This window comes from Pseudophryne corroboree, chromosome 1 (assembly GCF_028390025.1).
Source record: "Pseudophryne corroboree isolate aPseCor3 chromosome 1, aPseCor3.hap2, whole genome shotgun sequence".
NCBI lineage: Eukaryota > Metazoa > Chordata > Amphibia > Anura > Myobatrachidae > Pseudophryne > Pseudophryne corroboree.
The window spans coordinates 39,343,574-39,631,931 of record NC_086444.1 but is presented as its reverse complement, the minus strand read 5'-3'; the positions used below and the strand labels follow the sequence as shown (position 1 = coordinate 39,631,931).

The 288,358-nt window shown below is 47.7% G+C and overlaps 2 protein-coding genes, 1 non-coding gene and 2 pseudogenes across 3 annotated transcripts; 3 read left to right on the top strand and 2 right to left on the bottom strand.

Moving 5' to 3' along the window:
- The first annotated feature begins 58,075 nt into the window (after positions 1–58,075).
- Positions 58,076–228,708, top strand: EPG5 (ectopic P-granules 5 autophagy tethering factor). Its single transcript, XM_063958355.1, has 44 exons — positions 58,076–58,238; positions 84,661–85,563; positions 102,179–102,422; positions 103,076–103,212; positions 122,271–122,378; positions 122,478–122,551; positions 122,723–122,828; positions 125,057–125,171; positions 125,374–125,524; positions 128,151–128,306; positions 129,795–129,952; positions 130,345–130,499; positions 130,894–131,034; positions 133,732–133,896; positions 134,154–134,273; positions 135,035–135,273; positions 136,827–136,967; positions 137,880–138,024; positions 147,272–147,469; positions 147,562–147,672; positions 148,159–148,281; positions 153,344–153,510; positions 154,044–154,271; positions 154,825–154,948; positions 156,229–156,373; positions 160,643–160,817; positions 165,885–166,047; positions 167,378–167,520; positions 169,054–169,210; positions 183,138–183,332; positions 191,398–191,611; positions 199,070–199,230; positions 200,924–201,131; positions 201,553–201,628; positions 201,763–201,866; positions 202,617–202,792; positions 208,926–209,111; positions 209,804–210,013; positions 213,697–213,841; positions 214,284–214,526; positions 216,198–216,417; positions 217,006–217,221; positions 218,465–218,579; positions 225,719–228,708. The coding sequence occupies exons 1-44, from the start codon at positions 58,185–58,187 to the stop codon at positions 225,899–225,901; spliced, it is 7,698 nt and encodes a 2,565-aa protein (XP_063814425.1). The 5' UTR covers positions 58,076–58,184; the 3' UTR covers positions 225,902–228,708.
- On the bottom strand, positions 86,540–86,658 carry LOC134944559 (5S ribosomal RNA; annotated as a pseudogene).
- On the top strand, positions 92,897–93,015 carry LOC134949522 (5S ribosomal RNA; annotated as a pseudogene).
- Positions 220,708–220,828, top strand: LOC134932343 (U5 spliceosomal RNA). Its single transcript, XR_010179320.1, has one exon. It is a non-coding gene; the product is annotated as a U5 spliceosomal RNA (small nuclear RNA).
- An 11,295-nt stretch (positions 228,709–240,003) lies between the features above and the next one.
- On the bottom strand, positions 240,004–260,324 carry SIGLEC15 (sialic acid binding Ig like lectin 15). Its single transcript, XM_063913138.1, has 5 exons — positions 260,167–260,324; positions 256,278–256,661; positions 255,261–255,635; positions 252,733–252,763; positions 240,004–241,261 (listed from the first exon to the last, which is right to left on the bottom strand). Exons 1-5 carry the CDS (start codon positions 260,321–260,323, stop codon positions 241,213–241,215), a joined length of 996 nt encoding a protein of 331 aa, XP_063769208.1. The 5' UTR covers position 260,324; the 3' UTR covers positions 240,004–241,212.
- Between the last annotated feature and the right edge of the window lie 28,034 nt (positions 260,325–288,358).

Genomic DNA, 288,358 nt, shown 5'->3' with positions numbered 1-288,358 from the left:
GGAACGACAAGCACTGAACTGATCGCACAGGCAGAGTAAGTCTGGAGCTACTCTGAAACTGCTAAGTAGTTAGTAATCGCAATATTGCGAATACATCGGTCGCAATTTTAAGAAGCTAAGATTCACTCCCAGTAGGCGGCGGCTTAGCGTGTGTAACTCTGCTAAATTCGCCTTGCGACCGATCAACTCGGAATGAGGGCCTATGTCTTTTTCTGCTGAGATGTGACTTGGGGTAAAAAAGGTGGATTTTCTAGCTGTTGCCGTGGCCACCAGGTCCGATGGACCGACCCCAAATAACTCCTCCCCTTTATACGGCAATACTTCCATGTGCCGTTTGGAATCTGCATCACCTGACCACTGTCGTGTCCATAAACATCGTCTGGCAGATATGGACATCGCACTTACTCTTGATACCAGAGTTTCGCATATATAGAAATGCATCCTTTAAATGCTCTATAGTCAATAATATATTGTCCCTGTCCAGGGTATCAATATTTCCAGTCAGGGAATCCGACCAAGCCACCCCAGCGCTGCCCATCCAGGCTGAGGCGATCGCTGGTCGCAGTATAACACCAGTATGTGTGTATATACTTTTTAGGATATTTTCCAACCTCCTATCAGTTGGCTCCTTGAGGGCGTCCGTATCTGGAGACGGTAACGCCACTTGTTTTTATAAGCGTGTGAGCGCCTTATCCACCCTAAGGTGTGTTTCCCAACGCGCCCTAACTTCTGGCGGGAAAGGGTATACCGCCAATAGTTTTCTATCGGGGGAAACCCACGCATCATCACACACTTCATTTAATTTATCTGATTCAGGAAAAACCACATGTAGTTTTTTCACACTCCACATAATACCCTTCTTGTGGTACTTGTAGTATCAGAAATATGTAACATCTCCTTCATTGCCCTTAACAAGTAACGTGTGGCCCTAAAGGAAAATACGTTTGTTTCTTCACCGTCGACACTGGAGTCAGTGTCCGTGTCTGTGTCGACTGACTGAGGTAAAAAGGACGTTTTAACGCCCCTGACGGTGTTTTAGACGCCTGGACAGGTACTAATTGGTTTGCCGGCCGTCTCATGTCGTCAACCGACCTTGCAGCGTGTTGACATTATCACGTAATTCCTTAAATAAGCCATCCATTCCGGTGTCGACTCCCTAGAGAGTGACATCACCATTACCGGCAATTGCTCCGCCTCCTCACCAACATCGTCCTCATACATGTCGACACACAAGTACCGACACACAGCACACACACAGGGAATGCTCTGATAGAGGACAGGACCCCACTAGCCCTTTGGGGAGACAGAGGGAGAGTTTGCCAGCACACACCAAAAACGCTATATTATACAGGGACAACCTTTATATAAGTGTTTTTCCCTTATAGCATTTTAATATATATATACATATCGCCAAATAAGTGCCCCCCCTCTCTGTTTTAACCCTGTTTCTGTAGTGCAGTGCAGGGGAGAGCCTGGGAGCCTTCCCACCAGCATTTCTGTGAGGGAAAATGGCGCTGTGTGCTGAGGAGAATAGGCCCCGCCCCCTTTTCGGCGGGCTTCTTCTCCCGTTTTTCTGAGACCTGGCAGGGGTTAAATACATCCATATAGCCTCCAGGGGCTATATGTGATGTATTTTTAGCCAGAATAAGGTATTATACATTGCTGCCCAGGGCGCCCCCAGCAACGCCCTGCACCCTCCGTGACTGTTGGTGTGAAGTGTGTGACAACAATGGCGCACAGCTGCAGTGCTGTGCGCTACCTTCATGAAGACTGAAAAGCCTTCTGCCGCCGGTTTCTGGACCTTCAATCTTCAGCATCTGCAAGGGGGGTCGGCGGCGCGGCTCCGGGACGAACCCCAGGGTGAGACCTGTGTTCCGACTCCCTCTGGAGCTAATGGTGTCCAGTAGCCTAAGAAGCCAATCCATCCTGCACGCAGGTGAGTTGAACTTCTCTCCCCTAAGTCCCTCGATGCAGTGAGCCTGTTGCCAGCAGGACTCACTGAAAATAAGAAACCTAAAAACTTTTTCTAAGCAGCTCCTTAAGAGAGCCACCTAGATTGCACCCTGCTCGGACGGGCACAAAAACCTAACTGAGGCTTGGAGGAGGGTCATAGGGGGAGGAGCCAGTACACACCACCTGATCCTAAAGCTTTAGTTTTGTGCCCTGTCTCCTGCGGAGCCGCTGATCCCCATGGTCCTGACGGAGTCCCCAGCATCCACTTAGGACGTCAGAGAAAAAGAGGCGCAATGAGGTAGCTGTGTGACTAAGATAAGCGACCCAAGTGGCCGACACAAACACCTGGCCCATCTAGGAGTGGCACTGCAGTGTCACGCAGGATGGCCCTTCCAAAAAACACCCCCCAAACAGCACATGACGCAAAGAAAAATGAAAGAAAAAAGAGGTGCAAGATGGAATTGTCCTTGGGCCCTCCCACCCACCCTTATGTTGTATAAACAGGACATGCACACTTTAACCAACCCATCATTTCAGTGACAGGGTCTGCCACACGACTGTGACTGAAATGACGGGTTGGTTTGGACCCCCACCAAAAAAGAAGCAATTAATCTCTCCTTGCACAAACTGGCTCTACAGAGGCAAGATGTCCACCTCATCATCATCCTCCGATATATCACCGTGTACATCCCCCTCCTCACAGATTATCAATTCGTCCCCACTGGAATCCACCATCTCAGCTCCCTGTGTACTTTGTGGAGGCAATTGCTGCTGGTGAATGTCTCCACGGAGGAATTGATTATAATTCATTTTAATGAACATCATCTTCTCCACATTTTCTGGATGTAACTTCGTACGCCGATTGCTGACAAGGTGAGCGGCGGCACTAAACACTCTTTCGGAGTACACACTTGTGGGAGGGCAACTTAGGTAGAATAAAGCCAGTTTGTGCAAGGGCCTCCAAATTGCCTCTTTTTCCTGCCAGTATAAGTACGGACTGTCTGACGTGCCTACTTGGATGCGGTCACTCATATAATCCTCCACCATTCTTTCAATGGGGAGAGAATCATATGCAGTGACAGTAGACGACATGTCCGTAATCGTTGTCAGGTCCTTCAGTCCGGACCAGATGTCAGCATCAGCAGTCGCTCCAGACTGCCCTGCATCACCGCCAGCGGGTGGGCTCGGAATTCTGAGCCTTTTCCTCGCACCCCCAGTTGCGGGAGAATGTGAAGGAGGAGATGTTGACAGGTCGCGTTCCGCTTGACTTGACAATTTTGTCACCAGCAGTTCTTTGAACCCCAGAAGACTTGTGTCTGCCGGAAAGAGAGATCCAAGGTAGGTTTTAAATCTAGGATCGAGCACGGTGGCCAAAATGTAGTGCTCTGATTTCAACAGATTGACCACCCGTGAATCCTTGTTAAGCGAATTAAGGGCTCCATCCACAAGTCCCACATGCCTAGCGGAATCGCTCTGTGTTAGCTCCTCCTTCAATGTCTCCAGCTTCTTCTGCAAAAGCCTGATGAGGGGAATGACCTGACTCAGGCTGGCAGTGTCTGAACTGACTTCACGTGTGGCAAGTTCAAAAGGTTGCAGAACCTTGCACAACGTTGAAATCATTCTCCACTGCGCTTGAGACAGGTGCATTCCACCTCCTATATCGTGCTCAGTTGTATAGGCTTGAATGGCCTTTTGCTGCTCCTCCAACCTCTGAAGCATATAGAGCAGGCCTGGCCAACCTGTGGCTCTCCAGCTGCTGCAAAACTACAAGTCCCATCATGCTTTGCCACAGTTTTGCTATTAGGGAAAGCTATAACTGTGACAGGGCATGCTGGGATGTGTAGTTTCACAACATCTGGAGAGCCACAGGTTGGCCAGGCCTGATATAGAGGGTTGAATTCCACCTCGTTACCACTTCTTGCTTCAGATGATGGCAGGGCAGGTTCAGGCGTTTTTGGTGGTGCTCCAGTCTTCTGTACGTGGTGCCTGTACGCCGAAAGTGTCCCGCAATTCTTCTGGCCACCGACAGCATCTCTTGCACGCCCCTCTCGTTTTTTAAATAATTCTGCACCACCAAATTCAAGGTATGTGCAAAACATGGGACGTGCTGGAATTTGCCCAGATTTAATGCACACACAATATTGCTGGCGTTGTCCGATGCCACAAATCCACAGGAGAGTCCAATTGGGGTAAGCCATTCTGCGATGATCTTCCTCAGTTGCCTTAAGAGGTTTTTAGCTGTGTGCGTATTCTGGAAAGCGGTGATACAAAGCGTAGCCTGCCTAGGAAAGAGTTGGCGTTTGCGAGATGCTGCTACTGGTGCCGCCACTGCTGTTCTTGCGGCGGGAGTCCATACATCTACCCAGTGGGCTTTCACAGTCATATAGTCCTGAGCCTGCCCTGCTCCACTTGTCCACATGTCCGTGGTTAAGTGGACATTGGGTACAACTGAATTTTTTAGGACACTGGTGAGTCTTTTTCTGAGGTCTGTGTACATTTTCGGTATCGCCTGCCTAGAGAAATGGAACCTAGATGGTATTTGGTACCGGGGACACAGTACCTCCAACAAGTCTCTAGTTGGCTCTGCAGTAATGATGGATACCGGAACCACGTTTCTCACCGCCCAGGATGCCAAGGCCTCAGTTATCCGCTTTGCAGCAGGATGACTGCTGTGATATTTCATCTTCCTCGCAAAGGACTGTTGGACAGTCAATTGCTTGGTGGAAGTAGTAAAAGTGGTCTTACGAGTACGACTTCCCCTCTGGGATGACCATCGACTCCCAGCAGCAACAACAGCAGCGCCAGCAGCAGTAGGCGTTACACGCAAGGATGCATCGGAGGAATCCCAGGCAGGAGAGGAATCGTCAGAATTGCCAGTGACATGGCCTGCAGGACTATTGGCATTCCTGGGGAAGGAGGAAATTGACACTGAGGGAGTTGGTGGGGTGGTTTGCGTGAGCTTGGTTACAAGAGGAAGGGATTTACTGGTCAGTGGACTGCTTCCGCTGTCGCCCAAAGTTTTTGAACTTGTCACTGACTTATGATGAATGCGCTGCAGGTGACGTATAAGGGAGGATGTTCCGAGGTGGTTAACGTCCTTACTCCTACTTATTACAGCTTGACAAAGGCAACACACGGCTTGACAAATGTCCGCATTTCTGTTGAAATACTTCCACACCGAAGAGCTGATTTTTTTGGTATTTTCACCAGGCATGTCAATGGCCCTATTCCTCCCACGGACAACAGGTGTCTCCCCGGGTGCCTGACTTAAACAAACCACCTCACCATCAGAATCCTCCTGGTCAATTTCCTCCCCAGCGCCAGCAACACCCATATCCTCCTCATCCTGGTGTACTTCAACACTGACATCTTCAATCTGACTATCAGGAACTGGACTGCGGGTGCTCCTTCCAGCACTTGCAGGGGGCGTGCAAATGGTGGAAGGCGCATGCTCTTCACGTCCAGTGTTGGGAAGGTCAGGCATCGCAAACGACACAATTGGACTCTCCTTGTGGATTTGTGATTTCGAAGAACGCACAGTTCTTTGCTGTGCTTTTGCCAGCTTGAGTCTTTTCATTTTTCTAGCGAGAGGCTGAGTGCTTCTATCCTCATGTGAAGCTGAACCACTAGCCATGAACATAGGCCAGGGCCTCAGCCGTTCCTTGCCACTCCGTGTGGTAAATGGCATATTGGCAAGTTTTCGCTTCTCCTACGACAATTTTATTTTAGGTTTTGGAGTCCTTTTTTTACTGATATTTGGTGTTTTGGATTTTACATGCTCTGTACTATGACATTGGGCATCGGCCTTGGCAGACGACGTTGCTGGCATTTCATCGTCTCGGCCATGACTAGTGGCAGCAGCTTCAGCACGAGGTGGAAGTCGATCTTGATCTTTCCCTATTTTTGGAACCTCAACATTTTTGTTCTCCATATTTTAATAGGCACAACTAAAAGGCACCTCAGATAAACAATGGAGATGGATGGATGGATACTAGTATACTTATGGATGGACGAGCGACTGCCGACACAGAGGTAGCTACAGCCGTGGACTACCGTACTGCGTCTGCTGCTAATATAGACTGGATGATAATGATATAAAAATATATATATATCACTACTGCAGCCGGACAGGTATATATTATATAATGACGGACCTGCTGGACACTGTCAGCAGCACTGCAGACTCCTAAAGTAAGCTACTAGTAGTATCAAGTAGATAGAAAAAAAAAACACCACAGGTAGGTGGTATACAATTATGGATGGACGAGCGACTGCCGACACAGAGGTAGCTACAGCCGTGGACTACCGTACTGCGTCTGCTGCTAATATAGACTGGATGATAATGATATAAAAAATATATATATATCACTACTGCAGCCGGACAGGTATATATTATATAATGACGGACCTGCTGGACACTGTCAGCAGCACTGCAGACTCCTAAAGTAAGCTACTAGTAGTATCAAGAAGATAGGGGAAAAAAAACACCACAGGTAGGTGGTATACAATTATGGATGGATGGACGAGCGACTGCCGACACAGAGGTAGCTACAGCCGTGGACTACCGTACTGCGTCTGCTGCTAATATAGACTGGATGATAATGATATAAAAAAAATATATAGAGGGGGCGTGGCCTAGCTGGAGCTGCAGCAGGATGTGTGTTTGAGGAGCTCCTGCTTTATAAAATATCATTCAGACAGAAATACTTGGGGTGGCTGAAAATTTTCCCCCTCCTTCACAGCCTTCATAGCCTGCACTGTTCGGGGACCCCTAGGAGTGAGCTGCGGAGCCGGGAGGTCCGTTACTGGGCCTCTGCGGGTTGCGGCCTACATGAGCTCCTGAATCCCCGGGCTCAATTTATATACCTCCCCAGCTGCGGGACCGCGATCGGCGGAGAGGACGCCTGCCCTTCCCCACGTCTCAGCCGCTGCATACCTGATCCCTGGGGCCCCGTGGACCGACGCTTGCAGCACAGACGTGTTCCCCCCAGCAACTACAGCGGGGAGCTTGGAACTCGGAGGCGGCGGCGGGAGGCTGGAAACAAGTGCGCGGCTGGCGGCTTCTCGGCGGCACCCGGCGCAGGGAGCTTCAAAGCGGGACCAGAGGCACAGCAGAATCCCTGGACCCTGTCAGCGGTGGAGGGGGCCCAATCGGAGGGACGAGGTAAGACAGAAGCCTCATACACAAAAGAAGCCGGGTCTCCCCTGGGTTCCCCCCCCCCCTCCCCCCTGCTCTTGGATGGTGGAAGAGAGTAAGGCCCCACAGACTACACGGTGGCCTGATCGATCAGCCTTAGAGCTGACTCTCCTGCACGGCTGGTCATAAAGCTGGACCCCATTCATATTTACTCCTCCAACACAGCCCCCCCTACGAAATACCCCTGTCCCCCAATATATTATATCACATTACCTACTACATTATAGCTGGCTGCTGGCCCGGAGGCTCCATCTAGTGTCCACTCTGATATACTACACTCCCCCTGGTGGGAAAGCTCCATCCACACATGATGGCTGCGATTTGATTTGATTACTACTTTTCCCTCCACCGTCCCGGCCCGGGATGTGCACCGATTGGTAACCCAGCGTGTGGAACCCTCGCTCTCAACACTTGCAACTCTGACAGTTCCCCCAAATCATCCTGACCTCTGTTATGGCTCCCAAGCGTCAGAAAGCCTCCAAATCTGTATCACAAATATCATTCTTTAAATCTTCCCCTCAACCTCCTAAAAAAATGGGAGATAAACCACAGATGAAGAAGGCTGACCCCCCGCCTATACCTCTTCCCTCTGACACATCTCCCCCGAGACAGCCCTCCCCATCCATGGCAGCTGTCAACGACTCTGATGCGTTAACAGTGGGTACAATGAAATTGCTCATGTCGCAATTTAAATCAGACATCGCGGCGGAGTTTCGCTCCACTCTCCAAGCATGTCAGCAATCCATCGACGAGATAGGAGACCGCACCAACCATCTGGAAACAAAAATGGAGGAGGTGGTGGGGTCACATAACCAATTATTGGACTCCCACGATAACCTAGAGGATGAGGTACACAAACTTAGAGATAAGATCGCAGATCTCGAGGACAGATCTAGACGGAGCAATATTAAACTGCGCGGGGTTCCTGAGGAGATATCTAACAGTAGCCTTCATGATTTTGCTGTTAACCTATTCGGAAAACTCCTACCGCAGGCCTCATCGGCTGATCTCCTTATTGACAGGATCCACAGACTTCCTAAAGCCAGAGCAGCCCCGGCCCACGCTACAAGAGATGTTTTGATGAAAATGCATTATTTTCATATTAAAGAGGCAATTCTTAAAGCATCAAGACCATCATCAGATACCGCAAAGGCTCTTGGGGACCTGCAACTATTTGGAGACCTGTCTCAAACTACCCTCCTCAGACGCCGCTCCTTTCATCCCATCACATTGGCACTAAGGAAAGCCAATATCTCTTACCGTTGGGGATTTCCTGTCAAGCTTCTCATTGCACGTGAGGGTTCCACGATCGCGATTGATAATGTCGATGAAGGAATGAAGCTCCTGAGCTCCTGGAATATTACGAGTTCACCCGGGGGAGATTCCTCTCCTCAGCGTAGACTTCAACAGGACTGGTCCACAGTGAAGTAGGAGTCAAGTCTAGGCGATGGCTGACTCTTCATATGTCGCATTTAAAGTATATATTGCTTTGATACATGCATTCCCTCCTTTCACCTAACAGGTTAATGTTCTCTCCAGCTTTTTCAGCGTTCTAATATATTCATGTTCTTTGAGAGGTTTAAATTTAAGAGGAGGATGTGTGTGGCCAAGAACTACCTTTAAGATAGACCGGTCAACTCAAAGTTTTTTCCTCTCCTCCTTCTTGTTACGGTTACCTATTTCGGTTTATTACAATATGTAGATTTAACGATACTGAGCGCCTGGCTTGGCTTCCCCCCCCCCGGGGCCCCCCCTCCCTCCTCCGGGGCGCCGTGGGTAAATCCCGGGCGGTGCGGGGGGGGGGGGGACTCGGGGGGGGCGGGGCTGGGTTGGAGGTTCACACATATCCCTGGGCGGGGGTGGTGGATGGTTGTCATGCCACTAACCCCCAAAAGTTTTACACAGATGCCTGGTCAAGGCGTCTGGTTCTGGTCTCAAGGGAGACTAGTTATGTTCTTTGTTGTTTTTTATTTTCCACGTTTTATTTTTGTTTTTTTCCCATCTCCCAGTTTTGTAAGCCAATCTACGTCACCTCTATTGTCGAGTATGTTTTATTTACATCCTTTGAGTCGCTTATGCTACGCAGTCCCTTTTCTTGACCCATGGTGAATGTTATCTCAATTAACGCTAAGGGGCTGAACTCTCCCCACAAGAGGAAACTAGCCCTTACTTATTTCACTAAACAAAAAGCACATATTGCAGCCGTGCAAGAGACACACTTCCCAAGTACTAATCCCCCACGTTTCTCTAACCCTAAATACCCCCAATGTTATACGGCCAATGGCCCTGTTAAGAAGGCTGGGGTAGCTATTCTTTTAGCCCATAACTGCCCGTTTGTGCTTTCGACCCAATACTCAGACCCAGATGGCAGATACCTAATACTGGTTGGCCATCTGGAAAAAGTTGAGGTAACCATTGCCTGCTGCTACGCGCCTAACACCAAGCAGATTCCTTTTTGTAGAAAGCTCTTTCAAACCCTCCAGGAGAAGTCCAGGGGAGCTGTTTTGCTTCTGGGCGATTTTAATATAGCCCCGGATTCTAACATAGATAGATCCAACCCGCCTATACTTCCTCATCTGCTAAAACCCCATAAGTCAGCCGGGCCCTTTAAAACTTTATTAGCTGAATACAACTGGTATGATGCCTGGAGAGTTAAAAATCCCACGACACGAGACTACACCTTTTATTCACATGTACATAGATCATACTCCCGAATTGACATGGCCATTGCAGATAGACCAACGTTAGCCTCTATACGCAAGATTACCATCTTGCCAATGACGTGGTCGGACCATTCCCCTCTATTTCTGAGCTGGGATGTCTTCTCATATAATGCCCCCCCGGGACCCTGGAGATTAGGTTCCCATCTATTAAATAAACCTGAGGGCCTACAGGCTGTACAGGCGGCTTTGGAATTGTACTTATGCACTAATCAACCATCAGACACCTCTACGTTCACCCATTGGTGTGCGTTGAAAGCCGTGGTCCGAGGCTCAGCGATACAAATCGCGGCTAAATTGAAACGAGACTCACGCCAACAGCTGGCCTCTGCGGAGCAGGAGGTCGCTTCACTAGAGAAGGCCCATAAAAAAGACCCCTCAAACAAAGCCATTTTCTCTAAGCTACTATCAGCCAGGGACAAAGTTAATTCCTTTGCGCTTGCTGAGGTCCACCGCAACATTCAGCGGCTTAACCAAACATATTATTCCTTAGGCAATAGAGCGGGAAGACTTCTTGCTCGTAAACTTCGTGGACGCAGAGCTCGAGAACGGATACAAGCAGTATATAATTCCAAGGGCACCAAAGTTATGGACCCCTCAGATATAGCCAACGCGTTCGCGGACTACTACTGCCAATTATATAATTTAAAAAAGGACCCTGATACTCCTCAACCTGAGCCTCTGGAAATTTCTGAGTTCCTCCAGACTCTCCCCCTCCCATCTTTGTCGAAACAAGACACTGAACTCATTGACTCCCCATGGACTCTGGAGGAAATAAACACGGCTATTAACTCCCTTCCCCTTAATAAGGCCCCTGGCCCAGACGGATACCCGTCTAACTTCTATAAGCAATTTGATAAACTGCTCGCCCCTACCTTATTAAATGTGTTTCATGAAGCCTCCACCAACTCCTATTTCCCGAAAGAAATGCTAGAATCCCAAATTGTAACAATCCCGAAACCCGGCAAATCACCCACTTCCGTCCAAAACTATCGCCCCATAGCTTTGCTCAATGTTGATGTCAAACTTTTTGCGAAACTAATAGCAAATAGACTTGCTCCCCTTTTACCCGCCCTGATCGACCCGGATCAAGTTGGATTTGTGGTAGGTAGACAGGCTTCTGATAACACTAGGAGAGTGATCAATATCATTGAACACTGCCGACAGGCTGATCAACCTCTCTTGCTCCTCTCACTTGATGCCGAAAAGGCATTCGACAGACTCCATTGGAATTATATGCAGCATACACTCCGCAGGTTTGGCATTAGAGGCCGCTTTCTTAACTCTATATTAGCCCTATATTCCTGCCCATCAGCTAGAGTATTCACGAATGGGTGCCATTCTACGAGATTTGAAATTACTAATGGTACCCGACAAGGATGCCCCCTGTCCCCATTAATATTCGCTCTAGCGATTGAACCATTAGCGGAATGTATTAGAAGAGATAATCTAATCTTGGGTCCCCATATAGGCGGGAAACAGCACAAGATAAGTCTCTTTGCAGATGATATTTTGCTCTGTCTCTTGCAACCGAGATCCTCCTTACCCCACCTACATGCTATCCTTGACCAATATGCTAAAATGTCGTACTACAAGCTTAATACCGCTAAAACCGAAGCCCTCCCACTGAACATAAATACAGACGAAGTCCTCTCCCTGAAAACAAAATACAAATACTCCTGGCAATCACTATCCCTTCGATACCTGGGAGTCCACCTCTCTAGGGAGGAAGATCTCCTGACATGTAACTTTGACCCACTTCTAGCAGCATTTAGAACACTTACCAAAGACTGGATGTTGCAGGATGTCTCCTGGCTTGGGCGCGTGGCGGCGGCAAAAATGGTGCTCCTACCGAAGCTAATGTACCTTTTTAGAACTATCCCTCGTCCTCTCCCGAAGAAAACTTGTAACGATTTTAATAAGATCCTTTCCAACTACATCTGGGCGGGGAAAAAACCTAAAATAGCTAGATCCACTCTTTCAGCCCCTAAGGTCAAGGGAGGAGCAGCCTACCCTGATATAGAAAACTACCACAAAGCGTGCATTTTGAGCCAAATCAGAGATTGGATCGACGTAGATACAGTGAAACCATGGGTACTTGTCGAACAGACAACAGTGTCTCCATTCTGCCTGGCAGATCTGTTGTGGCTCCCAATGTCTGCTATCCCTATGTCAATTCATAAAAATAAAGCGATCCAATGCACATTAACTGCCTGGCATACTCTCCTCTCACCCGAAGCTAAGCAATCTCTCCCTTTCCCCCAGCTTTCATTAAAAACGATAACTCTAATGATCCCCAACCTGTCCCTACGCTCCTGGTCAGACCGGGGCCTACTGACGCTCCAGGATATCCATTCACAGGGTATGTTAGTCCCATTCACCCATTTGCAAACGCATTTCCACATTCAGAAACAGGACTTCTATAAGTATCTCCAAATACGAAACTGGCTCTCCAGACATCGCCCCAACCCCTCAGCTATTAAATATCTTCCCAAGATGCTCCCTCTTCTTGCTCGCACCAAACAGAGTAGAGGCAATGTCTCCAGATGGTATAATTACTTAATTTCAGAAATGACGACCCATACGTTTGGGTCCCAAAGTAGGTGGGAAGCTGACCTGCCCAATGTATTCACTGAAGAGATATGGTTGAGAATTTATCACTCATGCTTTAAAATTTCACGCTGTATAGGTCATTCGGAAATGTTTTTTAAATTAATCCACAGAGCATACCTCACCCCAGATCGGCTGCATAAGATATGGCCGGATGTCTCCCCCTACTGCTGGAGGGGGTGTGGACAGATTGGGAACATTATGCATGTGTTTTGGTCCTGCCCAATGTTACAACCTTTGTGGAAAGAAGTTTTTGTCCTAATCTCAGATGTGCTTGGATATACTGTCCCCTTGGACCCTCTTATAGCCCTATTTCACTACCCCCACCCGCACGTAGCTGTCTCAGATACGTACTTACTGGGACACATTCTTATAGCTTCGAAAGCCTCCATAGCCCAATTATGGAAATCAGCAAAATTACCTGACATTATAGCCATTAAAAAGAAAATTCATAATCATCATGTCTTTGAAACGTCAGGTAAACAATATTCCCAGTCTGGCTCCCGTGTTATTGCTGGTTGGCTGAAATGGGATGACTATATCAGAAGAAGTAACTCCCCCTGGGTTGACATCCCACACCTTACCATGGACAATCTTATATCACCCCCCTTATGCACATAAATTTGAGCTAGAAATGAATTTGACCACATAGACCTCAGGTCAGGAGTTCTCCTAATTTCCTATAGGTTCATGTGTCTCAATGAAGTTAATATTCTTGACTATATTGTTTACCATACAGATAGGCATGTTGGCTTCTCCCCTTCCCCTCCCCCCCCCCTTTTTTTTTTTTTTTTTTTTTTTTTTTTTTTTTTCTCTTTCTCTTTCAGCTCTATTTGTTTCTTTTTCTTTTCTCTACATCCATGTTTAACTGACTTCTTTATAGAAATGATAGCTAATACTCCGCTGTTTTATATCTAAATGCTCTTTATTGAATTTGTAACTGCTATTCATAAACTTCAATAAAAACTATTGTAAAAAAAAAAAAAAAAAAATATATATATATATCACTACTGCAGCCGGACAGGTATATATTATATAATTAATGACGGACCTGCTGGACACTGTCAGCAGAATGCATTTATAGAATAAAAACACCACACGACGAGTGTTTAACTTTTTCAGGCAGACAATCACAATATACTGGTGGTCAGACAGTGGTCACTGGTCAGTCACACTGGCAGTGGCACTCTGGCAGCAAAAGTGTGCACTGTTAAATAATATGTACTCCTGCTACTGCTCCCCAGTCTCCCCCACAATTAAGCTGTGTGAGCACTGAGCACTCAGCACAGTCAGATATACATAGATGATGCAGCACACTGAGGCTGAGCACAGATATGGTATACTGTTACTGTGTCACTGTGTATCCTTTTTTTTCAGGCAGAGAACGGATTATATTAAATAATAATAAAACTGCACTGGTGGTCACTGGTCAGTCACTAGTAAACTCTGCACTCTCTGAGTACTCCTAAGCTCCAGTAAATCAAGTGTCTCACTCTCACTCTCTCTCTTCTAATCTAAATGGAGAGGACGCCAGCCACGTCCTCTCTCTATGAATCTCAATGCACGTGTGAAAATGGCGGCGACGCGCGGCTCCTTATATAGAATCCGAGTCTCACGATAGAATCCGAGCCTCGCGAGAATCCGACAGCGGGATGATGACGTTCGGGCGCGCTCGGGTTAGCCGAGCAAGGCGGGAAGATCCGAGTCTGCCTCGGATCCGTGTAAAAAGGCTGAAGTTCGGGGGGGTTCGGATTCCGAGGAACCGAACCCGCTCATCACTAGTCTAAACCCCATACAGTCTCTGTATAAAGTCTATATAAATAAAGGATAATAATAATAATAATAATAATAATGAAAGAGGCTTGGGGTACCTCTCAAACTGCCAACAATAGCTAAGGTAAGAGTAGGTCCTAATCTCGCTTCTCCTGTGACACTGCCCTTTTCATCATCTGCATAAGGGTTCTGTTAAAGCATTCAACCAAGCCATCTGTCTGCGGGTGGTAAACCGAAAATAAGAATTTACTTACCGATAATTCTATTTCTCATAGTCCGTAGTGGATGCTGGGGACTCCGAAAGGACCATGGGGAATAGCGGCTCCGCAGGAGACTGGGCACAAAAGTAAAAGCTTTAGGACTACCTGGTGTGCACTGGCTCCTCCCCCTATGACCCTCCTCCAAGCCTCAGTTAGGATACTGTGCCCGGACGAGCGTACACAATAAGGAAGGATTTTGAATCCCGGGTAAGACTCATACCAGCCACACCAATCACACCGTACAACTTGTGATTTGAACCCAGTTAACAGCATGATAACAGAGGAGCCTCTGAAAAGATGGCTCACAACAATAATAACCCGATTTTTGTAACAATAACTATGTACAAGTATTGCAGACAATCCGCACTTGGGATGGGCGCCCAGCATCCACTACGGACTATGAGAAATAGAATTATCGGTAAGTAAATTCTTATTTTCTCTAACGTCCTAGTGGATGCTGGGGACTCCGAAAGGACCATGGGGATTATACCAAAGCTCCCAAACGGGCGGGAGAGTGCGGATGACTCTGCAGCACCGAATGAGAGAACTCCAGGTCCTCCTCAGCCAGGGTATCAAATTTGTAGAATTTTGCAAACGTATTTGCCCCGGACCAAGTAGCTGCTCGGCAAAGTTGTAAAGCCGAGACCCCTCGGGCAGCCGCCCAAGATGAGCCCACTTTCCGTGTGGAATGGGCTTTTACAGATTTTGGCTGTGGCAGGCCTGCCACAGAATGTGCAAGCTGAATTGTACTACAAATCCAACGAGCAATCGTCTGCTTAGAAGCAGGGGCACCCAGCTTGTTGGGTGCATACAGGATAAACAGCGAGTCAGATTTTCTGACTCCAGCCGTCCTGGAAACATATATTTTCAGGGCTCTGACTACGTCCAGCAACTTGGAATTCTCCAAGTCCCTAGTAGCCGCAGGCACCACAATAGGCTGGTTTAAGTGAAATGCTGAAACCACCTTAGGGAGAAATTGAGGACGAGTCCTCAATTCTGCCCTGTCCGTATGAAAAATTAGGTAAGGGCTTTTATAGGATAAAGCCGCCAATTCTGATACACGCCTGGCTGAAGCCAGGGCTAACAGCATTACCACTTTCCATGTGAGATATTTTAAGTCCACAGTGGTGAGTGGTTCAAACCAATGTGATTTTAGGAATCCCAAAACTACATTGAGATCCCAAGGTGCCACTGGAGGCACAAAAGGAGGCTGTATATGCAGTACCCCCTTGACAAACGTCTGAACTTCAGGAACTGAAGCTAGTTCTTTTTGGAAGAATATTGATAGGGCCGAAATTTGAACCTTAATGGACCCTAATTTGAGGCCCATAGACAGTCCTGTTTGCAGGAAATGCAGGAATCGACCCAGTTGAAATTCCTCTGTAGGGGCCTTCCTGGCCTCACACCACGCAACATATTTACGCCAAATACGGTGATAATGTTGCACAGTTACATCCTTCCTGGCTTTGATCAGGGTAGGGATAACTTCATCCGGAATGCCTTTTTCCTTCAGGATCCGGCGTTCAACCGCCATGCCGTCAAACGCAGCCGCGGTAAGTCTTGGAACAGACATGGTCCCTGCTGGAGCAGGTCCTTTCTTAGAGGTAGAGGCCACGGGTCTTCCGTGAGCATCTCTTGAATTTCCGGGTACCAAGTCCTTCTTGGCCAATCCGGAGCAACGAGTATAGTCCTTACTCCTCTCCTTCTTATGATTCTCAGTACCTTGGGTATGAGAGGCAGAGGAGGGAACACATATACTGACTGGTACACCCACGGTGTTACCAGAGCGTCCACAGCTATTGCCTGAGGGTCCCTTGACCTGGCGCAATATCTGTCCAGTTTTTTGTTGATGCGGGACGCCATCATGTCCACCTTTGGTTTTTCCCAACGGTTCACAATCATGTGGAAGACTTCTGGGTGAAGTCCCCACTCCCCCGGGTGAAGATCGTGTCTGCTGAGGAAGTCTGCTTCCCAGTTGTCCACTCCCGGAATGAACACTGCTGACAGTGCTATCACATGATTTTCCGCCCAGCGAAGAATCCTTGCAACTTCCGTCATTGCCCTCCTGCTTCTTGTGCCGCCCTGTCTGTTTACGTGGGCGACTGCCGTGATGTTGTCCGACTGGATCAACACCGGCTGACCCTGAAGCAGAGGCCTTGCCTGACTTAGGGCATTGTAAATGGCCCTTAGTTCCAGGATATTTATATGAAGTGACGTTTCCATGCTTGACCACAAGCCTTGGAAATTTTTTCCCTGTGTGACTGCTCCCCAGCCTCTCAGGCTGGCATCCGTGGTCACCAGGACCCAATCCTGAATGCCGAATCTGCGGCCCTCTAGGAGATGAGCACTCTGTAACCACCACAGGAGAGACACCCTTGTCCTTGGAGACAGGGTTATCCGCTGATGCATTTGAAGATGCGATCCGGACCATTTGTCCAGCAGATCCCACTGAAAAGTTCTTGCGTGGAATCTGCCGAATGAAATCGCTTCGTAAGAAGCCACCATCTTTCCCAGGACCCTTGTGCATTGATGCACTGACACTTGGCCTGGTCTTAGGAGGTTCCTGACTAGGTCGGATAACTCCCTGGCTTTCTCCTCCGGGAGAAACACCTTTTTCTGGACTGTGTCCAGAATCATCCCTAGGAACAGCAGACGTGTCGTCGGAATCAGCTGCGATTTTGGAATATTTAGAATCCACCCGTGCTGTCGTAGTACTACTTGAGATAGTGCTACTCCGACCTCTAACTGTTCTCTGGACCTTGCCCTTATCAGGAGATCGTCCAAGTAAGGGATAATTAAGACGCCTTTTCTTCGAAGAAGAATCATCATTTCGGCCATTACCTTGGTAAAGACCCGGGGTGCCGTGGACAATCCAAACGGCAGCGTCTGAAACTGATAGTGACAGTTCTGTACCACAAACCTGAGGTACCCTTGGTGAGAAGGGCAAATTGGGACATGGAGGTAAGCATCCTTGATGTCCAGAGACACCATATAGTCCCCTTCTTCCAGGTTCGCTATCACTGCTCTGAGTGACTCCATCTTGAACTTGAACCTTTTTATGTAAGCGTTCAAGGATTTCAGATTTAAAATGGGTCTCACCGAGCCGTCCGGCTTCGGTACCACAAACAGCGTGGAATAATACCCCTTTCCCTGTTGTAGGAGGGGTACCTTGATTATCACCTGCTGGGAATACAGCTTGTGAATGGCTTCCAATACCGCCTCCCTGTCGGGGGGAGACGTTGGTAAAGCAGACTTCAAGAACCGGCGAGGGGGAGACGTCTCGAATTCCAATTTGTACCCCTGAGATACTACCTGCAGGATCCAGGAGTCCACTTGCGAGTGAGCCCACTGCACGCTGAAATTCTTGAGACGGGCCCCCACTGTGCCTGAGTCCGCTTGTAAGGCCCCAGCGTCATGCTGAGGACTTGGCAGAAGCGGGGGAGGGCTTCTGTTCGTGGGAAGAGGCTGTCTGCTGCAGTCTTTTTCCCCTTCCTCTGCCCCGGAGCAGATATGAGTGGCCTTTTGCCCGCTTGCCCTTATGGGGACGAAAGGACTGAGCCTGAAAAGACGGTATCTTTTTCTGCTGAGAGGTGACCTGAGGTAAAAAGGTGGATTTCCCAGCCGTTGCCGTGGCCACCAGGTCCGATAGACCGACCCCAAATAACTCCTCCCCTTTATACGGCAATACTTCCATATGCCGTTTGGAATCCGCATCACCTGACCACTGTCGCGTCCATAACCCTCTTCTGGCAGAAATGGACAGCGCACTTACTCTTGATGCCAGAGTGCAAATATCCCTCTGTGCATCTCGCATATATAGAAATGCATCCTTTAAATGCTCTATAGTCAATAATATATTGTCCCTGTCCAGGGTATCAATATTTTCAGTCAGGGAATCCGACCAAGCCACCCCAGCACTGCACATCCAGGCTGAGGCGATTGCTGGTCGCAGTATAATACCAGTATGTGTATATACTTTTTAGGATATTTTCCAGCTTCCTATCAGCTGGTTTCTTGAGGGCGGCCGTATCAGGAGACGGTAACGCCACTTGTTTTGATAAGCGTGTGAGGGCCTTATCTACCCTAGGGGGTGTTTCCCAACGCGCCCTAACCTCTGGCGGGAAAGGGTATAATGCCAATAATTTTTTAGAAATTAGCAGTTTTTTATCGGGGGAAACCCACGCTTCATCACACACCTCATTTAATTCATCTGATTCAGGAAAAACTACGGGTAGTTTTTTCACACCCCACATAATACCCTTTTTTGTGGTACTTGTAGTATCAGAAATGTTCAAAACCTCCTTCATTGCCGTGACCATGTAACGTGTGGCCCTACTGGAAAATACGTTTGTTTCCTCACCGTCGACACTGGAGTCAGTGTCTGTATCGACCTGAGGTAACGGGCGTTTTAGAGCCCCTGACGGTGTTTGAGACACCTGTACAGGTATTAACTGATTTGCCGGCTGTCTCATGTCGTCAACAGTCTTTTGTAAAGTGCTGACACTATCACGTAATTCTTTCCATAAGACCATCCAGTCAGGTGTCGACTCCCTAGGGGGTGACATCACTAACACAGGCAATTGCTCCGCCTCCACACCATTTTCCTCCTCATACATGTCGACACAACGTACCGACACACAGCACACACACAGGGAATGCTCTGACAGAGGACAGGACCCCACTAGCCCTTTGGGGAGACAGAGGGAGAGTTTGCCAGCACACACCAGAGCGCTATATATATATATAGGGATAACCTTATATAAGTGTTTTTCCCTGATATAGCTGCTGTATATATTTATCTGCCAATTAGTGCCCCCCCTCTCTTGTTTTACCCTGTTTCTGTAGTTCAGGACTGCAGGGGAGAGTCAGGGAGCCTTCCTCCAACGGAGCTGTGAGGAAAAAATGGCGCCAGTGTGCTGAGGAGATAGGCTCCGCCCCCTTCTCGGCGGCCTTTCTCCCGCTTTTTTATGGAAAAATTGGCAGGGGTTAAATGCATCCATATAGCCCAGGAGCTATATGTGATGCATTTTTTTGCCAAAAAAGGTGTTTTTATTGCGTCTCAGGGCGTCCCCCCCCAGCGCCCTGCACCCTCAGTGACCGGAGTGTGAAGTGTGCTGAGAGCAATGGCGCACAGCTGCGGTGCTGTGCGCTACCTTATTGAAGACAGGACGTCTTCTGCCGCCGATTTTTCCGGACCTCTTCTGCTCTTCTGGCTCTGTAAGGGGGACGGCGGCGCGGCTCTGGGACCCATCCATGGCTGGGCCTGTGATCGTCCCTCTGGAGCTAATGTCCAGTAGCCTAAGAAGCCCAATCCACTCTGCACGCAGGTGAGTTCGCTTCTTCTCCCCTTAGTCCCTCGATGAAGTGAGCCTGTTGCCAGCAGGTCTCACTGAAAATAAAAAACCTAAAACTAAACTTTTTTCTAAGCAGCTCAGGAGAGCCACCTAGACTGCACCCTTCTCGTTCGGGCACAAAAATCTAACTGAGGCTTGGAGGAGGGTCATAGGGGGAGGAGCCAGTGCACACCAGGTAGTCCTAAAGCTTTTACTTTTGTGCCCAGTCTCCTGCGGAGCCGCTATTCCCCATGGTCCTTTCGGAGTCCCCAGCATCCACTAGGACGTTAGAGAAATGGTAATTCTATCCACCTTTAACAGGCGACACAGGTATTTAATTAATTTAGACACAAAAGGGGTACCTTAGTCGGTCAGGACCTCTATTGGTATTCCTAGACGGGTATACAGCATCAAGAACTCCCGGACAATAGTGCTAGATTTCATGTTACATAATGGTATGGCCTCCGGGTACCCGGTGGAGTAGTCCACCGTCACCAATATATGCTGATGCCCATGATCCGATTTTTCTACTGGCCCTATCAGATCTATAAAAATTGGCCCAATAGGCATGGAAATTACAGTCAGGAAAACTAAGGTCGCCCTAAATTCTGTCTGGGGTGCATTCTTTTGGTACACTGGGCATTCCTGACAATATTTTTTTACTGGAGCATGAATGCCTGGCCAGGAGAACCATAGCTGGATACGCTGGAGAGTTTTCCTCTCCCCTAAATGGCCACCCCATAAATGCATGTAAACCGCCCTCAATACCAGCTGCACGTCTTTTTAGGGAAACAGCAACTGGTCTATCCTTTTACCTTGCAAATAAGTTACAAAGTAAAACAAATTGTTTTTTTTTCACATAAAGTAAGGTGGTAAAGCAGAGTTTACCTTACCATTTACCACATTTTAAAAAGTATTGGACAAGTTGCCATCGTTATGTTGATCTCGCCTAAAGTCCTGCAAAGACACTCTTTCGCAAATGGGGGACTAATGTGTCTCAATCTCACTGGCAAGAGAGGGCTTTACAATCATACAACCTTGGCTTCCAGTAGATCTTAGCCCCTGCGACAGCTTAACCTCTGTCTGTCTGCCAATGTCATGCCAGGTAACAAATTCCTGCAACACTGGGAAGTCCTGGCCCAGGATTAGTGGATCAGGAGGTTTGGAAGCTACTGTGACTACCATTTTTACTGGTCTTCCTTTAATCACCACTGTCAGGTGCACTCATGGGCATTCTTCTATGTCACCAAGTATACATAGCATCTTTCCCAGAAGCACAACCTGACCAGACCCGGGAAGAACCAGGTTAGCAGAGATGATAGACAATTCATTGCCAGTATCAACCAAGGCCCAGATATCCCAGCCTTCAATCTGTACCATCAGATGAAACAGGGTAGTTTCAGCTGGGGAAATAATTCCAGGCGCCATACTGACTACAGGTTGTGCCGTTTTCCCTGAGCTGCAATCCACTAGCTCACCGCTGTGCATGACTGGGCTCTCTGCACTCAAAACATATGACTGGAGACGGGCTGTTTGGTTTAACAATGGGGATCTGGGTATTTATTATTATTAGTATTGGGCTTAGGCACTGGCTGTAACCCTTGCTTGGCTTTATTAAATTTTCCCAGGGTCAGGTACCTCTCAATCACCACTGCTAGCTCCTCAATTGTCTGGGGTCAGCCTGCAAAGGCCGAGTGTTTTACACCACGGTCTAATACTCGTATAGCCTGGTCTAGAGCCATCACTTCCACTACCCACTGAGAAGAGTTTTTATCTGTCTGTAACCAGGTTTTACTCAGTTTGGCCAATTATGCCAGTTTGACCACTGGAGGATCAGATGGGTTCTGCTGCAACTCATAATATTCTTGGGCTTTGCTGGGACCCGTCACCCCAATCCTGTGGAGTATAGCTTCCTTCAAGCTAGGATAAGAGCTGACTTCAGACAACTTTAACTCAACATAGTCTATCTAAGACTCCCCTGTGCGATAAGGAGGTAATCTAATCCTTGATTTCTGGTATCAAATATGTTGCCCAAGACTAGTTAACCCTTGCAAAACTACAGCTACATATTCAAAATGGTAAATTATAATATGGTGGTTGTGCCCACTTTCCCAGCGTATCTCATTCACAAATGTTGGGCCAGGCAGAATACAAGTGGGTGATATGTAAGTGACCACATTCTTATGATTGCAGGTCTCACAATTGTGTCCCAAGACTAGTTAACCCTTGCAAAACTACAGCTACTTATTCAAAATGGAAATTTATAAAATGGTGTTTGTGCCCACTTTGCCAGTGTTTCATGCCCAAAACAGCGTTGGGCCAAGCAAAATACAAGTGGGTCATATGTAAGTGACCACTCTCTGTTAATTTCAGGGGTCAAACTTGTGACCCAAGACTAGTTAACCCTTGCAAAACTACAGCTACTTATTCAAAATATGGTGTTTGTGCCCACTTTGCCAGTGTATTTCATGCCCAAAACAGCTTTGGGCCAAGCAAAATACAAGTGGCTCATATGCAAGGGACCCTACTCTGTTTATTTCAGGTGTCAAATTTGTGACCCAAGACTCATTAACCATTGCAAAACTGAATGATCTGAATAAGAAGCTGGAGTTCGAATAAGAAGTGAATAAGAAGCTAGAGCTTGAATAAGAAGTGAATAAGAAGCTGGCCGAATAAGAAGCTAACTTCAGTCTCGTCAGGGAATGCTCATCTGAAGACAATTCCCCCACAAGGCCCTTTGGAGAGACAGAGAGAGAGTATGCCAGCCAGTGGTGCAAGTAGAAAAAATGTCTTACGGGTACTGTGTGCGCGCGCCTTCGGCGCGCGCGCAAAAAATGGGTGTGGCCAAATGCCACATGGGGCGTGGCCAATGAAAAATAAGAATTTACTTACCGATAATTCTATTTCTCGTAGTCCGTAGTGGATGCTGGGGACTCCGTAAGGACCATGGGGAATAGCGGCTCCGCAGGAGACAGGGCACAAAAATAAAAGCTTTAGGATCAGGTGGTGTGCACTGGCTCCTCCCCCTATGACCCTCCTACAAGCCTCAGTTAGGATACTGTGCCCGGACGAGCGTACACAATAAGGAAGGATTTTGAATCCCGGGTAAGACTCATACCAGCCACACCAATCACACTGTACAACCTGTGATCTGAACCCAGTTAACAGCATGATAACAGCGGAGCCTCTGAAAAGATGGCTCACAACAATAATAACCCGATTTTTGTAACAATAACTATGTACAAGTATTGCAGACAATCCGCACTTGGGATGGGCGCCCAGCATCCACTACGGACTACGAGAAATAGAATTATCGGTAAGTAAATTCTTATTTTCTCTGACGTCCAAAGTGGATGCTGGGGACTCCGTAAGGACCATGGGGATTATACCAAAGCTCCCAAACGGGCGGGAGAGTGCGGATGACTCTGCAGCACCGAATGAGAGAACTCCAGGTCCTCCTCAGCCAGGGTATCAAATTTGTAGAATTTTGCAAACGTGTTTGCCCCTGACCAAGTAGCAGCTCGGCAAAGTTGTAAAGCCGAGACCCCTCGGGCAGCCGCCCAAGATGAGCCCACCTTCCTTGTGGAATGGGCATTTACATATTTTGGCTGTGGCAGGCCTGCCACAGAATGTGCAAGCTGAATTGTACTACACATCCAACTAGCAATCTTCTGCTTAGAAGCAAGAGCACCCAGTTTGTTGGGTGCATACAGGATAACAGCAAGTCAGTTTTCCTGACTCCAGCCGTCCTGGAAACATATATTTTCAGGGCCCTGACAACATCTAGCAACTTGGAGTCCTCCAAGTCCCTAGTAGCCGCAGGTACCACAATAAGCTGGTTCAGGTGAAACGCTGACACCACCTTAGGGAGAAACTGGGGACGAGTCCGCAGCTCTGCCCTGTCCGAATGGACAATCAGATATGGGCTTTTGTGAGACAAAGCCGCCAATTCTGACACTCGCCTGGCCGAGGCCAGGGCCAACAGCATGGTCACTTTCCATGTGAGATATTTCAAATCCACAGATTTGAGCGGTTTAAACCAATGTGATTTGAGGAATCCCAGAACTACGTTGAGATCCCACAGTGCCACTGGAGGCACAAAAGGGGGTTGTATATGCAGTACTCCCTTGACAAACTTCTGGACTTCAGGAACTGAAGCCAATTCTTTCTGGAAGAAAATCGACAGGGCCGAAATTTGAACCTTAATGGACCCCAATTTGAGGCCCATAGACACTCCTGTTTGCAGGAAATGCAGGAATCGACCGAGTTGAAATTCCTCCGTGGGGGCCTTCCTGGCCTCACACCATGCAACATATTTTCGCCAAATGTGGTGATAATGTTGTGCGGTCACCTCCTTCCTGGCTCTGACCAAGGTAGGGATGACCTCTTCCGGAATGCCTTTTTCCCTTAGGATCCGGCGTTCAACCGCCATGCCGTCAAACGCAGCCGCGGTAAGACTTGGAACAGACATGATCCTTGCTGAAGCAAGTCCCTTCTTAGTATCTCTTGAAGTTCCGGGTACCAAGTCCTTCTTGGCCAATCCGGAGCCACGAGTATAGTTCTTACTCCTCTCCGTCTTATAATTCTCAGTACCTTGGGTATGAGAGGCAGAGGAGGGAACACATACACCGACTGGTACACCCACGGTGTTACCAGAGCGTCCCTGCTATTGCCTGAGGGTCTCTTGACCTGGCGCAATACCTGTCCAGTTTTTTGTTCAGACGGGACGCCATCGTGTCCACCTTTGGTCTTTCCCAACGGTTCACAATCATGTGGAAGACTTCCAGATGAAGTCCCCACTCTCCCGGGTTGAGGTCGTGCCTGCTGAGGAAGTCTGCTTCCCAGTTGTCCACTCCCGGAATGAACACCGCTGACAGTGTTATCACATGATTTTTTGCCCAGCGAAGAATCCTTGCTGCCATTGCCCTCCTGCTTCTTGTGCCGCCCTGTCTGTTTACGTGGGCGACTGCCGTGATGTTGTCCGACTGGATCAGCACCGGTTGACTTTGAAGCAGAGGTCTTCCTAGGCTCAGAGCATTGTAAATTGCCCTTAGCTCCAGTATATTTATGTGGAGAGAAGTCTCCAGACTTGACCACACTCCTTGGAAATTTCTTCCCTGTGTGACTGCTCCCCAGCCTCTCAGGCTGGCATCCGTGGTCACCAGGACCCAGTCCTGAATGCCGAATCTGCTGCCCTCTAGGAGATGAGCACTCTGCAGCCACCACAGAAAAGACACCCTTGTCCTTGGAGACAGGATTATCCGCTGATGCATCTGAAGATGCGATCCGGACCATTCGTCCAGCAGATCCCACTGAAAAATTCTTGCGTGAAATCTGCCGAATGGAATCGCTTCGTAAGAAGCCACCATTTTTCCCAGGACTCTTGTGCATTGATGCACTGACACTTGTCCTGGTTCTAGGAGGTTCCTAACTAGCTCGGATAACTCCCTGGCTTTCTCCTCCGGGAGAAACACCTTTTTCTGGACTGTGTCCAGAATCATCCCTAGGAACAGCAGACGTGTCGTCGGAATCAGCTGCGATTTTGGAATATTTAGAATCCACCCGTGCTGTCGTAGAACTACTTGAGATAGTGCTACTCCGACCTCCAACTGTTCTCTGGACCTTGCCCTTATCAGGAGATCGTCCAAGTAAGGGATAATTAAGACGCCTTTTCTTTGAAGAAGAATCATAATTTCGGCCATTACCTTGGTAAAGACCCGGGGTGCCGTGGACAATCCAAACGGCAGCGTCTGAAACTGATAGTGACAGTTCTGTACCACGAACCTGAGGTACCCTTGGTGAGAAGGGCAAATTGGGACATGGAGGTAAGCATCCTTGATGTCCAGGGACACCATATAGTCCCCTTCTTCCTGGTTCGCTATCACTGCTCTGAGTGACTCCATCTTGATTTGAACCTTTGTATGTAAGTGTTCAAAGATTTCAGATTTAGAATAGGTCTCACCGAGCCGTCTGGCTTCAGTACCACAAATAGTGTGGAATAATACCCCTTTCCTTGTTGTAGGAGGGGTACTTTGATTATCACCTGCTGGGAATACAGCTTGTGAATTGTTTCCAATACTGCCTCCCTGTCGGAGGGAGACGTTGGTAAAGCAGACTTCAGGAACCTGCGAGGGGGAGACGTCTCGAACTTCCAATCTGTACCCCTGGGATACTACTTGTAGGATCCAGGGGTCCACTTGCGAGTGAGCCCACTGCGCGCTGAAACTCTTGAGACGACCCCCCACCGCACCTGAGTCCGCTTGTACGGCCCCAGCGTCATGCTGAGGACTTGGCAGAAGCGGTGGAGGGCTTCTGTTCCTGGGAAGGAGCTGCCTGCTGCAGTCTTCTTCCCTTTCCTCTACCCCTGGGCAGATATGACTGGCCTTTTGCCCGCTTGCCCTTATGGGGACGAAAGGACTGAGGCTGAAAAGACGGTGTCTTTTTCTGCTGAGATGTGACTTGGGGTAAAAAAGGTGGATTTTCCAGCTGTTGCCGTGGCCACCAGGTCCGATGGACCGACCCCAAATAACTCCTCCCCTTTATACGGCAATACTTCCATGTGCCGTTTGGAATCTGCATCACCTGACCACTGTCGTGTCCATAAACATCTTCTGGCAGACATGGACATCGCACTTACTCTTGATGCCAGAGTGCAAATATCCCTCTGTGCATCTCGCATATATAGAAATGCATCTTTTAAATGCTCTATAGTCAATAAAATACTGTCCCTGTCAAGGGTATCAATATTTTCAGTCAGGGAATCCGACCAAGCCACCCCAGCGCTGCACATCCAGGCTGAGGCGATCGCTGGTCGCAGTAGAACACCAGTATGTGTGTATATACTTTTTAGGATATTTTCCAGCCTCCTATCAGCTGGCTCCTTGAGGGCGGCCGTATCTGGAGACGGTAACGCCACTTGTTTTGATAAGCGTGTGAGCGCCTTATCCACCCTAGGGGGTGTTTCCCAACGCGCCCTAACTTCTGGCGGGAAAGGGTATAACGCCAATAATTTTCTATCGGGGGAAACCCACGCATCATCACACACTTCATTTAATTTATCTGATTCAGGAAAAACTACAGGTAGTTTTTTCACACCCCACATAATACCCTTTTTTGTGGTACTTGTAGTATCAGAAATATGTAACACCTCCTTCATTGCCCTTAACATGTAACGTGTGGCCCTAATGGAAAATACGTTTGTTTCTTCACCGTCGACACTGGAGTCAGTGTCCATGTCTGTGTCGACCGACTGAGGTAATGGGCGTTTTAAAGCCCCTGACGGTGTTTGAGACGCCTGGACAGGTACTAATTGGTTTGCCGGCCGTCTCATGTCGTCAACCGACCTTGCAGCGTGTTGACATTATCACGTAATTCCCTAAATAAGCCATCCATTCCGGTGTCGACTCCCTAGAGAGTGACATCACCATTACAGGCAATTGCTCCGCCTCCTCACCAACATCGTCCTCATACATGTCGACACACACGTACCGACACACAGCACACACACAGGGAATGCTCTGATAGAGGACAGGACCCCACTAGCCCTTTGGGGAGACAGAGGGAGAGTTTGCCAGCACACACCAAAACGCTATAATTATACAGGGACAACCTTATATAAGTGTTTTCCCTTATAGCATCTTAATATATTATAATATCGCCACACAAAATGCCCCCCCTCTCTGTTTTAACCCTGTTTCTGTAGTACAGTGCAGGGGAGAGCCTGGGAGCCTTCCTAGCAGCGGAGCTGTGTAGGAAAATGGCGCTGTGTGCTGAGGAGAATAGGCCCCGCCCCCTTTTCGGCGGGCTTCTTCTCCCGTTTTTCTGACAACCTGGCAGGGGTTAAATACATCCATATAGCCCCAGAGGCTATATGTGATGTATTTTTAGCCAGCATAGGTACTTTCATTGCTGCCCAGGGCGCCCCCCCCAGCGCCCTGCACCCTCAGTGACCGTTGGTGTGAAGTGTGCTGGGAGCAATGGCGCACAGCTGCCGTGCTGTGCGCTACCTTAAGAAGACTGGGAAGTCTTCAGCCGCCGATTTCTGGACCTCTTCTCTCTTCAGCCTCTGCAAGGGGGTCGGCGGCGCGGCTCCGGTGACCCATCCAGGCTGTACCTGTGATCGTCCCTCTGGAGCTAGTGTCCAGTAGCCTAAGAAGCCAATCCATCCTGCACGCAGGTGAGTTCACTTCTTCTCCCCTAAGTCCCTCGTTGCAGTGAGCCTGTTGCCAGCAGGACTCACTGAAAATAAAAAACCTAACAAAACTTTTACTCTAAGCAGCTCTTTAGGAGAGCCACCTAGATTGCACCCTTCTCGGCCGGGCACAAAAACCTAACTGAGGCTTGGAGGAGGGTCATAGGGGGAGGAGCCAGTGCACACCACCTGATCCTAAAGCTTTTATTTTTGTGCCCTGTCTCCTGCGGAGCCGCTATTCCCCATGGTCCTTACGGAGTCCCCAGCATCCACTTAGGACGTCAGAGAAATGGGGGCGTGGTACACATATGGGGGAGGGGCAGATACACGTATGACCCCAATAGTGTCAGATACACGTTGCCCCACAGTGCTATACATTGCCCCACAGTGCCAGATACATATAACCCCACAGTGCCAGATACACATTGCCCCACAGTGCCAGATACACAAATGTCCCCAGAGTGCCAGATACACAAATGTCCCCAGAGTGTCAGATACACATTGCCCCACAGTGCCAGATGCACATTGCCCCACAGTGCCAGATACACAAATGTCCCCAGAGTGCCAGATACACATTGCCCCACAGTGCCAGATGCACATTGCCCCACAGTGCCAGATACACAAATGTCCCCAGAGTGCCAGATACACATTGCCCCACAGTGCCAGATACACATTGCCCCACAGTGCTAGATACACAAATGCCCCCACTGTGTCAGATATACATTGCCCCCCGTGCCAGATACAGAAATGCCCCTACAGTGCCAGATATGCCCCCAGTGCCAGATATCCCCCAGTGCCAGGTATACATGCCCCCCTGTGCCAGATATCCCCCAGTGCCAGGTATATATGCCCCCCTGTGCCAGATATGCCCCCAGTGCCAGATATCCCCCAGTGCCAGGTATACATGCCCCCCCCCAGTGCCAGATATCCCCCAGTGCCAGGTATACCATGCCCCCCCAGTGCCAGATATCCCCCAGTGCCAGGTATATATGCCCCCCTGTGCTAGATATGCCCCCAGTGCCAGATATCCCCCAGTGCCAGGTATACATGCCCCCCCAGTGCCAGATATCCCCCAGTGCCAGGTATACATGCCCCCCCAGTGCCAGATATCCCCCAGTGCCAGGTATACATGCCCCCCTGTGCCAGATATCCCCCAGTGCCAGGTATATATGCCCCCCTGTGCCAGATATGCCCCCAGTGCCAGGTATACATGCCCCCCTGTGCCAGATATCCCCCATTGCCAGGTATATATGCCCCCCTGTGCCAGATATGCCCCCAGTGCCAGGTATATATGCCCCCCTGTGCCAGATATGCCCCCAGTGCCAGGTATACATGCCCCCCTGTGCCAGATATCCCCCAGTGCCAGGTATATATACCCCCCCTGTGCCAGATATGCCCCCAGTGCCAGATATCCCCCAGTGCCAGGTATAACATGCCCCCCCAGTGCCAGATATCCCCCAGTGCCAGGTATATATGCCCCCCTGTGCCAGATATGCCCCCAGTGCCAGGTATACATGCCCCCCCAGTGCCAGGTATAACATGCCCCCCTCCCCTACTCACCGCTGCCGTCGCTGTCCTCCTGTCTGTCATGTGAGGGGAGGAGAGCGCAGCCTGCGCCTCTCGTTCCCCTCAGTCTCCGGCGGGTGTCTCAGTTTAATTCAGCGCCGATCCGTGAGCCAATCAGAGCTCGCGGGTGCGAGCTCTGATTGTCTCACGGATCGGCGCTGAAGTAAACTGAAACACCCACCGGAGACTGAGGGGAACGAGAGGCGCAGGCTGCACTCTCCTGCCTCTCCTGCCCTCACATCAGCGGCGTTGCGGCGTGTGCGGCGGTGCGGCGTGGGGGAGGGAGGGAAGGAAGAGGAGCGGCGGCCCGTCGGTGTGGGTACGGCGTACCCGCGGCTAAATTCTTACGGGTACGCCGTACCTACCCGTACCCGCCCACTTGCACCACTGATGCCAGCACACACCCCAGCGCTATAAACCCAGGAATAACACAGTAACTTATTGTTAACCCAGTAGCTGCTGTTTATATAGATTTTTGCGCCTAATTATGTGCCCCCCCCCTCTCTTTTTACCCTCTTCTACCGTGTATCTGCAGGGGAGAGGCTGGGGAGCTTCCTCTCAACAGAGCTGTGGGGAAAAAATGGCGCAGGTGAGTGCTGAGGAAGAAGCCCCGCCCCCTCGACGGCGGGCTTCTGTACCGCTTAAATATACATTTTCTTGGCGGGGGCTCATACATATATACAGTGCCCAACTGTATATATGTGTACTTTTACCAAACGAGGTCCATATGCTGCCCAGGGCGCCCCCCCCCCACCCCCCCGCGCCCTGCACCCTTACAGTGTCCGGAGTATGTGAGGTGTGTGGGAGCAATGGCGCACAGCTGCAGTGCTGTGCGCTACCTCAGTGAAGAACGGAGTCTTCTGCCGCCGATTTCGAAGTCTTCTTGCTTCTCATAGTCACCTGGCTTCTGTCTTCCGGGTCTGCGAGGGGGATGGCGGCGCGGCTCTGGGATCGAACGACGAGGGTGAGATCCTGTGTACGATCCCTCTGGAGCTAATGGTGTCCAGTAGCCTAAGAAGCAGGACCTAGCTTCAGAGAGTAGGGCTGCTTCTCTCCCCTCTGTCCCACGATGCAGGGAATCTGTTGCCAGCAGAGCTCCCTGAAAATAAAAAACCTAACAAAATACTTTCTCACAGCAAGCTCAGGAGAGCTCACTGAACAGCACCCAGCTCTGTCCGGGCACAGATTCAAAACTGAGGTCTGGAGGAGGGACATAGAGGGAGGAGCCAGTGCACACCTCTTCTTAAGTGCCCATGTCTCCTGCGGAGCCCGTCTATTCCCCATGGTCCTTACGGAGTCCCCAGCATCCACTAGGACGTTAGAGAAAATTAGGTGTATGTGGTATATTTGGTGTATGTACTGTATGTGGTATGTAAGGTGTATGTGGCACACTATAGCTATGTCTGTGATATAATAGGTGTATGTATGTGGTATATTGTGTATGTATGTGGTATGTAAGGTGTATGTGGCACATTACAGCTATGTATGTGATATAATAGGTGTATGTTGTATATTAGGTGTATGTATGTGGCATGTAAAGTTGTATGTGGCACACTATAGCTATGTATGTGATATAATAGGTGTATGTATGTGATATATCAGGTGTATGTGGTATATTTGGTGTATGTATGTGGCATGTAAAGTGTATGTGGCACACTATAGCTATGTATGTGATATAATAGGTGTATGTATGTGATATATCAGGTGTATGTGGTATATTAGGTGTATGTATGTGGCATGTAAGGTGTATGTGGCACACTATAGCTATGTATGTGATATATTAGGTGTATGTGAGTGGTATATTAGGTGTATGTGGTATATTAAGTGTATGCATGTGGTATATTAGGTGTATGTACTGTATGTGGTATGTAAGGTGTATGTGGCACACTACAGCTATGTATGTGATATATTAGGTGTATGTGTGTGGAATATTAAGTGTATGTATGTGGTATATTAGGTGTATGTTCTGTATGTGGTATGTAAGGTGTATGTGGCACACTATAGCTATGTATGTGATATAATAAGAATTTACTTACCGATAATTCTATTTCTCGTAGTCCGTAGTGGATGCTGGGAACTCCGTAAGGACCATGGGGAATAGCGGCTCCGCAGGAGACTGGGCACAAAAGTAAAAGCTTTAGGACTACTTGGTGTGCACTGGCTCCTCCCCCTATGACCCTCCTCCAAGCCTCAGTTAGGATACTGTGCCCGGACGAGCGTACACAATAAGGAAGGATTTTGAATCCCGGGTAAGACTCATACCAGCCACACCAATCACACCGTACAACCTGTGATCTGAACCCAGTTAACAGTATGATAACAGAGGAGCCTCTGAAAAGATGGCTCACAACAATAATAACCCAATTTTTGTAACAATAACTATGTACAAGTATTGCAGACAATCCGCACTTGGGATGGGCGCCCAGCATCCACTACGGACTACGAGAAATAGAATTATCGGTAAGTAAATTCTTATTTTCTCTGACGTCCTAGTGGATGCTGGGAACTCCGTAAGGACCATGGGGATTATACCAAAGCTCCCAAACGGGCGGGAGAGTGCGGATGACTCTGCAGCACCGAATGAGAGAACTCCAGGTCCTCCTCAGCCAGGGTATCAAATTTGTAGAATTTAGCAAACGTGTTTGCCCCTGACCAAGTAGCTGCTCGGCAAAGTTGTAAAGCCGAGACCCCTCGGGCAGCCGCCCAAGATGAGCCCACTTTCCTTGTGGAATGGGCTTTTACAGATTTTGGCTGTGGCAGGCCTGCCACAGAATGTGCAAGCTGAATTGTACTACAAATCCAACGAGCAATAGTCTGCTTAGAAGCAGGAGCACCCAGCTTGTTGGGTGCATACAGGATAAACAGCGAGTCAGATTTTCTGACTCCAGCCGTCCTGGAAACATATATTTTCAGGGTCCTGACTACGTCCAGCAACTTGGAGTCCTCCAAGTCCCTAGTAGCCGCAGGTACCACAATAGGCTGGTTCAAGTGAAACGCTGAAACCACCTTAGGGAGAAATTGAGGACGAGTCCTCAATTCTGCCCTGTCCGTATGAAAAATTAGGTAAGGGCTTTTATAGGATAAAGCCGCCAATTCTGAGACACGCCTGGCTGAAGCCAGGGCTAACAGCATTACCACTTTCCATGTGAGATATTTTAAGTCCACAGTGGTGAGTGGTTCAAACCAATGTGATTTTAGGAACCCCAAAACTACATTGAGATCCCAAGGTGCCACTGGAGGCACAAAAGGAGGCTGTATATGCAGTACCCCCTTGACAAACGTCTGAACTTCAGGAACTGAAGCCAGTTCTTTCTGGAAGAAAATCGACAGGGCCGAAATTTGAAACCTTAATGGACCCTAATTTTAGGCCCATAGACAGTCCTGTTTGCAGGAAATGCAGGAAACGACCCAGTTGAAATTCCTCTGTAGGGGCCTTCCTGACCTCACACCACGCAACATATTTACGCCAAATACGGTGATAATGTTGCACGGTTACATCCTTCCTGGCTTTGATCAGGGTAGGGATGACTTCATCCGGAATGCCTTTTTCCTTCAGGATCCGGCGTTCAACCGCCATGCCGTCAAACGCAGGCGCGGTAAGTCTTGGAACAGACAGGGTCCCTGCTGGAGCAGGTTCTTTCTTAGAGGTAGAGGCCACGGGTCCTCCGTGAGCATCTCTTGAAGTTCCGGGTACCAAGTCCTTCTTGGCCAATCCGGAGCCACGAGTATAGTCCTTACTCCTCTCCTTCTTATGATTCTCAGTACCTTGGGTATGAGAGGCAGAGGAGGGAACACATACACTGACTGGTATACCCACGGTATTACCAGAGCGTCCACAGCTATTGCCTGAGGGTCCCTTGACCTGGCGCAATATCTGTCCAGTTTTTTGTTGAGGCGGGACGCCATCATGTCCACCTTTGGTTTTTCCCAACGGTTCACAATCATGTGGAAGACTTCTGGGTGAAGTCCCCACTCCCCCGGGTGGAGGTCGTGTCTGCTGAGGAAGTCTGCTTCCCAGTTGTCCACTCCCGGAATGAACACTGCTGACCAGTGCTATCACATGATTTTCCGCCCAGCGAAGAATCCTTGCAACTTCTGCCATTGCCCTCCTGCTTCTTGTGCCGCCCTGTCTGTTTACGTGGGCGACTGCCGTGATGTTGTCTGACTGGATCAACACCGGCTGACCCTGAAGCAGAGGCCTTGCTTGACTTAGGGCATTGTAAATGGCCCTTAGTTCCAGGATATTTATGTGAAATGACGTTTCCATGCTTGACCACAAGCCCTGGAAATTTCTTCCCTGTGCGACTGCTCCCCAGCCTCTCAGGCTGGCATCCGTGGTCACCAGGACCCAGTCCTGAATGCCGAATCTGCGGCCCTCTAGAAGATGAGCACTCTGCAACCACCACAGGAGAGACACCCTTGTCCTTGGAGACAGGGTTATCCGCTGATGCATCTGAAGATGCGATCCGGACCATTTGTCCAGCAGATCCCACTGAAAAGTTCTTGCGTGGAATCTGCCGAATGGAATCGCTTCGTAAGAAGCCACCATTTTTCCCAGGACCCTTGTGCATTGATGCACTGACACTTGGCCTGGTTTTAGGAGGTTCCTGACTAGCTCGGATAACTCCCTGGCTTTCTCCTCCGGGAGAAACACCTTTTTCTGGACTGTGTCCAGAATCATCCCTAGGAACAGCAGACGTGTCGTCGGAATCAGCTGCGATTTTGGAATATTTAGAATCCACCCGTGCTGTCGTAGTACTACTTGAGATAGTGCTACTCCGACCTCTAACTGTTCCCTGGACCTTGCCCTTATCAGGAGATCGTCCAAGTAAGGGATAATTAAGACGCCTTTTCTTCGAAGAAGAATCATCATTTCGGCCATTACCTTGGTAAAGACCCGGGGGGCCGTGGACAATCCAAACGGCAGCGTCTGAAACTGATAGTGACAGTTCTGTACCACAAACCTGAGGTACCCTTGGTGAGAAGGGCAAATTGGGACATGGAGGTAAGCATCCTTGATGTCCAGAGACACCATATAGTCCCCTTCTTCCAGGTTCGCTATCACTGCTCTGAGTGACTCCATCTTGAATTTGAACCTTTGTATGTAAGTGTCAAGGATTTCAGATTTAAAATAGGTCTTACCGAGCCGTCCGGCTTCGGTACCACAAACAGCGTGGAATAATACCCCTTTCCCTGTTGTAGGAGGGGTACCTTGATTATCACCTGCTGGGAATACAGCTTGTGAATGGCTTCCAATACCGCCTCCCTTTTGGAGGGAGACGTTGGTAAAGCAGACTTCAGGAACCGGCGAGGGGGAGACGTCTCGAATTCCAATTTGTACCCCTGAGATACTACCTGCAGGATCCAGGGGTCCACTTGCGAGTGAGCCCACTGCGCGCTGAAATTCTTGAGACGACCCCCCACCGTACCTGAGTCCGCTTGTAAGGCCCCAGCGTCATGCTGAGGACTTGGCAGAAGCGGGGGAGGGCTTCTGTTCCTGGGAAGAGGCTGCCTGCTGCAGTCTTTTTCCCCTTCCTCTGCCCCGGGGTAGATATGAGTGGCCTTTTGCCCGCTTGCCCTTATGGGGACGGAAGGACTGAGCCTGAAAAGACAGTGTCTTTTTCTGCTGAGAGGTGACCTGGGGTAAAAAGGTGGATTTCCCAGCCGTTGCCACCAGGTCCGATAGACCGACCCCAAATAACTCCTCCCCTTTATACGGCAATACTTCCATATGCCGTTTGGAATCCGCATCACCTGACCACTGTCGCGTCCATAACCCTCTTCTGGCAGAAATGGACAGCGCACTTACTCTTGATGCCAGAGTGCAAATATCCCTCTGTGCATCTCGCATATATAGAAATGCATCCTTTAAATGCTCTATAGTCAATAATATACTGTCCCTGTCCAGGGTATCAATATTTTCAGTCAGGGAATCCGACCAAGCCAACCCAGCACTGCACATCCAGGCTGAGGCGATTGCTGGTCGCAGTATAACACCAGTATGTGTGTATATACTTTTTAGGATATTTTCCAGCTTCCTATCAGCTGGCTCCTTGAGAGCGGCCGTATCAGGAGCCGGTAACGCCACTTGTTTTGATAAGCGTGTGAGCGCCTTATCTACCCTAGGGGGTGTTTCCCAACGCGCCCTAACCTCTGGCGGGAAAGGGTATAATGCCAATAATTTTTTAGAAATTAGCAGTTTTTTATCGGGGGAAACCCACGCTTCATCACACACCTCATTTAATTCATCTGATTTAGGAAAAACTACGGGTAGTTTTTTCACACCCCACATAATACCCTTTTTTGTGGTACTTGTAGTATCAGAAATGTTCAAAACCTCCTTCATTGCCGTGATCATGTAACGTGTGGCCCTACTGGAAAATACGTTTGTTTCCTCACCGTCGACACTGGAGTCAGTGTCCGTGTCTGGGTCTGTGTCGACCATCTGAGGTAACGGGCGCTTTAGAGCCCCTGACGGTGTTTGTGACGCCTGGACAGATACTAACTGATTTGCCGGCTGTCTCATGTCGTCAACAGTCTTTTGTAAAGTGCGGACGCTATCACGTAATTCCTTCCATAAGACCATCCAGTCAGGTGTCGACTCCCTAGGGGGTGACATCACTATTACAGGCAATTGCTCCGCCTCCATACCATTTTCCTCCTCATACATGTCGACACAACGTACCGACACACAGCACACACACAGGGAATGCTCTGATAGAGGACAGGACCCCACTAGCCCTTTGGGGAGACAGAGGGAGAGTTTGCCAGCACACACCAGAGCGCTATATATATACAGGGATAACCTTATATAAGTGTTTTTCCCTTATATAGCTGCTGTATTGATTAATCTGCCAAATTAGTGCCCCCCCTCTCTTGTTTTACCCTGTTTCTGTAGTGCAGGACTGCAGGGGAGAGTCAGGGAGACGTCCTTCCAGCGGAGCTGTGAGGGAAAATGGCGCTTGTGTGCTGAGGAGATAGGCTCCGCCCCCTTCTCGGCGGCCTTTCTCCCGCTTTTTTAAGGAAAAACTGGCAGGGGTTAAATGCATCCATATAGCCCAGGAGCTATATGTGATGTATTTTTTGCCATCTAAGGTGTTTTTATTGCGTCTCAGGGCGCCCCCCCCCAGCGCCCTGCACCCTCAGTGACCGGAGTGTGAAGTGTGCTGAGAGCAATGGCGCACAGCTGCGGTGCTGTGCGCTACCTTATTGAAGACAGGACGTCTTCTGCCGCCGATTTCCCGGACCTCTTCAGTCTTCTGGCTCTGTAAGGGGGCCGGCGGCGCGGCTCTGGGACCCATCCATGGCTGGGCCTGTGATCGTCCCTCTGGAGCTAATGTCCAGTAGCCTAAGAAGCCCAATCCACTCTGCACGCAGGTGAGTTCGCTTCTTCTCCCCTTAGTCCCTCGGTGCAGTGAACCTGTTGCCAGCAGGACTCACTGAAAATAAAAAACCTATACTTAAACTTTTATCACTAAGCAGCTCAGGAGAGCCACCTAGTGTGCACCCTTCTCGTTCGGGCACAAAAATCTAACTGAGGCTTGGAGGAGGGTCATAGGGGGAGGAGCCAGTGCACACCAGGTAGTCCTAAAGCTTTTACTTTTGTGCCCAGTCTCCTGCGGAGCCGCTATTCCCCATGGTCCTTACGGAGTTCCCAGCATCCACTAGGACGTCAGAGAAATTAGGTGTATGTGTGTGGTATATTAGGTGTATGTGGTATATTAAGTGTATGCATGTGGTATATTAGGTGTATGTGGTGTATTAGGTGTATGTACTGTATGTGGTATGTAAGGTGTATGAGGCACAGTATAGCTATGTATGTGATATATTAGGTGTGTGTGGTATATTAAGTGTATGCATGTGGTATATTAGGTGTATGTGGTATATTAGGTGTATGTGGTGTATGTGGTATGTAAGGTGTATGTGGCACACTATAGCTATGTATGTGATATATTAGGTGTATGTGTGTGGTATATTAGGTATATTAAGTGTATGTATGTGGTATATTAGGTGTATGTACTGTATGTGGTATGTAAGGTACATTATAGCTATGTATGTGATATAATAGGTGTATGTATGTGGTATATTAGGTGTATGTACTGTATGTGGTATGTAAGGTGTATGTGGCACACTATAGCTATGTATGTGATATAATAGTTGTATGTATGTGGTATGTAAGGTGTATGAGGCACATTATAGCTATGTATGTGATATATTAGGTGTATGTATGTGGTATATTAGGTGTATGTGGTGTATGTATGTGGCATGTAAGGTGTATGAGGCACATTATAGCTATGTATGTGGTATATTAGGTGTATGTACTGTATGTGGTATGTGGCACACTATAGCTATGTATGTGATATAATAGGTGTATGTATGTGGTATATTAGGTGTATGTATGTGGCATGTAAGGTGTATGAGGCACATTATAGCTATGTATGTGATATATTAGGTGTATGTATGTGGTATATTAGGTGTATGTATGTGGCATGTAAGGTGTATGAGGCACATTATAGCTATGTATGTGATATATTAGGTGTATGTATGTGGCATGTAAGGTGTATGAGGCACATTATAGCTATGTATGTGGTATATTAGGTGAATGTACTGTATGTGGTATGTAAGGTACATTATAGCTATGTATGTGATATAATAGGTGTATGTATGTGGTATATTAGGTGTATGTATGTGGTATATTAGGTGTATGTATGTGGTATATTAGGTGTATGTACTGTATGTGGTATGTAAGGTGTATGTGGCACACTATAGCTATGTATGTGATATATTAGGTGTATGTGTGTGGTATATTAGGTGTATGTGGTATAGTAAGTGTATGTATGTGGTATATTAGGTGTATGTACTGTATGTGGTATGTAAGGTGTATGAGGGACACTATAGCTATGTATGTGATATAATAGGTGTATGTATGTGGTATGTACCGTGTATGAGGCACATTATAGCTATGTATGTGGTATATTAGGTGAATGTACTGTATGTGGTATGTAAGGTACATTATAGCTATGTATGTGATATAATAGGTGTATGTATGTGGTATATTAGGTGTATGTGTGTGGTATATTAGGTGTATGTGGTATATTAAGTGTATGCATGTGGTATATTAGGTGTATGTGGTATATTAAGTGTATGCATGTGGTATATTAGGTGTATGTACTGTATGTGGTATGTAAGGTGTATGAGGCACATTATAGCTATGTATGTGATATATTAGGTGTATATAATAAGAATTTACTTACCGATAATTCTATTTCTCGGAGTCCGTAGTGGATGCTGGGGTTCCTGAAAGGACCATGGGGAATAGCGGCTCCGCAGGAGACAGGGCACAAAAAGTAAAGCTTTAGGATCAGGTGGTGTGCACTGGCTCCTCCCCCTATGACCCTCCTCCAAGCCTCAGTTAGGTACTGTGCCCGGACGAGCGTACACAATAAGGAAGGATTTATGAATCCCGGGTAAGACTCATACCAGCCACACCAATCACACTGTACAACCTGTGATCTGAACCCAGTTAACAGTATGATAACAGCGGAGCCTCTGAAAAGATGGCTCACAACAATAATAACCCGATTTTTGTAACTATGTACAAGTAATGCAGATAATCCGCACTTGGGATGGGCGCCCAGCATCCACTACGGACTCCGAGAAATAGAATTATCGGTAAGTAAATTCTTATTTTCTCTATCGTCCTAGTGGATGCTGGGGTTCCTGAAAGGACCATGGGGATTATACCAAAGCTCCCAAACGGGCGGGAGAGTGCGGATGACTCTGCAGCACCGAATGAGAGAACTCCAGGTCCTCCTTAGCCAGGGTATCAAATTTGTAGGATTTTACAAACGTGTTTGCCCCTGACTAAATAGCCGCTCGGCAAAGTTGTAAAGCCGAGACCCCTCGGGCAGCCGCCCAAGATGAGCCCACCTTCCTTGTGGAATGGGCATTTACATATTTTGGCTGTGGCAGGCCTGCCACAGAATGTGCAAGCTGAATTGTATTACACATCCAACTAGCAAAAGTCTGCTTAAAAGCAAGAGCACCCAGTTTGTTGGGTGCATACAGGATAACAGCAAGTCAGTTTTCCTGACTCCAGCCGTCCTGGAACCTATATTTTCAGGGCCCTGACCACATCTAGCAACTTGGAGTCCTCCAAGTCCCTAGTAGGCGCAAGACACCACAATAAGCTGGTTCAGGTGAAACACTGACACCACCTTAGGGAGAGAACTGGGGACGAGTCCGCAGCTCTGCCCTGTCCGAATGGACAAACAGATATGGGCTTTTTTGAGAAAAAAACCACCAATTTGACACTCGCCTGGTCCAGGCCAGGTCCAAGAGCATGTTCACTTTCATGTGAGATGCTTCAAATCCACAGATTTGACTGGTTTTAAACCAATGTGTTTTGAGGAATCCCAGAACTACGTTGAGATCCCACAGTGCCACTGGAGACACAAAAGGGGGTTGTATATGCAATACTCCCTTGACAAACTTCTGGACTTCAGGAACTGAAGCCAATTCTTTCTGGAAGAAAAATCGACAGGGCCGAAATTTGAACCTTAATGGACCCCAATTTGAGGCCCATAGACACTCCTGTTTGCAAGAAATGCAGGAATCGACCGAGTTGAAATTTCTTCGTGGGGCCTTCCTGGCCTCACACCACGCAACATATTTTCGCCACATGTGGTGATAATGTTGTGCGGTCACCTCCTTTCTGGCTTTGACCAGGGTAGGAATGACCTCTTCCTGAATGCCTTTTTCCTTAGGATCCGGCGTTCCACCGCCATGCCGTCAAACGCAGCTGCGGTAAGTCTTGGAACAGACATGGTACTTGCTGAAACAAGTCCCTTCTTAGCGGCAGAGGCCAGAAGTCCTCTGTGAGCATCTCTTGAAGTTCCGGGTACCAAGTCCTTCTTGGCCAATCCGGAGCCATGAGTATAGTTCTTACTCCTCTACGTCTTATAATTCTCAGTACCTTAGGTATGAAAAGCAGAGGATGGAACACATACACCGACTGGTACACCCACGGTGTTACCAGAACGTCCACAGTGTCAAAGTCAGAAAAATATCCCCATACACGCTGCCATATTTGCACCGCACACTGGTCCGCGCTGCGCATGCGTACGCTCTCCCGTGAAGGCGCATACCCGCAATAGCGTGCACCCGCGGGCGCACGGTATGCGTATTTACGGTAGAGTTTATGTAGTTGTAGCGTGCGACTCATTCGTTACATATTTTCACAATTAATGTAGGTTTGTAGATCATGGTCCCTTTGATAGATTCTGAAAGTTTGGTTAATATAGAATGTCCCTGAGCTGAGGAATCCCTCTTTGTATCGTAGGAAGGGTCTAACAGGAGTCATGCAGTAGTGTTTGGTACCCATCGGAAGAGTATTTAAATAGCAATATTCCGGTGTTGGTTTGGAGCGTATTAATCGCTCGTGCGAATAGTTATGGACATAAGAAGTTTATGTCCATTTCTACTATTTACTCATACTCAGGTATGCGGCGGGAAACCTAGTTCCCCACCCACCTGAGCTGTTTGAAATCGTCACAGCCCACCTGTATGAATCAACCTATGACCTTTTGTTATGATGCAGGGCCGAATTCCGACGTCCAATGGACAATGGGATTGTAGGGACTGTAAGATTGCATTGTGTGTGGGGCATAAATAGGCAGGCCGACCACATCCAGCTCTCACTCTTCAACGGTTCTCATTGCTGAAAATCGGGTGCTGGATGTCCAGGCGCATGCGATCGTTTACCCTTGTGCGTAAGTTTCTCTCCGTAATCATTGTCTTTCTGTGAGCCATTTCTCTCATATATATATCTCTCTCTCTCTCTTCTCCTTCTCTCGTATCTCCCATTGACTAGTATTGTATTGTATTAGATCAGCATAGTATTGTATTGTATCTCTTGTATAGTTATTTGGTTAGGAAGTCTCTGTTATATTGTAGTGTATCATTTGTACTGTGATTCTTTTTGCAAGTATAATAGTTATAATACAGATAATAGGCTTTGGACCCTAAACCAGTATCTGTGTATTTTCTCATAGTTTTAAGTGTTCACTTGAGCGTCGGTGACGCTCAAGCAGCTTTGTAGTTAGTCAGGTTACACAAGGTTGCACTTACACCCTGTATTCACATTAAGGTATTCTGTGTATTTCATCAATAATAGGTTTAGACATAAAGGTGTAGCGTTGTGAGCGTCTGCGCCGCTGGTGATCTCCTCGTGGTCTCGAGCGTCCGCTACGCCATAGCGAATCATTACGTTAGTCATAGCCAACAGAGTGCTTGTCTGTGATCTCTGGGCTGTGAGCGAACGTGACGCTTGAGCGTCTCGCCTACGGCTGAGCGATCGTTACGCAACTTGCGTACCCTTACGGTACTTCTTAAGTAAACAGCGTACAGTGTTCTTAGACCTCATAAAGGGTTATATATACGATAAATATTCAGCTTTATCAATTGGCGGCTCGTCCTGTCCTTCACATATCTGCACTAGGTAGATCAGCAGACATTATCCCTCAGCAAAGGGCGGGAGGTTGTCTCGTAGTGCTGACGGGATAAGCGTCTGCTTCGCTTAGATAACGAGTGCTGAAGGAATCCGGGAACCGGAGGTAAGAACAAAACGCTTGTGTTTTTTTTAAAACTGTTTATTTTTCTTCTGTCTTGCGTATATACGCACGCATACATATATATATCTGCACTTCTTTTCCATCTGTGTATTTCATTTGTCGTATATCACCATCCTGTCTGCCAGTTTTTATAGTTGATAGAAAAGTGCTAAAAGAGACTTGCTGTTATTTCATAGTTTAAGAATAGAGGTAATAGTTAAAAGTGTAGACAAACACACAGGTTTGCCTGGGAGATAAGGCAAAGCCAGTGGGGTACGCGGTAGATGATCAGGGATCGTTTACATTGATAAAAGTATATTGTGTTACGGTGGATCTTTGTTTTGCGTACACGTGTCTCTAACAAAGACTAGCGTACGCAATCCAAAGGCCGACGCACGCAGCGTTCATTACGCAACGTAGCGTCCGGTTACGCCCACGTAGCTCAAGTCACGATAAGTTGATTTTTAACGCAACGTGATAAGTAACGCACAGCGGTAAATAGCGCAACAGGCGGTAAATAACGCAAGTCTATTTTTGGAAATCCAAAAAATTTAAATTAACAGATCCTGCTCCTAATTGGTAACACAGCTGGGCTGAAGAAAATTTTCTGCGCAGAAATAGAAATAGAAACAAAAGTGTACATGTGATGAGTGAGTGTTTTTACAATTTTAAAGGTTGAACCACAAGAAAAGTCGAGTACTCGTGAGGTACATGCGTGTAAGTGACGTGCACGGTGGCTAGGGAGGCATCTCTGGTTAAATACAATTTTGAGCATTAGAGTATAGCAGACCAGGAGGTCATACTGTAACAAGACCAGGAGGTCATACTGTAACAAGACCAGGAGGTCATAACAGACCAGGAGGTCCAGGTACAGCCGACAAGGAAGTCCGCTATACAGTTCACAGGCACAACACCGAAAAGGGTTGGTGCAACACCCATATAGGCCATATAAGCTCTGGCTGAAGGAATTCGCAGTCGTAAGTTTCGATTCCATTGGTCTTTCCGTACATAAGCTTAGTTGTTTGTGTACTGAACGACTGGACCGCACGTAAGTGTGTGCAGTAGTTAGTAATCTGACCTAATACCATTAGAGTAAAGGGGTCACAAACGCTATCTGTACACTCTAACGTGATTTGTGTAATTTTTTTTTATTTTAAGGGAAGTTCGCTGCTCACTCAGGAACTATCCAGCAACCAATAGTTACTGGAAAGAGTAAGTGTTCTTCGGATAACCCTCACAGGTTCCAGTAAATAGAGGTTCAGGTCGCAGGGGCCCTAGGTCGAGTACGCCAGCACCATATCGGTGTGATCAGGTCGTATAGGTCGGCGTGGGCGAGTGAGTGGGGTACTCTGTAAACCGCCACCGTCAGCCTATTGTTGGCATTTGGTTTTTCGTAAAGGGTTGGCTAAATAAAGCAACACTTTCGAACTATGGGGGCCACTTGTTCAGGTAGGGGGCGATCAACCTCGGTTCGGGTTGATTCAGTGGTCCGGCCAATTGGGTCGGCCAGGTATATCATGTGTGAGAAATATGGAAGTCACACAGAAACTTTATGTGATGAATGGGAGAGAATGACTGTGCATGACGGGGAGAAATTCCCAAGAATAGGGAGCTTCAGCTCAGAAGTGTTACAAAATTTAAGGAGCAGGATATGTCTCATAAAATCAACAAAGAGACGAATTCAGCATTATGATTATTTACAGTTGTGGCAACAGGAAGGTGAGATACAGAGAGGTTTGGCTCAGGCGGCGGGATCTGGCACTAACAGAAAATTAATTGCCACGGCCCCGCCGCCACCATATATATCAGGAGAGAAGTTGATTACGGAGAAAGACGCACTAAGGTGTAACACAAAATCACTTAGTAACTGTGTAAATGTTAATGATAATGTTAACCCATTAACCCATGCAAGTATTAACCCGTGCAAGTTGTACCCTGTTTTGAACTTTCCTCAGGAGTGTGATCAAGAGGACGAATCGGCAACGATTTCAGCGCTCTCTCTAGCAGCCACCATAGCAGAGACCACAGTAGGCACAGCTCCACCCACGAGATTAGTAAAGGTCCCTAGCGGAGGGATAGGTGAGGTCGTATCAACTGGTAAGTACGGCACCATGCATTATGCTGAAACTATTTCACCACAGCCTGTAGAATCTACACAGAATGAGGTTGTTAGAATCACACCTGTTAGAGTAATAGCAGTACCAAATGGGAAAACAGACGCATCAGGAGCCACTCCCATTAGGAACATCGCCATGTACACTCCATTTTCCCGAATGGAATTAAGGACCATAGTGTCTGAATTTCCTGACCCTAGAAAAGACTTAGTTGCCAGTCAAAAATACATCAGAGACTTAGGTAACACTGTAGAGCCCAACAACAAAGACTGGCAGATATTGCTGAGAGCGTGTTTACCCTCAAATGTCGACGCAACTCAATTTTTAGCTGATTGCGGACTAGATCATGATGTACCTCTTACAGATGTGTACAACCAAGATAATGTGAAAAGAATAAACTTGCAGCTAAAAGAGTATTTCCCAGCAGTAGCTAAATGGAATAAGATATTCTCCATTAAACAGAAGGAGTCAGAGACAGCTGCAGAGTATTTTCACAGAGCATTATTAGAAATGGCAAAATACACAGGTATAGAGGACATTAAAACAGACACAAACCATCGGGAAGTAGCAGTATCGGTACTGATGGATGGTTTAAAAGAGTCATTGAAGACTAGGGTACAGACCACGCAACCTTGTTGGCGAGGTCTGTCTGTGGCTACTTTGAGAGAGGCTGCTATTGATCACGACAGAAACATCACTAGACACAGGGAACAACAAGGTGACAAATTAATGTCAGTAAGTATACAGGCTCTGACCACAAGGCAGCCTTTGTTTGTATCACCAAATCCTGTGGGTAAGTCAAGTATGGTTACTTGTTATTCTTGTCACAAACAGGGACACATGGCACGAGATTGTAGAGTAAAGAATCCACGAAACTCATACCAAACCCCTAGACAACGACACGACACACGACATTGGGAGCAAGGTCCGCAGAAACGGAGTTATGAGCCACATACAGGGGAAACAAAAAGATATCCCCCAAACAGAGACTGGCATGCCTCTGGTAGTTCCCAACTATCTCCCTCACAAGTAGTTGCTGCCAGCGGGATTCAGGGAGGTCACCATACCCAATAGGGGTGTGGCCATACCTGTAATCTGCAGCCAGTAAAATTAATTGCCAACCTTGAAAGTGAACCCGAGGTCGCAATCAATGTAGCTGGTAAAACTTTAAACTTTCTTGTAGACACAGGGGCGGCCAAGTCAGTGATAAATTCGACAGTGGGCATGAGAACCACTGGTAGGACAATTCCAGCCATGGGAGTAACAGGAGTAGTCCAGCACTACCCTGTTAGCAAACCAGCCGAGATTACAATAGGGCCTTTGCATACCAAGCATTCCTTTTTACTGGCTGCATCGGCACCAACCAATCTCCTGGGAAGAGACTTACTGTGTAAAATGGGGTGCGTCATTTATTGTACTCCTGAAGGTGTATTCTTGGACATACCTGAGAAACACGCTCAGGAAGTGCGAGATATGTTAGACTCCCCATCAAAATTAACGTCACATACCATTATGACAAATAGGAATCCATCCCAAATAGAAGAGATGACATCTCAGATACCAGAGTCACTTTGGACAAAAGACGGACAGGACACTGGATTAATGGCAAACGTAGCTCCAGTAGTGGTACAAGTAAAAAATGGTAGGATAGCTCCAAAAATCCCACAATATCCTCTGAAGCCAGAGGTGGAGTTAGGAGTTTTCCCAGTAATAGAGCGCTTGCTACAACAGGGCATTCTAGTAAGAACGTCCAGCACTGCCAATAGTCCCATCTTCCCTGTTAAGAAGAGTGGGGGGAGGGGTTACAGGCTAGTGCAGGATCTAAGGGGGATTAACAAAATAGTTGAGAGTCAGTTCCCCGTAGTGCCAAATCCAGCTGTCATCCTAATGCAAATCCCTCCCACTGCCAAATTTTTCACTGTTATTGACCTCTGCTCCGCTTTCTTTTCGGTACCTCTGCACCCTGACAGCCAATATTTGTTTGCATTCACATACAGAGGAGTCCAATACACATGGACTCGGTTGCCCCAAGGTTTCATAGATAGTCCAAGTATATTTTCTCAGGCTTTGCATGATTGTTTACAGTCTTTCCAACCAGACAGTGGATCAGTATTGATACAGTATGTGGACGATTTATTACTGTGTTCAGATTCACTGGAAGCATCTCTGAAGGATACGAAACAGCTCCTGTTTCATCTTTCAGACACCGGACACAAGGTGTCCAAAGACAAGTTGCAATTATGCCAAACTAAGGTAAAATATTTGGGACACTGTCTAACACAAGGACTGAGACACCTGACCGCTGATAGAATCCAAGCAATTAGAGACATGACACTGCCACAAACCCAGCAACAGATCAGGACGTTTTTAGGAATGTGTGGGTATTGCCGTAATTGGATCCCAGGGTTTTCCATATTGGCGTTACCTTTGCAGGAAATGGTCTCCTCAAACAAACCTGATAGGATCTCGCATACAGACGAATCCGAAACAGCATTTGAGAGACTCAAACAGTGCCTAACGCAGGCGCCAGCACTAGGTATGCCAGACTATGGGAAACCCTTTGAACTATACGGAACAGAAAGTGCTGGTTGCGCAGCAGGTGTACTAACCCAAAAACACGGTGATGCCAGCAGGCCAGTTGCATACTACAGCGCTCAGCTAGACACGGTAGCGCGATCCCTCCCCACATGCTTGCGAAGCGTTGCTGCGATAGCATTGCTAGTGACAAAAAGCGAAGACGTCGTGCTAGGCCACAACCTCACAATCCATACGCCACATGCAGTATCAGCCTTATTGAATTCTGCCCAAACCAGACACGTCTCATCAGCGAGGTTTACAAGATGGGAATTGGCACTAATGGCCCCCGTAAACATCACCATAAGGAGATGCAGTGCATTAAATCCTGCAACATATCTCCCAGGTGTGCCTGGTCAGGCACAAAGGGTGGAAGGTGAGAGTGCTGGGGAAGGAGGATTCAATACAAAGGAAGATACACATGATTGTATGGAATATTTGACCCAAAATTTTACCGCAAGGCCTGACATCAGTGACAACCCACTGGAAGATGCAGAACTCACGTTCTACACGGACGGTAGTTGTCACAGACAGTCAGACTCGGGAGACTTGTGTACTGGATACGCAGTCGTAGATGACCAAGACACCATAGAAGCGGAACCGCTAGGCCCACCTCACTCAGCCCAGGTTGCTGAACTGGTCGCCCTAACCAGAGCATGTGAATTGGCTAAGGGTAAGTCAGCCAATATCTACACCGATTCTAGATACGCATTCGGGGTAGTCCATGATTTCGGAGCCCTATGGCGTCTCAGAAACTTCATGACGGCCGCTGGTACACCGGTAGCGCATGCAACTCACATAAAAAGGCTTCTAACAGCGATACAGGAACCCGACAGAGTGGCTGTTATCAAATGTAAAGCACATACATATAGCCAAGACCCGGTATCACTTGGTAACAGCCGAGCAGACGAAGCTGCTAAGTTAGCAGCTGCTACCCCCATACAGACAGACACCACACAACTGATGGTATTTAATACCATCAACACACAGAAGTTGTGTGAGATGCAGAATTTGTGTTCCACACAGGAAAAGGCAGTCTGGAAGGCAAAGGGATATGGCCAGGAGTCCTCAGGGCTCTGGACGGATGGACATGGTAAACCAGTGGCCCCCAGGACATACCTTCCATGTCTGGCTGAAGCAGCTCACGGGCTGACTCATCTAGGCAAGGAGGGGATGTGCAAATTGGTAAGAGCATACTGGTGCGCCCCAGGATTCTCCTCTCATGCGGGTAAAAGAGCAATGTCATGCCTTACCTGTCTGAGAAAGAATGTTGGAAAAGCAATACCTACAGAACCATCCCATATCCCACCTGCCGGCGGCCCTTTCCAGGTAATACAAATTGACTTCATTCAATTACCCCCATGTCGAAATTTGAAATATGTACTTGTTTGTATAGATGTTTTCTCGAATTGGGTCGAAGCATTTCCAGCAGCTACAAATACCGCTATGTTTACAGCTAAGAAAATTGTGCAGGAATTTGTATGTAGATATGGTATCCCTAGAATCATTGAAAGTGATAGGGGTACCCATTTTACCGGTGATGTCTTTCAAGGAATGTGTAAATTAATGGGTATTGATAGCAAGCTACACACTCCGTACCGTCCACAGGCGAGTGCGAAGGTCGAAAGAGTGAACAGCACTACTAAAAATAAATTGAGTAAAGTGATGGCAGAGACAGGATTGACATGGCCAGAAGCTTTACCCATTGTATTGTACAGTATCAGAACCACTCCCAGGTCCCCTCTTAATCTGTCCCCTTTTGAAATCTTGTTTGGTCGACAACCGCATGTCATGATTAACCCTCAGGATGATTTGAAATGTAACAATGAAGTAACTGTAAAGTACTTGATTAACATGAGTAAACAGTTGAGGAATCAAAATGATAATCTGAAGTTGGTGATTCCTGATTTACCAGATAGTAATTGTCATGACATTGAACCTGGGGATTATGTAATGATACGAAATTTTCTACGCTCAGGTTGTCTTATTGATAGATGGGAAGGACCATACCAGGTCTTATTGACTAGCACCACAGCATTGAAGGTTGCTGAGAGAGAGACTTGGGTCCATTCATCCCACTGCAAAAAGGTTGCTGATCCAGAGAAGTCCCGTGATAAGGAACAGACGGTAGAGGTTGTATCACTGGAGTGTCTGTTCCAGGAGGACTGAGGCGGCACCTGAGCCTTGAAGACCGAAAGCAGTTGTTGACCCCCTTCTCCCTTTTATTTTTTTCTCCACTTCCCATCCCCCTCTCCCTTAAAAATTTCTTTTTCCCCCTTCTCATTCTTCTCTATTTCCTCCTCAAAGATGGACTTGCCCCAAGAGACTGTGATCCGGATTTTGATGTTAACCATGATGTTGACCAGAGCAGTCTGTTCCGGCGAGAGTACCATAGAGGTCGAGAGAGGTTCTGGAATGGGTTCCGATTATGATGATGGAGGCGCAGTTTTCCAAGATCAACCAAGCCAACAAGCAAAGGCGAGTATCAGAAAACGATCCAATAGAAGAAATTGTGATGGATTGTTAGCTGAAGAAAACTGTATCTGTAGGCTCTGTGACAATTTGATTGAGGATGGGTGCATAAAGAAATGCCAATCCAGTTTTAATATCCATATGGACCGGCATCCATTGAGTGACTATCACTCCTTAGTGGGTAACGTATTAAACCAAACAGATTGTTGGGTATGCTCTCAAGTACCTCAGGGTCATAGCAAATCAGGGCTAGTGCCATTTCCTTTAACGTTAGGGGAGGTACTTGAGCTAAGTGGTGGGAGACCGGTGGACCGGAGGTTTAACATCTCCAGCCCTCCTAGTTTGAAGCTCCACCAATACCATGTGGATAGGTCCCTCTTATGTTTTAATATCTCCAATCCCCGTAAGCCGGGAAATTGGGAAGTGTCATGGAGCAACCTTACCATGACCTTTTCACACAGAGCAGATAGAATGCCTACAGATACAGAGCTTGTACGCCACATAGCCAGTAGAGGAAAATCTTTCCGGTATCGATATACCTTAGGAAATAGGATTACTAGAGTTGGAGAAGTATCACCAGGATACTGTGCACATATCGTACAAACCGATACGTGCATTAAGCAGATGGAAGAATTAGGGTCAGGAGAATTCACCTGGAAGGTGTGTAATATGGTAATGTCCTTCTCTGTCCCATATGTTCTCCCCGATGATGCATATTTCATATGCGGGAGAAAGGCGTACAAGTGGCTTGCCCCAAACTCTGAAGGATTGTGTTATATTGGAAAAGTATTGCCTGAAGTGATGACTGTTACACATGACAAAATGAAGGACATACACCGTGGTGCCCAAGCTCCTTATACTCACACTCATTACGAGCACCGAGTTAAAAGACAACTGTCAGAAAGGTTAGAGCACCCGGCCTCTGATCTTATCCATGAATCCACCGGGATTCAGGTTCTGGTAGCGTTAGATTTCACTCGCACCGCTCGAGGAGTGATGAATTATAGATACATTTCCGCACTCGCCAATTTGTTAGATAATATCACTGAAATGTATGATGACACGTTCAGATACACTGGAAGAGAACTTCAAGCTTATAAAACAGAACTAGTTCAGCATAGGATGGTTCTTAATTATCTTACAGCAGTAACAGGCGGATATTGTGTTACATTGGCAACACAGTACGGCATAAAGTGTTGCACGTATATCACCAATAGCACCGAGGATCCGGTAGAGGTCATAGACCAAAAGATGGACGATATTCTCCAATTGAAGTGGGAATTTCGTCGAAAACACAATCTCACCCTTGCTGCTGTAGGTAATGAGCTGACTGGTTGGGTGTCATGGTTGAACCCGCGAAATTGGTTCTCCGGTTTAGGAGACTGGGCTCAAGGAGTCATAATGGATGTTGGAAAGTTCCTCCTATGTATCTTAGGTGTTGTTATATCTATTGGATTGATATTTAGATGCGGGCAGGCTTTAATGAGGTGCAAACAAAGTACAAAAGTGATGAGCTTGAGGAGTGAGGAAACTGTAATTAACCTGGATTTGATTTATGACCCAATGATAGAAACCAGGATGTGATGAAAAATGCGATTATACGGTCCGTTTCTTTCACCTGTTTTTCTGCTTTTCTCCAAGATACAAAGACCCCCTTGGACGAGGAAGTTGACGAGACGCTATACGGACAACAGACAAGCACCAAAGATGAAGTTTTGACCACTTGAGAAATGGACATTTGATGAACTTTGCCATGGATCCCCAGTTTCCCTAGTATTTTTAAACTCACGCTAGCCCAACATTTTTTTTGTAAATCTGATGGCACTGACAAAGCTATTTGCTCATGCCCAAGGAGCAATACAGCGCAAAGAAGACGACTCTCAACAGATACCGAACAAAACTTCAACGACAGATGTACATTTACCTGACATAGAATATCATTGCATTCCCCATAGGTGTTCTTTATCTTCATCTCTACAACCCTCAGGTAATAACACACATAGTAAAGGGAATGCAGGCACAGATATCAGCAATCACATATCCCCCCATTCATGTATCATCAACTAAAATGTGCTCCCCATTTTGTTCAAAATCCGAAAAGAGCTCGGTAAAGTTTGACAGCCCATCCACAGACCTGTACCACAGGATAAGAAGGAATTCAAATGTATACTTCGCAATACCTCGAAGCTTGATTTACAACACGTACGGCACGATGATACATGACCCCCCCAAACATGGACTCATACACACATGCTTCTGCTATCACACTAGGTCATACCCTCTTCACACCTACTCCTCTCTCCTCCCTCACCCAACCATGGAAATGAATTAACCCCTGACATATATTTTTCTCCTTTTGAAATGTTTTCAGGAAGTGGCAGTTATTATTGACTGCCAAAGGGTGGACTGTCAAAGTCAGAAAAATATCCCCATACACGCTGCCATATTTGCACCGCACACTGGTCCGCGCTGCGCATGCGTACGCTCTCCCGTGAAGGCGCATACCCGCAATAGCGTGCACCCGCGGGCGCACGGTATGCGTATTTACGGTAGAGTTTATGTAGTCGTAGCGTGCGACTCATTCGTTACATATTTTCACAATTAATGTAGTTTGTAGATCATGGTCCCTTTGATAGATTCTGAAAGTTTGGTTAATATAGAATGTCCCTGAGCTGAGGAATCCCTCTTTGTATCGTAGGAAGGGTCTAACAGGAGTCATGCAGTAGTGTTTGGTACCCATCGGAAGAGTATTTAAATAGCAATATTCCGGTGTTGGTTTGGAGCGTATTAATCGCTCGTGCGAATAGTTATGGACATAAGAAGTTTATGTCCATTTCTACTATTTACTCATACTCAGGTATGCGGCGGGAAACCTAGTTCCCCACCCACCTGAGCTGTTTGAAATCGTCACAGCCCACCTGTATGAATCAACCTATGACCTTTTGTTATGATGCAGGGCCGAATTCCGACGTCCAATGGACAATGGGATTGTAGGGACTGTAAGATTGCATTGTGTGTGGGGCATAAATAGGCAGGCCGACCACATCCAGCTCTCACTCTTCAACGGTTCTCATTGCTGAAAATCGGGTGCTGGATGTCCAGGCGCATGCGATCGTTTACCCTTGTGCGTAAGTTTCTCTCCGTAATCATTGTCTTTCTGTGAGCCATTTCTCTCATATATCTCTCTCTCTCTCTCTCTCTCTCTCTCTTCTCCTTCTCTCGTATCTCCCATTGACTAGTATTGTATTGTATTAGATCAGCATAGTATTGTATTGTATCTCTTGTATAGTTATTTGGTTAGGAAGTCTCTGTTATATTGTAGTGTATCATTTGTACTGTGATTCTTTTTGCAAGTATAATAGTTATAATACAGATAATAGGCTTTGGACCCTAAACCAGTATCTGTGTATTTTCTCATAGTTTTAAGTGTTCACTTGAGCGTCGGTGACGCTCAAGCAGCTTTGTAGTTAGTCAGGTTACACAAGGTTGCACTTACACCCTGTATTCACATTAAGGTATTCTGTGTATTTCATCAATAATAGGTTTAGACATAAAGGTGTAGCGTTGTGAGCGTCTGCGCCGCTGGTGATCTCCTCGTGGTCTCGAGCGTCCGCTACGCCATAGCGAATCATTACGTTAGTCATAGCCAACAGAGTGCTTGTCTGTGATCTCTGGGCCGTGAGCGAACGTGACGCTTGAGCGTCTCGCCTACGGCTGAGCGATCGTTACGCAACTTGCGTACCCTTACGGTACTTCTTAAGTAAACAGCGTACAGTGTTCTTAGACCTCATAAAGGGTTATATATACGATAAATATTCAGCTTTATCAACAGTTATTGCCTGAGGGTCTCTTAACCGGGCGCAATACCTGTCCCGTTTTTTGTTCAGACGGGACGCCATCATGTCCACCTTTGGTAATTCCCAACGGTTTACAATTATGTGGAAAACTTCCCCATGAAGTTCCCACTCTGCCGGGTGGAGGTCGTGCCTACTGAGGAAGTCTGCTTCCCAGTTTCCATTCCCGGAATGAAACACTGCTGACAGTGCTATCACATGATTTTCCGCCCAGCGAAAAGTCCTTGCAGTTTTTGCCACTGCCCTCCTGCTTCTTGTGCCGCCCTGTCTATTTACGTGGGCGACTGCCGTGATGTTTTATCCCACTGGATCAATACCGGCTGACCTTGAAGCAGAGGTCTTGCTAAGCTTAGAGCATTATAAATTTACCCTTAGCTATATTTATGTGGAGAAAAATCTCCAGACTTGATCACACTCCCTGGAAATTTTTTCCTTGTGTGACTGCTCCCCAGCCTCTCGGGCTGGCCTCCGTGGTCACCAACATCCAAAACTGAATGCCGAATCTGCGGCCCTCTAGAAGATGAGCACTCTGTAACCACCACAGGAGAGACACCCTTGTCCTTGGATATAGGGTTATCCGCTGATGCATCTGAAGATGCGATCCGGACCATTTGTCCAGCAGATCCCACTGAAAAGTTCTTGCATGAAATCTGCCGACTGGAATTGCTTCGAAGGAAGTCACCATTTTTTTACCATGGCCCTTGTGCAATGATGCACTGATTTTAGGAGGTTCCTGACTAGCTCGGATAACTCCCTGGCTTTCTCTTCCGGGAGAAACACCTTTTTCTGGACTGTGTCCAGAATCATCCCTAAGCACAGGAGACTTGTTGTCGGGATCAGCTGCGATTTTGGAATATTTAGAATCCACCCCTGCTGTTGTAACAGTATCCGAGATAGTGCTACTCCGACCTCCAACTGTTCCCTGGACTTTGCCCTTATCAGGAGATCGTCCAAGTAAGGGATAATTAAGACGCCTTTTCTTCGAAGAAGAACCATCATTTCGGCCATTACCTTGGTAAAGACCCGGGGTGCCGTAGACAATCCAAACGGCAGCGTCTGAAACTGATAGTGACAGTTCTGTACCACAAACCTGAGGTACCCTTAGTGATAAGGGCAAATTTGGGACATGGAGGTAAGCATCCCTGATGTCTCGGGACACCAGATAGTCCCCTTCTTCCCGGTTCGTTATCACTGCTCTGAGTGACTCCATCTTGATTTGAACCTTTGTAAGTGTTCAAATTTTTTTAGATTTAGAATAGGTCTCACCTAGCCTTCTGGCTTCAGTACCACAATATAGTGTGGAATAATACCCCCTTTTCTTGTTGTAGGAGGGGTAATTTAATTATCACCTGCTGGGAATACAGCTCGTGAATTTTTTTCCAATACTGCCTCCTTGTCGGAGGGAGACCTTGGTAAAGCAGACTTCAGGAGCCTGCGCAGGGGAAACGTCTCGACCTTCCAAACTGTACCCCTGGGATACTACTTGTAGGATCCAGGGGTCCTGTACGGTCTCAGCGTCATGCTGAGAGCTTGTCAGAAGCGGTGGAACGCTTCTGTTCCTGGGAATGGGCTGCCTGCTGCAGTCTTCTTCCCTTTCCTCTATCCCTGGGCAGATATGACTCTTATAGGGACGAAAAGACTGAAGCTGAAAAGACGGTGTCTTTTTCTGCAGAGATGTGACTTAGGGTAAAAACGGTGGATTTTCCAGCAGTTGCCGTGGCCACCAGGTCCGATGGACCGACCCCAAATAACTCCTCTTCCTTTATACGGCAATACACCTTTGTGCCGTTTGGAATCTGCATCACCTGACCACTGTCGTGTCCATAAACATCTTCTGGCAGATATGGACATCGCACTTACTCTTGATGCCAGAGTGCAAATATCCCTCTGTGCATCTCGCATATATAGAAATACATCCTTTAAATGCTCTATAGTCAATAAAATACTGTCCCTGTCAAGGGTATCAATATTTTTAGTCAGGGAATCCGACCAAGCCACCCCAGCTCTGCACATCCAGGCTGAGGCGATCGCTGGTCGCAGTATAACACCAGTATGTGTGTATATACTTTTTATGATATTTTTCCAGCCTCCTGTCAGCTGGCTCCTTGAGGACGGCCCTATCTATAGACGGTACCGCCACTTGTTCTGATAAGCGTGTGAGCGCCTTATCCACCCTAAGGGGTGTTTCCCAACGCGCCCTAACTTCTGGCGGGAAAGGGTATACCGCCCATATTTTCTATCAGGGGGAACCCACGCATCATCACACACTTCATTTAATTTATCTGATTCAGGAAAAACTACGGTAGTTTTTTCACATCCCACATAATACCCTCTTTTGTGGTACTTGTAGTATCAGAAATATGTAACACCTCCTTCATTGCCCTTAACGTGTGGCCCTAATAAGGAATACGTTTGTTTATTCACCGTCGACACTGGATTCAGTGTCCCTGTCTGTGTCTGTGTCGACCGACTAAAGTAAACGGGCGTTTTAAAACCCCTGACGGTGTTTTTGAGACGTCTGGACCGGTACTAATTGTTTGTCGGCCGTCTCATGTCGTCAACCGACCTTGGCGCGTGTTGACATTATCACGTAATTCCCTAAATAAGCCATCCATTCCGGTGTCGACTCCCTAGAGAGTGACATCACCATTACAGGCAATTGCTCTGCCTCCTCACCAACATCGTCCTCATACATGTCGACACACACGTACCGACACACAGCACACACACAGGGAATGCTCTGATAGAGGACAGGACCCACTAGCCCTTTGGAGAGACAGAGGGAGAGTTTGCCAGCACACACCAAAAACGCTATAATTATATAGGGACAACCTTATATAAGTGTTTTCCCTTATAGCATCTTTTTTATATATTTCTAACGCCAAATTAGTGCCCCCCCTCTCTGTTTTAACCCTGTTTCTGTAGTGCAGTGCAGGGGAGAGCCTGGGAGCCTTCCCTCCAGCCTTTCTGTGAGGGAAAATGGCGCTGTGTGCTGAGGAGATAGGCCCCGCCCCTTTTTCGGCGGCCTCGTCTCCCGCTCTTAACGGATTCTGGCAGGGGTTAAATATCTCCATATAGCCCCCGGAGGCTATATGTGAGGTATTTTTAGCCAAAAAAGGTTTTCATTTGCCTCCCAGGGCGCCCCCCTCCCAGCGCCCTGCACCCTCAGTGACTGCCGTGTGAAGTGTGCTGAGAGGAAAATGGCGCACAGCTGCAGTGCTGTGCGCTACCTTAAGAAGACTGAGGAGTCTTCTGCCGCCGATTCTGGACCTCTTCTCGTTTCAGCATCTGCAAGGGGGCCGGCGGCGAGGCTCCGGTGACCATCCAGGCTGTACCTGTGATCGTCCCTCTGGAGCTAATGTCCAGTAGCCAAGAAGCCAATCCATCCTGCACGCAGGTGAGTTCACTTCTTCTCCCCTAAGTCCCTCGTTGCAGTGATCCTGTTGCCAGCAGGACTCACTGTAAAATAAAAAACCTAAGCTAAACTTTTCTAAGCAGCTCTTTAGGAGAGCCACCTAGATTGCACCCTTCTCGGCCAGGCACAAAAATCTAACTGAGGCTTGGAGGAGGGTCATAGGGGGAGGAGCCAGTGCACACCACCTGATCCTAAAGCTTTACTTTTTGTGCCCTGTCTCCTGCGGAGCCGCTATTCCCCATGGTCCTTTCAGGAACCCCAGCATCCACTAGGACGATAGAGAAATGTGGTATATTAGGTGTATGTGGTGTATGTATGTGTCATGTAAGGTGTATGAGGCACATTATAGCTATGTATGTGGTATATTAGGTGAATGTACTGTATGTGGTATGTAAGGTACATTATAGCTATGTATGTGATATAATAGGTGTATGTATGTGGTATATTAGGTGTATGTGTGTGGTATATTAGGTGTATGTGATATATTAGGTGTATGTATGTATGTGGTATATTAGGTGTATGTACTGTATGTGGTATGTGGCACACTATAGCTATGTATGTGAAATAGGTGTATGTATGTGGTATATTAGGTGTATGTATGTGGCATGTAAGGTGTATGAGGCACATTATAGCTATGTATGTGGTATATTAGGTGTATGAACTGTATGTGGTATGTAAGGTGTATGAGGCACATTATAGCTATGTATGTGATATATTAGGTGTATGTATTTGGTATATTAGGTGTATGTGGTATATTAGGTGTATGTATGTGGTATATTAGGTGTATGTATGTGGTATATTAGGTGTATGTGGTGTATGTATGTGGCATGTAAGGTGTATGAGGCACATTATAGCTATGTATGTGATATAATAGGTGTATGTATGTGGTATATTAGGTGTATGTGGTATATTAGGTGTATGTATGTGGTATATTAGGTGTATGCGATATATTAGGTGTATGTATGTGGTATATTAGGTGTATGTGGTGTATGTATGTGGCATGTAAGGTGTATGAGGCACATTATAGCTATGTATGTGATATATTAGGTGTATGTATGTGGTATATTAGGTGTATGTGGTATATTAGGTGTATGTATGTGGTATATTAGGTGTATGCGATATATTAGGTGTATGTATGTGGTATATTAGGTGTATGTGGTGTATGTATGTGGCATGTAAGGTGTATGAGGCACATTATAGCTATGTATGTGATATAATAGGTGTATGTATGTGGTATATTAAGTGTATTAGGTGTATGTATGTGGTATGTAAGGTGTATGAGGCACATTATAGCTATGTATAGCCGCATGACATAAGCCCTCCAGCAGCCAATCCTCCGTCTGCTGCAGATCTGATGCCAGCACTGGGCAGCATCGCCTGTCAGGTAGATTGTCCCTCCCCGCCACCCATACTCCGGGAAGACGTCATCCAGCGCCGTGTGATTGGCCGCAGCTCTTCGTCATGTGATATCCCGCTGCCCCAGCGCTCGGGGTTATTATGTCCGTGTGTACGGGCTCAGCCTCATCCGCAGACACAGCAACATGGCCGAGGCGGTGCGGCCCCGCAAGGCGAGGAGCAGACCCAAGCATGACAAGGTAATGCCGTATCCGGGGGGCGCCAGGACCCTGCACCGTCCCCCGCCGCGCCCTCCAGTCCTGTATACCTGCATAGGGGCGGGGTCTGACCTGTGACCTCATCAGCGCATGGCTACGCCCACCCACTGGTGGTCTCAGTTTAACCCCTTCACTGCCAGGAGACAGGAGTGTATAAGACCCCCTTCCCCTCAGCCATATTATACGTACCATGGTCAGTGTGTGAGCCCCCCTCAGCTGCTCTATACATCCTATCCTATTATATATACCATGGGCCTGGGTCAGTGTGTGAGACCCCCCTTCAGCTGCTCTATACCTCATATTATACATACCATGGTCAGTGTCTGAGACCTCCCCCAGCTGCTCTATATATCCTATCCTATTATATATACCATGGGCCTGAGTCAGTGTGTGAGACCCCTCTCAGCTGCTCTATACATCCTATCCTATTATATATTCCATGGGCCTGGGTCAGTGTGTGAGACCCCCCCTCAGCTGCCCCATACATCATATTATACATAACATGGTCAGTGTTTGAGACCCCCCTAAGCTGCCCCATATATTATATTATACATACCATGGGCCTGGGTCAGTGTGTGAGACCTCCCCCAGCTGCTCTTACATCATCATATTACATTTACCATGATCAGTTTGTTAGACCCCCCTCAGCTGCCCCATACATCATATTATGTATACCATGGTCAGTGTGTGAGACCCCCCTCAGCTGCCCCATACATCATATACCATGGTCAGTGTGTGAGACCCCCCTCAGCTGCCTCTTACATCATATTATATATACCATGGTCAGTGTGTGAGACCCTCCTCAGCTGCCCCATACATCATATTACATATACCATGGTCAGTGTGTGTGACCCTCCTCAGCTGCCCCATACATCATATTACATATACCATGGTCAGTGTGTGAGACCCCCCTCAGCTGCACCATACATCATATTATATATACCATGGTCAGTGTGTGAGACCCTCCTTAGCTGCCCCATACATCATATTATGTATACCATGGTCAGTGTGTGAGACCCTCCTCAGCTGCCCCATACATCATATTATGTATACCATGGTCAGTGTGTGAGACCCTCCTCAGCTGCCCCATACATCATATTATGTATACCATGGTCAGTGAGACCCTCCTCAGCTGCCCCATACATCATATTATGTATACCATGGTCAGTGTGTGAGACCCCCCTCAGCTGCCCCATAAATCATATTACATATACCATGGTCAGTGTGTGAGACCCCCCTCAGCTGCACCATACATCATATTATATATACCATGGTCAGTGTGTGAGACCCTCCTCAGCTGCCCCATACATCATATTATGTATACCATGGTCAGTGTGTGAGACCCTCCTCAGCTGCCCCATACATCATATTATGTATACCATGGTCAGTGAGACCCTCCTCAGCTGCCCCATACATCTTATTATGTATACCATGGTCAGTGTGTGAGACCCCCCTCAGCTGCCCCATACATCATATTACATATACCATGGTCAGTGTGTGAGACCCCCCTCAGCTGCACCATACATCATATTATATATACCATGGTCAGTGTGTGAGACCCCCCTCAGCTGCACCATACATCATATTATATATACCATGGTCAGTGTGTGAGACCCCCCTCAGCTGCACCATACATCATATTATATATACCATGGTCAGTGTGTGAGACCCCCCTCAGTTGCCTCATACATCATATTATACATAACATGGGCATGGGTCAGTGTGTGAGACCCCCCCTCAGCTGCCCCATAGAACATATTATATATACCATGGTTATATTACATATACCATGGGCCTGGGTCACTGTGAGAAACCCTTCCTCAGTTGCCTCATACACTATATTATGTATACCATGGGCCTGGGACAGGATAAGAGCCCTCTACGCCAGGCATTCCCAACCTCTGCCCTCAAGGCACACTAACAGTGCAGGTTTTAGTGATATCCAGGCTTCAGCACAGATGGTTAGATCAAAATAACTGAGGTACTAATTAAATCACCTGTGCTCAAGCTTGGATATCACAAAAACCTGGACTGTTAGTGGTTAATTCTGTTGTTGTTGTGCCCCCTCCCGCTAGGCACCTATGCTAATGGCCGTCTAACAAAGCTATTCAATTGGTTCTCTGATCAGATACCCATTAGCATTTTACGCTGCCGACATCTCCGGGTTCAGCTGCGCAAAGCGGCTCAACCTGTCTAAAGTTACCGCTTGCGTGTCTAAAAGTCCAGTTTTGGGTGCTTAAACTACGGACTTTAACTAAAAGCGTCAAGAGAAAAAAGTGTGTGCCACGGGTAATGGGCATCTATCAAAGCAACAATTGAATAGCTCTGATAGACACCCATTCCTTTAAAGGGCCAGTAGGTGGTGCACGCCACAATTGAATCTGCCACAAAGTGTGCCTTGAGGGCTGCTCAGTTGTGAGCCCACGTAGGGCTTTGGCCATTGCAGACAGACCTTTTATGCCAAGGATATGGATGGTGCAACTGCCTGGTGATAATTATGACTTAGGATGCATAGGGGCGATGCGGCCCACTGTGCATGTGACCCTGAATAAGGGCCATGGTCTTTACAATTCAATCAGTCACAAAGCAGAGATCCATGGTGAACAGTGTGGTGCTGTTGAACTGCATTACCCCCCCCCCCCCCCCCCCTTTTGTGCCGCGGATCACACCTCGGAGCCCCCTGTGCACCCACTTCTCTGGAGCAGAAAACATTTTCTCTATCGTCCTAGTGGATGCTGGGGTTCCTGAAAGGACCATGGGGAATAGCGGCTCCGCAGGAGACAGGGCACAAAAAGTAAAGCTTTAGGATCAGGTGGTGTGCACTGGCTCCTCCCCCTATGACCCTCCTCCAAGCCTCAGTTAGATTTTTGTGCCCGGCCGAGAAGGGTGCTATCTAGGTGGCTCTCCTAAAGAGCTGCTTAGAAAAGTTTAGCTTAGGTTTTTTATTTTACAGTGAGTCCTGCTGGCAACAGGATCACTGCAACGAGGGACTTAGGGGAGAAGAAGTGAACTCACCTGCGTGCAGGATGGATTGGCTTCTTTGGCTACTGGACATTAGCTCCAGAGGGACGATCACAGGTACAGCCTGGATGGTCACCGGAGCCTCGCCGCCGGCCCCCTTGCAGATGCTGAAAAGAGAAGAAGGTCCAGAATCGGCGGCAGAAGACTCCTCAGTCTTCTTAAGGTAGCGCACAGCACTGCAGCTGTGCGCCATTGCTCTCAGCACACTTCACACGGCAGTCACTGAGGGTGCAGGGCGCTGGGAGGGGGCGCCCTGGGAGGCAATGTAAACCTATTTTTTGGCAAAAAATACCTCACATATAGCCTCCGGGGGTTATATGGAGATATTTAACCCCTGCCAGAATCCGTTGAAGAGCGGGAGACGAGCCCGCCGAAAAAGGGGCGGGGCCTATCTCCTCAGCACACAGCGCCATTTTCCCTCACAGAAAGGCTGGAGGGAAGGCTCCCAGGCTCTCCCCTGCACTGCACTACAGAAACAGGGTTAAAACAGAGAGGGGGGGCACTAATTTGGCGTTAGAAATATATAAAAAGATGCTATAAGGGAAAATACTTATATAAGGTTGTCCCTATATAATTATAGCGTTTTTTGGTGTGTGCTGGCAAACTCTCCCTCTGTCTCTCCAAAGGGCTAGTGGGTCCTGTCCTCTATCAGAGCATTCCCTGTGTGTGTGCTGTGTGTCGGTACGTGTGTGTCGACATGTATGAGGACGATGTTGGTGAGGAGGCGGAGCAATTGCCTGTAATGGTGATGTCACTCTCTAGGGAGTCGACACCGGAATGGATGGCTTATTTAGGGAATTACGTGATAATGTCAACACGCTGCAAGGTCGGTTGACGACATGAGACGGCCGACAAACAATTAGTACCGGTCCAGACGTCTCAAAAACACCGTCAGGGGTTTTAAAACGCCCGTTTACCTTAGTCGGTCGACACAGACACAGACACGGACACTGAATCCAGTGTCGACGGTGAATAAACAAACGTATTCCTTATTAGGGCCACACGTTAAGGGCAATGAAGGAGGTGTTACATATTTCTGATACTACAAGTACCACAAAAGAGGGTATTATGTGGGATGTGAAAAAACTACCTGTAGTTTTTCCTGAATCAGATAAATTAAATGAAGTGTGTGATGATGCGTGGGTTCCCCCCGATAGAAAATTATTGGCGGTATACCCTTTCCCGCCAGAAGTTAGGGTGCGTTGGGAAACACCCCTTAGGGTGGATAAGGCGCTCACACGCTTATCAAAACAAGTGGCGGTACCGTCTATAGATAGGGCCGTCTTCAAGGAGCCAGCTGACAGGAGGCTGGAAAATATCATATAAAAGTATATACACACATACTGGTGTTATACTGCGACCAGCGATCGCCTCAGCCTGGATGTGCAGAGCTGGGGTGGCTTGGTCGGATTCCCTGACTAAAAATATTGATACCCTTGACAGGGACAGTATTTTATTGACTATAGAGCATTTAAAGGATGCATTTCTATATATGCGAGATGCACAGAGGGATTTCTCTAACGTCCTAGTGGATGCTGGGGACTCCGTCAGGACCATGGGGAATAGCGGGCTCCGCAGGAGACAGGGCACATCTAAAAAGCTTTTTAGGTCACATGGTGTGTACTGGCTCCTCCCCCCATGACCCTCCTCCAAGCCCCAGTTAGGTTTTTGTGCCCGTCCGAGAAGGGTGCAAACTGGATGGCTCTCTTAAGGAGCTGTTTAGTAAAGTTTTTTTTTAGGTTTCTAATCAGTGATTCCTGCTGGCGACAGGATCACTGCAACGAGGGACTTAGGGGAGAGATCTCCAACTCACCTGCGTGCAGGATGGATTGGGATCTTAGGCTACTGGACACTGAGCTCCAGAGGGAGTCGGAACACAGGTCAGCCTGGGGTTCGTCCCGGAGCCGCGCCGCCGATCCCCCTTACAGACGCTGAAGAAAGACGGCGGAACGGAGGTCCGGAAACAGGCGGCAGAAGACTTCACAGTCTTCAGAGAGGTAGCGCACAGCACTGCAGCTGTGCGCCATTGTTGCTACACGGCTCACTGACACGGTCACGGAGGGTGCAGGGCGCTGCTGGGGGCGCCCTGGGCAGCAATATAAATACCTATTTGGCAAATAAATACATCACATATAGCCATTAAGGCTATATGTATGTATTTAACCCAGGCCAGTTTTCCTAATAACCGGGAGAAAACCCGCCGTGAAAGGGGCGGAGCTTATTCTCCTCAGCACTCAGCGCCATTTTCCTGACCAGCTCCGCTGGTGAGGAAGGCTCCCACTCTCCCCTGCACTACAGAAACAGGGTTAAAGAGAAGGGGGGCGTAAATTGGCGATATAATTATATATTAAGAGCCCATATATAGAAACAACACCTTCTAGGGTTGTTATATACATTATGGCGCTTTTGGTGTGTGCTGGCAAACTCTCCCTCTGTCTCCCCAAAGGGCTAGTGGGTCCTGTCCTCTATCAGAGCATTCCCTGTATGTGTGTGCTGTAGGTCGGTACGTGTGTGTCGACATGTATGAGGAAAATGTTGGTGAGGAGACGGAGAAAATTGCCTGTAATGGTGATGTCACTCTCTAGGGAGTCGACACCAGAAGATGGCTTACTTATGGAATTACGTGATAATGTCAACACGCTGCAAGCCGGTTGACGACATGAGACAGCCGGCGGACAAATTAGTATCGGTCCAGGCGTCTCAGACACCGTCAGGGGCTTGTAAAAACGCCCATTTACCTCAGTCGGTCGACAGACACTGACACGGACACTGACCCCAGTGTCGACGGTGAAGAAACAAACGTATTTTTCCTTTAGGGCCACAAGTTACATGTTAAGGGCAATGAAAGAGGTGTTACGTATTTCTGATACCACAAGTACCACAAATAAGGGTATTTTGTAGGGTGGGAATAAACTACTTGTAGTTTTGCCTAAATCAGATAAATTAAATGAAGTGTGTGATGATACGTGGGGTTCCTCCGACAGAAAGTTATGGGCGGTATACCCTTTTTCCCGCCAGTAGTAAGGGCGAGTTGGAAAACACACCTTAGGGTGGACAAGGCGCTCACACGCTTATAAAAAACATGGCGTTACCGTTTCCAGATACGGCCGCCCTCAAGGAGCCAGCTGATAGGAAGCTGGAAAATATCATAACAGTATATACACACATACTGGTGTTATACTACGACCAGCAATCGCCTCAGCCTGGATGTGCAGCGCTGAGGGGGCTTGGTCGGATTTCCTGACTGAAAATTTTGATACCCTTGACAGGGACAGGATTTTATTGTCTATAGAGCATTTTAAGGATGCATTTCTATATATGTGTGATGCGCAGAGGCATATTTGCATTCTGGCATCAAGAGTAAATGTGATGTACATATCTGCCAGACGAAGACACGACAGTGGTCAGGTGAGGCAGATTCCTGACGGCATATGGAAGTATTGCCGTATAAAGGGGCGGTCCATTGGACCTGGTGGCCATGGCAACAGCTGAAAAATCCACCTTTTGTTACCCCGAGTCACATATTGGCAGAAAAGGACACAGTCTTTTCAGTCTCAGTCCTTTCGTCCCCATACGGGCAGGCGGGCGAAGGCCAGTCATATCTGCCCAGGGGGAGAGGAAAGGGAAGAAGACTGCAGCAAGCAGCTCATTCCCAGGAACAGAAGCTCCTCACGGCTTCTGCCAAGTCCGCAGCATAACGCTGGGGCCGTACAAGCGGACTCAGGTGCGGTAGGGGGTCATCTCAAGAGTTTCAGCAACACTCGCAAGGGAACTCCGGGATCCTACATGTAATATCCCAGGTGTACATTGGAAATTCGAGACGTCTCCCCCTCACACAATTCACAGGCTGTATTCCCAGCAGGTGATAATCAAAGTACCCTTCTTACAACAAGGAAGGGGGTAGTATTCCACACTATATTGTGGTACTGAAGCCAACCGGCTCGGTGAGATCTGAAATATTTGAACACTTACATACAAGCGTTCAAATCAAGATGGAGTCACTCGAAGCAGTGATAGCGAACCAGGAAGAAGGGGACGATATGATGTCACTGGATATCAGGGACGTTTACCTACAGGTCCAAATTTGCCCTTCTCACCAAGGGTACTTCAGGTTCCTGGTACAGAACTGTCACTATCAGTTCAGACGCTGCCGTTTGGATTGTCCACGGCGCCCCGGGTCTTTACCAAGGTAATGGCCGGAATGAGGATTTTTCTTAAAAGAAACATGGACGCTTTCCTGATAAGGGCAAGGTCCAGAGAACAGTTGGAGGTCGGAGTAGCACTATCTTAAGTAGTTCTACGACAGCACGAGTGGATTCTAAATATTCCAAAATCGCAGCTTTTTCCGACGACACGTCTACTGTTCCTAGGGAAGATTCTGGACACAGTCCAGAAAAACGTGTTTCTCCCAGTGGAGAAAACCAGGGAGTTATCCGAGCTAATCGGGATCCTCCTAAAACCAGGAAAAGTGTCAGTGCATCATTGCACAAGAGTCCTGGTAAAAATGGTGGCTTATTACGAAGCAATTCCATTCGGCAGATTTCCCGCAAGAACTCTTCAGTGGGATCTGCTGGACAAATGGTCCGGATCGCATCCTCAGATGCATCAGCGGATAACCCTATATCCAAGGAAAAGGGTGTCTCTCCTGTGGTGATTACAGAGTGCTCATCTTCTAGAGGGCCGCAGATTCGGCATTCAGGATTGGATGCCGGTGACCACGGAGGCCAGCCTGAGAGGCTGGGGAACAGTCACACAGGGAAAAAATTTCCAGGGAAGTGTGATTAAGTCTGGAGAATTCTCTCCGCATAAATAAGCTTAGAGCAAATTTATAATGCTCTAAACTTAGCTAGACCTCTGCTTCAAGGTCAGCCGGTATTGATCCAGTGGGATAACATCACGGCAGTCGCCCACGTAAACAGAAGGGCGGCACAAGAAGCAGGAGGGCAGTGAAAACTGCAAGGATTTTTCGCTAGGCGGAAAATCATGTGATAGCACTGTCAGCAGTGTTCTTTCCGGGAGTGGACGACTGGGAAGCAGACTTCCTTAGCAGGCATGACCTCCACCCGGGAGAGTGGAAACTTCATAGGGAAGTTTTTCAACATGATTGTGGACCGTTGGCAAAGACCAAAGGTGGACATGATGGCGTCCCGCCCGAACAAAAAACGGGACAGGTATTCCGCCAGGTCATGAGACCTTCAGGCGATAGCTGTGGATGTTCTGGTAACACCGTGGGTGTACCAGTCTGTGTATGTGTTCCCTCCTCTGTTTCTCATAACCAGGGTATTGAGAATTATAAGACATAGAGGAGTATGAACTATACTAGTGGCTCCGGATGGGCCAAGAGGGACTTGGTACCCGGAACTTCAAGAAATGCTCACAGAGGACTAAGGGCCTGGGGAGCTAAGAAGGGACTTGATTCAGCAAGTACCATGTCTATTCCAAGACTTACCGCGGCTGCGTTTGACGGCATGGCGGTTGAATGCCGGATCCTGAGGGGAAAAGGCATTCCATAAGAGGTCATACCTACCTTGGTCAAAGCCAGGAAGGAGGTGACCGCACAACGTCATCACCACATGTGGTGAAAATATGTTGCGTGGGTGAGGCCAGGAAGGCTCCACGACGAAAATTCAACTAGGTCGATTTCTACACTTCCTGAAAACAGGAGTGTTTTGGACCTCAAATTGGGGTTCATTAACATTTAAATTTCGGCCCTGTAGATTTTCTTCCAGAAAGAATTGACTTCAGTTCCTGAAGTCCAGATTGTAAAGGATGTATTGCATATACAGCTTTTTTGTGCCCCTAGGGGCACCGTGAGATCTCAACATAGTGTTGGGATTTCTTAAAATCATATTGGTTTGAACCGCTCAAATCTGTGGATTTGAAATATCTCACATGGAAAGTGACCATGCTATTGACAAATATCTCACATGGGAAGTGACCATGTTGTTAGCCCTGGCCTCGGCCAGGCGATTGTCAGAATGGGCGGCTTTGTCTTACAAAAGCCCATATTAAAATTTTCCATTTGAACAGGACAGAACTGGGACTCGTCTCCAGTTTCTTCATAAAGGGGTGTCAGCGTTTTCACCTGAAACAACCTCTTGTGGTGCCTGCGGCTACTAGGCACTTGGAGGACTCCAAGTTACTAGACGTGGTCAGGGCCCTAAAAATATATATATATATATATAGTTAGGACGGCTGGAGTCAGAAAGTCTGACTTGCTGTTTATACTGTATACACCCAACAAGCTGGGTGCTCATGCTTCTAAGCAGTCTATTGCACGCTGGATTTGTAGTACAATTCAGCTTGCACATTCTGTGGCAGGCCTGCCACAGACGAAATATGTAGATGCCCATTCCACAAGGAAGGTGGGCTCATCCTGGGCGGCTGCCCGAGGAGTCTCGGCATTACAACTTTGCCGAGCAGTTACGTGGTCAGGGGAGAACACGTTTGTAAAATTTTACAAATTTTGATACTCTGGCTAAGGAGGACCTGGAGTTCTCTCATTCGGTGCTGCAGAGTCATCCGCACTCTCCCGCCCGTTTGGGAGCTTTGGTATAATCCCCATGGTCCTGACGGAGTCCCCAGCATCCACTAGGACGTTAGAGAAAATAAGAATTTACTTACCGATAATTCTATTTCTCGTAGTCCGTAGTGGATGCTGGGCGCCCATCCCAAGTGCGGATTGTCTGCAATGCTTGTACATAGTTATTGTTACAAAAATCGGGTTATTACTATTGTTGTGAGCCATCTTTTCGGAGGCTACTTCGTTTTGTTATCATACTGTTAACTGGGTTCAGATCACAAGTTGTACGGTGTGATTGGTGTGGCTGGTATGAGTCTTACCCGGGATTCAAGATCCTTCCTTATTGTGTACGCTCGTCCGGGCACAGTACCTAACTGGGGCTTGGAGGAGGGTCATGGGGGGAGGAGCCAGTACACACCATGTGACCTAAAAAGCTTTTTAGATGTGCCCTGTCTCCTGCGGAGCCCGCTATTCCCCATGGTCCTGACGGAGTCCCCAGCATCCACTACGGACTACGAGAAATAGAATTATCGGTAAGTAAATTCTTATTATTTGCACTCTGGCATCAAGAGTAAGTGCGATGTCCATATCTGCCAGAAGATGTTTATGGACACGACAGTGGTCAGGTGATGCAGATTCCAAACGGCACAAAGGTGTATTGCCGTATAAAGGAAGAGGAGTTATTTGGGGTCGGTCCATCGGACCTGGTGGCCACGGCAACTGCTGGAAAATCCACCGTTTTTACCCTAAGTCACATCTCTGCAGAAAAAGACACTGTCTTTTCAGCCTCAGTCCTTTCGTCCCTATAAGAGTCATATTTGCCCAGGGATAGAGGAAAGGGAAGAAGACTGCAGCAGGCAGCCCATTCCCAGGAACAGAAGCCTTCCACCGCTTCTGCCAAGCTCTCAGCATGACGCTGGGACCGTACAGGACCCCTGGATCCTACAAGTAGTATCCCAGGGGTACAGATTGGAATGTCGAAACGTTTCCCCCTCGCAGGCTCCTGAAGTCTGCTTTACCAAGGTATCCCTCCGACAAGGAGGCAGTATGGCAAAAAATTCACAAGCTGTATTCCCAGCAGGTGATAATCAAATTACCCCTCCTACAACAAGGAAAGGGGTATTATTCCACACTATATTGTGGTACTGAAGCCAGAAGGCTAGGTGAGACCTATTCTAAATCTAAAAAAATTTGAACACTTACAAAGGTTCAAATCAAGATGGAGTCACTCAGAGCAGTGATAACGAACCAGGAAGAAGGGGACTATATAGTGTCCCGGGACATCAGGGATGCTTACCTCCATGTCCCAAATTTGCCCTTCTCACTAAGGGTACCTCAGGTTCGTGGTATAGAACTGTCACTGTCAGTTTCAGACGCTGCCGTTTGGATTGTCCACGGCACCCCGGGTCTTTACCAAGGTAATGGCCGAAATGATGATTCTTCTTCGAAGAAAAGGCGACTTAATTACCCCTTACTTGGACGATCTCCTGATAAGGGCAAAGTCCAGGGAACAGTTGGAGGTCGGAGTAGCACTATCTCGGATACTGCTACAACAGCACGGATGGATTCTAAATATTCCAAAATCGCAGCTGATCCTGACGACACGTCTGCTGTGCCTAGGGATGATTCTGGACACAGTCCAGAAAAAGGTGTTTCTCCCGGATGAGAAAGCCAGGGAGTTATCCGAGCTAGTCAAGAACCTCCTAAAACCAGGAAAAGTGTCAGTGCATCATTGCACAAGGGTCCTGGTAAAAATGGTGGCTTCCTACGAAGCAATTCCATTCGGCAGATTTCACGCAAGAACTTTTCAGTGGGATCTGCTGGACAAATGGTCCGGATCGCATCTTCAGATGCATCAGCGGATAACCCTATATCCAAGGACAAGGGTGTCTCTCCTGTGGTGGTTACAGAGTGCTCATCTTCTAGAGGGCCGCAGATTCGGCATTCAGGATTGGATGCTGGTGACCACGGAGGCCAGCCCGAGAGGCTGGGGAGCAGTCACACAAGGAAAAAATTTCCAGGGAGTGTGATCAAGTCTGGAGACTTTTCTCCACATAAATATACTGGAGCTAAGGGTAAATTTATAATGCTCTAAGCTTAGCAAGACCTCTGCTTCAAGGTCAGCCGGTATTGATCCAGTGGGAAAAACATCACGGCAGTCGCCCACGTAAACAGACAGGGCGGCACAAGAAGCAGGAGGGCAATGGCAAAAACTGCAAGGACTTTTCGCTGGGCGGAAAATCATGTGATAGCACTGTCAGCAGTGTTTCATTCCGGGAGTGGAAACTGGGAAGCAGACTTCCTCAGCAGGCACGACCTCCACCCGGGAGAGTGGAAACTTCATCGGGAAGTTTTTCCACATGATGGTGAACCGTTGGGAAATACCAAAGGTGGACATGATGGCGTCCCGTCTGAACAAAAAACGGGACAGGTATTGCGCCAGGTCAAGAGACCCTCAGGCAATAGCTGTGGACGTTCTGGTAACACCGTGGGTGTACCAGTCGGTGTATGTGTTCCCTCCTCTGCTTCTCATACCTAAGGTACTGAGAATTATAAGACGTAGAGGAGTAAGAACTATACTCATGGCTCCGGATTGGCCAAGAAGGACTTGGTACCCGGAACTTCAAGAGATGCTCACAGAGGACTTATGGCCTCTGCCGCTAAGAAGGGAATTGCTTCAGCAAGTACCATGTCTGTTCCAAGACTTACCGCAGCTGCGTTTGACGGCATGGCGGTGGAACGCCGGATCCTAAGGGAAAAAGGCATTCCGGAAGAGGTCATTCCTACCCTGGTCAAAGCCAGGAAGGAGGTGACCGCACAACATTATCACCACATGTGGCGAAAATATGTTGCGTGGTGTGAGGCCAGGAAGGCCCCACGAAGAAATTTCAACTCGGTCGATTCCTGCATTTCCTGCAAACAGGAGTGTCTATGGGCCTCAAATTGGGGCCCATTAAGGTTCAAATTTCGGCCCTGTCGATTTTCTTCCAGAAAGAATTGGATTCAGTTCCTGAAGTCCAGAAGTTTGTCAAGGGAGTATTGCATATACAACCCCCTTTTGTGCCTCCAGTGGCACTGTGGGATCTCAACGTAGTTCTGGGATTCCTCAAATCACATTGGTTTAAAACCAGTCAAATCTGTGGATTTGAAGCATCTCACATGAAAAGTGACCATGCTCTTGGCCCTGGCCTGGGCCAGGCGAGTGTCAAATTGGTGTTTTTTTTCTCAAAAAAGCCCATATCTGTTTGTCCATTCGGACAGGGCAGAGCTGCGGACTCGTCCCCAGTTCTCTCCCTAAGGTGGTGTCAGTGTTTCACCTGAACCAGCTTATTGTGGTGCCTTGCGCCTACTAGGGACTTGGAGGACTCCAAGTTGCTGGATGTTGTCAGGGCCCTGAAAGTATAGGTTCCAGGACGGCTGGAGTCAGGAAAACTGACTTGCTGTTATCCTGTATGCACCCAACAAACTGGGTGCTCTTGCTTCTAAGCAGACTATTGCTAGTTGGATGTGTAATACAATTCAGCTTGCACATTCTGTGGCAGGCCTGCCACAGCCAAAATATGTAAATGCCCATTCCACAAGGAAGGTGGGCCCATCTTGGGCGGCTGCCCGAGGGGTCTCGGCTTTACAACTTTGCCGAGCGGCTATTTAGTCAGGGGCAAACACGTTTGTAAAATCCTACAAATTTGATACCCTGGCTAAGGAGGACCTGGAGTTCTCTCATTCGGTGCTGCAGAGTCATCCGCACTCTCCCGCCCGTTTGGGAGCTTTGGTATAATCCCCATGGTCCTTTCAGGAACCCCAGCATCCACTAGGACGATAGAGAAAATAAGAATTTACTTACCGATAATTCTATTTCTCGGAGTCCGTAGTGGATGCTGGGCGCCCATCCCAAGTGCGGATTATCTGCATTACTTGTACATAGTTACAAAAATCGGGTTATTATTGTTGTGAGCCATCTTTTCAGAGGCTCCGCTGTTATCATACTGTTAACTGGGTTCAGATCACAGGTTGTACAGTGTGATTGGTGTGGCTGGTATGAGTCTTACCCGGGATTCAAAATCCTTCCTTATTGTGTACGCTCGTCCGGGCACAGTATCTTAACTGAGGCTTGGAGGAGGGTCATAGGGGGAGGAGCCAGTGCACACCACCTGATCCTAAAGCTTTACTTTTTGTGCCCTGTCTCCTGCGGAGCCGCTATTCCCCATGGTCCTTTCAGGAACCCCAGCATCCACTACGGACTCCGAGAAATAGAATTATCGGTAAGTAAATTCTTATTTTTTCCCACCCCTGCTGAGATAAATGGTGTATCTATTTCGTCTTTGCATCAGAGAATAATGTAGGCCTGCGCGCATTGTGCGGACACGTCACATGGCTGGTGCATGTGTTTCTGTGACGTCTGCCGCTGTAACCTTGGGAGCCGGTTATGTGGGTGATGAATGACTTCATATGAGCAGCGGTGACACAGACGCACAGCTACTACACCTGTGTCACGCTCGTCTTCCTGGCTGGTCATGGTGGTGGAGTCACGGTGGAGCACGTGAAGAATTTATTTACTGCCAGGGGCATCATAGTAATTATGTGCACACTTGTAATTAGCAGGAGCCCTTATTAATGAGTCAGCTGTCACACTTCAGTATATTAAGTACATTGCTGTAAACGAGACCTGATAATTCCTCTGCAGCGTCGTGCTGACATATGCACAGGTCAGAGAGAAATCTCCCACGTGAAGATGGAAGTGGCGTTTTATTATAGACCCTTTGTGTCTCATTTAGATTTGGACGTACACAATTGTGTTCCCAATAAGATATTAATTTTGGCTTACGGTCTTTAGGTCGACAAGACTTTGGTTGACAGTTATTAGGTCGACCACTATTGGTCGACATGAACTAGGTCGACATAGAAAAAGGTTGACATTTCTTTTTCACTTTTTTTTTCTTTCATTTTTTTTTTACTTTTTCATACTTTACGATCCACGCGGACTACAATTGGGAACGGTAACCTGTGCAGAGCGCAGTGAGGCACCTTGCCCGATGCCGCGAGCCATGCGAGGGGACACGGTGCACTAACTGGGGTTCCCCGTCACTTTACAAAGAAAACTACACCAAACAAAGTAAAAAAAACTCACGTCGACCTTTTTCCATGCCATGTCGACCCAGTTACCCTGTTGACCTAGTGCATGTCGACCAATAGTGGTCGACCTAATGACTGTCAACCTAAATCTTGCAAATCCCACCCCTACATTTCCATCCTCTTCTCTTAACTAAAGCCTATCCCCCTCCTCCATATATTTTTATATTAATAGCGGCCAAGATGCATAGGCCCAGATTTATCAAGCCTTGGAGAGTGATAAATTGCACTGTGATAAAGTGTCAACCAATCAGCCCCTAACTGTCATTTTTCAAATGCAGCCTGTAACATGGCAGTTAGGAGCTGATTGGCTGGTACTTTATCACAGTGCAATTTATCACGCCCCGGGTCTTGATAAATCTGGGCCATAATCTCCTGTCACGCCGTCGTCTCTGATGTGGTGGGGTGTACGTTTACACACTTGTTACACCTGAAATACATCTGGAACAAACGCAGCTGTTTGTTTAGCTCCACCCAGCATGAAACGCGTCGGACTCACCAGATGCATCTTTTTCTGTGTGTCTTCAGAGCGCAAATGCGGCCACCTATCAATGCCCCCAGGGGTGATCTGCTACAGACTAGACCAGAGGTTCCCAAACTGTGTGCCGTGGCTCCCTGGGGTGCCTCGGGACACTTGCAGGGGTGCCCTGGGTTGGTGGTCCAGGACCAACTCAAATTATTCATGGTCAATATAATAGGCAAAACCAGTGCTGGTGGCTGCCGGTCATAAAATATGTGGCCAAACAGAAGCAAATCTTGTCCCTCACCACACACCTGACCCTAAGGATGACATATAAACGCCATCTACTTCATGTAATATTTCTTTCTTAATTTCTCAATAAGAAATTTTTGGCCTAGGGGTGCCGTGAAAAAAATTCTGATATTATAGGGCGCCGTGATTCAAAAAAGTTTGGAAACCACTGGACTAGACATTGCACCTGGTATAAGGCCATACCCCATACTTGCCGACATTCTGGCTGCTCTCTGCGGGAGAGAGCAGCCAGGTCAGCTCAGCAGGGAGGCAGGGGAGGGCTGTGACGTGGGGAGGAGGTGGACCGGAGGCGGGATGGGGGTTGAGCAGGGGTGAGATGGGGGCGGAGTTACCATAGTACATCCTTTAAGCCACGCCCCCCGCTCTGTAATGCCGCGATCCCCGGCATTACACTGCAGGGGGCTTGGCTATGATGACGCGATTCGGGCGTGGCGCTGCCATTTAACTCAATGGGACTACTGGAAATGCCGGACTCGGTACAAGGCTCCTTTTGGCCGATACAGACAGAGCCGGCCATAGGTATAGGCAAACTAGGCAATTGCCTAGGGCATTTGATATGCCTTGGGGCATCAGCAGCTTCTACTGATTAAAATGATATGCGGCATGCCTATATTCTGTGTGTAGCATTTCATATGCAGATACAGCCACAGTCTCGCACAGTATATAGGCATACTGCATATCATTTTAACCAGCAAAAGCTGCTTGTGCATCCTAGCTATATAGCAATGCAAATAAGATTTATAGCATTGAGGCAAGATTTATGAGGATACATCTGTATCCAAGCAGAGGCAGAGGTCACAGTGTTAGTGGCAGTGTGAGTGCTGTGTGCCTGTGAGTGGGTTGGTTGTGCAGTAGTGTTCAGAATATGTGTAAGGAGCATTATGTGTGTCATGTAAAATTGCATTAATAATGTGCAACATATGTGTAAGGGGCACTATGTGTGTCATTATGTGTATAAGGGCATTAATAATGTGCGGCATATGTGTAACAGGGTACTACTGTATGTGTGTCATTATGAGTATAAGGGCACTAATAATGTGCAGCAAATGTGTAGGGGCACTATGTGTGTCATTATGTGTATAAGGGCATTAATAATGTGCGGCACATGTGTAAGGGACATTATGTGTAAAAGGGCATTAATAAAGGTTGTCATAATGTGTAAGATGCATTATGTTTACAAGGACATTAATGATGTGTCTCATATGTGTAAGAGGCATTACTGTGTGGAATTATGTGTATAAATGCATTACTAATGTGTGGTATTATGTGTATAAGGTGCTCTACTATGTGGCATTGCGTATAGAAAGGGCATTACTGTGTCGTCTAATGTGAAAAAAGAGCAATAGGGGTATGGTGTAATGTAAATAAGGAGCAATTCAGTGTGATATAATGTGAATAAGGGGCTCTACTGTGAGGAGTAATGTTTATAAGGTAAAGTGATACTACTGTGGGATGTAATGTGAATTATGGACACTATCACATGATCAAATGTGAATAAAATTGCAGTACTGTGTGACGTAATTTGAATTGGGGGTACTATTGTGTGGCCATGCCCCTTGCCAGCAAAAACACACCCCTTTTTGGGCTGTGCGCCAAATGTGCGAACTGTTCCTATTTAAAATATAGGGGTTACAAACACCAAAATAAGGACTGTTATGGGTGAGGGGTGATGGTGCTGGTAAAGAGGTGCAAGGTCAGAGGCGGAACCAGCGCTGGTGCTAGGGGGCTCCAGCCAAAATCTTGCCTAGGGCATCATATAGGTTAGGGCCGGCTCTGGATACAGACCATAAAAAACGTTACTTTACCGCCCAAAAATGTACAGTTGTAGGGTATGTAATGCATTTTCTGTGGACTCGCATCCTCAGGTTAAACATGTGTGTTGAATAATAGTTCTGTTAGGATTCACCCTGAGTGATGTAGTAACAGCAATACACATGTATCACATTAACACATTCGGCAGCGTATGTACATGTCCTAGTTTCTTATCATTCCCTTCATTTCTCCTTATCAGGGATTGTTACATTTACATAGGCTTAGGCAGGCAGAGTGCCTCTTGTGTTTGCATTTCTACTCTGCCAATAAGTGACTTGGATGTGGCTAAAATGAAGCTATGGCCAATCTTAGATTTGTATTTACTAAGCAGCCGTCGCTTCCCGACGTGTTTATGCTCGAAATTTAAAAGGGCAATGCTTTTAATAGCAAAACACAGGTTGCTTTTCTTCTAAAAGCATGGCCCTTTTAAATTAGGCTGCTTGCTAAATTAGCTCCTTAGGGACATATCTAACGTGGTTAGTTGTCAGCTGGACTTATGCAATTAGGTTTTTTATCCCCTGCCTATTACGCCCTGAGGGTGTACTTTTACTTTGAGCTGCGAGGAAAAGTCCACGTTAAAATACACCCTTGGGATTTAATGTACAGGGAAACCCGTAGATTCTTTCACTTTGGACCAAATTCAGTCCTGATCGCTCGCAGGCGATTTTTGCACTGTTGCTATCAGATAGTCGCCGCCCATAGGGGAGTGTATTTTCGCTTTGCAAGTGTGCGATCACATATGTAGCGAGCTGTACAAACAGATCTTATGCAGTCTCTGCGCAGCCCAGGACTTACTCAGCCGCTGCGATCACTTCAGCCTGTCCGGGACCGGAATTGACGTCAGGAACCCTCCCTGCAAACGCCTGGACACGCCTGTGTTTTTCCAAACACTCCCAGAAAACGGTCAGTTGACACCCACTGCACTGCAGATGCATAGTATAGCACAGTCGCTCAGGCTAATGGGTTTTCACACTTCTATTCAGTTGTTTCTTTGTAATGGTGCCCATACACTTGTGCGATGCCCCGCGACGTGACATCGCGGGGCATCGCACCGGCAGTTCAGGTGCGATGAAATCGCTCCTGAACTGCCAAAGTGATTACCATGCGATAGATCGCATGGCAATCACGTGATGGGAACGTCACCGCTGAATGGGAGCGGCCTCTGGCGGATGCCCAGCGCACATCGCAGTGCGATATATAGCATGTGTTTTAAAAACACATGCGATCGCACTGCGATTCGATAAATATTAAGTGCAGCACATACTATCTTGAGACGTGAGATTCGACCGGCGTGCCCGCGCATCGCGTCGAAAAGTACCTAAAATGTGCATACAATCCTTCGATTTCTCTCACAGATGCAGTCGAAATCGAAGGTTAGCACCGACTATCTCACAAGTGTATGGGCACCACTACATTTGCGTGCAGATTTGTCCACATACAGTACACCTGTCCTCAAATTGCACCTAATAGCCTTGCTTGGCACGCCACGGAGTTTTGCGACATCATGCCAAGCCACAAAATAAGTTCTATAAATAACCTAACGGGAAATAATACAGTCTGAGGAATAACACATTTGCAATGTACAGTTATTAGCTTGGACACCATCCCTGGCCAGAGAACGGCTTATTTGCCCGGCGTCTCCTGCATTAATGCTTTGGCCATTATTTAGCTGTTTTGTCTATTGAAGTTTCTGTTACACCCGTGTGAGTTTTTACAGCCAATCAGAAGCCCGATTTTCAAGGCCAGGCATTTCCTCCAGTGTGATGATGTCACAGGGTGTTTCACAGAGCAGCACTGAGCGTGCTCCTGCCAGTACGTGGGCTGCTCCCTGACTCATGAATATTCATAGATGCCCAGTTGTTGACTTTTTGCAGTCCTGTAAGATGTTGAATATAGGCAATACTGACTGTTTGGCTGTAACACAGCATAATTATAGCATATATTTATTTATGTGCTGTCTGTTATAGTGTAGCCTGTAACAATACACAGAATTAGACTGTTTATTTAACGTTTACATTTAGAAAGAGTGAGACAGCAAACTTTTATAGGTCCTAATGTACTTAAATTCATCGTAGCTTCACTGGCCCCGGCAGCGTGATATCACAGGGCACCCTGAGTAACCTGAGCGGATCTGCGTCCATCTGCTCACATGCTGGGGGCCGCCGCCTCACGATGCGCCCGCAATTTCATTGGGGACACATAGAATTTAACGTCGACTCCTGCCTGCTCAGCCCGGCAGGCAGTCCGCCGCCATTTTTTTTTTTTTAATCGGAGCGTCCGCATGTAATGTCATGCAGCCGCTTCCAAAAAATGCTCGCGACACGCCCTCGTCTTTGGCCACCATGGGCGCAAAACGGAGACCACCAGGAACGCCCGCCGCTGTCAATCAACTTGCATCATAGTCCCTCCAGGATGTGGCCACAAAGAGAAGGGTCGTCCATGCGCACTGCGGTCAGTGCGCATGCGCAGAGCAGATGGATGCGGCCGCTCTGTACAAACATGCGGCTGCGTACATCTCTGAATCGCCCCCCCCCCCCCCCCCCCTTAGTGTGCTGGGTAGAAATGACCGCCGGCTCTGATAAATATTAAATTGTGGCCTGTCGGGTCTTACTCCGGACTGAACGAAATGCGCTTAGATGATGACAATCCGTGTCTGTACAGTCATCCACTGCGCTCTGTGTCCCATGGGGTCTGGCTAGGCGTATACATACCCTTGCTCTATCTTAGTGGAAAATAATGGGTGTTATCATCCAGCTACTACTCTGGCGTCAGATCATAACTTTACTTCTTTCTAACCCCTTTCCAATGTATAAAGATACATTCAAATGTTAGAAGAATGATTCATTGTTTTAGTGGTAAAACAATATACTGTGCTCAGTGAAATGATCTTGCAGGGCATGCTAGAACTTGTAGTTCTATAGCCACCGGAGAACTAATGGGCTATAATAACATCTGTACACTTTTCTCTGAGCACCAGTAAATGTTCAGTGTTGTTGCTAAAGGCTCCAGGTCTCATGTTAGTTCCTGATGGTATTTCATAAGCAGCATGTGAAAATCAGCAGATAGCCCTCTGGCGTGCACAGGGTGTAAGCAGCTACCACTTCCCATACATAAACATGTTGGGTAACTGTATCTCCCTGTACTTCTAATGAGCCATTTATAGATAAGACCAAAACGAAAGGAAAACTTTACCTAGGAAATTATTTTGTACAGTATGTGAAACATGTGGGATGACTAGGTAATCTCCCTTTCCCAGATTAGCAAGAGCCCCATATCACTAATCTATTATTTGGAACCCTGCTCCTCCCACTATATAACGCTCAGTCTGTGGCTTCCTGCTGCCTCCATCCCCCACCTCACATCATGTCACTGCCCCTGTCACATGCAGCCCTGTCCTCACTGACACATCACTCATCTCCTGATATACTCTGTGCTGCTGGGGATCCTGCTCCTCCCACTATATAACTCTCAGTCTGTGGCTTCCTGCTGACTCCATTCCCCTCCTCACATCATGTCACTGCCCCTGTCACATGCAGCCCTGTCCTCACTGACACATCCCTCATCTCCTGATACACTCTGTGCTGCTGGGGACAATGCTTCTCTCACTATATAACTCTCAGTCTGTGGCTTCCTGCTGCCTCCATCCCCCTCCTCACATCATGTCACTGCCCACATGCAGCATTGTCCTCACTGACACATCACTCATCTCCTGATACACTCTGTGCTGCTGGGGGCCCTGCTCCTTCCACTATATAACTCTCAGTCTGTGGCTTCCTGTTGCCTCCATTCCCCTCCTCGCATCATGTCACTGCCCCTGTCACATGCAGCCCTGATCAATCGATATTCATCACAATTTTGACAAATATTTATTGATATTATAAAAGTAAGATATCATCTACAGCTTGTGGCGGATCTGGGGAGAGGGAAGGGAGGGCGATCACACTTCCCCCATGAAACGTATCTCCTGCCCACTACCGCTGGCCGCAATATAGCAGTGTATTTGTGCGGCACATCAGGCAGGGAAAGAGTAGAGACTGCCGCTGGGAGCCTCTGCAGTCTCTGTTCTCTCCCTGCCTAATGTTCCGCTGTCTCTCTGCGGCCACAGGCTTCATTGGTCACCTCTATTTCTCTTACGTCCTAGTGGATGCTGGGGTCCACATTAGTACTATGGGGTATAGACGGGTCCACTAGGAGCCATGGGCACTTTAAGAGATTAATAGTGTGGGCTGGCTCCTCCCTCTATGCCCCTCCTACCAGACTCAGTTTAGAAAATGTGCCCGCAGGAGTCGGTCACAGCTAGGGGAGCTCCTAGGAGTTTTCTTAGTTTTTTTGTATTTTATTAGAACATTAGGTACAGGCAGGCTGCTGGCAACAGCCTTCCTGCTTCGTGGGACTTAGGGGGGGAGTAGGAACCAACTCTAGAAGTTAATGGTTCTCTATCTCCGCTGACAGGACACTGAGCTCCTGAGGGTACTGATCGCAAGCCCACGAGGCGACCGCTCACTCCCGCAGCATGACTGCCACCCCCTAACAGAGCCAGAAGATAGAAGGTGGTGAGTACAGCGCCGGCGTCCCGGTTAGCGGGTCGCCGGCGGGTATGGTGGCATAAGGGTGGGAGCTCAGCTTTGACAGGCTGCGCTCCAGGAAGGCTCAGCAACACTTAGTGTAGGCGCTTGGAGGGACGTCCTGGGCCAGCGCAGTCACCCTAAACTGGTCACAGACGCTAATGGGCTAATCCTGCTGTTAGCATAGATACCTCCGGCCAGTATAATCAAATTTGTGCGGATAGCCGCGCGCCATTACAGGGGGCGGAGCTTCTCCTCAGAGCGGATCCAGCATTCTCCAGCACCATTTTCCTCCCTGCAGACATAAAAGAAGACGCTGACAGGGATTGCTGATCCTCCAGATAACTCCAGTTACTGCGGTACCAGGGTGTTATAGACAGGGGGGGAGTGAAGTGTTAGTACTAATCAACCTATTAAGGTTGGTTACTCAGCGCCGGGCTTTTATCATAATAACTGCTCACCATGTGAGGTCCTTTCAACTGGATCTCCTAGACAAATGGTCGGGATCACATCTTCACATGCACCAGCAAATACACCTGTCGCCGAAAGCCAGAATTTCACTCCTCTGGTGGCTGCAAACTTCTCACCTACTTGAGGGCCGCAGGTTCGGGATTCAGAATTGTATCCTTCTAACCACGGATGCAAGTCTCAGAGGTTGGGGAGCGGTCACCCAAGGGGAAAAACTTCCAAGGAAAGTGGTCAAGTCTGGAAACCATCCTTCAGATAAACATTTTGGAACTACGGGCCATATACAACGGCCTTCTGCAAGCTGCTCATCTTCTGCAAGATCAGGCCATTCAGGTTCAGTCGGACAATGTGACGGTGGTGTACCTCAGATAGACATGATGGCCTCTCGCCTCAACAAGAAGCTTTGGAGGTACTGTTCCAGGTCAAGGGACCCGCAAGCAGTGGCGGTGGACGCCCTGGTAACTCCGTGGGTGTTCCAGTCAGTGTATGTGTTCCCTCCACTTCCACTCATCCCAAGGATTCTCAAACTAAAAAAAAAAGCAAGAGTTCTGTCGATCCTCATTGCTCCGGACTGGCCAAGAAGGGCTTGGTACGCGGATCTTCTGGAATTACTGCTGGAGGATCCGAGGCCTCTTCCTCTTCGCGAGGACCATCTCCAACAGTGGCCGTTCGCCTATCAAGACTTACCGCGGCTACGTTTGACGGCATGGAAGTTGAACGCCAGATCTTAGCTTGGAAAGGCATTCCGAAAGAGGTCATTCCTACCCTGATACAGTCTAGGAAGGGAGTAACGTCAAAACATTACCATCGGATTTGGAAAAAGTATGTGTCTTGGTGTGAATCTAAGAAGTTTCCTACGGTGGAGTTTCAACTTGGACGGTTTCTCCTCTTTCTGCAAGCAGGTGTGGATGTGGGCCTACGCTTGGGCTCCATCAAGGTCCAGATTTCGGCCTTGTCCATTTTCTTTCAGAACAAATTGGTGGCTCTTCCTCCCTGAGGTTCAGACGTTCTTGAAAGGGGTTCTGCATATTCAACCACCCTTTGACCCTTTGTGCCTCCTACGGCACCTTGGGATCTTAATGTGGTGCTGTAGTTCCTGCAATCGGATTTGTTCGAGCCTTTACAGGACGTGGACGTCAAGTTTCTTACTTGGAAGGTGGTCACTCTGTTGGCATTGGCGTCTGCTCGACGTGGGTCGGAATTGGGGGCATTGTCATGCAAGAGTGTCTACTTGATTTTCCATGAGGATAGAGCTGAGCTCAGAACGCGTCCAGCAATTCCTTCTGAAGGTTGTGTCGGCTTTTCATGTCAACCAACCTATTATGGTGCCAGTGGCTAATGACTCCTCAATTACCTCAAAGTCCTTGGATGTTGTGAGGGCTTTGAAAATCTATGTGATGAGAACTTCTCGTCACAGGAAGTCGGACGCTCTGTTTGTCCTTTTATGATCCCAACGGGGTTGGGTGTCCTGCTTCTAAGCAGGCAATTTCTCGCTGGATTAGGGGGATAATTCCAAGTTGATCGCAGCAGGATTTTTTTTAAGCAGTTGGGCAAAACCATGTGCACTGCAGGGGAGGCAGATTTAACACGTGCAGAGAGAGTTATATTTGGGTGTGGTGTGTTCAATCTGCAATCTAATTTTCAGTGTAAAAATAAAGCAGCCAGTATTTACCCTGCACAGAAACAATATAACCCACCCAAATCTAACTCTATCTGCACATGTTATATCAGCCTCCCCTGCAATGCACATGGTTTTGCCCAACTGCTAAAAAAAATCCTGCTGCGATCAACTTGGAATTACCCCCCAGGTTCACTATCTAGCATGCTTATTCTACGGCAGGCTTGCCGTGTCCAAAATCTGTTAAGGCCCACTCTACTCGTACAGTTGGTTCCTCCTGGGCGGCTGCCCGGGGTGTCTCTGCTTTACAGCTTTGCCGAGCAGCTACTTGGTCGGGGTCGAACACGTTTGCTAAGTTCTACAAGTTCGATACTTTGGCCTCTGAGGACCTCACTTTTGGTCAATCAGTTCTGCTGGAACCTCAGCACTCTCCTTCCCGTACTGGGAGCTTTGGTACATCCCCATGGTACTAATGTGGACTCCAGCATCCTCTAGGACGTAAGAGAAAATAGGATTTTAATTAGCTACCAGTAAATCCTTTTCTCGTAGTCCGTAGAGGATGCTGGGCGCCCGCCCAGTGCTTCATATTCCTGCTTTGTTACTTGGTTCAGTTTGTTTGTACAGCCGTTGCTGAATTGTTCCAAGTTGGTTAGCTTGGCTTTCCTTTTGTTGTACGTGTGATCTGGTGTGAGTCTCACCACTATCTGTGTATTTCCTTCTCTCGAAGTATGTCCGTCTCCTCGGGCACAGTTTCTAGACTGAGTCTGGTAGGAGGGGCATAGAGGGAGGCGCCAGCCCACACTTTTAATCTCTTAAAGTGCCCATGGCTCCTAGAGGACCCGTCTATACCCCATGGTACTAATGTGGACCCCAGCATCCTCTACGGACTACGAGGAAAGGATTTACCGGTAGCTAATTAAAATCCTATTATTGAGCAATGGCAAGGACCCAACCTCTTCAACATGATTTGAAAAGTGCATGTTAGGTGAACGGTCACCTAAGGGCGTTATACATCCCCTGGCTGATATTAAATACACAGCAATGTTCTCTACAGAATGTTTTTTCAATGTCTTCGTTACAGCTAAATAAAATCAAAGATCCATTTGTTAGGCTGTAATTATGGTGCTTTTATCATCACCATGGGTACTGCTTCTAGCAACAGCAAACTGAGATTTCCCCCACAGTGTTTAATTCCTAATTCACTTACACAGAGACTTGCACCCTCAGAATCGGTGTTTCTGTATTGAATTTCCAAACCGTAATGGCTCGTCTACACTTATATGCAAGAAAAGTGTGATTAGTATCGTTATAGGTTAAATGGCATTAATTTGTTTATTAGCAGTTATTTATTTAGCGCCAGCAGATTCCATTGCACCTTAGAACTGGTATCCGACCAGTAATAAGGTAAGACTGGGTCATAAGAGACAGACAGAGGGGTGAGAGGGCCCTGCTCGCTGGTTTATTATTATTATTATTATCCTTTATGTATATCGCGCCACAAGGGATCCGCAGCGCCCAATTTCAGAGTACATAAATGAAAAATCAAAACGGGACAGTAGTGACTTACAGTTGAAGACAATACAGGACAAGTACAGGGTAAATAACACTGACATAAGTATCAGAGTGGCAGAAAACCACGGGATTAGGTGCCATCGAGAATAGTTTAAGTAAGAGAAGGATAAACTCACGAGGGTTGGGGGCCCTGCTCGTGATCGCTTACATTCTAAAGGGGAGGGGCAGACAGAATAGCGCTGACACAGATGGGGTAGACAGTGAGCGAGGAACAGAGGGTTAGGATGAGATTAGGCTAGGTTTGGTGAAAAAGTGAGTCTTGGCAGCCCATTTGAAGTTTTGTGGAGAGGAGGAGAGGTAGAGAATTCCAGAGAAAGGGAGCAGCACGTGAGAAATCTTGAGTGGGAGGAAGTAGAAATTTGATCTGAGGACACGCGCTAAATACACTTTAGCGTGTTATCAGCCATGGACAGAATGACGCATCCTCCTCCTGACAGCACCATGCACTGCCGTTGTACTGTATCTCTGCTATGCAAGACAGGGGCAGATAGGGCTGAAATATACGCGTATAGAAAATTCTATGACAATCTGTTAAAATTGCGCTAAATGGGATTTATAGATTTTACTGATAATCTTGATTACTCCATCTGTAGCCTGGTCCTCACGTCTCCCCTGTAGTTCCTTGTGTATGCGCTCACGTCTCTGATATAAAGATAGTGATATTTCGCATTTGCCTATATATACACCCTGACGTTCTAAGCACACGACCGCCACTTTGGGCTAACGTTTGTAATTGTGAGGCCATGTAGAGCTTCACAGGTGTCAGTGTTTCTGTCCTTAGCAACAGGTCATGTCACGTTCCGAGTAAGCAATGGGAAGTACAAAGTAAAATTGTTCACTTCAATGCATAAGTTAAGTCATTGAGATTTGATATTTGCTTTAATCACTTTATCAGGCACTAATTATTTTCTTTGTCTTGTCAGACTAAGAAGAAGCAGCAGCAAGTTTTGGGGGATTTAAGAACAGAAAAGACGCCAGTGTTGGAGGAAGAGAACGATGTTGTTACAGTATCGGAACCGGAGCCATCCCCACAAAAGCTGATGGCAGACCACGGACCGCCTGATAATTTTATAGAAATACAGCTAAACGATGACCCGCTGGATATTAACCGATTAGGCAGCTTGTCTGTGGTAGACCGCTCCTCCCTCAGTGACGAAGCCTCTAAGGTGTCCACCACTGAGGATAGAGATGGGACTGAAAAGCTGGTGGCCAATGACCATCAGGATCTGGAGGCTGCAAGAGAAGAACTGGACGTAAGTGTGAGCTGCACGGTTCAGAACTGTGATGTATTTTCCGAAAAGACTATATGTGATGAAATAACAAGCCCTCCCCTAGACAAGTGCCCCGTAGAGGTATCCGACATACGGCCTGCAGTCCTCTCTCTCAAGGAGCTGGATACAGCTAACCCTCAGCATTTTGTGGAAGCCAAAGAGATCCTCCGTGTACCCAAGGTCAAGCCATTGTACCCAGAGCTGCCCGTGCAGATCCTGGACCACATGAGAGATGTAGCCACCATTAAACCTCTGGTCCCGAGCGAGAGACTCTATCCTGAGCTGCCGATACAGCCCAGGCCCGTCCCTTTCACCAGGGAGCAGCTGAAAGTCTTCGAGCCAAGTTCCTGGCTGGAGAACGTGGACTCTTTCACTGAGGAGTTTGAGAGGGTCGCCCACCAGGACCGGCACGAGTTCCACGAGCTTCTCATGAACTATGGCCGGTGCAGGAAGCAGCTTCTGCTGGCTGAGGCCAAGCTCCAGATCATGATCTCCGACTGGAAGAATATCAAAAGCAAAGTCTGGGATTTCAAGGAAGAGCACATGACTGTGCAGGTAACTGGCTGAGTGTTCACTGAAGGTCCTAATTCCTGGTGTTAATTTATAACTGAAGTACAAAAAGGTAGTTTGGAATGTAGATGAAGGTACAATAAATACAGTAAAATGGAACACAAAGCAGAATGAGCTTTACAAGTGCTGGACAAAGACCAAAAGATGTCAGGAGGACAGGGGGGCAGATGTATTAAGTCTGGAGAAGTGATAAAAAAGTGATAATGCACCAGCCAATCATTACGGTTTGAAAAATGACAGGAGCTGATTGGATGGTGCGTTATCAACTTCTACATATCACTGCTTTATCACTTCTCCAGGCTTAATACATCTGTGCCAACGTACTGACAGTGGTATCTGATTGGACAGCTGCTACGCCAAACCAGTCAGGTTACCGTTTCAGTGCAGACTCTTCATTGACACCTGTGTAAATCTCAGCAAAAGGAAATAAATCTGCACAGGATAGAACGATTTCAGTTCAGTGAATTTAGTAGTATTATATATTAAACCAACATAAAGGCCTACTTAAATAATAAATTCAGCAAATAGTTGGTGGTGCTCCAGGAAGATAGTTATAACAACTATGAAACAACAGGTATGGTCCTTTAGAGAAAACAAAGAACCAAAAAAAGCAACTATAGGCCTTTTCCTGGGCACACTTGAAAAATTGAAATGATGAAATTATTAAAAAATAACTTTTATTGATATATACTTTAAGAAAAAGCGAGAGCTGGCATCAATGATTAAAGAGCATAAGTGTTTGCCAGTACCAATGTACCTATTATGGGCAAGATTATAATATAGGTGAGCGAAAATAAATAAACCCTCATCCATAGAGATAATTCATACATATCCTCTCTAATCAGGAATTTATTTGAATGAGGTCACTACCTCGAGTCCGATATGATCTGACAAATGCTATTGACCTGAGATCAGATTGATATAATGAGTCCCAAGTTGCTTAAACTGTTGGAGAGTAAAATACCTACGGTACCTAGTATTTCCTGGTGGTTCCCCATCCAGGTACTGACCAGGCCCTGCAGTGCTTGGCTTCCAAGATCAGACGAGTTTGGGCATACTCAGTGCGGTCTGACCGTAGGTAAATTTGTCTCCTAGGCGCACCGTTTTCCGATTGTATTGGGACCCAGGATCAATCACAAAATAAATGGATATTAGATTATATATGGTCAGAAATGAATGATGATAATAGTACAGTAGATTTATAGATTCTTGCTGGGAGATCTGGTCAGTGGTATTCTAACTTCAAACAATAATGCTGACTGTGGGGTCTTGAGATTGATATTACCAAAAAGCAGACTCTTCACAATTGTGCTCCCAATCAGCCTAAGCAGCAGGAGGGCTTAATAGTGCCCACAATGGCAGAATAGTAGAGACTCTATTACAATTGTGCTCCAAAACAGCCCAGGCAACAGGTGGGCTTTGTAATCTCCGCAATGATCAGGACAATAGAAAATTTATCTACAGTATAGTAATATCCCTATTGATTAGAGCATATATGGTAATTTGCAATTACCATATATGCTCTAATCAATAGGGATATTACTATACTGTAGATACCACTGACCAGATCTCCCAGCAAGAATCTATAAGTCTACTGTACTATTATCATCATTCATTTCTGACCATATATAATCTAATATCCATTTTCTCTATCGTCCTAAGTGGATGCTGGGGTTCCTGAAAGGACCATGGGGAACAGCGGCTCCGCAGGAGACAGGGCACAAAAGTAAAGCCTTTACAGGTCAGGTGGTGTGCACCGGCTCCCCCCCCCACGACCCCCCTCCAGACTCCAGTTAGATTTTTGTGCCCGGCCGAGAAGGGTGCAATTCTAGGTGGCTCTCATAAAGAGCTGCTTAGAGAGTTTAGCTTAGGTTTTTTATTTTACAGTGATTCCTGCTGGCAACAGGATCACTGCAACGAGGGACAGAGGGGAGAAGAAGTGAACTCACCTGCGTGCAGGATGGATTGGCTTCTTGGCTACTGGACATGAAGCTCCAGAGGGACGATCACAGGTACAGCCTGGATGGTCACCGGAGCCACGCCGCCGGCCCCCTCACAGATGCTGAAGCAAGAAGAGGTCCAGAATCGGCGGCTGAAGACTCCTGCAGTCTTCTTAAGGTAGCGCACAGCACTGCAGCTGTGCGCCATTTTCCTCTCAGCACACTTCACACGGCAGTCACTGAGGGTGCAGGGCGCTGGGGGGGGGGGCGCCCTGGGAGGCAAATGAAAACCTTTAAAAAGGCTAAAAATACCTCACATATAGCCCCAGAGGCTATATGGAGATATTTACCCCTGCCTAAATGTACTAAATAGCGGGAGACGAGCCCGCCGAAAAAGGGGCGGGGCCTATCTCCTCAGCACACGGCGCCATTTTCTGTCACAGCTCCGCTGGTCAGGAAGGCTCCCAGGTCTCTCCCCTGCACTGCACTACAGAAACAGGGTATAACAGAGAGGGGGGGCAAAATAAATGGCAATATATTAATATAAAAGCAGCTATAAGGGAGCACTTAATCATAAGGCTATCCCTGTCATATATAGCGCTTTTTGGTGTGTGCTGGCAGACTCTCCCTCTGTCTCCCCAAAGGGCTAGTGGGTCCTGTCTTCGTATAGAGCATTCCCTGTGTGTCTGCTGTGTGTCGGTACGTGTGTGTCGACATGTATGAGGACGTTATTGGTGTGGAGGCGGAGCAATTGCCAAATATGAGGATGTCACCTCCTAGGGGGTCGACACCAGAATGGATGCCTTTATTTGTGGAATTACGGGATAGCGTCAACTCGCTTAAGCAGTCGTTTGCCGACATGAGGCGGCCGGACACTCAATTAGTGCCTGTCCAGGCGCCTCAAACACCGTCAGGGGCTGTAAAACGCCCCTTGCCTCAGTCGGTCGACACAGACCCAGACACAGGCACTGATTCCGGTGGTGAAGGTGACGAATCAACCGTATTTTCCAGTAGGGCCACACGTTATATGATTTTGGCAATAAAGGAGATGTTACATTTAGCTGATACTACAGGTACCACTAAACAGGGTATTATGTGGGGTGTGAAAAAACTACCAGTAGTTTTTACCGAATCAGAAGAATTAAATGACGTGTGTGATGAAGCGTGGGGTGCCCCGATAAAAAACTGCTAATTTCAAAGAAGTTATTGGCTTTATACCCTTTCCCGCCAGAGGTTAGGGAGCGCTGGGAAACACCTCCTAGGGTGGACAAAGCGCTAACACGCTTATCAAAACAAGTGGCGTTACCCTCTCCTGAGACGGCCGCACTTAAAGATCCATCAGATAGGAGGATGGAAAATATCCAAAAAGGTATATACACACATGCAGGTGTTATACTACGACCAGCTATTGCGACTGCCTGGATGTGCAGTGCTGGGGTAGTTTGGTCAGAGTCCCTGATCGAAAATATTGATACCCTGGACAGGGACAATATTTTACTGTCGTTAGAACAAATAAAGGATGCATTTCTTTATATGCGTGATGCACAGAGAGATATCTGCACACTGGCATCACGGGTAAGTGCTATGTCCATTTCGGCCAGAAGAGCTTTATGGACACGACAGTGGACAGGCGATGCGTAGAGGAGTTATTTGGGGTCGGTCTATCGGATTTGGTGGCCACGGCTACGGCCGGGAAATCCACCTTTCTACCTCAAGTCACTCCCCAACAGAAAAAGGCACCGACTTTTCAACCGCAGCCCTTTCGTTCCTTTAAAAATAAGAGAGCAAAGGGCTATTCATATCTGCCACGAGGCAGAGGACGAGGGAAGAGACAGCAACAGGCAGCTCCTTCCCAGGAACAGAAGCCCTCCCCGGCTTCTACAAAAGCCTCAGCATGACGCTGGGGCTTCGCAAGCGGACTCGGGGGCGGTAGGCGGTCGTCTCAAGAATTACAGCGCGCAGTGGGCTCACTCGCAGGTAAATCCCTGGATCCTGCAGATAATATCTCAGGGGTACAGGTTGAAATTAGAGACAGAGCCACCTCGCCGTTTCCTGAAGTCTGCTTTACCAACGTCCCCCTCAGGAAGGGAGACGGTTTTGGAAGCCATTCACAAGCTGTATTCTCAGCAGGTGATAGTCAAGGTACCTCTTCTACAACAAGGGAAGGGGTATTATTCCACTCTTTTTGTGGTACCGAAGTCGGATGGCTCGGTAAGGCCTATTCTAAATCTGAAGTCCTTGAACCTGTACATAAAGAAGTTCAAGTTCAAGATGGAGTCACTCAGAGCAGTGATAGCGAACCTGGAAGAAGGGGACTTTATGGTATCCTTGGACATCAAGGATGCGTATCTCCACGTTCCAATTACCCCTCACACAGGGGTACCTCAGGTTCGTTGTACAAAACTGTCACTATCAGTTTCAGACGCTGCCGTTTGGTTTGTCCACGGCACCTCGGGTCTTTACAAAGGTAATGGCCGAGATAATATTTCTTCTTCGAAGAAAAGGCGTATTAATTATCCCATACTTGGACGATCTCCTAATAAGGGCAAGGTCCAGAGAACAGCTAGAGATGGGTTTAGCACTATCTCAAGAGGTGCTAAAGCAGCACGGATGGATTCTGAATATTCCAAAATCCCAATTAATGCCGACAACTCGTCTGCTGTTCCTGGGGATGATTCTGGACACAGTTCAGAAAAAGGTTTTTCTTTCCGAAGAAAAAGCCAAGGAGTTATCTGACCTGGTCAGGAACCTCCTAAAACCAGGAAAGGTGTCTGTACATCAATGCACAAGAGTCCTGGGAAAAAATGGTAGCTTCTTACGAAGCAATCCCTTTCGGCAGATTCCATGCAAAGGGATCTGTTGGACAAATGGTCAGGGTCGCATCTTCAGATGCACCTGCGGATAACCCTGTCGCCGAGGACAAGGGTATCCCTTCTGTGGTGGTTGCAGGAGGCTCATCTATTGGAGGGCCGCAGATTCGGCATGCAGGATTGGATCCTGGTGACCACGGATGCCAGCCTGAGAGGCTGGGGAGCAGTCACACAGGGAAGAAATTTCCAGGGAGTGTGGTCGAGCCTGAAAAAGTCTCTTCACATAAGCATTCTGGAACTAAGAGCAATCTACAATGCTCTAAGCCAGGCGGAACCTCTGCTTCAAGGAAGACCGGTGTTGATCCAGTCGGACAACATCACGGCAGTCGCCCATGTAAACAGACAGGGCGGCACAAGAAGCAGGAGGGCAATGGCAGAAGCTGCCAGGATCCTTCGCTGGGCGGAGAATCACGTGATAGCACTGTCAGCAGTATTCATCCCGGGCGTGGACAACTGGGAAGCAGACTTCCTCAGCAGACACGACTTTCACCCGGGAGAGTGGGGACTTCATCCAGAAGTTTTCCACATGCTATTAAACCGTTGGGTAAAACCAATGGTGGACATGATGGCGTCTCGCCTCAACAAAACACTGGACAGGTATTGCGCCAGGTCAAGAGATCCGCAGGCAATAGCTGTGGACGCGCTGGTAACACCTTGGGTGTACCAGTCGGTATATGTGTTTCCTCCTCTGCCTCTCATACCAAAGGTATTGAGGATTATACGGCAAAGAGGAGTAAGACTAGTGGCTCCGGATTGGCCAAGAAGGACTTGGTACCCGGAACTTCAAGAGATGGTCACGGACGATCCGTGGCCTCTACTTCTGAGAAGGGACCTGCTTCAGCAGGGTCCTTGTCTTTTTTAAGACTTACCGCGGCTGCGTTTGACGGCATGGCGTTTGAATGCCAGATCCTAAAAGGAAAAGGCATTCCAGAAGAAGTCATTCCTACCTTGATAAAGGCAAGGAAGGAAGTCACCGCGAAGCATTATCGCCGTATTTGGCGAAAATATGTTGCGTGGTGCGAGCAGCGGAGTGCTCCGATGGAGGAATTTCAACTGGGTCGTTTTCCTACATTTCCTGCAATCAGGATTGTCTATGGGTCTCAAATTGGGATCTATTAAGGTTCAAATTTCGGCCCTATCAATATTCTTCCAAAAAGAATTGGCCTCAGTCCCTGAGGTCCAGATTTTATCAAAGGAGTACTGCATATACAGCCTCCTGTGGTGCCTAAGGTGGCACCGTGGGATCTAAATGTAGTTTTAGATTTCCTCAAATCCAATTGGTTTGAACCACTAAAGAATGTGGATTTGAAATATCTCACATGGAAAGTGACTATGTTACTGGCCCTGGCTTCGGCCGGGAGAGTATCTGAACTGGCGGCTTTGTTTTATAAAAGCCCTTATTTAATTTTCCATTCGACATAGGGCAGAGCTGCGGACGCGTCCGCATTTTCTCCCTAAGGTGGTATCAGCGTTTCACCTGAACCAGCCTATTGTAGTGCCTGCGGCTACAGACGACTTGAAGGACTCCAAGTTGTTGGACGTTGTCAGAGCCTTAAAAATATACATTTAAAGGACGGCTGGAGTCAGAAAATCTGACTCGCTGTTTATACTGTATGCACCCAACAAGTTGGGTGCACCTGCTTCTAAGCAGTCGATTGCTCGTTGGATTTGTAACAAAATTCAACTTGCACATTCTGTGGCAGGCCTGCCACAGCCTAAATCTGTTAAGGCCCATTCCGCAAGGAAGGTGGGCTCATCTTGGGCGGCTGCCCGAGGGGTCTCGGCATTACAACTCTGCCGAGCAGCTACGTGGTCAGGGGAGAACACGTTTGTAAATTTTTACAAAATTGATACCCTGGCAAAGGAGGACCTGGAGTTCTCTCATTCGGTGCTGCAGAGTCATCCGCACTCTCCCGCCCGTTTGGGAGCTTTGGTATAATCCCCATGGTCCTTTCAGGAACCCCAGCATCCACTTAGGACGATAGAGAAAATAAGAATTTACTTACCGATAATTCTATTTCTCGGAGTCCGTAGTGGATGCTGGGCGCCCATCCCAAGTGCGGATTATCTGCAATACTTGTACATAGTTATTGTTAACTAATTCGGGTTATTGTTTAGGAAGCCATCTTTCAGAGGCTCCTCTGTTATCATACTGTTAACTGGGTTTAGATCACAAGTTGTACGGTGTGATTGGTGTGGCTGGTATGAGTCTTACCCGGGATTCAAAATCCTCCCTTATTGTGTACGCTCGTCCGGGCACAGTACCTGGCTGGAGTCTGGAGGGGGGTCGTGGGGGGGGGAGCCGGTGCACACCACCTGACCTGTAAAGGCTTTACTTTTGTGCCCTGTCTCCTGCGGAGCCGCTGTTCCCCATGGTCCTTTCAGGAACCCCAGCATCCACTACGGACTCCGAGAAATAGAATTATCGGTAAGTAAATTCTTATTTATTTTGTGATTGATCCTGGGTCCCAATACAATCGGAAAACGGTGCGCCTAGGAGACAAATTTACCTACGGTCAGACCGCACTGAGTATGCCCAAACTCGTCTGATCTTTGAAGCCAAGCACTGCAGGGCCTGGTCAGTACCTGGATGGGGAACCACCAGGAAATACTAGGTACCGTAGGTATTTTACTCTCCAACAGTTTAAGCAACTTGGGACTCATTACATCAATCTGATCTCAGGTCAATAGCATTTGTCAGATCATATCGGACTCGAGGTAGTGACCTCATTCATATAAATTCCTGATTAGAGAGGATATGTATGAATTTTCTCTATGGATGAGGGTTTATTTATTTTCGCTCACCTATATTATAATCTTGCCCATAATAGGTACATTGGTACTGGCAAACACTTATGCTCTTTAATCATTGATGCCAGCTCTCGCTTTTTCTTAAAGTATATATCAATAAAAGTTATTTTTTAATAATTTCATAATTTCAATTTTTCAAGTGTGCCCAGCAAAAGGCCTATAGTTGCTTTTTTTGGTTCTTTGTTTTCTCTAAAGGACCATACCTGTTGTTTCATACCTGTGTAAATCTCATCTGGATGTATTTGCATAAGGTGGTCTCTCCTGCTTCTACTCAAGTGGTTATTGTAAGGTAAAGGAAAATTTTCCCGGTGAGGGGCCTTGAAAGGGTGTCTGCACATATTTTACCGTTTAATGTGTACAGGGGGCGGTTATGTGAAAAGCAAAAATAAAAATAACACGTAGTTGCGTTCCCTGGTAATAGTACTTGCAGCTACCTGGCTCCTCTGTGCCACGGTAAGCTTCTCATGGCTGGCCCATGCCACGGTCAGTCTGAAGGGCACCCGTCGGCCTAAGTTTCCGGTGAAGCCAAGGTAACGCAGGAGTGCAACGTAACAATATTTTTGCCATTTTAAAAACATTTTATTTATGCTGCTTTTGTACAGTATATAAAGTCGTGGCGTGGATTCCGGTAATTGTTCACCATGTAGTAAAGAAACAGGACATTCTCTACATTGGGGATGAATCTGGGAGTACTTGGCTTCTCCCCCTGTACAGTGTAGACACGGTTGATACAAGAAGTAGCGATGGTTTGCCTAAGGAGGGTAGGACTTGGAAGACTCTTCCCTGTGTGCGTACTCAGGTTTAGGTTACTTATCTTTGTAAGCAATCATGTGTAAAGGTTCCCAGGAAGCCATCATCACAGATAGACAGAGATATAAGCCCGGCTCACACAGAATAAAGCCTCAGGTAGAGGAACCTCACAGACCCACTGATCACCTGTAGGCTGCGGCGGTCCATTCAGCCCCCTGTACTCATGGTCCATCTTCTCGCTGCATCTGTTACCTAGTCTGGCTACGAACCAGCGCGATATCCCAACATGCGTCCTACGAGCCGGATGTCTCCCTTAGTTCCTTACATTATACCTTAGCTGAAGCAATCTGTAAGATGTAATGTAAGGAACTGAGGGAGACATTTGCGCAATGTTATGCCTGCGGTATTGTAAGCGCCACGTTCCCGTTACACATGTAAAGAGCAGCACATTAACGCCAGGTGAGCTGAAAGCACTGAATTTGCCAGGTTTTTACAAATCTAATGATCTATTATTATTATTATTATTATCATTATTAATAATAATAGTTAATGGTGTAGGTGGTCATTCCGAGTTGTTCGCTCGCTAGCAGATTTTAGCAGCCGTGCAATCGCTATGCCGTCGCCCACTGGGAGTGTATTTTAGCTTAGCAGAAGTGCGAACGAAAGGATCGCAGAGCGGCGGCAACGTTTTTTTGTGCAGTTTTAGAGTAGCTGAAAACCTACTCAGCGCTTGCGATCACTTCAGACTGTTCAGTTCCTGTTTTGACGTCACAAACACGCCCTGCGTTCGCCCAGCCACGCCTGCGTTTTTCCTGGCACGCCTGCGTTTTTTCGAACACTCCCTGAAAACGGTCAGTTGACACCCAGAAACGCCCACTTCATGTCAATCACTCTACGGCCAGCAGTGCGACTGAAAAACTTCGCTAGACCCTGTGTGAAACTACATAGTTCGTTGTAATATTACTTCGCGCGTGCGCATTGCGCCGCATGCGCAGAAGTGCCATTTTTTTGCCTCATCGCTGCGCAGCGAACGAATGCAGCTAGCGATCAACTCGGAATGACCACCATAGTTACTACATTTTACGTAAGATTTCAATGTTCATATCCCTCCCTACCCTAGTGTAGCTTACTACTTTTATTCCGAAACACACCAGTACATACACGGATGTTTTTGGAGTGTGGGATGAAAACTACGCAAACATGCAAAGACATATAAATGCCACACACTATGAGGCAGCAATGCTAACCACTGTGCCTCTGGGCCATTTTAGCACCTTAAGTGCATGTATTAGAGCTTGACATTGTGGCTTTAATAGTTTGTGAAATCTTTTGTCACGTTACTGTACCAGGACATTGTAATTAATTTAAAGAGTGTTTCCAGTGTTTCTGGGAATCCTGCATGGGTGAAGCTCAGACTGAAGTAGATGTAGACAGGTTCTGCAGATCCCTGACTGAAACAGTCCGAGCTCCGTGACGGAATATCAGGCAGAATCGTGTCTGCTAGTGACATACATACACTGCCGTTATGACATCCAGGCCTGGGGTGTCCGAGGATTGTCAGAAGGAAGCCGCCTTTACCCCGCAGTCACCACCGTCCGTGTTGGTGTAAAAAAACACTTTAGTGGTGTGAACCTTTGCAAGTACACAAGTGCACCTACCGTCTTCTCATTACACATGAACCGGGAAGGGATTAAAGAACCTACCTGATAGATACTGTATGTAGGACGGTATTTGATGTTAAGATTTGTTTCGATTTTTACCTGCGTGCCCCAAGTTTGCTTTCAGTAATCCTAAGCTACATTAGTAAATACTACGTACTTACAAGCGGGCGCAGAACGGTGCGTTCAGCATCAGGATTCTGCTCTACTAATGGGATTGGCTCCAACTACAGAACAATCCCTAGGATGCATCTTACGCATTCTATTAAAGTCTATACTGTGAGCTATGACCGTGCAGTCTTCAATGCAAGCAATTTATCAATGGAGCAGATGTATTAAGCCTGGAGAAGTGATAAAGCAGTGATAAGTGCAAGGTGATAACGCACCAGCCAATCAGCTCTAGTATGTAAATTGACCATTAGGAGGTGATTGGCTGGCGCGTTCTCACCACTTATCACTGCTTTATCACTTCTCCAGGCTTAATACATCTGACCCACTGTTCTGAGCTGCAGCGTAGATTGAGAGGGAGTACGTACCCAGACAGTCATGACAGCCTGCCACTTCTTCCCAGATCGTGGCTGATCACCGAGAACAATCCTCGGCTCTCTGCAGCACAGTATATGGAAAGGCCACATCAGACTTCCCATGTTCTGGCAAGCTGCGAAGGCACGTGCAGGTGTAATCCCTTGTACAGGGGGTCGGCTACTCACCGCGTGTAGCATAGATTAAGGAGCTTCTCAGATACAGTCTGTTCTTTATAGCGGCAATCTTCTGTCTTTTTACACTCTCTTCATAAAGGTAAGCTGCAATTTTCACACTTCTTTTCTCTAACGTCCTAAGTGGATGCTGGGGACTCCGTAAGGACCATGGGGAATAGCGGCTCCGCAGGAGACTGGGCACAAAAGTAAAGCTTTAGAACTACCTGGTGTGCACTGGCTCCTCCCCCTATGACCCTCCTCCAAGCCTCAGTTAGATTTTTGTGCCCGAACGAGAAGGGTGCACACTAGGTGGCTCTCCTGAGCTGCTTAGTGAAAAGGTTAGTTTTAGGTTTTTTATTTTCAGTGAGACCTGCTGGCAACAGGCTCACTGCATCGAGGGACTAAGGGGAGAAGAAGCGAACTCACCTGCGTGCAGGGTGGATTGGGCTTCTTAGGCTACTGGACATTAGCTCCAGAGGGACGATCACAGGCCCAGCCATGGATGGGTCCCAGAGCCGCGCCGCCGGCCCCCTTACAGAGCCAGAAGACAGAAGAGGTCCGGAAAATCGGCGGCAGAAGACGTCCTGTCTTCAACAAGGTAGCGCACAGCACTGCAGCTGTGCGCCATTGCTCTCAGCACACTTCACACTCCGGTCACTGAGGGTGCAGGGCGCTGGGGGGGGGGGCGCCCTGAGACGCAATAAAAACACCTTGGATGGCAAAAAATGCATCACAAATAGCTCCTGGGCTATATGGATGCATTTAACCCCTGCCAGAATACATAGAAAAACGGGAGATAAGGCCGCCGTTAAGGGGGCGGAGCCTATCTCCTCAGCACACTGGCGCCATTTTCCCTCACAGCTCCGTTGGAGGGAAGCTCCCTGGCTTTCCCCTGCAGTCACTACACTACAGAAAGGGTTAAAAAAGAGAGGGGGGGCACTAATTACGCGCAGTATTAAAGATACAGCAGCTATAAGGGGAAAAACACTTATATAAGGTTATCCCTGTATATATATAGCGCTCTGGTGTGTGCTGGCAAACTCTCCCTCTGTCTCCCCAAAGGGCTAGTGGGGTCCTGTCCTCTATCAGAGCATTCCCTGTGTGTGTGCTGTATGTCGGTACGTTTGTGTCGACATGTATGAGGAGAAAAATGATGTGGAGACGGAGCAGATTGCCTGTAATAGTGATGTCAACCCCTAGGGGGTCGACACCTGAGTGGATGAACTGTTGGAAGGAATTACGTAACAGTGTCAGCTCTGTATAAAAGACAGTGGTTGACATGAGACAGCCGGCTACTCAGCTTGTGCCTGTCCAGACGTCTCATAGGCCGTCAGGGGCTCTAAAGCGCCCGTTACCTCAGATGGCAGATATAGACGCCGACACGGATACTGACTCCAGTGTCGACGGTGAAGAGACAAATGTGACTTCCAGTAGGGCCACACGTTACATGATTGAGGCAATGAAAAATGTTTTACACATTTCTGATAATACGAGTACCACCAAAAAGGGGTATTATGTTCGGTGAGGAAAAACTACTTGTAGTTTTCCTGAATCTGAGAAATTAAATGAGGTGTGTGATGATGCGTGGTTTTCCCCCGATAACAACTGATAATTTCTAAAATGTTATTGGCATTATATCCTTTCCCGCCAGAGGTTAGGGTGCGTTGGGAAACACCCCCTAGGGTGGATAAAGCGCTCACACGCTTGTAAGAACAAGGGCTCTACCCTCTCCTGAGATGGCCGCCCTTAAGGATCCTGCTGATAGAAAGCAGGAGGGCATCCTAAAAGGTATTTACACACATACTGGTGTTATACTGCGACCAGCAATCGCCTCAGCCTGGATGTGCAGTGCTGGGTTGGCGTGGTCGGATTCCCTGACTGAAAATATTGATACCCTAGATAGGGACAGTATATTATTGCCTATAGAGCATTTAAAAGATGCATTTCTATATATGCGTGATGCACAGCGGAATATTTGCCGACTGGCATCAAGTCTAAGTGCGTTGTCCATTTCTACCAGTAGAGGGTTATGGACATGACAGTGGTCAGGTGATGCGGATTCCAAACGGCATTTGGAAGTATTGCCTTATTAAGGGGAGGAGTTATTTGGGGTCGGTCTTTCAGACCTGGTGGCCACGGCAACAGCTGGGAAATCCACGTTTGTACCCCAGGTCGCCTCTCAACATGAGAAGACGCCGTATTATCAGGCGCAGTCTTTTCGTGGGCAAGCGGGCAAAAGGTTCCTCATTTCTGCCCCGTGACAGAGGGAGAGGAAAAAGGCTGCAGAAATCAGCCAGTTCCCAGGAACAGAAACCCTCTCCCGCCTCTGCCAAGCCCTCAGTATGACGCTGGGGCTTTACAAGCAGAATCAGGCACGGTGGGGGCCCGTCTCAATGAATTTCAGCGCGCAGTGGGCTCACTCGCAAGTAGACCCCTGGATCCTTCAGGTGATATCTCAGGGGTACAAATTGGAATTCGAGACGTCCCCCCCTCGCCGTTTCCTAAAGTCGGCTTTACCGATGTCTCCTTCTGACAGGGAGACAGTTTTGGAAGCCATTCACAAGCTGTATTCCCAGCAGGTGATAATCAAGGTACCCCTCCTGCAACAGGGAACGGGGTATTATTCCACACTGTTGTGGTACCGAAGCCGGACGGCTCGGTGAGACCGATTCTAAATCTAAAATCTTTGAACACTTACATACAGAGGTTCAAATTCAAGATTGAGTCACTCAGAGCAGTGATTGCGAACCTGGAAGAAGAGGACTACATGATGTCTGGGGACATCAAGGATGCTTACCTTCATGTCCCAATTTACCCTTCTCACCAAGGGTACCTCAGGTTTATGGTACAGAACTGTCACTATCAGTTTCAGACGCTGCCGTATGGATGGTCCACGGCACCCCGGGTCTTTACCAAGGTAATGGCCGAAATGATGATACTCCTTCGAAGGAAGGGAATTTTAGTTATCCCTTACTTGGACGATTCCCTGATAAGGGTAAGATCCAGGGAACAGTTGGAGGTCGGTGTAGCACTATCTCAGGTAGTGTTGCGGCAGCACGATTGGATTCTCAATATTCCAAAATCGCAGCTGATTCCGACGACTCGTCTTCTGTTCTTAGGGATGATCCTGGACACAGTTCAGAAAAAGGTGTTTCTCCCGGAGGAGAAAGTCAGGGAGTTATCCGAGCTAGTCGGGAACCTCCTATAACCGAGCCAAGTCTCAGTACATCAATGAGATGGTTCTGGGAAAAATGGTGGCTTCCTATGAAGCAATCCCATGCGGCAGATTCCACGCAAGAACTTTCCGGTGGGACCTGCTGGACAAATGGTCTGGGTCGCATCTTCAGATGCATCAGCGGATAACCCTGTCACCAAGCACAAGGGTGTCTCTCCTGTGGTGGTTGCAGAGTGCTCATCTTCTAGAGGGCCGCACATTCAGGACTGGGTCCTGATGACCACGGATGCCAGCCTGCGAGGCTGGGGAGCAGTCACACAGGGAAGGAATTTCCAGAGCTTATGGTCAAGCCTGGAGACATCACTTCACATAAATATCCTGAAGCTAAGGGCCATTTACAATGCTCTAAGCTCAGCAAGACCTCTGCTTCAAGGTCACCCGGAGTTGATCCATTCGGACAACATCACGGCAGTCACCCACGTAAACAGACAGGGTGACACAAGAAGCAGAAGGGCAATGGCAGAAGCTGCAAGGATTCTTCGCTGGGCGGAAAATCATGTGATAGCACTGTCGGCAGTATTCATTCCGGGAGTGGACAACTGGGAAGCAGACTTCCTCAGCAGACACGACCTCCACCCGGGAGAGTGGGGACTTCACCCAGAAGTCTTCCACATGTTTATAAAACTCGACAAGTATTGCGCCAGGTCAAGGGACCCTCAGGCAATAGCTGTAGACGCTCTGGTAACACAGTGGGTGTACCAGTCAGTGTATGTGTTCCCTCCTCTGCCTCTCATAACCAAGGTACTGAGAATTATAAGATGGAGAGGAGTAAGCACTATATCCGTGGCTCCGGATTGGCCAAGAAGGACTTGGTAACCGGAACTTCAAGAGATGCTCACGGAGGATCCGTGGCCTCTACCTCTAAGAAGGGACCTGCTCCAGCAAGGACCCTGTCTGTTCCAAGACTTACCGCGGCTGCGTTTAACGGCAGGGCGGTTGAACGCCGGATCCTGAAGGAAAAAAGCATTCCGGATGAAGTCATCCCTATCCTGATCAAAGCCAGGAAAGATATAACCGCAAAACATTATCACCGCATTTGGCGAAAATATGTTGCGTGGTGCGAGGCCAGTAAGGCCCCGACGGAGGAATTTTCAACTAGGTCGATTCCTACATTTCCTGCAAACAGGAGTGTCTATGGGCCTGAAATGGGGGTCCATTAAGGTTCAAATTTCGGCCCTGTCAATTTTCTTCCAAAAAGAACTAGCTTCAGTCCCTGAAGTTCAGACGTTTGTGAAAGGGGTACTGTATATACAGCCTCCTTTTGTGCCTCCAGTGGCACCTTGGGATCTAAATGTAGTTTTTGGGTTCCAAAAGTCACATTGGTTTGAACCACTTAAATATGTGGAGTTAAAATATCTCACATGGAAAGTGGTCATGCTGTTGGCCCTGGCCTGGGCCAGGTGCGTGTCAGAATTGGCGGCTTTATCCTGTAAAAGCCCTCATCTGATTTTCCATTCGGACAGGGCGGAATTAAGGGCTTGTCCTCAGTTTCTCCCTAAGGTGGTTTTCAGCGTTTCACCTGAATCAACCTATTGTGGTGCCTGAGGCTACTAGGGACTTGGAGGACTCCAAGTTGCTAGACGTTGTCAGAGCCCTGGAAATATAGGTTTCCAGGACGGCGGGAGTCAGAAAATCTGACTCGTTTATTCTGTATGCACCCAACAAGCTGGGTGCTCCTGCTTCTAAGCAGACTATTGCTCGTTGGATTTGTAGTACAATTCAGCTTGCACATTCTGTGGCAGGCCTGCCACAGCCAAAATCTGTAAAAGCCCATTCCACAAGAAAGGTGGGCTCATCTTGGGCGGCTGCCCGAGGGGTCTCGGCTTTACAACTTTGCCGAGCAGCTACTTGGTCAGGAGCAAATACGTTTGTAAAATTCTACAAATTTGATACCCTGGCTGAGGAGGACCTGGAGTTCTCTCATTTGGTGCTGCAGAGTCATCCGCACTCTCCCGCCCGTTTGGGAGCTTTGGTATAATCCCCATGGTCCTTACGGAGTCCCCAGCATCCACTTAGGACGTTAGAGAAAATAAGAATTTACTTACCGATAATTCTATTTCTCGTAGTCCGTAGTGGATGCTGGGCGCCCATCCCAAGTGCGGATTGTCTGCAATACTGGTACATAGTTATTGTTACCAAAAAATCGGGTTATTGCTGTAGTGAGCCATCTTTTCTAGAGGCTCCTCTGTTATCATGCTGTTAACTGGGTTTAGATCACAAGTTATATGGTGTGATTGGTGTGGCTGGTATGAGTCTTACCCGGGATTCAAAATCCTTCCTTATTGTGTACGCTCGTCCGGGCACAGTATCCTAACTGAGGCTTGGAGGAGGGTCATAGGGGGAGGAGCCAGTGCACACCAGGTAGTTCTAAAGCTTTACTTTTGTGCCCAGTCTCCTGCGGAGCCGCTATTCCCCATGGTCCTTACGGAGTCCCCAGCATCCACTACGGACTACGAGAAATAGAATTATCGGTAAGTAAATTCTTATTTTCACCTTAGAGAGCAGAAAGGTAATAACTGCGACTTCCAGACCATTACTGTATCGATGTGGGGGAAATAACGGTAAAAGACTTTCTGGGGAATGTTTGTGTCTCTTATCACGAGTGAAGACTCCTTGTGATCCGTGCTCTTTCCTTTAGGGGCTGTGTGACGACCAAGCCAAAGTGGTCGGCTACCACCACTACCAGACGGCAGAAGTCAACGCCTCGGCATTGGGAGACCTGAAGCGGCTCTTCGAGCTGAAGTCGGACCACTTGCACCAGACGTTCGCGCTGCACTCCTACACCTCCGTGCTGTCCCGCCTGCAGGTGGAGTCCTACATTTATGAACTGCTGAACAACTCCCCGTTCCTCAGATCTGTGGCCGTCTACCATCCGGACCATGGTAAGCCGATGGGCCTACTTCAGATCCCTGTGTCCTGTAAAACTAGTAAGTCTTATGATGATTATACCTCTTTCATTAATAATTAGGGGTTTGTTCATTCACTCTCTACTACGGGGTAACCATTGCCCTTAGCGCTTGTCTGTGGCACCATGATCTATTCTGCAGAGCATCTCATACATAGAAGCCATTGACCCCACTATACAAAGATGCCCACCGCCGTCTTGCGGAATATGGAAACTCGGACTTGTACTATTCACTGCTATTGGGGGTAATTCCAAGTTGATCGCAGCAGGAATTTTGTTAGCAGTTGGGCAAAACCATGTGCACTGCAGGGGAGGCAGATATAACATGTGCAGAGAGAGTTAGATTTGGGTGGGGTGTGTTCAATCTGCAATCTAATTTGCAGTGTAAAAATAAAGCAGCCAGTATTTACCCTGCACAGAAATAAAATAACCCACCCAAATCTAACTCTTTCTGCACATGTTATATCTGCCTCCCCTGCAGTGCACATGGTTTTGCCCAACTGCTAACAAAATTCCTGCTGCGATCAACTTGGAATTACCCACATTGCTCCATCATTCCATCCCGTTTTGTTGTACTGGACGCTACTATAGACTATACCGCATTATTTGCCCCCTGTTTGTTTCTTACAGTCCCGCAGAAGCTGGAAGGCTCTCACGCTGATCTCATCTTGCTGAAGGAGTGTATCAGCGTTCTGTTCAGCTTCACCCGGAGAGTCATTGAGGACGTCCAGTTCCGGAATGACATCCTGGCCTGGCTGCAGAAGCTGGTAAGTGCTGCTCTCGGGCTCTTTCAGGCACCATCCGATCTCCTTAGCGGGATTGGGAGGTCAGGAACGATACAGTACACCAGATATGACTGTTGCAGGAGAGATTGAAGTTGGTTGTCAGATAACGCTCCTGCTTACACACCGTCCAGTTATCGGGCCGATCAGCCAATTATTGGATTGATTGGATGGTGGATACCCGGCTTAAGTAGGCCAATTAGTAATTTGTTTCATTTCTCATACGTCCTAGAGGATGCTGGGGATGCTTCAAGAACCATGGGGTATAGACGGGATCCGCAGGAGACATGGGCACTTTAAGACTTTAAAAGGGGGTGTGAACTGGCTCCTCCCTCTATGCCCCTCCTCCAGACTCCAGTTAAATTCTGTGCCCAGAGAGACTGGGCACACACTGAGGAGCTCTACTGAGTTTCTTGGAAAAGACTTTATGTTAGGTTTATTATTTTCAGGGAGCACTGCTGGCAACAGTCTCCCTGCATCGTGGGACTGAGGGAGAGAAGCAGACCTACTTCTGTGAGTTCAAAGGTTCTGCTTCTTAGGCTACTGGACACCATTAGCTCCAGAGGGTCTGATCACTTGGGGGGTCATTCCGAGTTGTTCGCTCGTTATTTTTTTGTCGCAACGGAGCGATTAGTCGCTAATGCGCATGCGCAATGTCCGCAGTGCGACTGCGCCAAGTAAATTTGCTATGCAGTTAGGTATTTTACTCACGGCATTACGAGGTTTTCTCTATCGTCCTAAGTGGATGCTGGGGTTCCTGAAAGGACCATGGGGAATAGCGGCTCCGCAGGAGACAGGGCACAAAAAAGTAAAGCTTTACTAGGTCAGGTGGTGTGCACTGGCTCCTCCCCCTATGACCCTCCTCCAGACTCCAGTTAGATTTTGTGCCCGAACGAGAAGGGTGCAATCTAGGTGGCTCTCCTAAAGAGCTGCTTAGAGAAAGTTTAGTTTAGGTTTTTTTCTTTACAGTGAGTCCTGCTGGCAACAGGATCACTGCAACGTGGGACTTAGGGGGAAAGTAGTAAACTCACCTGCATGCAGAGTGGATTTGCTGCTTGGCTACTGGACACCATTAGCTCCAGAGGGATCGAACACAGGCCCAGCCGTGGAGTCCGGTCCCGGAGCCGCGCCGCCGACCCCCTTGCAGATGCTGAAGCGTGAAGAGGTCCGGAAACCGGCGGCTGAAGACTCCTCAGTCTTCATAAGGTAGCGCACAGCACTGCAGCTGTGCGCCATTTTCCTCTCAGCACACTTCACTGGGCAGTCACTGAGGGTGCAGAGCGCTGGGGGGGGGCGCTCTGAGAGGCAAATATAAACCTTATACAAGGCTAAAAATACCTCACATATAGCCCATAGGGGCTATATGGAGATATTTAACCCCTGCCTGACTGGAAAAATAGCGGGAGAAGAACCCGCCGAAAAAGGGGCGGGGCCTATCTCCTCAGCACACGGCGCCATTTTCTGTCACAGCTCCGCTGGTCAGAACGGCTCCCAGGTCTCTCCCCTGCACTGCACTACAGAAACAGGGTAAAACAGAGAGGGGGGGCACATTAATGGCTATATATATATATATATTAAAGCAGCTATAAGGGAGCACTTAATATAAGGATATCCCTTGTATATATAGCGCTTTGTGGTGTGTGCTGGCAGACTCTCCCTCTGTCTCCCCAAAAGGGCTAGTGGGTCCTGTCTTCATTAGAGCATTCCCTGTGAGTTTGCGGTGTGTGTCGGTACGTGGTGTCGACATGTATGAGGACGATATTGGTGTGGAGGCGGAGCAATTGCCAAATATGCAGATGTCACCCCCCAGGGGGTCGACACCAGAATGGATGCCTTTATTTGTGGAATTACGTGATGGTTTATCTTCCCTTAAACAGTCAGTTGAGGACATGAGGCGGCCGGACAATCAATTAATGCCTGTCCAGGCGCCTCAAACACCGTCAGGGGCTGTAAAACGCCCTTTGCCTCAGTCGGTCGACACAGACCCAGACACGGGCACTGATTCCAGTGACGACGGTAGAAATTCAAACGTATTTTCCAGTAGGGCCACACGTTATATGATTTTGGCAATGAAGGAGACGTTACATTTAGCTGATACTACAGATACCGTAAAACAGGGTATTATGTATGGTGTGAAAAAACTACAAACAGTTTTTCCTGAATCAGAAGAATTAAATGACGTGTGTGATGAAGCGTGGGTTGCTCCTGATAAAAAGTTGATAATTTCAAAAAAGTTATTGGCATTATACCCTTTCCCGCCAGAGGTTAGGGCGCGCTGGGAAACACCCCCTAAGGTGGACAAGGCGCTCACACGCTTATCCAAACAAGTGGCGTTACCCTCTCCTGAGACGGCCGCACTTAAGGATCCATCAGATAGAAAGATGGAAGTTATTCAAAAGAATATATACACACATGCAGGTGTTATACTACGACCAGCTATAGCAACTGCCTGGATGTGCAGTGCTGGAGTAGTTTGGTCAGAATCCCTGATTGAAAATATTGATACCCTAGATAGGGACAATGTTTTACTGTCGTTAGAACAAATAAAGGATGCATTTATCTATATGCGTGATGCACAGAGGGATATTTGCACACTGGCATCTCGGGTGAGTGCTATGTCCATTTCAGCCAGAAGAGCCTTATGGACACGACAGTGGACAGGCGATGCGGATTCAAAACGTCACATGGAGGTTTTGCCGTATAAAGGGGAGGAGTTATTTGGAGTTGGTCTATCAGACTTGGTGGCCACGGCTACTGCCGGGAAATCCACTTTTTTACCTCAAGTCACTCCCCAACAGAGAAAGGCACCGACCTTTCAACCGCAGCCTTTTCGCTCCTACAAAAATAAGAGAGCAAAGGGCTTGTCGTACCTGCCACGAGGCAGAGGAAGAGGGAAGAGACACCAACAGGCAGCTCCTTCCCAGGAACAGAAGCCCTCCCCGGCTCCTGCAAAAACCTCAGCATGACGCTGGGGCCTCTCAAGCGGACTCGGGGACAGTGGGGGGCCGTCTCAAAAATTACAGCGCGCAGTGGGCTCACTCGCAGGTAGACCCCTGGATCCTGCAGATAATATCTCAGGGGTACAGGTTGGAATTAGAGACGGATCCTCCTCATCGTTTCCTGAAGTCTGCCTTACCAACCGTCTCTTCCGAAAGGGAGAGGGTGTTGGAAGCCATTCACAAGCTGTACGCTCAGCAGGTGATAGTCAAAGTACCCCTATTACAACAAGGAAAGGGGTATTATTCCACTCTATTTGTGGTACCGAAGCCGGATGGCTCGGTAAGGCCTATTCTAAATCTGAAGTCCTTGAACCTCTACATAAAAAAGTTCAAGTTCAAGATGGAGTCACTCAGAGCAGTGATAGCGAACCTGGAAGAAGGGGACTTTATGGTATCCTTGGACATCAAGGATGCGTATCTACACGTTCCAATTTACCCCGCACACCAGGGGTACCTCAGGTTCATTGTTCAAAACTGTCACTATCAGTTTCAGACGCTGCCGTTCGGATTGTCCACGGCGCCTCGGGTCTTTACCAAGGTAATGGCCGAGATGATGATTCTTCTTCGAAGAAAAGGCGTATTAGTTATCCCATACTTGGACGATCTCCTAATAAGGGCAAGGTCCAGAGAACAGCTGGAGACAGCTTTAGCACTATCTCAAGAGGTGCTAAGACAACACGGGTGGATTCTGAATATTCCAAAATCCCATTTAATCCCGACAACTCGTCTGCTGTTCCTAGGAATGATTCTGGACACGGTTCAGAAAAAGGTTTTCCTTCCAGAGGAAAAAGCCAAGGAGTTATCCGATCTGGTCAGGAACCTCCTAAAACCAGGAAAAGTGTCAGTACATCAATGCACAAGAGTCCTGGGAAAAATGGTGGCTTCTTACGAAGCAATTCCATTCGGCAGATTCCATGCAAGAATATTCCAAAGGGATCTGTTGGACAAATGGTCAGGGTCGCATCTGCAGATGCACCTGCGAATAACCCTGTCACCAAAGACAAGGGTGTCACTTCTGTGGTGGTTGCAGAAGGCTCACCTATTAGAAGGCCGCAGATTCGGCATTCAGGATTGGATCCTGGTGACCACGGACGCCAGCCTGAGAGGCTGGGGAGCAGTCACACAAGGAAGAAACTTCCAGGGAGTATGGACGAGTCTGGAAAAGTCTCTTCACATAAACATTCTGGAACTAAGAGCAATCTACAATGCTCTAAGCCAGGCGGAACTTCTCCTGCAAGGAAAGCCGGTGTTGATTCAGTCGGACAACATCACGGCGGTCGCCCATGTAAACAGGCAGGGCGGCACAAGAAGCAGGAGTGCAATGGCAGAAGCTGCCAAGATTCTTCGCTGGGCGGAGAATCACGTGATAGCACTGTCAGCAGTGTTCATCCCGGGCGTGGACAACTGGGAAGCAGACTTCCTCAGCAGACACGATCTTCATCCGGGAGAGTGGGGTCTACATCCAGAAGTCTTCAACATGTTAATAGACCGTTGGGAAAGACCAATTGTAGACATGATGGCGTCTCGCCTCAACAAGAAACTGGACAAATATTGCGCCAGGTCAAGAGATCCACAGGCAATAGCTGTGGACGCACTGGTAACTCCTTGGGTGTACCAGTCAGTGTATGTGTTTCATCCTCTGCCGCTCATACCAAAGGTATTGAAGATCATACGGCAAAGAAGAGTAAGAACAATACTAGTGGTTCCGGATTGGCCGAGAAGGACTTGGTATCCGGAACTTCAAGAGATGCTCACGGACGAACCGTGGCCTCTACCTCTGAGAAGGGACCTGCTACAGCAGGGTCCCTGTCTTTTTCAAGACTTACCGCGGCTGCGTTTGACGGCATGGCGGTTGAACGCCAGATCCTAAAAGGGAAAGGCATTCCAGAAGAAGTCATTCCTACCTTGATTAAGGCACGGAAGGAAGTCACCGTGAAACATTATCACCGCATTTGGCGAAAATATGTAGCGTGGTGCGAGGATCGGAGGGTTCCGACGGAGGAATTCCAACTGGGTCGTTTCCTACATTTCCTGCAATCAGGATTATCTATGGGTCTCAAATTGGGATCCATTAAGGTTCAAATTTCGGCCCTGTCAATATTCTTCCAAAAAGAATTGGCCTCTGTCCCTGAGGTCCAGACTTTTGTCAAGGGAGTACTGCATATACAGCCTCCTGTGGTGCCTCCGGTGGCACCGTGGGATCTAAATGTAGTTTTAGATTTCCTCAAATCCCATTGGTTTGAACCATTGAAAAAGGTGGATTTGAAATATCTCACATTGAAAGTGACTATGTTACTAGCCCTGGCCTCTGCCAGGAGAGTATCTGAATTGGCGGCTTTATCTTATAAAAGTCCTTATCTAATCTTCCATTCGGATAGGGCAGAACTGCGGACTCGTCCGCATTTTCTCCCTAAAGTGGTATCAGCATTTCATCTGAACCAACCTATTGTGGTGCCTGCGGCCACTAGCGACTTGGAGGACTCCAAGTTGTTGGACGTTGTCAGAGCCTTAAAAATATACATTGCAGGAACGGCTGGAGTCAGAAAATCTGACTCGCTGTTTATATTGTATGCACCCAACAAGTTGGGCGCACCTGCTTCTAAGCAGTCGATTGCTCGTTGGATTTGTAACACAATTCAACTTGCACATTCTGTGGCAGGCCTGCCACAGCCTAAAACTGTAAAAGCCCACTCCACAAGGAAGGTGGGCTCATCTTGGGCGGCTGCCCGAGGGGTCTCGGCATTACAACTCTGCCGAGCAGCTACGTGGTCGGGGGAGAACACGTTTGTAAAATTTTACAAATTTGATACCCTGGCAAAGGAGGACCTGGAGTTCTCTCATTCGGTGCTGCAGAGTCATCCGCACTCTCCCGCCCGTTTGGGAGCTTTGGTATAATCCCCATGGTCCTTTCAGGAACCCCAGCATCCACTTAGGACGATAGAGAAAATAAGAATTTACTTACCGATAATTCTATTTCTCGGAGTCCGTAGTGGATGCTGGGCGCCCATCCCAAGTGCGGATTATCTGCAATACTTGTACATAGTTATTGTTAACTAATTCGGGTTATTGTTAAGGAGCCATCTTTAAGAGGCCCTTTCTGTTGTCATACTGTTAACTGGGTTTAGATCACAAGTTGTACGGTGTGATTGGTGTGGCTGGTATGAGTCTTACCCGGGATTCAAAATGCCTCCCTTATTGTGTATGCTCGTCCGGGCACAGTACCTAACTGGAGTCTGGAGGAGGGTCATAGGGGGAGGAGCCAGTGCACACCACCTGACCTAGTAAAGCTTTACTTTTTTGTGCCCTGTCTCCTGCGGAGCCGCTATTCCCCATGGTCCTTTCAGGAACCCCAGCATCCACTACGGACTCCGAGAAATAGAATTATCGGTAAGTAAATTCTTATTTTTTCTTCGTTCTGGTGATTGTAATGTGATTGACAGGAAGTGGGTGTTTCTGGGCGGAAACTGTCCGTTTTATGGGTGTGTGCGAAAAAACGCTACCGTTTCTGGGAAAAACGCGGGAGTGGCTGGAGAAACGGAGGAGTGTCTGGCTGAACGCTGGGTGTGTTTGTGACGTCAAACCAGGAACGAAACTGACTGAACTGATCGCAGATGCCGAGTAAGTGTGGAGCTACTCAGAAACTGCTAAGAAGTGTCTATTCGCAATTCTGCTAATCTTTCGTTCGCAATTTTGATAAGCTAAGATTCACTCCCAGTAAGCGGCGGCTTAGCGTGTGCAAAGCTGCTAAAAGCAGCTTGCGAGCGAACAACTCGGAATGACCCTCTTGGTACGCTTAGCTGCTCGTTCCCGGAGCCGCGCCGTCACCCCCCTCACAAAGCCAGAAGAAAGAAGCCGGGTGAGTAAATGAAGAACAGAAGACTTGAGTGACGGCAGAAGACTTTGTGGCTCTGAGGTACCGTGCTGCGGCCGCGCTGCGCGCCATTGCTCCCGCACACAAGCGGCACTACAAGGGTGCAGGGCGCAGGGGGGGCGCCCTGGGCACTTAATACAGACCCCTGCCAGTATAAATATATAGAAAATAGCGGAGATGAAGCGCGCCATTAAGGGGGCGTGGATTAGCCCTCACCGCTCTATCCAGCGTCATTTTCTCCTCAAAAACGCTGGCCCTGCCAAACGGCACTGCTGAGCAGATCACAGTGAAAAACGGGGGTCGGGGGGGGGGGGGGGGGCATAGTTGTTTAGTGCAATATATGTTAGAAATAAAACACAATGTATAATGAGTGTGGTGTAAAAGAGCTGGTAAACTTCTGCTGTGTTTCCCTGACAGAAAGTACTGGGTCTATTCCTTACAGTCGGCATGTCTGAGGCTGAGGGCTCTGCCACAAACGGCTATAGGAATGTCTCTGTCAGCACTGCTGACTCCTGAGGGTACTTGTTTCATGTAAATAATGTCAGTAGATGTATGCTTTTCCAATGAGAAAACTATATGGGAGACACAGACGTGTGTGGGTGACCCTGTCGGCACCAACTAATCTGACTGGGTAAAATTTTTTACATGATAATGTGATGCATTTCAGAAAGCTATACCTGTATGTATATATATATATATGTATGGTACGATTGCATAGATCTGTGGCTCGAACACAGACGTAGTAATTTTGTGGAGGGCGTAATTTTAATAATATAATTCCCTCAGACCCCTCGGGGTCGCAAAAATGTTATTTTGCCCAGTTACTACTCCTTGATATCGACACGAATACTATTTCTTATGTCGACCATGATGTTTCCTGATTAGATCCTCAACATCGGCATTCAGTACATGTTTCATACACATTAAGAACGTATTAACGTCACTAGGGACCCTGCTGTTCCTGACCAAAAATAAAAATAAAAAAAAAAAAAATATATATATATATATATATATATATGAAATATGTATATATATATGTGTATTTAAATGTGTATATTCATATTAAAATTTATAATGAATGCTGAAGTAAAGTTATTCCTTCTCATGTGCTGGTCGCTCTGTTGAAAAAGTCTAGGTCAGCCGTGACATGATGGTTTCGAATCCTCACGAGGAGTCCGAATGTTTATTCTTTTCCCGCCGTGGATAGAATAAAGTGAGAGTCAACCCCTGGTCTGCACGGGGCCCTGTCGCAAAGGATCGTATACAGGAAGCTAAGTGATATTTTAATCATATGCTTTGATTATATTTGCATTACATGCGCATGGGGGAGTGCTTGTATTCAGAAATGGTCGGTTACCTTGTCATCCAATATAATTACCCTGGGGAGAGATGGGATACTCTTTAAGTTGGGTCATATCTAAAACATTGCAGCATGCTGCCGTGCGACTACAAGAGGTATGGGTCTCTTGGGTTCGCGAGCCAATTCCATGGCGGTCTCGGCTAGGAGGGCGTTGTGGATTCACCAATGGAATGCTGAGGGTGACTCCGAGAAGTACTGGAGTATCTTCCCTATGAAGGTGAAACCTGATTTGGGGGTGGCTTTGTTATATTGATCTCGGCAGATGCCACTGGTAAGTCTACCTTCTTGAGCTATGTTCCCTCACAACGGTTGGTGACGCATTTTTGTAGGATGCAGTCATTTTGACCTGATGGATACGTTTTGTTCCCCTTCTTTGCAGGTAGAGGAAGGTGAAAAGGTAAAAGGTCAGCAGCCTTTTCAAGTTCGCAGAAGCAGAAATCATCCTCTGTTTCTACCACATCCACCGCATGTCGCTGGGTCTATCTTGCAGGAGCCCACACCGGTGGGACCACGTCTAATATTCTTCAGTCAGTCCTGGAATGGACATGGACCAGTGAGTTAAGCATAGAGTCCTAAGGGGAACATACTGGAGTGTCCAGATAATTCCCCTCACTGATTTTTCAAATAGATCTTACCGATTCTCCTCTGGACGGGGAGGTAGTATGCGACACCATACAAGAGTTTTGGTCAGGATCAGGACATTAGCCTGCTGTCCCTGTCACAAAAAAAAAAAAAAAAAAGCTGTTATTCAAGCTTTTTCGTGCTTCTAGCCCGGACAGCTGGGTCAGCACAATTCCAAAGATTTCTACTTAAGAAGTTGAACTACAAGATGGAATCTCTCAGGGCAGGGATATTCAATCTGTAAAAGGAGAAAGAGGGTCTAAGTACGGTTTCTTCCGCGTTAGGCTTACCTGGGTTTGCTATTCAGGATTGTCATTGCCAGTTCACCGGATTGATGGCAGTATGATGGTTTTCCTTCAATAGTAAAAGCCATTATTATTCTGTACTGGGACGCTCTCCTGACTACGGCGAGGTCAAGAAACAAGTGGTGCAAGTTGTTGTTTCTCTCTGACAGTTCTTCAACACAGTGGTTGGCTCCTGAACTTGCCAGAATCACTGTTGATCTCAACGACGCGGATGTCGGAGTTGGGAATAAGGTTAGATACATAACTGTTGAGAGTTTGTTTTTTCCAGAGGAAAGAGATCTGAGGATCCAGAGTCGGATCAGATTTGCAACACTGTAAACCCATCAATACGTTCCGTTGATGAAGAAGATGGTTGCAGCCTACGAGGCCATTCGGTGAGCAGGTTAAATGCCAGAGTGGTTTTAGCGGGACCAGTTGGACATGTGGTCCGGGTCTCACCTGCACATGCACCGGAAAATAATCCTATTTTCCAGGACCAGGATATCTCTCCTGTGGTGGCTTCACAGTTCTCACCTCCTAGAGGGACGAAGGTTCGGGATCCAGGATTAGATCCTGGTGTCCATGGATACAAGTCTCCAAGGCTGGGGAGCAGTCTTTCCAGGGAAAAAGGTCAAGCCGGGAAGCTTGTCTGCAATAAGCATTCTGGAATTAGGAGCTATTTACAACGGAACATCTTCTTCGCAATCTGCCCGTCTTAATTCAGTCGGACAACTTAACAGCAGTGGCGTAAGTAAACCGCTAGGGAGGAACGAAGAGCAAAGCGGCAATGGCAGAAGCCACAAAGGTTGTCCGCTGGGCGGAAAGGCATGTAAACGTTTGGTTAGCGGTCTTCATTCCGGGTGTAGACAACTGAGAAACAGACTTCCTCAGCAGACACGATCTCCATCCAGGAGAGTGGGATCTTCATCGAGAGGTTTTCACAGAAGTGACAAGTCTTTGGGGAATTCCTCAAATAGACATGATGGCGTCTCGCCTCAACAAGAACCTTCAGGGATATTGTTCCAGGTCGAGGGACCCTCAAGCAATAGCGGTGGACGCCCTTGTGACACCGTGGTTGTTTCAGTCGGTCTATGTGTTCCCTCCACTTCCACTCTTTCTGAAGATGATAAAGGTCATAAGAAGAACAAAGGTTTAGGCGATCCTCATTGTTCCGGTCTAGCCAAGGAGGGCTTGGTATCCAGATCTTCAAGAATTACTCATAGAAGATCCCTGGCCTCTTCCTCTACGAGAGGACCTGTTACAGCAAGGACCGTGCATGTATCAAGACTTACCGTGGCTGCGTTTGACGGCATGGCGGTTGAACGCCATATCCTAGCCCGAAAGGGTATTCCCAGTGAAGTCATTCCCACACTGCTTCAGGCTAGGAAAGAAGTAACGGCGAAGTTTTACCACCGTATTTGGAGGAAGTATGTGTCTTGGTGTGAATCCAAGAAGGCTCCTACGGAAGAATTTCAGCTGGGGCGTTTGCTCCATTTTTTGCAAGCAGGTGTGGATGCGGGCCTAAAGTTAGGTTCCATTAAAGTACAAATTTCGGCCTTATCTATTTTCTTTCAGAAAGAATTGGCCTCCCTTCCAGAAGTTCAGACCTTCGTGAAGGGCGTGCTGCACATCCAACCTCCCTTTGTGCCCCCAGTGGCACCATGAGATCTTAATGTGGTGTTGCAGTTCCTGCAATTCTCATTGGTTCGAACCTTTACGTAAGGTTGAGTTGAAATTCCTTACTTGGAAAGTGGTCATGCTGTTGGCATTTGCATCCGCAAGGCTGGTGTCTGAATTGGCGGCTTTGTCTCACAAAAGCCCCTATTTAATCTTCCATGCAGATAGAGCGGAGTTGAGAACTCGTCAGCAATTTCTGCCAAAAGTGGTTTCATCGTTTCACGTAAACCAGCCTGTTGTGGTGCCAGTGGCTACTGACGCCTGGGCGGAATCGAAGTCTCTCGATGTGGTCAGAGCTTTGAAAATCTATGTCGCCAGAACGGCTCAGATTGGGAAAACAGAGGCACTGTTGTCCTGTGGGCTCCCAACAAGATTGGGGCTCCTGCTTCCAAGCAGACTATTGCACGCTGGATCGGTAATACGATTCAGCAGGCTCATTCTACGACAGGTTTGCCGTTGCCAAAATCGGTGAAGGCCCATTCTACCAGAAAGGTGGGCTCATTCTGGGCGGCTGCCCGGGGGATCTCGGCATTACAACTCTGCCGAGTAGCTGCTTGGTCGGGTTCAAACACCTTTGCGAAGTTTTACAAGTTTGATACCCTTGCTGATGAGGACCTCTTGTTGGGTCAATAGGTGCTGCAGAGTCATCCGCACTCTCCCGCCCGTTCTAGAGCTTTGGTATAAACCCCATGGTTCTTGAAGCATCCCCAGCAACCTCTAGGACGTATGAGAAAATAGGTTTTTAATACCTACTGGTAAATCCTTTTCTCTTAGTCCGTAGAGGATGCTGGGCGCCCGTCCCAGTGCGTACTGTATTGCAGTCATTGGGTATGTTTACACACATGGGGGTAAATTTACTAAGGTCCCGATTTTGACCGAGATGCCGTTTTTTCATCAAAGTGTCATCTCGGTAATTTACTGAGCAATAATCACGGCAGTGATGAGGGCATTCGTAATTTTTTGGAAGTCCAACAAAAAAATTACGAATGAATACACCATCGGTCAAAACGCGGCTGTTTAAGTATGAATCTCGGTAATTTACTAAGAAGTGCAAAGCAAAAAACAAACAAACACTGCCGTGAAAAATTACAACTCGTAAAAAAGTGCTAAAAAAAAACAGACCTGCTTTTTTTCCCCGTGATTGGATAGGCATGCACGGATCCATGAGATCCGTGCATGTATATCAGTGGGAAGGGGTGGGAAAGTGGTTATTTTCTGTAAAAAAAAAATGCGTGGGGTCCCCCCTCCTAAGCATAACCAGCCTCGGGCTCTTTGAGCCGATCCTGGTTGCAGAAATATGGGGAAAAAATTGACAGGGGTTCCCCCATATTTAAGCAACCAGCATCGGGCTCTGCGCCTGGTCCTGGTTCCAAAAATACGGGGGACAAAAAGAGTAGGGGTCCCCCGTATTTTTAAAACCAGCACCGGGCTCCACTAGCTGGACAGATAATGCCACAGCCGGGGGTCACTTTGATATAGTGCCCTGCGGCCGTGGCATCAAAAATCCAACTAGTCACCCCTGGCCGGGGTACCCTGGGGGAGTGGGGACCCCTTCAATCAAGGGGTCCCCCCCCCCCAGCCACCCAAGGGCCAGGGGTGAAGCCCGAGGCTGTCCCCCCCCATCCAATGGGCTGCGGATGGGGAGGCTGATAGCCTTTTGTGATAATGAAAAGATATTGTTTTTAGTAGCAGTACTACAAGGCCCAGCAAGCCTCCCCCGCATGCTGGTACTTGGAGAACCACAAGTACCAGCATGCGACGGAAAAACGGGCCCGCTGGTACCTGTAGTACTACTACTAAAAAAATACCCAAAAAAAGACAAGACACACACACCGTGAAAGTAAAGATTTATTACATACATGCACACAAACATACATACATACTTACCTTATGTTCACACGCAGGTCGGTCCTCTTCTCCAGTAGAATCCAAGGGGTACCTGTTGAATAAATTCTACTCACCAGATCGCGGGTCCCAGGGTCCTCGGGGCATCCATTTGTAATCCACGTACTTGCATAAAATAAGAAATCGGAAAGCCGAGCCACGAACTGAAAGGGGCCCCATGTTTTCACATGGGACTCCTTTCCCCGAATGCCAGAAACCCACTCTGACTGATGTCTAAGTGGGTTTCTTCAGCCAATCAGGGAGCGCTACGTTGTAGCACTCTCCTGATCGGCTGTGTGCTTCTGTACTGAGTGACAGGCGGCACACGGCAGTGTTACAATGTAGCGCCTATGCGCTCCATTGTAACCAATGGTGGGAACTTTCTGCCCTGCGGTTGACCTAAAGTGACGTCACCGCTGAGCAGAAAGTTCCCACCATTGGTTACAATGGAGCGCATAGGCGCTACATTGTAACACTGCCGTGTGCCGCCTGTCACTCAGTACAGAAGCACACAGCCGATCAGGAGAGTGCTACAACGTAGCGCTCCCTGATTGGCTGAAGAAACCCACTTAGACATCAGTCAGAGTGGGTTTCTGGCATTCGGGGAAAGGAGTCCCATGTGAAAACATGGGGCCCCTTTCAGTTCGTGGCTCGGCTTTCCGTTTTCTTATTTTATGCAAGTACGTGGATTACAAATGGATGCCCGAGGACCCTGGGACCCGCGATCTGGTGAGTAGAATTTATTCAACAGGTACCCCTTGGATTCTACTGGAGAAGAGGACCGACCTGCGTGTGAACATAAGGTAAGTATGTATGTATGTTTGTGTGCATGTATGTAATAAATCTTTACTTTCACGGTGTGTGTGTCTTGTCTTTTTTTGGGTATTTTTTTAGTAGTAGTACTACAGGTACCAGCGGGCCCGTTTTTCCGTCGCATGCTGGTACTTGTGGTTCTCCAAGTACCAGCATGCGGGGGAGGCTTGCTGGGCCTTGTAGTACTGCTACTAAAAATAATATCTTTTCATTATCACAAAAGGCTATCAGCCTCCCCATCCGCAGCCCATTGGATGGGGGGGGACAGCCTCGGGCTTCACCCCTGGCCCTTGGGTGGCTGGGGGGGGGGACCCCTTGATTGAAGGGGTCCCCACTCCCCCAGGGTACCCCGGCCAGGGGTGACTAGTTGGATTTTTGATGCCACGGCCGCAGGGCACTATATCAAAGTGACCCCCGGCTGTGGCATTATCTGTCCAGCTAGTGGAGCCCGGTGCTGGTTTTAAAAATACGGGGGACCCCTACTCTTTTTGTCCCCCGTATTTTTGGAACCAGGACCAGGCGCAGAGCCCGATGCTGGTTGCTTGAATATGGGGGAACCCCTGTCAATTTTTTACCCATATTTTTGCAACCAGGATCGGCTCAAAGAGCCCGAGGCTGGTTATGCTTAGGAGAGGGGACCCCACGCAATTTTTTTTTTGGATTTTACAGTGTTTAATTTAAAAAAAAAAAAAAAAAAATTAACCCCAGCACGGATCACACAGATCCGGCCGAGATTCATTGTAAAAAAGTCGGCAGTGTTTTGCTAATCACTGCCGTAAAAAACTGAAAAAAAAAACGAATGACATCGACATCGGAAAACCCGAAAAGGTAAAATACGGCAGCTTAGTAAATCCATCGTAACAAATTCAAAAAGTTGCAGTTTTACACTTTCGATGTCATTCGTGATTATTCTCCCACCAAATCGGGAGAATTACGAATCTTACTAAATTTACCCCATGGTGTGTTGTGGTTAAGTCGGCCTGTTGCTGACGTTATTCAGGCCATAACATGCGTTATGCTGTTACTGGTTGTGTTTACACACATAGATTGTGTTACGTTTTATGTCGGCATATTGCTGCATATTCTTCATGCCGTCGGCTGGTGTTCTATTGAATGCCACGTTCTGCGGCATACTGGAGGTGTGAGCTGGTAAAATGCTCACCGTGGTTTAACAATAAATTCTTTCCTCGAAATGTCCGTCTCCCTGGGCACAGTTCCTATAACTGGAGTCTGGAGGAGGGGCATAGAGGGAGGAGCCAGTTCACACCCATTTAAAGTCTTAAAGTGCCCATGTCTCCTGCGGTTCCCGTCTATACCCCATGGTTCTTGAAGCATCCCCAGCATCCTCTACGGACTAAGAGAAAAGGATTTACCAGTAGGTATTAGAATCCTATTTATTCTCGGCATGCACTACTAAGGTGGCTGTATAAAAATTATAATAAGGTTTATGGAGTATATAAGTTAAAATAGTATTAACCACTTAACTGACAATTTTTGCTGCGAAAAATGCTCAGAGATTTACACCCCCCCACCCCACCGTGTCCATAAGCCCCCATTATAAAATTACTTCCTGCTCCCCATCAGAAATAGCCCCCCCCCCCCCATGGCATAATATCTCCAGTGTTATCTACCCCCACCCCTTTAGCGGTAATAGATCCCAGTGGCAGAGCCCCCTGCCCTCACCCCCGGTGTCAGTGGGCACCCCACTGTTATAGTGCCCCCCTTCCCATGTGTGTCATTATTTTTAATATATAATCCACCCCCTTTTTTTTTTTTTCCAGGGCCTCTCTCCCCCCACCCCTTTTTGTGTCAACTGTTCTCCCCTCACTATTTTACACCCCCCTCCTCTTCCACTATGGCCCCATCCTTCATCTTATTACAGTGGGGCAGGGGGGACTGATTATCCGCTGATTAGTACCGGTGCATGTGCCCCAGAACGCCGCAATGCATTCTGGGGCACGATTTCAGGAGTGATATTGGCGGTCACAGTCTGCTGCGTCGCTTCCAGGGGGCTGCTCCAGAAGGAGGAAGTGCAGAACAGATTTTCTCCATTTAATTCGGGGAAAGCAGCGGGCCACCCAGACGTATATGATGCGACCTGGACGGGTGACACACTCCTGGCTGTGGTTGCATCACATACGCTGTTGCCAGGCAAGTGGTTATGTAGTCACAAATATGTTCCCTGCCACATGGACACACACACACACACACACACACACACACACACACACACACACACACACACACACACACTCTAGGGTTCATGCTTATCAGAAGTCAGATAACTGACCCGCATGATGTTGGAGTGTGGGAGGAAACCGGAGCAGCTCGGGGAAGCCTAGACCACGGAGAGAACATACAAACTACACATATAGGGCCCCGGTTGAAGCTCAGTGCTGAGCGGCGGTGATCCTTACCATTGCGCTATGACCCTAAAGTGACCATAATGCTTAATATTGTAGACTTGCCTGTGCTTAATATTTTTACATTTTACCCCATTCAAACTAATCTAAATATGCAGATCAAGCCCCACCCTTGGCTTTGGCCTTTAGCCCCACATTCCCCCAGATGACCTTATTATAAATTGGTAGTAGCATGATTAGGTTAGGAACATCAGGTTTATGGATCAGCATATGGCTGTCGGCTAAGGACGAGGACACAATGGATCCTACAGTTGTATATTTGTGGCTTAGCACTCATGACATGGAGTTCCCATAGAAACATCTCAGTATGATGGAGAATGAGAAGCACTTGTTCCATCTTTCCTGTGTCTCATCTGTGTACTCTGAGTCCATCAGCCCATCTGTCCCTCGGTCAACCTTAGCGCTGTTCTGTGACCGTTACGTCTCCTCGGGGCAGGGGGAAGGGGTCTTCTGGCTTGTATTGTACTTATTTATATACTGTATTTTCATTATTTCTGTCCTTTTTGTGTAAAATACATGAAACAGTTAATTTGTACCTCTTAGACCAGAGGTTCCCAGACACGGTCCTCGAGGCACCCTAACAGTCCAGGTTTTAAGTATATCCATGATTAAATCAAATTTACTGAGGTACTGATTAAGTCACCTGTGGCCAAGCATGGACATACTTAAAACCTGGACCATTAGGGTGCCTTGAGGACCGTGTTTGGGAACCTCTGTCTTAGAAAAACAGAAAAAAAGAGAAAATGCAGGTGCACACTCCAAGTACTAAGAACACTGCTAATCAGAACAATAATCATAATAAACTCTACAATTTAACATGGAGTAAAATTGAGGTGCTTTGCATAAATTTGGACAAAATAGCGTCCCATCTACTGCGATCAGGTGAGCTCATCAGGCGAGTTCCTAACATTCCTAAGGTTAAAGTACAGAGCGCTGTAAATTTTAAACACACGGGCATGGGTGGGAGGGGTTCTATTCCAAACTGAAGGAGTCTCTGCCTTCAACTGTACACACAGGTACACAATATAGAATATATGGAGAAGTGCAATCCAGCCCTCGTCACCTCTTACACTATACATTGTGACATTTCTATCATAGCTTAAGTATGGGCATCAGTGAGTTAACCATCGATGGTCACTAGTGATGGAGCCATCAGTGGTTAACATCGAAGTTATGAAATTATTGATGACACTGATGGTCATTCCCGCTCTAATACTCACTGGGCAGCAGGCCAATCAGAGGTAGGGGTGGGGCTTCATGGGATACATCGGGGACGCAGAGCTTAAATACATTGTCCCAGTACAGGGGAAAGGAGGGAAAAAGAGAAATTGCAGGGCTCTGTGCCATCGCTGGATCTCCGTCATCGATGGTAAAACTATTGATCAATAGCGGTAAACCATTAATAGTTGTTATCCATCGGTGGTCGGGGGGCATCCCTGTCAGAGCGTTCACCAGATTTGCACAGAAGGCATGATTTGTAGTTGAAAGGTCACACAACGAGCACCCTTCTGCTGTGTGTAGTTTATACTTGTGTCTGGTTTGCAGAGTCAGAAATGCTCTCTGTGAAGGCGTGAATACACAGGTCAACTGGTTTCTTTCCAGATGCAGCCAGTTGTGACTTGCTTCTCTATCTACAGTCAGGAACCATATCTGTGTGTGTTGGAGCACATGTCCAAGTAGATGATGGCGGATGCAGTTTTGCACAAGACGTATCCCTACAATAGATATAACTCAGATGTTATCCTCAGGAATGTTGGTGTATGGGCGTTTGTGTGTGCGTGCACAAGTCGCGAGTTTTATGTTTCATTCTGAATCCATTAGTTGATTATTACACCTGGAGTGTGGTGCAGAATGCCGACATCAGAATGTCGGCACTGTATGAATGTCAACATTGCCAGAATGTTGACTTTTTGAATGTCGGCATGTGGACATAGCATTTTTCGTGTATTTAAGCTCCAGCCCTAACACCGGCTATCCACAATGGTGAGACAGCCGTAGCTCTTTTGTGGCGAGACAGCCGTAGCTCTTTTGTGGCGAGACAGCCGTAGCTCTTTTGTGGCGAGACAGCCGTAGCTCTTTTGTGGCGAGACAGCCGTAGCTCTTTTGTGGCGAGACAGCCGTAGCTCTTTTGTGGCGAGACAGCCGTAGCTCTTTTGTGGCGAGACAGCCGTAGCTCTTTTGTGGCGAGACAGCCGTAGCTCTTTTGTGGCGAGACAGCCGTAGCTCTTTTGTGGCGAGACAGCCGCAGCTCTCCGGTGGCGAGACAGCCGCAGCTCCCCAGTTGTCTGTTGTAGTGGGTCAAGGCTAAGTGAAGAGAAAATGCAGGTGTTACACTTTTAGTGTTGAGCTGCTACTTCTTATTAATATAACTTCTGTTAACAGTTAGGGGGGTATTCAAACCCCATGGCTAATTGCTACGCTGGAGGTATTCAGTTAGTTTGAAAACCCCCGCATGCGAGTCCCCGCATACGGACTGAACAGCTGCGCGGTAAAGTCTGCATTAAAAAAATCAGCACAAACGTGGGAAAACCCCCCCACATTGATTCCGTAGAATCAGTGGGTTTCCGCACGGAAATTCCAATTATTCACCAGGAGAAAAATTATATTTAATTAAATAACCTTTCCCCACACTGCAGGGATTTTCTCCATCAATTAGTTACGGTGTAAACCCTGTGGCTAATTGAATACCTCCCTTAATATGCTACTTCTGACTAGTGCGATGCCTTGCGGCTGTTGGTTTGTGCTGGCCCAGGGGGTCCCGTGCTCTGGACTTTAACCATAAGATTGTTAGGTACCCACGTGATGAGGTCGCGGTAGGTGGGCCCATATTTTTGGCCAAAATTATGCTAAGAACCTCAGTTTTACTCTGTGTTAAATTGAAGAGTTTATTATAATTGTTCTGATTGCCACTGCTCTTTGTGTTTAGAGCGTGCACCTGTGTGGCACTACAAGTCTCAGCATGGTAGCTCAGTCCAGCCCCCCCAACCTCCATATAGTCTAGGCTGACTGTCCAGGATTATCATGTTCTTAAGTCTACAGCCTTGTTACTGGTCGCCGCAGCTCTACATAAACCTGTGACCATTCAGTCCTGTGATTGCTGTTGTCCCCTAGGTGTCTGTGCTGCTGAAAGTGGGCTGCCTGGGAGACCACCTATTTCTCTTGAATCACATCCTGCGCTGCCCTGCAGGTATCAATAAGTGGGCCATCCCGTTTGTCCAGGTAAGTTGCAGATACTGACTGCAGACGTGGTAGGTGGTGGCATTGCTGCATGAGTTCTAATGGACAGCTGTGTGTATATAACGCGGTTCTGTTTTCCAGGTTCGAGTTTTGCACAACCCGGCCGGCGTCTTTCACTTCATGCAGCAGCTGGCAGTCCTCATGTGTCCTGTCAGGTGGGGCAGCTCCTGTCTTTTCTCTATGTGCCTTTGTATAGTCACGAGAAAACAAGTGAAACGAGCATACACATAAAGCGGGCTATACAATGTATAATGAAAAGCATATGTAAACCGTGGGGTATAACTACTGCACTCCTGCCATTACAGTAACTCTTTCCTTTCTGGTAGGAATCGAGCTGACTTTCTGTGCCACATGAAACCCAACGAAAGGAAAGGCTCCGTCTCAGGGAAGGAATCCGGGAACTGGACTTTGGTTGACGAGGGGGGCGAGGAGGTCAGTGACCCGTCTTTATTTTCTTGTACTTCAGCGCAGGATCCTATCACACACGGGGTGATCCCGAGATCTGAGCGACAGGATCACTGTTTGGCCTCACTTAGGTCGACACTCAATTGGTCGACACACATTAGGTCGACACCTGAAAAGGGTCGACATGAACATTGTGTCGACATGCCAAAGTCCAACACATAAAAAGGACAACATAAGTTTTTCATAATTTTTGAAAACTTGTTCATACTTTACGATCTACGTGGACTACGAATGGGGATAGTAGCCTTGCCCGAAGCATGGCGAGCGGACACGGGGGGGTGGGGGTCATTCAAACCCGGTCCCACGCTGCCTTTTTTTCGCAGCCGTGCGATCGGGTCTGAACGGCGCATGCGTATGGCCCGCAATGCGCAGGCGCGTCAGCCGCCGGCGACGGCTTGGACGAAGAAAGCGTTCGCAGCGGCGAACGCAAGAATATTGACAGGAAGAGGGTGTTTGTGGGTGTCAACTCAGTGTTTTTCTGGGAGTGTCCAAGAAAACGCAGGCGTGCCCGGCCGTTTCGAGGGAGGGATCCTGACGTCGGCTCCGTCCAGGATTATCGTAGCGGCTGAGTAAGTCCTGGGCTGTGCAGAAAGGTTTGTGCAGCTCACTGCACAGCTGATCGCACCCCTGCACAGCGATTACCCCCTCCCCTGTAGGCGGCGATTACCTGGTCGCAGCAGTGCAAAAAAAACAGCCTGCGTGCGACCAGGTCTGAATTAGGCCCTCGGTGCACTAATTTGGGTTCCCGGTCACTTTACAGAGAAAGTGACACCAAAAACCAAAAACAACTCATGTTGACCTTATCCAGGTGTCGGCCTACTGCCTGTCGACCAATAGTGGTCAACCTAATGAGTGTCGACCTAAATAGGGTCGACACAATTCTGTTTGGCCACAGGCAGACGGCAACATCAGACTAGATCTGGACATTTACAAAGGTCGGCCGGACACATAGGCTAATGTGTGGGTGCTTGTTTGCTGTATTTAAAGCCATGGCAGATAGTAATCCTGTTGTTCCTCTATCACTCCCTAATCTGACATTTCGCTCACACGCGCTGCAAGTTCCGTTGCGTTTCATCTGCGGCTTTGTACATATGTAAGCAGTTAAAGTCGCAGGCTAGCGTCTGTAGTGCCAGGGCCGTCTTAACCGCAGTGTAGGCCCCTGGGCACAGCAATGCACTGGGCCCCCTACCCATCCTCCAGCATTACGGGTGGGGGTTGCTATCAGCGGCAGCTTTGATGTCCCATGGGCGGTAGAGGGTGTTAACATGTAGGACCTGGAGCAGTAATTTCTGCTAATTACTCCTTTACTGCCCAGATGGGGCGAAACTGTAGAAGGGGGCATTGGGCTGAATGAAGAAGCTCTGGTACATGACTTCCAGGGTGTTAGGGGGTGTTTAATACATAGGGGAGGGGTGGATAGTGGAGTGGGCTTAATATTTATCATTTTCTGGTGGGAGGGCAGATTGCTTGACTGCAGATATCTCAAGTTCCTGAAAATATATTTCTTAGCTTAGATTGGGAAAAAAAATAGAGAGTCCAACCTTTCAGGAGGTACTGGGGACTTGGGGATCAGAATTCAGGAGCCAGAGCAATTCACCAACGAAAATATAAAACTGCATATTAGGCGTGTGGAGCTGAAGCAGTGACCAGCTGCTTGAAGGCTGATATCTCTGGTTCTGGGCATAGTAGAAACAATTTGCTAGTGTCCACCAAAAGGGGAGAGTCACAGCTTTTGGATTATACCCTCAGACAATCTCTAAATCAGACAGAACCTGAGATATCTGACTGGAAAGAGCAATTAACAGGCTTGGATGGGGACCTCTGCTTCCAAGTCAGATATCACCAGTTCCCCAGGGCCGATTTTCAAAAATCTGATACCCCTGGAAAGAGGGGACCCTCAGCTATCAGCCTAGGGCCCTTAAACTCCTGGGGCCCTTGGGCTTGAGCCCATATGAAAAGACGGCCCTGTGTAGTGCACTGTGAGCGGTATTTTGCTGCATCTGCAATGCGAGTAAGTCACAAAATTTGAAGAACAAGACGGGACGCAGCTCTTCTCGGACCGGCTCATCTGCGCCAGGCGTCTTTCGCGGCATGGGGTATTGGTTACTTGTCTGAGGACACATCTGTATAGCAGATGTATGGAACGCTAATCTCCCACAGAGACACTTCTAAGTCATTTGTCTGTTTGTCCGCAGGACGAGGATCCAGAGACGAGCTGGATGCTGCTCTCCGAGGACGACTTAATTTCCTTGTTGGGGCAATTTCCTTTTCATGATCTTTTCAAGAATGTTCTTGGATTTAATTCCAGAGGTGAGCTGCTCCTGTATCCTACTCCCCTGGGATATAGTAAGGTTATATTAACCACTAGTAGTGGATCCTCATTGTTATAAACGCCAAGCTCCAATAGGCCAATCATTAACTGACCAATCCACGGTTTCCGTTCCGACCCATAAAGCGTCAGCGTTGTGTTGGCGTGTAACGCGTCACAGTATGTTACCTTCTCATCCACCAGGTGACTATCTCCCGGAGAAGACCACGCCGCAGGAAATGATGAAACTCTTTGCCTTCGCCAACTCCTTAGTCGAGCTCCTGGCCCTGGGATTAGAGACCTTCAACAGGGCGCGGTATCGGCAGTTTGTGAAGCGGATTGGCTGCATCATCCGGTGGGTTCCCAGGCTCCTCCTATATGTTAGGTTATCGCTCTTCATTATGTAAAGTGGAAGACCACGGGGAGGCGGGGGGGTGAAGGTTTTTGCAAAAGTATATTAAATGGCAAGTGCAGTGGGAGGTGACCTGTGTCTCTCCAGTTTACGCTGACACTTGTAGTTCCACGGCAGTTGGTAAGTTTCCTGCCTCCCGAATACGGAGTGCTAACAATATGGCCGAGCTGCCTGCCGTTCTCTGCTGCAACCGGAGTTTGGTACTGGACGAGTGTGAGTGGTGCTCAGGTATCCCCTCCCCCCTCCCTCTCTACATCCCATAGTGCCTGCGTTTTGATTTTAATAAGTCCATAAGAGATAGCGATAATACATATAACAAAAACAACACTTAAGGGCCCTACACATATAAAGATCCGCCGCCGAGCTGCCCGACGGCGGATGCGGCCGACGGGCGACCCGGCGGCAGGGGGGCAGTGACGGGGGGAGTGAAGTTTCTTCACTCCCCCTGTCACCCGGCTCCATAGCAGTGCAGGCAAATATGGACGAGATCGTCCATATTGACCTGCATGCACAGCCGACGGGGCACCAGCGATGAACGAGCGCGGGGCCGCGCATCGTTCATCGCTTGGGCCTCCACACTCAAAGATATGAACGATATCTCGTTCATATCTTTCAGTGAGATCGACCAGTGTGTAGGCCCTATCAGGCACGACAGAGTGAGAACAAGAAAAGGAGGGAGCATTGCATGCTGGGGAAGGGCCCTCCCTACATTTCTGCATTGATACAGGCCACCCATACATTGCAGGTAAGCAGTGATTAGTTACAAATATGTATAAAGCTTCAAATTGATCTGCCGTCCCAACCCCCTGTATTGTCGCCCATCCTTCTGGACACTAACTCATTTTGTTTGAGGGTGCACAGTGGGAGTCATTCAGACCCGATCGCACGCTGTCTTTTTTTTGCAGCCATGCGTTCGGGTCTGAACAGCGCATGCGTATGCACCGCAATGCACAGGCGCGTCGGGCAGCGACAGAACCAACAAAGAAAGCCATTGCGCTGGCGATTGCAAGAAAATTGACAGGCAGAAGGCGTTCGTGGGCGCCAACTCGCCGTTTCCAGGTAGTGCTCGGCCGTTCGGGAGGAGGATTCCTGACGTCCGCATCGGCCCGGATCGTTGCTGCGGCTCAGTAAGTCCAGGGCTGTGCAGAGACTGCACAGCTCACTGCACAGCCGATCGCACCCCTGCACAGCGATTACCCCCTCCCCTGTAGGCGGCGATTACCTGGTCGCAGAAGTGCAAAAAAAACGCCTGCGTGCGACCAGGTCTGAATGACCCCCAGTGTACGTTATATGGTAAAGCTATAAATATGGCTTTACACCCAAGTACAATGTGTGTACCTCTTGCTGTGTCCCTTCCCTGTACACCTGTGACACCCCTGTGTGTTTGAGAGCTGGCCATATTCTCCAGCTGCTGTAGGGACACACGCTGCATGTGTCAGACCTCTCCTCTCCCATATACTCCCTGCAGCCCAGCTCGTTACCAGTTCATTAGTAGCCTAGCAACCATTAATAGGAACCACAGGCAGAGCTGCGGAGAACCTAAAACTAGCATGTCGGCCTGAAAATGTTCCAGCTCCCAAGCTGGGAGGGGGGGGGGACAATGCTGTGTGCTCTTATTAAATAACATTAATTCATGTAGCGCTAGCATAGTCCATTGCGCTGTACTCTTTTCTTTATTGTGATCACTTTTCTCTCTCGCCACTTCACCTCTGTTGCATCTCTCTGCCAGATTCTCCGTCGGCTCTCTGTCCTTTGCAGAATCTATCCCCCTGTCTGTCTCTCCCTCTCCCTCCCTCTCTCTCTCCCTCTCGCTCCTCTCCTCTCTATCTCCCTCTCTCTCTCTCTCTCCTCCCCTCTCCTCTCCTCTCTCTCCGCAGAATCGTCCCCACCTTCTCCCAAGTTTTAGAAGGTCACGTTGCTCCTTCTACTTACAAAAGGTTACCTTTGGCAGGAACATCCTACAGCCATTAGAGGGCGTTGTATGATCGCTGTTTATTCTCTTTCCTGAAAGCTTGTAGAGGGGACACAAATATTTACCGCCAGGTACAGCTTAGAACCCCTAGCAATCCCACCCAAAATATGACCGACCTCTGACAGGTGTGTTGTTGGAAAGTGCAGCACAGATTCCAGTGCAGATGTGGGGTCCCCCTTCCCTAGGGACAACCAGCCCTATGGCTATTCCTCACATCACATGGGGTGCTGGCTGTAGAGTTTATAAATGGAAATAATGTGGTGTCGCTTCTGTGTGTTTTTGTCTAATTTAAACACGACTAGTTGACTACTAGTAAATGTTGAGCTGAGGGGCTGCAGGGAGATAACGGAATCATTAACCCCTTCATCTAGGTTCCACAGGAGTCAGCGGAGAGAGGATTTAACAGGAGTTACAAATTTCCCTATTTTGGGGGGTACATTTATGGGATTGCTTTTATTACATAAAAGATTTGGAGAAATTGTGAAAAAGGGTGTACTTTGGCCAAATTGTCCAGAACATTTGCTCTTGATGCTTTGCTCATCCTTCTGGCCCCGAAGCCGGTGTCACAGGTTCCATATGGTTGTTGTGTTCTCCTAGGATGACGCTGTGTTACCTGAGTGATCACTGGGCCATGTACCTTAGCAGTAATCGCGACGGTGATAAGGGTTCCGAGATCTACTCGCTGGGGAAGCTGCAGGCGGTATACGACGAGCTCTTCCTGACTGCGGTTCTTAATGTCCTCAAAGCTAAGAGGTGAGTAACCAGTAACTTCCTCTGTCATGTATGCTTCCATTACTCTGTAGTCCGTCTGTACCACAGGGCACCCCGGGGGCTGTATCATTCCACCTGCACCTTCCCACTAAGACGTATGACATCCAATAGCTAGGACCCCATAGGAGCATTGAGGGAGCGCCGCTTTCAGCCTCCACAATCATGAAGTGATTTCCAGGTCCTTTTAATCATCGTCTCTGATTATATATGTCATCAAGCAGATACGAGGATTGGCGCATTATAGAACAGTGATTCATGTTTATAATATAAAACTGCACGTAACGATTTGCAGCTAATTGGGTATGTGTGAGTTTGTTATATCGGAATCATCCAAATACCCCTTCTTGTTGGGAAGATGTCTCATTCTTATCTCTACATAGTATAAAATGAAGTCCCTGGCAGGCGGCTGTCTATCTGTTCGGGATAATTCTGGAATCACTGGACAGATTTTGATGCTGTTTGCACAGTGCTATAGAGCATTTGTCAAGGAAGATGTAAGTGTATGAAACATTAATCCATGACAATAGGGAGCCGAGCAGTGACAATTTTAGTAAAGCAAGTCAAAGTAAAAACAGCCGATCGACTTTATTATAGACTATGTAGAGATTGATATGTATTATTCGGTTTCTCCGTTTTTCTACGTTTTACATTTCAGCTAAAGTCAAGCCAAACACACTAGGCGATTTTGAGCTCAAAACCTCCTAGTGTCTATTGCCGGACGATGAGTGCTGTCCGTCGGCCTGTTTTACCGGCCGAGTGAACCACTTCCCACAGTTTCCTACTGTGAAAAGTGCTTCACCCCCAACACTGCAGGGCCGGGTAAAAATCGCTCAGTTTGTATGCACTGAGCGATTTTCCGCCCAGCGATTTTCACATCATTGCTGTGCATACACGCTGGGCAAAAATGTCCAGTGTGTATGCACCTTAAGATGTGATGGCGCATGCCTGGCTGGCCGGTGTGGGAGTATACACGGCGCTTAAGATCTTGGTTAAATAAGCCTATCGCCGTAAGTTCTAAATTGCTCCTGTGCAAAGCCGGTGGCGGGTCGCCATTTAATACTGATTAAGGAGAATATACATAGTGATATTGAGAAGGTTGCTCTTATCTTGAGAATATCCAGGATTAGAATATGGCGTTTACTCGGCTAATACCTGTTCTCATAGCTCCTGCATCTAGAAGAAAGATTCTCCTATATGCAGTAGCTATGGCTGACGCGTTTCTTCACCGGAAACCTGGTTCACTGTGGAAGTTACAGAAGCTACCTGACACACTTTTAAATGAGAGTGCTTTATTTTCAGAAGGTTTCTCCTATTAGGAATTGTTTTAAGATAGATAACCCAATTCATTGAGTTACGTCAATACGGGGCCTTTATCCAGTACAGTCATTCACACACTGGTGCTGTTAAATCCTTTGTTCTACTGTATGTTGGTTAGTCCTGCAAAAAGTTTCTTCCTCCAATTCTCTGCAGATTGGGCATTTGGCTCTTCATGTCTGAGATGCCGTTCGGGACCCTGTCCAACGTGATGCTTTGGAATATCTTCTATCTCTTGCACCACGCAGAGAGTGAGAATGTGGAGGACCTGTATTCCACCTTGGACACGGCCACCTGCAAATCCACATTAAATGGTATTACCTGTTCAGAAACTGTGAGGGAATCGCAGCAAGAGGGTTTCGTAGCATCGGAAAAGGAGATGTGAGACTTTTTGGGTGAATATTAGACTGTAAGGAGTGAGAGACGTTCCTGTAAGACTGTAACATATGGGGCTGCTGGGTGTCGGGGTGCAGATTACATCGGTTTGTTTTTAAAGCATGAGGTAGGTCAGGAAAATGTTTATGTGTGTATGTGACCGGGAGTAATTTGTCCAGAGCAATTTCCTGCAGTCATTGTATGAACAGAACTTAGAGTATAGAGGCGCGGAACATATCCTGAACGGTGATCCGGAGTATGAACATCTTGATTTCATCTCCGCTTATAACTCAAGGTTTCCTTATCGTTTACTTATTGTGTTTCCACTAAGACCCTGTAAACCGAGAGAAGTTTGAGCAGTATTTCTCCACCATGAACAGTTCAGAGGGCATCTGTCTCCTCACCACGTTCGCTCAGATGGCACAGACCAAGCAGATGGATGTGGATGAGGAGCTTGTGAAGAGCATCGCTCTGGAGATCTATGAGGTATGCCCGCCACGTGTGGCCCAGGCCGTGTCCTACGTGGCACATAGAGGCCGTCTGCGAGCTAAATAGAGAAACGTGGAGTTGCCATGGTCACTGGTGCTTAAATAGGCCTCCTGACACTGTCATAATGTCACCCAGCCGTCATCAGTGAGGTGCGAGGCACATGCTGATAGTATACGACCAGTCCGTATACATGTATATACATCTCTAATCTTAGAAGAGATGTAATATTGGGCTCTGTTAGGAATTGTGTAAGGTTTTAGTATTGTGTAATTTGACCATTGAGCCATGGCTAATATAACTGGTTATTGCATTCTTGTAGTCAAGACTGTAGATGCATTAGGTCCTGTGGTAGCCTGCTAATGGCCGGTCTTCTGTATGCTCCTCTCCCCAGGTGTCCTATGTCAGTCTGTCTACAAGAGAAGCTTTCTCTAAAGTGGGGCGCGAGCTACTAGCCACAATTACTAGCGCACACAGTGACATCATATCTGTCCTCCTGCAGCGCGTCCGGGAGACCATTGAGAAAGTGGGGATGGTGAGATCTTTTAATCTTATCACTATAACCTTACCTTGGCTGTTTCCTACAATACCGACCTCTTTCCCCGGGGACCAGTGTGCTGCACAGACCTCATTATCAGTGGGCATGTGTGATATACACAAAGCAAGCGGGCACTGCAGACTTTTTCTCTGAGGACTAGTGTGCACTGCAGACATTGTTTTCTAGGTGCCAGTGTGCACTGCAGACGTCGTTCTCTGGGGGCTAGTGTACACTGCAGACGTCGTTCTCTGGGGGCTAGTGTACACTGCAGACGTCGTTCTCTGGGGACTAGTGTGCACTGCAGACGTGGTTCTCCTCGGGCTAGTGTGCACTGCAGACGTGGTTCTCTGGGGGCTAGTGTGCACTGCAGACGTCGTTCTCTGGGGGCTAGTGTGCACTACAGACGTCGTTCTCTGGGGAATAGTGGTCACTGCAGACATCGTTCTCTGGGGACTAGTGGGCACTACAGACGTCGTTCTCTGGGGACTAGTGGGCACTGCAGGGGTTGTTCTCTGGGGACTAGTTGGCACTGCAGGGGTTGTTCTTTGGGGACTAGTGGGCACGGCAGGTGTCGTTCTCTGGGGACTAGTTGACACTCGTTCTCTGGGGTCTAGTGTGCACTGCAGACGTCGTTCTCTGGGGGCTAGTGTGCACTACAGACGTCGTTCTCTGGGGAATAGTGGTCACTGCAGACATCGTTCTCTGGGGACTAGTGGGCACTACAGACGTCGTTCTCTGGGGACTAGTGGGCACTGCAGGGGTTGTTCTCTGGGGACTAGTTGGCACTGCAGGGGTTGTTCTTTGGGGACTAGTGGGCACGGCAGGTGTCGTTCTCTGGGGACTAGTTGACACTCGTTCTCTGGGGTCTAGTGGGCACTGCAGGCTTCGTTCTCTGGGGACTAGTTGGCACTGCAGACATCGTACTCTAGGGCCTAGTGTGCACTGCGGGTGTCATTCTCTGGGGACTAGTGTGCACTGCAGCCGTCGTTCTCTAGGGACTAGTTGGCACTGCAGTCGTGCTTTTCTGGGGACTAGTGGGCACTGCAGGCGTGCTTTTCTGGGGACTAGTTGGCACTGCAGACCTTCTCTAGGGACTAGTGTGCACTGCAGATGTTGTTCTCTGGAGACTAGTGGGCACTGCAGACGTCGTTCTCTGGAGGCTAGTTGGCACTGCAGACGTCGTTCTCTGGGGGCTAGTGGGCACTGCAGGCGTTGTTCTCTGGGGGCTAGTGGGCACTGCAGACGTCGTTCTCTGGAGGCTAGTTGGCACTGCAGACGTCGTTCTCTGGGGGCTAGTGGGCACTGCAGGCGTTGTTCTCTGGGGGCTAGTGGGCACTGCAGACGTCGTTCTCTGGAGGCTAGTTGGCACTGCAGGCGTCGTTCTCTGGGGGCTAGTGGGCACTGCATGCGTTGTTCTCTGGGGGCTAGTGGGCACTGCAGACGTCGTTCTCTGGAGGCTAGTTGGCACTGCAGACGTCGTTCTCTGGGGGCTAGTGGGCACTGCAGACGTTGTTCTCTGGGGGCTAGTGGGCACTGCAGGTGTTGTTCTCTGGGGTCTAGTGGGCACTGCAGGCGTTGTTCTCTGGGGTCTAGTGGGCACTGCAGATGTCGCTCTCTGGGGACTAGTTGGCACTGCAGACGTGGTTCTCTGGGGGCTAGTGTGCACTGCAGACGTGGTTCTCTGGGGGCTAGTGTGCACTGCAGACGTGGTTCTCTGGGGGCTAGTGTGCACTGCAGACGTGGTTCTCTGGGGGCTAGTGTGCACTGCAGACGTGGTTCTCTGGGGGCTAGTGTGCACTGCAGACGTGGTTCTCTGGGGGGCTAGTGTGCACTGCAGACGTGATTCTCTGGGGGGCTAGTGTGCACTGCAGACGTGGTTCTCTGGGGGGCTAGTGTGCACTGCAGACGTCGTTCTCTGGGGGCTAGTGTGCACTACAGACGTCGTTCTCTGGGGACTAGTGGGCACTGCAGTGGTTGTTCTCTGGGGACTAGTTGGCACTGCAGGGGTTGTTCTTTGGGGACTAGTGGGCACGGCAGGTGTCGTTCTCTGGGGACTAGTTGACACTCGTTCTCTGGGGTCTAGTGGGCACTGCAGGCTTCGTTCTCTGGGGACTAGTTGGCACTGCAGACATCGTACTCTAGGGCCTAGTGTGCACTGCGGGTGTTATTCTCTGGGGACTAGTGTGCACTGCAGGCGTCGTTCTCTAGGGACTAGTTGGCACTGCAGTCGTGCTTTTCTGGGGACTAGTGGGCACTGCAGACCTTCTCTGGGGACTAGTGTGCACTGCAGACATCGTTCTCTGGAGGCTAGTTGGCACTGCAGACGTCGTTCTCTGGGGGCTAGTGGGCACTGCAGGCGTTGTTCTCTGGGGGCTAGTGGGCACTGCAGGTGTTGTTCTCTGGGGTCTAGTGGGCACTGCAGGCGTTGTTCTCTGGGGACTAGTGGGCACTGCAGATGTCGTTCTCCGGGGGCTAGGGGCACTGCAGATGTTGTTCTCCGGGGGCTAGTGGGAACTGCAGATATTGTTCTCCGGGGGCTAGTGTGCACTGCAGATGTTGTTCTCCGGGGGCTAGTGTGCACTGCAGATGTTGTTCGCTGGGGGCTAGTGGGCACTGCAGACGTCATTCTCCGGGGGCTAGTGTACACTGCAGACATAGCGCTCTAATCTCTCATCTTGGTATTTCTCTTGTCAGGTCTCCCTGTACTTATTTAAAGAATTGCCCTTACACCGCTGGCGTCCGAGCTCCTCGGAGATCAGCATTATCCGGGAGTGGCTGATCAATTACAACCTCTCTGATGTGGAGAACAAACTGGCCTGCGTCATCCTCGAGGGGCTCAACTGGGGTTTCGATGAGACGGTACGGAGCCATGAGCCAGCGGCTGCCAGCCATTGATTATGATGTAAAACCGCGCCTGATAGTGAGATCTCTCTGGGGTGTCTATAGAGATGACATTAGTAATATGTACTATTTATGTCTCGTCCTTACACCCGTCAATCTCACACCCGCATAATACTGACCTGTGCATCGGGCGTGGAGGGGAATGGTCTATATACAGTATAATACCGCACTGTTAGTTTGTGATTAGAGACGTGATGTCACCATTGTGCCCACAGAACACCCTGCACCTGGATCACGCCGTACACGTGGAGGTCGCCCTCATGGTCCTGGAGGCCTATCAGAAGTTTATCTCCGACAAACCCTACACCGGCCTGATCTCTGAGAGCATAAAGCAGGTAACCGCACCCGGGTTCTCACAAAGGGCCTCATTCTGAGTCTGAGCCGCGTCCGCTTTTCTGTACGTCCGCGGCATCCTCCTTTCATCCGGCGTCTGAATGTGGGACGCAGGTTTAACATCTGCAGCTGTCATTATTAGTATCTGGAGATGCTGGGTGCAAAGATCCGCCTGAAAGATGCGCCCCATCCGCGCCCGTGCGCAGGAGCCGGCATACTAAGACATCAGAGGCAACTGTACTGTGCCAGTTACTGCCCAGACGTGTTCACATTACGGAATGTACGCACTAGCGATCCCTGTCCCTGTGCATTTGCCTGATCCAGGGTAGTTGCCGAATACATGCCAGAACCTAACCCCCCCTCCCAACCCACAGCCAAACCCTAACCCTCCTGGCTATCCTTATTTTCGGGATTCCGGCTGTTGAGATTCCGGCGTCGGAATGTTGACCTGTTCTGGATTCCGGCGTTGGTGTTCTGACGGGTGTCGGTATTCCAACTGCCAGGATCCCGACAGCCGGTATCAGGAACATTAAAAATGATTTGTATTTGCCCTTGTATTGTAAATAGTGTTTTCACTGTCTACCAGCTAAAGGGTTAACGTTTTCTTCTCAGACTCAAGTTGTTCCTGCAGTATTATTGTTCTTTTATGTGTCTTCGCTGTTTATGTGATGCGTGTTTGCTTTACTGGGCTGCAGTATTCTAGTTACTAAGATTGTATTGGCGTGATCATTCTTTTGTTCACTTGTTGACCGGTTCTTGGCAGGTGTCTTACTTGGCCAGCATAGTCCGGACAGGGCAGACCCCGGAGGCGTGCTTCAACCAGTGGGCCTGGGATTTGGTACTGAGGCTTAAGTTGCACAGGAATGACCGCCGCGAGCAGCTGTGCGACGCTGTGCCCGACCTAACCGAGGCTAATATACTGCACCCTGTGCTGAAGGCGGTGAAGTCCGGCGTCCCCATCGGCTGTTACATTGGCCTGGCAGCGGCCTCGGTAGGACACAGGTAAATTGCTGCGGTTTACAGATGCTCATATTTATCCCTGATTATAATTCTACAGTCCATTGCATCTCAGCCAAGTTTATCATGTTAGATTAAATATTGCATCTCATGGGGTAGGCAAACGCCAACAGGCTGCAGTCATGTGACCATAAGACCAAAGATTGATGCAGCAGGGGCTATAGACCCTAAAAAGCAGGATTTGCAATCCTTTTTGATCGCATGCTGGGGGGCCGCCCATCGCAGGGCAAAGCTGCCCAGCATGCTAACTGCCGCCACCCCCCCCCCCCCTCCTGCGACCGCAATTTCAGAGTAATCGCTGAAAGTAGGGAAGCCTGGCTGCGACCGCAAGAGGCCTGCTGCCATCTTTGTGATTGCAGTGGCTGCGTGTGGCGCCCAGTTCAAGCCGCCACCCCCTTCCCCCTTTGCACTGCCACGCCTCCTTTTCCCCGTCCCCAAAACGCTCCGTCTCTGCCTTGGAAACGGAGCTTTGCCGCCCCGCGAACGCCTCTGCCTGATTGACAGGGGACAGAGGCATTAGCATTTACTGCAGGGTGCACGCAGAAAATGCGGGCGCATTCGTGGGACGGGCCCTGCGCATCATTTTAGTAATTTATGCGGTTGGATCGTGTTTTGTAATCCAACCTGAATGAGGGCCTATATCTTTTTTTTTTTTTTTAACTCAATTTATGTTTTGTATTTTCTGTCTTTTAATGTAACTTTGCTTTAGTTGTAAATCCACCCGCTGTATACATTTTTCTTTACCTGACGTTTTGCTGTTACTTAATTTGATCATGAATTGAAAACTGACTAATCACATTATATCAATAATTATCTCCAACTTTTAAGGAGCGTTTAGGAATGTTTTTATCTTTCTGTCACAAGGGCGACCTCTTTGTCCGCATTCTGGCTCTGTTTACACCTACAACAATGACGTGAATCAAAATGAATATATAATGTTTTCTGTCATTCTTGATGTTCTGTATACAGGTGGTCATTCCGAGTTGTTCGCTCGCTAGCAGTTTTTAGCAGCCGTGCAAATGCTATGCCGCCTCCCACTGGGAGTGTATTTTAGCTTAGCAGAAGTGCGAACGAAAGGATCGCAGAGCGGCTACAAAATAATTTTGTGCAGTTTCAGAGTAGCTCAATACCTACTCAGAACTTGCGATCACTTCAGACTGTTCAGTTCCTGTTTTGACGTCACAAACACGCCCTGCGTTCGCCCAGCCACGCCTGCGTTTTTCCTGGCACGCCTGCGTTTTTTCGAACACTCCCTGAAAATGGTCAGTTTACACCCAGAAACGCCCTCTTCCTGTCAATCACTCTGCGGCCAGCAGTGCGACTGAAAAGCTTCGCTAGACCCTGTGTGAAACTACATCGTTCGTTGCAATAGTACGTCGCGCGTGCGCATTGCGCCGCATACGCAGAAGTGCCGATTTTTTGCCTCATCGCTGCGCAGCGAACGAATGCAGCTAGTGATCAACTCGGAATGACCACCATAGTCTCGGTGATCTTTAATGCAGTAATACAATGCCGGCTCCTGTCTTGTGTCTCCGCAGTGTGGACAAGTTCTGCGTGGAAGGTGTCACCTTAGTGGGAGAACTGGTGCAGGCCAAACATCTCCGGGCTGTGGTCCATATTCTGGATAAAGTCCTGCCCATGTTTTATCCGTGTCAGAGTTATCTCCTGAAGAATGAACTGTGAGTCTTTTATATTCTTCTATAATCACATAGTTCATGGCGGTAACATGGAATATTCTTTCTCCACCCGAGATAGGGAAGCAGTCCTGTTAGTATTCCAGGCACTGATAAATTTGCTGACCTCTCTCCCTTCTATAACTTCCTGCTCCCCTGTGACCTCCGTATCACACGAGCTTATTATATGGCTTTGTGTCATTTTATTTCTTCAATTTTATTTTCTGATTTTTCTGAGCCCCAAACCATACGCAGAAGTAAACGGATTTTTGCACATGAGCTGTGGTGCAATCACCACTTCCGGGTGTCCGCAGCTGAATACAAGCAGTCAGCCATTGGATGGGCATTGGAAGGCAGCATCCGATGGCTGGTCTCCATCGTAGACCTGCCATTTAAGAATAAAACCCCCCCTTTTCATTGACTTGGTAACATCAATTGTTGCGACACTATCGGTTTTAGATACCCATCCCTAGAGTTGTGGAGGTGGGGGCGGAGTTACTTTTTGATCCTTTTCCAATGAGAAGAGAGAAAATGTGCAAGATTCCATAACCCCCAATTATTAACTGCAGAGCAGGGTCTGTGTTCTTTCACTGCTAAGTAGGGTGACGGGAAGACAGTAACTAGAATTTGCTAATAAACGTCAGATCCTGGTTATTTCCAGTATTCCAAAAACAGCTGTATCGATAAGGGACGCCCAGTATCCGTGACCCCTGTCATCCAGGGGATTCAACATCTCCCCCCCCTCCCCCCTCGGCACCTCCTGTAGTTAATCTCTCTCTTGCTGCACATGAAACTGATGAATAGTTATTACCAAATTAGTATAAAAAGATAAATAACACAGGCAAACGATGTATATTGATATCTATACAGTATCCCCCACATCTTGTTACAGTGATGAATGTAACTGCTTCATTGCAGGTTTTTGTCCTACATCCACCTCTTTCTGCAGCTGGACAGCGGCGTACCCCAGGGGATGACCATGCAGATGACGCACAGAGTCACCCAGCACCTGACCTCTATAAACTATGGAGAAAATGTTAAACTTCTTACAAACATGATTCAGGTGAAGACATGATCTGCACAGAGAGTGCTGCTCTAGGCCCGGGGGTGAAATGCACAGGAAATGATATGATGCGGGGGCATTAAGGGGGCAATAAGGGGCTGATTCAGACCTGATCGTAGATGTGCTAAATTTAGCACAGCTACGATCAGTCACACAGACATGCGGGGGGACGCCCAGCACGGGTAGTCCCCCCGCATGTCAGGCCTGCCCCGTCGCACAAGTACAAAAGCATCGCACAGCGGCGATGCTTTTGTACTTCAGGAGTAGTTCCCCAGCCAGCGCAGCTCCTGCACGCTGGCAGGGAGCTACTTGTCGCTGCCCGGGTCGCAGCGGCTGCGTGTGACGTCATGCAGCTGCCGCAGCCCGCACCCCTGACGGTCCGAGCACGCATGCATTGCCCGGCCCGCTCCCCCCCTAAACGGTGACCAAACGCCGCCGGCCCGCCCCCTCCCGCCCAGCGACCGCAGGGCTACAACAGCTGTCGGCTGTCTGGCATGCGTCGGCGCACTGCGGCACCGACGCATGCACAGTTCAGACCTGATTACTGCTGTGCGAAAACGCACAGCACCGATCAGGTCTGAATCAGCCCCTAAATCATTAAATAACATAAATGGGTTCTCTGTGCACTGAGGTGTTAATCTGAGGCGGGGTGTGCTGCTGGTAATGAGGGGTGTCCCACCCCCCTTAAATGGTAAGTATACAGATGTGGATAAATCCACAGGGAACCAGCGCTCAAACCCTATTTGTAGTGGTGAATGATACGGTTATAAAGTGAAACTAAAATCAATAATGAAAAAGCAGGTCTTATACTTAGGGTTGTTTATTCTAAGATGCTGAGATACTTTCTTTCCCAAAAGGTATAAATTCGGTTTAAAAGTCAATCAGTGATTGGGGCACGCTCCTGGTTTGAGCTTTAATTCTGAAGTGCAAGGTTCAATTGAAAGAACAAATGCTGTAATCTTTGTAAAGTCGAAAAAAAGAAAAAGAAAAATGCCACAAAAAAATAATAATGATAATATGTACTAAAGTCCAAACGGTTTACAAGTCTATACAGACTGCGGCGTCCCGCTAATCTGTGCTCCAGGGTCCTTATTCTCCACTCTAACCAAAGCATACACTACCACTGTCAACTGTTCATCACTTCACAAGAGAATCCTTCACTTCAGAGCACAGATTACAGCATTTGTTCTTTCAATTGAACCTTGCACTTCAGAATTTAAGCTCAAACCAGGAGCGTGCCCCAATCACTGATTAACGTTTAAACCGAATTTATACCTTTTGGGAAAGAAAGTATCTCAGCATCTTAGAATAAACAACCTTAAGTATATTACCTGCTTTTTCATTATTGATTTTAGCTTCACTTTATAACCGTATCATTCACCACTACAAATAGGGTTTGAGCGCTGGTTCCCTGTGGATTTATCCACATCTGTATACTTTATTAAATGACATAAGTCAGTGGGTGAAATGATCAGAGATGTTGGTAATAAGAGGGATGTAATGTAGAGCGGGAGCGATGATTCGTGGGTCGGGGCAGGTCAAGTGATGAAATGCACGAGGACGGGAGGATTCAGAGGATAATATTCGGGAGATGTCATTATTTGGGCAATATGATAATGCAGGGATGGAATACACGGCATTGTGGTTTCCCATCTTGGTCCTCTAGATAACACGCCAGGTTTTAAGGATATCAATGCTTAAGCACAGGTGACAGGTTAATTAGTACCTCAGTTAATTTAATAATAATAATTGTATTTATATTAGAGATGTGCACCGGAAATTTTTCGGGTTTTGTGTTTTGGTTTTGGGTTCGGTTCCGTGGCCGTGTTTTGGGTTCGAACGCGTTTTGGCAAAACCTCACCGAATTTTTTTTTGTCAGATTCGGGTGTTTTTTTCAAAAAACCCTAAAAAACAGCTTAAATCATAGAATTTGGGGGTCATTTTGATCCCATAGTATTATTAACCTCAATAACCATAATTTCCACTCATTTTCAGTCTATTCTGAACACCTCACACCTCACAATATTATTTTTAGTCCTAAAATTTGCACCGAGGTCGCTGGATGACTAAGCTCAGCGACCCAAGTGGCCGACACAAACACCTGGCCCATCTAGGAGTGGCACTGCAATGTCACGCAGGATGGCCCTTCCAAAAAACACTCCCCAAACAGCACATGACGCAAAGAAAAAAAGAGGCGCAATGAGGTAGCTGTGTGAGTAAGCTAAGCGACCCTAGTGGCCGACACAAACACCTGGCCCATCTAGGAGTGGCACTGCAGTGTCAGGCCGGATGGCCCTTCCAAAAAATACTCCCCAAACAGCACATGACGCAAAGAAGAAAAAAAAGAGGCGCAATGAGGTAGCTGTGTGACTAAGATAAGTGACCCTAGTGGCCGACACAAACACCTGGCCCATCTAGGAGTGGCACTGCAGTGTCACGCAGGATGGCCCTTCCAAAAAATACTCCCCAAACAGCACATGACGCAAAGAAGAAAAAAAGAGGCGCAATGAGGTAGCTGTGTGACTAAGATAAGCGACCCTAGTGGCCGACACAAACACCTGGCCCATCTAGGAGTGGCACTGCAGTGTCACGCAGGATGGCCCTTCCAAAAAACACTCCCCAAACAGCACATGACGCAAAGAAAAATGAAAGAAAAAAGAGGTGCAAGATGGAATTGTCCTTGGGCCCTCCCACCCACCCTTATGTTGTATAAACAGGACATGCACACTTTAACCAACCCATCATTTCAGTGACAGGGTCTGCCACACGACTGTGACTGAAATGACGGCTTGGTTTGGACCCCCACCAAAAAAGAAGCAATTAATCTCTCCTTGCACAAACTGGCTCTACAGAGGCAAGATGTCCACCTCATCATCATCCTCCGATTCATCACCGTGTACATCCCCCTCCTCACAGATTATCAATTCGTCCCCACTGGAATCCACCATCACAGCTCACTGTGTACTTTGTGGAGGCAATTGCTGCTGGTGAATGTCTCCATGGAGGAATTGATTATAATTCATTTTAATGAACATCATCTTCTCCACATTTTCTGGAAGTAACCTCGTACGCCGATTGCTGACAAGGTGAGCGGCGGCACTAAACACTCTTTCGGAGTACACACTTGTGGGAGGGCAACTTAGGTAGAATAAAGCCAGTTTGTGCAAGGGCCTCCAAATTGCCTCTTTTTCCTGCCAGTATACGTACGGACTGTCTGACGTGCCTACTTGGATGCGGTCACTCATATAATCCTCCACCATTCTTTCAATGGTGAGAGAATCATATGCAGTGAAAGTAGACGACATGTCCGTAATCGTTGGCAGGTCCTTCAGTCCGGACCAGATGTCAGCATCAGCAGTCGCTCCAGACTGCCCTGCATCACCGCCAGCGGGTGGGCTCGGAATTCTGAGCCTTTTCCTCGCACCCCCAGTTGCGGGAGAATGTGAAGGAGGAGATGTTGACAGGTCGCGTTCCGCTTGACTTGACAATTTTCTCACCAGCAGTTCTTTGAACCCCTGCAGACTTGTGTCTGCCGGAAAGAGAGATCCAACGTAGGTTTTAAATCTAGGATCGAGCACGGTGGCCAAAATGTAGTGCTCTGATTTCAACAGATTGACCACCCGTGAATCCTTGGTAAGCGCATTAAGGGCTCCATCCACAAGTCCCACATGCCTAGTGGAATCGCTCAGTGTTAGCTCCTCCTTCAATGTCTCCAGCTTCTTCTGCAAAAGCCTGATGAGGGGAATGACCTGACTCAGGCTGGCAGTGTCTGAACTGACTTCACGTGTGGCAAGTTCAAAAGGTTGCAGAACCTTGCACAACGTTGAAATCATTCTCCACTGCGCTTGAGACAGGTGCATTCCACCTCCTATATCGTGGTCAGTTGTATAGGCTTGAATGGCCTTTTGCTGCTCCTCCAACCTCTGTAGCATATAGAGGGTTGAATTCCACCTCGTTACCACTTCTTGCTTCAGATGATGGCAGGGCAGGTTCAGGCGTTTTTGGTGTTGCTCCAGTCTTCTGTACGTGGTGCCTGTACGCCGAAAGTGTCCCGCAATTCTTCTGGCCACCGACAGCATCTCTTGCACGCCCCTGTCGTTTTTTAAATAATTCTGCACCACCAAATTCAAGGTATGTGCAAAACATGGGACGTGCTGGAATTTGCCCATATTTAATGCACACACAATATTGCTGGCGTTGTCCGATGCCACAAATCCACAGGAGAGTCCAATTGGGGTAAGCCATTCTGCGATGATCTTCCTCAGTTGCCGTAAGAGGTTTTCAGCTGTGTGCGTATTCTGGAAAGCGGTGATACAAAGCGTAGCCTGCCTAGGAAAGAGTTGGCGTTTGCGAGATGCTGCTACTGGTGCCGCCGCTGCTGTTCTTGCGGCGGGAGTCCATACATCTACCCAGTGGGCTGTCACAGTCATATAGTCCTGAGTCTGCCCTGCTCCACTTGTCCACATGTCCGTGGTTAAGTGGACATTGGGTACAACTGCATTTTTTAGGACACTGGTGAGTCTTTTTCTGAGGTCTGTGTACATTTTCGGTATCGCCTGCCTAGAGAAATGGAACCTAGATGGTATTTGGTACCGGAGACACAGTACCTCAATCAAGTCTATAGTTGGCTCTGCAGTAATGATGGATATCGAAACCACGTTTCTCACCGCCCAGGATGCCAAGGCCTCAGTTATCCGCTTTGCAGCAGGATGACTGCTGTGATATTTCATCTTCCTCGCAAAGGACTGTTGGACAGTCAATTGCTTGGTGGAAGTAGTAAAAGTGGGCTTACAACTTCCCCTCTGGGATGACCATCGACTCCCAGCAGCAACAACAGCAGCGCCAGCAGCAGTAGGCGTTACACGCAAGGATGCATTGGAGGAATCCCAGGCAGGAGAGGACTCGTCAGAATTGCCAGTGACATGGCCTGCAGGACTATTGGCATTCCTGGGGAAGGAGGAAATTGACACTGAGGGAGTTGGTGGGGTGGTTTGCGTGAGCTTGGTTACAAGAGGAAGGGATTTACTGGTCAGTGGACTGCTTCCGCTGTCGCCCAAAGTTTTTGAACTTGTCACTGACTTATGATGAATGCGCTGCAGGTGACGTATAAGGGAGGATGTTCCGAGGTGGTTAACGTCCTTACCCCTACTTATTACAGCTTGACAAAGGCAACACACGGCTTGACAAATGTTGTCCGCATTTCTGTTGAAATACTTCCACACCGAAGAGCTGATTTTTTTGGTATTTTCACCAGGCATGTCAATGGCCATATTCCTCCCACGGACAACAGGTGTCTCCCCGGGTGCCTGACTTAAACAAACCAACTCACCATCAGAATCCTCCTTGTCAATTTCCTCCCCAGCGCCAGCAACACCCATATCCTCCTCATCCTGGTGTACTTCAACACTGACATCTTCAATCTGACTATCAGGAACTGGACTGCGGGTGCTCCTTCCAGCACTTGCAGGGGGCGTGCAAATGGTGGAAGGCGCATGCTCTTCACGTCCAGTGTTGGTAAGGTCAGGCATCGCAAACGACACAATTGGACTCTCCTTGTGGATTTGTGATTTCGAAGAACGCACAGTTCTTTGCTGTGCTTTTGCCAGCTTAAGTCTTTTCATTTTTCTAGCGAGAGGCTGAGTGCTTCCATCCTCATGTGAAGCTGAACCACTAGCCATGAACATAGGCCAGGGCCTCAGCCGTTCCTTGCCACTCCGTGTGGTAAATGGCATATTGGCAAGTTTACGCTTCTCCGACGACGATTTTATTTTAGATTTTTGAGTCCTTTTTTTACTGATATTTTGTGTTTTGGATTTTACATGCTCTGTACTATGACATTGGGCATCGGCCTTGGTAGACGACGTTGATGGAATTTCATCGTCTCGGCCATGACTAGTGGCAGCAGCTTCAGCACGAGGTGGAAGTGGATCTTGATCTTTCCCTATTTTTGAAACCTCAACATTTTTGTTCTCCATATTTTAATAGGCACAACTAAAAGGCACCTCAGGTAAACAATGGAGATGGATGGATACTAGTATACTTATGGATGACGAGTGACTGACGACACAGAGGTAGCTACAGCCGTGGACTACCGTACTGCGTCTGCTAGTATAGAGATGATAATGATATAAAAAATATATATATATCACTACTGCAGGTATATATAATATAATGACGGACCTGCTGGACACTGTCAGCAGACTCCTAAACTACTAGTATGAAGAAGATAGAAAAAAAAAACCCACCACAGGTAGGTATACAATTATGGACGAGCACTGACGACACAGAGGTAGCTACAGCCGTGGACTACCGTACTGCGTCTGCTAGTATAGAGATGATAATGATATAAAAAATATATATATATATATATATCACTACTGCAGGTATATATAATATAATGACGGACCTGCTGGACACTGTCAGCAGACTCCTAAACTACTAGTATGAAGTAGATAGAAAAAAACCCCCACCACAGGTAGGTATACAATTATGGACGAGCACTGACGACACAGAGGTAGCTACAGCCGTGGACTACTGTACTGCGTCTGCTAGTATAGAGATGATAATGATATAAAAAATATATATATATCACTACTGCAGGTATATATAATATAATGACGGACCTGCTGGACACTGTCAGCAGACTCCTAAACTACTAGTATGAAGAAGATAGAAAAAAAAAAACCCCACCACAGGTAGGTATACAATTATGGACGAGCACTGACGACACAGAGGTAGCTACAGCCGTGGACTACCGTACTGCGTCTGCTAGTATAGAGATGATAATGATATAAAAAATATATATATATCACTACTGCAGGTATATATAATATAATGACGGACCTGCTGGACACTGTCAGCAGACTCCTAAACTACTAGTATGAAGAAGATAGAAAAAAAACCCCCACCACAGGTAGGTATACAATTATGGACGAGCACTGACGACACAGAGGTAGCTACAGCCGTGGACTACCGTACTGCGTCTGCTAGTATAGAGATGATAATGATATAAAAAATATATATATATCACTACTGCAGGTATATATAATATAATGACGGACCTGCTGGACACTGTCAGCAGACTCCTAAACTACTAGTATGAAGAAGATAGAAAAAAACCCCCCACCACAGGTAGGTATACAATTATGGACGAGCACTGACGACACAGAGGTAGCTACAGCCGTGGACTACCGTACTGCGTCTGCTAGTATAGAGATGATAATGATATAAAAAATATATATATATCACTACTGCAGGTATATATAATATAATGACGGACCTGCTGGACACTGTCAGCAGACTCCTAAACTACTAGTATGAAGAAGATAGAAAAAAAAACCCCACCACAGGTAGGTATACAATTATGGACGAGCACTGACGACACAGAGGTAGCCACAGCCGTGGACTACCGTACTGCGTCTGCTAATATAGAGATGATAGAGATGAACAAAAAAAATATAACACTACTGCAGGTAAATATTTATATAATATAATGAATGACGGACCTGCTGGACACTGTCAGCAGAATGCGTTTATAGAATAAAAAAAAAAAACACCACAGGAGTGTTTAACTTTTTCAGGCAGACAATATACTGGTGGTCACTGGTCAGTCACACTGGCAGCAAAAGTGTGCACTGTACTTCTGCTATAACTGCACCCCAGTCTCCCCCACAATTCAGTTGTGTGAGCAGTGAGCACTCAGCACAGTCAGATATACATATAGATGATATTATCATGCAGCACACTGAGGCTGAGCACAGATATGGTATGTGACTGTGTATCGTTTTTTTTCAGGCAGAGAACGGATTATATTAAATAATAAATAAAACTGGTGGTGGTCAGTCACTAGTAACTATCAGCAAAACTCTGCACTCTGAGTACTCCTAATGCTCCCCAAAATTACTAAGTAATCAACTCAAGTGTCTCTATCTATTCTAACGGAGAGGACGCCAGCCACGTCCTCTCCCTATCAATCTCAATGCACGTGTGAAAATGGCGGCGACGCGCGGCTCCTTATATAGAATCCGAGTCTCGCGATAGAATACGAGCCTCGCGAGAATCCGACAGCGGGATGATGACGTTCGGGCGCGCTCGGGTTAGCCGAGCAAGGCGGGAAGATCCGAGTCTGCCTCGGACCCGTGTACAAAGGCTGAAGTTCGGGGGGGTTCGGATTCCGAGGAACCGAACCCGCTCATCTCTAATTTATATAGTGATATCTTCAACAGAACTCAGTCGCGTTACAAGCATCAAAGACACAGCACAGAGGTTTAGTATTACAGCAAGAAGAAAACAATGGACTTAGGGGGACATTTACTAAGCGGTGATAAGAGCGGAGAAGTGAGCCAGTGAAGAAGTTGCCCATGGCAACCAATCAGCATTGAAGTAACATCTATCATTTGCATACTATAAAATGATACAGAGCTGCTGATTGGTTGATGGGGAAATTTCTCCACTGGCTCACTTCTCCGTTCTTATCACTGCTTAGTAAATGTCCCCCTTAGAGAACATATAGGGCACAGTGAGCTTAGGGGGTCATTCCGAGATGATCGTAGTTGTGCTAAATTTGGCACAGCTACGATCATTCACACTTACACGCGGGGGGACGCTCAGCACAGGGCTAGTCGCCCGCATGTCAGTGTCGCCCCCCCCAGCAGAAGTGCCAAGGCACTTCAAGAGTAGCTCCCGACCAGTGCAGCTTTAGCGTGCTGGCCGGGAGCTACTCGTTGCCTCCTGGCCCGCAGCGGCTGCGTGTGACGTCACACAGCCACCAAGGCCCGCCCCCCCAACGGTCCGGCCACGCCTGCTAAACGCCGCCACCCAGCCCCCTCCCGCCCAGCGACCGCCTCTGCCTCAGAGGCGATCGCTGGGCAATGACGGCTGCTATGCGCTGGCGCACTGCGGCGCTGGCGCATGCGCAGTCTGACCCGATCACTGCGCTGCGTAAAACTGCAGCGAGCGATCGGGTCGGAATGACCCCCTTAATGCAGAGTTTGATTGTACTATCTGTGAACAAGCATGGATAGCCTTAATTCCTGGACTGTTGGGGTGCCTTGAGGACAGAAGAGTTTGGGAAACGCTGGCCCCAGAGCTATCCGTGATAGGAAGTGTACATAAAACACATAGGTGGAGGGACGGAAGTGTACAGGAGATGGATAGTCCTGGGGAGATATTGGAGTGCACTGGGAATGGGATGGACCTGTCTAGACTTAGGAGACCTGACCAGTGCTTCCTTGCTTGTGTTCTACAGGCCCACATCGCTGCCAGCACCAATCCTAACGACGTGGGCCCAGCAGCCGTGCTGGAGTTCTGGACGCAGGTTCTCATAAGCCAGCAGCATTGGAACAGGGATAAGAGCAGCCTGCACCTCATGGACCAGCTGTGCAAGTCAGCGTTCAGATACGCGCAAGAGGAATGCATGCAGAAACTGATCTACCAGCAACACAAGGTAACACCCCGTGCACAGCGGGACCAGAGGGGGCGCAGTCGCCGCAGTGCAATGCGCAGAGCGGCCTCAGCATGTGACCTTTCCTCTTACAGGACGCGCTGGGTTATCACTGCGATCGCGGGATTCTCTCCTCCTTTGTCGGCTGGTTCGTGGCTGGCAACGTGACTCCCTCTTTCATCGATAACAACTACAACCCCTCCCAGGTACTGATGGTGTTTTTGTGTATGAGTAGTAGTCCTGGATATATGTCAGTGTTGGGAATCATTGCACACTCACAATAGGGCCCACAGTGTGCACTATCTGCTTTATGGAAGAGCTATAGGGAGCTGCAGTCTGCCAACACTGTATTATCTCAAGTCCACCAGGCCTAGAACCCAGTGGACAAGTATTTCTTGCATCCACCTCGTCCTGGTATATGGTGGGTTATCAAAGCCCTTTCCCAGACATGTAGCTCACAGGGTAGTGTCGTAGGGTGCGGGAGTTTGTGCAAGAATGCTCATATTTTTAAAGGGTCAATCATCAACCAACCTGGTTGTGCTTTGTATGATTGGCGCTTTAAAAATGCACCTCTGGCTTCTGGCCCCCTATAACATTTAGCCCCACACCTCCATCTTTGGCATGCTAGCCTTACTGCTCCTTCTATAGATAAAACATTCCTTCCTCTCTCCTGCTATTCATCTCTCTTCCAGATCTGGTTCTCCTGGACTGTGCTTATGACAGAGTCTCTGTTTGAAGAAGATTCCCAGCTACGTCGCGTTGTGGAATACGAGTTGCTCAACAATCCGTCCATCAGTCCAGACAGTGCTCTGAAGGTATCTCCATATACTTTACAGTCACGGTGGAAGGTGTTAAGGTGGACATACACCTAAAGATTTATTGGGGGTGATTCTGACCTGTTTGCTTGCTGCTGTTCATCGCAGCGAACAGGCGAGAAGTGCGCATGCGCCTGCTCCGCAGTGCACCGGCGTATACGAGACAGCAGAAGGCTGTTGTTCCATAGCGATCGCCTCTGCCTGATTGACAGGCAGAGGCGGTCGCTGGGTGGGAGGGGGCGGGACTGCGGCATTTAGCTGCCGTTTCGTGGACGCGGTCCGGCCAACGCAGGTGTGGCTGGACCGTGCGGGGGCGGCCCACAGCGGCTGCATGACATCACACGCAGCCGCTGCGAGCCGGGTAGCGACGAGTAGCTCCCGGCCAGCACGCAAAAGCTGCGCTGGGCGGGAGCTACTCCTGAAGTGCAAAAGCATCGCCACTGTGCAATGCTTTTGCACTTCTGTGGGGGGGGAGTTTGCGTCTGACATGCGGGGCGGACTAAGGCTTACCCCTGTATCTCTGAGATCCTGATCGTAGCCCTGCAAAATTTTGCAGGGCTACGATCAACTCGAAATGACCCCCATTGTCCGATCTGGCTGCTTGGAACAAAAATCTGGTAATGTATGGGAGCAAATAACAATTGACCACTTGGTCCGAAATGCCAGAAAACTGACAAAAACGGTCGTTCAGACAAATTGGTAATTAAATGGATTTAACTAATTTGTCTGACCATTTTTGTCTGTTTTTCAGTGTTTGGGAGCAAATGGTCAATTGTCATTTGCTCCCATCCATTACCAGATTTTCGTTCCAACCAGCCAGATCGGACAATAAATCTTTAGGTGTATAGCCAGCTTTAGAATCGAAGCAGGGTATCAGTGTCCACATTTTCTAACTGATGTGGAGGTAGTTTTATTTTAAAGGGATTCTGTATTGGGGTTGGTGATCTCTTGCCTTGCTCCTTGGGGTATAAATGGGGCAAGTTTATGTGGTCTTGAATCTTTGGTGATTCTATTTTGTCTTTAGCTGTAGTGGACACACTTGTATGATATACTGTATGGTCTGTCTTGTATACTTTATAGTGGGAGAGGCTTCTCTGTATATTATATCAGTCTTATTTTAAATTTACATGTAACTTACGAGATTTCTCCTCTCTTGTACATTAAGGGAACTATTTGTCATACATTTTGGTAGCCTTTCATTTCATATCTTTGGATTACAGTATTGTGTTAGAGAAGGACTAACTTGTTTTGCATTTAAGACAGGGGCTTGCTTGCCATGTGTCTCATAGATGTGCTACCTTGTCCTGTATCTTAGAGAAGAGCTACAATGTCCTGTATCTCAGAGAGGAGCTACCTTGTCCTGTATCTCATAGAGGTGCTACCATGTCCTGTATCTCAGAGAGGAGCTACCATGTCCTGTATCTCAGAGAGGAGCTACCATGTCCTGTATCTCAGAGAGGAGCTACCTTGTCCTGTATCTCATAGAGGTGCTACCTTGTCCTGTATCTCAGAGAGGAGCTACCATGTCCTGTATCTCAGAGAGGAGCTACCTTGTCCTGTATCTCATAGAGGTGCTACCTTGTCCCGTATCTCAGAGAGGAGCTACCATGTCCTGTATCTCAGAGAGGGGCTACCATGTCCTGTATCTCAGAGAGGAGCTACCTTGTCCTGTATTTCAGAGAGGGGCTACCTTGTCCTGTATCTCAGAGAGGAGCTACCATGTCCTGTATCTCAGAGAGGAGCTACCTTGTCCTGTATTTCAGAGAGGGCTACCTTGTCCTGTATTTCAGAGAGGGGCTACCTTGTCCTGTATTTCAGAGAGGGGCTACCTTGTCCTGTATCTCAGAGAGGGGCTACCTTGTCCTGTATTTCAGAGAGGGGCTACCTTGTCCTGTATTTCAGAGAGGGGCTACCATGTCCTGTATCTCAGAGGAGCTACCTTGTCCTGTATCTCAGAGAGGGGCTACCTTGTCCTGTATCTCAGAGAGGGGCTACCTTGTCCTGTATCTCAGAGAGGAGCTACCATGTCATGTATCTCAGAGAAGCGCTACCATGTCCTGTATCTCAGAGAGGAGCTACCTTGTCCTGTATCTCAGAGTGGGGCTACCTTGTCCTGTATCTCAGAGAGGAGCTACCTTGTCCTGTATCTCAGAGTGGGGTTACCTTGTCCTGTATCTCAGAGAGGAGCTACCATGTCCTGTATCTCAGAGAAGGGCTGCCTTGTCCTGTATCTTAGAGAGAGGCTACCTTGTCCTGTATCTCAGAGTGGGGCTACCTTGTCCTGCATCTCAGAGAGGGGCTGCCTTGTCCTGTATCTCAGAGAGGAGCTACCTTGTCCTGTAGCTCAGAGAGGGGCTACCATGTCCTGTAGCTCAGAGAGGGGCTACCTTGTCCTGTATCTCAGAGAGGGGCTACCTTGTCCTGTATCTCAGGGAGGAGCTACCATGTCCTGTATCTCAGAGAGGAGCTACCTTGTCCTGTATCTCAGAGAGGGGCTACCTTGTCCTGTATTTCAGAGAGGGGCTACCTTGTCCTGTATTTCAGAGAGGGGCTACCATGTCCTGTATCTCAGAGGAGCTACCTTGTCCTGTATCTCAGAGAGGGGCTACCTTTCCTGTATCTCAGAGAGGGGCTACCTTGTCCTGTATCTCAGAGAGGAGCTACCATGTCATGTATCTCAGAGAAGCGCTACCATGTCCTGTATCTCAGAGAGGAGCTACCTTGTCCTGTATCTCAGAGAGGAGCTACCTTGTCCTGTATCTCAGAGTGGGGCTACCTTGTCCTGTATCTCAGAGAGGAGCTACCTTGTCCTGTATCTCAGAGTGGGGTTACCTTGTCCTGTATCTCAGAGAAGGGCTGCCTTGTCCTGTATCTCAGAGAGGGGCTACCTTGTCCTGTATCTCAGGGAGGAGCTACCATGTCCTGTATCTCAGAGAGGAGCTACCATGTCCTGTATCTCAGAGAAGGGCTGCCTTGTCCTGTATCTCAGAGAGAGGCTACCTTGTCCTGTATCTCAGAGTGGGGCTACCTTGTCCTGCATCTCAGAGAGGGGCTGCCTTGTCCTGTATCTCAGAGAGGAGCTACCTTGTCCTGTATCTCAGAGAGGGGCTACCTTGTCCTGTAGCTCAGAGAGGGGCTACCTTGTCCTGTAGCTCAGAGAGGGGCTACCTTGTCCTGTATCTCAGAGAGGGGCTACCTTGTCCTGTATCTCAGGGAGGAGCTACCATGTCCTGTATCTCAGAGAGGGGCTACCTTGTCCTGTATCTCAGAGAGGGGCTACCTTGTCCTGTATCTCATAAAGGGACTGTCTTGTCCTTTATCTCAGGGAGGAGCTACCATGTCCTGTATCTCAGAGAGGGGCTACCTTGTCCTGTATCTCAGAGAGGGGCTACCTTGTCCTGTATCTCAGAGAGGGGCTACCTTGTCCTGTATCTCAGAGAGGGGCTACCTTGTCCTGTATCTCAGAGAGGGGCTACCTTGTCCTGTATCTCAGAGAGGGGCTACCTTGTCCTGTATCTCAGAGAGGGGCTACCTTGTCCTGTATCTCAGGGAGGAGCTACCATGTCCTGTATCTCAGAGAGGGGCTACCTTGTCCTGTATCTTATAAAGGGACTGTCTTGTCCTTTATCTCAGAGAGGAGCTACCCTGTCCTGTATCTCAGAGAGGGGCTACCCTGTCCTGTATCTCAGAGAGGAGCTACCCTGTCCTGTATCTCAGAGAGAGGGGCTACCTTGTCCTGTATCTCAGAGAGGGGCTACCTTGTCCTGTATCTCAGAGAGGGGCTACCTTGTCCTGTATCTCATAAAGGGACTGTCTTGTCCTTTATCTCAGAGAGGAGCTACCCTGTCCTGTATCTCAGAGAGGAGCTACCTTGTCCTGTATCTCAGAGAGGAGCTACCTTGTCCTGTATCTCAGAGAGGGGCTACCTTGTCCTGTATCTCAGGGAGGAGCTACCATGTCCTGTATCTCAGAGAGGGGCTACCTTGTCCTGTATCTCAGAGAGGGGCTACCTTGTCCTGTATCTCATAAAGGGACTGTCTTGTCCTTTATCTCAGGGAGGAGCTACCATGTCCTGTATCTCAGAGAGGGGCTACCTTGTCCTGTATCTCAGAGAGGGGCTACCTTGTCCTGTATCTCAGAGAGGGGCTACCTTATCCTGTATCTCATAAAGGGACTGTCTTGTCCTTTATCTCAGAGAGGAGCTACCCTGTCCTGTATCTCAGAGAGGGGCTACCATGTCCTTTATCTCAGAGAGGAGCTACCTTGTCCTGTATCTCAGAGAGGGGCTACCTTGTCCTGTATCTCAGGGAGGAGCTACCATGTCCTGTATCTCAGAGAGGGGCTACCTTGTCCTGTATCTCAGAGAGGGGCTACCTTGTCCTGTATCTCAGAGAGGGGCTACCTTGTCCTGTATCTCAGAGAGGGGCTACCTTGTCCTGTATCTCATAAAGGGACTGTCCTGTCCTTTATCTCAGAGAGGAGCTACCCTGTCCTGTATCTCAGAGAGGGGCTACCATGTCCTTTATCTCAGAGAGGAGCTACCCTGTCCTGTATCTCAGAGAGGGGCTATCTTGTCCTGTATCTCAGGGAGGAGCTACCTTGTCCTGTATTTCAGAAAGAGGCTACCTTGTCTTGTGTCTCATACTACCTTGTGTGGTATTTTAGAGAAGGACTAACTTGTCTTGTATCTTAGACAGGGGCTTACTTGTCTTGAGTCTTAGAGAGTGGCAACCCTGTCCTGTATCTTAGAAAGGCTGTACCTTGTGTGGTGTCTTAGAGAAGGACTACCTTATTTTGTATCTTAGACATGGCTTGCTTGCCATGTGTCTCATAGAGATGCTACTTTGTCCTGTATCTCAGAGAAGGGCTACCTTTTCCTGTGTCTCAGAGAAGGGCTACCTTTTCCTGTGTCTCAGAGAGGGGCTACCTTGTGTGGGGTAAATCTTTACTGGATATTTTTGCAGTGGGTATTGGATGGTACATTTAGAGGGACCTGCCTGTCTGGAATTTTAGGGGGTGTGTTTCCTTGCTTGTATATCACAGTGGTATCCTTCCTTTGCAGAAAGCGCAGCAGCAGCTGAAGTTGCCCATCGTGCCCTCTGTACAGAGGCTGATGATCTACCGCTGGGCTCACCAGGCTATGGCTACTCCCGCAGATCACCCCCTGTTGCCCTTTTTCTGGCAGAAGTTTTTCCTCCTATACCTCAACCGTCCAGGGCCACAGTATGGGTAAGATGGCTTTGTAGCCACTGACGCCATGTGCATAATCCGCAGGGCTTTTAGTAATGACGTAGCCACCAATTAGTATTGTAGGCCATTTTATTCTCTGAATTAGACTTTAATTTACTGTTCACGAGTCCACATGGTCAGGACAGTGCCGCCTTTTACTTACGATAAGGGTGATGCAGGCCACTTGTTTCTGTATTTTGAAAAATTATTTGTAAAGTTGTTCTGCAGTTTTCATCTTGCGCGCTTCTTCATTCTCCGTGCGCGGTGGTCTTACAGAATGCAATGACTTACAGTAGGAGGTCACCTTCCTTTCTCCGCCTGCATGCTGCTGAGAGTAAAGGCCCGCACCATTTAGTTGATAAATAAGAGATTTGGATGTCTACCATATCTGCAGTTTACAACAGTTTGGGAATATTATTAGTAGCCCTTTTATATACAGTAAGCTACCTTGTCTTTAGAACCTAGCGGTGGAATATACAGGCTTTTATCTTCATACTGTCCGGATCATTCGGTTGTGTTTGTTCTGTGCCCAGATTGCCAGTCGATGGCTGTATCGGCAAGAGGTTCTTCAGCAGCTCGGCCAACACACACCTGCTGAAACAGATGAAGCGTCGCCTGGTGGAAGTGGCCGATTTCCACCACTCGGCCAGCAAAGCCATGAGAGTCCTGCTTCCTATGGACGGGTCCCCGGTCTTTTCCGACTCAGGGGGCAGCTCGCACGATGGTATGACCTGCCCGGATCTGCACAAAGAGCTGGTCAAGTAAGGACTCTGTGTAATCTGATGTTCTCATGGTGACGTCCGGTTCCCTTAGGGTGGTGACCACGGAGCAGTTGAACCAAAGGTGCCCTCCAGAGCGCGGCCACCCTGGCGGTGAAACCCTTAGCAACCAATCCCATGTGATCATTCTTTAATCTGTTTAAAAAAAATGATAGAATCAGTTACGTTGCTATGGTTACAGCAGCTTTCCGCACAGTTATTGTGTACCGGCCGATATTCCGATCCCTATCTGTTCCCTGTCATTTTGCCTCCTGCCATCGGGACACACGCATTTGGCCGATAATCGCTCAACCGTGAAAACATCGGCATAGCAAACTGCTAATCCTAAATGCAGTACTTACCCCACACCTTGATGATTTCTGCAACGTCCTCTGGGGGACACTGGATTATTATGGGGTATAGAGTGCAGTGTCAGGTGCTTGGTCACTTCAGATTTACATACAAAATATAGCTCCTCCCCCTCCACACCCCATTGGCTGCCTGGGAATTCCATTTTTGTATATTATTTCAGAATAGGTTTTGTCTTTCTCTATAGGTTATTTAATGTGTTTCTTGTCTGGCTGGAAGATGACAAGCTCAGGAAGGGAGATGTGTATATCCCAAGTCTCCCCAAACAGTACGACCCTCACCGGCTGGCTAAGATCATGCGCAATGAGCAGGTGAGAAACCAAGCGTACGACATCAGCGTTTGAGTAGCATTTCTCGCTCATTATACAGTCTCCATTCTGTGCTTGTCTATGTACCATATTTATTAGCTGGATCACAGACTGAGAGTTATATAGTGGGTGGAGCAGGGTCCTCCTGCAGCACAGAGTATATCAGGAGATGAGTGATGTGTCAGTGAGGACAGGGCTGCATGTGACAGGGGCAGTGACATGATGTGAGGAGGGGAATAGAGGCAGCAGGAGGCCACAGACAGAGTTATATAGTGGGAGAAGCAGGGTTCCCCAGCAGCACAGAGTATATCAGGAGATGTGTGATGTGTTAGTGAGGACAGAGCTGCATGTGACAGGGGCAGTGACTTGATGTGAGGAGGAGAATGGAGGCAGCAGGAAGACACAGACTGAGAGTTATATAGTGGGAGGAGCAGGGTCCCCAGCAGCACAGAGTATATCAGGAGATGAGTGATGTGTCAGTGAGGACAGGGCTGCTTGTGACAGGGGCAGTGACATGATGTGAGGAGGGGAATGGAGGCAGCAGGAAGTCACAGGCTGAGAGTTATATAGTGGGAGGAGCAGGGTCCCCAGCAGCACAGAGTATATCAGGAGATGAGTGATGTGTCAGTGAGGACCGGGCTGCATGTGACAGGGGCATGACAGGATGCGAGGAGGGGAATGGAGGCAGCAGGAGGCCACAGACTGAGAGTTATATAGAGGGAGGAGCAGGGTCCCCCAGCAGCACAGAGTGTTTCAGGAGATGAGTGATGTGTCAGTGAGGACAGGGCTGCATGTGACAGGGGCAGTGACATGATGTTAGGTGGGGAATGGAGGCAGCAGGAAGCCACAGACTGAGAGTTATATAGTGGGAGGAGCAGGGTCCCAGCAGCACAGAGTATATCAGGAGATGAGTGATGTGTCAGTGAGGACAGGGCTGCATGTGACAGGGACAGTGACATGATGTGAGGAGGGGAATGGAGGCAGCAGGAAGCCACAGACTGAGGGTTATATAGAGGGAGGAGCCGGGGTTCCCCCAGCAGCACAGAGTATATCAGGAGATGAGTGATGTGTCAGTGAGGACAGGGCTGCATGTGACAGGGGCAGTGACATGATGTGAGGAGGGGAATGGAGGCAGCAGGAAGCCACAGACTGAGGGTTATATAGAGGGAGGAGCCGGGGTTCCCCCAGCAGCACAGAGTATAGATGTACAATGTGCATATTAAACATCAGTACATTGAGCACAATTGTAGGGCAGAGCTTATCTCAGTGTTTTCTTGCTGTAGGATCTCTGGATGGAGTTTATTAATAAGGAGCGCCTCATCCATGACATCCAGGAAACTGTGAATGCCTGGAATCAAATCAAGGTGGAGATGGACACGAGTTTGCTGACTCCTGTTGTGTCTGTGGACACCCCGACACCAGTGACAAGTACGGGCACAGCGCGCTGCACGGGAGCAGATATCACACTTACATGTGTCCTGGTTATATACAGATGGAAGTAATCTGGAGTTTTCTTCTTTAACACTTTCGCCGCTCGTCCTCCAGTTGGGGGGTATATTTACTAAAGTGCGGGTTTACAAACGTGGAGATGTTGCCCATAGAAATCAATGGGATTCTAGCTAGTATCTTCTAGAAGGTGTTAGATAAGTAAAATCAGATTGGTTGCTCCACATTTGTAAATGCGCACTTTAGCAAGTATACTCCTAGACTGTGGAAGATCAGACCCACCCGTCCTACATAGCCAGGGGCAAATGCAGGATTTACTCACAGGGGTTTCCATATTGCCCACATATGCACATTGAAAACACATACATTGTACACACACATACACATTGCACACGCATACATAGCACAGCATACTTACAGACTTTCTAGCTATCCCCATACTCACACATACATAGTACACCACACACACACACACACATACACACACACACACATATATACACACACACACACACACACACACACACACACACACACACACACACACACACACACACACATATATATACACACACACACACACATAGCACATTATACACATGCATAATATACCACACATACATACATATCACACCATACACATTGCACACACAGCAGGCCACACACATAGACAGCACACTATACACATTGCACACACATATACGTAGCACACTATACATATACACAGTACACCACACCACACACATACATAACACAACACACACATACATACATACATACATACATACATACATACTACACCACACATACACATTGCACAAAGCATATAACACACACACACACACACACACACACACACACACACACACACACACACACACACACACACATGCACACTGGACACACTCATATACAAAGCACACCACACACACATTGCAAACACAGCACACTACACATACATTGCACACCACACACTCAAACACAATGCACACACACATATAAATAGCACAGCACACACACATATGCTCACCATGCATATTGTACACACACATACTGTAGTACACCCAGTAGCGGATCTTGCCACGGGCAAGCAGGACTTTTGCCCGGGGCGCCGCCTTCCGGTGGGCGCTGGCGCCATCCGGAGGGCGCCGCACCGTGGCAAATCCGCCACTGCTGCCCGCTGTGTCCCCCGTCCGCCTCCGCTGCCCGCTGTGTCCCCGCCTCCTTTGAAGGGAACTAGACGCTACGCGTTTAGTTTCCCTTCGTGGAGAGTACCTTTGCTGAGCGGTGCGCGATGACGTTATCGCGCACTGCTCAGCATTCAAGGCGCTAGTAATGTACAGGGGGCGTAACTGACACCCCCCCCCTGTATTAGGCCACGCCCCGTTTCCTGCCCGGGGCGCAGAGCGGGCATGAACCGGCCCTGAGTACACCACATACACATTGCACACACACAAAAAAATTATCTAGTAGGCATTATTTAATGAAGATCACCCTCCCTCCCCCCGCACGCGTGGCGAGACACACACCTGTCTATCTGGCTGCGGCTCCAGGAAACACCACCAGCGGCTCCCAGCTGCAGGTCTTAGAGGGGCTGTGCGCTGACGCTGCAGCTCCCTCTACAGTCAACCAGCCTCCCTGTCTGTGTGTAGAGCAGGCAGCTGTCTCGTTACTGACACAGCAGCCTGCGCTCTGCACCATCTCTCCCCACACCACGAAAAGAAAGTTAAAAGGAAACAGCCAATGTGCTGTGCGATGGATTGGCGGGCAGGGGGGGTTTCCAGGTACTCTGAAACCCCCCCTGCGTGCGCTTATGATACGACAGGTATTGTGGCCCCAAAAAGTAAATGTCTTTGTCCAAACTAGTTCAGGTGACGGGTCAGGACTCCCTGCAGCCGTTGATGCCATCATAGGAAGCGCTGATGGTGCGCACAATGAAAGCGGTGGAGAGAGGGAAATGAATCCATCTGTCTACCCCCACCATATAATGTATAAAGATAGGGGGTACCCTTACCCATATAAAGGCGCAGATCTGGTGTTCATACTGATCACCAGACATTATCCCCCTGCACTACAGGAAAGTAACGTAGTCCAAGCATAGGGGGAGATGTTCCCCAACATGGCTACACATAATTCTGCTGCACCTACATTATTATAAAAATTGGGCTTGTCTCTTTCAAATGCTGGAGCCCCTTAGTACTTATAGGGCCTAATTCAATGTTGAAGGCAAATGTATTAGCAAAAGCAAAGTTGCAAACTTTTGCAAAGTGAACGCAAATCTGCACACAAAGAAAAATACTCGCCCACAGTGCAAACTAACACAAAAAAATCCCAATACACAAAATAGGAGTCACCCGGAAAGCTGCGCAAACTAGCGTTAGAAGCAATTCTACTGCAGTTTTTTTGCAGATTAGCGTTCATTTGCACTAAGAGAACCTCTGCCTTAGTGTTTCCAGTAAATTAATCTACAAACACAGGGCAAAGTGCATATGTTACTAATATCCGGAATTGTAATGCATGAACAGTTTGAATGATTCACTTACCAACATAAAACAAAGGAATAAACCTGAAATTCAGAATGCATAAGGGTCAAAAACCTGCAGATAAAATGGTGAGACCGCACAAGCTGTGTGTGATTCTACTAAACAACATCAGATGTGTGCGAATATTCACTAATTGTGAAGCAACCGCATCAACCATCGATGTTACTGCTGCCATTATAGTGACTTGAACAGTGGGGATAATTCAGACCTGATTGCTATCGAAGGATTTTTGCAGCGCTGCGATCAGATAGTCGTCACCTACAGAGGAGTGTATTTTAGCTTTGCAAGTGTGCGAACGCATGTGTAGCCCAGGACTTACTCAGCCGCTACGATAACTTCAGCCTGTCCGGGACCGGAATTTACGTCCGGATCCGTCCCTGCAAACGCTTGGACACGCCTGCGTTTTTCCAAGCACTCCCAGAAAACGGTCAGTTGCACAACGCCCTCTCCCTGTCAATGTCCTTGCGTTCGCCTGTGCGAATGGATTCTTACATGTGTATGCACCGCATATGTGTATGCGGTGCATACACATGCGCAGTTTACACCTGATCACAAGCTGTACGAAAATGCAGCCCAGTGATCAGGTCTGAATTTCCCCCAGTGTGCGTAGCTCTATACCTGCCCAGAATCTGCATTGGTTTTTCCTGTACTTTTTGTTTGCCTATCTGCAGATATGCGTATGCACCGCCCAGGAGCCAGGTACACACACCCACTGCATGCCCCTGGTTCACGCCCAGATTTGTAAATTTGCGTTCAACCTTGAATTAGGCCCATAGTCTGGTGATCACTAGGCAGTGTGACTCCTTGCTATTTCAGTACATGGGTGGGAAGGCACTATGGGGCAGATGTATTAAGCCTGGAGACGGCATAAGGAAGTGATAAAGCAGTGATAAGTGCAAGGTGATAACTCACCAGCTACTCAGCTCCAATATGTAAATTGACAGTTAGGAGCTGGTTGGCTAGTGCGTTTATCACTTTCAGTGTGACCCTATTGTCTGGTGATTACCTGTGCAGTGGGCGAAATAGGCAAAAAAGTTCCAGCAGGGAACAACCACAACGGTTGTGATACAGAATATAGACAGTCATCAGATCGACGGGGTCAGAAGGTCGCCACACAAATTTTTTTTGGTTGTTTGTGTTTTTAAACATTTTTTACCCCAATTCGATGAATTACATCCCCTCACGGGCTCTCTGTGCCCGCCACAAGGTTACTACAAGTAATAGTTTGTTACATGGATAATAAATGCAGCAAAAGTTTTAAAAACCCTAAAAAACATGTTTCGACCTTTTGATTGTCAACTTTTTGACCCTGTCTACTTTTTGATTGTTGTCCTCTTGACCCTGTCGACTTAATGCATGTCGACCATTAGTGGTCTACCTATTGACTGTAGACCATTTAAGTGTATATCCATAGACCGGATACCAACCAGAACTACTTGCCTGGCTAGAAAATGGGCCTTATACTTAACCTGGGAGGGTTATTTCAGTGCTGGGTACTAATTGGGGGGGAGGTGGCAACCTACGCTTTTATTTATTTAACTTTGAGGAGGTGGGGGAGGGTTAGCGAGCAGTTTAGGCGCGTGCTCCGGCTCCCGCTGTGCATGACGGAGACGGGACAACATACAGGATCACAATTTAGGCGTCTGCAGATCTATGACCGCAATCTTCGACCTGAGATTTGTTAAGTGAACACTTTGTGTTTTTTCAGCCGCCAAAGAGAGAATCCTAAAGAACCTGAAGAAGCACAATCCCCCCTGCCCAGGCGTCACCCTGCAACTCATGAAGCCACCTGTGCCAGTCATCCCAACTTCTTGTTACGTCAACACGCAGGAAGCCATGAAGCTGGTACACAAAGATCTGACCATCCTGCAGCAGCACGCCAAGTGAGAGTCATGTACAGTATGAGGTCATGTGGGGTAGAGACTATGGGCGCAGTCAGGCGCTTTATTCTGTAGTAGTCAAGTAGATTTTGTATTGTGCTCTAACTAGGAAAATGCCATTATAATGGGTATACACCTTCCATAGGATTAACTAAGACTGGGCAGTCAGACTTAATCCCCTGCTGTAATGACTTAATACCCTGCTGTATTGTTCTCTCTGTATTGTATTGCAGCGGAGAACAATAGATGAAGGGTCTATGCTAATAAGTCTTGGTGCACCTAGGTGCAGCAGAGAAGGCTAGATGAGCTTTGTGTTGGTTTTGATAACTACCCCGACTTGATGAGACTGCAGTGTTGGCCTGATGCAGTGCCTCTTCCTGCCATCCTAGGGCAACTAAAGGCCAGACTGCCGCACTGACGTGTGACTGTGACCTCACACAACTTGGGGCATATTCAGTTGGGCGCGAGAATTTCACGTTAATTACTGCGGACATCGCGACCGTATTTTCATTGGAGAGTGTATGCGCAATTCCGATTACCTGTGATAACCAATTTAAATGAAAAAAATCATGGTCATTTTACTGCAAAATCACGGAAGATTTCTTTTTTAAACAGCCTGTAACCTATTATTTTTTTGGTTTTAAATATTGGGTAACAGCAATAATGTTTATTACTGTCCCCTAGAAAAAAAGGCCTTTTAAAATGCATTAAAAGGTGATTTGTGCATTTGTTTAGTTTAGGTAAACAAAGCAAATGTATTTCGTTTAACTACAAACAAATTAAATGAAAAATGCAACAAAAAGTAACAAATGAAACGAAAAATGCAAAAAAAACCCCAAAACAAGTAAAAGGTGATTCTGAGGTCATTTTTGGCCACTTTAAATGTGTGTAAAGAAAGTATAAAAAGCAATTATTGTTAGTTTAAATAAATCTGGGTGCGTAAATTACCGGAAATGTTTATTCTGAGGTCATTTGAGGGCGTTTTTTAATTTTTTTTTAATTGAGCATTAATGACATGTAATTATTGGACTGATACCCCGTTCACACTGCACAAATAACCCGGTATCTAGCCGGCATTTTCCCAGGTCGCTGTGCAGTGTGAACGGGTCACTGCCGAATTCCCGGGTCGCCTGACCCGGTAATTGAACCCAGAAAAAAAGTAGGGTTATTCCTTGGTTATTACCGGGTCAGGCGCAGTGTGAACGGGTTACCCGGTGGATGCGACCCGGTACCCGTTTACAGCTTAGGGAGTGGCGGCATGGAGATGATCTCATCTCTAGCGCCGCGTCCGCACCCACCCCTGATGCCGCCAATGTCCCCGCCCCAGCATGGCAACCGGGAAGGACCCGTATCCAATTCCCAGGGGGTGCGATCCAGCAATGGCAATCTGAACGGGGGATAAATAAGCTTAGGTAACTTCAAATTGCCTAATTAATCATTGGAGGAAATGGGGGGGAGGAGATCTAAGGGTTCTGAGGAACATTCTGACCTTTTCAACATAAAATGGGGATTTTCTTGACTTTTGGACCTGCTGGGGGCTGCGCGAATTCTGCGTTAATTCCTATTGAAATAAGCCCGGCTGTATTACTTCCTGGCAACTGATAGGAATAACATTGCGGCTGCGGGAAAACAATCTAAACCGGTGCCGTGTTTTTTTTTCTAAATTGTGCTGCCTTTGAATATGCCCCCAAGATTGAAAACATTGATTATAGTATTCGTTCAGCATAAAGGGAAGGCGTTTTCTCCTAGCTACTTACATGCCCTTTCAGGGGTGTAGTATGGTATGCCGGCGGTCGGGCTCCCGGCGCCGGTATGCTGGTCGCCGGGAGCCCGACCGCCGGCATACCATACTACACCCCTAAAAGGGCATATAAGTAGCTAGGAGAAAACAAATAGATACTAAAACAAGGCGCTTGTGACAATGTGTATTATATTTTGCAACAATTTAAATGTTGCAATGCTGTAGTGCAATACCTGTAAAAAGAAAAGGATTAGTAATGTTTACAGCTCCTTTTAGTTAATTTTCAGTCCGGCTTCTTGTCCCATTAAAATCTCTGTACGGGGTGACGGTGACACTATCTTTCCCTATACTACCCACCTTGTATACAGCAGTGGTGGGACGAGATCCTTATTCCAAGCGGTGAGATGGGTGACCGACGTTGCATACAGGAATCTCTGCCTCCAGTGTAGCAGCTTGTGGTGCAGCAGTAGATGGGTGCAGGTGGGTCCTTCCTTGACGGCTCTTGTCAGATACTTTCTGGTCAGAGGTGGGTGGGGGAACCAGCAGACTCCTGGATAGGGTTTGCTTCTGGTGTCAAAGCTTATGGTCCAGTCCTCTCATTCAGGACCCACCCTGTTGTATAAGGACTCACACTTGTCAGACAAGTGTGAGTCCTTATACAACAGGGTGGGTCCTGAATGAGAGGACTGGACCATAAGCTTTGACACCAGAAGCAAACCCTATCCAGGAGTCTGCTGGTTCCCCCACCCACCTCTGACCAGAAAGTATCTGACAAGAGCCGTCAAGGAAGGACCCACCTGCACCCATCTACTGCTGCACCACAAGCTGCTACACTGGAGGCAGAGATTCCTGTATGCAACGTCGGTCACCCATCTCACCGCTTGGAATAAGGATCTCGTCCCACCACTGCTGTATACAAGGTGGGTAGTATAGGGAAAGATAGTGTCACCGTCACCCCGTACAGAGATTTTAATGGGACAAGAAGCCGGACTGAAAATTAACTAAAAGGAGCTGTAAACATTACTAATCCTTTTCTTTTTACAGGTATTGCACTACAGCATTGCAACATTTAAATTGTTGCAAAATATAATACACATTGTCACAAGCGCCTTGTTTTAGTATCTATTTGTTTTCTCCTAGCTACTTATATGCCCTTTTAGGGGTGTAGTATGGTATGCCGGCGGTCGGGCTCCCGGCGACCAGCATACCGGCGCCGGGAGCCCGACCGCCGGCATACCATACTACACCCCTGAAAGGGCATGCAAGTAGCTAGGAGAAAACGCCTTCCCTTTATGCTGAACGAATACTATAATCAATGGCATACCGACAGTGTGGCGAGCGCAAATGAGCCCCTTGCGGGCTCGCTGCGCTCGCCACGCTGTGGGCACGTATTCTCCCTCCAGGGAGGTCGTGGACCCCTACGAGGGAGAATAAGTTTCGGTATGCCGGCTGTCGGGATTCCGGCGCCGGTATACTGTGCGCCGGGATCCCGACAGCCGGCATACTGAAGACCACCCCCTTTTAGATATTGTTGCGGAAAACAAAACCCCCATTGCATTTCCATCTCTTGGCTGGATTCCCTGAGGTTCTCGTAATACATCAGTATAATGTACATATGGGGTAGCAACAAGCGACACCCCTACACTGCTGTACATCCCAGCATGCCCTGCCACTGCCTTAACTTACCTTGGCAGGGCATGCTGGGATATGTAGTTCCACAGCATCTGAAGTGTCGCACATTGCCTACCCCTGATATAAATTTATCTCTGTCGGACGTAGAATAATACAAAATGTTTCTAACCTCTTTTCCTACGATCAAGGCTGGCAGTCTGCGGCCTTCCTGTTGTGTAGCGCTACAGACTTGGCTGCTGACAAGGCTTGCTGAGACTTGTAGTACTACACAGAAAGAAGAAAAATAGCAGATGCACACGCTAGGCACCAAGCACTGCTAATAACAATAATCATATTGGGGGTCATTCCGAGTTGATCGATAGCTGCCGTTGTTCGCTGAGTAGCGATCAGTGAAAAAAATGGCTAATCTGCGCATGTGTATTCTCCGCAATGCGCACGTGCGTCGTACGGGTACGAAGTCCTTTGTGGTTTTGCACTGGTTCTAGCGACGATTCCAATCGCTCAGCCGAACGCAAGGAGATTGACAGAGGGCGTTTATGGGTGTCAACTGACCGTTTTCTGGGAGTGTTTGGAAAAACGCAGGCGCGGCCGGGCGTTTGCTGGGCGGGTATCTGATGTCATTACCATGTCATGCGTCGCAGCAATCATCGCACAGGATAAGTAACTACAGGGCTGGTCTTGATTTGCACAAAATGTGTTTGCAGAGCTCGGCTGCACAAGCGTTCACACTCCTGCAAAGCGAAAATACACTCCCCCGTGGGCGGCGACTATGCCTTTGCACGACTGCTAAAAACTGCTAGCGAGCGATCAACTCGGAATGACCCCCATTATACTCTGCACTTTAACATGAGGTGCATGGCATAACTTTTGCCCAAAAATACATTGACCCACCCACTGCATGCACTTGAAGGAGGAGACTTCTTCAGCTTGACTAGCACCCCTCCCACCTGCCCTGGGTATTTTTAATTAGGATTGTGTTCCTTGCATTTGCAGATTGCATATTGGGAAAGGCACTATGGTGGTGAGTCATGAATAAATGTCTTCAATTTGTCAGTTTTAGGGGTGAGTTAGGGGCGTTGGGCCCCTGGGTTAGTGTAGCTCGGCTACCTTAAGGCATCACGTACATGTAATATTTAATTCACCACCTTATTATTTTACTATCTGTGTAACTCCTATTAACATTGGGAAGGGGTGTGTGGTGGGGTTCCGTGCCCTGGACTTAAACTTGCTAGGGACCCACCTGATGATGAGGACACCTGGACGCAGTGGATGGACCCGTTTATTTTTGGCCAAAAATTATGCCAAGCACCTCATGGTAAAATGCAGAGGTTACTATTATTATTGTCATTAGCAATGCTTGGTGCCTGGGCACCTGCAATTATTTTTCCCTTCTTTCCGAAAATAACTTTTGGGCCCAGATCCGGAAAGGTCATTGTTTCCGCCGATGAGTATACACATAGGGGGAGATGTATCAAACAGAGTAAAGAGTGGAGAAGTTGCCCATAGCAACCAATCAGGTTTTAGGTTGCATTTTATAGGTAGAGGCTTATTGCTTGCTATGGACATCTTCTCCACTTGTTACGCAGCTGGATACATCTGGCCTACAATGAGATGTTCGTTACGGTCGAGCATTTGTTGGTGTAGTGGAGTTGAGCAATGGTTCCTGGTTACTAACCAGTCCCTCTGCTTTGTCACAGAACTGCCTCTATGCGGGAGTCCCAGCAAGTGGCCTTAGACAGCGAGATGCTCGATACAATCCCCAAACTTTACATCAACAGGGAGGAGCAGATTGAAATGAAGATGGAATGCCGCAGCAATTTAAATAAGTCCTGCAGTGGACCGGCTGTTGTGATGGTCAAGGTGAGGGGTCCTCGTACCTTACACCACTTACTAGTATAGGTAACGGGCAAATGAGTATACATTTTATGTTTCCTAACTGAGAGTTAGTGGAAGGCTCCAAACCCCAATAGCACTGTGTAGTGATGTCAGCAGGTAACCACAGACTGAGAATTATATAGTGGAAGGAGCAGGGTCCCCAGCAGCACAGAGTATATCAGGAGATGAGTGATGTGTTAGTGAGGACAGGGCTGCATGTGACATAATGTGAGGAGGGGAATGGAGGCAGCAGGAAGCCACAGACTGAGAGTTATATAGTGGGAGGAGCAGGGTCCCCAGCAGCACAGAGTATATCAGGAGATGAGTGATGTGTTAGTGAGGACAGGGCTGCATGTGACATAATGTGAGGAGGGGAATGGAGGCAGCAGGAAGCCACAGACTGAGAATTATATAGTGGAAGGAGCAGGGTCCCCAGCAGCACAGAGTATATCAGGAGATGAGTGATGTGTTAGTGAGGACAGGGCTGCATGTGACATAATGTGAGGAGGGGAATGGAGGCAGCAGGAAGCCACAGACTGAGAGTTATATAGTGGAAGGAGCAGGGTCCCCAGCAGCACAGAGTATATCAGGAGATGAGTGATGTGTTAGTGAGGATAGGGCTGCATGTGACATAATGTGAGGAGGGGAATGGAGGCAGCAGGAAGCCACAGACTGAGAGTTATATAGTGGGAGGAGTAGGATCCCCAGCAGCACAGAGTATATCAGGAGATGAGTGATGTGTCAGTGAGGACAGGGCTGCATGTGACAGGGGAAGTGACATGATGTGAGGAGGGGAATGGAGGCAGCAGGAAGCCACAGACTGAGAGTTATATAGTGGGAGGAGCAGGGTCCCCAGCAGCACAGAGTATATCAGGGGATGAGTGATGTGTCAGTGAGGACAGGGCTGCATGTGACAGGGGCAGTGACATGATGTGAGGAGGGGAATGGAGGCAGCAGGAAGCCACAGACTGAGAGTTATATAGTGGGAGGAGCAGGGTCCCCAGCAGCACAGAGTATATCAGGAGATGAGTGATGTGTTAGTGAGGACAGGGCTGCATGTGACATAATGTGAGGAGGGGAATGGAGGCAGCAGGAAGCCGCAGACTGAGAGATATGACTGATTTTGTGTTTTGGTTTGTGTAAATATAGGATAGCGTTTAAGAGGCTTAGTGCTCCCTTCCCCTGGGGTCCACTCATTTCTAGATAGTACCCTGGTTAGAATCACTCTATAATTGAGTTTTGAGGGAGACAGGTTGGTTCTCAGGTACCTGTAACACCTCTAAATGATCATTAAATAACACTAGTTCTTGTCTAGTTTGAAGGCATGCAGATGGAAGAATCTGTGAGCCAGCAGCTTCACATTCTGCGGAGAGAGATGAAACAGCTACAGGCTGAATCCACTAAACCAACTCAGCTAAACATTATAGAAACGGCTGTCCACCTGGAGAACTTTATAACGTGAGTTATCCTATAGAATGTCATTCCCAGTGAATTTGCACAAACTCTGGGCTTAATTCAGATCTGATCGCAGCAGCAAATTTGTTGGCTAATGGGCAAAACCATGTACACTGCAGGTGGGGCAGATGTAACATGTGCAGAGAGAGTTAGATTTGGGTGTGGTGTGTTCAAACTGAAATCTAAATTGCAGTGTAAAAATAAAGCAGCCAGTATTGACCCTGCACAGAAACAATACAACCCACCCAAATCTAACTCTCTCTGCACATGTTACATCTGCATCCCCCTGCAGTGCACATGGATTTGCCCATTAGCTAACACATTTTCTGCTGCGATCAGGTCTGAATTACACCCTCTGTCTAGTAGAATTGTGTTGTCATTTCATGTGTTCTAAAGCCATAGGGCTGATGAAGTTTATACCGCTTGATGGGAATATTTGCATAAGTTTGCAAGCAGAGATAAAGGAACAATCTGATCGTTTGAATGCTCACAGCAGCACAGAAATTTCAGGAGCTGAGTGTTCTGATCTTGTGGCAAGAGTTTTCTATACGGCAACAGAAAATAACTATGGCTATCATAGGCTGCAGTGGTTGCCCCAACAGAAGTAACGCAATTCCTAAGGGCACTTAAAGAGCACTGCCTTCTGTGGATTGTAGAGGGGAGGAGCTTCTGTTTTAAAGCTATAGCTCTCTTAAAGTTCCAGTGGTAACCTCCAGTGTCTCATGGTAGCAGTGTCCCCCAGCGTGGATGTAGCAGAATATCCGGGGTATATGTAAATGTGAATGCAGATTGATTTTACCAGTTTATTTCTAACACTTAGCCTATATACACCATGCAGAGCGATATACCTATTGCAGGTGAGCCGCCAGGTCCCGTGCAGCTCTGTTAGCGTCGGGCCTTTTTTTTCCATTTGATATGCAACACTTGTATATCTGTGTGCGACTGAGTCTGTGTATGGAGCTCAACGGAACTTGACGTGGACAAATGCCGCAGCTGCTACATTGTAGCACTTCTTATACAGATTCGGAGTCACACACATACAGTATATACAAGTGTCGCATATAGAATTAATCAGCACAGTTTCAGTTTCGTGGTGCATCCTAGTCACATTTTTGGTTAAAAAAAAAAGATGGTCAGCGCTAGCGGAGTCTCAGGAGCTGGTGCACCGAGAGCAATGATGTATGTATTTATCAAACAAATGGAGTGTATTTACTAAGCCTTGCAGAGAGATAAAGTAGACGGAGATAAATTACCAGCAAATCAGCTCCTAACTGTCATGTCACAGGCTGGGTTTGAAAAATGACAGTTAGGAGCTGGTTGGCGGTTTTTTTTTTTATGTCTCTCCAAAGCTTAGTAAATAGGCCCCTTTGTTTCCAGCTCTGTGTTTCCCAGTACAGTAGTAAATAATTCCCGTTCTTCATGCTTGTTAGTAGAAAGTTCTCCATCTGGTTTAAGAATCGCTCATGACTCCACTTTACGTATAAGGGTCCCTTATGGTTGATGTAACGTGTTGCTGTTTGGGCTTCGCCTGTACAGGGCTCTGGTGAACGCATATAAAGTGCAGTCCCCGCTGGAGATACAGAAAATTGGGATCGGGACGTTCTTTGCCATTGTGGAGTTTGTGTGCGATGAAACCCAGCGTCACCCCCCTTCCCGGCAGTTCTTCACCTCTTGCATCGAAATATTGGGGCAGGTGGGTCGGTTTGTGTGTTACTGTAAATGCAAATCCATAATTCTCTGAGATACAGGGAACGCTATGGGCGCCATTGGTGTAACTGTAACTCGCACAACAGTCTAAATGTTTTGGATAAAATGATAGCACATTAGTCATCTCCCCACAGGACGCAATATACACACAATGGCTGATCCTGAGTTGGACGTAGGAGAAAATGCGAATGCATCTCGCCATTTGCTGCAGCCTTCGCAAGTACTGGACACTGCCTCCGCATGAGCAAGTAGCTCTGTGAGTCACATCTCTAGGGAATGTAGCGAAACGCGAGTTTCTGGATGGCGGTCGTGCGATAAAGATGCGACTTGCGTGGAGTGTCACGGAAATGTTCTTTGAGGCGCCCGGACGCAATTGCGGCAATGGATGTGTCCAACTCAGAATTGGCTCCTAAGAGTTTGGCGGATATTCAACTCCAGTTACAGTAGACCGATTCCGCTCATACCTCGGGGGTATTCAATGCTTGTCGGATCCTTTCCGACGGAAAGGATCCGACAATGCAGTATTCAAGGGGCGGCCAAGTCCGACAGGATTTGGACGTTCCCAACAATGCCAATCCGACTTTTTTTAAAGTCGGATTGACATTGTCGGAAACTGGGCTAAAAGTCTAAAACCTGTCGGATTTGGCCCCGGAATCCGACAAAACACGTGGATCCGCGGCTATTCCGCCGTTCCACGTGTTTTCCAACAAATCGGAATTGCCGACTTGTCGGAAAAAAGGCAGGGGCTTTGAATAGGTCGGAACAGTTTCTGACCTAAAAATAAGAATTTACTTACCGATAATTCTATTTCTCGTAGTCTGTAGTGGATGCTGGGGACTCCGTCAGGACCATGGGGATTAGCGGCTCCGCAGGAGACAGGGCACAAAAATAAAGCTTTAGGATCAGGTGGTGTGTACTGGCTCCTCCCCCCATGACCCTCCTCCAAGCCTCAGTTAGGATACTGTGCCCGGACGAGCGTACACAATAAGGAAGGATATTGAACCCCGGGTAAGACTCATACCAGCCACACCAATCACACCGTATAACTTGTGATCTGAACCCAGTTAACAGTATGACAAACGTAGGAGCCTCTGAACAGACGGCTCACAACAAATAACAACCCGATTTTTTTGTAACAATAACTATGTACAAGTATTGCAGACAATCCGCACTTGGGATGGGCGCCCAGCATCCACTACGGACTACGAGAAATAGAATTATCGGTAAGTAAATTCTTATTTTCTCTAACGTCCTAAGTGGATGCTGGGGACTCCGTCAGGACCATGGGGATTATACCAAAGCTCCCAAACGGGCGGGAGAGTGCGGATGACTCTGCAGCACCGAATGAGAGAACTCAAGGTCCTCCTCAGCCAGGGTATCAAATTTGTAGAATTTTGCAAACGTATTTGTCCCTGACCAAGTAGCAGCTCGGCAGAGTTGTAATGCCGAGACTCCCCGGGCAGCCGCCCAGGATGAGCCCACTTTCCTTGTGGAATGGGCCTTGACAGATTTAGGTTGTGGCAAGCCTGCCACAGAATGTGCAAGTTGAATTGTGCTACAAATCCAACGAGCAATCGTCTGCTTAGAAGCAGGAGCACCCATCTTGTTGGGTGCATACAATATAAGCAGTGAGTCAGACTTTCTGACTCCCGCCGTTCTTGAAATATATATATTTTCAATGCCCGGACTACGTCCAACAACTTGGAATCCTCCAACTCGTTAGTAGCCGCAGGCACCACAATAGGCTGGTTCAGGTGAAACGCTGACACCACCTTAGGCAGAAAATGAGGACGCGTCCGCAGTTCTGCCCTGTCCGTATGGAAAATCAGATATGGGCTCTTATATGATAAAGCCGCCAATTCTGATACTCTCCTGGCTGAAGCCAGGGCCAGTAGCATGGTTACTTTCCATGTGAGATACTTCAACTCCACCGATTTGAGCGGCTCAAACCAATGGGATTTTAGAAAATCCAAGACTACATTAAGATCCCACGGTGCCACTGGGGGCACAACCGGGGGCTTTATATGTAGTACTCCTTTTACAAAAGTCTGGACTTCAGGAACTGAAGCCAATTCTTTCTGGAAGAAAATCGACAGGGCCGAAATTTGAACCTTAATGGACCCCAATTTGAGGCCCATAGACAATCCTGTTTGCAGGAAATGTAGGAATCGACCCAGTTGAAATTCCTCCGTGGGGGCCTTCCTGGCCTCACACCACGCAACATATTTCCTCCAAATGCGGTGATAATGTTGTGCAGTCACCTCCTTCCTGGCCTTTACCAGTGTAGGAATGACCTCTTCCGGAATGCCTTTTCTCTATCGTCCTAGTGGATGCTGGGGTTCCTGAAAGGACCATGGGGAATAGCGGCTCCGCAGGAGACAGGGCACAAAAGTAAAGCTTTAGGATCAGGTGGTGTGCACTGGCTCCTCCCCCTATGACCCTCCTCCAAGCCTCAGTTAGATTTTGTGCCCGGCCGAGAAGGGTGCAATCTAGGTGGCTCTCCTAAAGAGCTGCTTAGAAAAGTTTAGCTTAGGTTTTTTATTTTACAGTGAGTCCTGCTGGCAACAGGATCACTGCAACGAGGGACTTAGGGGAGAAGAAGTGAACTCACCTGCGTGCAGGATGGATTGGCTTCTTGGCTACTGGACATTAGCTCCAGAGGGACGATCACAGGTACAGCCTGGATGGTCACCGGAGCCTCGCCGCCGGCCCCCTTGCAGATGCTGAAACGAGAAGAGGTCCAGAATCGGCGGCAGAAGACTCCTCAGTCTTCTAAAGGTAGCGCACAGCACTGCAGCTGTGCGCCATTTTCCTCTCAGCACACTTCACACGGCAGTCACTGAGGGTGCAGGGCGCTGGGAGGGGGGCGCCCTGGGAGGCAAATGAAAACCTAATTTGGCTAAAAATACCTCACATATAGCCTCCGGGGGCTATATGGAGATATTTAACCCCTGCCAGAATCCACTAAAGAGCGGGAGACGAGCCTGCCGAAAAAGGGGCGGGGCCTATCTCCTCAGCACACAGCGCCATTTTCCTTACACAGCTCCGCTGGTCAGGACGGCTCCCAGGCTCTCCCCTGCACTGCACTACAGAAACAGGGTAAAAAAGAGAGTGGGGGGCAAAATTGTGGCAAAAATATATTATTAAAGCAGCTATACAGGGAGCACTTATTATAAGGCTATCCCTGTCATATATAGCGCTTTTGGTGTGTGCTGGCAAACTCTCCCTCTGTCTCCCCAAAGGGCTAGTGGGGTCCTGTCTTCGTTAAGAGCATTCCCTGTGTGTCTGCTGTGTGTCGGTACGTGTGTGTCGACATGTATGAGGACGATATTGGTGTGGAGGCGGAGCAATTGCCAAATATGGGGATGTCACCTCCTAGGGGGTCGACACCAGAATGGATGCCTTTATTTATGGAATTACGGGATAGTGTCAACACGCTAAAGCAGTCGTTTGACGACATGAGACGGCCGGACAATCAATTAGTGCCTGTCCAGGCGCCTCAAACACCGTCAGGGGCTGTAAAACGCCCTTTGCCTCAGTCGGTCGACACAGACCCAGACACAGGCACTGATTCTAGTGGTGACGGTGACGAATCAACCGTATTTTCCAGTAGGGCCACACGTTATATGATTTTGGCAATGAAGGAGGCGTTACATATAGCTGATACTACAGGTACCACTAAACAGGGTATTATGTGGGGTGTGAAAAAACTACCTATAGTTTTTCCTGAATCAGAAGAATTAAATGAGGTGTGTGATGAAGCGTGGGTTGCCCCCGATAAAAAAAAAAATGCTAATTTCAAAGAAGTTATTGGCTTTATACCCTTTCCCGCCAGAGGTTAGGGCGCGCTGGGAAACACCTCCTAGGGTGGACAAGGCGCTCACACGCTTATCAAAACAAGTGGCGTTACCCTCTCCTGAGACGGCCGCACTTAAAGATCCAGCAGATAGGAGGATGGAAAATATCCAAAAAAGTATATACACACATACAGGTGTTATACTACGACCAGCTATAGCGACAGCCTGGATGTGCAGTGCTGGGGTAGCTTGGTCAGAGTCCCTGATTGAAAATATTGATACCCTGGATAGGGACAATGTTTTACTGTCTTTAGAGCAAATAAAGGATGCATTTCTTTATATGCGTGATGCACAGAGGGATATCTGCACACTGGCATCACGGGTAAGTGCTATGTCCATTTCGGCCAGAAGCTCCTTCCCAGGAACAGAAGCCCTCCCCCGCTTCTACAAAAGCCTCAGCATGACGCTGGGGCTTCTCAAGCGGACTCGGGGGCGGTGGGGGGTCGTCTCAAGAATTTCAGCGCGCAGTGGGCTCACTCGCAGGTAGATCCCTGGATCCTGCAGATAATATCTCAGGGGTACAGGTTAGAACTAGAGACGAATCCACCTCGCCGTTTCCTGAAGTCTGCTTTACCAACGTCCCCCTCCGACAGGGTGACGGTCTTGGAAGCCATTCACAAGCTGTACTCTCAGCAGGTGATAGTCAAGGTACCTCTTTTACAACAAGGAAAGGGGTATTATTCCACTCTATTTGTGGTACCGAAGCCGGATGGCTCGGTAAGACCTATTCTAAATCTGAAGTCCTTGAACCTGTACATAAAGAAGTTCAAGTTCAAGATGGAGTCACTCAGAGCAGTGATAGCGAACCTGGAAGAAGGGGACTTTATGGTATCCTTGGACATCAAGGATGCGTATCTCCACGTTCCAATTTACCCCTCACACCAGGGGTACCTCAGGTTCGTCGTACAGAACTGTCACTATCAGTTTCAGACGCTGCCGTTCGGATTGTCCACGGCACCTCGGGTCTTTACCAAGGTAATGGCTGAGATGATGATTCTTCTTCGAAGAAAAGGCGTATTAATTATCCCATACTTGGACGATCTCCTAATAAGGGCAAGGTCCAGAGAACAGCTAGAGATGGGATTAGCACTGTCTCAAGAAGTGCTAAAACAGCACGGGTGGATTCTGAATATTCCAAAATCCCAGTTAATTCCGACAACACGTCTGTTGTTCCTAGGGATGATTCTGGACACGGTTCAGAAAAAGGTTTTTCTCCCGGAGGAAAAAGCCAAGGAGTTATCCGAGCTTGTCAGGAACCTCCTAAAACCAGGAAAGGTGTCTGTACATCAATGCACAAGAGTCCTGGGAAAAATGGTGGCTTCTTACGAAGCAATTCCATTCGGCAGATTCCACGCAAGAATTTTCCAGAGGGATCTGTTGGACAAATGGTCAGGGTCGCATCTTCAGATGCACCAGCGGATAACCCTGTCTCCAAGGACAAGGGTATCTCTTCTGTGGTGGTTACAGAGTGCTCATCTATTGGAGGGCCGCAGATTCGGCATACAGGATTGGATCCTGGTGACCACGGACGCCAGCCTGAGAGGCTGGGGAGCAGTCACACAAGGAAGAAACTTCCAGGGAGTGTGGACGAGCCTGGAAACGTCTCTTCACATAAACATTCTGGAACTAAGAGCAATCTACAATGCTCTAAGCCAGGCAGAACCTCTGCTTCAGGGAAAGCCGGTGTTGATCCAGTCGGACAACATCACGGCAGTCGCCCATGTGAACAGACAGGGCGGCACAAGAAGCAGGAGTGCAATGGCAGAAGCTGCAAGGATTCTTCGCTGGGCGGAAAATCATGTGATAGCACTGTCAGCAGTGTTCATCCCGGGAGTGGACAACTGGGAAGCAGACTTCCTCAGCAGACACGACCTTCACCCGGGAGAGTGGGGACTTCATCCAGAAGTTTTCCACATGCTGGTAACCCGTTGGGAAAGACCAATGGTGGACATGATGGCGTCTCGCCTCAACAAAAAACTGGACAGGTATTGCGCCAGGTCAAGAGATCCGCAGGCAATAGCTGTGGACGCGCTGGTAACGCCTTGGGTGTACCAGTCGGTATATGTGTTTCCTCCTCTGCCTCTCATACCAAAAGTATTGAGAATTATACGGCAAAGAGGCGTAAGAACGATACTAGTGGTTCCGGATTGGCCAAGAAGAACTTGGTACCCGGAACTTCAAGAGATGATCACGGAAGATCCGTGGCCTCTACCTCTGAGAAGGGACTTGCTTCAGCAGGGTCCCTGTCTGTTTCAAGACTTACCGCGGCTGCGTTTGACGGCATGGCGGTTGAACGCCGGATCCTAAAGGAAAAAGGCATGCCGGAAGAAGTCATTCCTACTTTGATTAAAGCACGGAAGGAAGTAACCGCGCAACATTATCACCGCATTTGGCGAAAATATGTTGCGTGGTGCGAGGATCGGAGTGCTCCGACGGAGGAATTTCAACTGGGTCGATTCCTACATTTCCTGCAATCAGGATTGTCTATGGGTCTCAAATTGGGATCTATTAAGGTTCAAATTTCGGCCCTGTCGATTTTCTTCCAGAAAGAATTGGCTTCAGTTCCTGAAGTCCAGACTTTTGTTAAGGGAGTGCTGCATATACAGCCTCCTGTGGTGCCCCCAGTGGCACCGTGGGATCTCAATGTTGTTTTGGACTTTCTCAAATCTCATTGGTTTGAACCACTACATAATGTGGATTTGAAATATCTCACATGGAAAGTGACCATGCTACTAGCCCTGGCTTCGGCCAGGAGAGTGTCAGAACTGGCAGCTTTATCTTACAAAAGCCCATATCTGATTTTCCATTCGGACAGGGCAGAACTGCGGACTCGTCCGCATTTTCTCCCTAAGGTGGTGTCAGCATTTCATCTGAACCAGCCTATTGTAGTGCCTGCGGCTACAAGTGACTTGGAGGACTCCAAGTTACTGGATGTTGTCAGAGCATTGAAAATATATATTGCAAGGACAGCTGGAGTCAGAAAATCTGACTCGTTGTTTATATTGTATGCACCCAACAAGATGGGTGCTCCTGCGTCTAAGCAGACGATTGCTCGTTGGATCTGTAGCACAATCCAACTTGCACATTCTGTGGCAGGCCTGCCACAGCCTAAGTCTGTAAAGGCCCACTCCACAAGGAAGGTGGGCTCATCTTGGGCGGCTGCCCGAGGGGTCTCGGCATTACAACTTTGCCGAGCAGCTACGTGGTCAGGGGAGAACACGTTTGTAAAATTTTACAAATTTGATACTCTGGCTAAGGAGGACCTGGAGTACTCTCATTCGGTGCTGCAGAGTCATCCGCACTCTCCCGCCCGTTTGGGAGCTTTGGTATAATCCCCATGGTCCTTTCAGGAACCCCAGCATCCACTAGGACGATAGAGAAAATAAGAATTTACTTACCGATAATTCTATTTCTCGGAGTCCGTAGTGGATGCTGGGCGCCCATCCCAAGTGCGGATTATCTGCAATAATTGTACATAGTTATTGTTAACTAATTCGGGTTATTGTTGTAGGGAGCCATCTTTTAGAGGCTCTTCTGTTATCATACTGTTAACTGGGTTTATATCACAGGTTGTACGGTGTGATTGGTGTGGCTGGTATGAGTCTTACCCGGGATTCATAAATCCTTCCTTATTGTGTACGCTCGTCCGGGCACAGTACCTAACTGAGGCTTGGAGGAGGGTCATAGGGGGAGGAGCCAGTGCACACCACCTGATCGTAAAGCTTTACTTTTGTGCCCTGTCTCCTGCGGAGCCGCTATTCCCCATGGTCCTTTCAGGAACCCCAGCATCCACTACGGACTCCGAGAAATAGAATTATCGGTAAGTAAATTCTTATTTTTCCTTTAGAATTCGGCGTTCAACCGCCATGCCGTCAAACGCAGCCGCGGTAAGTCTTGGAATAGACACGGTCCCTGCTGAAGCAGGTCCCGTCTTAGAGGTAGAGGCCACGGATCCTCCGTGAGCATCTCTTGAAGTTCCGGGTACCAAGTTCTTCTTGGCCAATCCGGAGCCACTAGTATCGTTCTTACTCCCTTTTGCCGTATAATTCTCAGTACTTTTGGTATGAGAGGCAGAGGAGGGAACACATACACTGACTGGAACACCCACGGTGTTACCAGAGCGTCCACAGCTATTGCCTGAGGATCTCTTGACCTGGCGCAATACCTGTCCAGTTTTTTGTTGAGGCGGGACGCCATCATATCCACCATTGGTTTTTCCCAACGGTTAACAATCATGTGGAAGACTTCTGGATGAAGTCCCCACTCTCCCGGGTGTAAATCGTGTCTGCTGAGGAAGTCTGCTTCCCAGTTGTCCACTCCCGGAATGAATACTGCTGACAGTGCTATCACATGATCTTCCGCCCAGCGAAGAATCCTTGCAGCTTCTGCCATTGCTGTCCTGCTTCTTGTGCCGCCCTGTCTGTTTACGTGGGCGACTGCCGTGATGTTGTCCGACTGGATCAACACCGGCTGACCCTGAAGCAGGGGTTTTGCCAGACTTAGAGCATTGTAAATCGCTCTTAGCTCCAGTATATTTATGTGAAGAGACATCTCCAGGCTTGACCATACTCCCTGGAAGTTTCTTCCTTGTGTGACCGCTCCCCAGCCTCTCAGACTGGCATCCGTGGTCACCAGGACCCAGTCCTGTATGCCGAATCTGCGGCCCTCTAACAGATGAGCACTCTGCAACCACCACAGAAGAGACACCCTTGTCCGTGGCGATAAGGTTATCCGCTGATGCATCTGCAGATGCGATCCGGACCATTTGTCCAGCAGATCCCACTGAAAAGTTTGTGCGTGGAATCTGCCGAATGGAATCGCTTCGTAAGAAGCCACCATCTTTCCCAGGACTCTTGTGCATTGATGCACAGACACTGTCCCTGGTTTTAGGAGGTTCCTGACAAGTTCGGATAACTCCCTGGCTTTCTCCTCCGGAAGAAACACCTTTTTCTGAACCGTGTCCAGAATCATTCCCAGGAATAGCAGACGTGTCGTCGGGGTCAACTGAGATTTTGGAAAATTCAGAATCCACCCGTGTTGTTGCAGCACTAGTTGGGTTAGTGCTACTCCGTCTTCCAGCTGTTCTCTGGATCTTGCCCTTATCAGGAGATCGTCCAAGTAAGGGATAATTAATACGCCTCTTCTTCGTAGACGGATCATCATTTCGGCCATTACCTTGGTAAAGACCCGAGGTGCCGTGGACAATCCAAACGGCAGCGTCTGAAACTGATAATGACAGTTTTGCACCACGAACCTGAGGTACCCTTGATGTGAAGGGCAAACTGGGACATGCAGGTAAGCGTCCTTTATGTCCAGGGACACCATAAAGTCCCCTTCTTCCAGATTCGCTATCACTGCTCTGAGTGACTCCATCTTGAACTTGAATTTTTGTATGTACAGGTTCAAAGATTTGAGATTTAGAATAGGTCTTACCGAGCCGTCCGGCTTCGGTACCACAAATAGCGTGGAGTAATACCCCTTTCCCTGTTGTAGGAGGGGTACCTTGACTATCACCTGCTGAGCAAACAACTTGTGAATGGCTTCCAATACCGTCGCCCTGTCTGAGGGAGACGTTGGCAAAGCAGACTTTAGGAACCGGCGAGGGGGAGACTTCTCGAATTCCAACCTGTAACCCTGAGATACTACCTGCAGAATCCAGGGGTCCACCTGTGAGCAAGCCCACTGTGCGCTGAAATTCTTGAGTCGACCCCCCACCGTTCCTGAGTCCGCTTGTAAGGCCCCAGCGTCATGCTGAGGGCTTTGCAGAACCCTGGGAGGGCTTCTGTTCCTGGGCAGGGGCTGCTTGCTGCCCTCTCTTACCCCTTCCTCTGCCCCGAGGCAGATATGACTGTCCTTTTGTCCGCTTGTTCTTATAGGAACGAAAGGACTGCGGCTGAAAAGACGGTGTCTTTTTCTGTTGGGAGGGGGTCTGAGGTAAAAAAGTGGATTTTCCGGCAGTTGCCGTAGCCACCAGATCCGATAGACCGACGCCAAATAATTCCTCCCCTTTATACGGCAATACTTCCATATGTCGTTTGGAATCCGCATCACCTGACCACTGTCGCGTCCATAAACTCCTTCTGGCAGATATGGACATCGCATTTACTCTCGATGCCAGAGTGCAAATATCTCTCTGCGCATCTCGCATATAAAGGAAAGCATCCTTTAATTGCTCTATAGTCAATAAAATACTGTCCCTATCCAGGGTATCAATATTTTCAGTCAGGGAATCCAACCAGACGACCCCAGCACTGCACATCCAGGCTGAGGCGATGGCTGGTCGCAGTATAACACCAGTATGTGTGTATATACTTTTTAAGGTAGTTTCCAGCCTCCTATCTGCTGGATCCTTGAGGGCGGCCGTATCAGGAGACGGTAACGCCACTTGTTTTGATAAGCGTGTGAGCGCCTTATCCACCCTAGGAGGTGTTTCCCAGCGCGCCCTAACCTCTGGCGGGAAAGGGTATAATGCTAATAACTTTTTTGAAATTAGCATTTTTCTATCTGGGTTAACCCACGCTTCATCACATACATCATTTAATTCCTCTGATTCAGGAAAAACTACAGGTAGTTTTTTCACCCCCCACATAATACCCCTTTTTGTGGTACTTGTAGTATCAGAGATATGCAAAGCCTCCTTCATTGCCGTGATCATATAACGTGTGGCCCTACTTGAAAATACGTTTGTTTCATCACCGTCGACACTAGATTCAGTGTCTGGGTCTGTGTCGACCGACTGAGGTAAAGGGCGCTTTACAGCCCCTGACGGTGTCTGAGACGCCTGGGCAGGTACTAACTGGTTTGCCGGCCGTCTCATGTCGTCAACTGATTTTTGTAATGTGCTGACATTATCACGTAATTCCATAAACAAAGCCATCCATTCCGGTGTCGACTCCCTGGGGGGTGACATCACCATTATCGGCAAATGCTCTGCCTCCACGCCAACATCGTCCTCATACATGTCGACACACACGTACCGACACACAGCAGACACACAGGGAATGCTCTTATCGAAGACAGGACCCCACTAGCCCTTTGGGGAGACAGAGGGAGAGTTTGCCAGCACACACCCAAGCGCTATAATATATATGGGAACAACCCTATATAAGTGTTGTTCCTTATAGCCGCTTAAATATATAAAAATATCGCCAAAATATGCCCCCCCTCTCTGTTTTACCCTGTTTCTGTAGTGCAGTGCAGGGGAGAGTCCTGGGAGCCTTCCTCACAGCGGAGCTGAGCAGGAAAATGGCGCTGTGTGCTGAGGAGAATAAGCCCCGCCCCCTATTCCGGCGGGCTTTTCTCCCGGAGTTTTTTTGGCATGGGTTAAATACATACATATAGCCTCAATGGCTATATGTGATGTATTCTTTTGCCATAAAAGGTATTATATATTGCTGCCCAGGGCGCCCCCAGCAGCGCCCTGCACCCTCCGTGACCGTCTGGTGTGAAGTGTGTGACAACAATGGCGCACAGCTGCAGTGCTGTGCGCTACCTTCATGAAGACTGAAGAGCCTTCTGCCGCCTGTTTCCAGACCTTCAATCTTCAGCATCTGTAAGGGGGGTCGGCGGCGCGGCTCCGGGACGAACCCCAGGGTGAGACCTGTGTTCCGACTCCCTCTGGAGCTCATGGTGTCCAGTAGCCTAAGAATCCAATCCATCCTGCACGCAGGTGAGTTGAAATTCTCTCCCCTAAGTCCCTCGATGCAGTGAGCCTGTTGCCAGCAGGACTCACTGAAAATAAAAAACCTAAAAAACTTTTTCTAAGCAGCTCTTTAGGAGAGCCACCTAGATTGCACCCTGCTCGGACGGGCACAAAAACTTAACTGAGGCTTGGAGGAGGGTCATGGGGGGAGGAGCCAGTACACACCACCTGATCCTAAAGCTTTATTTTTGTGCCCTGTCTCCTGCGGAGCCGCTATTCCCCATGGTCCTGACGGAGTCCCCAGCATCCACTTAGGACGTTAGAGAAAAAGTTGGAAACTGTCTTCTTTCTGACAAGACGGTAGTTTCCGACTACAGTTGAATACCCCCATAGGCTGCAAGCCGAATCGGCCTCCCGTGTTTAATATAATCTGCACTTAAGGGCCCCATACACTACAACGATATATCTGAGGCTGAAGTCGGATGTAATTTCCCTTGAACTCCCCCGGGACCTTCCCGGGAGTGATTCCATACGATTTGGTACTTTTGTGCTATTTTTGCATAAGATATATGGCATGCGATTGATGAAGCCGCTATACATCGCATGCAATATATCGTACGCCATAGAATTGTACCATGAGATATATCTGATGGGCTGGATAGAGGGCTACGGGGGCCGGGAGTGTGCTGAGAATACCAGTCACACTTCCCTGTGATACATCGCATGCCATATATCACATGCACAAAAAACACACTTTTTCCATCCGATTCCGATATATCATTAGTGCAGCACCAACGACCTAGGGGATCGTATCAGACAGCCACGGGGACGCGCATCAGATTGAATACGATCTAAAACACATACGATTGTACACGATTTCATACAATATATCAGACGGATATATCGGAATTGTATGAAATTGTGTAAAATCGTACTAGTGTATGGGGCCCTTTAAGGGCACACTCGTCTCTTGGAGTTGCTGTTTTCAGAAGGCCAAAGGCACCTTTCAGGTGTTGTAGACCTCGCGGTTCCCAAGTCATGTTATATACAGATGACAGATGTGTCCTCAAACACCTTTTCTCTAATCGCGCCACATGGCCAGGGACCCTGCGACTTAGCTGCGCCAGGCATCTTATTTCTTCAGATTTGCGTCATATTTGCACCCTTATAGAGACAGAACTACATTGCGATCTGCGTGCGAATAAGTAGCAAAACGGCATTAAAAATATGCGGCCACGGACATTCCTCGCACTACGTTTGCATATATCTAATCCACGTCTTCATACAAATGTTATACCACTTCCTTTACAACCTTTGTAGCCTAGCAACCCTGGTACACCGCGAGCGGCTTCGTATGTGGCTACTATGCGGCTGAGATGCAATATTTAGGTGAAAGTACACTCTGCTACCTGTGGCGGAGCATCTAAGCTGCGCCAAGAGCATCTTTCGCTCAAATTGTGCGTCTTATTCACAAAAATTAAACAACTGGAAGCTCCGAAACTACTCTGCGAGATTGCACTGATTCATTTGACGCGCAACACTTGTACAACTGTTTGCAACGGAGTCTGATGCGGAAGTTTTTTCTACACTCCCAAGTTCCGCTGTGCTTCCTCTGCGGCTCGGTTTGTCTAAAACGATTTCCTGCGCGATTAATGTCACAGCCCGGCGTCTCTAGTGCACTGTGAGTGGTGTTATGCAGCGTCTGTGATGCAAATAAGATGCAAAAGTTAAAGGAAAAGACCGTACGCTAGACGTTTTGCCGCAGCTCACTTGCGCCTGGTGTCTCACGCTGTATGGCGTATTACGGCTAGGTGTATGAGGACACATACTTCTGTTTAATCTACAAGCAAAACAAAAAAATAGGTCCGTATTAATAATGGAAGCTAAAACAACAAAGACATCACTATTTTGTCTCTGTGCTGGGCTGATGGTTAATTGGAGAAGATCAGATGGTTATAGGAGAGATGAACGGGGCAGATGTATTAAGCCTGGAGAAGTGATAAACCAGTGATAAGTGCAAGGTGATAACGCACCAGCCAATCAGCTCCAATATGTAAACTGACAGTTAGGAGCTGATTGGCTGGTGCGTTATCACCTTGCACTTATCACTGCTTTATCACTTCTTCAGGCTTAATACATCTGCCCCAGATCTTGTCCTGTACCTGGCTTCTCAGGGGTGGAGAGTGATCATCATCATCATCATCATCATCATCATCATCATCTGTGTACCTCTAACTCTGGAGAAAGGGGTTAGTACATATACATGGAGAAAGGGGTTAGTACATATACATCTCTTCCCTTATTCTTAATAGTTTCACAAGTTTCCACGAAATTTGGTGCCGCAGGTTCTTGTGTTGATAAAGGTTCCATTCTTCACCAGTCTTTAATGTCTTCTTCCTCCTCCCTCACTGTAGGTGTTTATAAGCGGAACCCAATCCGAGTGCCGGCCAATACTTCAGACCATCTTGCAGAATCGGAGGTTGTGCAACCTGCTGTCGCCTTATTTCACCCCGGCCGCCTCTCCTGGGGACTTTGTGCATCTGTACGGGAAGGTGGTGGAGGCCATATCTGAGGACAACAATGACGTCATCTTCATGCTGCTAACCAAGGCAGGTTCCACGTCGGCACTTCTGACACCCAGATGTATTAGATATTATATCCTCTTTATGTGCTCGGCGGCCTCCAGGGACAGCATTTAGGGAATGATTTGCAGGCAGAGGGGTTAAGGGTCATCATGTGGTCAGTTTCCTCTTACATAAATGATGAGGCCAAACCCAAGGATTTCTGGGTAAATGTCCTAATGGCCAAAAAGAAATACATTTGGGCACTTAAAGGCTAATTTCACTTTTTGTCAAAGTATTTAGGACAGTAATCCCGCACACCCATGGCCTGAATTGTGGGGGTCGCTCCCCTGTGACCTGCTTTCCCTGCATGTTGGGGTGTGGGGGTGTTTGATGCAGTGGGGTGTAGAGCGCCTAGAAATGCGCTGTCCCATATAAGGTGTAGCTGGCATAGACCGCGACGTGGTGTCTTTACGATGCAGTAAGGACGATTACCGTATTTTGTGGGATGAGAAATGCTCTTCGGTCCCTGCAAAACATGAACCCCCCTTGAAAATATGTGTACTCCGCCACTTTACACTTATTTAACCGGGTGTGGTATATTTTTTTTCGACATTCAAACTGTATACACAAGATGTCAAAATGCCGCATGTCAGCATGTTCGCAGTGTCAACATTGACCAGGATGACATTCAGCATGTCAACACTCATGAAATTTTGACATGATTAGAATGTCGACCAAAGGTCCCTCGTGGTCTAGAGGTGACTTAGCTGGTACGGTGGGTCTGGCGGTCAGCTAATGATGACTTCTGGTGGCAAGTATGCCGAACCCTAACCCTCTCCCCTACTGCCTAATCCTAATCTCCCCACCAGTGCTCAAACCCTAACCCTTTCCCCTAGTGCCTAATCCTAACCTCCACTCCAGTACTCAAACCCGATCCCTCTCCCCTGGTACCTAATCCTAACCTCCGCTCCAGTACTCAAACCCTAACCCTCTCCCCTGGTACCTAATCCTAACCTCCGCTCCAGTACTCAAACCCTAACCCTCTCCCCTGGTACCTAATCCTAACCTCCACTCCAGTACTCAAACCCGATCCCTCTCCCCTGGTACCTAATCCTAACCTCCGTTCCAGTACTCAAACCCTAACCCTCTCCCCTGGTACCTAATCCTAACCTCCGCTCCAGTACTCAAACCCTAACCCTCTCCCCTGGTATCTAATCCTAACCTCCGCTCCAGTACTCAAACCCGATCCCTCTCCCCTACTGCCTCATCCTAACCTCCACTCCAGTACTCATACCCTAACCCTTTCCCCTAGTGCCTAATCCTAACCTCCGCTCCAGTACTCAAACCCTAACCCTCTCCCCTGGTACCTAATCCTAACCTCCGCTCCAGTACTCAAACCCGATCCCTCTCCCCTACTGCCTAATCCTAACCTCCACTCCAGTACTCAAACCCTCTCCCTCTCCCCTGGTACCTAATCCCAACCTCCGCTCCAGTACTCAAACCCTAACCCTCTCCCCTGGTACCTAATCCTAACCTCCGCTCCAGTTCTCAAACCCGATTCCTCTCCCCTACTGCCTCATCCTAACCTCCGCTCCAGTACTCAAACCCTAACCCTCTCCCCTGGTACCTAATCCTAACCTCCACTCCAGTACTCAAACCCTAACCCTCTCCCCTGGTACCTAATCCTAACCTCCGCTCCAGTACTCAAACCCTCTCCCTCTCCCCTGGTACCTAATCCTAACCTCCGCTCCAGTACTCAAACCCTCTCCCTCTCCCCTGGTACCTAATCCTAACCTCCGCTCCAGTACTCAAACCCTCTCCCTCTCCCCTGGTACCTAATCCTAACCTCCGCTCCAGTACTCAAACCCGATCCCTCTCCCCTACTGCCTAATCCTAACCTCCGCTCCAGTACTCAAACCCTCTCCCTCTCCCCTGGTACCTAATCCTAACCTCCGCTCCAGTACTCAAACCCGATCCCTCTCCCCTACTGCCTAATCCTAACCTCCACTCCAGTACTCAAACCCGATCCCTCTCCCCTACTACCTCATCCTAACCTCCGCTCCAGTACTCAAACCCTAACCCTCTCCCCTGGTACCTAATCCTAACCTCCACTCCAGTACTCAAACCCTAACCCTCTCCCCTGGTACCTAATCCTAACCTCCACTCCAGTACTCAAACCCTAACCCTCTCCCCTGGTACCTAATCCTAACCTCCCCTCCAGTGCTCAAACCCGATCCCTCTCCCCTATTGCCTCATCCTAACCTCCGCTCCAGTACTCAAACCCTAACCCTCTCCCCTGGTACCTAATCCTAACCTCCCCTCCAGTGCTCATACCCTAACCCTCTCCCCTACTGCCTAATCCTAACCTCCACTCCAGTACTCAAACCCTCTCCCCTGGTACCTAATCCTAACCTCCGCTCCAGTACTCAAACCCTCTCCCTCTCCCCTGGTACCTAATCCTAACCTCCGCTCCAGTACTCAAACCCGATCCCTCTCCCCTACTGCGTCATCCTAACCTCCACTCCAGTACTCAAACCCTATCCCTCTCCCCTACTGCCTCATCCTAACCTCCGCTCCAGTACTCAAACCCGATCCCTCTCCCCTACTGCCTCATCCTAACCTCCACTCCAGTACTCAAACCCTATCCCTCTCCCCTACTGCGTCATCCTAACCTCCACTCCAGTACTCAAACCCGATCCCTCTCCCCTACTGCCTCATCCTAACCTCCGCTCCAGTACTCAAACCCTATCCCTCTCCCCTGTAGCCTAATCTTAACAGTCTCCCTAGTACCTAACCCTCCCCTCCCGTACCCTAACCCTCCACTACCGGGCCTTGCAAAATATTGGTGTTTCACACGTCAACATTGTGAATATGTTGACATTCTGCCCAGTGCCATTATGTTCAGCGTCAACTTTTTATCAACGTCGACATCATAAATCGACATTTTGACAATGTTCCAATTTATCCCCATTCTGCTTAGTGAAATCTTCAACCAGCCTGCACTCTAGCATCGCTTCACACATACATATACAGCCACCCCCTCTGCCCACATATCCATGTGCTTTCCAAAAAATAGGTGCATGATGCCTCAATCGTTGGAAGTATTTTTGTTAAATACCCAGTGATTTCTGGGTGCCTTATCTTATTACTTCCTCATAGTGTCTCAGTGATTTCCAGGTGCCTTATCTTATTACTTCCTCATAGTGTCTCAGTGATTTCCGGTTGCCTTATCTCATTGCTTCCTCATAGTGTCTAAGGGATTTCCAGGTGCCTTATGTTATTGCTTCCACATAGTGTCTCAGTGATTTCCAGGTGCCTTATCTCATTGCTTCCTCATAGTGTCTCAGTGATTTCCAGGTGCCTTATCTTACTGCTTCCTCATAGTGTCTCAGTGATTTCCAGGTGCCTTATCTCATTGCTTCCTCATAGTGTCTCAGTGATTTCCAGGTGCCTTATGTTACTGCTTCCTCATAGTGTCTCAGTGATTTCCAGGTGCCTTATCTCATTGCTTCCTCATAGTGTCTCAGTGATTTCCAGGTGCCTTATCTTACTGCTTCCTCATAGTGTCTCATTGATTTCCAGGTGCCTTATCTCATTGCTTCCTCATAGTGTCTCAGTGATTTCCAGGTGCCTTATCTCATTGCTTCCTCATAGTGTCTCAGTGATTTCCAGGTGCCTTATCTTACTGCTTCCTCATAGTGTCTCATTGATTTCCAGGTGCCTTATCTCATTGCTTCCTCATAGTGTCTCAGTGATTTCCAGGTGCCTTATCTCATTGCTTCCTCATAGTGTCTCAGTGATTTCCAGGTGCCTTATGTTACTGCTTCCTCATAGTGTCTCAGTGATTTCCAGGTGCCTTATCTTACTGCTTCCTCATAGTGTCTCAGTGATTTCCAGGTGCCTTATCGTATTGCGTCCTCATAGTGTCTCAGTGATTTCCAGGTGCCTTATCTTACTGCTTCCTCATAGTGTCTCAGTGATTTCCAGGTGCCTTATCTCATTGCTTCCTCATAGTGTCTCAGTGATTTCCAGGTGCCTTATCTTACTGCTTCCTCATAGTGTCTCAGTGATTTCCGGGTGCCTTATCTCATTGCTTCCTCATAGTGTCTCAGTGATTTCCAGGTGTCTTATCTCATTGCTTCCTCATAGTGTCTCAGTGATTTCCAGGTGTCTTATCTCATTGCTTCCTCATAGTGTCTCAGTGATTTCCAGGTGCCTTATCTCATTGCTTCCTCATAGTGTCTCAGTGATTTCCAGGTGTCTTATCTCATTGCTTCCTCATAGTGTCTCAGTGATTTCCAGGTGCCTTATGTTACTGCTTCCTCATAGTGTCTCAGTGATTTCCAGGTGTCTTATCTTATTGCTTCCTCATAGTATCTAGATGATTTCCAGGTGCCTTATCTCATTACTTCCTCATAGTGTCTAGATGATTTCCAGGTGCCTTATCTTATTACTTCCTCATAGTGTCTCAGTGATTTCCAGGTGCCTTATCTCATTGCTTCCTCATAGTGTCTCAGTGATTTCCAGGTGCCTTATCTTACTGCTTCCTCATAGTGTCTCAGTGATTTCCGGGTGCCTTATCTCATTGCTTCCTCATAGTGTCTCAGTGATTTCCAGGTGTCTTATCTCATTGCTTCCTCATAGTGTCTCAGTGATTTCCAGGTGTCTTATCTCATTGCTTCCTCATAGTGTCTCAGTGATTTCCAGGTGCCTTATCTCATTGCTTCCTCATAGTGTCTCAGTGATTTCCAGGTGTCTTATCTCATTGCTTCCTCATAGTGTCTCAGTGATTTCCAGGTGCCTTATCTCATTGCTTCCTCATAGTGTCTCAGTGATTTCCAGGTGCCTTATCTCATTGCTTCCTCATAGTGTCTCAGTGATTTCCAGGTGTCTTATCTCATTGCTTCCTCATAGTGTCTCAGTGATTTCCGGGTGCCTTATCTCATTGCTTCCTCATAGTGTCTCAGTGATTTCCAGGTGCCTTATCTCATTGCTTCCTCATAGTGTCTCAGTGATTTCCGGGTGCCTTATCTCATTGCTTCCTCATAGTGTCTCAGTGATTTCCAGGTGCCTTATCTCATTGCTTCCTCATAGTGTCTCAGTGATTTCCAGGTGTCTTATCTCATTGCTTCCTCATAGTGTCTAGATGATTTCCAGGTGCCTTATCTCATTGCTTCCTCATAGTGTCTCAGTGATTTCCAGGTGCCTTATCTCATTGCTTCCTCATAGTGTCTCAGTGATTTCCAGGTGCCTTATCTCATTGCTTCCTCATAGTGTCTCAGTGATTTCCAGGTGTCTTATCTCATAGCTTCCTCATAGTGTCTCAGTGATTTCCAGGTGCCTTATCTCATTGCTTCCTCATATTGTCTCAGTGATTTCCGGGTGCCTTATCTCATTGCTTCCTCATAGTGTCTCAGTGATTTCCAGGTGCCTTATCTCATTGCTTCCTCATAGTGTCTCAGTGATTTCCAGGTGTCTTATCTCATTGCTTCCTCATAGTGTCTCAGTGATTTCCAGGTGTCTTATCTCATTGCTTCCTCATAGTGTCTCAGTGATTTCCGGGTGCCTTATCTCATTGCTTCCTCATAGTGTCTCAGTGATTTCCAGGTGCCTTATCTCATTGCTTCCTCATAGTGTCTCAGTGATTTCCAGGTGCCTTATCTCATTGCTTCCTCATAGTGTCTCAGTGATTTCCAGGTGTCTTATGTTATTGCTTCCTCATAGTGTCTCAGTGATTTCCAGGTGCCTTATGTTACTGCTTCCTCATAGTGTCTCAGTGATTTCCAGGTGTCTTATGTTATTGCTTCCTCATAGTGTCTCAGTGATTTCCAGGTGCCTTATCTCATTGCTTCCTCATAGTGTCTCAGTGATTTCCAGGTGTCTTATGTTATTGCTTCCTCAAAGTGTCTCAGTGATTTCCAGGTGTCTTATCTCATTGCTTCCTCATAGTGTCTCAGTGATTTCCGGGTGCCTTATCTCATTGCTTCCTCATAGTGTCTCAGTGATTTCCAGGTGCCTTATCTCATTGCTTCCTCATAGTGTCTCAGTGATTTCCGGGTGCCTTATCTCATTGCTTCCTCATAGTGTCTCAGTGATTTCCAGGTGCCTTATGTTACTGCTTCCTCATAGTGTCTCAGTGATTTCCAGGTGTCTTATATTATTGCTTCCTCATAGTGTCTCAGTGATTTCCAGGTGCCTTATCTCATTGCTTCCTCATAGTGTCTAGATGATTTCCAGGTGCCTTATCTCATTGCTTCCTCATAGTGTCTCAGTGATTTCCAGGTGCCTTATCTCATTGCTTCCTCATAGTGTCTCAGTGATTTCCAGGTGCCTTATCTCATTGCTTCCTCATAGTGTCTCAGTGATTTCCAGGTGTCTTATCTCATAGCTTCCTCATAGTGTCTCAGTGATTTCCAGGTGCCTTATCTCATTGCTTCCTCATATTGTCTCAGTGATTTCCGGGTGCCTTATCTCATTGCTTCCTCATAGTGTCTCAGTGATTTCCAGGTGCCTTATCTCATTGCTTCCTCATAGTGTCTCAGTGATTTCCAGGTGTCTTATCTCATTGCTTCCTCATAGTGTCTCAGTGATTTCCAGGTGTCTTATCTCATTGCTTCCTCATAGTGTCTCAGTGATTTCCGGGTGCCTTATCTCATTGCTTCCTCATAGTGTCTCAGTGATTTCCAGGTGCCTTATCTCATTGCTTCCTCATAGTGTCTCAGTGATTTCCAGGTGCCTTATCTCATTGCTTCCTCATAGTGTCTCAGTGATTTCCAGGTGCCTTATCTCATTGCTTCCTCATAGTGTCTCAGTGATTTCCAGGTGTCTTATGTTATTGCTTCCTCATAGTGTCTCAGTGATTTCCAGGTGCCTTATGTTACTGCTTCCTCATAGTGTCTCAGTGATTTCCAGGTGTCTTATGTTATTGCTTCCTCATAGTGTCTCAGTGATTTCCAGGTGCCTTATCTCATTGCTTCCTCATAGTGTCTCAGTGATTTCCAGGTGCCTTATCTCATTGCTTCCTCATAGTGTCTCAGTGATTTCCAGGTGTCTTATGTTATTGCTTCCTCATAGTGTCTCAGTGATTTCCAGGTGCCTTATGTTACTGCTTCCTCATAGTGTCTCAGTGATTTCCAGGTGTCTTATGTTATTGCTTCCTCATAGTGTCTCAGTGATTTCCAGGTGCCTTATGTTACTGCTTCCTCATAGTGTCTCAGTGATTTCCGGGTGTCTTATGTTATTGCTTCCTCATAGTGTCTCAGTGATTTCCAGGTGCCTTATCTCATTGCTTCCTCATAGTGTCTCAGTGATTTCCAGGTGTCTTATGTTATTGCTTCCTCATAGTGTCTTAGTGATTTCCGGGTCCCTTATCTTACTGCTTCCTCATAGTGTCTCAGTGATTTCCAGGTGTCTAATCTCATTGCTTCCTCATAGTGTCTCAGTGATTTCCAGGTGCCTTATCTCATTGCTTCCTCATAGTGTCTCAGTGATTTCCAGGTGCCTTATCTCATTGCTTCCTCATAGTGTCTCAGTGATTTCCAGGTGTCTTATCTCATTGCTTCCTCATAGTGTCTCAGTGATTTCCAGGTGTCTTATCTCATTGCTTCCTCATAGTGTCTCAGTGATTTCCAGGTGTCTAATCTCATTGCTTCCTCATAGTGTCTCAGTGATTTCCAGGTGCCTTATCTTATTGCTTCCTCATAGTATCTAGATGATTTCCAGGTGTCTTATCTCATTGCTTCCTCATAGTGTCTCAGTGATTTCCAGGTGTCTAATCTCATTGCTTCCTCATAGTGTCTCAGTGATTTCCAGGTGTCTTATCTCATTGCTTCCTCATAGTGTCTCAGTGATTTCCAGGTGCCTTATCTCATTGCTTCCTCATAGTGTCTCAGTGATTTCCGGGTGCCTTATCTCATTGCGTCCTCATAGTGTCTCAGTGATTTCCAGGTGTCTTATCTCATTGCTTCCTCATAGTGTCTCAGTGATTTCCAGGTGCCTTATCTCATTGCTTCCTCATAGTGTCTCCGTGATTTCCAGGTGTCTTATCTCATTGCTTCCTCATAGTGTCTCAGTGATTTCCAGGTGTCTTATCTCATTGCTTCCTCTGCAGTTTGATCTGAACCACTGGCTGAACTCTGCTAAACCTTCCATGTCGGAGCGGAGCAAGCTGCTGGAGTCCGTGCACCTGGCGCTGTCCCTGTGCGGCCTGGTGCCCGAGGAGGATCTGCAGATGCCGTTTAATATCTTCTGCAAGCACTGGAACTCCATCCTGCGCTACCAGTTCCCGGATCACTACAGTGACTGCCTGAGGCTGCTCATGCAGAGTAAGTGGCCTTCCCGCATTCTGCACTCTCACCGGTGCGTTTCTCCACGCGCTTCACTTTAATTTAGCAAAAGTTGTACGCACTCAGACGTTTCTCTGCAGGTTGCAACTTTGTGATAACATTGCAAAGGCACACAACAGGCTCATCTTGTGGTCATAAGAAATGGTTCCTGATTGGATGACTGCAGCAAGTCTCTCCTTGCTAGCAGTGTATTAGACCCAAAGCTATCAGTGTCTGTGAGGAGGGTCCTTATTAATGTATGTACCAGTCTAGGGAAAACATCTTTAAGTTATTGTGCTTGTGCCCTAATGACAGCAAACGAGAGGGACCCTGCAGTGAGTAGTTTTCCTGCCATTACTGAGAACCAGCATTGCTATAAGAAGCAAGGCAGTGTGACAGCAGCTCCCCAAATCAATCATCCAATGAAGAGCCACCATGCTATAGGGCAGGGGTGGCCATCCCAGTCTTCAGCGACCCCTAACAGTTTAAACTTTGCAGACTGCCTAGCAGGTGCACAGGTGTAGTCATTACTGTCACATTCTACAGATGCACAGGTGTAGTCATTACTAACTCACATTCTACAGATGCACAGGTGTAGTCATTACTGTCACATTCTACAGATGCACAGGTGTAGTCATTACTAACTCGCATTCTACAGATGCACAGGTGTAGTCATTACTGTCACATTCTACAGATGCACAAGTGTGGTCATTACTAACTTACATTTTACAGATGCACAGGTGTAGTAATTACTGTCACATTCTACAGATGCAGGAGGTGTAGTCATTACTGTCACATTCTACAGATGCACAGGTGTAGTAATTACTGTCACATTCTACAGATGCAGGAGGTGTAGTCATTACTGTCACATTCTACAGATGCACAAGTGTGGTCATTACTGTCACATTCTACAGATGCACAAGTGTGGTCATTACTAACATTCCCATTCCACAGATGCAGAGGTGTAGCTGTTACTAACTGTCACATTCCACAGATGCATAGGTGTAGCCATTACTAACTGCCACATTCTGCAAATGCACAGGTGTAGTCATTACTAACTGTCACATTCGGCAGATGCAGAGGTGTAGTCATTACTGTCACATTCTACAGATGCACAGGTGTAGTCATTACTGTCACATTCTACAGATGCACAGGTGTAGTCATTGCTGTCACATTCTACAGATGCACAGGTCTAGTCATTACTGTCACATTCTACAGACGCACAGGTGTAGTCATTACTAACTCACATTCTACAGATGCACAGGTGTATTTATTACTGTCGCATTCTACAGATGCAGGAGGTGTAGTTATTACTGTCACATTCTACAGATGCACAGGTGTAGTCATTACTAACTCACATTCTACAGATGCACAGGTGTAGTCATTACTGTCACATTCTACAGATGCACAGGTGTAGTCATTATTCTCACATTCTACAGATGTACAGGTGTAGTCATTCTCACATTCTACAGATGTACAGGTGTAGTTATTACTGTCACATTCTACAGATGTACAGGTGTAGTTATTACTGTCACATTCTACAGATGCACAGGTGTAGTCATTACTGTCACATTCTACAGATGCACAGGTGTAGTCATTACTAACTGTCACATTCGCCAGATGCAGAGGTGTAGTCATTACTGTCACATTCTACAGATGCACAGGTGTAGTCATTGCTGTCACATTCTACAGATGCACAGGTGTAGTCATTGCTGTCACATTCTACAGATGCACAGGTGTAGTCATTACTGTCACATTCTACAGACGCACAGGTGTATTCATTACTGTCGCATTCTACAGATGCAGGAGGTGTAGTTATTACTGTCACATTCTACAGATGCACAGGTGTAGTCATTACTAACTCACATTCTACAGATGCAGGAGGTGTAGTCATTACTGTCACATTCTACAGATGCAGGAGGTGTAGTCATTACTGTCACATTCTACAGATGCACAGGTGTAGTCATTATTCTCACATTCTACAGATGTACAGGTGTAGTCATTCTCACATTCTACAGATGTACAGGTGTAGTTATTACTGTCACATTCTACAGATGTACAGGTGTAGTTATTACTGTCACATTCTACAGATGCACAGGTGTAGTCATTACTGTCACATTCTACAGATGTACAGGTGTAGTCATTCTCACATTCTACAGATGTACAGGTGTAGTTATTACTGTCACATTCTACAGATGCACAGGTGTAGTCATTACTGTCACATTCTACAGACGCACAGGTGTAGTCATTACTAACTCACATTCTACAGATGCACAGGTGTAGTCATTACTGTCGCATTCTACAGATGCAGGAGGTGTAGTCATTACTGTCACATTCTACAGATACACAGGTGTAGTCATTACTGTCACATTCTACAGACGCACAGGTGTAGTCATTACTAACTCACATTCTACAGATGCACAGGTGTAGTCATTACTGTCACATTCTACAGATGCAGGAGGTGTAGTCATTACTGTCACATTCTACAGATGCACAGGTGTAGTCATTATTCTCACATTCTACAGATGTACAGGTGTAGTTAATACTGTCACATTCTACAGATGCACAGGTGTAGTCATTATTCTCACATTCTTACAGATGTACAGGTGTAGTCATTATTCTCACATTCTACAGATGTACAGGTGTAGTTATTACTAACTCACATTCTACAGATGCACAGGTGTAGTCATTACTGTCACATTCTACAGATGCAGGAGGTGTAGTCATTACTGTCACATTCTACAGATGCACAGGTGTAGTCATTATTCTCACATTCTACAGATGTACAGGTGTAGTCATTATTCTCACATTTAACAGATGTACAGGTGTAGTTATTACTGTCACATTCTACAGATGTACAGGTGTAGTTATTACTGTCACATTCTACAGATGCACAGGTGTAGTCATTACTGTCACATTCTACAGACGCACAGGTGTAGTCATTACTAACTCACATTCTACAGACGCACAGGTGTAGTCATTACTGTCGCATTCTACAGATGCAGGAGGTGTAGTCATTACTGTCACTTTTTACAGATACACAGGTGTAGTAATTACTGTCACATTCTACAGACGCACAGGTGTAGTCATTACTAACTCACATTCTACAGATGCACAGGTGTAGTCATTACTAACTCACATTCTACAGATGCACAGGTGTAGTCATTACTGTCACATTCTACAGATGCAGGAGGTGTAGTCATTACTGTCACATTCTACAGATGCACAGGTGTAGTCATTATTCTCACATTCTGCAGATGTACAGGTGTAGTTATTACTGTCACATTCTACAGATGCACAGGTGTAGTCATTATTCTCACATTCTACAGATGTACAGGTGTAGTTATTACTGTCACATTCTACAGATGCACAGGTGTAGTCATTACTGTCACATTCTACAGATGCACAGCTGTAGCCATTACTGTCACATTCTACAGATGCACAGGTGTAGTCATTATTGTCACATTCTACAGATGTACAGGTGTATTTATTACTGTCACATTCGGCAGATGTATAGGTGTATTTATTACTGTCACATTCTCCAGGTGCACAGGTGTAGTCATTACTGTCACATTCTACAGATGTACAGGTGTATTTATTACTGTCACATTCTCCAGATGCACAGCTGTAGTCATTACTGTCACATTCTACAGATGTACAGGTGTATTTATTACTGTCACATTCTACAGATGTACAGGTGTAGCCATTACTGTCACATTCTATAGATGCACAGCTGTAGTCATTACTGTCACATTCTACAGGTGCACAGGTGTAGTCATTATTGTCACATTCTACAGGTGCACAGGTGTAGTCATTACTAACTGTCACATTCGGCAGATGCAGAGGTGTAGTCATTACTGTCACATTCTACAGATGCACAGGTGCAGTCATTACTGTCACATTCTACAGATGCACAGGTGTAGTCATTACTGTCACATTCTACAGATGCACAGGTGTAGTCATTACTGTCACATTCTTCAGACGCACAGGTGTAGTCATTACTAACTCACATTCTACAGATGCACAGGTGTAGTCATTACTGTCGCATTCTACAGATGCAGGAGGTGTAGTCATTACTGTCACATTCTACAGATGCACAGGTGTAGTCATTACTGTCACATTCTACAGACGCACAGGTGTAGTCATTACTAACTCACATTCTACAGATGCACAGGTGTAGTCATTACTGTCACATTCTACAGATGCAGGAGGTGTAGTCATTACTGTCACATTCTACAGATGCACAGGTGTAGTCATTATTCTCACATTCTACAGATGCACAGGTGTAGTCATTATTCTCACATTCTACAGATGTACAGGTGTAGTTATTACTGTCACATTCTACAGAGGCACAGGTGTAGTCATTATTCTCACATTGTACAGGTGTAGTTATTACTGTCACATTCTACAGATGCACAGGTGTAGTCATTACTGTCACATTCTACAGATGCACAGCTGTAGCCATTACTGTCACATTCTACAGATGCACAGGGGTAGTCATTATTGTCACATTCTACAGATGTACAGGTGTATTTATTACTGTCACATTCGGCAGATGTATAGGTGTATTTATTACTGTCACATTCTACAGATGCACAGGTGTATTTATTACTGTCACATTCTCCAGATGCACAGCTGTAGTCATTACTGTCACATTCTACAGATGCACAGCTGTAGTCATTACTGTCACATTCTACAGATGCACAGGTGTAGTCATTATTGTCACATTCTACAGGTGCACAGGTGTAGTCATTACTAACTGTCACATTCGGCAGATGCAGAGGTGTAGTCATTACTGTCACATTCTACAGATGCACAGGTGTAGTCATTACTGTCACATTCTACAGATGCACAGGTGTAGTCATTACTGTCACATTCTACAGATGCACAGGTGTAGTCATTACTGTCACATTCTACAGACGCACAGGTGTAGTCATTACTAACTCACATTCTACAGATGCACAGGTGTAGTCATTACTAACTCACATTCTACAGATGTACAGGTGTAGTTATTACTAACTCACATTCTACAGATGCACAGGTGTAGTCATTACTGTCACATTCTACAGATGCAGGAGGTGTAGTCATTACTGTCACATTCTACAGATGCACAGGTGTAGTCATTATTCTCACATTCTACAGATGCACAGGTGTAGTCATTATTCTCACATTCTACAGATGTACAGGTGTAGTTATTACTGTCACATTCTACAGAGGCACAGGTGTAGTCATTATTCTCACATTGTACAGCTGTAGTCATTACTGTCACATTCTACAGATGCACAGCTGTAGTCATTACTGTCACATTCTACAGATGCACAGGTGTAGTCATTATTGTCACATTCTACAGGTGCACAGGTGTAGTCATTACTAACTGTCACATTCGGCAGATGCAGAGGTGTAGTCATTACTGTCACATTCTACAGATGCACAGGTGTAGTCATTACTGTCACATTCTACAGATGCACAGGTGTAGTCATTACTGTCACATTCTACAGATGCACAGGTGTAGTCATTACTGTCACATTCTACAGACGCACAGGTGTAGTCATTACTAACTCACATTCTACAGATGCACAGGTGTAGTCATTACTAACTCACATTCTACAGATGTACAGGTGTAGTTATTACTAACTCACATTCTACAGATGCACAGGTGTAGTCATTACTGTCACATTCTACAGATGCAGGAGGTGTAGTCATTACTGTCACATTCTACAGATGCAGGAGGTGTAGTCATTACTGTCACATTCTACAGACGCACAGGTGTAGTCATTACTGTCACATTCTACAGACGCACAGGTGTAGTCATTACTAACTCACATTCTACAGATGCACAGGTGTAGTCATTACTGTCACATTCTACAGATGCACAGGTGTAGTCATTACTGTCACATTCTACAGATGTACAGGTGTAGTCATTACTGTCACATTCTACAGATGCACAGGTGTAGTCATTATTCTCACATTCTACAGATGCACAGGTGTAGTCATTATTCTCACATTCTACAGATGTACAGGTGTAGTTATTACTGTCACATTCTACAGAGGCACAGGTGTAGTCATTACTGTCACATTCTACAGATGTACAGGTGTAGTCATTACTGTCACATTCTACAGATGCACAGGTGTAGTCATTACTGTCACATTCTACAGATGCACAGGTGTAGTCATTACTGTCACATTCTACAGATGTACAGGTGTAGTCATTACTGTCACATTCTACAGATGCACAGGTGTAGTCATTATTCTCACATTCTACAGATGCACAGGTGTAGTCATTATTCTCACATTCTACAGATGTACAGGTGTAGTTATTACTGTCACATTCTACAGAGGCACAGGTGTAGTCATTATTCTCACATTGTACAGGTGTAGTTATTACTGTCACATTCTACAGATGCACAGGTGTAGTCATTACTGTCACATTCTACAGATGCACAGGTGTAGTCATTATTGTCACATTCTACAGATGTACAGGTGTATTTATTACTGTCACATTCGGCAGATGTATAGGTGTATTTATTACTGTCACATTCTACAGATGCACAGGTGTATTTATTACTGTCACATTCGGCAGATTTATAGGTGTATTTATTACTGTCACATTCTACAGATGCACAGGTGTATTTATTACTGTCACATTCTCTAGATGCACAGCTGTAGTCATTACTGTCACATTCTACAGATGCACAGCTGTAGTCATTACTGTCACATTCTACAGATGCACAGCTGTAGTCATTACTGTCACATTCTACAGATGCACAGCTGTAGTTATTACTGTCACATTCTACAGATGCACAGGTGTAGTCATTATTGTCACATTCTACAGGTGCACAGGTGTAGTCATTACTAACTCACATTCTACAGGTGCACAGGTGGTCTGGAAAACATGAACTGTTAGGGGTCCTTGAGGACCAGTTTGGCCACTCCTGCTGTAGGGCACGCCCTATTCCTTCTGCATGGCGCTATTGCTGGGTGTGTAACAGCGATAGAAACAGACTCTATTTGAGGAGGGAGTTAATATTTGCATGCATGCCTGAGAATTGCCCTGTCCTGTGCTCTGTCCTGCCCTGTATTACCAATTAGCCCAGTAGGACATGCCATTGTGTGATGGGATTGGGCAGAAGAGCTGCACAGCTCTGCTCTACTCACAGCTGTGGCATTCATTCCTGCTGCCAGTAGGTGGCGATAGGGAGTAATCTACCTAGAATGTACAACTGTGACGTGATTGTATGCAACATAAACAATATTAACAGAGGACTAATGAACATAGGAAAGGTGCAGGTGAGGAAGTCACTGCTGAATAATACAAAGCTAAACATTAATGTCATCTGACAATAACAAAGGCAAGAGACCTTTATGTTATATAGAAGCCATTTGGGAAACTATTGGTGCCATTGTCTCCTGATACCTTGTAACTATGTATTCACACGTCTGCTGTTTCTTCCTTCGAAGGTTCCTCAGAGCAGCTACTGAGCCCCGAGTGCTGGAGAACCTCTCTGAAGGCCGTGGGGTGTTACGCCCCCAGAGTGCCACCAAACACCATTGATGTGGATTCTAAGGACCTGCTCGCCTTTCCAAACTGCACCAGCAAAATGATTCTGTCAGCCGAGCAGGTAAGCTCCTCTGTTCATAGACTGGTAAGTGCCTCATGCCTCATTTATTCCAATATGTCCTAGTGAAAAAAGAAGTCTTGGTTCTCTTAGAATCATAGAATCATAGAATATTGTCAGCAGATAAGAACCACTTGGCCCATACAGCTTGCACTAAACACATGTACAGTACCCGGAGGAAACCCACGCAAGTACAGGGAGACTATACAAACTCCACACAGTTAGGGCTGCAGTGGGAATTGTACCCATGACCTCAGTTCTGCCCTCCCTAATTCATGATGTTTAGAAATGTGCTTTCTATACCTCCCTGTTTTGAGGTGTTATTTTGAGCACTAGAAATGAGAGATGGCTCCTGATTGGATGGCTGGTGCACTACTTCACACAAAACTGGGAATGAGAGCTGGCTCCTGATTGGTTGGCTGGAGTACTACTTCACACACAACTAGAAGAGAGAGACTGCTCCTGATTGGATGGCTGTGTGTCCGGATCTCATTTCTAGCAATGTATGAGACTCTAGCTCTGTCTCCAGCGCTCGCCTCTACCCAAACATCCGCAGCCTATTTTTATTTTTTTCATGGATGGCTTCAGTCATTCATAAGTGTTTTATTTTACTCCTTAACTGTGAGATTAAACCGGTGAGGGCATGAGAGGAGCCAGTCCTAAAACGACCCCCCACCCCACCCCGCCACCGCTGCAATATTACCAATGAGAGATGTGTCGTAAGTGGTCCCTTCACTAACGGCACAGGTAGTGACTGTGGGTGCTACGCTGCCACCATGTCACTGGGCAGGTGCAGCAGCACTAGATCGCGTGCCGATGGAGTGGCAAAGTAAGCTCATCCTTGTGGCACTGATGTAGTTGTAGAGCTCAATTTGCTTCCACTGAGATCTTGGGGCCTGATAGCCTGGCAGAGCCTTGAGCTCCGCTTGGCAAGTCAAGTTCTAATTATTAATCCCACTGGGTGGGCACAAGTACAGTATGTGTGAACCATCCCTGTTCATTATCCAGGTCGCAACCGCACTACTAGTTTCGACACGAAGGACTTCCTCACCTTGGGTCCAAATCGACTAACTGAGAAAGGAACAGGGAGGATTGCGACTCAGAACAAACTCTAGTTATCTACTCCAGCGCGCCGGGACAGGTCTTCCCGGAGACCATCCCGCAGCGAAGGGCAGGCCCCCAGAGCCAGGGATGCCCCTAGGTGAATTCCAGCGGGGGAAAGGACAACATAAAATATTTAATATAAAGATGAGCCAGGGATTCAGAGACAACTGAAGCTCAGGTTTGTGGTTTTTCTCAGAAACCAAAGTATAAAAATCCAGTCTCTGGGGGTGGCGCAAAAGTGATCGAAGCAGGACTTCCTTCTAGGGCAGACATTTGCAAAATGACAAAACGTCTTAGCAGATGATCCATGTATAAGTAGATTTGGAACGGGCTTCAGATTGCAGGCTGCAGTTGTGCCTGAGGTGGTGATGTCAGATCTCACATTTATACGGAGATCACTTACCTCCAGTATTGCTCACATAGGTCCTAGTGGATGGATAGGCCGAAGTGGTGTAATGGCTCCTCCACTGTATGATACATAGATTGTGTCATCTGGAATCCAGCAGTCTTTTAGTCTCCTTTATCCACATCTAGGCTCTTGCATCCACTGAGACACGCATGTGCAATGTTCTAATGTGATTGTTATTGAAAGGTTTTGGAGACCGTCAAGTGGCTGTCGGACTTCTTCCACAAGCTGCGACTATCCAAGCCGGACGTTCAGAGCTTCGGTTTACTGTCGAAGTGGAGCCCTTATATCGCAGAGGTGCAGACCTTCCTGGAGTATCTGATGAAGAGCCTCATCGACTACGAGATTCTCACCATCAAGCAGGAGCCTATGGGGAGCCACCGAATTCAGGCAGGTAATGAACACGTTGTGTCACGCAGAGGAGAACATCGCTTCGGTTACCGGTACTGTTGTCGTGTGCGTGGTTATGCCGTGGATGTTCTAATGCTCTGATTGGCTGCTGTTTGGTTTATTCCCGTACATGTTGCAAAGCTGACCTGAAGGCGTTTACATGTCATAGAAATGTGCCTTCAAATAATTGCCTGGTTTCATTGTTCCTGTCTGTTGTACTCTCAGCACAGAGAGAGTATTGGTGACGTTCTGCCTTTGCGCCTCCAGTTTTCATGTATGGGGCTGGCGTCTTAGAATGCTTGTTTCTGTATACTACTATCCTGACTGCGACCTAATCCTTCCGGTGCCGAATATATGTAACGTACCGCGGTTTTATGGTGACCAGTAACACAAAGTGATGCTTTCCTCCTCCTTATTCTTTCTAGTGTTGAAGTCTCTACATTCAGTAATTACGGAGCTCTTTAAGCCGTGGGTTCTGGTCCTGGAGAAGCCGGATAGCAGGTATGTCCACTGTGAGAAGTTTTATTTGCATTTTTAAGCCACCAAGTAATACTGTAGTTCCAAGCATTTTATTCATGTGTAACAATAGGTACAAATATGGGCCATTTTCACAGCCTCATCTTTTTATTTTCCAGCAACCAGCACTGTTACCCCTGGCTGGAGAGTGAGACCCCCACCGCCATTGGAATGGTCCAACTGTTTTCCAGCTGTGTTCTGACTTTACATCAGAAATTTCAGAGTGCGTATAGGACGGTTACTTTCTCTTTATTCATTTAGTGTCAGAATTGCCGTGAAAAACCTCTGGATCATATCTGTTGGATTGTCTTCAGGCCTTCGCAGGAAACCTCTTGGATGTGATGTGGTGCCCTAAAATATACACGTTCCAGTTCAGTAGTTTATTCAGAGCTACTTTCATAACATTCTAATGACTTGCTTCAGTAACGTGTGACCCTTACCTGTCTCACCTGCAAAGTGTCAAAATTAAACAGAGGGGCAGAGAGAGCAGGATTCCTGGTAGTTTAAAAATTACTACCCCCTATTATACCCCTTCCACCCATATTGCTGTAACATTGGCGAGTGTAATAATAACCATTTAATTAATAAGTATATATATATATATATTTATTTATTAAACTGCAAGCAGCTTAAATCTTCTTTTTTAAATGACTATTCCACTATTCAGTTATTGTAATGTTAGAGGAGACCAAAGGAGAATCATTTTGTGTAATGACAGATTGCGGTTGTAGGATTTCATGCAATGGGAAAGGGTTTCTAAACTCATGTTCTAAAGTATCCCCAGGAGAGGGGAATATGTTACTCCTACCAGGGAATCTTATATTTGTCAGAAATCACCCTGACTCTCAGACACGGATGTAGGTAGAAGAGGATTGGGGTTTTTAAATTCTAACATCACGTCCAACGGGAATATATGTAACCACTGTAAGAAATATGGGTTTTATAAAAAACTATGCACTTCCTCTGACCACAGATCACCTCCTGCCAGGCCAGCGGGGGGCGCTATGGCTGCATCTGATGCACTACTGTGAGACCTGCACAGCGCCCATGCTTCCGGAGTACATCTTGTATGCTTATCACACAGAGTACAGCAAGCTGCCCTGGAAGGATATGTATCCCGACCAGACGCTGATGGAAGAGTTTTTCAAGGTAGGATAAATCCTTTTACCTTTTAAATTCTCTTTAAATCAGCATTTACTTCTCATAGGGGTAAGCAACACCCTGCTTTTTTTAAAGGGTGCTCACATCATATTACTGCCCCCATAACATGCAGCCCTGTCCTCACTAACACATCACTCATCTCCTGATATACTCTGTGCTGCTGGGGACCCTGCTCCTCCCACTATATAACGCTCGGTCTGTGGCTTCCTGCTGCATCCATTCCCCTCCTCACATCATGTCACTGCCCCTGTCACATGCAGCCCTGTCCTCACTGACACATCACTCATCTCCTGATATACTCTGTGCTGCTGGGTACCCTGCTCCTCCCACTATATAACTCTCAGTCTGTGGCTTCCTGCTGCCTCCATTCCCCTCCTCACATCATGTCACTGCCCCTGTCACATGCAGCCCTGTCCTCACTGACACATCACTCATCTCCTGATATACTCTGTGCTGCTGGGGACCCTGCTCCTCCCACTATATAACGCTCGGTCTGTGGCTTCCTGCTGCCTCCATTCCCCTCCTCACATCATGTCACTGCCCCTGTCACATGCAGCCCTGTCCTCACTGACACATCACTCATCTCCTGATATACTATGTGCTGCTGGGGACCCTGCTCTCCCACTATATAACGCTCGGTCTGTGGCTTCCTGCTGCCTCCATTCCCCTCCTCACATCATGTCACTGCCCCTGTCACATGCAGCCCTGTCCTCACTGACACATCACTCATCTCCTGATATACTCTGTGCTGCTGGGGACCCTGCTCCTTCCACTATATAACTCTCAGTCTGAGGCTTCCTGCTGCCTCCATTCCCCTCCTCACATCACGTCACTGCCCCTGTCACATGCAGCCCTGTCCTCACTGACGCATCACTCATCTCCTGATATACTCTGTGCTGCTGGGTACCCTGCTCCTCCCACTATATAACTCTCAGTCTGTGGCTTCCTGCTGCCTCCATTCCCCTCCTCACATCATGTCACTGCCCCTGTCACATGCAGCCCTGTCCTCACTGACACATCACTCATCTCCTGATATACTCTGTGCTGCTGGGGAACCCTGCTCCTTCCACTATATAACTCTCAGTCTGTGGCTTCCTGCTGCCCCTATTCCCCTCCTCACATCATGTCACTGCCTCTGTCACATGCAGCCCTGTTCTCACTGACACATCACTCATCTCCTGATATACTCTGTGCTGCTGGGGATCCTGCTACTTCCACTATATAACTCTCTGTCTGTAGCTTCCTGCTGCCTCCATTCCCCTCCTCACATCACGTCACTGCCCCTGTCACATGCAGTCCTGTCCTCACTGACACATCACTCATCTCCTGATATACTCTGTGCTGCTGGGGATCCTGCTACTTCCACTATATAACTCTCAGTCTGTGACTTCCTGCTGCCTCCATTCCCCTCCTCACATCATGTCACTGCCCCTGTCACATGCAGCCCTGTCCTCACTGACACATCACTCATCTCCTGATATACTCTGTGCTGCTGGGGGACCCTGCTCCTCCCACTATATAACTCTCAGTCTGTGGCTTCCTGCTGCCTCCATTCCCCTCCTCACATCATGTCACTGCCCCTGTCACATGCAGCCCTGTCCTCACTCACACATCACTCATCTCCTGATATACTCTGTGCTGCTGGGGACCCTGCTCTTTCCACTATATAACTCTCAGTCTGTGGCTTCCTGCTGCCTCCATTCCCCTCCTCACATCATGTCACTGCCCCTGTCACATGCAGCCCTGTCCTCACTGACACCTCACTCATCTCCTGATATACTCTGTGCTGCTGGGGACCCTGCTCCTCCCACTATATAACTCTCAGTCTGAGGCTTCCTGCTGCCCCCATTCCCCTCCTCACATCATGTCACTGCACCTGTCACATGCAGACCCGTCCTCACTGACACATCACTCATCTCCTGATATACTCTGTGCTGCTGGGGACCCTGCTCCTCCCACTATATAACTCTCAGTCTGAGGCTTCCTGCTGCCCCCATTCCCCTCCTCACATCATGTCACTCCCCCTGTCACATGCAGCCCGGTCCTCACTGACACATCACTCATCTCCTGATATACTCTGCGCTGCTGGGGGACCCTGCTCCTCACACTATATAACTCTCAGTCTGTGGCTTCCTGCTGCCTCCATTCCCCTCCTCACATCACGTCACTGCCCCTGTCACATGCAGCCCTGTCCTCACTGACACATCACTCATCTCCTGATATACTCTGTGCTGCTGGGGACCCTGCTCCTTCCACTATATAACTCTCAGTCTGTGACTTCCTGCTGCCTCCATTCTCCTCCTCACATGTTACTGCCCCTGTCACATGCAGCCCTGTCCTCACTGACACATCACTCATCTCCTGATATACTCTGTGCTGCTGGGTACCCTGCTCCTCCCACTATATAACTCTCAGTCTGTGGCTTCCTGCTGCCCCCATTCCCCTCCTCACATCATGTCACTCCCCCTGTCACATGCAGCCCTGTCCTCACTGACACATCACTCATCTCCTGATATACTCTGTGCTGCTGGGGGACCCTGCTCCTCACACTATATAACTCTCAGTCTGTGGCTTCCTGCTGCCTCCATTCCCCTCCTCACATCATGTCACTGCCCCTGTCACATGCAGCCCTGTCCTCACTGACACATCACTCATCTCCTGATATACTCTGTGCTGCTGGGGACCCTGCTCCTTCCACTATATAACTCTCAGTCTGTGACTTCCTGCTGCCTCCATTCCCCTCCTCACATCATGTCACTGCCCCTGTCACATGCAACCCTGTCCTCACTGACACATCACTCATCTCCTGATATACTCTGTGCTGCTGGGGGCCCTGCTCCTCCCACTATATAACTCTCAGTCTGTGGCTTCCTGCTGCCCCCATTCCCCTCCTCACATCATGTCACTCCCCCTGTCACATGCAGCCCTGTCCTCACTGACACATCACTCATCTCCTGATATACTCTGTGCTGCTGGGGGACCCTGCTCCTCACACTATATAACTCTCAGTCTGTGGCTTCCTGCTGCCTCCATTCCCCTCCTCACATCATGTCACTGCCCCTGTCACATGCAGCCCTGTCCTCACTGACACATCACTCATCTCCTGATATACTCTGTGCTGCTGGGGACCCTGCTCCTTCCACTATATAACTCTCAGTCTGTGACTTCCTGCTGCCTCCATTCCCCTCCTCACATCATGTCACTGCTCCTGTCACATGCAACCCTGTCCTCACTGACACATCACTCATCTCCTGATATACTCTGTGCTGCTGGGGACCCTGCTCCTTCCACTGTATAACTCTCAGTCTGTGACTTCCTGCTGCCTCCATTCCCCTCCTCACATCATGTCACTGCCCCTGTCACATGCAGCCCTGTCCTCACTGACACATCACTCATCTCCTGATATACTCTGTGCTGCTGGGGACCCTGCTCCACCCACTATATAGCTCTCAGTCTGTAGCTTCCTGCTGCCTCCATTCCCCTCCTCACATCATGTCACTGCCCCCTGTCACATGCAGCCCTGTTCTCACTGACACATCACTCATCTCCTGATATACTCAGTGCTGCTGGGGACCCTGCTCCTTCCACTATATAACTCTCAGTCTGTGGCTCCCTGCTGCCTCCATTCCCCTCCTCACATCATGTCACTGCCCCTGTCACATGCAGCCCTGTCCTCACTGACACATCACTCATCTCCTGATATACTCTGTGCTGCTGGGGACCCTGCTCCTCCCACTATATAGCTCTCAGTCTGTGACTTCCTGCTGCTTCCATTCCCCTCCTCACATCATGTCACTGCTCCTGTCACATGCAGCCCTGTCCTCACTGACACATCACTCATCTCCTGATATACTCTGTGCTGCTGGGGGACCCTGCTCCTCCCACTATATAACTCTCAGTCTGTGGCTTCCTGCTGCCTCCATTCCCCTCCTCACATCATGTCACTGCCCCTGTCACATGCAGCCCTGTCCTCACTGACACATCACTCATCTCCTGATATACTCTGTGCTGCTGGGGACCCTGCTCCTCCCATTATGTAACTCTCAGTCTGAGGCTTCCTGCTGCCCCCATTCCCCTCCTCACATCATGTCACTCCCCCTGTCACATGCAGCCCTGTCCTCACTGACACATCACTCATCTCCTGATATACTCTGTGCTGCTGGGGGACCCTGCTCCTCACACTATATAACTCTCAGTCTGTGGCTTCCTGCTGCCTCCATTCCCCTCCTCACATCATGTCACTGCCCCTGTCACATGCAGCCCTGTCCTCACTGACACATCACTCATCTCCTGATATACTCTGTGCTGCTGGGGACCCTGCTCCTTCCACTATATAACTCTCAGTCTGTGACTTCCTGCTGCCTCCATTCTCCTCCTCACATGTCACTGCCCCTGTCACATGCAGCCCTGTCCTCACTGACACATCACTCATCTCCTGATATACTCTGTGCTGCTGGGTACCCTGCTCCTTCCACTGTATAACTCTGTCTGTGACTTCCTGCTGCCTCCATTCCCCTCCTCACATCATGTCACTGCCCCTGTCACATGCAACCCTGTCCTCACTGACACATCACTCATCTCCTGATATACTCTGTGCTGCTGGGGACCCTGCTCCTTCCACTGTATAACTCTCAGTCTGTGACTTCCTGCTGCCTCCATTCCCCTCCTCACATCATGTCACTGCCCCTGTCACATGCAGCCCTGTCCTCCTGACACATCACTCATCTCCTGATATACTCTGTGCTGCTGGGGACCCTGCTCCTCCCACTATATAACTCTCAGTCTATGGCTTCCTGCTGCCTCCATTCCCCTCCTCACATCATGTCACTGCCCCTGTCACATGCAGACCCGTCCTCACTGACACATCACTCATCTCCTGATATACTCTGTGCTGCTGGGGGCCCTGCTCCTCCCTCTATATAACTCTCAGTATGTGGCTTCCTGCTGCCTCTATTCCCCTCCTCACATCATGTCACTGCCCCATGCAGCCCTGTCCTCCCTGACACATCACTCATCTCCTGATATACTCTGTGCTGCTGGGGACCCTGCTCCTTCCACTATATAACTCTCAGTCTGTGACTTCCTGCTGCCTCCATTCTCCTCCTCACATGTTACTGCCCCTGTCACATGCAGCCCTGTCCTCACTGACACATCACTCATCTCCTGATATACTCTGTGCTGCTGGGGACCCTGCTCCTTCCACTATATAACTCTCAGTCTGTGGCTTCCTGCTGCCTCCATTCCCCTCCTCACATCATGTCACTGCCCCTGTCACATGCATCCCTGTCCTCACTGACACATCACTCATCTCCTGATATACTCTGTGCTGCTGGGGACCCTGCTCCTTCCACTATATAACTCTCAGTCTGTGGCTTCCTGCTGCCTCCATTCCCCTCCTCACATCATGTCACTGTCCCTGTCACATGCAGCCCTGTCCTCACTGACACAGCACTCATCACCTGATATACTCTGTGCTGCTGGGGGACCCTGCTCCTCCCACTATATAACTCTCAGCCTGTGACTACCTGCTGCCTCCATTCTCCTCCTCACATCATGTCACTGCCCCTGTCACATGCAGCCCTGTCCTCACTGACACATCACTCATCTCCTGATACACTCTGTGCTGCTGGGGACCCTGCTCCTCCCACTATATAACTCTCAGCCTGTGGCTTCCTACTGCCTCCATTCCCCTCCTCACATCAGGTCACTGCCCCTGTCACATGCAGCACTGTCCTCACTGACACATCACTCGTCTCCTCATATTTTGATTTAGCCACCTGTGCTCAAGCATGAATATATCACGAAGTCCTGGACTGTTAGTGTGCCTTGAAGACCGAGGTTGGGAAACACTGCTATATATGATAGAGAGCGGCCTCTCTTTGGAGAGAGATAAAGTGCCAGCCAATCAGCTCCTAACTGCCATGTTAGTAGCAGGGTTTAAAAAAACGTCAGCAGCTGATTGGTTGGTACTTTAGTTCTCTCCAAGGCTTGGTACATAGACCCCTTAGTACGCAGACCCAAAAGTCTTCCTACATACTGTAGACTCTATTATGTTTTCATTTCCAATTTATTTGCTGTGCCTTCATCACATGACCATGTACTGGCTGTTACTGTCCACTAGGTGGAGCGAGGGAGCCCCAAGAGCTGTTTTCTTTTCCTGGGGGCGGTGCTATGTGACGTAAACTGGATGAGCGTCTTGGCAGATGCCTGGGGTCCTATTCCTCGGCCGGAAACGCATCGGATGCTGGTCTGTCTGCTGTATATGCTGGTCTTTCTCGCCAAAGAGGAGAAACTCATAAATGAACCAGTAAGTTCCAATGGGCCTCGCCACTCCGGCGCTTCCTAGAAAATCTGACATGTCACAGACATCGGAGATATGTCAGACAGTGTAAAGAATGGAGAAGTGGTCAAGTGGAGAAGTTGCCCATAGCAACCAACCGGCCCTTTCCCTAGCATTGTATAGAACATACTTGACAAAGGCAACGTCAAAGCTCATTGGCTGAAATGGTTACTTTCTCCACTTCTGTATGCCTGTAACCCACCAATCTTCCCAATCCGATGGGTTCCCAAGAGGTCTTGTAGAGCCCAGTGATGCTCTCCTCTCTGCACACATATCGGGCAGTTGAGGCGCTGGCCGACGTTGCAAGCTTTCCTGCGCTCCTTTTGGGATGCAAAACAAAGCTTACGTTGCGGATGGATGCAACGTGCCTTTTGGAAGTGGCAGATAGAGCGTTTAGTGTTGAATTTAATTTTCTGTAACGTCCTAGGGGATACTGGGATGGTCTTACTACCATGGGGTATAGATGGGTCCATTGGAGCTTTGGCACTTTAAATGTCTTCACAGTGTACTGGCTCCTCCCCTCTATGCCCCTCCTGCAGATTCAGTTTAGAAAAATGTGCCCAAGGAGCCGGGTGCACATTCAGTATTTTTGTTTGTCTTCATGAACTCCACCCATCACATAATGAAATTAATTGCTGGTAATGTCCGTGTCTTTGCAGGGGGCTCCGCTGATCAATCTCTTGGGACAGGCCAGCACTTTGTCCTGGCACCTGGTGGATGCGGTGTCTTACCAGAACGTCATGGGGTACTTCAGCAGCCACTACCCGCCCTCTGTAATCCTTAGCGAGCACCTTGCAGACCAGCTCCTTCTCAAGCTGCTACGTGTGTCCGCCGGACTTACCTCCTTTCCCGAATGCAGCATTTACCTGGTGAGCACAGGAGGCGGGGGAGGGGACCGGCACAGACTATGTACAGTAGTCTGCAATTGTCATTTATCTCACGGGAATGGAAATTAATCTTTTCCTACACACAAAGGATGCACCATTGTGTGGGTTTAAGCATTATTTAATGTACCTCCTACCTCACACCTCACTGGTATCACTGGTTCCTAGAGTACAACTTATGAACGTTGGTGCAGCCCACTGTGTGTAGTTACTGGTGTCTCTGTGATTGCTTAATTAGTTAATTACATTTACAGCATATTTCCTTAACACAGTGTAGCCGCTGTACTGTACATTGCCGGACGGTTTCTCTCTCGTTACCGTTCTCATTTCCTTGTAGAAGGTCACCCCCAAATGTCATATATACGGTCAGCCACTGTCCAGTGCTGGACTGTACAGGTGTGCATTGCCGGCCTGCACATAAATCCCCAGCCTGCGTATACATTTCCTGTCCTGCGTGTGCATTGCCGGCCTGCGTATACATTCCCCAGCCTGCGTGTACATTTCCTGTGCTGCGTATACATTCCCCGGCCTGCATGTACATTTCCTGTCCTGCGTGTGCATTGCCGGCCTGCGTATACATTCCTGGCCTGCGTATACATTCCTGGCCTGCATGTACATCTCCTGTCTTGCGTATACATTCCCCTGGCCTGCATGTACACTTCCTGTCCTGCGTGTGCATTGCCGGCCTGCGTATACATTCCCCAGCCTGCATGTACATTTTCTGTCCTGCGTATACATTCCCCAGCCTGCATGTACATTTCCTGTCCTGCGTGTGCATTGCCGGCATGCATATACATTCCCCAGCCTGCGTATACATTTCCTGTCCTGCATGTACACTTCCTGTCCTGCGTGTGCATTGCCGGCCTGCGTATACATTCCCCGGCCTGCATGTACATTTCCAGTCCTGCGTATACATTCCCCGGCCTGCATGTACATTTCCTGTCCTGCGTATACATTCCCCGGCCTGCATGTACATTTCCTGTCCTGCGTATACATTCCCCGGCCTGCATGTACATTTCCTGTCCTGCGTATACATTCCCCGGCCTGCATGTACATTTCCTGTCCTGCGTGTGCATTGCTGGCCTGCATGTACATTTCCTGTCCTGCATGTACACTTCCTGTCCTGCGTGTGCATTGCCGGCCTGCGTATACATTCCCCGGCCTGCATGTACATTTCCTGTCCTGCGTATACATTCCCCGGCCTGCATGTACATTTCCAGTCCTGCGTATACATTCCCCGGCCTGCATGTACATTTCCTGTCCTGCGTATACATTCCCCGGCCTGCATGTACATTTCCTGTCCTGCGTGTGCATTGCTGGCCTGCATGTACATTTCCTGTCCTGCATGTACACTTCCTGTCCTGCGTGTGCATTGCCGGCCTGCGTATACATTCCCCAGCCTGCATGTACATTTCCTGTCCTGCATGTACACTTCCTGTCCTGCGTGTGCATTGCCGGCCTGCACATACATTCCCCAGCCTGTGTATACATAAGCTGTCCTCTGTGTGCATTGCCGGCCTGCGTATACATTCCCCAGCTTGCGTATACATTTCCTGTCCTGCGTATACATTCCCCGGCCTGCATGTACATTTCCTATCCTGCATGTACATTTCCTATCCTGCGTATACATTCCCCAGCCTGCGTATACATTTCCTGTCCTGCATGTACACTTCCTGTCCTGCGTGTGCATTGCCGGCCTGCGTATACATTCCCCAGCCTGCATGTACATTTCCTGTTCTGCGTGTGCATTGCCGGCCTGCACATACATTCCCCAGCCTGTGTATACATAAGCTGTCCTGTGTGTGCGTTGCCGGCCTGTGTATACATTCCCCAGCCTGCGTGTACATTTCCTGTGCTGCGTATACATTCCCCGGCCTGCATGTACATTTCCTGTCCTGCGTGTGCATTGCCGGCCTGCGTATACATTCCTGGCCTGCGTATACATTCCTGGCCTGCATGTACATCTCCTGTCTTGCGTATACATTCCCCTGGCCTGCATGTACACTTCCTGTCCTGCGTGTGCATTGCCGGCCTGCGTATACATTCCCCAGCCTGCATGTACATTTTCTGTCCTGCGTATACATTCTCCAGCCTGCGTGTACAGTTCCTGTGCGGCGTATACATTCCCCGGCATGCATGTACATCTCCTGTCCTGCGTATACATTCCCCAGCCTGCGTGTACATTTCCTGTCCTGCGTATACATTCCCCAGCCTGCATGTACATCTCCTGTCCTTCGTATACATTCTCCAGCCTGCGTGTACATTTCCTGTCCTGCGTATACATTCCCCAGCCTGCATGTACATTTCCTGTCCTGCGTATACATTCTCCAGCCTGCGTGTACATCTCCTGTCCTGCGTATACATTCCCCAGCCTGCATGTACATCTCCTGTCCTGCGTATACATTCCCCAGCCTGCATGTACATCTCCTGTCCTGCGTATACATTCCCCAGCCTGCATGTACATCTCCTGTCCTGCGTATACATTCCCCAGCCTGCATGTACATTTCCTGTCCTGCGTATACATTCCCCGGCCTGCATGTACATCTTCTGTCCTGCGTATACATTCCCCGGCCTGCGTATACATTTCCTGTCCTGCATATACATTCCCCAGCCTGCATGTACATTTCCTATCCTGCGTATACATTCCCCAGCCTGCGTGTACATTTCCTGTCCTGCGTATACATTCCCCGGCCTGCATGTACATTTCCTGTCCTGCGTATACATTCCCCGGCCTGCATGTACATTTCCTGTCCTGCGTATACATTCCCCGGCCTGCATGTACATTTCCTGTCCTGCGTATACATTCCCCGGCCTGCATGTACATTTCCTGTCCTGCGTATACATTCCCCAGCCTGCATGTACATCTCCTGTCCTGCGTATACATTCCCCAGCCTGCGTGTACATTTCCTGTCCTGCGTATACATTCCCCGGCCTGCATGTACATCTCCTGTCCTGCGTATACATTCCCCAGCCTGCATGTACATTTCCTGTCCTGCGTATACATTCCCCGGCCTGCATGTACATCTCCTGTCCTGCGTATACATTCCCCGGCCTGCGTATACATTTCCTGTCCTGCATATACATTCCCCAGCCTGCATGTACATTTCCTATCCTGCGTATACATTCCCCGGCCTGCATGTACATTTCCTGTCCTGTGTATACATTCCCCGGCCTGCATGTACATCTCCTGTCCTGCATATACATTCCCCGGCCTGCGTGTACATTTCCTGTCCTGCGTGTACATCTCCTGTCCTGCGTATACATTCCCCAGCCTGCATGTACATTTCCTATCCTGCATATACATTCCCCGGCCTGCGTGTACATTTCCTGTCCTGCATGTACATCTCCTGTCCTGCGTATACATTCCCCGGCCTGCATATACATTCCCCGGCCTGCGTGTACATTTCCTGTCCTGCGTGTACATCTCCTGTCCTGCGTATACATTCCCCAGCTTGCATGTACATTTCCTATCCTGCGTATACATTCCCCAGCCTGCGTGTACATTTCCTGTCCTGCATGTACATCTCCTGTCCTGCGTATACATTCCCCAGCCTGTGTATACATCTCCTGTCCTGCGTATACATTCCCCAGGCTGCGTATACATTTCCCGTTGTGCATGTGCATTGCTGGCCAGTTCCTCTCTCATTACCGTTCTCATTCCCCTGCAGGACGTCACCCCCAAATGTCGGATATACGTTCAGCAGATTGTCCAGTTCCTGGGCTCCTTGGAACAGAACAGTAAAATCAGCATTTCAGCTCTAGAACAAGAGATGGCCAAATTGCTGGATGATGTCGTCATCTTCAGCCCCCCAGGTGAGTATTCATGTTCCGTTTTATAACGCGGCAAAGCAACAGCGTTCAGAGAGACCGCAATTATATATGTTCATTTACAGTGAATCCTCTTTAGTGATATTTGTCTCATTTCTTGTTACCTGACCCGGTGCAATGGGAAAAGGGGGGCTGTTTCTTGGCTGTAAGTCACGTGGCCCTGGCTGTAAGTTACATGGCCCTGTCTGTAAGTCACGTGGCCCTGGCTGTAAGTCACGTGGCCCTGGCTGTAAGTTACATGGCCCTGTCTGTAAGTCACGTGGCCCTGGCTGTAAGTCACGTGGCCCTGGCTGTAAGTCACGTGGCCCTGGCTGTAAGTCACGTGGCCCTGGCTGTAAGTCACGTGGCCCTGGCTGTAAGTCACGTGACCCTGGCTGTAAGTCACATGTCCCTGGCTTTAAGTCACATGACCCTGGCTGTTTTGCAGATCTGGAGGTGCAGAAGCGTCACATGGCGCTGAGCAGTCTGTTCATGGAGCTGCTGATGGTGATGAACAATGCCAGCGTGACCACAGCCGAGTCGCTCCGCTCCGCCTTGCTCAAGTGGATCGACAGCAAAGTGCAGGGCCTGCTGGTCATGCCCCTCCTGACAGCCGCCTGCCAGAGCCTGGCGTCCATCAAGCACATGGCCGAGGCGACGGAAGCCTGCATACTGGCCTACTTCAAGGACGGTAAAGTATTTTGTTACCTGTAATGGTGTATGCGGAATAGTTCCGGCTCTGTCCTCTGTGGCTGCACTGATCTGTCATTCATACGTCATCAGGGCGGCTCTCTGTTCATGTAGGAAAAACACAGGAAGCATTCATTCTGCAGATCTGTCTACCGGAGAAAGTAATCACCCACATTATACGCCCCAGGTGACTACAGACCGCATATACACCCGCATTACAGGCGCCCGGTGATTACAGACCACCTATACACCCGCATTACAGGCACCCGGTGATTACAGACCGCATATACACCCGCATTACAGGCACCCGGTGATTACAGACCGCATATACACCCGCATTACAGGCACCCGGTGATTACAGACCACCTATACACCCGCATTACAGGCACCCGGTGATTACAGACCACATATACACCCGCATTACAGGCACCCGGTGATTACAGACCGCATATACACCCGCATTACAGGCACCCGGTGATTACAGACCGCATATACACCCGCATTACAGGCACCCGGTGATTACAGACCGCATATACACCCGCATTACAGGCACCCGGTGATTACAGACCGCATATACACCCGCATTACAGGCACCCGGTGATTACAGACCGCATATACACCCGCATTACAGGCACCCGGTGATTACAGACCGCATATACACCCGCATTACAGGCACCCGGTGATTACAGACCACATATACACCCGCATTACAGGCGCCCGGTGACTACAGACCACATATACACCCGCATTACAGGCACCCGGTGACTACAGACCGCATATACACCCGCATTACAGGCACCCGGTGACTACAGACCGCATATACACCCGCATTACAGGCACCCGGTGATTACAGACCACCTATACACCCGCATTACAGGCACCCGGTGATTACAGACCGCATATACACCCACATTACAGGCACCCGGTGATTACAGACCGCATATACACCCGCATTACAGGCACCCGGTGACTACAGACCGCATATACACCCGCATTACAGGCACCCGGTGATTACAGACCACCTATACACTCGCATTACAGGCACCCGGTGATTACAGACCGCATATACACCCGCATTACAGGCACCTGGTGATTACAGACCGCATATACACCCGCATTACAGGCACCCGGTGATTACAGACTGCATATACACTGTAGACGGACAATGCTGAAGAGACGTTGGGACACAATTCCCATTCCTGTTTTATAGACTGCCCCCTCTCCCCCCCCACTATGGGCCTGATTCTGTTTTGCAAAAAGGCCAGCAGCTGGGCAATACCATGCTGCACTGCAGGTAGGGCAGATGTAATGTGCAGCGGGCACTGGAGGTGGGGCAGATGTAACATGTGCAGGGAGATGTATAATTGGGCGGAGTGTGTTTAACTGAAATCTAAAATGCAGTGTAAAAACAAAGCTGTGTAACGTGTGGGCTACATTCAATAGCAGCCAGCGTTTACCCTGCACAGAAACAATATCTATGTATTTGCTCCCCTTGCTTGTTTTGCTTATCTGAATCCGGCCCTATGTCCTCAGTGTATATGGGTATAAATTATTACCTGGCGAGGATCATATACATAAATAGTTTGTATATTGTGGGTGGCAATTCTCAAATAATGTATTGGCTTCAGCTTATGGCCGCACATAGACACATCCATGTTTTTCCGCTTTACAGAGACTCTCCACAACCAGAACCCAGGCTGGGGCCCGATCCTGGCATCGTTGCAGGTGCCGGAACTCACCACGGAGGACTTCCTGCAGGAATGCCTGACCCTGGGCAGCTACCTGACGCTCCACGTGTACGTCCTGCAGTGTCTAAACCAGGAGCAGACCCTGGCCAACGAGCTGCGGGTGCTGGTCCGAATCTCTAAGTGGCTGGAGCAGGTGCAGCCAAGGTGGGATCCCATGTGGGGCCATATTATATTCCTGTAATAGTAACCGGCTGTCCCTGATCCTATTGTGCTACTGCCCTGACCTACAGATGGGTCCACGGTTATCTTGACTAGTTTTCTGCGCCTAGGCACAACATGACTTATTAGCATAAACCCTTCATCTATTGTTCTCAGCTGCAATACAATACAGAGAACAATGCAGCAGGGGATTAAGTCATTACAGCAGGGGATTAAGTCCGACTGGCCAGTCTCACTTAATCCTATTAAAGGCCAAGATAAATGTGGACCCATCTGTATATATATGAATCGCATAGTCTGTACAGTACCAGTCATTATACACATCATTAGTTATACAGTAGCACAGAGAGTTCCTGAGCTGAGTGTATGATCTTTTATACTTACACATTCCCCACCCCACCTTCCATTCCACGTACCCCTCTCCCTATCCGGCGGCCGCCTCAGAGACTGACCTTAGTTTTATATTTTTGCCAGAATCCTTTATATCCTTCTTTTTTTCTTAACTTACTGTGATGCTTGTTTTTGCTGTAAGGAGCTTATTATTTATTTCCGCTTCTGTTCCGGATTGCCCAGCTCGGTGAGTGAAGAACCCAAACTCTTCCTGTGGTTCCACAAGGCTCTGCAGCTGTCTCTGATCCAGGTGGAGCAGAACGACAGCGTCCTCACCGAGACCATCCTGCAGATACTGCTCTCCGTCCAGGCCAGGCTCTGCCTTCTGGGAGAGGAGAGGATGACGTCTGGGCTCCTGGGAGCCTTTGGGCTTGGAAGGAAATCTCCGCTGTCAGCCAGGTGTGTGTGTGTCAGGTGACTTTTGTTGTTTTGGGTCATGTGTCGCCCTATGAGGCCGGGCACTACTTCCGCCATATACCCCAATTGTTCTCCTGCTCTGAGTTATTTGTACAATGGTCCCATAGCGAATTCAGTCAGCCATTGTCCGTTTCAGCCCCAGCTGTGCCCTGATACGAGGTATGGGGGTGTCTTTACTCCCACTTCATACACCCGCTCTCACCGCCTGAGTCCCTCACACCCTCCTCTGTCCCCAGCATCAGCCATATCTCTGTGGCCTGGCGAGTCCAGCCTCCATGCCATAGTATTTCAGGACCATGGGTAGATATGGAGGCCGTAGGAAATAGATCTGTTGGGATTGAAACTAAAAGACAGGTTCTCCTCCATGGTGTCAGACCGGAAGCCCCACCACCGCTTCAGTTTGCCATCCCCCAGCCTAGACACTGACACTTCCATAGATCCGAAGATCCAGTTGGAAATGGTGTGAGCAATGTTCACAGCCCTCAACTATCCAGATGGTTCCGGTATACCGAACCGGTCAGTCTCTCCATAGTCTATAGAGGGTATAGGGGGTCATTCCGACCAGTTCGCACGCAGCGGTTTGTCGCTGCGGTGCGAACGGGTCTGGAATGCGCATGCGCGGCGGCCGCACTGCACACGTGCGTTGTTGCCCGGCGACGGGTCACGAAGAAAGCAGTCGCAGAGGCGACCGCAAGAAGATTGACAGAAAGAAGGCGTTCCTGGGCGTCACCGGACTGTTGCCTGCCGTTTTTGGGGAGTGGAGAAGAAAACGCAGGCGTGTCCAGAAGAACGGAGGGCGGATGTCTGACATCAAAGCCGGGACCTGCATCGCTGAGATTGTCGCACAGGGTAAGTATGTCCAGGGCTGGTCTTGTTCTGCATGACATTTTTTTTAGCTTAGCAAAACTGCACAAGCAATCGCAGCCCTTCTAAGCTAAAATACACTCCCCCATAGGCGTGGACTATTGATCGCGGCATCAGCAAAAAGTTGCTGGCTGCGATCAACTCGGAATGACCACCATAGTCCCAAACTTCAGTTTCAAGGCCCCTGTGTATTGTATAGTTTGTCATTCCAACCTGGTCTGCTAGAGTCTGTGTAATACAGTATATGCCAGCAGGTCTACGCTCTACTGTCATCTATGATATCTGGTGAACTTCTGTCTACATTGAAGCAATGGCAGATTCCTGATTCACAGTGTCGTGTGTTTTGTGCTTTATATGTCAGATTCAGGGTCATTTCCCGCAGTCTGGCAGCCTTCATCTTAGCCCAGATCCCTTCTGAAAATCAAGTGCGCCTTAAAGGAGGATCCGGAGTAAACTTATCGCCGAAAGCTCAACAGGTAACTTACTGTGATAAAGTTCTAACCAGAGCGTTTGTTGCACTTCTAAATTCTACACACTGTGAAATCGCTGTACAGAAATTTGCAGCAGAAAAATAAATTATATATATATATATCATGTTATTTTTAAAAGTAAATTAATTCATTAATATGATTTATTTAGAAAAGTTATGTTGTTCTTATTATATTTTATTTATAAGGCGCCACAAGTGGTCCGCAGCGCCATATATCTGGCAACACTAGGACAGTACAGGGTACACAGAACGGGAGGCATTCATTTCTTTATCATCCACTAGGGGTCACTGGAGTACTCTTGGGATATGGACGGGCGTAGCCGAACAAAGGCACTGAATATTTAAATTTAGGACTCTCCCCCCCCTCCATATCCCCGAGTACCTCAGTGTACTCTCTCAGTGTTTTTTCGGTGCTCACAGCACGAACATCGGCTTGTGGTATACCCACACTTGGATTTTTATTTTTAATTTTTATTTTTACACATAGCACATCCCTTCCCAGTTTCTGGAAAAACATGGGTCCGGGATAGTGCCGCTGCAGGGGCAGCGCATGGCGTGTCGGTCCTCACAAAGAGCACCCTCACAGCCACAGACAGCATGGCGTGTCGGTCCTCACAAGGAGCACCCTCACAGCCACAGACAGCTCACTGCTTCTAAAAGAGCAGCCAGGACTAGAGAGCTGGACGGGCTTGCACAAAAGAAGCCCGTCGCAGCCATAGATCACTGGGACGCTGACTGGAGCTGGACGGGGCTTACACATAGAAGCCCCGTCACAGCCAGGACTACAAAGCTGAACGGAGCTTACACAAAGAAGCTCCGTTGCAGCCAGGACTACAGAATGACAACCATGAGTCACATCAATGAAGACTGGACGGAGCTTACACAGAAGAAGCCCCGTCACAGCCATGACTCACTTCACTGAAACTGGACGGAGCTTACACACAAGAAGCCCCGTCACAGCCAGGAGTTACAGCGTCGCAAGGAAGGTAGGCTGGGGAACGGGGCGGTCAGCGCAGGTTGCCGCCCCGCTATGTAGGGGTTAACATGCCTCGCGCTCATACTGAGCTCCGTCCGGCAGCACAGCAGGGGGAGCTCAGACGCGCTATGCCCAGCCGCTACGCACAAGGTAAGCGCTCCGTTCGGCCGCTGCTTCGCCCGGCCGCACAGCACGCGGCTGCTCTCCCCACTCAGACACAGCAGAGCAGGGGGAAAACCATATTTATCAGCCGCTCCGCACAAGGTCTGACAAAGACGGTGAGCGCTCCGTTCGGCCGCAGCTTCGTCCGGCCGCACAGCACGTGGCTGCTCTCCCCACTCAGACACAGCAGAGCAGGGGGAAAACCATATTTATCTGCCGCTCCGTCCGGCGTCCGTGTTTCCCAGCGGTGGAAAGCGCTCCAGGCACGCCGCTGCTCTCCCCACTCAGGCGCCCTCACAACGGCCACAGCAGACCTCAGTGCAGGTGATGACAAAGGCTGTCGGCCGCCGCAGCTCTCTCAGTCTCAGTACAGAGACGGTGGGGGGAAGAGACCCGGTGGAAGTGGCCAGGTTAAATATAAGATATTTATAAGGATGGCCTGATAGTAATGGGCTATTAAATCTATATTACTGTCTGTGATGTAGCAGTATAATAGGCTTTTGAGCCTATATATTAATGGCTGTTATTAACATTGTAAAAAGGCTATTGAGCCTATATATTGATGCTGTATAAATATATTAATGTCTGGAATATATATATATATATTTATTCATAGAGCATGTGTTGTACCCGGCCTGTGATTATACTGTATAATAGGCTAGATTAACACGGGAACATTTGTAATTTGTTCTGTGATTATCACGGTCAGCATGGCAAAGGGGCCATTTTAACCATGCTTCCTGTTGTTTTCCAGTTTGTAATTCTGGAACATTCCTGCCCTACATCTCTAAGCCACCAGAGGCGCAGGGGTGTTAGGGGGAATTTTTGGTCAGCATGAGTTAGCCATGTAAACTGTATTTTTACATAATTCTAGAACATTCCTGCCCTACATCTCTAAGCCACCAGAGGCGCAGGGGTGTTAGTAGGAATTTGGTTCGGGTTTCATATGCCATGTGAACTGCTTTTCACATAAAGATTACTCTGGTTTCTCTTCACAGCCAATAAATCTTTCGGTTTTTACTAAAGATTTCCGTAGAGAGAAACAACCATGAGTTTAATATTAATATGCTGTTCAGCAATAAAATATATATATGACATGATAACGTCATAAGGCGTGCAATGGCTGTCCGTTGCCTATTGTGGTGTCTGTCTGCATAGCGAGTAAGGCTAGCGCAGACTAAAAATAATTTTCAAGTCCTATTTTAATGGCAATTCAAATAAACATCGGAGTCTCGGAAGTTATTCCGCCAGCTCTAACAAAAGACAGTCTTTCCAAAGGGCCAATTTCCCTTTGGGTACCATAGTGTTTATTTAACTGGTCTTATAATTTAATGCACGATTCTATGTCAAATCTCACACCGATAACTACGAGTGAGAAGGGTACATTAGACCAGCACTCAGATAGTGCAGGGTTGTTGCCAACATACATTGATAAATTACAGTGAGTCAATGTCTCCATTGTTACACTTAGTAGACTTTGACCACTATTTAATCGTTTCCAAGATGACGCCATCCGCCATTGGTAAATGCGTCTGTGTCAAACATTATAAAGACCCAAGAAACATTTGGGTCACTAGACTATGTATGGAAACAATGACATTACTGTTAAAAGAAGCTGCAGAGTATATCTGTAAAGCCTCTTCTAACGACGATACTTCGATTCTCACTTTTCATCGTCGCTAGTTCAGCACGACAAGGCCACAGCTTGTTGGTCCTAAATTTGATATTCAGCCATTACCGCATCCAGTATCAAAACGGAATACTTGTGCCGGCGTTTAATCCCTTTAGACTTCAGTTTTTCAAGGCGGTGGTACAAAACACTCACGCCTTGTAACGACAGGACGCTACGGTCAGCAAGCCAGTAGTTTGATGATCTCTTTTCCAATTGTGGAAGCGCGTCTTTACATGTTACTTTTGCGGGGTTTCCAGACTTCAACTCATGGAGGTCTCAGCTAGTTACAAATTAAAGGACATGACTGCCTCAGTCGAACGGTTTGGCAGGTAGTCATTTGGTCTCTGCTGGGTTTTCAGCTGTCTTTATAATACAGGCAGTAGTACAACAACAGAGTCAGGGTTGCTTATTCCCCTCGGTTTGGGGTAACAAAACCATACAGCTACGTCGCAGTTTCAATCAGCAAGTCACTTACTGCAGTTTGAAAATAGATTTGCTGCGGTTAGTATTGGCAGATTGGAGCCACAAAATTGCATACTTGCACTTGATCTGCACAATGCAGATATACCCATTCCGGTTTGTTCATCACAGGTTTTAGCGTTTGCAAATCGCCACAACCATTAACCATTTCAGGTCTACCGTTTCTTATACTCTGGTATTTACCAAAGTGATGTTGGAAGATGATAGTTCATCTCACATAAGAACTCTGTCGCAACAGAGTTTCTCTATCTTAGATGATCTGCTCATAAGAACTCTGTATCAACAAAGTTCCTCTAACTTGCGCTACTAATGTATACTGCGGTGGCAGATCACGTTCACAATTCCTAGGTAAGATTATAAATACGGTAATTCAAAGCATTTACCTACTACACCAGCAAGAACAAATGTACATCTAGTAATTAGTGCAATTCACGCACACTAACGGTACATTGGTGTATTCACCTAGTTAAGATAATAATGCGTTTTAAGCGATTTAGTTCGCCGCCCTTCACTCGCGGTTCCCACAGAGGGGCGAGGGTGTCTGGACGAGAGTCGCAGAGGTTCAGGAGTTGTAGTTTACAAAAAAATCAGCGACAGAGGTTCTAAAACACGATAGATTGCTGTCGATAAATGTCCTGGAACTACGTGAATTTTACAATGCACTACATGCTTCGCTTTCAGTCTGACCACGGGCAGTCAGACAACGCAACGGCAGTTGCATACAGAGAACAAAAAAGCCGCATGGCAATGCGGCAGGTAACTCCAATCCTCAATGGCTCAGAACACCATTATGTGAAAATGTCAAGAGATTATTCCGTGAGTGGACATCTGTTAGACAGATGATCTCACCCGTCAGAATTTGGATCCTGAAAACTGGACATTAAATCCAGAGGTGTTTCATATGTGAGTCCACAGAAGGGGGTTACCCTCAGGTATACATGATGGTATCTCGCCACAATTACAAAAGCTCAGTATGTGTACAAAACAACAGATCACAAGGGCAGTGGCGGTGGAGTCTCTCACATTCATGTGGTCATTCAGCATCGTGTATCTGGCTCCACCATTTTCCGCTGCTCTCTCTCTCTCTCCGTTGTCAAAACGGATCATAAGACAGTTCGTCACAGTCATACTGATGGTATCTCATGTGTGTCAGAGAAGTTGCTTCTCGAATTTCCAAGGAATACTTGCACACGATCTTGGGCCGCTCATAATACGTCCAACCTGGTACATCAGGGAACGTTTTTTTACCCATAGTTACCTATGTACTTATTACCTATGTACCGCAGCTGCGGTTGATGGAGTGAGGGTTCAAACCGCCCTCTTAAGAAATAGAGCATTACAGTGTCGGTTATACCAACCAGGTTACGAGCTAGTAGACCGCTTAAGGCAGCTCATTATTACAAAATTTCGTGTGCTTACATAAGTCGTAAACCTCGGAAGTTTCCGACATCATCCTTCAAGTTATCCGTATTCTGTTAAACGGGGTGGTATGGAAAACTGCGTTTACTTGCACGGAGGGTGCAGGTATCTGTGTAGTAAACTTATCTTCAAAGACGTTTGTCTTTATTGCGTCTGTACACACCGTTATACAAGGTGTCACCAAAGTTCAGATTCTATTTATCTCACCTACAGCGCCAGGTGGCTTGAGGTTGGGTTCAGATTTCTTACAGTTTTCATATTTTGAACCCTTACAACAAATGGGGATTAAGTTTCTCACTTTGGAAAACATTTTTATTCTAGCCTTGGCTTCGGCAAGGGTTTTGTTTTCATATTTGGGTGCCTTGTATTCCAAGCCACCGTATTTGAGTTTTCTCATGACAAAGCAGATCTTCGGACGAATTCCGCTTTCGTATTCTTCACATCAATATACCAATAGTGGTTCTTGTGTGGACAGCACATTCTAGAATTCTGAATGTGGTACACGCATTACGCGTTTATATATGTCCCGAATGTCTACAGTACGTGATATCAATACGTTGTTTGTTCTCTATGATTCTGCCAACTGGGGTTAGCCAGTTTCTCAGCAGACATTATCCAGTGGGATAATAATAATGACTACAAGTCAGGCTTACTTTAAGGCTAAGTTACAATCGCCTACGTCAGTAATAGCTCATCCCACAGGTTCTGTGGGAATGTCAGACCCAGCGGGTCGTGGAGCGTCTACGACGCGGCTACATAGCCGTGCACGTTTACACGTTATGAATGGTGGCGCCATCAGCATCTAGCTTTGGCCTGCCTACTGTTACAAGTATCAAACAGCTCTCCCGCCCACGAGGGAAGCTTTGGTACGTCCCAAGAGTACTCCAGTGACCCCTAGTGGATGATAAAGAAAATAGGATTTTGGTACTTACCAGGTAAATCCTTTTCTTTGAATCCATAGGGGGCACTGGACGCCCACCCAGAGCAGTTTTACCTGGGTTGTTTTAAGCTCAAGGGAGCTTAGGGTAACAAGTTTTACTTGATTGATATTAAGCTCAGAGGAGCTTATGGTAACACATTTTCACCGATTGGTTCAAATTATAAAGTTCTATCGGTTATGGTGTCAACTGTTTAGTTGACCGTAAGGTTATGGGTCAACATTGTTGTTGTCCGTTATGTTATGGTTATGGTGTCAACTGTTTAGTTGACAGTAAGGTTATGGGTCAACATTGTGGTTGTCCGTTATGTTATAGGTATTCTCCATTGTCAACCTCTCTATATAGTTCCTGTTCGCTCAGTAAAAAACACTGAGAGAGTACACTGAGGTACTCGGGGATATGGAGGGGGGGGAGAGTCCTAAATTTAAATATTCAGTGCCTTTGTTCGGCTACGCCCGTCCATATCCCAAGAGTACTCCAGTGCCCCCTATGGATTCAAAGAAAAGGATTTACCTGGTAAGTACCAAAATCCTATTTTTGCTGGCTGTCAGGATACAGACGGCGGAATTCCAACACCCGGTGAAATGCCGGCGGTGGGAATCCCCGCTCGGGTAGAGGTCCACTCCACCACATGAGGGGGAATATGACCAAAGTCAACACCGGACCTGAAGCGCGGGGAGCCAGCGAGGGAACACGCTGCCCTCGCTGCCAGTATTCCGGCTGTCAGGATCTCGGCGCTGGGATCCCGACAGCCGGGATATCCTACTGAATCTACACAGAACATTACAGTAGGCAGAACATTAACAGAAAACAAGTAACAATTAGCACCACAATTCTCAGCACTCAGGGAAGCAAGGTGAGCGAGTAATCGGAGACAGCTGTCTCCAATAGTGATGGCACGACTAGCAGGAGTAGAGCCGCCGGAAGAGACAAACAGCGACGACCGAGAGGAATTCTGGGCTAATGGCCACTCAGTAGGTGAAGGCGGTCAGTGATGTGCCAGGGAGGAGGGCTGTGAGAACAGGAGAGCGGAGGGCCCTGCTCTTAGGGGCTTACAAGTAAACATAAGTTGTTGCTTTTTATGATGGAATCAGGAGAAGAGTTATATAAGTCTGTGGTTTGCGGGTGCCCTGCACTCCGGAGGTGAACCCCTATAATGTTAGGGACCTACCCGATGAGGTTACCTTGACGGTTGGTGGGTAGGTTCATATTATACCAAAAACCTCAGATCTAGAATTATTGCATTTCTTATCATTCTAATGGCTGTACGGTGCACCTGCTCTGGTGTTTCTGTTGTGTACTGCGCCTCAGCTACTGTAAGTAGCACTTCCCATTATAAGTAGCTAGGGTGTGCAGTCCGGGGGCCCCTCCCCCCTAATTTAGTAAAATACCTGTGTCCCTACGGTACCTATACAGAAACCTTTTCCCTTGTAACCGAATAGTTTCTGCTAACGTTTCCGATGTCTTCCGTTCCGCAGGCTTTAAGCGTGGTTGAGACCATGACCGCAAGCAAACAGTACGCGGAGTACCAGGACCAGATTTCTCAGGCTGTTCAGTTCATCCGATACCCGGGACACTGCCTCCAGGACGGGAACACGCTGCTAGCCCTCCTGATCAACTCTCTGTACCCAGAAGTGCATTATCTGAATATTATTAGATAATACCGGGGACTTTTCTCTGCTTTTTATTTAGTGGGTGGGGGCAGATTTTTACCCTATTCATTAGTGGGTGGGGGCAGATTTTTACCCTATTCATTATGTGCTTTTGTTTTTTCCAACGTGGGTGTTTTTCTGTGTGGATCGATGGAGAAGATTGCAGACCGCAGCGTGATCTCCTTTCCATCCAGGTTCTGGCAATGTCTAGTCCTGTTTATGTGGCTGCACTAGGCGGCAATTGTTACAGCGGCTTCATGGGACGTCCGATTAGGTGTCCTGATGCCGCCAGGGGCTGAAGAACTAAATTGCAGTCGGCTTTCCAAAATTGATCTCCCATTTACCGCGCCAATTCATGATAACAAAGCCACGGGACGTGAAATCAGGCGCCATCCAAAATCCAGCGATTTGTAGTAGTAGAGAGGGCGCGCTCTGAGAAATTACATGGACATATATATATATATATATATATATATGTACAGGAATCTCAGAGGGATAAAAGCGGTATCATATGGAATGGGATAACATGTTTAATTCCTTACACCTATGTGTCAGCCCCAATATCATCCTAGTTCCGGTCCTCTGCGCTGTCTGTGCGCGATATACTTGCCATCCCCTGGGGCAGCCAGTGGGGATCTTTTTGAACAGTGTGGAATGAGGTGGATTTTTTTTTTATCATCCTCCCACAGTGTATCCGTGGAAGGTTATTTGCCAAACAAGAAATCTGTGTTGTGTGTGTTGTCCCCCTGCTAATGTGAGTGGACTGCACTTTGTCTGTATTACGGAACGCTCTGTGGCCGTTATTCTGTGTTTGTCACGGTCAGACTCCAACGCACTGTGACGGAATCTGATAGGAATAGTGCGATAGAACAGTACGTGGTCTGGTGACCCGATGGAGGGGATGGCGGTACGGCCCACCGATCACCTCAACAGATCTACGGCTATCTACATGAGGCGTCTATGTAACAATCCCAGAATCCCGCTGGATGTGTATGAACCGCAAACGATAATGTACCGCGATATACTATACAGGAGCAGAGAATATTTTTGATGGAAAAGAACTTAGTAGAGCCCAGATATAATTCTCAGGGACTGCTGGCGCATATATAGAGTTTATTGTATTCACTCAAGAGATGTCACAAATAGACAGATTAATATAGGAAATACAGTATCGAGAGCGTTCATTTTATATGGCGTTAGAATAGACGATAATCGTGTAATGTGAAGTTAATGTGAAGCTATTTAACCTCATCTCCATTCATTTCATTCAGTCACTTGAATCTAAAGAAAGGATAAAAATCTTACTGGGCTTCACGTCCGTATGGTTCCATATAGTTTTATTCTTCAAACATTATTTATTCATTAGAATAAAAAAAAAACAAAAAAAAACAAACAACTTTTGCTGCAGACCAGGGGTTCTCAATTCCAGAGCTCAGGTAACCCCAACAGAGCCATGTTTCCAGGATTTCTGTCTGTGGAAACAGGTGGGTTAATTACTGACCTAGCCAATTAAATCGGCTCACCTGTGCATGATTATTGATATCCAGAAAACATGACCTGCTGGGGGGAGAAGTACTTGAGGAGTGCAGTTTGGAACCCCTGCTGTAGACCATTCCCAAGAACGGGATCCGGACTGAAAGTCGACAGTAACTAGGTCGACAATGTCTAGGTCGACCACTATTGGTCGACAGTAACTAGGTCGACAGGGTGTCTATGTCGACAGGGTCTTTAGGTCGACATGTTCTAGGTCAACAGGTCAAAGGTCGACATGAGTTTTTCACAATTTTTTTTCTTTTTTTGAACCTTTTCATACTTAACGATCCACGTGGACTACGATTGGAACGGTAATCTGTGCCGAGCGAAGCGGTAGCGGAGCAAAGGCACCATGCCCGAAGCATGGCGAGGGGACGCGGTGCACTAATTGGGGTTCCCGGTCACTCTACGAAGAAAACAACACCAAAATAACATGAAAAACGCATGTTGACCTTTTGACCTGTCGACCTAGAACATGTCGACATAAAGACTGTTGACCTAGACACCCTGTCGACCTAGTTACCGTCGACCAATAGTGGTCGACCTAGTTATTGTCGACTTTCAATACCACCCCCCCCAAGAACACAATAACTGCACTAAGACGGATCATTTGCCGGAACAGGCTTATTAACGAAACCCAGGATACAATTTTAGTGTAGAACACCTCACAGTTTTCTATGTGTGGGTTTAACCCCTGTATTATCTTATGCATACCCTCCAACTGTACCTTTTTAATAGGTACAGTACCTTTTTTTTATGGTCTGTACCTATTTTTGGCTCTCCAAACTTCCATTGAAAGTATAGGAAAAGGGATGTGACCACGCCCCCTTTGCCCGTGACCACGCCCCTTTTTCTGATTTGTACCAATTTTTGTGTGTAAAATGTTGGAGGATATGTCTTATGGCGCCTTCTACAAAATAACGGAGTCAAACCCAGAATCCGACCGGCCAGCCCTGATAGAAAGACATCTAGATAGCAGGGCTTCCCAGTCCTTCCTACCGCGCCGCCACCCGGGCAATCACAAGACTGAACTCAATAGCACTCAGTGCCTCTGGCATTAAATGCTGATGACCGTGCACTGGTCAGGCCGCCTCTGGTTGGTGCTCGGCTATAGGATAGGCTGCACATACGTGGTACAGCCCATGGTCTAGGGTACATTGTGCCTGTCTTTGTGTTCTTCATGCACTCTTCTCATGCACTTTTTATTTCTTGGTGTACAAGATGTCTTATGAACTGAATATTGTGTATTATTTGTAAATAATAAATAGAGTGTACGTTTAGAACGTTTTACATCTCATAATTTTGATGAGGATTGTGATTGGAGATGTTGTATTTTGTTTTTTTGCTTTTACTGTATGTTTTATTCTATACATTGCTCAGCGTTGTTTATCGCCCTTGTAATATAAGCGTTTCTTACTGCTGTGGTCCACGCTGCCCACGCCGTTCGGCTTATGAAAGTATTTATAATGCTACATTGTTAACTGGTGGATGGTGGCCACACCAGCGAAATTCTATGACCCATCAGTCATTTTTGCAGGGATATATTCATGAGGATGGAGCTTATGAAGTTACCTGTCACCAGTGACATCACGCCTTAATGATGTCACTAGTTCTAGTGATTAGGTGCATCATAATGAAATTTGGTTCAACCCCCTGAATTGCAGCCACAGTGACGTCACCAGTCCCTGCGCAATTGTTTAGCCCACAAACTGGTGACTGTCACTTTTATTAGAGAGAAATTATTCATGGACAAGACGAATATTCCAAATGATTCCTCCTCTTCTATTTATCTACTAGATTGCAGACTGCACTGGCACAATGTCGGTCCCAGTGCGGTATCGCCTTTGGCCACTAGATGGCGAATGACCACCAAACACATGAATACTACATTTACCGCTCTTAGGCCCTCATTCCGAGTTGGTCGCTCGCTAGCTGCTTTTAGCAGCATTGCACACGCTAGGCCGCCGCCCTCTGGGAGTGTATCTTAGCATAGCAGAGGTGTGAACGAAAGATTAGCAGAACTGCTCGAAAATCTTTTCATCCAGTTTCTGAGCAGCTCCAGACCTGCTCCTACCTTGCGATCACCTCAGTCAGTTTAGTTCCTGCTTTGACGTCACAAACACGCCTTGCGTTCGGCCAGCCACTCCCCCGTTTTCCCTGGCACGCCTGCGTTTTTAGCACACTCCCGGAAAACGGCCAGTTACCTCCCAGAAACACCCACTTCCTGTCAATCACTCACCGATCAACAGAGCGACAGAAAAGTGGCGCTCGACCTTGTGTAAAACTGCATGGTTTTGTGTAAAAGTACTTCGCGCGTGCGTACTGTGGCCCATACACATGCGCAGAAATGCCGCTTTTTCACCTATTCATCGCGCTGCGATCGAAAACAGCTAGCGATCAACTCGGAATGAGGGCCTTAAGCCATTCACATGAGATTTCCCATAATGATTCATGAAATCTTGCAAAAATGTTTTAAAAAATCTGAGTATATGTGAATATTCACTAAATTTGGTCAACGCTGATTAATCTGCCTGGAGATCATTTGCAGTGTGTTGCATATGTGTGTATATATATATATATATATATATATATATATATATATATATATATATATATATATATATATGTAGGGTTTGGAGAATCTGCAAGTGATTTGCGATTGCACAGTGCAAATGAAATGTTGCTACTGTATTTGATGATTTGCTGTGGGTGACATGTTCCATTACATTTATAAGCTCAGATGTGTGCAGCGGGGTATTAAATTTCTAAGCTCAGATGTGTGCAGCAGGGCATTACATTTATAAGCTCAGATGTGTGCAGCGGAGCATTACATTTATAAGCTCAGATGTGTGCAGCGGGGCATTACATTTATAAGCTCAGAAGTGTGCAGCGGGGCATTACATTTATAAGCTCAGATGTGTTCAGCGGGGCATTACATTTATAAGCTCAGATGTGTTCAGCAGGGCATTACATTTATAAGCTCAAGTGTGCAGCGGGGCATTACATTTATAAGCTCAGATGTGTTCAGTGGGGCATTACATTTATAAGCTCAGATGTGTGCAGCGGAGCATTACATTTATAAGCTCAGATGTGTGCAGCGGGGCATTACATTTATAAGCTCAGATGTGTGCAGCGGAGCGTTACATTTATAAGATCAGATGTGTGCAGCGGGGCGTTACATTTATAAGCTCAGATGTGTGCAGCGGGGCGTTACATTTATAAGCTCAGATGTGTGCAGCGGGGCGTTACATTTATAAGCTCAGATGTGTGCAGCGGGGCGTTACATTTATAAGCTCAGATGTGTGCAGCGGGGCGTTACATTTATAAGCTCAGATGTGTTCAGCGGGGCGTTACATTTATAAGCTCAGATGTGTGCAGCGGGGCATTACATTTATAAGCTCAGATGTGTGCAGCGGGGCATTACATTTATAAGCTCAGATGTGTGCAGCGGGGCATTACATTTATAAGCTCAGATGTGTGCAGCGGGGCATTACATTTATAAGCTCAGATGTGTGCAGCGGGGCATTACATTTATAAGCTCAGATGCGTGCAGCGGGGCGTTACATTTATAAGCTCATGTGCAGCGGGGCATTACATTTATAAGCTCAGATGTGTGCAGCGGGGCGTTACATTTATAAGCTCATATGTGCAACGGGGCATTACATTTATAAGCTTAGATGTGTGCAGCGGGGCATTACATTTATAAGCTCAGATGTGTGCAGTGGGGCATTACATTTATAAGCTCATATGTGCAACGGGGCATTACATTTATAAGCTTAGATGTGTGCAGCGGGGCGTTACATTTATAAGCTCATATGTGCAACGGGGCATTACATTTATAAGCTTAGATGTGTGCAGTGGGGCGTTACATTTATAAGCTCATATGTGCAACGGGGCATTACATTTATAAGCTCAGATGTGTGCAGCGGGGCGTTACATTTATAAGCTCATATGTGCTACGGGGCATTACATTTATAAGCTTAGATGTGTGCAGCGGGGCGTTACATTTATAAGCTCATATGTGCAACGGGGCATTACATTTATAAGCTTAGATGTGTGCAGCGGGGCGTTACATTTATAAGCTCATATGTGCAACGGGGCATTACATTTATAAGCTCAGATGTGTGCAGCGGGGCGTTACATTTATAAGCTCATATGTGCAACGGGGCATTACATTTATAAGCTTAGATGTGTGCAGCGGGGCATTACATTTATAAGCTCATATGTGCAACGGGGCATTACATTTATAAGCTCAGATGTGTGCAGCGGGGCATTACATTTATAAGCTCATGTGCAACGGGGCATTACATTTATAAGCTTAGATGTGTGCAGCGGGGCATTACATTTATAAGCACAGATGTGTGCAGCGGGGCGTTACATTTATAAGCTCAGATGTGTGCAGTGGGCGTTAAATTTATAAGCTCAGATGTGTGCAGCGGGGCGTTACATTTATAAGCTCAGATGTGTGCAGCAGGGCATTACATTTATAAGCTCAGATGTGTGCAGTGGGGCATTACATTTATAAGCTCAGATATGTGCAGCAGGGCATTACATTTATAAGCTCAGATGTGTGCAGCGGGGCATTACATTTATAAGCTCAGATGTGTGCAGCGGGGCATTACATTTATAAGCTCAGATGTGTGCAGCGGGGCATTACATTTATAAGCTCAGATATGTGCAGCGGGGCATTACATTTATAAGCTCAGATGTGTGCAGCGGGACATTACATTTATAAGCTCAGATGTGTGCAGCAGGGCCTAAACATTTATAAGCTCAGATGTGTGCAGCAGGGCATTACATTAGATTGGTGAGCGGGTAAATGTGTCTCCTGTAGCGTTATAACCATCTATCATAAGCTGCTTATCCACAGGTGTCGGCCATCGGTTTAGAGACCTATCAAAACTGTTTCCTCTTACGGCATCACTGAGCCAAAAATTCTAGTTTTATGAAATACTAGTATCAAATAGAAAATAGATGATACTTTTCTCTATCGTCCTAAGTGGATGCTGGGGTTCCTGAAAGGACCATGGGGAATTGCGGCTCCGCAGGAGACAGGGCACAAAAGTAAAGCTTTTACAGGTCAGGTGGTGTGTACTGGCTCCTCCCCCTATGACCCTCCTCCAGACTCCAGTTAGATTTTTGTGCCCGGCCGAGAAGGGTGCAATTCTAGGTGGCTCTCATAAAGAGCTGCTTAGAGAGTTTAGCTTAGGTTTTTTATTTTACAGTGATTCCTGCTGGCAACAGGATCACTGCAACGAGGGACAGAGGGGAGAAGAAGTGAACTCACCTGCGTGCAGGATGGATTGGCTTCTTGGCTACTGGACATGAAGCTCCAGAGGGACGATCACAGGTACAGCCTGGATGGTCACCGGAGCCACGCCGCCGGCCCCCTCACAGATGCTGAAGCAAGAAGAGGTCCAGAATCGGCGGCTGAAGACTCCTGCAGTCTTCTTAAGGTAGCGCACAGCACTGCAGCTGTGCGCCATTTTCCTCTCAGCACACTTCACACGGCAGTCACTGAGGGTGCAGGGCGCTGGGGGGGGGGCGCCCTGGGAGGCAAATGAAAACCTTTAAAAAGGCTAAAAATACCTCACATATAGCCCCAGAGGCTATATGGAGATATTTACCCCTGCCTAAATGTACTAAATAGCGGGAGACGAGCCCGCCGAAAAAGGGGCGGGGCCTATCTCCTCAGCACACGGCGCCATTTTCTGTCACAGCTCCGCTGGTCAGGAAGGCTCCCAGGTCTCTCCCCTGCACTGCACTACAGAAACAGGGTATAACAGAGAGGGGGGGCAAAATAAATGGCAATATATTAATATAAAAGCAGCTATAAGGGAGCACTTAATCATAAGGCTATCCCTGTCATATATAGCGCTTTTTGGTGTGTGCTGGCAGACTCTCCCTCTGTCTCCCCAAAGGGCTAGTGGGTCCTGTCTTCGTATAGAGCATTCCCTGTGTGTCTGCTGTGTGTCGGTACGTGTGTGTCGACATGTATGAGGACGTTATTGGTGTGGAGGCGGAGCAATTGCCAAATATGAGGATGTCACCTCCTAGGGGGTCGACACCAGAATGGATGCCTTTATTTGTGGAATTACGGGATAGCGTCAACTCGCTTAAGCAGTCGTTTGCCGACATGAGGCGGCCGGACACTCAATTAGTGCCTGTCCAGGCGCCTCAAACACCGTCAGGGGCTGTAAAACGCCCCTTGCCTCAGTCGGTCGACACAGACCCAGACACAGGCACTGATTCCGGTGGTGAAGGTGACGAATAAACCGTATTTTCCAGTAGGGCCACACGTTATATGATTTTGGCAATAAAGGAGATGTTACATTTAGCTGATACTACAGGTACCACTAAACAGGGTATTATGTGGGGTGTGAAAAAACTACCAGTAGTTTTTACCGAATCAGAAGAATTAAATGACGTGTGTGATGAAGCGTGGGGTGCCCCGATAAAAAACTGCTAATTTCAAAGAAGTTATTGGCTTTATACCCTTTCCCGCCAGAGGTTAGGGAGCGCTGGGAAACACCTCCTAGGGTGGACAAAGCGCTAACACGCTTATCAAAACAAGTGGCGTTACCCTCTCCTGAGACGGCCGCACTTAAAGATCCATCAGATAGGAGGATGGAAAATATCCAAAAAGGTATATACACACATGCAGGTGTTATACTACGACCAGCTATTGCGACTGCCTGGATGTGCAGTGCTGGGGTAGTTTGGTCAGAGTCCCTGATCGAAAATATTGATACCCTGGACAGGGACAATATTTTACTGTCGTTAGAACAAATAAAGGATGCATTTCTTTATATGCGTGATGCACAGAGAGATATCTGCACACTGGCATCACGGGTAAGTGCTATGTCCATTTCGGCCAGAAGAGCTTTATGGACACGACAGTGGACAGGCGATGCGTAGAGGAGTTAGTTGGGGTCGGTCTATCGGATTTGGTGGCCACGGCTACGGCCGGGAAATCCACCTTTCTACCTCAAGTCACTCCCCAACAGAAAAAGGCACCGACTTTTCAACCGCAGCCTTTCGTTCCTTTAAAAATAAGAGAGCAAAGGGCTATTCATATCTGCCACGAGGCAGAGGACGAGGGAAGAGACAGCAACAGGCAGCTCCTTCCCAGGAACAGAAGCCCTCCCCGGCTTCTACAAAAGCCTCAGCATGACGCTGGGGCTTCGCAAGCGGACTCGGGGGCGGTAGGCGGTCGTCTCAAGAATTACAGCGCGCAGTGGGCTCACTCGCAGGTAAATCCCTGGATCCTGCAGATAATATCTCAGGGGTACAGGTTGAAATTAGAGACAGAGCCACCTCGCCGTTTCCTGAAGTCTGCTTTACCAACGTCCCCCTCAGAAAGGGAGACGGTTTTGGAAGCCATTCACAAGCTGTATTCTCAGCAGGTGATAGTCAAGGTACCTCTTCTACAACAAGGGAAGGGGTATTATTCCACTCTTTTTGTGGTACCGAAGCCGGATGGCTCGGTAAGGCCTATTCTAAATCTGAAGTCCTTGAACCTGTACATAAAGAAGTTCAAGTTCAAGATGGAGTCACTCAGAGCAGTGATAGCGAACCTGGAAGAAGGGGACTTTATGGTATCCTTGGACATCAAGGATGCGTATCTCCACGTTCCAATTACCCCTCACACCAGGGGTACCTCAGGTTCGTTGTACAAAACTGTCACTATCAGTTTCAGACGCTGCCGTTTGGTTTGTCCACGGCACCTCGGGTCTTTACAAAGGTAATGGCCGAGATAATATTTCTTCTTCGAAGAAAAGGCGTATTAATTATCCCATACTTGGACGATCTCCTAATAAGGGCAAGGTCCAGAGAACAGCTAGAGATGGGTTTAGCACTATCTCAAGAGGTGCTAAAGCAGCACGGATGGATTCTGAATATTCCAAAATCCCAATTAATGCCGACAACTCGTCTGCTGTTCCTGGGGATGATTCTGGACACAGTTCAGAAAAAGGTTTTTCTTCCCGAAGAAAAAGCCAAGGAGTTATCTGACCTGGTCAGGAACCTCCTAAAACCAGGAAAGGTGTCTGTACATCAATGCACAAGAGTCCTGGGAAAAAATGGTAGCTTCTTACGAAGCAATCTCTTTCGGCAGATTCCATGCAAAGGGATCTGTTGGACAAATGGTCAGGGTCGCATCTTCAGATGCACCTGCGAATAACCCTGTCGCCGAGGACAAGGGTATCCCTTCTGTGGTGGTTGCAGGAGGCTCATCTATTGGAGGGCCGCAGATTCGGCATGCAGGATTGGATCCTGGTGACCACGGATGCCAGCCTGAGAGGCTGGGGAGCAGTCACACAGGGAAGAAATTTCCAGGGAGTGTGGTCGAGCCTGAAAAAGTCTCTTCACATAAGCATTCTGGAACTAAGAGCAATCTACAATGCTCTAAGCCAGGCGGAACCTCTGCTTCAAGGAAGACCGGTGTTGATCCAGTCGGACAACATCACGGCAGTCGCCCATGTAAACAGACAGGGCGGCACAAGAAGCAGGAGGGCAATGGCAGAAGCTGCCAGGATCCTTCGCTGGGCGGAGAATCACGTGATAGCACTGTCAGCAGTATTCATCCCGGGCGTGGACAACTGGGAAGCAGACTTCCTCAGCAGACACGACCTTCACCCGGGAGAGTGGGGACTTCATCCAGAAGTTTTCCACATGCTATTAAACCGTTGGGTAAAACCAATGGTGGACATGATGGCGTCTCGCCTCAACAAAACACTGGACAGGTATTGCGCCAGGTCAAGAGATCCGCAGGCAATAGCTGTGGACGCGCTGGTAACACCTTGGGTGTACCAGTCGGTATATGTGTTTCCTCCTCTGCCTCTCATACCAAAGGTATTGAGGATTATACGGCAAAGAGGAGTAAGACTAGTGGCTCCGGATTGGCCAAGAAGGACTTGGTACCCGGAACTTCAAGAGATGGTCACGGACGATCCGTGGCCTCTACTTCTGAGAAGGGACCTGATTCAGCAGGGTCCTTGTCTTTTTCAAGACTTACCGCGGCTGCGTTTGACGGCATGGCGTTTGAATGCCAGATCCTAAAAGGAAAAGGCATTCCAGAAGAAGTCATTCCTACCTTGATAAAGGCAAGGAAGGAAGTCACCGCGAAGCATTATCGCCGTATTTGGCGAAAATATGTTGCGTGGTGCGAGCAGCGGAGTGCTCCGATGGAGGAATTTCAACTGGGTCGTTTTCCTACATTTCCTGCAATCAGGATTGTCTATGGGTCTCAAATTGGGATCTATTAAGGTTCAAATTTCGGCCCTATCAATATTCTTCCAAAAAGAATTGGCCTCAGTCCCTGAGGTCCAGATTTTTATCAAAGGAGTACTGCATATACAGCCTCCTGTGGTGCCTAAGGTGGCACCGTGGGATCTAAATGTAGTTTTAGATTTCCTCAAATCCAATTGGTTTGAACCACTAAAGAATGTGGATTTGAAATATCTCACATGGAAAGTGACTATGTTACTGGCCCTGGCTTCGGCCGGGAGAGTATCTGAACTGGCGGCTTTGTTTTATAAAAGCCCTTATTTAATTTTCCATTCGACATAGGGCAGAGCTGCGGACGCGTCCGCATTTTCTCCCTAAGGTGGTATCAGCGTTTCACCTGAACCAGCCTATTGTAGTGCCTGCGGCTACAGACGACTTGAAGGACTCCAAGTTGTTGGACGTTGTCAGAGCCTTAAAAATATACATTTAAAGGACGGCTGGAGTCAGAAAATCTGATTCGCTGTTTATACTGTATGCACCCAACAAGTTGGGTGCACCTGCTTCTAAGCAGTCGATTGCTCGTTGGATTTGTAACAAAATTCAACTTGTACATTCTGTGGCAGGCCTGCCACAGCCTAAATCTGTTAAGGCCCATTCCGCAAGGAAGGTGGGCTCATCTTGGGCAGCTGCCCGAGGGGTCTCGGCATTACAACTCTGCCGAGCAGCTACGTGGTCAGGGGAGAACACGTTTGTAAATTTTTACAAATTTGATACCCTGGCAAAGGAGGACCTGGAGTTCTCTCATTCGGTGCTGCAGAGTCATCCGCACTCTCCCGCCCGTTTGGGAGCTTTGGTATAATCCCCATGGTCCTTTCAGGAACCCCAGCATCCACTTAGGACGATAGAGAAAATAAGAATTTACTTACCGATAATTCTATTTCTCGGAGTCCGTAGTGGATGCTGGGCGCCCATCCCAAGTGCGGATTATCTGCAATACTTGTACATAGTTATTGTTAACTAATTCGGGTTATTGTTTAGGAAGCCATCTTTCAGAGGCTCCTCTGTTATCATACTGTTAACTGGGTTTAGATCACAAGTTGTACGGTGTGATTGGTGTGGCTGGTATGAGTCTTACCCGGGATTCAAAATCCTCCCTTATTGTGTACGCTCGTCCGGGCACAGTACCTAACTGGAGTCTGGAGGAGGGTCATAGGGGGAGGAGCCAGTACACACCACCTGACCTGTAAAAGCTTTACTTTTGTGCCCTGTCTCCTGCGGAGCCGCTATTCCCCATGGTCCTTTCAGGAACCCCAGCATCCACTACGGACTCCGAGAAATAGAATTATCGGTAAGTAAATTCTTATTTTTTTGTTGTTGTTAAACATCTTAAAATTGATGATAAAATAATTTTATTGCCATTCTTTTTTTCAATCCTAGCAGACCTAGAGCATATATTACAGTGGTTTAATATACGGCTCTGAGTTTCCGCAAATTTTGACTACTATAAAGTTCTTGAAAATAATTCTGCTGCGTTCTATGAGCCGGTTATCCCGCGAAAGCCTCTGTACAGCATCAAAGCTTAGAGGACCCGTTCATTAAGGCGAATGGGCACTTACACCTAAACAGTGGTTTCCGCATATATTAAGTCCCATTCATCATTCGTGGCCTTGTGTGGCTGCCAAATATTCACCAAGTTCTAATAATTGATAATAAATATGCCCCTGAATGTGTACAATAGGCCCGCCTATTATCCAATGCTTATTTCGATGACATCACTAATAGAGTTTATGGGGCAGATGTATTACCCTGGAGAAGGGATAAAGAAGGGATAAAGAAGTGATAAGTGGAAGGTGATAAAGCACCAGCCAATCATTACTGCGCTCACACTTAATGCCGGTCATCTTATTGTTACATATAGGGTAGAGATTACAGTTGATGGATACACACTGTGGGTCTATTTTTCTTAATACCCCGACCCCTCCACCTTTCACCCACCCCCTCCTTCGGATCCAAGAAAAAAAATAAACTTGAGTATATATAGGTTCTTATATAGTGTCACCCATATGGCAGAAGATGAAGTCTCCATGCTATCCACATTATGTTATTAGAACTTGGTGGAGATGAATCCATTGTTGCATTCAGAGCTACGTCATGGAGTTTAGGACCGGTCGTGCTATAGAAACTTAATCTATAGAAGTGTCACAAAATAACTTTTCTATGTCGGATACACTCGTACTAGAGGCGGAAACACGCCGGTTCTAGATGTAACACCGGCGTGACCGGGCTTTCCGTAGTATAGCAGATGAAATATGGATCACTGATCCCTACTGGCATGTACACACAGCATTGATAGTGAATACTGGGCGCTACGGCTGATACTTGCTGTGAGGGTACTGCCTGGGCACATTCCCTATGCGGACCAGCCGTCGTCTCTGTTCTGTAGCCCTTATACAGCAATACGTGGATTCTTCCCACGCGTTCTGCTCCATTGCACCCAAGGAGGACAGAACGTGCGCCGGATAATAACAGCGCAGCCTCGTTATATGTTTGTGTTGTCTGATGTTCTCTGCCCTGTCTCACTGATGTGCCAAATCCACACACGTGCTGCAAAGTATTGCTCTGTCCCCCGGGGATACAGAGCGCGTGGTTACTGGGCGCCATCATTTTTACAAAACGTCTAAGTGTTAAGTGAAATTATGATGTAAAAATGTACAATACATGGAGGGTAAGTGTGTAAGAGCTTGCATGATGCAAATAAACCTGAATATTACTTCTACCTCTCGGTGTGCATCCTCTTATGTACCATGTGTGCGCTGTGTGTGTACAGAGGCCCGGACTGAGGTCATGCTGTTATCCAATATTCCTGTTACTTTCAGCAAGGGTTTTACATCATCCCAGTCTTGGAGGTACAGCCTCCAAGTCTGGCCTGGAGTATCTTACCACTAGTGAAAAGAGAGGAGAGGTGGGCCATGGCAACCAATCATCTTTGAAGTAACATTTATCAATTGCATTTAAATTTATATGTAGGAGTTGTTTGGTTTCCATGGGCAACTTCTCCACTCTTACCACTTCTTCATGCACCTATCTCCTATCCAGACAGACTTCCAGCCCAGGCTCAGACACCGCTGAGCCAGTTTCTGCTCCAGGAGTTTGGGAGCAAGTTCTTGGAGGTGCAGTTCTGTAACCGGGGCTCACCGAGGCTCCCAGGAGGCAATTCACCTTCCCAGTCCTTCATAATCCCCACCACCCCCACCCCCAGTGCTACTGGTATACAGAGGCATCCTCTTCAACCTAACAGTTTGGTTACAGGATACATGGTGTAACTTAGACGCCCCACCACAGGTAGCGATTCCCATAATTGCACTTTCAGAATTTTGCGTTGCATTGTAGCCACACACACACACACACACACACACATACACACACATTTGCTTATATTGTCCTAGCTACATAATAATATTTTTATTACATGGGTGTTGGTATAAAGTCTCAGATTAAGGGCAACACTGCGCGGCACACGGTATGGTGCGGGTCATCTCTGTCTTTTGCCTATTATCCAGGTTAGTGTCTGAGTGGCACACAGCGGTTGCATGCACTGCCAGGGACCAGATATCCGCACTTTGTACTTTTGTTGCAGTAATAATGCGAATAAGATGCATGTTTTGTGAAGAAGTCTCCGGCAGGATGCGTGGCGCGGCTCGCTCTCAGAGTCCACGACGCACCAGACGGGGCCACTCGGGAAAGATGTACACGATGAAGACACATCTCTGTTTTGTGTACTGTATATTCTGCTTGGAATTGTTCTGTTTTGCAATCGACTACTCTATGGCCCTCATTCCGAGTTGATCGCTCGTTATTTTTCATCGCATCGCAGTGAAATTTCGCTTAGTGCGCATGCGCAATAGTCGCACTGCGACTGCGCCAAGTAACTTTGCTATGAAGATTGGATTTTTACTCACGGCATTTTCTTCGCTCCGGCGATCGTAGTGTGATTGACAGGAAATGGGTGTTACTGGGCGGAAACATGGCGTTTTAGGGGCGTGTGGATGAAAACGCTACCGTTTCCGGAAAAAACGCAGGAGTGGCCGGAGAAACGGGGGAGTGTCTGAGCGAACGCTGGGTGTGTTTCTGACGTCAATCCAGGAACGACAAGCACTGAACTGATCGCACAGGCAGAGTAAGTGTGGAGCTACTCTAAAACTGCTAAGTAGTTTGTGATCGCAATAATGCGAATACATCGGTCGCAATTTTAGGATGCTAAGATACACTCCCAGTAGGCGTAGGCTTAGCGTGTGTAACTCTGCTAAATTCGCCTTGCGACCGATCAACTCGGAATGAGGGCCTATGGTAGGAATCCGTTTCGAGCACACTGGAATTAATGTCGTTCAACCCAGATTAATGGAGTAATAACTGCAGAACACTATACAAAGGTCATATTTTGGAAAAAGAAGAAGCCCTAGCCAGCAGTGTATAATATATGTATCCCTGTTACACATCTGTTCACACCGGAGCACACAGACGTTCGCTTTCCAGCTGTCGGCCATACCGCTGTGTCGACGTCAGCGAGCTCTCTGGCTGTAATTCTCATACGTGGAGTCCTGAGCGCACCTGTGAGATGTGAAACACATGTCGGTAAAGGCAGTCGCACCTCGCTGCAGGTTACATAGGTTACACCAGAACAGTTCACATTTTCCAGACCACCTAGCTGGTGCACAGGTGTAGTCATTACTAATTAAGATGTGCTGCATTCATTCCTAACTGACCATTCTACAGATCTCCAGGAGGCCTGGAAAACATGAACTGTTGGTAGATCTCGGGGACCAGTTTGGCCAGCCCAGGGTTACACTGTATTCTCACCACTCCTCTCTTGCTATGCAAGGAGTACTGCGGTCGGGGTGCCCTCCCTAGAAAATAGAAGTCCCATATTGTATATTATATAAGACACCATCTACGTTGGTCTCTGCGGGTGACTGCAAGGCTTGTCACATGTTATTAGGGCGCCTTGTTCACCCAGATTTATACAAATAGGTGAGGGACGCAGAGTTTAATGTGTTACACCCGCATTGCGTACTGTACATGAAACTAAATGCAGATTTTCGGCAATACTCTGTAGGCATCACTGCGACAGCATCGCCTCACTCTATGCTGGGTCTCACAGGTGACGTCCATATCGGTGAGCACTTGCACCAATGTTATCCCTGCTGCAGACGTTCCACCTGAAGACAGGCACAGCCCGAAACGCCGTCCACCCACCCGCGCTGCATTCTGCTTAGGTGCAGATAACTTGTTACTCCCATTCAGCCACAAGTGGCGCTGTGACTGAGATGTGTACGCCCGGCTACCGAGCAGACGTGCCAGATACTAGTGAGAATGACTCCAATTAATCTGTAATATCTGGTAACAGAAATGGAGCATAGAGTGCGTTCAATGGATTGAGTTAGGTTTATACCCCTTTCAGACAGAAAGTGAAATGACCGGGTGAAGCAGTTCCACCCGGTAATTTCATGTAACACGCGGGTCCTTTTTCTGTGTGAAAGGGTCATCCCGTGTTGTAATTCCCAGAACTTCCACCCAGGCATTTACCAGGGGTGGAGACACGGGAATTATGACACGGGTGACCCTTTCACACAGATAAAATACCCGTGTTGATCTGCAAATTACCGGGTTGAAATTTCCAACCTGGTAATTTGCATGTCTGTGTGAAAGGGGGGGGGGGGGGGGGGGGGGGTCAGGCAGATCCCGGCAAAACGACCCGGCACTGAAATGCAGAGTTATTGCCGGGACTATCAGACTTTTCTGTCTGAAAAGGGTATTAATGTCCCAGCAGTGGCTGCATCAGGGTCAGTGACGCCTGGTGCGGCCAAGAGGCCCCCCTGCACGCGCCGAAGACGAGCGCTCAAAAAGGTGGCATGGTCTGCGGACAGGGGTGTGGCCTTGTGGGATCTCAGCTTACGCCACTAAAGGAGGGCGAATACCTCACTCTGGGGGCGTACGGACTGCACCCGGATACTCTTCCAGCACAGCCAGCTCCTTCTCAGTGCTGCAGGATAATGTTACACTGCAGCACCCGGCACTGCGGAGGAGTGCAATTCTTTCCTTTATATGCACTGGTGCATTGCACAGTTATCACTATGCACTGGTGCATTGAACAATTATCACTATACACTGGTGCATTGAACAATTATCACTATACACTGGTGCATTGAACAATTATCACTATGCACTGGTGCATTGCACAATTATCACTATGCACTGGTGCATTGCACAATTATCACTATGCACTGGTGCATTGACCAATTATCACTATGCACTGGTGCATTGCACAATTATCACTATGCACTGGTGCATTGCACAATTATCACTATGCACTGGTGCATTGCACAATTATCACTATGCACTGGTGCAGTGCACAATTATCACTATGCACTGGTGCATTGCACAATTATCACTACACTGGTCCATTGCACAATTTTCTCTATCGTCCTAGTGGATGCTGGGGTTCCTGAAAGGACCATGGGGAATAGCGGCTCCGCAGGAGACAGGGCACAAAAAGTAAAGCTTTACGATCAGGTGGTGTGTACTGGCTCCTCCCCCTATGACCCTCCTCCAAGCCTCAGTTAGATTTTTGTGCCCGGCCGAGAAGGGTGCAATCTAGGTGGCTCTCCTAAAGAGCTGCTTAGAAAAGTTTAGCTTAGGTTTTTTATTTTACAGTGAGTCCTGCTGGCAACAGGATCACTGCAACGAGGGACTTAGGGGAGAAGAAGTGAACTCACCTGCGTGCAGGATGGATTGGCTTCTTGGCTACTGGACATTAGCTCCAGAGGGACGATCACAGGTACAGCCTGGATGGTCACCGGAGCCTCGCCGCCGGCCCCCTTGCAGATGCTGAAACGAGAAGAGGTCCAGAATCGGCGGCAGAAGACTCCTCAGTCTTCTTAAGGTAGCGCACAGCACTGCAGCTGTGCGCCATTTTCCTCTCAGCACACTTCACACGGCAGTCACTGAGGGTGCAGGGCGCTGGGAGGGGGGCGCCCTGGGAGGCAAATGAAAACCTTTTTTGGCTAAAAATACCTCACATATAGCCTCCGGGGGCTATATGGAGATATTTAACCCCTGCCAGAATCCACTAAAGAGCGGGAGACGAGCCCGCCGAAAAAGGGGCGGGGCCTATCTCCTCAGCACACAGCGCCATTTTCCTCACACAGCTCCGCTGGTCAGGAAGGCTCCCAGGCTCTCCCCTGCACTGCACTACAGAAACAGGGTAAAACAAGAGAGGGGGGGGCAAAATTGTGGCAAAACTATATTATTAAAGCAGCTATACAGGGAGCACTTATTATAAGGCTATCCCTGTCATATATAGCGCTTTTGGTGTGTGCTGGCAAACTCTCCCTCTGTCTCCCCAAAGGGCTAGTGGGGTCCTGTCTTCGTTAAGAGCATTCCCTGTGTGTCTGCTGTGTGTCGGTACGTGTGTGTCGACATGTATGAGGACGATATTGGTGTGGAGGCGGAGCAATTGCCAAATATGGGGATGTCACCTCCTAGGGGGTCGACACCAGAATGGATGCCTTTATTTATGGAATTACGGGATAGTGTCAACACGCTAAAGCAGTCGTTTGACGACATGAGACGGCCGGACAATCAATTAGTGCCTGTCCAGGCGCCTCAAACACCGTCAGGGGCTGTAAAACGCCCTTTGCCTCAGTCGGTCGACACAGACCCAGACACAGGCACTGATTCCAGTGGCGACGGTGACGAATCAACCGTATTTTCCAGTAGGGCCACACGTTATATGATTTTGGCAATGAAGGAGGCGTTACATATTGCTGATACTACAGGTACCACAAAACAGGGTATCATGTGGGGTGTGAAAAAACTACCTATAGTTTTTCCTGAATCAGATGAATTAAATGAGGTGTGTGATGAAGCGTGGGTTGCCCCCGATAAAAAAATGCTAATTTCAAAGAAGTTATTGGCTTTATACCCTTTCCCGCCAGAGGTTAGGGCGCGCTGGGAAACACCTCCTAGGGTGGACAAGGCGCTCACACGCTTATCAAAACAAGTGGCGTTACCCTCTCCTGAGACGGCCGCACTTAAAGATCCAGCAGATAGGAGGATGGAAAATATCCAAAAAAGTATATACACACATACAGGTGTTATACTACGACCAGCTATAGCGACAGCCTGGATGTGCAGTGCTGGGGTAGCTTGGTCAGAGTCCCTGATTGAAAATATTGATACCCTGGATAGGGACAATGTTTTACTGTCTTTAGAGCAAATAAAGGATGCATTTCTTTATATGCGTGATGCACAGAGGGATATCTGCACACTGGCATCACGGGTAAGTGCTATGTCCATTTCGGCCAGAAGAAGTTTATGGACGCGACAGTGGTCAGGCGATGCGGACTCAAAACGACATATGGAAGTTTTGCCGTATAAAGGGGAGGAGTTATTTGGTGTCGGTCTATCGGATTTGGTGGCCACGGCTACAGCCGGGAAATCCACCTTTTTACCTCAAGTCACTCCCCAACAGAAAAAGACACCGACTTTTCAACCGCAGCCCTTTCGTTCCTTTAAAAACAAGAGAGCAAAGGGATATTCATATCTGCCACGAGGCAGAGGAAGGGGGAAGAGACAGCAACAGGCAGCTCCTTCCCAGGAACAGAAGCCCTCCCCCGCTTCTACAAAAGCCTCAGCATGACGCTGGGGCTTCTCAAGCGGACTCGGGGGCGGTGGGGGGTCGTCTCAAGAATTTCAGCGCGCAGTGGGCTCACTCGCAGGTAGATCCCTGGATCCTGCAGATAATATCTCAGGGGTACAGGTTGGAACTAGAGACGGATCCACCTCGCCGTTTCCTGAAGTCTGCTTTACCAACGTCCCCCTCCGACAGGGTGACGGTCTTGGAAGCCATTCACAAGCTGTACTCTCAGCAGGTGATAGTCAAGGTACCCCTTTTACAACAAGGAAAGGGGTATTATTCCACTCTATTTGTGGTACCGAAGCCGGATGGCTCGGTAAGACCTATTCTAAATCTGAAATCCTTGAACCTGTACATAAAGAAGTTCAAGTTCAAGATGGAGTCACTCAGAGCAGTGATAGCGAACCTGGAAGAAGGGGACTTTATGGTATCCTTGGACATCAAGGATGCGTATCTCCACGTTCCAATTTACCCCTCACACCAGGGGTACCTCAGGTTCGTCGTACAGAACTGTCACTATCAGTTTCAGACGCTGCCGTTCGGATTGTCCACGGCACCTCGGGTCTTTACCAAGGTAATGGCCGAGATGATGATTCTTCTTCGAAGAAAAGGCGTATTAATTATCCCATACTTGGACGATCTCCTAATAAGGGCAAGGTCCAGAGAACAGCTAGAGATGGGATTAGCACTGTCTCAAGAAGTGCTAAAACAGCACGGGTGGATTCTGAATATTCCAAAATTCCAGTTAATTCCGACAACACGTCTGCTGTTCCTAGGGATGATTCTGGACACGGTTCAGAAAAAGGTTTTTCTCCCGGAGGAAAAAGCCAAGGAGTTATCCGAGCTTGTCAGGAACCTCCTAAAACCAGGAAAGGTGTCTGTACATCAATGCACAGGGTCGCATCTTCAGATGCACCAGCGGATAACCCTGTCTCCAAGGACAAGGGTATCTCTTCTGTGGTGGTTGCAGAGTGCTCATCTATTGGAGGGCCGCAGATTCGGCATACAGGATTGGATCCTGGTGACCACGGACGCCAGCCTGAGAGGCTGGGGAGCAGTCACACAAGGAAGAAACTTCCAGGGCGTGTGGTCGAGCCTGGAAACGTCTCTTCACATAAACATTCTGGAACTAAGAGCAATCTACAATGCTCTAAGCCAGGCAGAACCTCTGCTTCAAGGAAAACCGGTGTTGATCCAGTCGGACAACATCACGGCAGTCGCCCATGTGAACAGACAGGGCGGCACAAGAAGCAGGAGTGCAATGGCAGAAGCTGCAAGGATTCTTCGCTGGGCAGAGAATCATGTGATAGCACTGTCAGCAGTGTTCATCCCGGGAGTGGACAACTGGGAAGCAGACTTCCTCAGCAGACACGACCTTCACCCGGGAGAGTGGGGACTTCATCCAGAAGTTTTCCACATGCTGGTAACCCGTTGGGAAAGACCAATGGTGGACATGATGGCGTCTCGCCTCAACAAAAAACTGGACAGGTATTGCGCCAGGTCAAGAGATCCGCAGGCAATAGCTGTGGACGCGCTGGTAACGCCTTGGGTGTACCAGTCGGTGTATGTGTTTCCTCCTCTGCCTCTCATACCAAAAGTATTGAGAATTATACGGCAAAGAGGCGTAAGAACGATACTAGTGGTTCCGGATTGGCCAAGAAGGACTTGGTACCCGGAACTTCAAGAGATGATCACGGAAGATCCGTGGCCTCTACCTCTGAGAAGGGACTTGCTTCAGCAGGGTCCCTGTCTGTTTCAAGACTTACCGCGGCTGCGTTTGACGGCATGGCGGTTGAACGCCGGATCCTAAAGGAAAAAGGCATGCCGGAAGAAGTCATTCCTACTTTGATTAAAGCAAGGAAGGAAGTAACCGCGCAACATTATCACCGCATTTGGCGAAAATATGTTGCGTGGTGCGAGGATCGGAGTGCTCCGACGGAGGAATTTCAACTGGGTCGATTCCTACATTTCCTGCAATCAGGATTGTCTATGGGTCTCAAATTGGGATCTATTAAGGTTCAAATTTCGGCCCTGTCGATTTTCTTCCAAAAAGAATTGGCTTCAGTTCCTGAAGTCCAGACTTTTGTTAAGGGAGTGCTGCATATACAGCCCCCTGTGGTGCCTCCAGTGGCACCGTGGGATCTCAATGTTGTTTTGGACTTTCTCAAATCTCATTGGTTTGAACCACTAAAAACTGTGGATTTGAAATATCTCACATGGAAAGTGACCATGCTACTAGCCCTGGCTTCGGCCAGGAGAGTGTCAGAACTGGCAGCTTTATCTTACAAAAGCCCATATCTGATTTTCCATTCGGACAGGGCAGAACTGCGGACTCGTCCGCATTTTCTCCCTAAGGTGGTGTCAGCATTTCATCTGAACCAACCTATTGTAGTGCCTGCGGCTACAAGCGACTTGGAGGACTCCAAGTTGTTGGACGTTGTCAGAGCTTTAAAAATATACATTTCAAGGACAGCTGGAGTCAGGAAATCTGACTTGCTGTTTATACTATATGCTCCCAACAAGTTGGGCGCTCCTGCGTCTAAGCAGACTATTGCTCGCTGGATTTGTAGTACGATTCAGCTTGCACATTCTGTGGCAGGCCTGCCACAGCCAAAATCGGTAAAAGCCCACTCCACAAGGAAGGTGGGTTCTTCTTGGGCGGCTGCCCGAGGGGTCTCGGCATTACAACTCTGCCGAGCGGCTACGTGGTCGGGGGAGAACACGTTTGTAAAATTCTACAAATTTGATACCCTGGCTAAGGAGGACCTGGAGTTCTCTCATTCGGTGCTGCAGAGTCATCCGCACTCTCCCGCCCGTTTGGGAGCTTTGGTATAATCCCCATGGTCCTTTCAGGAACCCCAGCATCCACTAGGACGATAGAGAAAATAAGAATTTACTTACCGATAATTCTATTTCTCGGAGTCCGTAGTGGATGCTGGGCGCCCATCCCAAGTGCGGATTATCTGCATTACTTGTACATAGTTACAAAAATCGGGTTATTATTGTTGTGAGCCATCTTTTCAGAGGCTCCGCTGTTATCATACTGTTAACTGGGTTTAGATCACAGGTTGTACGGTGTGATTGGTGTGGCTGGTATGAGTCTTACCCGGGATTCATAAATCCTTCCTTATTGTGTACGCTCGTCCGGGCACAGTACCTAACTGAGGCTTGGAGGAGGGTCATAGGGGGAGGAGCCAGTACACACCACCTGATCGTAAAGCTTTACTTTTTGTGCCCTGTCTCCTGCGGAGCCGCTATTCCCCATGGTCCTTTCAGGAACCCCAGCATCCACTACGGACTCCGAGAAATAGAATTATCGGTAAGTAAATTCTTATTATCACTATGCACTGGTGCAGTGCACAATTATCACTATGCACTGGTGCATTGCACAATTATCACTATTCACTGGTGCAATGCACAATTATCACTGCACTGGTCCATTGCACAATTATCACTATGCACTGGTGCACTGCACAATTATCACTATGCACTGGTGCACTGCACAATTATCACTATGCACTTGTGCAATGCACAATTATCACTATGCACTGGTCCATTGCACAATTATCACTATGCACTGGTGCACTGCACAATAATCACTATGCACTGGTGCACTGCACAATTATCACTATGCACTGGTCCATTGCACAATTATCACTATGCACTGGTGCATTGCACAATTATCACTACACTGGTGCATTGCACAATTATGAGGCTTTTTTTCTTGTCCTTTAAGAGTGCTGCTGCGGCCACTTTAGCATTTTTTGCTGCCGCTACGCTTAGGCTGTTGCTTGTATAAGCTCTTCCCCAGGTGTACAGCATTGCCGGTGAATGCACAAGAGCTGGGACACCCACTTTGAGCAGATTCAGTCACAACCATTGAAATGCAGAGTTATTGCCGGGACTATCAGACTTTTCTGTCTGAAAAGGGTATTAATGTCCCAGCAGTGGCTGCATCAGGGTCAGTGACGCCTGGTGCGGCCAAGAGGCCCCCCTGTACGCGCCGAAGACGAGCGCTCAAAAAGGTGGCGTGGTCTGCGGACAGGGGTGTGGCCTTGTGGGATCTCAGCTTACGCCACTAAAGGAGGGCGATTACCTCACTCTGGGGGCGTACGGACTGCACCCGGAGACTCTTCCAGCACAGCCAGCTCCTTCTCAGTGCTGCAGGATAATGTTACACTGCAGCACCCGGCACTGCGGAGGAGTGCAATTCTTTCCTTTATATGCACTGGTGCATTGCACAGTTATCACTATGCACTGGTGCATTGAACAATTATCACTACACTGGTGCATTGAACAATTATCACTATGCACTGGTGCACTGCACAATTATCACTATGCACTGGTGCACTGCACAATTATCACTATGCACTGGTCCATTGCACAATTATCACTATGCACTGGTGCACTGCACAATTATCACTATGCACTGGTGCACTGCACAATTATCACTATGCACTGGTCCATTGCACAATTATCACTATGCACTGGTGCATTGCACAATTATCACTACACTGGTGCATTGCACAATTATGAGGCTTTTTTTCTTGTCCTTTAAGAGTGCTGCTGCGGCCACTTTAGCATTTTTTGCTGCCGCTACGCTTACGCTGTTGCTTGTATAAGCTCTTCCCCAGGTGTACAGCATTGCCGGTGAATGCACAAGAGCTGGGACACCCACTTTGAGCAGATTCAGTCACAACCATTGAAATGCAGAGTTATTGCCGGGACTATCAGACTTTTCTGTCTGAAAAGGGTATTAATGTCCCAGCAGTGGCTGCATCAGGGTCAGTGACGCCTGGTGCGGCCAAGAGGCCCCCCTGTACGCGCCGAAGACGAGCGCTCAAAAAGGTGGCGTGGTCTGAGGACAGGGGTGTGGCCTTGTGGGACCTCAGCTTACGCCACTAAAGGAGGGCGATTACCTCACTCTGGGGGCGTACGGACTGCACCCGGAGACTCTTCCAGCACAGCCAGCTCCTTCTCAGTGCTGCAGGATAATGTTACACTGCAGCACCCGGCACTGCGGAGGAGTGCAATTCTTTCCTTTATATGCACTGGTGCATTGCACAGTTATCACTATGCACTGGCGCATTGAACAATTATCACTACACTGGTGCATTGAACAATTATCACTATGCACTGGTGCATTGAACAATTATCACTATGCACTGGTGCATTGCACAATTATCACTATGCACTGGTGCATTGCACAATTATCACTGCACTGGTCCATTGCACAATTATCACTATGCACTGGTGCACTGCACAATTATCACTATGCACTGGTGCACTGCACAATTATCCTTATGCACTGGTGCAATGCACAATTATCACTATGCACTGGTCCATTGCACAATTATCACTGCACTGGTGCATTGCACAATTATCACTACACTGGTCCATTGCACAATTATCACTATGCACTGGTGCAGTGCACAATTATCACTATGCACTGGTGCATTGCACAATTATCACTATTCACTGGTGCAATGCACAATTATCACTGCACTGGTGCATTGCACAATTATGAGGCTTTTTTTCTTGTCCTTTAAGAGTGCTGCTGCGGCCACTTTAGCATTTTTTGCTGCCGCTACGCTTACGCTGTTGCTTGTATAAGCTCTTCCCCAGGTGTACAGCATTGCCGGTGAATGCACAAGAGCTGGGACACCCACTTTGAGCAGATTCAGTCACAACCATTGAAATGCAGAGTTATTGCCGGGACTATCAGACTTTTCTGTCTGAAAAGGGTATTAATGTCCCAGCAGTGGCTGCATCAGGGTCAGTGACGCCTGGTGCGGCCAAGAGGCCCCCCTGTACGCGCCGAAGACGAGCGCTCAAAAAGGTGGCGTGGTCTGCGGACAGGGGTGTGGCCTTGTGGGATCTCAGCTTACGCCACTAAAGGAGGGCGATTACCTCACTCTGGGGGCGTACGGACTGCACCCGGAGACTCTTCCAGCACAGCCAGCTCCTTCTCAGTGCTGCAGGATAATGTTACACTGCAGCACCCGGCACTGCGGAGGAGTGCAATTCTTTCCTTTGTATGCACTGGTGCATTGCACAGTTATCACTATGCACTGGTGCATTGAACAATTATCACTACACTGGTGCATTGAACAATTATCACTATGCACTGGTGCATTGCACAATTATCACTATGCACTGGTGCATTGAACAATTATCACTATGCACTGGTGCATTGCACAATTATCACTATGCACTGGTGCATTGCACAATTATCACTGCACTGGTCCATTGCACAATTATCACTATGCACTGGTGCACTGCACAATTATCACTATGCACTGGTGCACTGCACAATTATCCTTATGCACTGGTGCAATGCACAATTATCACTATGCACTGGTCCATTGCACAATTATCACTGCACTGGTGCATTGCACAATTATCACTACACTGGTCCATTGCACAATTATCACTATGCACTGGTGCAGTGCACAATTATCACTATGCACTGGTGCATTGCACAATTATCACTATTCACTGGTGCAATGCACAATTATCACTGCACTGGTCCATTGCACAATTATCACTATGCACTGCACAATTATCACTATGCACTGGTGCACTGCACAATTATCACTATGCACTGGTGCAATGCACAATTATCACTATGCACTGGCCCATTGCACAATTATCACTATGCACTGGTGCACTGCACAATTATCACTATGCACTGGTGCATTGCACAATTATCACTACACTGGTGCATTACACAATTATGAGGCTTTTTTTCTTGTCCTTTAAGAGTGCTGCTGCGGCCACTTTAGCATTTTTTGCTGCCGCTACGCTTACGCTGTTGCTTGTATAAGCTCTTCCCCAGGTGTATAGCATTGCCGGTGAATGCACAAGAGCTGGGACACCCACTTTGAGCAGATTCAGTCACAACCATTGAAAGCACCATCCGGACATGCACCAGCCCCATGTTGGGTGCACAATCTCCGTAAGAGCATGGTATCCACTGTGCGCAGCCTCTCCTGCAGAATATCCATCAGACACTGGATCTTTGTGCCTCCGTTTAGCCCCCTCCCAGTCATGTCCAGGAACCCCTAATATACAGTACTCCGTTTAGCTCAATCGGTCCTGCGACTGTATGTAGACACCGTGGGACGCATGCGCTGTAACCTTTCTAGAGCTTGTGATACATGTGCAGCCACAGAAGAGAGTAATGTGCGGTACACGTTAGGCGATATAGTGGATAATGTAGTTTCAAGACAAATTGGAACCACATATTGTCCACATCGCATTGTGTCTACCGTCAATCACACGTGAGGCCATCCCATCTGATGTTCTGTTCATCAGAAAATGTATTTGCTGCCCAGCGATCAGGTCTGAATCACCCCCAATGTTAGATGTAGCTGCTACTTACCTTGCAGGGTCAGCTATACTCTGCGTCTCATCTGTATAGAGAAAAAAACAACATAGAAAAGAAATAAATGTGCTGTTTTTCCTTTTGCTGTGATGTATCACATTTTTGGTTATAGGAAAAATAATGCAATTCTGGAGCAATTGCTCCATTTTTACCATTACTCTAAAATAAAATGTGATTTCTAAACAAGTTTTACAAATACATACAGTAGGTGACATTCCGGATCTTCATGGGATTGGAGATATTTTGCAGCTCGTTGAGTATAGGGGGTCATTCCGAGTTGTTCGCTCGTTATATTTTTCTCGCAACGGAGCGATTAGTCGCTAATGCGCATGCGCAATGTCCGCAGTGCGACTGCGCCAAGTAAATTTGCTATGCAGTTAGGAATTTTACTCACGGCATTACGAGGTTTTTTCTTCGTTCCGGTGATCGTAATGTGATTGACAGGAAGTGGGTGTTTCTGGGCGGAAACTGGCCGTTTTATGGGTGTGTGCGAAAAAACGCTGCCGTTTCTGGGAAAACCGCGGGAGTGGCTGGAGAAACGGAGGAGTGTCTGGGCGAACGCTGGGTGTGTTTGTGACGTCAAACCAGGAACGAAACTGACTGAACTGATCGCAGATGCCGAGTAAGTCTGGAGCTACTCAGAAACTGCTAAGAAGTGTCTATTCGCAATTCTGCTAATCTTTCGTTCGCAATTTTGATAAGCTAAGATTCACTCCCAGTAGGCGGCGGCTTAGCGTGTGCAAAGCTGCTAAAAGCAGCTAGCGAGCGAACAACTCGGAATGACCCCCATAAGCTGCTGTTACCTGCTCGCAGTTAGTTTTGCAGCAGGTGGATGAAATGTGCTGACTCCAGTATCCTCTAGTTGCAAAGGCGCATGACACTGGTACATATATACTTATATATACATACTTATATACAGTATACATATATAGCATTTTAACACCAATTTTCCTAGCCCACTTTTTTCTGGTTTAGTAAACCCCTAACGATTGCTGTATTCTCAGTTCTGTCTGCAAAAGTCCAGTTTAAGTGCAAATACACAGCTACCAACTGTGCCGATTTCAGCAGGACAGTCCCTGCATGACCGCTCTGTCCCACTCTCACATCCGCCATGCAGTTACAGTCCAGTAGGTGGTATTTCCAGTCACTACTATGCTGTGCAGTGGTGTCCCACACGTGCCATTTGAGTGTGCGGCAGTGAAAGGGTGATACAGTAGGTCGGTGGGCCACTGGGGAGGGACCAAAGGGTAAGCCTTGTACTTTTCAACACAAGGCATACCTCTGCGGGGTGTTTTCAAACCCTTTTGACTCACGGATGTATGTGACACACAGGGCCGGTTCTTGGCCTTGTGGCGCCCGGGCAAATTATAGGGGCGTGGCTTCAAATGGGGGCGTGGTCAGTTACGCCCCCATTAGTCCCCCCTGTAGCGCCGCTGAAAGAAAAAATAAAATAAAAAGTATACTTACTATCCCCGTTCCTGATCCAGACCGCTGCAGACCTCCGCCGGCGCCGCTCTTCTCCTCTCCTCGATCTATGGGAGAGACGTTATTACGTCTCTCCCATAGAACAGCATAGACACTAGAGGTCAATTATGACCCCTAGTGTCTGTGCCACTATGCTGTGCGGTGCACGATGACGTCATCGCGCACCGCACAACAAAGGTCCTCTCCATGAAGGGAAACTAGACGCTATGCGTCTGGTTCCCTTCAAAGCGGGGGCACTGCGGGGGGCACAGTGGCGGATCTTGCCATGGTGCGGCGCCCTCCGAACGGCGCCGGCGCCCTCCGGAAGGCGGCACCCCGGGCAAAAGTCCTGCTTGCCCGTGGCAAGATCCGCCACTGGTGACACAGCGGCCAAGGGTTAGGAGGCAAGAGAGGGGACCAATCAGAAAAATCACACAACTACAACTCCTTTCTCTTGCATGCCGGCTCCTCCCTTCCTGCTGAAACACGAGCGCATCGCTAAACAGTGATGCACTTGCATCTTAAGGGTAGTCGCTGCCTCTGCAGCCTAGCTGTGAAGGCAGTCGTCAGGCCGTCATGTTTTGATGTCACGCAGCCATGGCCCGCACCGCAAATGGTCCGGACCTGTCTCCGTTGTCCGGACTGCACCCTCCCAACGCCACCACGACCCCCATAAAATGCAATGACAGTGCTCCCCATCAGGACTTAGATGCGATTGCAATCTAATTCCTCCTGCATGTGAGCAGCGGCGTGCGGAAATCGCAGAATAGCAATTTCCGCTCTTCTGCTAACCATGCTGAATCAGGCCCATAGATTGTAAGCTCCACTGGGGCAGGGACCGATGTGAATGGCCAAATATTCTCTGTAAAGCACTGCGGAATATGTGTGCGCTATATAAATAACTGGTAATACATAATAAATACCTTGTATGTAATGTTCACTTTTGCTCAACTTCTTTTAAAATAAATACCAACTGTTCCTTTAATGCCCGCTGCTGCAGATTCTGCAACCAATTGTAAATAAGTGACCAGTTTATAATAACATGCACATACTGTACCCACCTTTGCTGTAATAGCGCACTGCGCCAATCATCACGAATAATATCAGTAACTTGGCCCCGATGGCAGTCAGCAGTGTAACATACACAGCCCTGTTGCTGCTGCCCCCTGGTGTAAACTTAAAGAAATACACCGATCCCTCCACTTTCCCATGACTGTTTGTAGCCACACATGTGTACTTCCCTTCCAGCCTCAGATTATGGAGTTCCGTAGCCTTCTGGTGCCTTAGGATGGGCCCGGAAATTATTGTGTCTTCATGGTTATTTATAGGATTGATCCAGACCAGGGTGGGCACAGGTTCCCCTTCAGCTGAACAGACGGCATGATAGCCCCAGCGGTGATCAAATCCCACTGTAATATTCACAATCCTGGGAGGGGCTGAGAAATATGCACATTATGTGTCTTATATTATCCATCTGCAGAACTGATGCGTTTCATAGTATGTAAGCAACTATTTATTATATTATTCGGCTGAAATAGCGGACGCATTTCATAGTGTGTAAGCAACTATTATTTTATCTGTCTGCAGAACTGACGTGTTTCATAGTGTGTAAGCAACTATAATATCCGTCTGCAAAAACTGACGCGTTTCATCGTGTGTAAGCAACTATTATATTATTCGTCTGAAGAAGCTGACGCGTTTCATAGTGTGTAAGCAACTATTATTTTATGTCTGCAGAACCGACGCGTTTCATAGTGTAAGCAACTATAATATCCGCCTGCAAAAACTGACGCGTTTCATCGTGTGTAAGCAACTATTATATTATTCGTCTGAAGAAGCGGACGCATTTCATAGTGTGTAAGCAACTATTATATTATCTGTCTGCAGAACTGACGCATTTCATTGTGTGTAAGTAACTATTATATTAACTGTCTGCAGAAAGTTTTTGTTTTTAGAACTGGTGATGTTGCTCATTGCAACCAATTAGATTCTACTTTAAAATGTATCTACTTTAAAATGTATCAACACCAACGCGTTTTATCAACTGTAATGACCGATTGAATCAATATAGTTCTTACCGGATATGTGCAGCCACGTTCCCGATTTTGTTTCGTACTTGTCGTGCCGATCACTAGACAGCTCCACTCTACAATAATATTTATTACTGTCTGCCCACGTCAGGTTCTCGACGCTGATGGAGATATTGTTATTCCGAAGGTTCCCGATCAGTTTGAACTTGTTCATGTAGTTCACTGTGATTTTGCATGGGTCGTTGCTGCCGTCGCTCACACACTTAAACACCACGGTACCGTTGTACGGTTTCTTGATCCGCCAGATGACTGTTAGGCCACCGTAATGGTTCTTGTGAGGATGAGTAAACAGACAGGGCAATGTGGCGGCTTTACCTATATCACCGGTAACATCCTTCGATACTTGGAGGGACCAAGAGTCTCCACATACCCCTGAAATAGAGCATGGCTGGAGTGAATCTATTTGTATTTTTCTGAGCTTGCATGGCCACGCCTACTGTTATTAGGCCACGCCCCTGAAAAGTACAGGCTCTCTACTGCCCTCTACTGCCCTGGCTCTACACAGTGTGTGGACAATGAATAGAAGCCGTGCACATATGCATGGCATCTAAACCGTGCAGGTGAGAGTCGGGCGCAGCCCAGCTGCTCTGGGATCGCTGGGCACGCCCACAGAGGGCCGTACACAGGGACTGTACCCGATGCCACTCCCCCTTTCCCAAGGCCACGCCCCTTTTATGGTGCAAGATCCCAATTATATATGTCCTTATGTTGGGAGGTATGTGTTATTACTATAGGAGTCCAGCTGTGACAGTATGAACAATACGTTGCTACTGGAAACCCTCTCACCACATCCAGAACCCAAACCCAGGTTCAAAGGGGCCAAAAATGTCACCAATAAAATAGAACATACAGTATTTATCCCTGTCTATATCATCAGTTGTTTCATTTAGTGACATCAGGGCCAGATTAATAATGGGTGGATGGAGCTCCAGCTCCAGGCCTCCATGTAAAAATAGGCCCATCATCTCAGCACAGTCGGCCATAAATCACAAGTATTAACATTGTATTTCTAGTTTCTCACAAAATGATGCAAGTTTACTGTTATTTTGTATTTAGGGAGACAGTGAGGCTGATAGTGTCATTGGCCACACCCATACATCACTGGCCACACCCAAATTGTACTGGCCACACCCACACATCACGAGTCACACCCACATGACACTGACCACACCCATACATACCTGGCCACACCCATACATAACTGGTCACACTCACATTGCACTGGCCTCACCGACACATCACTGGCCACACCCACATGCCACTGGCCACACCCACACATCGCTGGTCACAGCTCCTCCCCTTTAAAGTATAGGCCCTTGATCATTTTCAGCTCAAGGTCTATATGGCCCTTAATCCGGCCCTGACGGGGATTGTCCACCATCAGACTAATTTAATCCCAGCTTTGCCAGGCATATCACATGATTGCATTATCTTTCTGACTTCAGTGGTTTTCGCAAAGGATTTTTATATTTCTTTCCTGGCAGCTGCTTATTTCCAGCGTCCTGTCCCCGCCACACTTCCCCATTTCCGTCTCTGCCTTGATGTCATTCTTACATGCACCCAGCAGTTCTGTGTTGTAGTCAAGGGTAACCGGAAAATTACAGAGCAAATGTAAAACTGATGAAAGCCAGAAAGATAACCCTAATGCGCAGAGCCGGCCCTAACCAATATGATGCCCTAGGCAAGATTTTGGCTGGTGCCCCCTAGCACCACCGCTGGTTCCGCCTCTGACCTTGCACCTCTTTCCCAGCACCATCAGCACTCACCCATAGCAGTCCTTATTTTGGTGTTTGTACACCCTATATTTTAAATAGGAACAGTTCGCACATTTGGTGCACAGCCCAAAAAAGGGTGTGTTTTTGCTGGCAAGGGGCATGGCCACACAATAGTAACCCCAATTCCAATTACGCCACACAGTACTGCACTTTATTCACATTTGATCATGCGATAGTGTCCATAATTCACATTACATCTCACAGTAGTACCACTTTACCTTATAAACGTTAATCCTCACAGTCTAGCCCCTTATTCACATTGCATCACACTGAATTGCTCCTTATTCACATTACACCACACCCTATTGCTCTTTATTCACATTAGATGACACAGTAGTGCCCTTTCTATATGCAACGCCACATAGTAGAGCACCTTATACACATAATGCCACACATTAGTAATGCATTTATACACATAAGTCCACACAGTAATGTGCCTTACACATATGAGACACCTTATTAATGTCCTTATAAACATAATGCGCCTTACACATTATGACAACATTTATTAATGCCCTTTTACACATAATTTCCCTTACACATATGCTGCACATTATTAATGCCCTTATACACATAATGACACATAGTGCCCCCTACACATTATTAGTGCCTCTATACACATAATGACACACATACAGTAGTACCCTGTTACACATATGCTGCACATTATTAATGCCCTTATACACATAATGACACACATAGTGCCCCTTACACATATGTTGCACATTATTAATGCATTTTTACATGACACACATAATGCTCCTTACACATATTCTGAACACTACTGCACAACCAACCCACTCACATGCACACAGCACTCACACTGCCACTAACACTGTGACCTCTGCCTCTGCTTGGATACAGATGTGCCCTCATAAATCTTGCCTCAATGCTAATGTCGGGCACACCTTTTTTTTAATGAAAATGCATCTTATTTGCATTGCTATGTGGCTAGGATGCACAAGCAGCTTCTGCTGATTAAAATGATATGCAGCATGCCTATATACTGTGTGAGACTGTGGCTGTATCTGCATATGAAATGCTACACACAGAATATAGGCATGCCGCATATCATTTTAATCAGCAGAAGTTGCTGATGCCCGTAGGCATATCAAATGCCCTAGGCAATTGCCTAGTTTGCCTATACCTATGGCCAGCTCTGCTAATGCGGCTTATCCAGAGTTGAATGCAAGTTGCCCGTAATTACACCCGCATTAAGCATATTTTCTCCCAGAGCTGAATGCATTGTTGCGACTGTGCCATCGCCATCACTGCGCACTTCCACTACCCATGTCCTAGGCGCAAAAGATCAATCTGAAAACAACTGTAAATCCGCATATACACAACTCTACATAACCCACAAGTCATCCAAAGTTATACTGTCAGTTGTAGCAGCTCTACGTCAATTAACCACTGTCTAATGACGGAGTACACTCATATACACACATTGATGCACTAGATGCCTCTAGCCTGTGCCTATTCTGATATGGCAGAACTACAAGTTCCAGCATGCCCAGCGTGATGAGGTTTAAAGTTGCACCAGAGCTGCGAAACCCCATGTTGGCTAGCCTGCTCTAAAAAGTCTAGAGTCCCCTACCTGCATCCCTAGATACTGCAGGCAGCGCTCTACAAGCAGTGGGCAGGTTGCCATAGGTGACAGTTACTTCTCCAAGTAATTATGGGGTCTATCCATAATGCAGTGAAAAGTGTGGAGAAGTGAGCCTGTGGAGAAGTTGCCCATGGCAACCAATTAGCTGCTCTGTGTAATGTTATATTATGCAAATTATAAATGTTACGTCAATTCTGATTGGTTTCCATGGGCAACTTCTCCACTGGCTCACTTCTCCGCTCTTTTCACAGCTTCATGAATAGACCCCTATATCTTTACATAAACAGAATCAATTTTGTCTACAGATACTAAGGGGTATATTTACTAAAGGGCGGGTTTACAAAAGTGGAGACGTTGTCCATGGCAACTAATCAGACTCTAGCTATTATTTTCTAGAAGGTGCTAGATAAATGATAAGTAGAATCTGGTTGCTACGTGCAACGTCTCCACTTTTGTAAACCCACACTTTAGTAAATGTACTCCTAAGACTCACCGGTGTTGAGTATGCAGATGAAGTAAGCAAATAAAAATAGTAGTTTCCTCCTCATCTTCTCTGGTCCCGACTGCTGGGTAGATGCACATACAGGAGCCTGCATTTGCTGGAAGAGCTCAGCTGGGAATAGGGAACTCTGGTGACACTGGGGGAACATTGCTCTGTATCATCATTTTCCTATTCCTATGTGGTCATATGATCATGAGGAAGATGGTCCAACAATAAGTGCTAAAAATACCGACAGTACTTACAGTGACCCTTATATATAGCTGGATGAATCTGCTAATGTTTGTAGATTATCAGCAGGGCTGTACTAGCCCATGGCCGGGCCCCCTAGGCTTCAGGTATTTCGGACCCCCTCCGGTACTGCATTCTTTCACAGCTGATGTATGGGAAGCAGTTCTTTAAGCGTTGGAGATCTAGGGCTCAGGTAACAGTGCATCAGCAAAAATAGAAAATATTGACTGGCCCTTAGTCCTTGCGGGGCCCCTAGGCTTCAGCTTCATTAGCCTTATGAATAATACGGCCCTGATTACCTGTAAATCCCTTCGTCCAAAATGTGTTCCTTTGGGATATTGTTACTAAAAAAGAACATGAACCATTAGACGCTAATGATTAGAGGGCCTAATTCAGACCTGATCGCTAGGCTGCGTTTTCGCACAGCGGGCGATCAGGTCTAAACTGCGCATGCGTATGCACCACAATGCGCAGGTGTGTCGCACGGGTACAAAGCGGATCGCCGCTCAGCGATGGGTTTGTGCGAAGGATCCATTCGCACGGGAGTTCGCAAGGAGATTGACAGGAAGAGGGCGTTTGTGGGTGGCAACTGACCGTTTTCTAGGAGTTTGGAAAAACGCAGGTGTGTCCAAGCATTTTCAGGGAGGGTTCCTGACGTCAATTCTGGCCCCGGATATGCTGAAGTGATCGCAGCGGCTGAGTAAGTTCTGGGTTGCGCAGAGACTGCACAAAATCAGTTTGTACAGCTCTGCTACACATGCGTTGCACACTTGCAAAGCGAAAATACACTCCCCTATGGGTGGCGACTATGCCAACGCAGGACTGCAAAAAAAAACAAAAAACCCTAGCGAGCGCACAGGTCTGAATTAGCCCCAGAGAGTAATATCAGGTTGAAAGCTGTACATTTCTTGCATACACTGAAGCTGCCAGATATGTAACGGTCATGGAGTTTGCTAATATGGGGTATATTTTAGTGATGAGCGGGTTCGGTTCGTCGGAATCCGAACCCGCCCGAACTTCACCTTTTTTTGCACGGGTCCGAGCAACTCGGATCCTCCCGCCTTGCTCGGTTAACCCGAGCGCGCCCGAACGTCATCAACCCGCTGTCGGATTCTCGCAAGATTCGGATTCTATATAAGGAGCCGCGCGTCGCCGCCATTTTTCACTCGTGCATTGGAAATGATAGTGAGAGGACGTGGCTGGCGTCCTCTCAGTTTCTATGTTCAGGGGGCTGCAAATATCTGTGCTCAGTGTGCTGCAAATATCTGTGCTCAGTGTGCTGCAAATATCTGTGCTCAGTGTGCTGCAAATATCTGTGCTCACACTGCTTTATTGTGGGGACTGGGGAGCAGCTGTATTATATAGGAGGAGTACAGTGCAGAGTTTTGCTGACCAGTGACCACCAGTATTATACGTTCTCTGCCTGAAAAACGCTCCATATCTGTGCTCAGTGTGCTGCAAATATCTGTGCTCACACTGCTTTATTGTGGGGACTGGGGACCACCAGTATTATATAGGAGGAGTACAGTGCAGAGTTTTGCTGACCAGTGACCACCAGTATTATACGTTCTCTGCCTGAAAAACGCTTCATATCTGTGCTGCATTGTAGTATATATACTTATATAGTGGGAGTACAGTGCATAATTTTGCTGACCACCAGTATATAATATATAGCAGTACGGTACAGTAGGCCACTGCTCTACCTACCTCTGTGTCGAAAAGTATACTATCCATCCATACCTGTGGTGCATTTCAGTTTTGCACAGTTTGCTGACCATCAGTATATAATATATAGCAGTACGGTACAGTAGGCCACTGCTCTACCTACCTCTGTGTCGTCAAGTATACTATCCATCCATACCTGTGGTGCATTTAAGTTGTGCGCAGTATATATATAGTAGTAGGACAGTGCATTGCCACTCCTAGTTGTTTGTGTCGGCCACTTGGGTCGCTTAGCTTAGTCACACGGCTACCTCATTGCACCTCTTTTTTTTTTTTGCATCATGTGCTGTTTGGGGACTATTTTTTAAATCTGCCATCCTGTCTGAAACTGCAGTGCCACTCCTAGATGGGCCAGGTGTTTGTGTCGGCCACTTGGGTCGCTTAGCTTAGCCATCCAGCGACCTTGGTGCACCTCTTTTTTTCTTTGGATCATGTGCTGTTTGGGGACTATTTTTTAAATCTGCCATCCTGTCTGACACTGCAGTGCCACTCCTAGATGGGCCAGGTGTTTGTGTCGGCCACTTGGGTCGCTTAGCTTAATCACACTACTACCTCATTGCACCTCTTTTTTTCTTTGCATCATGTGCTGTTTGGGGACTATTTTTTAAATCTGCTATCCTGTCTGACACTGCAGTGCCACTCCTAGATGGGCCAGGTGTTTGTATCGGCCACTTGGGTCGCTTAGTTTAGTCACACAGCTACCTCATTGCACCTCTTTTTTCTTTGCATCATGTGCTGTTTGGGGACTATTTTTTTGAAGTGCCATCCTGTCTGACACTGCAGTGCCACTCCTAGATGGGCCAGGTGTTTGTGTCGGCCACTTGTGTCGCTTAGCTTAGCCATCCAGCAACCTTGGTGCACCTCTTTTTTTCTTTGCATCATGTGCTGTTTGGGGACTATTTTTTAAATCTGCCATCCTGTCTGACACTGCAGTGCCACTCCTAGATGGGCCAGGTGTTTGTGTCGGGCACTTGGGTCGCTTAGCTTAGCCATCCAGCGACCTCGGTGCAAATTTTAGGACTAAAAATAATATTGTGAGGTGTTCAGAATATACTGGAAATGAGTGGAAATTATGGTTATTGAGGTTAATAATACTATGGGATCAAAATGACCCCCAAATTCTATGATTTAAGCTGTTTTTGAGGGTTTTTTTGTAAAAAAAAACACCCGAATCCAAAACACACCCGAATACGACAAAAAATTTTCAGGGAGGTTTTTCCAAAACGCGTCCAAATCCAAAACACGGCTGCGGAACTGAATCCAAAACCAAAACACAAAACCAGAAAAATTTCCGGTGCACATCACAAGTATATTTACAAAGCTTCGACTTTTGCAAGTTGCCACTTCTTGGAGGGTTTGATCACAAAATATAAAACGACACTAACATTAACTGCAACACAAACCATGCTTTGTAATTAACATCGACATCTTTTTTTTATGTCAAATCCACAACATCTAGTACTGTAGTATGTATTCCATAGGACAATTCAATGGTACCACTGGTCACAGTGTGACAACGCACTTCAGATCATTTCTCCGACACCTCGCACCCTGTAGAGGACGGCATGGAAATCTCTGATGTCACTGTACTGTAATTAGCGGTGATGTGCATAGCCAGACAATGCCGGGAATTGAATTGCCCCAGACGTGAACAGATGTGAGCCTTCGGCTGATAAAAGGTGACTTAGTACATTTCAATCTAAATTCTAATATATTAAAACAATTTTTTTATACTGTTGTGTGACTAATAGCCGCCTCTCATTCATTCCCCGTTCTTTCATTCAAGCAAATTATATACACTTATTTGCAATTATTAACTTTTAAACAAAATAACTGTAATTTTGTATAATAGACACCAGAGGGAGACATTACGCAGCCGTAGATGTTTTGTGATTTTATAATAATATATATATATTTATTTATTTATTTATTAACAGTTTCTTATATAGCGCAGCATATTCCGTTGCGCTTTACAATTAGAACAGCAGTAATAGAACAAAACTGGGTAAAAACAGACAGACAGAGGTAGGAAGGCCCTGCTCGCAAGCTTACAATCTATATATATATATATATATATATATATATATATATATATATAATAACTGTAAAAGCGCCTTCCAATTTATCACACGGGATTATGGGGCCAATCAATGAATATCTACAGACTATTCCCCAAAAATAGGGTTGTTCCAGTAAATATTAAGTACTGTATCCCAGGCTTTTATGTACTGGGGACTGCAGCAGGTATCAGGGATACAGGGGTATATTTACTAATGCTCGAGTTTGGGTTTTGGGTGATTTTGCCTTCCATATTTCATTTGGAGATTTACTAATGGCAAAATCGAATCTAAAACCAAATCCCACTCAAAATCAGATAGCGGCAAAACATTGGTACTTTCTCCGGGGTCCACAGGTTATCCACCTGATAACAATGGGATATGATGAAGCAACAGCAGATTTGCACCAATCGGTCAAAGCTTTTCTGGCCTCCCAGCATGCAACGGGTCCGTCCATATATCGCCGCCTCCTTGCTCAGGCAAATCAGTTTTTTGTTTGGTGCGGCAGGAGCCGGACCATGGTCTAAGGGCTGCTGGTTTTTAGCTTTCTTATTTTATTTTTATAGTCTTATTATTTTTTTGAGTGATCTTTCTAAACAGCGTCTTATACGTACCTTAGAAAGAGTCGCTCAAACAACTCTCCGCCGGGTCGCGACAACGCTTACCCACGAGTACAGTGCTGTTTTGGCGGGCGTCTGTGTCGGATATACTAGCAGGTCCAGCAGACATTACCAGGCTGTGGCCGGCGCACGGGGAGAAGGTAAGGCATACATTCCGCTTAGAAGGTGAATACGGACACAGCCGCACTGTTTTGGGAAGGAGACCACCAAACAGTCGCTGATGCGGCTGCCACCTTGGGTGCACCAGTGCTAGGCATTAGGGATCAGAGGCTCCAGGATTAGTATGAGGCCGCGATCCCTAGGGTTGATGTCAGCAGGAGGGAGTCAGATGCTCTCCTGGTCGCCCCTCCCCCCGGTTCATGACCAGTTTCCGCCGAGTCTTCCGCCATGAACTGTTTCCCGCTTCCGTCTCAGATGCTGTATACATAGGGGACCCAGTCGCAGCATAGGTGGCTGTGTGACTGGTGCAACTGTGTTCACTATAGGTTCATGGAGCGGCAGTGTACACTAGTAGCGTCTGGATCCACTCAGCGTTCGCTAACGTATTGATTGGTCCTGGAAATGAGGTGAATCTCCGTGTATCCCACTCTACTGAGTATGGGTAATACAGCACTAAAGTCTCTATCTACCTTTTGAGTACGAATAGTTAGATAAGTGCCTATTGCATATGAGTCTGTATACTACTACTGTTGTTTCTTTCGCATTTGCGTCTGAATACGTTAGATCTGTTTAAACATGATCAGTAAAATGTTCTCCTACATACTTAAAATTTAGTTGTAGTTGATAATGTGCTCATATTGCTTAATATACTAATGTATAGCATGTGACTGACTGCTAGTGTGATTGCTGACTTTACTATATTTCTGTCAGTTTGTTTATTCCGATCCTCAATGCCGGTGCATGGGTAGGGTCGGATTGTATATCACTTTACGAAATTTAAAGTGATTACAGTCACAAATTGTGTAGTACACTGTGGAAGTTTTGATTATTTATCATGTCTACGAGCGGCAAAGGTGAGGAAGGTACACTCACAGCAACACCAACACTCATATCATGTTTGTCTTGCAAAAATGTGTTATCCTCTCAGGAGCTGGTTCAGGATGGTTTGTGTGCAAATTGTTTTAGCTTTCATCAGGGGTTAATGAAAAATACAAGGCAGATTCAGGTACAGATGGATCCACCTTGGGCTATGTTTGCACAGACTTTATCCAGTATAGCTGTACGGATAATTCCTCCAACTCCTGTACCAGGGATAGGTTACACTATTAACCCTTACATGCAGCTCCCCACCTTCGGTGTATCACTTCCAGCAGCAGCTTCTCAAAAGAAACAAGCTGATAAACCGATAGTAAGTAAATCTTCACCTTCACAGGCTACACATGATTCAGATGAGGATTCATCGGAAGATATAAGCTCAATTAATTCTACTTCGGCATACGAAGATGAGGAGGAAGGTCTCAGCTCAGTGGATATAGCTGAGTTAATTAAAGCAATGAAAGCCATTCTATTCTTAGAGGATTCAGCAGAGCCTGTGTTAAAAACCAAGGCACCTTGTTTAAACGTCCCAAAACAGTTAAGACTGAGTATCCAGGGTCAGATCAGCTGATGGAAATTATGGAAGAGGCTTGGGCTACGCCCAATAAGAAGTTTAGAATTCCTAAGAAATGGAATTCCAATTATCCTCTTCCAGCTGGGGATTGTTTAAAAAGGGAGGTGGCTCCTAAAGTAGATACGCATGTAATTCGATTAGTGCAAAAATCTACATTACCTTTGCCTTCAACATCATTAAATGAAGTTACGGATAGGAGAGTGGATGGTTTTCTAAAAACCATTTTTTTCCTGTCTGGGGCAGTCATAAGGCCAGCCATGGCTTCAGCTTGGATGGCAAAGGCAGTGGCTGCCAGGGCAGATGCATTGGGGGGGGTATAGCTTCTAGAGAGCAAAAATCCCATATAGCTCATATAAAACAGGCTGCAATGTTCTTGGAAGAAGCAGCATTGGATATGGGTACTATTGCTTCCAGGGCATCAGCTTCAACAATATCAGAGCAGTTTGGCTACGTATGTGGAAAGCTGATTCAGAATCTAAGAAGGTTTTGGAATCTTTGCCTTTTTCTGGAGATATTCTTTTTGGTAAAGAATTGACAGATATTCTGGAGTCAGAAGCAGACTCCAAGAAGGTCAAGTTTCCTTCCACATACAATTTCAAACCTAAAGTTCCGGCTTTTTGTCCCTTTCGGTCTCAAGGAAAAGGTAAAGGAAAAAGTGATGGCAAGCAGTCCCAATACAACAAGTCTGGTAAGACTAAAAAGCATTGGGCTACCAGAAGACCGGTTGGGAAGACAGATAATAAACCATCACCCTGATGGTGCGGGCCTCCACCTGGGGGACCCCAGGGTGTGGGGCCGACTTCTTCAGTTTGCACAACTCTGGCAGCAGTCTACAACAGATGCCTGGGTGCAGGAAGCGGTATCTCTAGGTTATGCTTTTGCCTTCAAGAAGCACCCTCCTTGAAGGTTTTTTTTGTACCAGCCCGTCTCGGGTAGTGACGAAGGCCAGGGCTTTGTTAGAGGCAGTTCAGAAATTGCTTCACTCAGGAGTAGTCATTCCAGTTCCTCCTGCACAACGGGGGCAGGGTTTTTACTCCAACCTGTTTTTAGTTCAGAAGCCAAATGGGTCTTTTCGGCCCATTCTCAATCTCAAAGTACTGAACAAATACATTTGGGTACCTCGGTTTCACATGGATACGTTACGTTCCATCATTTTGGCCATGGAACCAGGGGATTATATGGTATCCCTGGATATACAGGATGCTTACCTACATGTTCCTATAGCACTGTCCCATCAGTGCTATCTCAGGTTCGCTATCCTCCAACAGCATTTTCAGTTCCAGGCCCTACCTTTAATGTTAGCGCTCCCAGAGTATTTAACAAGATTATGGTGGTAATGGCTTATCTCCGCCAGCAGGGGATAAGAGTTTTTCCATACCTCAACGATCTTTTAATCCTGGCACAGACGCAGGATTTGCTCTTATGTCATCTGCAACAGACAATAACATGTCTGCAGAACCACGGGTGGCTCATAAACTGGGCAAAATTGTCTCTGGTTCCGTCACAACGGATGACTCACTTGGGGGCTGTACTGGATTCAGGTTTTCAGAAAGTAAGTTTACCTCTGAACAAGATATCCAAGGTCCAGTCAAGGATTCAAGACTTGTTACACAGTCAAAAGGTATCCATTCACGCAGCAATGCGCGTGATGGGTTTGATGGTGTCAACATTCGACATGGTGGAGTATGCACAATTCCACTCGAGGCCTCTGCAGCATCTGATTCTTGCCAAATGGAATGGGTTGCATCAGATGATAAAAACACAGACCATGTCTCTTACGATAGAAGTAAGACGGTCATTAGCCTGGTGGCTACAGACATCCCATCTGGACAAGGGGAGACCCCTTTGGATATCAGATTGGGAAATTCTGATGACAGACACCAGTCTCCAGGGCTGGGGAGCAGTGTCAGGAAGGTTGTTTTTTCAGGGGCAATGGACCAGGGAAGAAAGTTGCCTGCCAATAAACATATTGGAACTTCGGTCCATGGCCCTCATTCCGAGTCGTTCGCTCGGTAATTTTCATCGCATCGCAGTGAAATTCCGCTTAGTACGCATGCGCAATATTCGCACTGTGACTGCGCCAAGTAATTTTACAATGAAGATAGTATTTTTACTCACAGCTTTTTCTTCGCTCCGGCGAACGTAGTGTGATTGACAGGAAATGGGTGTTACTGGGCGGAAACACGGCGTTTTAGGGGCGTGTGGATAAAAATGCTACCGTTTCCGGAAAAAACGCAGGAGTGGCCGGAGAAACGGGGGAGTGTCTGGGCGAACGCTGGGTGTGTTTATGACGTCAAACCAGGAACGACAAGCACTGAACTGATCGCAGATGCCGAGTAAGTCTGAAGCTACTCTGAAACTGCTAAGTAGTTTGTAATCGCAATATTGCGAATACATCGGTCGCAATTTTAAGAAGCTAAGATACACTCCCAGTAGGCGTAGGCTTAGCGTGAGCAACTCTGCTAAATTCGCCTTGCGAGCGATCAACTCGGAATGAGGGCCCATATACATGGCACTGATTTAGGCAAAAGACATTATTCGGGGAAAACCAGTCGAGATCCGCTCGGACAATGCGATGGCAGTAGCGTACCTCAACCATCAGGGAGGAACTCGCAGCTGAAAAGCGATGAAGGAGGTAAGTCACATACTAAAGTGGGCAGAACTTCACCATCCAGCCTTGTCCGCAGTGTTCGTGTTGGGAGTCCTAAACTGGGAAGCAGATTTTCTCAGTCGACACGCCATTCAGGCAAGCGAATGATCTCTACACCAGGAGGTCTTCCAGACTCTAGTAGACAAGTGGGGATTGCCAGAGATAGATCTCATGGTGTTCTCGCATACGGGTCAAGAACAAAGGATCCCAGAGCGATCTTTGTGGATGCCCTGTCGTTGAGGTGGGACTTTCATCTGGCTTATGTGTTTCCTCCAATCATTCTATTACCCAGGGTGGTGAGATAGATAAAGCAAGGGAAAGGTGCCATGACACTAATAGCTCCGGCTTGGCCCAGAAGACATTGGTAGTTTAGGACAGTACGGATGGTGTAATGGTTAGCTTTACTGCCTCACAGCACTGAGGTCATGGGTTCGATACCCACCATGGCTCTAACTGTGTGGAGTTTGTATATTCTCCCTGTACTTGCGTGGGTTTCCTCCGGGTACTCCGGTTTCTACCCACAATCCAAAAAAATATACTGGTAGGTTAATTGGCTCACTACAAAATTAACCCTAGCGTGAATGTGTGTGTGTTTGTGTGTGTGTACATGTGGTAGGGAATATAGATTGTAAGCTCCACTGGGGCAGAGACTGGTGTGAATGGCTAAGTATTCTCTGTAAGCGCTGCAGAGTAAATGTGCGCTATATAAATAACTGGTAATAAATAAATAAATAAATAATTGGTACACAGATCTGCAGAGGATGTCGATGGATGCTCCACTTCTGCTCCCTCAATGTCCAGATCTACTGATGCAGGGTCCTTGTTATCACAGGCATCTGGATAGACAGTCGTTGACGGCGTGGCTCTTGAAACCTCTATCCTGAAGTCAAGAGGATTCTCACAACAGGTAATTCAAACTATGCTCAGAGCAAGGAAACCCTCCTCAGCTCGCATTTATCACCGAATATGGCAAACCTATATTTATTGGTGTAGTGAACGGAAAGTGGACGCTAAATCTTTCAGAGTTTCCAGGGTCTTAGCATTCCTTCAGGCAGGAATGGATAAAGGTTTGAAGGTGGCTTCCTTGAGAGTGCAAGTATCAGCATTGACTATATGGTTCCAAAAGAAAATTGCCAATTTACAGGATGTGCGTACTTTTTTCCAGGGAATGCAGCGCATTCAACCTCCTTTTGTTCCTCCTACAGTGCCTTGGGACTCAAGTTTAGTCCTAAAGGCCCTTTAAGTTGCCCCATTTGAACCACTTAATAAAGTGGATCTTAAATGGTTGACAGCTAAAGTTCTCTTTCTACTGGCTATGGCGTCAGCTAGAAGAGTATCAGATTTAGGGGCATTATCATGTCATTCCCCATTTCTGATTTTTATCCAGATAAAGCAGTCCTAAGAACTAGATCTGGGCAGGGCCGGATTGGTAACTATAACAACCGGGGAGATTACCGGTGGGCCGATGGGTGCGCGGGCCGTCTGTCATCTGTTTCCCCGCCCCCTCAGTGCCTCACCCGATCACATCTTTTGTGAATGACAGCCAGCCAGCGGGTGACGTACGAAGGGGGGCGGGGAAACAGATGACAGGTGGCCCCGCACACCAATCAGAGCTACTTGTGTGGCCGCTGTCAGCAGAAGAGGCCTCCGCCAACCTGAAACGAGGTACGAGCGCCACAATGCCAGCCAGTGACGTCACGTACCTCGGAGGAAGAGAGACTGCGATCAGTTCAGCAGCCTGTACTGTGGTCCCCGGGCCGCCATCAGCTGCAACATCCCAGCGAGGAAGGGGGACACAGTGGGGAAAGTCGAGGCTGACAGGGAGATGTCCTCTGATTGCGCTGTTAATGGCTCCTGCTGTAGTTTGTCTTTTAAAAACAACAACAATATTCATACAGCTTGCAGCACATTTTATTTTGAAAAGACTGTCAGGCTGCCTGCTGAGCTGTACTGGATGATAGGGAGAAATAGAGATCAGCAGCAGTTCCAGGTGCAGGCAAGCTGGGCAGCCGTCCAGGGCGCTGCGACCTGAATGAGCAGCCGCAGTCACCCCACAGGCGTCTGCCTGCACCCCAGCTGCAGCAGGCGCCAAGGGCACCCGCTGCAGCTGATACCATTGAGAGAAACATTACTTGACCTCTAGCAACTGGAGAGAAGGGAGACAGACACTAGAGGTTGAGTAGGACCTCTAGCATCTGAGTGTTTCTCTCAATGGTATCGGCTGCAGCGGGACCCCATGTAGCCCAGGACACCTGCTGCAGAAGAAGTGCAGGGGAGCAGGTGGGTTGGGTGCAAATAAACCCCTTGTCAGTGAGCATGAATCCCGTGGCAGTGAGCATGAAACCCTTGGCAGTGAGCATGAAACCATTGGTAGCGAGCATGAGACCCCCTGGGAATGAGCATGAGACCTCCTGAGAACAAGCATGAGACCGCTGGCAATGAACATGACACCCTTGGCAGTAAGCATGAGACCCCCTGGGAACAAGCATGAGGCCCCTGGCAACAAGAAAGAGACCCTTGCCACTGAGCATGAGACCCTTGGCAATGAACATGAGACCCCTGGCAGCGAGCAGGTAATTAAAAAAGAATTAGTAGCTGTGGGGCATAATTTGTAAGAGACATTGTGTGTGGGGCGTAAAATGGACTCGGGGGCATTACGGTGAGTGGTATAATGTGTAATGGGCATTACAGTGTATGGCGTAATGTGTAATGGACAGTACGGTGTGTGGCGCAACGTGTAATGGGCATTACGGTGTGTGGCGTAATAAGTAAAGGATATTACGGTGTGTTGCTTAAAATGTAATAGGCATTACTGTGTGTGGCATAAGTTGTAATAGGTGTTACGGTGTGTGGCATAATGTGTAATAGGTATTATGGTGTGTGGCATAACATAATGGGCATTACGGTGTGTGGCATAATGTGTCTAAGGGGTACTACTGTGTGGTGTAATGTGACTGACGGACACTGCTGTGCGGTGTAATGTGACTGACGGACACTGCTGTGCGGTGTAATGTGACTGACGGACACTACTGTGTGGTGTAATGTGACTGGCAGACGCTGCTGTGCGGTGTAATGTGACTGACGGACGCTGCTGTGCGGTGTAATGTGACTGACGGACACTACTGTGCGCTGTAATGTGACTGACGGACACTACTGTGCGGTGTAATGTGACTAACGGACACTACTGTGCGGTGTAATGTGACTGACGGACACTACTGTGCGGTGTAATGTGACTGACGGACACTACTGTGCAGTGTAATGTGACTGCCGTACACTACTGTGCGCTGTAATGTGACTGACGGACACCACAAAGCTTCGAGAGGCAGAATAGGGGTGGGTAGAGGCCATGACTTGTTTTTTTTGCAGTCCTGCATTTGCATAGTCGCCGCCCATAAAGGAGTGTATTTTAGCTGTGCAAGTCTGCGAACACTTGTGTAGCAGTGCTGTATGAACAGGTTTTGTGCAGTCTCTGCACAGCCCAGGACTTACTCAGCCGCTACGAACACTTCAGCCTGTCCAGGACCGGAATTGACGTCAGCAGGGCCGGCGCTTCCACTAGGCAGCTGCCTATGAGTGCAGGGAACTCAGGGGGTGGCACGCTGAGGCTGCCAGGAGTCCTGGTCATTTTGGTGGTTAGCCCCCCTCCCTGAAGCCCCCATGCAATACAGCAGCAGCAGGACACCCGGCAGCATGGACACACTACTAGTAGCAGCGCTGCGGGTAGTCCTGCAACGCTGCTAAATCGAGTGACAGGCAGCTGATGCTTTTTGGCCATTCCAGGCCACTATACCCTACCCAGTGTCCCGGGATCTACCACTGATTTTCATTAAGTCGCCACCTCTCTGCAGAAGCTATGCAGTGGGAGCAGAGAGGTGGTTTCCCCCTCGGCCGGTCCTGTCACCGTGTCCCTTTTCTGCCGGCCGGACCATAGACTGCTGCTGTGTGCTGTGATTTTTTTAAAAGCGGGCGTGGCCACATATCCGTGATTAGGCCACACCCCGACTTTGCCAGTTCTCCCCGCGGTCCGTCTGTGGCTCTGCCTGGCCTGCCTGCTCTTTGGGAGACTGGCTCCTGTGATCAGAGCTGGAGGTAACTACTGTGGTAGTGGGTGTGTGCCTCCAATATGAGTGTGTCCCAGAGTGTCAGTGTGTGTCTCAGTATGAGTGTGTGTGTGTGTGTCTGTTTGTGTGTCTCAGTATCAGTGTGTTTCTCAGTATGAGTGTCAGTGTGTTTGTGTGTGTCTCAGTATAAGTGTGTGTATGTCTCAGTATCAGTGTGTTTCTCAGTATGAGTGTCAGTGTGTGTTTGTGTGTGTCTCAGTATGTGTGTGTGTCTCAGTAACCGTGTGTGTGTGTGTGTCAGTATCAGTGTTTCTCAGTATGAGTGTCAGTGTGTGTGTGTGTCAGTATCAGTGTTTCTCAGTATGAGTGTCAGTGTGTGTTTGTGTGTGTCTCAGTATAAGTGTGTGTGTGTGTGTCTCAGTATCAGTGTGTTTCTCAGTATGAGTGTCAGTGTGTGTTTGTGTGTGTCTCAGTATAAGTGTGTGTGTGTGTGTGTGTCTCAGTGTGTTTCTCAGTATGAGTGTCAGTGTGTGTTTGTGTGTGTCTCAGTATGTGTGTGTGTCTCAGTAACCGTGTGTGTGTCTCAGTATCAGTGTGTGTGTGCCTCTGCCTCAGTATGAGTGAGTGTGTGTGTGTCTCCGTATCAGTGTGTGTGTTTCAGTATGCGTGTGGGTGCCTCTGCCTCAGTATGAGTGTCAGTGTGTGTGTTTGTATCAGTATCAGTGTGTGTGTGTCTCAGTATAAGAGTCAGTGTGTGTGTTTGTGTGTCTCAGTATGAGTGTCAGTGTATGTATTTGTGTGTGTGCCTCTGCCTCAGTATAAGTGTCAGTGTGTGTGTGTGTGTGTGTGTGTGTGTCTCAGTATGAGTGTCAGTGTGTGTGTGTTTGTGTGTATCTCAGTATGAGTGTCAGAGTGTGTCTCAGTATAAGTGTGTATGTCTCAGTATCAGTGTGTGTGTGTGTGCCTCTGCCTCAGTGTGAGTGTCAGTGTGTTTCTCAGTATGAGTGTGAGTGTGTGTCTCAGTATTAGTGTGTGTGTGCCTGTCTCAGTATGAGTGTCAGTGTTTGTGTGTCTCAGTATCAGTGTGTGTGCCTCTGCCTCAGTATGCGTGTCAGTGTTTGTGTGTCTCAGTATGAGTGTGTGTCTCAGTATGAGTGTCAGTGTGTGTGTGTGTCTGCCTCAGTATTTGTGTCAGTGTGTGTGTGTGTGCATCTGCCTCAGTATGAGTGTCAGTGTGTGTGTGCATCTGCCTCAGTATGAGTGTCAGTGTGTGTGTGCATCTGTCTCAGTATGAGTGTCAGTGTGTGTGTCTCAGTATGAGTGTGTGTGTGCCTCTGCCTCAGTATGTGTGCCTCTGCCTCAGTATGAGTGTGTGCCTCTGCCTCAGTATGAGTGTGTGTGTGTGCCTCTGCTTCAGTATGTGTGTGTGTGCCTCAGTATGAGTGTGTACCTCTGCCTCAGTAGTGTGTGTGTGTGTGTGTGTGTGTGTGCCTTTGCCACAGTATGAGTGTCATTGTGAGTGTATGTGTGCGTCTGCCTCAATGTGTTTTTTTTTACCCTGTGGAGGCCAAAGTGTTTTTTTTATTTTTTCCTGAAAGGGACAAATGTTTTTGTTATAATTTATTCCTGTGGTGGCCAATGTCTTCTTTTTTTTGGGGGGGGGGGGGGGGGGGGCTGGAATGGAGATTGAAGTTTTGCCTAGGGTGCCAAGAAACCTTGCACCGGCCCTGGACGTCAGACACCCGCCCTGCAAATGCTTGGGCACGCCTGCGTTTTTCCAACCACTCCCAAAAAACGGTCAGTTGACACTCACAAACGCCCTCTTCCTGTCAATCTGCTTGCGAGTGCCTTTGTGAATGGATTCTTCGCACAAACCCATCGCTGAGCAGTGATCCGCTTTGTACCTGTGCGACGCACCTGTGCATTGCAGTGCATACACATGTGCAGTTTAGACCTGATCGCAGGGTGTATGGAAATGCAGCCTAGCGATCAGGTCTGAATTAGGCCCAATATGTTTTCGGTTAATACAGTAAGGGTGTGTTGAGGAAAATGCAACCAAGACAGGGCTGAAAAACAGAAGCATATTTGTCTCTTGCTCAACCTACAGTATGCGTTTAAAATATGATGATGATGATGTCTTAGGTCCGGTGGGGGTGGTAGTGGTAGGTCGGGGGAAGTGTTAGGGGTGATGGCATTCCTTGTTTTTTAATAGAGCACATTTTCTCAAACTCAGGACTCCAAACAGTGCATGTTTTCAGGTCTCCTCACAGAATGACAAGTGAAATAATTAGCTCCACCTTTTAAAATGTGTTAGTGAGTAATGAAGACAGCTGTGCATCTGCTAGGTGACCTGGATAACATGAGCTGTTTGGGGTCTTGAGGCCCAAGTTTGCGAACCACTGTAATAGAGTATAGCATAAAGTATCTATAATTGCTTTAAAATGTATTTAGTGAGTGTGCAGAGGATTAAATGTCTCCCCAAGTTTAATTTCTTAACTACTTCTGCTACAACACAATACTTTCTAAATTTTTTGATGTGTTAGATCCAGCTAATATGCCATGCTCGGCCTTTTGTTGGTGTAACTCCGCCTATATTACATTTTAAAGTAGTAATCCCGCCTACATTGGTATTGGTTCCGCCTACAGTTGATTTGGTGCTGCCCACATGAGGCCACTTCTAGAATTTTTTCCAGGACCACTTTTATTTCCCAATCCGCCCCTGGATCTGGGTATCTTCCGAAGGTGGTGTCGAAATTCCACCTTAATGAAGAAATTGTAGTCCTGGCTTTCCAGGTACCGGGACTTACTGCGGGAGATGCATCGCTGGATGTTGTCCGTGCCTTAAGGATCTACGTGGATCGTACCAGTGCCATCAGAAAGACAGATTCTCTCTTCATTCTCTACGGATTTCACAAGAGAGGATGGCCTGACGATAAGAAGACACTGGCAAGATGGCTTCGGATGACAATCTCAGAAGCATATTCTCAGGCTGATCTCCCTGTTCCGGCTAATGTCTCTGCTCACTCTACTCGTAAGGTGGGTCCATCATGGGCAGCACAACGCCATGCTTCAGCAGAACAGATATATAAGGCAGCCACATGGTCTTCCATTAACACATTAATTAGACATTATGCCTTGGATACCGTTGCATCTCATGACGCTGAATTCGGGTGAAGGATTCTCCTGTCCAATCAGGAGCGTCCCCACCACTAAATTGCTTCGGGAAATCCCATTGTTATCCTGTGGATAACCTGTGGACCCTGCCGGAGAAATATACGTTATGGTAAGAACTTACCGTTGATAACGGTATTTCTCCTATGTCCACAGGTTCCACAGGGATCCCACCATGACGCACCTGATTTGAGGATCCTTTTATTCACTAACCTCTTCCTTCTTGTACGGAAGGGTGTGCATGTGTGTCCTTCTCGCCTGATTAGGGCTATCTATGATGCTCAGTGGCGCACCCAGGGGGGGTTTCCGAGTACCCAGAAACCCCCCTCCACTAAAAAAAAAAAAAAAAAAAAATTTTTTTTTTTAAATTTAGCTGCATGAGTATTATTAATGACTGTCTAGCGTCCTCTGCAGCCTGCTGTCTTCCTGGTGGCACTTGCAAGTGCAATAAAAGTTTACTTTATTTTAATTATAGTACATATATATCCATGTGCCTACATATATACACATGTATATACATACATACATACAAACACACACACACACATATGATATATATATATACATGTGTATATATATGTGTACTGTATGTGTGTGTATATATATATATATATATATATATATATGTATGCATGTTTAATATGCTATGTATATGTGTATATGGGTTCACTACGATCTCCCGGCGGCCGGCCTCCCGGCGACCAGCATACCGGCGCCGGGAGGCCGGCCGCCGGCTTACCAACAGTGTGGCGAGCGCAAATGAGCCCCTTGCGGGCTCGCTGCGCTCGCCACGCTACGCGCTCCACACTATTCTATTCTCCCTCCAGGGGGGTCGTGGACCCCCACGAGGTAGAATAAGTGTCGGTATGCCGGCGGTCAGGCTCCCGGCGCCGGTATGCTGGTCGCCGGGAGCCCGACCGCCGGCATACTGAAGACCACCCGTGTATATGTATGTGTGTATATATATATATATATATATATATGTGTGTGTGTGTGTGTGTGTGTGTGTGTGTGTAGATATATGTATACTGTATATATATGTGTGTATATATATATATATATATACACACACACACACACACACACACACACACTAGTTTTACGGACCCAGCATATACTGGGTCACCTCAGTCCCCACCCCCGTGATTGGCTCCGCCCAGTTCTGGAAACCCCCCCCATGCAAATCCTGCGTTTGCCACTGATGCTCCTGCCTTGAGCTTTGGAATACAACTGATTTGCCTGATATATGGACGGGCCCGTTGCATGCTGGAAGGCCAGAAAAGCTTTGACCGATTGAAGCAAATCTGCTGTCGCTTCATCATATCCCATTGTTATCCTGTGGATCCTGTTCTTACCATAACATATATTTCACATAGATGAGCATAGAATCCACTAATTTACTAACATTTGAATTGAAAATTGAACACAAAATCGAACTTTAAACCCCCAAACAATAGACTAATGGCAGACAGGCGATTTTAACTTCTAGACAACATTCTCTCCCCTAAACTTTAATTAAGCGCATGCGCCAAAGTCTAATAGCGATGCCACTTGCAACATTTACCTTTACACATTGTGATTGACAGTCAGACACCGTTTGTGGGCGTTGATGGGGTGGGTGACATAAAAAGACAGGCATGGCGTGGTCCTTTTTAGGACGTGTCGCTGGGTGCGCCGGCGAAGCCGTACTCAAGCAGCATGCCTGCGGCCTCTCTGTTCAGGCTGCCGTGCTGCGTGGCCGTTCACTTAATTTTGCTGCCGATTATGGAAGGATCTGCGTGTGCGCTGGGAATGTGGGCGCAGTTGCCGGGCCTCTGCCATGGCTCCGCCGGGCGTCTCTTTACTTTTCAAGGCTGCTGGGTTCTTCAATCATTTTGCACATTTTGCAGGTGCAGCCGCCATAACGTCCGTCAATTAATCAGGCCAGATATTAATAGTACTGTAAAGGTCCATTACATGACTTTTGATGGTTTTATCAATTTTAAAAGAAATCAAGAAACACTTGGGAATGGAACCTAAACATGGGGATCACTGTGCTGTAGGAATGATGGGCCTCTTACGGAGATGGACGCAGTGAACATTGTTCATGTGCCTTTGTATTCCCCGCCCCCAAGCGGTGATAGGCTGCGGACTACAGGTCGCTGTGTGCGATGACGCAGGACCCGTTCTGCACGGGATACGGTCGTTAGGTCGACACAGCTTAGGTCAACAGTCATTAGGTCGACCACTGAATGTCGACATACATTAGGTCGACATGGTCATTAGGTCGACAGGCCAAAATGTTGACATCAGTTTTTTCCAATTTTTTTTCATTTTTTGGACTTTTTCATACTTGACGATCCACGTGAACTACGATTGGAACGGTAACCTGCGCCGAGCGCAGCGGCAGCGGAGCGAGGCACCTTGCCCGAAGCATGGCGAGTGAAGCGAGCCATGCGAGGGGACGCGGTGCACTAATTGGGGTTCCCCATCACTTTACGAAGAAAGCGACACCAAAAAAGTCCAAAAACCCATGTCGACCTTTTCACCTGTCGACCTAGTACATGTCGACATTTGACCATGTCGACTTTCCATGGTCGACCTAATGACTGTCGACCTAAGTTGAGTCGACCCAACGACCCATACCCTTTTGCACAAAACAAAACAAGTCCTGTGACTGCACAGGTGCCCCAGAATCGGAAACCAGAGGGGAACCACAACAGCTTCTTGAATATGATATATTTGGACTAATAGGAATAAATTAGGACTTTGTTGCGATTTTGTATTCAATTTTGCATTCGATTATACAGGTGATTTTGAAATGGATATCCTAAACTGAGCACAAAATCACTAGTCAAAATCTAACAACGTCGAATTCGATTTTGAAATCGAATGCAAAATCGAAAATTTTTAGTACATGTGGGATATGATGAGTGTAAAAGAAGTACGATTTGATTTGATTCTCAACATAAAATCTAATTGACAATCGAACATTAGTAAATATGGGATCCGGTCTGTAGGTCGACAGTAACTAGGTCAACAACTATTGGTCGACAGTAACTAGGTTGACAGGGTCTGTAGGTCGACATATTCTAGGCCGACAGGTCAAAAGTTCGACATGAGTTTTTCACAATTTTTTTATTTTTTTTAAAACTTTTTCATACTTAACGATCCACGTGGACTATGATTGGAAATAGTAACCTGTGCCGAACGCAGAGGCGTGAGACACCTTGCCCAAACATGGCGAGCGAAGCGAGGGGACACGGTGCACTAATTGGGGTTCCCGGTCACTGTACAGAGAAAACGACACAAAAAAACTCATGTCGACCTTTTGACCTGTCAACCTAGACAATGTTGACCTAGAGACCCTGTTGACCTAGTTACTGTCGATCAATAGTGGTCGACCTAGACACTGTCAACCTAGTTACTGTCGACCTTCTATACCACACCCAGTAAATATACCCCATGTATCTGTAGTGGTCCCCAAATTTTGACTGCAAAAGCACTCCCCCCACCCCCCATAGGTTTCTATGGTGGCTGTTTATTATCACATTTACCAAGTTCCAGAATGCTTTGCCTTGACAGCAGATGGTGTTAGCCGCTGTACGCTCCACAGCCGGCAATGGGCACACACATATGAGGTTAGCCAACCATGCATGTGCAGAAGCTCCACAGCTTCCTGATAGCGATCACTTCTCACACATCGCAGGGATGGGATCCTTTCGGAGCTCCTGTCTCTATGGAATACATACAGATGGCTGGTGATCAGAATCCCGACAGGGGTCTATTAAGTATACTTACCCTCTCCCTGTACCCCCTAATCTTCCCTACTCGATGCCTAACCCTAAACCTCCTCCTTAAAGCCAAAATCTAACCCTCCCTCCCTGCAGCCTAACCCTAACCCTCCCTCCATGCAGCCCAACCCTAACTCCACCCCCCCTTCCCCGCAACCTAACCCTAACCCACCCTAGTGCCTAATTTGGTTTCCCAATTGATTTCAGAGCGAGGGGACTGTAATTACCCAGTTTTGTTTTATCACTGTTTTTTCCAAGCGTAAAGCGCAATGGAATTTGCTACGCTACATATAAGAAACTGTGAATAAAAAAAATAAACAAACAAGTCACGAACAATAATCTCACTGTGTATTGTCCAAAACCAACACATTTCACTGATCACAGTCTGTCTCCAAAATTGACTCCATCCACCATGATATCTCATCCTTTCAGGCTCAACCTCCTCCACTTGGACTGCCAACCTCGTCCTCCTTCTCACATGTCAAGAAAATTGTAGACTGTGCTCTCCTCTTCTCTCCATTCAACTGCCCACCCGATCAACTCCTCCATTAGTAAGACACCACCCTTCTCTCTTTCATTACCACCTCATGTGTCCCTAAGGTCTCCACCCATACCATCTTAGACCCACTCCAGTACTGCTTTTGATCCACCAAAATGCCCTCACCGTGGTCATTGATGACATCCTAATGTCCAAAAGTTATGTATATATTCTCGTACTCCTTGATCTTACAGCAGCATTCAACACTGTTGACCACCCCTCCCTTTTCAAGTCCTCTACTCCACTATGATAGTTCTTTTCTGGTTTGCTTACTCTTTGTCCAACCAATTTCTGCCTCTTCATCCACCTCTATATCTACTTTCCCTTCCTGTATGGGAGCCACAAGGGTTTGTCATTGGTCACGTTCTCTTCTCCTACTACATATATTTCATGGTGGAGCTTATAAGTTCATTTGGCCTTTGACGCCACCTCTATGGTGATGATAATCACATTTTCCTCTCTTCTATCTGAATTTCCACTTCCATCCACTCTCGTTACCTCCTGTCTGTTAGCTGTCTACTCCTGGATGCCACAATGCTTCCTGAAACTCAATATCTGTAATGGTGAACTCATTACCTTGCCCCAGCCAAGGCCCACTCTCTGTCATCCCTAAGACTGACATATTCTATGAATGTTTCCAGGTCTTACCTATCATACTGCCCATTCTAATATGTAGACAGCTAATGGAAGGGCCCATACTAATTAAAAGCACCAGAGGGCAGGTGGGTTGGGGTACTAGTCTAGGTAGAAGGCATCTCTACCTTCGAGTGTACATACATACACAATTACAAAGCAAAATGGGAGGGGGGGGGGCTGGACTGCACACCTTCATTTAAAACATAAGAGGTGCTACATTGCTGAGACTTGCAGTGCCACACAGAAAAACGAAACAAAATGCAGGTGCACAATCTAACCACTAAGAACACTGGTAATCAGAATAATTATAATAATCTCTACAATTTAACGTGGAGTGAAATTAAGGTTCTTAGCACAATTTTCGGCCAAAGCTATGGGCCCACTAACCACGGCCGGGTGACCTCATGGCACGTTGTGAAGTTTGTTACAAATCCTAGAGCAATGTTGAAGTACCATCTTGGACATATGTAAAGACACAAGCAGCAGCACACAGTGAAACAAGCACAGTGTGTATAAGCTAAAGAGTGTCACAGCAAACACAGTTTATAACACAAGAACTGTGGAAAATGACAGTAGATCCTGGTGACAATCCATGCCCAGAAGATGTAGAGAGAGCCATGATTAAGAGATCTATGTAGAAATCTATGTAGAAAGCACGCTTGTAAGAGATATGGAATGTCTGATGCCAAGTTGCTAGGCACGCCCATCGATAGGAGCACAAAGTTGGCCAAAAAGATGTCACCCAAATACGAGATGAAAGCAGAGGATAAGAAGAATATCTCATATCAAATTGGCATCAGACACTTAATGTACAGATGGGTCCACATTTATCTTTACCTTTAATAGGATTAACTGAGACTGGCCAGTCGTACTTAATCCCCTACTGTAATGTCTTAATCCCCTGATGTATTGTTCTCTGTATTGTATTGTAGTTGAGAACAATAGATGAAGGGTTTATGCTAATAAGTCATGTTGTGACTAGGCGCAGAAAACTAGTCACGATAACTGTGGACCCATCTGTATGCAAGTATTGGGTCTTGTCCCGACATCACCCATGCTGTGAGTAAAGTAAATCAATTCACCACCAACTCAGGCAGGTAGCCTTAGATGGCAATAAAAAAGGGAACAACTTTCCCCAAGTTGGCACTGAACGAAATGGCTAAAGAAGCCCCATACTTACAGGAAGCTCTGCTAGAATTATAAGTCACAGACATAGGAGACAAGCAGGGCCGGACTGGCCTGCAGGGGATACCCCCGGTGGGCCCCACCGCCTGTGGGCCCTCCCCGTCCTCTAGGGATCAGGTTCCAGACTCTTTCCTAGTGTACTTAAATTATGCATTATACATATGTTACATTATACGTCACCCAAATTTGATTTATTATATATGTACCAAGGGGCACAGAACATGTACTCTGTAATGGTTAGCCAAACTTCTATGGTGGCTGGCCACGCCCCTGCTGGAGCCTGGCCACACCCTTAAGCATGGGCCTCTACAACAAAATCCCCCTGGTGGTCCCTTCAGGCCCCAGTCTGACATTGGAGACAAGACCAATATAGAGTGTGAAAACAGGGGAGCAATCAACCGCTCATAGACTGTAGTACCAAGATGGAAACATTGATCTTAGACACCACTTTATTTGGGAACATGTGTTGATGTAGTTCACATTGCCAGCGGAGAGAATCCCGTGGATAGAATTATAAAGTCACATCCTGTGCACTCGCCAAGTTCCTAAAGAAATGTGGACGTGATGTTACCTGATATGTTGTTCTTTCATGTGTCTTACTTCACCTTTCTTACAGGCTGCTTCGTAAAAGCTTCAATTGTGACTTTGTGTATCATGGAGAAGCTTGTAGCGAGGAGGGGGTGTTATAATAAGAGAGAGCTACTTGTTATAATACACGAGTGTGATTCCCCCAAAACCACACCTGTTGGGGTATGACATGAGTGACGTAGTGGGAGACAGATGTCTGCCCGCCCCTTTGCTCCAGAGCACAATCCTGTTTATTCCAATGACTCCCTTTCAGCTGTATCGTTCTTATTAATGCTTCATAAAACTGACATTTCCCGGTTGGTCGGAGATATTGATTGTCCGCCTGGTTTAGCCAAATGATGTCCTGTAAGATAATAGCCCAGGGAGTACATTGTCGCATTGTTTCCCGATCTGGACTGCCGGTCTGCAGCCTGTTCTCTGTGTTTGTTGGCACAACAAGTAATGAAGGGATTAGTGGGGATGTAAAGATGGCAGATAAGAGCCTGATAACATTATTACATGAAAGGACCTGAACATTTTGTCTGTACTGAACGCGATCCCCCGGTCTCCTGATTTATACATGACTTTATCAATTCCCACAACATAAAACATAATGGGGGTCATTCCGAGCTGATCGTAGCTGTGCTAAATTTAGCGCAGCTACGATCATTCACACTGACATGCGGGGGGACGCCCAGCACAGGGTTAGTCCGCCCCGCATGTCAGTGCCGCCCCCCCCCCCCTGCAGAAATGCAAAGGCATCGCACAGCAGCAATGCCTTTGCACTTCAAGAGTAGCTCCCAACCAGCGCAGCTTTAGCGTGCTGGCCGGGAGCTACTCGTCGCTCTCCGGCCCGCAGCGGCTGCGTTGGCCAGACTGCATCGTGCTCGCCCCCCAACGGTCCGGCCACGCCTGCGTTGGCCAGACTGCACCCCCCAACGCCCCCCCCAACGGCGCCGTCCAGCCCCCTCCCGCCCACCAACAGCCTCTGCCTCAGAGGTGATCGCTAGGCAACGACGGCTGGCATGCGCCGCTGCACTGCGGCACCGGTGCATGCGCAGTTCCGATCAGATCGCGGCACTGCGAGAAACTGCAGCGAGCGATCGGTTCGGAATGACTCCCATAGTTCCTTTATTGTGTGCTGCTTGCGCATTTTCGAACACTCCCAGAAAACGGTCAGTTGACACCCAGAAACGCCCACTTCATGTCAATCACTCTGCGGCGGCCATTGCGACTGAAAATCTTCGCTAGACCTTGTGTGAAAATACATCGGCCGTTGTGAAAGTATGTCGCGCGTGCGCACTGCGCCGCATGTGCATAAGTGCCATTTTTTTACTTAATCGCAGCGTAGCGAACATTTTCAGCTAGCGATCAACTCGGAATGACCCCCATAGATCCCTAAGTCACAGGAACCAGATTTATAGAGATCTCTTTATTGAGAATCTTACATATTGAACATACTGTATAGCATGAGTAATACAGTTATTATTACATGAAAATCTCTTTAATAGAGTGGTGGACACCCAACCTACGTGGCCAAAATGGCGGCAGAGGCACTGAGGGGGTTAACCCACGTGCTGCGGCACCATCTTTAAAAGGACCTCGTGGCGCCAGGCGCCATTGCGTGTAAGAATGTGTATTTTGTTTTGATGTTTGTTAGGTGCCACAGCCCTGGGTCACCTCCAGTGACTACAGCGGGTTGACCCCTGGTGCGTGACACTGAGGACCTGTATGTAAAGAGCAGCTGCAGGTTGGTCATAGAGCCGGGGCTGCAGGGCTGTGGACTGACGCTGGGGACCAGGGGGCGTAGCACCCAGCACTACAGGACAGGAGCGTTTTAAAAGAGGAGGGGACCCGCGTGCCGTCTCCATCGCAGGCCCCCTACTCTCCAGCAGCAAAGTAGACTCTGGGACAAGCGCAGGTCTCCCGGAGACACCTCCAATGCGCATGCGCAAATCACTCGGACAGGCCACGACGGCCATTTTCCAAGTGATTTGATTCCCAACTGCAGGTCCGCCGTTGCAGGACTCCAAAGGGGTAAGTATAATCAGGGCTGGTTCTAGCTCTTGTGGGCCCCCTCGGGCGAAAATAGGGGCGTGGCTTCATACAGGGGCATGGTCAGTTACGCCCCCTGTAGAGTTGTTCCCCCATTTGTGCCCCCTGGAGAGTTGTGCCCCCATTAGCGCCGCTTACAAAAAAAATAAAAAATAATAATGAATACTTACTATCCCCGCTCCTGATTCCCGACAGCTGCTGACCTCCGCCGGCGCTGCTCCTCGGATCTATGGGAGAGACGTCATGACGTCTCTCCCATAGCACAGCATAGACACTAGAGGTCAATTATGACCCCTAGCGTCTATGTGCCAGTCCCACAATGCTGTGCGGTGTGCGATGACATCATCACGCACCGCACAGCAAAGGTCCTCTCCACGAAGGGAAACTAGACGGGTAGCGTAACGCGTCTAGTTTTCTTCACAGCGCCGCACAGCACCGGGGGACACTGACAAACAGTAGTGGATCTTGCCATGGCGCTGCACCCTCCGGATGGCGCCGGTGCCCTCCGGAAGGCGGCGCCCCGGGCAAAAATCCTGTGTGCCCATAGCAAGATCCGCTACTGATGGGAGTGCGATGTGGCCCCCCCTGGACCCACGGGCCCGTGTGCACTGCACACACTGCTCCCATTATAGAAACGCCTATGCTACAGGGGTTAAAGCGTTGCCACTCCTTGCTTGCAGCAAGCCCTGGTTAGGCACTGGAGTGTGCAATCAGCCTCTGCAGCTGGGAGAATTGTCCCATGCTGTAGAACTAGAAGTGCCTCCTACTGGGGGACTGGGAGAGTCAGCTGAGGCCAGCAGCTGCAGCAATTTGGCATATTAACCCCCGGTATGCTGCATTGGGAGAAGGTAATTACAAAAGTACCGGGTTGCAGGAGGGGAAGCGACTCAGGACACTTGGTGTTACAGTGTGCAGGAGACCAGGGGAGTCGCTCCCGGTACAGCCAGCACTGATATTGGTAAAGCCCCATAGCTAGGGGACTAAAGGTATAACAGCAGGTTTAAAATATGCTGAACAAATAATAAAGGTCTGCAAAAAAGGTATAATATGTAGAAGTGTATTTTAAACACCCGGGGGTATATTTACTAAGATTTCGTTTTTAATCGAATCGATTCGATTTCAATAATTTCTTCTAAGTGTGGAATCGGTAATTTACTAACCCAGATATGCGGCCGGACTTTCAGCATTCGTATTTTTTTTCCCCCGACTCGAACACAAATACGAATGATTACACCATCGGTCAATTTTGACAGTAATTGTATAGAATACGTTAATTTACTACTGATTCGTATTTGTGTTTTCGGCCGTAAATACCATCAACTCTGCCGCAAATCTGCACGAATCGTACTAAAGTACGTTTTTCAAATAGAACTGCTTTTGGCAGGCGTGTTTGCATGCGAACACTATTTTTTCTTTAAGTATGTCATTTTTACGTGTTTGTTTGTAAGTGTATGTTTTGTAACCTCACTGTATTGTAACCCCAACAATAGACTTTGTTGTGTCCTTGCTTCATTTTATGTTGTTTAACATTGTATGCATACCCTCCAACATGACCCGCCCCACTAGGTACAAAATGCTCTGTTTCTGGACTTCCCTCTTAATTTATTATTGCCATCACCTGTGAAGAAACAGCTTTCTTATCATTTAACTAGTTCAACACAGGTGATGGTAATCATAAATTAAGAGGGAAGTCCAGAAACAGAGCATTTTGTACCTAGTGGGGCGGGTCATGTTGGAGGGTCTGTTGTATGTCCTGTCATTGCACACAGTGTAGGTACCATACATTAATGCTGTACTGGTTTGTGTTTTGCATTTTTGAACATGCATTACTATATTCCCCTGCTACTGTTACCATTTGACTTTGGATTAGTGGTTGATTAACTACTGCTGTAAATCACAAATACACTGGTGTTTGTTATGTGAATTGTGCTTGCTTCTATGGCTTGCATATGATAACATTATCCAATTATACGTGTAATGTAATTGGACCAAAAATAAAGCAAGAATATGATGTAGTATAGCACCTTGTTTTTACTGGCACATTAGTCGAGTTGAACAAACACTTTTTAACAGTAAACTTGTGATCTTAACTGAATTGTGAATACACCAATGCTGCGTAATGTAACTCAACAAATAACATTCCCTCAACATGCTTACGCACATCTAATTATGCGGTCTGCCACTCGAGGGGGCTGGCCCTTTTCCTCTGGTGTGTTGCCGACTTCTGCTCGAGCGTCTTAGAGGGGATGTTACTGGTGTAACCAAGGGGGTTGTTGTTCCGGAACTCGAGCTTGTCTGTTGTTCTTGATGCATTAGATGCTGTGTTAGCATCGTCATAGTAGCATGTAAGTCTCTAGTTGCCGCCGTGTGATTCTCCATGACTCTCAGCATTGTGTCTTGTGTGATTTGGTTGGCTTGTATTATTTGCAAGTATGTTTGATGTAGTCGTATATTGTCATCCATGACTCTTTGAAATGTACCTAGCATGCGGGTATTGTCTGCCCGCATTAGTTCAACGGTATTGGTCAATCTTGCAAAGAAAAGAATGTATCTGAGCGCTCAGTCCTGTATCAACATAAATGTCCCATGCGAAAAAAACCTTTTCAGAAAAAGACTTTTTAGTCGAAACATGTTGGTCCAGGAGTGCTACTGATCATCATCTTATATTTGGGCACAGACGGTTCAGTTATTCCTGTTTGGTATTCACGGCCGAGATTGCCTCTCAGGTACACTGTTTCTTTCATCTGCCATCTGTTACCCCATGTTTTTAGTCATTGTTTATTAATAAATTTTATGGATTTTGAGAGTGCCATTTTGGGTTTTTTTGGGTCATAATTCCCCCATTTGGGAGAATCAATATACGTTATACAGTCCTAGAAGAAAACCAAAGAAACCGCTATATGAGTACAACTGCTACGTGTTATGTAAGTACGGTACGTCCCGCACCTGTTGAATTATCTGGAGGGGTGCTTTTGGGGATTCCACACACCTGACTGAATACTGGTGGCTAAAGATACCTTTATGGGAACGTATTTGCTGCACACTGTGTGAGTACGGTACGTCATTCTACGGGGTTTTGTGTATGAAGGTGTCTGCACGGTTGGCTCATTCACGGTATTGGAGATCGGTGGCTAAAGAAACCTTTATAGGAGTCACTTACTTCCTATTAGTGTGAGTTCCGGTACGCAGAATATTCCCCCCTTTTTTTCACATCCTCACATGGGTGTTATCACTCTTAAGTAGACGTACTACACCATATTATTTATATCTGGTTTGTCCTGAGGTTCATGTTTCATCGGAGGTAATCATAA

Bases quoted from the DNA above. Each gene is read 5' to 3' on its own strand.
- EPG5 (XM_063958355.1), top strand. From the start codon at position 58,185: ATGGCCGAGGCGGTGCGGCCCCGCAAGGCGAGGAGCAGACCCAAGCAT. The intron at 136,968-137,879 runs GTGAGTCTTTTA...GCTTCATTGCAG, and splicing joins TATCTCCTGAAGAATGAACT to GTTTTTGTCCTACATCCACC. The intron at 201,629-201,762 runs GTATGTCCACTG...TTTATTTTCCAG, and splicing joins CTGGAGAAGCCGGATAGCAG to CAACCAGCACTGTTACCCCT.
- SIGLEC15 (XM_063913138.1), bottom strand. From the start codon at position 260,323: ATGTTCCCCCAGTGTCACCAGAGTTCCCTATTCCCAGCTGAGCTCTTC. The intron at 255,636-256,277 runs GTAAGAACTATA...CATATTTCTCAG, and splicing joins AACGTGGCTGCACATATCCG to CCCCTCCCAGGATTGTGAAT. The intron at 252,764-255,260 runs GTGGGTACAGTA...TTCTCTATACAG, and splicing joins AGTGCGCTATTACAGCAAAG to ATGAGACGCAGAGTATAGCT.